The 288,358-nt window shown below is 39.1% G+C and overlaps 6 protein-coding genes across 14 annotated transcripts; 1 reads left to right on the forward strand and 5 right to left on the reverse strand.

Moving 5' to 3' along the window:
• Positions 1-35,947: 35,947 nt before the first annotated feature.
• Positions 35,948-95,166, reverse strand: CPE (carboxypeptidase E). The gene is made up of 9 exons (XM_042808326.1): positions 94,827-95,166; positions 55,858-56,054; positions 53,818-53,985; positions 52,772-52,889; positions 51,585-51,767; positions 44,819-44,958; positions 42,282-42,381; positions 39,829-39,947; positions 35,948-38,725 (listed from the first exon to the last, which is right to left on the reverse strand). The coding sequence occupies exons 1-9, from the start codon at positions 95,149-95,151 to the stop codon at positions 38,627-38,629; spliced, it is 1,449 nt and encodes a 482-aa protein (XP_042664260.1). The 5' UTR covers positions 95,152-95,166; the 3' UTR covers positions 35,948-38,626.
• A 9,317-nt stretch (positions 95,167-104,483) lies between these two features.
• MSMO1 (methylsterol monooxygenase 1) lies at positions 104,484-113,067 on the reverse strand. 4 transcript variants are annotated; one of them, XM_042808150.1, is made up of 6 exons: positions 112,962-113,067; positions 111,182-111,491; positions 109,985-110,133; positions 109,013-109,139; positions 107,106-107,260; positions 104,484-105,469 (listed from the first exon to the last, which is right to left on the reverse strand). In XM_042808150.1, exons 2-6 carry the CDS (start codon positions 111,434-111,436, stop codon positions 105,262-105,264), a joined length of 894 nt encoding a protein of 297 aa, XP_042664084.1. In that variant the 5' UTR covers positions 111,437-111,491; positions 112,962-113,067; the 3' UTR covers positions 104,484-105,261. The 4 variants fall into 4 exon arrangements, with proteins under 4 accessions (XP_042664084.1, XP_042664081.1, XP_042664082.1 ...); XM_042808147.1 differs by having other exon boundaries at positions 112,933-113,036; XM_042808148.1 differs by having other exon boundaries at positions 111,182-111,494; positions 112,906-113,029.
• Positions 113,068-114,000: 933 nt separating this feature from the next.
• Positions 114,001-179,113, reverse strand: KLHL2 (kelch like family member 2). 4 transcript variants are annotated; one of them, XM_042808176.1, is made up of 15 exons: positions 178,951-179,113; positions 175,848-175,973; positions 171,342-171,448; positions 166,646-166,767; positions 142,637-142,799; positions 127,837-127,946; positions 126,305-126,421; positions 125,165-125,314; positions 123,386-123,503; positions 122,574-122,771; positions 121,704-121,805; positions 120,616-120,744; positions 116,160-116,300; positions 115,852-115,995; positions 114,001-115,124 (listed from the first exon to the last, which is right to left on the reverse strand). In XM_042808176.1, the coding sequence occupies exons 1-15, from the start codon at positions 178,971-178,973 to the stop codon at positions 115,096-115,098; spliced, it is 1,779 nt and encodes a 592-aa protein (XP_042664110.1). In that variant the 5' UTR covers positions 178,974-179,113; the 3' UTR covers positions 114,001-115,095. The 4 variants fall into 4 exon arrangements, with proteins under 4 accessions (XP_042664110.1, XP_042664111.1, XP_032839843.1 ...); XM_042808177.1 differs by lacking the exon at positions 120,616-120,744; XM_032983952.1 differs by lacking the exons at positions 175,848-175,973; positions 178,951-179,113 and adding an exon at positions 169,554-169,672 and having other exon boundaries at positions 171,342-171,428.
• Positions 179,114-190,940: 11,827 nt separating this feature from the next.
• Positions 190,941-216,405, forward strand: TMEM192 (transmembrane protein 192). Of its 3 annotated transcripts, XR_006167036.1 has the most exons (8): positions 190,941-190,982; positions 193,714-193,860; positions 197,952-198,216; positions 200,250-200,384; positions 204,774-204,876; positions 207,226-207,393; positions 214,660-214,743; positions 215,929-216,405. XR_006167036.1 is itself a non-coding variant. In XM_042808224.1 (6 exons), the coding sequence occupies exons 1-6, from the start codon at positions 190,941-190,943 to the stop codon at positions 207,347-207,349; spliced, it is 816 nt and encodes a 271-aa protein (XP_042664158.1). In that variant the 3' UTR covers positions 207,350-208,906. The 3 variants fall into 3 exon arrangements, 2 of the variants coding, with proteins under 2 accessions (XP_042664158.1, XP_032839846.1); XM_042808224.1 differs by lacking the exons at positions 214,660-214,743; positions 215,929-216,405 and having other exon boundaries at positions 207,226-208,906; XM_032983955.2 differs by lacking the exons at positions 190,941-190,982; positions 214,660-214,743; positions 215,929-216,405 and adding an exon at positions 191,849-191,934 and having other exon boundaries at positions 207,226-208,906.
• On the reverse strand, positions 214,751-218,117 carry APELA (apelin receptor early endogenous ligand). Its single transcript, XM_032983957.2, has 3 exons — positions 217,663-218,117; positions 217,242-217,354; positions 214,751-214,834 (listed from the first exon to the last, which is right to left on the reverse strand). The coding sequence occupies exons 1-2, from the start codon at positions 217,736-217,738 to the stop codon at positions 217,266-217,268; spliced, it is 165 nt and encodes a 54-aa protein (XP_032839848.1). The 5' UTR covers positions 217,739-218,117; the 3' UTR covers positions 214,751-214,834; positions 217,242-217,265.
• Positions 218,118-259,678: 41,561 nt separating this feature from the next.
• Positions 259,679-266,576, reverse strand: SMIM31 (small integral membrane protein 31). The gene is made up of 2 exons (XM_042807838.1): positions 266,465-266,576; positions 259,679-259,872 (listed from the first exon to the last, which is right to left on the reverse strand). The coding sequence occupies exons 1-2, from the start codon at positions 266,574-266,576 to the stop codon at positions 259,679-259,681; spliced, it is 306 nt and encodes a 101-aa protein (XP_042663772.1).
• Positions 266,577-288,358: the final 21,782 nt, after the last annotated feature.

The raw sequence follows: 288,358 nt of genomic DNA on the forward strand, positions 1-288,358 counted from the left end.
TGAAGATCATCCAGTGACTTCAGCAGAGTGTCTCGGTAGCCCAGAGACAAGGGGCTAGAGCATCCCTCTCCGAGGGTGGCACTGTACCGTCCTCATTCCCTGATACAGCAGCACCAAGCAGAGCAGAGTCTTACACCAGATTCTTTTTATGTTAGTTTTACTTTTTCTGATAAATCAACAAGGAAAAAACAGAAACCAAAGCATGTGAAAAGGCAGGTCTTTAAAAGATCAGTAAAGGAAATGTAAAGCCATAATTAGAAAGTAGAGATGAAGATAAACTGAAGTTCTCCTAGATCCATTTGCCAATCTGATAAAACGACATGGTTCCATCTCTGCCATCAACAAATGTGTAAGTATTGTCTGCAGAGTACAATCTGTCTACTGTGATGAGAAAACTGATCAGCAAGCACCCAGTAAAATTAAGAACACAAGTGGGATTTTTTAAGAAAGTAGTAAATAAGGCAACAGGGAGGATGTGAAGTTGCTGACACTGAATTTTTGTATCCAACACTCCTTTTGGTTGAGCCAAAAAGCTATTTGCAGACAAATAATAAAAACATAAAGCCAAGTAATGTGTCATGTCATGATGTTGTTACATTGCTTTTTTGTGTGAAACAAAATCCTTTGCAAATGTTAATTACACTTCAGGAATCCTTTATGAAAATTTTATTTTTAAACAAAATTCAGAGAGGGAAGAATAATATGACACAGAAGTGAAACAATAAAAGGTCACACCACAAGCCAGTGAAGTGACTGGTCACTCAGTTCCCCTGGTCCTGAATTACGCCCTGATTTCCCCAAGATACTATCAGAGTGATATGAACACAAGTATCACAGAGAAGAAACAAATTAAAAGGACATTCTCAGTCCTCAGTTCCATGAGATGGGATGGTCACTAATTACTACCAAGCTTCTCTGTTCAGCATTGATCATTTTTCAGGTTCTTATATATTCACATTTCCCTCTCTCTATATTCCATCTGTATCAGCTTCACTGTTCAGATTCAATACTAAGGATTCAAGGTGGTGGGGGGGGATAATCTTCAGGACTATTACCAGCAGCTTTTCAGATGGATGTTAACATACTCAGTACTTGGGAAACTACTTACAAAACTGAATGTAATGGAGATAAATTAAGAAAGAAACAGTGAAATTATTAATGTACACTCTGAAAAAAAAAAAAAATCTGTCACATTTACTGACAAAAGTCGAATTTCTTTCTTGCATTGTCTTACTCATTAAGGCAAATGTATGATTGGATATTCCGAAAGTGCAATAGCTTGATGACAAAACAGGGGAGTTACAACACTGGTCATCGTGGAAGCAGTTTCCATAGCAGCGGTTGCCATGCCACTTGAACACAGAGCACCAGCACGGTTTGGGAAGAACGTGCTGTGTGCTGCCCAGTACTTACTGGCTTGCTCAAAGTTTTGACGTCTTATTCTTCCACGTTTACAAAAAGGAAGATGCTTTAAGTGAATCGGGAGACGTGCACCAGCCTGCCAGACTAAACCCCAAGTAATTACAGAGAATAGGAAACTGCCCCAGAGTATGTGCTCATTCATGTGAATACGTGATTCAGTATGCCTACGGGGTACCTATACATTGGCAAGTAGTACAGAGGACCTGCCATATGGTGCTATATGGGTTTTGGGGTGCTTACACTGGATGAGCAATGAAGTCTAAGTCATGTGCTCCCAACCAAAATGCAGTGAAAAAAGAGGATTACCAGAAGATTCACTTTGAAAGGATATGTTTAATCCAAACAAAAAAGAGAATATAGACACATCATTACCTCCAGTTGAGATGGAGATGTAATTGCATTAAAATCATGTGAAAGCCCCTTTTACTAGTATATTTGAAATGTTGTGAAGAAATATCAAAACTTCACAATGGCAACATTTCACAATCAATTCAAGGTAATAAAAACTGTGGTGACTTTGTGTGGTAAGCATACTGAGGCAATCAAACCCTTGAGGGCTGCCAGATGCACTTTCTACTGTAATTCTCCAATTTCAGATCCTCTAGAGCATTTGGTTGGGTGCCTAAGGGAGACAAATTATTTTGCTGCTACAAACTTTTGATGAAACTTTGTTCCTGTACTCCAAATTAACTAAGAGGATATAGAGTCTGTGATTACAAATCTTCTTACTGGAATTACTCGCATCACAGTTCCTCAAAGCTTATTACCCCCATAGTCTGTGCCAAAGAGTTGAATGAAAATATAACAACTTTTCTGTGTTCCTTTAAACATAGTTGCATGCTTTTTAAGGATCAGTGTAAACTTGGGCTGTGTCTGAAAATTTAATTCTGCAGGAAGGAGGTCAAGATAGGAAGATAAAAACAAATTTCTCCTGCACATATATGCTGTGATATACAATCTGTGTCAGTTCTATTTCACTGAAGACAGACACTGCACAGCATTAAAAATGGTCTAATTATGCTAGTTATGGAAAATCACTAGAAGCTAACCATCTTTTAGAGTAGGTGGAGCCTCCTACATCTGAACTGCATTAAGTAGGATGAGACGGACCTCCACAATCTGCTCTCCAAGTCTCGTCCTTGGGAACTCTCTTCTATCCCCTTTTACAAGAGCTAAAAATTGATGGGCCAATTTCCCAAGGGAGATAAGCAGAGAAATACTTCTCTAGTTCCATCAAGATTTTAACAAATGAGTGTTTGTCTCATTTTAAATAAAAGCAACAACAACAAAAAAAAAAAACACTAATCAAATTTAGATTAGAAAACATTGTAATGAATGTTTATAGTTTATTAAACTGTTGTGAGGACATAGCATGCTATTTATAAAGTGCCAGATTTGTACAAATACAGAGATTTGGCAGTCATCGTGAGCAATTATTTCCCTTTTCTTCCTCTTTCTGGCCCTGACACTTTGAGGTGCTGAATGCTCAGGCATCTTGCCGAAAGCTTGGACAAACTTTCATAGTTAGATCCTTCCAGGACCAGACTGAATGGTAATTGCCAAGTAATCCTCCTCTCCATCCTCCTAAGCTACTGTGAATCTGCAACGCTGCTCCACAGAGCTTATTTCACCCCAACAGCAGCACACCAGATTCCTCCTGCCATGACGTACAGTGCATCTTTGGGATTTGCCAGTGCCTCCTGCCCTCTCCCCCCTGCTGATCTGAGCCTGGTGAACTAAGAATCCATTTTGACAACCAGACAATTGGAGTCGTCTTCTTCCTGTCTTTATTGTGGGAAGAAAAAGGTTATATCTCTCCAGTGGATACCTCAGTAACTGCTAAGGTAGGGCTTCAAATCCCTCTCACTGGAGGTAAGGAGAGAGGGCATTAATTGGACACAAATAAATAAATAGACTCACTAATGCACTGCAGAAAGGCTGATGCTTACTTCGTTTTTTTTTAAAGCTTACTTTTAAATTGAGCAGAGGGAGGGGAGTCCAGGCTTTATTATTCCCTGCCCCAAAAGCACTGGTGTGTGGAAATCAGCTTTCAGAATGAAATCAGAAAAGGAGTAAAAATCTGTGGGACAAAGCAGACAGTGGAAAAACATACTACACATAAATATGTGCGAGGTTTCCTATAAACCCTAGGAAACCAAAAATTACAGTATCAAGTCAGATAGTGACTTATATTTGTGAAGTAGCACAGGGGCAGGAGTGTCTGCTTTGAGTTGGGGAGGCAGAGTCTGTTGTGAGAGGGGAAATGTATTATCCTGGCTTCTTCAAAGGTCATCCTTACTGAGCTTCTTATCAACAGACAACTTTCTAAAAACAATGCAGCAAGTAGGATCACTATCAGAGAAAGGTAGAAAATAACCCTGACGTTAGTATATCCTGCTCAGAAAGTCATTCCTAGATGTGCTAAATTTATTGCACCATTGGAAACTGTGAGCTCTTTTAATTACTCAGTAAAACATTGAGAATGTGATAAACTGAGTCTCAATGTGGCTTATATTTGCCATTTTTCATTTCATATGGACAAATACTTCTGTCTGCAGACAAGTCAAAAATTTGTAATTATTAACAACTTGTTTGGCTTCACTGTTGAGGTTCCTGGGTTGTTCTGGGTTTGGTTTTTTGCATTACACTGACATTTTTACATAACATCATCAAGTCCAGAAGATATAAAAAGAACAATCTGAAGCAAAGAGTAGTGACCTTACCTCTCAGGCACTGATATTTTCAGAGCTACAACATATTTACTGATGACCTGACATTTTTGGTGTAAAAGCTACATAACTTCAGATTCCACTCGTTTCAGTTAGGCTTTGCAATACCTGTATTAACAAATCCACGGTAGGCAGACAACTACATAGACATGCTTGTGGGAATGGGAGATGAACCCAGACAAATCAGCTACCAAAACACAGGAGATTATGCAGGCTATAAGTGACTCCAGTGCAGGTAGTCACAGACCTCTCAAACACTGCCTTCACTGAAGTTGTTTCTTAGCCTGCTTTGCATTAAAAGACATATATACATATATATTTATTTATTTACTTATTTATTTATGGAGTCGTAAATGGAACCGTTGTGGCAACATGCTATGAAATGATCCCTGGATTTCAGAAGATAAGGTTAAACATTCAATTAAATGGATTGAGAAATGAAAGGGTATTATACCAGTTCTACTTGAAAGCAGCAATTAGTAATAGTGAAGGTTCTCAAGCTGGATATTTAGGTTGAATCTAAAGGGGAAGCAGCTCACAGGATGTTTTCAAGTGCAGTATTAAAATTATTTTCTGATGCTACTTTTGTTAGGTTTTCTTTTTCTTTTGTATCTTTTAAAGATCAGACTCATGGTTGGGGTTTTTTTCTTTTTTTTTTTTCCTTTTTTTTTTTTTTCTTTGCAGGGAGGGCATAGGTTTAAACAATACTGCTTTCTAGGTGAAAAACAGACCTGTAATATGCTTTAGGCTAAAATGTTATTTGCTTTGCATCATTAAGTTATAGTTGTAACAAAGACAGCTTTAAAGGGTTGCCCTGAATCTGTGAGATTCTGCCAAAAATCAAAAGAAGTCTTCGTTGTAATACCCAATCCCTGCTGTGAAGGATCCACAGAACACGCTGTGCAGAACTGACATAGATGAAATCTCTGAAGAAACATTTATTAGCTCAGCCGATGAGCCCTTCATGTTTCCATGAACTTCAAATGGTCTAAATACAGCATTTTCCTTCACTATTTTTGATCTTCAGAGCACTTTATCTGAGGAACAGGCTGTGGCAGAGGAGCTAGCTCTTGAAAACAGCCTATTTTTTATCACCTCTCTGACGATTAGGAGTTAGTTTGTTATTTTTTTTTTTTTCCTAAATGCACACTCACAGAGAAACAACATTTAATTGGAAAAATAATTTAATGCTGAATGGCAAATCACCCATAAATTCAAGTAGAAAATAGATGAGGCCCTGAAAGTAGTTTCCATGGAATCAATGAAAACTACTGACGTACAAAATAAAATTCTGTTCCAAGAAGTAAAGTCATTTTACCCAAGGGCACTGTAGACTTCACTGATGCCAAAGTGCAGAAGGAGGTGGTGACCACACCATTCTAGGAAGTCCTGAGTAAGGACACAGTATCAAGTGGTGTGACGGTGAGTGAGACAGAAACTTTTAAGACTGTACTGGCTCTTTATTCCTGTGAATCACATAAGAGCTGATTTGTTATCAGCAATAACAGCCTTTGTCCCTAAGAGAGGGGGACGATACAGGAAGCATATGCTCCAGTCTATTTATGAGGACATTGCCAGAAACGGGTGTAACATTTTGAACACAGTGACCTGCACCTTTAGATTATAATCGTATGTGAAGTCATAAACTAGAGAGAAAAGACATAAGAGGGACATAGAAAGGAAATATAATGAAAACGATTAATAACGTGATAGTTTCCAATCCATTATTTTCTCAGGAAAAGAATAAAACTGCATATTGCAGAGCTCTCCGACTCCACCTTTTAGTTCCTTTAGTCGGGAACAACTATATTCAGCTCAAATTTCTGTTTTATCTATTGTAATGACAAACATCTCATCTAACAGCAGAGTTAATATTTGCTCTAGAGATAGCTACGTATCTCTGGCAATGATTAGGGAATGTCTGGGATATAAGAACTGAGCTGCTTGGGTTCTGTGTCAATGGGGGGCTGCCAATGCTTACTTTCAGATACCTATGGACTGTTTATCTGTTTCTAGTATCACACAGAACAAACTATCAGTGATTTTGTGCCAATTCCTCCATAATTTAGGGAATAAGCTTCATAACATAAGAGAATAAGCTGAGGTGAGGCAGCTGAAATGCAGTAATTTAAGATTCAGATCACATTCTCCTCAATTATACCAGACATACAAAACTACCTTAATGCAATATTCACTACCAATTTCCTTTGTCTTTGCTCTGATAGTCTCCAGATCTACTTCCTCCCTGGCCCCAAGGATCACTAGAGTTGTGGGTATTCAAAGCCCATTACTATAGTTTCTTGGAGTTTATTTTCTGTATTATCCTTCTATCTATACACAAACAATAGAACTGACTATTTTACTAGATCGAGTTTCTAATGACAGATGGGTTTCAACATGGAAATGCTAATATTTAGATCCTTGAAGAAAACATCAATTTTTACTTGCCTTGCAGATCAGCAGTAAACACTATTTAAAAGAAAATAAGGAAATAGTTGGACAGAAAAACTTTAAAGAGTTTAACTTATAAACGAATGAGAAACATTTTAATAAATCTATACATATTTCTGGATTAATTTGTCACAAAGTGCTTGTAAGGGAGACGTGGAATTTTCATTCATTCAACTTTCCACAGAAAACTCTTATCCTACTAAAATTATCTTGACGTACCAGTCAAAAATCCATGTGCTGTTACACATCAGAGGTGGCTGTGGGTTTTTTCACCAGATTGGATGATCAGCTGGCACTGCTGTCTGATCATATGGACTTCTGCATAGGAAAGCAGTTTTTTCTTTGCACAAATACATTAAGCGAGAGTTTCAGACATAAAACCACAAATATCATTGATGTGGTGTTCAGCAAGGAGGAGTTCTCTGTTAAGACCTTCATTCCAATTACTTATTATGGAAGAAACAGATGGAATTCAACTTTTGCCCAACTGTTATGAACGACGAATATCTTTTCAGTCAATGCTGAGGGAATACAAAGATGTAGCAAAACAGTCTGGAGACCAAAATATAAAATATGATTCAACATGGAGAATAAATACAACCATCTCCTGATTTGTTGATCCCACCATGACTTCCTCACAAAAACTAGGCCACCAGCTTGCAAAAATCTAGTTTCAGACCTTTGCTGCTATATATGTTCTGGCATAACAATTTCAATCCAATTAAAAGTCCTAATCCGAAACCACTAAAATCAATCAGCACATCTCATTTGATATAAGTGTTTTCATTGACCCTAAGAAATCTGATCTTCAGGCCTTTACTATCCTTGCAGATGGTCTTTGGCTTTAACCTCAGTTTTCTTACTTGCCTTTCACACTGTTCTGCCACAGTCATTTTTAATTCCAAATCTTTCCTCTAATTGAGGATATGAGCTTTCTTGTTTACTTCTAGTGGCTGAAACCCATCCTTCATAATAATCATACTTTTCTCTTAGGGGCTATTGTAGCTTCTGGTATTGTCAAAGCAGAAATATCTAGTTGCAACACCATTGCATGCTTTCCATATTACCTGTGAGAACATTAAACGTGGTTTACATTTTCAGTCATTTAAAATGCGGGGGGGAAGAAGGGAGGACACAACACTAAGCTAAAAAATATGTTCACAGTCCGTTTTCTCCATGCTGAATCCTTCTCTCTCTGAAGCCACTTGGAGGTTTGCCACTGATTTAAATAGGAGATTGATAGAGCTCTAAATTAAATTTTCTGAATGTGTCCCCATTTTTTTTTTTTTAAACTTCACCCTGATTATTTTCCAACAGTTTCTTCTACCATTCAAGAATATAATATTAATCAGAGAACTTTGTTGTTTGTCACATGTTTTCCTGGAAAATTCATAGTGGGGATTTAAAGGAAGAAGATCTGCGATACATGCAAGATGTGTATACATTTTTTTTCTTTTGAACTCACATCTAAGGTGGTCTTCAGTGCTCTATGATTTTTCCTATTATATGCAGGGTGACTCATTCAGACTTTGGCACTGTTCAATATTTTCCTGCTGTTTGAGGGGAAAAAAAAAAAAAAAAAGAAGTGACTGTGAAGAGGCCTATGCAGACTGGCTCCATCTGCACTTCCTCACCGGCTCCTAGGCTGTCAGAAAGTCAAGGACGGCCAATGCTCCCCATATTCCAGCATCACTTGCTCTTAACGGGCCATTGTTTCCCTAAATACTATCATTGTTTCAGGTTGTCACTTAAAGGAGATGTTACATTTACGATTACTTCAGAAATGCCAGCTCGCTCTGCCCTCAGAAGTGCTGTTTATAACTTTGCCTTTTGCAGAGGATGGCTGGCTGACACCACTGCTGGCTGCAGTTAAAGGATAGCTGTAAAAAGCTCCTCTTTTACCTAGTGACTTAGGTTTTTTCCTTCCCCTCATGCTCCATGCTAAGATTTGAGGTTTGCATAGCCACCTCCGCCACTATGAAGAGGAAAGTTAAGTTCCTTTATAAATTAAAAGACATTTCATAGCTGAGGTTTGCAAGAGCCAGGAGCGGAAATTTCTGTGAAGGTACAGAAAGGCTTCTGTGGTGAGTAGGCAATCAGAGCAAAAGAATTTGCCAAATTGCTGTATAGATCATTAGTTAATTATAGGCCTTAATCATCTGCATATTGCAGAAAACAGCCGTGCTGCAAATCAGATCCACTCAGCCAGTTTTACAGACCATCATAAAACTGCGAAGTAAATGTATGGGTAGTTCATAATCATAATCGTCTCTTTAATCTGGTGGCACGGCTGCACATAATGATATTCTGAAAGCAAATATGATGCATGTGACACAACTTTAATAATACTAGAGAAGACAAAGTACAGATGTTTCTAAAGTTGAGGAATTTATAAACAAATGTACAGAACATTAAAAGTAAAATTAAAAAGAATTTACCATCTGCAATAACCTAAAAGAATAATAAACCTGACAGCCTGAGCTGAACATTTAAAATGCATTTGTATATTTTCAGAATTGCTGTTCTGTTATGGAAAAAAAAAAATATATATATATATATCTTTCTCAAACTATCCTACATTCATCAACCTCTTTCATTATCCAAGGCTCTCACCACACTTGGCTCACAGGTGCCAGACCACAGTACAATCCAGCAGTTGGAGTCCTTCTCCCAAGGACTTTCAGCTGCTGTGGAGTACCCATTATGCCCCATTTAGTTCTTCTGACACTTACATTCATCCTCAGAGGAAAAAAAAAATACACAAATTCATATGGTATGAAATATAATCACAAAGAATGAGATTGAATTCCTATTCTGGGAGATTCACAGAATACTCAAGTTACGACTTTCTAAACAAGTTTTGGGAATTATCCACTCACACCCTCATCCAACACCTAGGGGGACCAGGGGGAATTCTTCCACTCATCTGAGAGGATTTGTTTTTGTTGTTTTTTTTTGTTTGGTGGTTTGTTTTTTTTTTTTTTTTAATAGGGACAGTCTAGATCAGATTAAATCATTTTTGTGCAAATCTCATGCAGGTTGTTATGAACTGCCTTCTCATGATACAACTTCTTTCCCTTTATTTTTGTTAATCAAGTTGTTTCTGCCCAGTAGGGTTGTGTAGCTTATTACATGCTGCGAATACACCAGACAACTATTAAATAAGGCTAAGAATGGCTTGCTCCCTACCGCAGGGGTCTCTGTCACTACCAAATGTGAAAATGGTAGCAGAAAATAAGCAGCATTTATGTATCACATTGAGTCAAAAAATGCCATTGAACAGTTGACTTGAATTAACTCATATCCACAAATTACTGAAGTGTGCAGCCTACCAACCTAACCATGCAACTGAGCAGTGGAAAACTGTCAGTAAGAGAAGCAAAGGCAATGAATCTGAACAAAAGTTGTTTCTTAAGTAACCACGGAATAAGCTTCTGGAGCTGTACTACTGACAACAAGATATAAAACTATGACTGCCAGCCCTGCTAGCTGCTGGGAACACCCATGTGACAGCAAGGCTGTATGACAGCAACTGTCTTCATCATCACCAAGATGACACCACTTGTCCTTACAGCAGTTAGAGTCTGCAGCTGAGCCCTTCACACTCTTTCTGCAAAACAGTCATTTTGCAAAATAAAGTGTACTCAGAGCTAAGAGAAAATAAATGCATGAACACATTCACTAGTGTGTCTTTCCTTGGACCAGACTTCACAAGATCAAAAAGAGATGGGTTTACAGTTCTGGAATAGTTAAGGCCCCTCTGCTGAATGAAAATTCAATAAACAAAGGAAACCATGCTGTATAACATAGAGAAGACAGATCACTGGTTTTCCAGAAGGAGGAAGTATTTTGCACTTGCAGCAATTTCCAGGACCCTGTAGCACTGGAAATGTAGAAGGCCTGTGTCCAAAAGCCCCCTGCTCTCAGCTGCGCGTGGCAAACTGAGGAGGGGATGCTTTGATCTATGCAGCAGCTGTCAATTTGCTTTACTGACCAGTCCACTTCCATCTCCCCTACTTTTACTGCAGCTGAAGGGGTAATTGAGGCATTAATTGGTTTGTACATATAAGCCATGTAAGTTGTGCACTCAGTGCCTCTTGTAGAGAGTTTTTTTGCATTTTCTGACTGCCATATCTGCTTATTTTTCATCATGTATTTAGATGTTTAATGTTTTGTGGCAGGAACTATCTATTTGCTGTGAAGAACAGCTAATGAAATAGGTATCCCATAAGTAACTGAGACATCTGGTTGCTACTTCACTATTACTTACAAAGAGGAAAAGTTGCTTTTCATTTTTCAATTGAAAATGCGTTATTGGTTTTCATTTTGTTTTGTGTCGGTTGTTTTTGTGGTGTTTTTTTTTAAAGCTCTCTAATGAGACAAGTAACACAACTTTGCAGAACAGCAATAGAAAAGTCACCGTAAAATAGGCCTGCTTACCTCCTTCAAGAGCACATTTATATTCTCACACCACTGGACATTATGTACATAATATCCAAGAGGTGAAGAACACCAAAAATCAAACTGCTTTGTGATCCCTTCCTCTTGCAGAAAGGTCTTTGTATTGTGTCTTATAATGGAAAGAGTCTGATGAATAATTTTCAATAATAAAGAGGCACTATATTCCTGAGGAAGCCAGGATTTCTTTTCGGAGTAAAGAGAGTAGTAGTCTGCAATAGGACAGATATCTGAATAGAAAGTGGTTGGAAGACTGGTGGCAAGGGGGAAAACATGTATTTAATGGAAAGGAAATATGTATTCTGGTCCAAATAATGTGTCCCTGCACATTTACACAGTCTAGCTGATGCACTAGAATTAGATTAACACAACATTGCTCATTTCCAAGTGCAAAGGCTGCGTGCAGAAAATGCTTAATGACAACACTAAGAGGAAACTTGCTGAAGCAGTAAGACACAGATGGTCAGAATTCAGCACTGAAACACCACAGGAGTCAAGTTGTACTGGGGCTGAGATGAGATTTCCCTGTGTGCTGATCTGCTCTGTAGAGGACAAAGAGTGATTGTGCCTACTCCAGAGAAAAAAGGAAACATTAGAACAGCTATATGCAGCAGATTTAGGGATGGAGATGTGCCAGGAAAAGGTTCAAAATTTGTTTCTCTTGCCAATAATGAGCAAGCAGATTGAACATTTTGAACATATAGATATCATTCTACATGTAGTTAAAAGAAGGGGAAAAAAATCCAAACTTGAAAATTTCTGTCAAAAGACTCTGATGACAAGGAACACATCAATAAATTATTTGGTATTGCTGGATTTATATTGTAGATAATTTGGGCATTCTTTGCAAATTAATAGTATGTCTGTGTTAAGATGCAAAAATTTCTTTTGCTCTCACTTGATATGAACAGGATTTAGGGATTGTTTTAAAGTAAAGGATATTGTGAAGGAAGGGTGGGGTTAAAGCACTAGGGAAATCTAAATCATCTCATTGGCTTTACTACAAAAAAAATTTGGATGACATTGCGGCAAGTCATTCAGTTTCAGTGGATTGGTTCTTTATCTCCTTAATACTGAGATTAGAATAACAATATTTCCTCCCTTCTGCTTGTGTGACTTGTGTATTTCACTCCCTCAGAGACGGTATTTTCAGTAATACTAGCTTCTCCTAGCATAATAGATCACAGATCTAAGCTGGAGACTTTAAGAATCATAATTCTAACAAGAGGCATGTTTTTAAACCTATCATTTGCTAGTAGATCAATTGGACAGCAGAAGAAAAATAACTCAGAGGTGAGCATAAGAATAACACACGGGGACTCATTTTTAACACTTCTGTATGAACACTTATTTCCATACAGAACTATCTCTGATAGCTTTAAATACTGCACTGAATGCAGATGTAACATGTTATCCTCACAGCAGGGCGGAATTGCTCTGCTGGTATGAGGCACTGCAGGTAATATAAAGCAAAAATGTTTCTGGATTGTAGACATTCATACTAAAGATTTAAACAGTCCCCTGAAATCAAAGTTGATGAGCAAGTTTTCCCTGTCATAAATCTTGAATGCAACATACAATTACTGTCACTTCAGAGCAACAGGTATTGCCCTTTAATGTCATTTTAGGTTACTGGACTCTGTTTTTCAACTATGATCAGCAAAATGCCTGAGGCAGGGAAACAGTGTATTTACTTCGAAATGGAGAAGTAGCACAACACTAGGTGTTTGCGCAGCACTTTCTAAGTAGTGGTCTGTTACACCTGCCATCAGCACATTTTCAAACATGTTCCTGAACAAGGGAAGGTAGTACATAGTCCCAAGTTATTTACGCACAATATGCCTGAAGCACCTTAATAGAGTAATTTTTAAGTGAGTGGCATGGCAGCGTTTAATCTTTTTTATTTACTACAGAGAGAGAGGAAACTACATTTGTTACATGACATCTATATCCAAGAGACATTTTAGAAGTTTCAAATGAGACAAACTTGCTGTAGGCTTCTTGCCAGATTTATCAAGAAGTTATTCAGAAAGCTATGAAATACTTTTTATAAAAAGTATCACTCAAAAATCGCATGAAACTCACTGCTTGACTGCAATCAAGAGACTTCTCCTATCACTAAATTAAAGCCTATATTCGAATGCCTATTCTGAGTGCTGCAGATTATTTCATCACAGAAACTTTCATAAGGTAAATTCTACAGCCTTACAGAATTAAATTGAAGAGAGACATAATGAAACATGGTATTAAACTTATAATCCATATTTGATTGCGGAATTTTGCAACTGTTTTATTAGTTATGCTGAGATTTCCAGTGTTAGACCATAGAGTATGCTAGGGACAGTCAGCATTGTAACCAAACATCCAGACATACAATCCCAGACATTGACAATACATATGTGCCTTTATGATCTGTGATTTAGGGCTTATTCAAAGCCCAGCAAAGGTCATAATCAGTGTCTTCTCGGTACTGGCATGCACCCAGCTAGCTGAAGTCTTTGTCAGCATTAACAAGGTCAAGTGCTTATTAAATGTGACAGAAAAATAACATTTAAGGAGATATCAAGATGGATGTATTTATCCACCTAAATTACACACCTATGTAGTTCATGTTTAGCTGTAAACAGAGAAAAGTTCTGAGAAAGCAACAGAATAAGTAAACACCAAATAAAATTTTTTACCAATGTAAAAATACTTGTCTGGGTTATCAGGTTTGTCCTGTAAGATTACTCTGGTCCAGTGCTTGCTTTCTCAAACTCTTAGTGCTGTGCTTGGCTACCAACAAATCCTCCTGCCCCCAGGGTTCTTCATCTCCTTAGCAAATAGAGCTTCATCAAGCTCTGTGTTCAGGCTGATGTGTGCACTGCCTCTGTCCTTTGCTTTTTATTGCTCTTAGGTTACATAAATACCATGATCTCCCTGTAAGAGAACAGCCTATAAAAATCTACATTTAATGTTAGGCACTTTTCACAAAACAAAGAATAGATGTGGATGGGCACATAAAAGCCAGGCACAGAACAAGACAGAGGTATATGCAATTAATACGTTATAAAGGTGATGATGACTGGGCATTTTGATTTTCAATACCTCAGCCAAAAAGTACCAGTTTTTCAGATGTAGAGAAGTAACTAAATTGTTCTTATGACAGTTAGACTAATGTATACAATCACTGATCCTGAACACATATTAATGCAAAATATGTGCATTTTTGCTACGGTTGATTGTGCAGTGTCCTTGCTCCTCAAGCTGGCTCAAGGCATTATATTACACTGCAAGCACTAAGATAGCTACAAATTAAATCATAGTTAACACTAAAAAAATCTCATACTACTCAAAATTCAGGGTTGCCAAAACTGCAACCTTCAAATTCTTTTTATAGTGCTTACACGCGGCCTTTATAGTTGTGGCAGGTCTCAACAGAGCCAGCTGCTTGCCACAGCTGCTGCTGCCACCAAGTCCTTCCCAGAGACACCAGAAATAAGGATTTTCACTAGGGTCAGCCCCAGGGTTACCACAGCACAGCCACCAGTAGGTGCAGGGAGACCCTGCCAGACAGACAGGAGATGCCAGCTGGTCACAGAGACAGCAGATATCCTGGTCTGATGCACGACCTGCAAACCAAAGACAGGCAGTCAAAAAAGCCCAGTTGTCGGTTCTCTGATAAAGAATAGGGAGGCCAGGGCTGCCAAAACCATCCCGACCAGCAGCGTTTGGCTGGGACAGAAACAGAGCTGCACAGAGATTGAAAAGTGCTTCCCACATGCATGCTGGCACAGGATTCATCAGGTAGGCCTGGCACCCACCAGCTGCTCTCACAAAGAGCAAAGCCAGGTGCCAGAAACAGAAAGTGTAGTTGCCCGAATTAATTGTTAGAAAAGTCAGTTCCTCTCAACAATTAATTCAATAACAGTGCTGAATTCCCCACAGTTGTAAGCTTGCATGCACCAAGTGCATCCTGTAACTAATATTGAACAAAAAGGTACCATGGCACAGATTAATTTTGTTAAGGCCCTTAGCCTAAGTCCAAACTACTAGATACAGCCCATGAAACCCAGGCAACTGACACGCAGAATTAAAAATCCAGACAGTCAGAGATCCTTGGTTTTTATTTCCAAGTACCTCTTCAAAAGTTTGTAGGGCTGTGACTACGGACAATTGAATTTTAGACTTTTTCTGATCATAGTTCACTGCTTCAAGACTCACACAATCCAATCAAGAAAAAGATAGATACCACTGAATGTGACTATACCACATAATAGGTAATAACAGTAAAGACAATAACGCTTTCTCCACTATTCGTAAAGCCTTCCTTTAAGCAGTCCCACCTCTCAACATAGCATCAAGTATCTTGTTTCATGACTTCTTAATCAGAATGTATTTTATTTCCACTTTTTTCTTGATTCAGATTTTTCTACTGAAAACAATAAAGTGATCATTTAAGTACAAATCAGGTTAATTTCTTTTTAATCTGTTTTTGAGATTTCCTCACTGCTGCATGATGTGTACAGATTATTTAGAGTCTATAACTTTCAAGTACTCTCAGACACAGCTCAGAGACTAAAAATATCTTGAAGGCACATTCACCAATACATGGTAAAACAAACAGTTTAAGACTTGCTGCCTGGTGGCTTTGAACAGACTGAAAGAACTCTGGTTTCAACAGGAAAACTGAAATCATTCTCCTGCTGAAGAGGTAATATTAAAAATAGATTTCTTGTAGTGAACCCCACCCATCCTGTCCAGATGTCCTTCAGTCACCTTTAAAAGACCATTTAGATAGGGAAGAGACTTGACCAAATTTAAGGATACACAAACAGGCTGAACATACAAAATTAAGAGTGTATGTCTGCCTGACAAGCTGTTCTTCTTTAAGGAAGAATAAGCGGCTACTGTCTCACATTCATCATTGCTAGAAGCATCTACACAGAATGATACAGAGTCTTTCTGGATCATTACAGTCAATCAACAAATAATAGGCATACTGCTCTGAACCATGCTAATTCACAGGAGTTGACATTTGGACATTTATTTAGATAGGTGCAGATGACAGAACAGGAATTCTTCAAATCAGTTCTGCCTTTGTTTGAAGTTGTATTCACTTGGTCAATAAGACAGAATAAGATTATTATTAATAAATCACCATATTCTGTTGGCTAGCTCCTGACAAGCTTGTATTTTTTCAGTGTTGCTGTTCTCCAAGTTCCCATCTTTTGATGATTATGTTGCTCCCCTGAAATCTTTCTTACTTTCTTCTGGATACCCTGGGAAATGTCTGGATTCTGCATGATTAAAGTTAATGGGAGCTTTGCCATCAGCTTCAGTGAACATGGGATCATGCTCTGTGCCAAATTCCATAAACATTCTAGTAAGCCACAACACCTGTTTTCCTTCTCCTCTCATGCCCCATTTCTTTTCACTGCACATTTTGTCTCTGCTCTGACACCTATTAATCCATGCACTCTATCCAATCCATCATATTCATCTTTCTTCACCAGTTATGCTGTCGTAGCTCTATGGCTGGAATTAGTAGGAGAGTGTGAACTCACTTATAAAAGTGCTACTTTTCATACTGCCAAAATAATGTCAGTGCATCACAGAACACAAGTCCAAAATGGTATGCAATATCTTTTCATGCATCTTGATCTGATTTTAATTTAACTTCCAGTCCCACTTGGAAAAATCACCACCCTATACATTTATTTCTAAAATGTTCTTATACCCAAGTGTTAAATCTTTGCCATTGTTCAGTTTGTTGAATTCCAGCCTCCTTCTGCTAGCAAATGCAATGAATGCACTTTATTATTTGTGCCAAAATGTTTCAATATTTAAACTTTAGCAGTTCTTCATTCTTTTTGCTAAAAATCTCCCTGGGATTTTTAGTTTAAGTCCTCCCAAGTTTAATTAAAGACATGTCTTCTAAAAACACCTATTGAGACAGGCAGAACAAGTGAAACTATCTTAGGAAAGCACAGAGCTTCAGCTTTAGATTAATAGTGACTAAGCAGAGCGAAAGCAAAGACGATCATTTGGGAACGATCACTCGGGTCAACAGTCTCAAATACGGATTAATCACAGGGGGGAAAGGGAAAGAAAAAAAAAAAGGCACTTTGGGAACAGTTGGTTCCTTATTGAAGCAAGACCTACTGCTCTGTCTTTTTAGCATATCCTCTCATTTGTTAAGACCTTTCATTAGTTGTGTGAATGTAATCCACTACTTCATCTCCAAAATGCGTGACAGGCCAAGCAGCAGGTGAAGGACATCCTTTATTCAGCTCCTTCTGACTTTGACTTTATTAGAGTGATACATCATTCAGGATTCAAATTAATGTCTATCCCAAGAGACGTATTGTATGGCTCGATATTTACTCTAAAGTGTTCTTTGAATTTGCTGTCTATAGAAACAAAGTATACTGCCATTATCAGAAAATTTATCTTCCCCTACTGGAGACTGTTCTGTGAAACCCAGGCTTCTACTCCTGGTAGTTTATAAAATGCAATATTTTTCCCCTCCTACATTTTTCTTGGGAAAAATAAAGCCTGAGAAGCTATAGTACTAAGTAAATAGCAGAATATTGTACATCCATTCAAAATCTACATAAACACAGAGTACAACTTCTAAATGCTCATTGCTCACTCACTGCTTTTATAAGAACATAGGACACAGCCTAAGAGAGGGAATGACATCAAATATGTCATAATAGTACCACTGGAGCTGATTTTTATCTCTCACTAATTCCCAAATACAAAACCAAGCAGCTTAATCCAATCTAACATCAGCACCAGATTGCTGAGGTCTCTGGTAAAGTAACCTGCACTGGTGCATCAAAGAAATCGCTCTACAATCTTGTTGCCTCTACTGTATCACACTTAGTTTTCAGCCACCTAATAAATGACATCATTATGGTTTCTTCTGCTGAAGATCAGACTCAAGACTAAGAGAAGCAAAATAGTTCTGAAGCACTTGAGCCAGAGCTAAGGGTTCAAGCAGCAGCATCCACACAAACAGAAAACCAGGTAGGTAGATTCTTTAAAATTTCTACCAGCTAGATATAAGAGCAAAGTACTGAAGTACCACCCCCAAATGCAAAAAAAAAAAAAAAAAAAAAGATAATTTTCTCCTGAGCACCACAAGCAGACCAGAGACACAAAAGGGATACTAGTGCTTTCACAGCAATCCCCATTACCATTCACTGGCTTCCAGAGCTGCTATTCCTTCCCCATCATCCAGATTGGGGCAGCATTCACTGCAGACGCCCTGGTGTGGCTAAATGTGTTAGTCTGTGCTGGTTTAATTTCCTTATCTTCTATTAGCAGTTCCTCTTTTCAGCCCTCTGTTAGGCACCTGCTTCTTTTCAGTAATCAATATGCTTAAAATTAATTACTAGTTTAAGCTCTTGGGAAATTCAAAAGTATGTTGAGTAGTATTCAAGTTATTTTACAAGCACAGAGATTGGGAAACATGCTTTTATTGTGATATTTTATCCAAATAAATCCTTTGTAGTCAAAGTTTATATTTTAGGGTATTTTTTTCCCTCTATTTCTAAGTTGGAAAAAAAGAAGCCAGTACTCCAAATGTTAAGTTTCTTGGCATTTTTTTTTATTTTTTTTTTTACAATTGATTGCAAGATTCCATTTTAGATGTTATTAAACCATGGAGAGAAAGATCTGATTCAGGGAAAGTTTTATTCTGTGTCACTGTGCTGTAAAATAGTACTTCTTGACATATTTGTCATCTAAGTTTCTTTCTAATTTGATGGCTTGTTATGCGCAGTGGTCTACATCAGTGTAATTCATATTCTGCCAACCCCTTAATCCAAGTTTGCACACACACACACACACACACACACACACACACACATTACAACCCTGAAAGTTTATGGCAGTGCAATTTACTTCAGCGTCAACTGACCTGTACAAAACCCACTTGCACATCAATGGAATCACCCATTGTGGATTGGTTTTGTGTAGACAGGAAGTAAATCACCTGATAATCTAATGAGGATGGATTGTGTAAATAGTTCCACAAAGAGCAAATGTGCATAGATAGGGCAATAAATTGGAATGATCAATGGGACAAGTGCCATGGTAAGATCAAAGGCATGAGGCTGCAGCAAGCTTTTTAATCACCAGACCTTGAGCTGCCATTAACCACTTCCCATAAATGCTCTCTCAGCACTCTGCATTGGAGATTTTCCATGTTTTTCTGCCTTACACCATTCAAGTTCAGTAGGATACAGCCTCCACCAGCACCAGAAACCAGGTGAAGTGCAAACAAGACCACTCTGAAGGTGTGTGTGCTTGAGTTAGGCAGCTCTGTGTGCTGTTACACAAGGAGCTTTGCCACTCTGGCTTCCCTCCGAGCTTGCCTACTGCTCACAGTCTGGTCTTTCACAGGAAGAGCTTTTAGCTAAAATTGTGACTGCCCTTTTGGGGTACCAGGGAAACACAGGCTGACACGTCCCCACCCCCAACACTTCAGCGCTGTACCATGCTTTGTTTCACAAACCACCGTGGCAATTTTGCTAGAAGAGCTCAGCACATGGAAGGAGCACAGGATACTGCCTGTCTCCCCTCATCATCATATAATTACTGTTCTTACAGTGCCTGCCACTAACCCTGGGTTTGTTGTTAGCTTGTTTTAAGTGTCCAACTTCTCCCTCTGCCTTGAAGAGCTGCTCATTCTCCATTTGCTTTCCTCAGCTACTCCCTCTTCCACTCCCAAACCCACTATCTGATATTCCCTTCCCAAATTTCTCTAAACCTTTAACCTTCCCATATTAATACTGCACTGCCAATTTAACCCCAAATTTCTTTTTCTATATCTTCTCAAGTTTGCAATATCACTGTCTTACCACCCACCAGAAACTTCCTCCTAAACCTGAGCTCCCTTCCCAGGTCCCCTCCATTATCTCATCTCCCCCAGATGTTTCATTCCTCAACAGCAGTTGGCTGCTACAGCAACTGCCTCTTTCTCATTCATCTAATTATTGCAATGAATCTATAGAAGATGCCAAAAGAGAGTGCTGAAATGCAACAAGAAATAAGTTTGAAGTACTCACTGCTCTTCTTCCACCAGATGGAAAGGAAGATAGTTTAATCACCTGCAGCTTTGCAAATACTCAAATTATCAAATTATGTCCTCTGATTCTAAAACCTTTCATAATCCTAAAGACATTTCAGCTACCAGAAGTCCCAAAATACAGCTTCTTAGACAGAAGAGAGGAAAGAAAAAAAAAAGATGTTTTTTTCACCTAATTCATACATATTACATCGCAATTTTATCAACATTTAATATTTTATTATTTAGGTTTACTATATTTAATCCTTTATCTTTGCATTTTAATTTCCTCACACCAAAATAATTAACAAGCGTTCTGACTGAGTCTCTTCAGAAAAAGGCCATTTTAGTTTTATGTACAGCGCAAATATGACCTTTGCTTAGGGGGAGGGATAAGGAATTCAGCATGCAACATAGGCAGAATGCATTTTTTAATAACTTCATTTTTAAAAAATAATCAGTGTATTAAATATACTAAAATATTAAAGAAACTTTATACGGAAGAAAGAGAGCCACATAGTCATATATTAAAGAAAGAAGCAGATTTGTTTTCTTTGGGGGTGGCACTGTTTGGGGGGGAGGGTGGGGCCAGGGCTGGAAGCATATTTTGTGGGCTGGTGGGTTGCTTTTTTTTTTTTTTTTTTTTTCTTTACGCTCTTCAGTGTTTAGGGCATAAAGAGCAAAGATTCTCAATTAGATTTTTCAGATAAATCTGAATGCCTGATTCACTTTGAGAATCTAACCATTCCTGTCAGCTCAGCAAGTTTTTTTGAAAAATCATTTTGGAAAAAAGTTTTTTAAAACCCTGTACTTCTTCACAGCCCACATGGTATCCTCAGGCACATTTGACGGCAGTCTGACATCCAGATACCATAGCTCTTAATGAGCTCATTCACAAGGCAGGCTCCCTGAGTAAACTGAGACGTCAAGGCCAATGCAAATGCTTGAAGAAACAATTGCTCAACAAAGGGTTGCAGGGTTTTCTCTGAAATATGCAAGTCAAATTACTGGACATGCAGAGGCGAAAATTATTACTATTTTAAGATTTGTCTTTTTTTTCAAGGTAATAACCATGTCGCTTTTCCTCTGGGAATTTAAGTCAGCCGCTGTGTCTTCTAAACTTAAGATCTTTGCAGATCACCATAAGTACTATGGGCATTTCTTACTAAATTGGTCAAGATTTGCTTTTATCTCCAAGGTTAATCTATTTTACCCTGGAAAACAGAAAGTCAGATAGCAAAGCTGTCCAGTCTGAACACTGTAACTAGCCAGATGCAGAAGATTTGCAGTGGGAATTATTTGTACAACTGGTTTCCTTTTTGGACATAGAATCCCATAATTAAAGAAAAATTATTATAGGGAAGGCTTTGAAATTAAAGGAAGGGAACTATATCACCAACCAACCCAAAGACTTCATGGACCAGTGTATATCCAACCTAAACAAAAAACAGTTACATGCTACAGCAAGCATCACCACTGTCTTATTATATGTCTAACTAACAACAAAGCAAAGAAAGACAAAATGCACATCAGATTTGCCATGTTTCAGGTAGCAAACTGTAAATAGAAACAAAATAAAAACAAAAATTCAGATGGAAATTGAAAAGCAGTAACGGGCTGAAATTCTGTAACTGCCAGAGAGACTGAGCTGACACTCCACTGCAAAACAGTTATTTTAGCATCTCAGTCATCCATGACTTATTAGATGCTTCTTAATTTTGATTTATGTTGGGGAATTTGTGATCAAAGAGGGACATGTGCAAGTTTTCATTTTTTATCTCAGTCAGTCAGTCATTCTGGAATCAAATTGGTTTACCAGTGAAGCAAATTTTCATTTTTTTATTTTCCTCTTGCTTGAGAAAGCCACTCTGCAGAATTTTCTAGTAAGAACTGTGAAAATTACTTAAATAGAAGACTTATGTCTTGAGGCTAAACCAATTACACTGACCTTTCACTCCTTGCCTAATATACATTCTTTATAAGTTAAAATAAAATAACATACGGAATGTCTCCTGCTTTTTTTCAACACCTGAAATTGTGAGGTACCTTATAAAAAATAGAAATGATCTGTTATATAATATTCTGATGACATAAGACTATAGCCCCAAAATTATAGTGAAACAGTAGGTCTGCCTTGCTTTTCTATACTCAAGTGAAGACTGCTCCTCACTTGTGTAAAAGTTAATTGTGTAAAATGAATCTCTTTAATATATTAATCTCTTGCTCTATATGCACGTGTGAAGACATCTTTCACTCAAGGCTGCTAACCTCATACCTCAAAGGAATCTCTCACTCAGAAACCAAAAGGACAATCATCTTTGCATCAAAGTGTCAAATAAGAACATAAATCAAACAACAGATGTTAAAATACATTTTCTAACCAGCTGTCATTAAAAGTACAGCTATTTTTAATAGGCTTTATAAATTAATATTTTTAACTTGCTGACAATATGACATAATAAAACGTCTCAAATTCAAGATGCCCCATTGTATGTGCGGCATTAGAAATGGAGGAATTTATCCTGTGACCCCTTCAGCAATCAAAAGAACCAAAAGGATGTCATGGAGAATTTTCAGCTGACTTTTATCTAAGGCCATACTATCCAGTTAGGGAAGGCATTTTCCATAAATTAATGTCTTAATTCAGATTTCACTTTTGCTTTCTGTTTCACTTTAAAAGAAAAGCTTGAGGCTAGCAATACTGCAGTACAACGCAAATCCATGCCAGTTTGTAAAATGGTTTATGTTCAAAGATAGCTCCACTGCTGACCTCAACTGCAAGAGCGGGTCCTTGCTAGAAAAGAGGCTGAGGAAGGAAGCATAGTGCAGGAGCTTTCAGTGCATTAGAAGACAATAAGAAAGAGGTACAGTCAGGACAAATACATGACCCCAATTAGTCATTGAAATGCAGTGTTAAGCATTCCTATAGTTTTAATATGTATGCTTACATTCAGATACTCTGTTGAGAAAACAAATAATTAATTGATCTTATGGACAGGGTCAAAGCATGGGTATAAAAAAATAGTAATACCAAACCAAGATATCACAGAACAAAACAAATCTAAGTATTTCTCCTCATTCCATGTAGGCTAACGTATAAGTTCCTGTTCCCTGTGAGCGTGTTCTATACAGAAGAAAGGAAGGAAAAGGTAGCTAAAAAAAGCAGATGAGTGGACAGGACAGAAATAATAAAGAGAGAGAGATTGAGAGTGCTCTAGTGGGGGAAATACTAGAAAAATTAATTGGGCAATAGAAAATTAAGACCTGAGAAACAGAGTTGAGCAGCTATATGGGATATAGAAAGGTATCTGACAGGGTGGATTCTTGAGGGACATGTGGTATTGCTGGTTGTTGCGCCGGGTTACAGCAGATCTTCATACCTAGACACTAGAAACACTGAAGAACACCATCTAGAGTGTCCCACTAACGCTTCACTGGCTGAAAACAAACATGAGAATTTCACTGAGGAGAATTTCATTCTGATTATACAATAAAGAAAGATGCAAAAGGGATGAATTGAATCAAAATTTGGATGGCACAATTGCAATATTAACTTTTTGGCTTATAATTCAAAAGCTGCAACACAGTGATTTTCCTGTGTGATTCTTGATGGCAGCAGCACTACAAAATAATTAATTAGAACTTCTGCTATGAGCTCAAGACAGCAGATCCCTCTTATATTTTATTTAAATACTATATGAAATAAATAGTAATAAAAAAAAATAGAGGAAAAAGCTTCTCAGTATATTACACAACCTTACTGAACATTCTGATGCATTAAAACTTTTTGTACTGGCTATATTTGAATGAAGTAATCACCTAAATACATGAAAAAGTAAAATATAGGACAGTGTATGCTAAATCAAATATTATCATAGGCTTATCTATGCCTGGGCTAAATCCAGAAAGCCACAGCAAAGCCTGAGAAAGAGGTGGACCTGAAATATACATGTAACAGAGCTTCCTTGTGTCCCAGTAACATTGCTGAGCTATTAAACAGGCTTTTGCTCATCGGAAAAAGAGGAAATGAAAGGGGAACATCTGCAATGTCTAAAATATTCTAAAGGGAATATACAGGAAGGATGTTTCAAAGCTATTTGAGCTAGTGTCAAACAGGGATAGGAGATGCAAAACCTAATGAAGGACACTAAGCTACATTCTAACAGAGTTTACCTTATGAAATAACTATTAAACCATGTCACAAATATGTACAGAGGTCTGAAAATTATTATACAAATGGGAACAAGCAAAAATCAAACTCAGCAGACCTCTGCTCATCTAAACTGTTCCTGTGTTTTTCCCTTGTGTTAGAATATCAGCTCACAGTAAAATGGTTAAGGTAAAGCTATTACTTTGAAAGACCTTGTAGTACCTACCTGCAAGCACTTTTTGTTAAAATCCGTGGTAACTTCTTTATGCAGGTATTACATTGCCATCTAGCGTACGCAGTAAATATTGTAAACCCCAGGGAACATGCACAATTACATCCATAAAGCAGCTGAATTTTCCCCTTAGCTGGCTTTCAATGCATTTTATCTTGCAGAAAGACGGATATCCTCCAGGCCACTCAATCCCAAGAAACATATGACAGATTTTAGTGAGAAATAAAGCACTCTGAAGAAAGCACTCCTCTAGAAGCATCCATTCTCCTGAATCGCAGTCTGTTTCATTTGGCAGGTACATCCACTGGAAGTTTTAGGAATTTAGCTGTTCTCATGCATCAAAAGGGGCTTTGGATTCAATGGTTCTCCCCTGGAGGGGACACAGGCCCTCACCCCCGACGGCAACACAACCACCCTGCTCTGGAGGGACACCGCGTTGAGGAGAGAGGAACGATCCCCATGTTTCTCATGCCGCTTTCTGTAACTGATTAAACCGTTACCATGAAAAGGACAGAGGCTAACCCCCACCGACAAGCCCCTGGAGCTGCGGGGTGTTCCCATCGTATTTGGGGAGGCCTGAGCCCCGGCCCCAGGCGGCCGAGTGCGAGTGTCCCAGCCCTGCTCCAAGAAGGTAAGCTTGGGAAACCGGGGTTTCCTCACCCCTATCCCACCCTCGAGTAATATCCTTCCCCGTGTGACTTGGTGTTAAGTCTCCGAATCCACCAGCTGCAAACACTGCTAGAGGCACGACAGGCCCAAGGTAAAAACAGGGGACGTTTGGGCCCTTCTGAAAGCGGAGCTCGGCCATTTTGAAGTCTTGCAACAGTGGGTGCTGAGAAATGCCCCGCCATGCATTTAAAGACATGGGCCTCACTCCAGTTTAAGAATTTGATCTTTTAAACCAAGACCTCTGAAGCACAGGTTTCTCCAAACTTTATCTTTTTTAAAATTTATTATTAATAAAATTCCAAAATTTATCTTTTTTTTGGAAGAGTTCTTTCAAAACACAAACAGGCCCAGAGGCAAAATGCAAGGGTTAACTTATAGTGAGGGCTACAAAGGAACAAGTAAATGCGCTGGCACTGTATTCAAGAGGCCTGGCCACCAGGTTCATAGAAGACCACTGCAGCACTGAGCACTCTCATCTTCCTGCCCAGCCCTTCCCTGGGCTTCGTGCTGCGTGAAAAAGAAAAAAAATTTTTCACACTCAACCCATCTGCCAATTCACCTGAGAGAGAAACAGGCTCTCCACTGGAAAGAAAGAACAGGAAAGAACCCTTACTGTGATCAGAAAGGGAATTGTTACCCCCAAAACATGCCTCTGTTTTCAAAATCCAGCTCCCCAGTTATGGAACTGAAGAAGCTCTTTTAAGTCCCCCAGCATCGGTTACAAATACCATGTTTTATGAGAATGGGCTACAGCTGTTCTTTTCTGTGGCTCACCATTTTAACAATATATCAAGGGCCCAATGTTATGCATAATCAGCAGATTTTACTTTCCTTTTGCTAGCTGTTGGAGCTTGAATTACTGGTTCTCCTTGTTAACACATTTACTTACTTATCCGGTTTTATCATATGATATATTGCACAGGGTATGATAAGAATAAATGTATTTAATAGCCTGTAGCCTCTCGTTTAGCCACCACATTACACACTTGTATTTGTCATTACTACAATTAACGTTCAAAATACATCCTTTATCAAATTTAGTCTTGGTTTATTATTAACCCACCTATATTACTTACATGGTGCTTCAGGATGGAAACACGCATTCAGCCCATAAACAACTGAGTTAGGGGAGGAGGATAGCTAGCATCCTAATTAATTTCAGTCTAAAAGAGCCAAGTTACCAAAACCCAACTGTTTTAAGCTGACCAATATAATTTTAAATGAAACACTACACTGGTTCTGTCAGCAGACCAGAGAGGCCTGAGCCTTCCAGGAGGGAGGAAAATGAAGGACAATTAGGGGTGGTAACTTCTCTCATTAGTGCAGCTGTTGGGTGTTATGCCAAGACAAAAGGTAGCAAGTGTAAATAAAGTTCCAGGGTTGTTATAATTCCTTTTTTCCTAAATATGTCGAACACTAATTCAGCAAGATACTGATACCTGTACCTACCACCAATCATGTAAATATTCCCATTCTCTTTAATAGGACAGCAACTCAGGTACAAAAGTGAAGCAAGTATTTAAGTAGCTTGCTGAATTAAGTCTTCAATGTAATAATTGACAGATACAGAACCAGTGATAGATGTTACTACAACTCTTCCAACCATTACCAGTTTACCACATGATTAGTCAATAGAATAAATTGATGTTTTCTTCAGAGAGCAAGATATCAGGAGGTGATTTTTTCTATAACAAGTGGTAGTATCTGCCTATTTTTGTGAAACAAAAATTAGTGTTTATTAACTAAAGAAAAAGCTGTTCCAAACAGAAGAGATTATATATAACTGTATCCTTTTCTAATGATTTTTAATGGGTTGGGTATTTTTTTAATATGTTTATTAACATATTAATATTTATATTAAAATTCAGAGGAGAAAGATCTTCTCTGGTTAGATGCCTAATAACATAGAGATTTCAACAGCACCCTATTAATGACCTTCAATGTGTTTGCTAGCTCTAGGAAGGCTGTTCAGCATTTAAGTTAGCAGCCAGTCTTTCATGTGAACTCTCCTATCATGGGAAAGATGTTGTTCTAAGGAAGTAGAGGAAGGTAAAGAAACTTCTGAAGACATTGTTTTACTAATTCCTAAGCTAGAGCAGAAGATGAAGCTTGTACTAAGAGCACTTCTGTGTGACAGTTTGATGTCAAGCATCAGTAGATGGCTGATGTCAAACAAGGCATTTCTCAAGCTGGTCACACTACAACTTTACAAGAAAGTGTTTGTTGGTCAGACATAATTTTTCACAGTAAAACTACATGGAAAAACATGATTTCTAGCGATTCAGCTATGGAATTGTTTCCGAAAGGCCATAGTCTGTTACTGAGCATTCACCACTGTGGACGGCAAAAGATACCACTGAATTTAGCTGTGAGGGATGTATGTCCTCACCTGGAAGAAGAGGATTTTACATTCTTGTCCTAAAAAATTACATCTTCCATTTAACTTTCTGGAGTGTTTTGCGTGGTTACTATAATATTTCATTGTTAATAAAGTGAGCAGTAAAATATTGGAGGCAAAATTATAATATAGTGAGGAAAATCTTAGTAGAATTTCCCATGGCAGTATGAGGTTTTTACTCACATAAGGGGCAGACATCTCCAATCTAATAACCAGATGTGTCCAGAACTCATTTCTTCCAAATATTTCAGGTATGTGAGATTTTAGAACATGACACATTATGCCAAAAATGCACACAGGAGAGGAAACAGGCAATTGTGAGGGAAATGTGCAGTAGTAGCACATGCCAAACTGCCCTTGCTCAACGTGTGAAAGCTGGGAAGGAGGATCTCTGTGGTGGAAAGAAAAGGGACACAAGGTCATTTTCTACTCCCAAGGATGGCATTTGTAATCCAGAGTAATTCCACTGAAGTCAATGATTTTAAATATAGAGTGGAAAACAGACTCTGGCTGTTCATCCTTTTTAAATGCAACGGGACATGGCGAGTCAGTTCAGCACATCTTTAAGTCTCTTCTCCTCTCTGGGGACACCTAGGACAAGGGCCAAATGGGTACCTGAATACCTGGATTTGCGGACTCACAAAAAGTGTTGGATTAAGGGGTGATACAGCCAAAATTTTTTTGTCCCATCTCTCTGACAGCAGCAGGAGTGGTTTAAGCCACAATGCACTTCCTACTTCACAGAATTTCAAGGTGGAAACATAATAATGTAGTCTCGGCAGTAATAGGTAGCACTGATGTTAAGATCCTGTTTTAAGTTTTCATCATCAAGTAATAATTAAAGGGTATTTAGGGCATTTACATAGTTCTTAGTTTTATGCTTAGATTTTCCACATACTTAGAATCCAAGTTTTTCGTAGATTTTTTTTTTTTTTAAGTTTTTTCAAAGCAAGTTTTCCAAATATTAAAGACTTTGGGGGAAAAAAAAAAAAGCTGTAACCAGAAATGTTTGCGCAACATGATTTTTATCTTTTGGTTATTTTGATCTGCAATTTTCTAAAGGGAAAACATTCTTTGGAAAAGTATGACAAGGGAATATTTTTTTCCCCATTTTAGGCTTCTGAGTGCATTCCAGACACACACAAAAAAAAAAAAGAAAAAAAAAAAAAAAGAGTTTATATAACTACCTATTGATTCCTCAGATTAATAACAATATTGTAGCTTTATTGTCATTTTTTTTTATCCCATATTGCTGTTTTGTTCTTTCTAGGTAGAAAGACAGAATATGTGAATAAATAGAGAAAACCACAGATTTTACTCTACACGGTGATAGCTGAGTCCCCTCTGTTTACATCTTATTCTGATTCTGCAAGTGGGAAATAACTGAGATGCATTCCTTGAACTTATAGCACAGATGAGAGTTGCAAGACTGTATGGGAAAGGCCTGCCATCTCCACACAGCTAGTTCCCATCAAGTCTCTTCATGTCCTATCTTTGTAACCTCACAGTAAACGAATCGTTGTGGGCATCTACATTACGAAGATGTAGGAAATACATTGCTGGTATAAGCAAAATGAATACGAACTACTGCCTCAAAATATTCCAGCGAGTTACTGGTTGGCTGCACAGAGCACACATTCACAGCTGGTACATACCGGTACACCTTCGCTAGCATCCCTACAGCAATGCCAGTGACAGCTGCCGTGGACCTTCAGCCTAACCTCAGCATTCTAAAATTTCAATGCATAGTCAAGTTTCAAGATTTTCAACTTAATATCTAGAAGAAATATCTGGGAAACATCAAAGGAAAACATATGCTGAGATAGATCGAATCTCGATAATGGTAATTGTGACTCTGACATTAGAGGAACTATTGCTATGGAGTATTAGTTATTCAGCTGATGAGAAGGAAGCGTAGAAATAAATCAAATAGAATCCCCTTTTTAAGCTTCCACTCCTTCCACAAATACAGAGGTCTAAGATAACCCCTATAGTTGCAGTTTTATGAAAGACTAGTTGAAGAAAACACTTAAAGCAAAGCTTGAAATTCAGGGACAGCTAAATATATGTGTAAATATATATAAATGTATATGTATATAAAAAAAAAAATCATAAACTTTGTTTCCCTTTTGTGAGTGATTTTTTATGGTTTGCACAGTACCCACCTAAGTATCTATTTGTCTAAAAGAAAATGCAGGATGTCATGGAGCAGTTTGCTCTAAGAGACTTATCAGTATGAGGAACCGAGAGTAAATGCAAGCAGAAAAGGAACAGAACTGCAGTATATGATTACAGCTTTCTGGCCCCATCTTCAAGAATTCCTGAGTGAAGATCTGGCAGTACATGAAGTATAAGGACTACTCATTGCCTTCAACAATTTCTATCCCAAGGCCCAGAATGTCAAAGTTGTTCATTAGAAATTATAAAGCAGTGCATGTACTGTGACTCTATGACTTTCTGTTACCAGCAGCAGCTTAGTTTCACCTTTTAGATAATACATTTCAGTGGATTACAATCTCTTTCACATTTATTGACCCGGAAACCAGCACTTTGTGCAGTACACAGGCCATAACAGGATTTTAGCATGTATCTTGGGGACACTGGAATGAAAAAAATGAGGTTGTGGAGAAAGAACAATTGCAAACTACTGAAGAGGAGGAGAAAAAATGTATGGCTTTGACATCCCATCTCTCCCCCTGGAAGTAGATGTATTTGAGAAGAATGGAGACTTGCAATACAAATAATTTTCTTGGATATTATGGGATCTGAAGCTGCTGATATTATAAGTGTCAAGCCAGTCTTTAATTAGTAAAATCTAGGAATAGTGTAACTCCAAGAAAATTGAGGAACATGTAAGATTGAAGAAGGAGAGATAGCCCATTTAAGCATTTTGATTTATCTTAAAATCAAACACATTCCTACACCATTTCTGCCAGTTCTGTTATATTTGAAAATTCAGTTCAGAATCAAAGCTAAAAAATCTCACTTGGCTTCATTCAGAATACAGATAGTAGAGGGAACAAACCCAGAAGCAAACATGGAAAATCAATGCCCAGATAATTTTAATGGCATACAGCTACTGCTCACGGAATACAAGCCTGAATTCTCAGAATCCCATCATTAACACATCAAAAAATGCTCTTAGATTGATGAAGCAGAAACTCAAAAGGATGTGTGATTGTCTAAAGCCTCAGGAAACAATTAAAACAGATGGGACAATCAACTGAAAGGGTGTGCCCATGAAGAATAAGGGACTGTTTCAGCCAACAAACACAAACAGCATTTAAACAGTCTTTCAAAAGGACAACAGTTTTATTTTAAAAAATTCATGTGATGAAAAATGTACTGTACAGCTCCATGAACTATTGCAAAGGTGAACTGGCCTCACTAAGAAAATACCGAACATTAGTTCTGCTTCTGAATTTGCCTAGTTACAGCTGCCAGCTATTTGATCTTGTTCAGTCTTTCTTTGCTAGACTGTGGGTTCAATTATGTGGCTACATTAACAAGAACTATGAAACTAGTAAAAATGCTTTTAAGTATAAGCGTTATACCATAAAATATCAAAAGTCTGAATTGACATTTTTATAAATGAAAGATTCAAGTGGAAGCAGAATAGTATGGTCTTCAAAATTTTGCTGTCTACCTTTCAATAACTCTGCTTTAAATTTGTTTTCAACCTACAGTTTTAAAAGGCCCCTAAGGCATCTAGGAAGTTTTATTGTAAGTGAATTGTTTTGGTACACAAATATTCACTGCAATCTTTTTACAATCTTTTAAATTTATATTTATTGTATTTTTATTTTGGAATTCACAGTGTTTTCTATTTTTATCCTGGCTTCAATTCTCTTAACTTTAAAATGAGGTTTTTGAGATCAATTAATTTTGAAACAGTCTGTGAACACATCACAATGTTTAATTGCTTTGCTGAAGCAAAATTCCACTGGGTAAAAACGTCATACTTCTGTGACACTTGTTCAGTAATTTTTTTTTTTTTTTTTTGACTTTGTTTTCCTGGCAACTATTTATCTGAGAATTCTCAGCATGATGTGCCAGCAACTTATGTAAACCCACAACCACTAGTACTGAATATTTTTCATGTTAATTTGAATTTATCTTGGCATCTTGTAATACCATCCAGCGCACTGGCAAACAAACATTGAATGACTTAAAGTGTCCTCCAAATTTTGTTTCTTTTCAGTGGAAATCCCCTGGAAGCTATGTCTAACTTTTGAGACATTACAAAAATGATCAGAAGATTTTGCAGATGTTTAACATCTTGCGTATTACCACATACGTTAACGGGCATCTGATGTTGAGGCCTGTCAGACATATGTGGAAATAGAGAGCTGAAGACAGAATCTGTATTTATTTGGAAGAGCATATATCATATCCTGATATAACAAAGTTCAGAACCAGTTTCATTTAGTCTTTCAGTTTCCTGAAGAAGGCACAAGAAAGCATTCCCTTCAGAAGTTTCTCTTGCAAAAGCCCTACTGTAACAGCTAATAAATAGGATTTTTAGGTCAAAAGGCTTCAGGCTGTAGGTCTACAGGCTTCATCACAACGCATAAAGAGCATGTGGTGCATCAGACGTGATGCAGGGCAGCCTGCACGCCGAGCCAGCAGCCACTCTTGTCATTTTGCCATCATTACCAGATACATTAAAGCTGTCTATTACATATTTTCAAATATTCCTGTAAGCAGCAACTGGACCCCAGGCTTCCCTGGCCTCTTTGGCAAGGTGGCTGCCTGGCCCACCCTGCTGAGGGGCACCTTCTTTGCCCTCTGAGGCACCTAGCCCTCCGACACAAGGGTCTGCCTGGCATTCACTTGTCTAACTGGCATCTAATTTAGACGTGATTCGTAAAACCAGGAATCTGTGTTCTTTTTGTGGCAAACAGAATAGGTGCCTTTATGGATCTCTGAGCCATTAAATGCCTAAGATAGCCTAGAGAAGGTGAGGTACATTCTTGTCCTGCTCCTTTGCTCCCACACACATTTATGTATGTATGCACACATTGAATATAAAAGATAAACTGCAGCATCTAAGTCTTTTCTTTGCCGTAAGATCTTTCTGGGCCCTAAGTATTTTTATACACTAAACATCTGCAAAAACTGCCTCCCAACAGTTTTTATTACATCTCTTAAAACCTAGCAACACCCAGACTGGAGTGAATGCCCCTCATTTACCACACAGTAATAATAAATGCTGTGCAGTACAAGCCAGTTAGTTGTGCTTCAGTGTGCCCCTGCTCCCAAAGCTGCTTCTGAATTTTATCCAAAACTTCTTTAAACTAAAAAGCATTCCAGGCCCCATATGAAACATGAAGCAGGTATGCTGGTATATGCATAGGCAGTGATAAATATAACTATCATGATAAACCTTCAACTAAATTACCTGAATGTGGAGAGGAGGCAGCATTAGGTTTACTACTGTTCCTTTTCAGACTGAGTTTTTAAGACCATGTCTCAGAAACTATGTCTCAGACCAGGTCCAACCTATGGGATCGAGGAGCACTTACCAGCCTCCAAGTCTTAACGTATGCCTGCCATGCTCCGATGTGGAGTCAGAGGCATAGGCCGGATCCTTCCTCCTATACCACCAGGGAGGAGTAGCAGCTGTCTTCTACCTCCATTGGAAGAAACCTAAGCACGCAGGCCAAAAGGAAGCTACTGGAGGGGTCCCCATTCTGGACACCTGAAGCTGCAGGATGCCAGGCCATGCCAGGGGACCCACCTCACAGTGCGAGTACAAATTTAGGATCCTTAGACACAAGAAAGCCCCGTAATGCACTCCTGCTGGGTCTTGGCACAAGTGATCCTTGAGCTGCTCAGGCTGGGCTAGTTTTTGACACACCCAGCGAAAGAACTAGAGGCAGCCAAGGAAAGCCACATAAGCGGATATTTAGTGAGCTGAAGGGAGGGAAGGCGAACTGTAATTTTGTGCTGCTCTTGGCAGCCAAGTCCCCTCTTGAATCTTGTCCACGGTTCCTGAAATCTGTTCGATTTACCTTTTGTGCAAGAGGTGCTGGAATGTGGAGGAGGGATGTTGGTTCTGCACCCTTGGGCACCAGCACACACACCACGGCAGACTGAAGAACAGATGTTCCTCCAAGTCTATGAACTGGATTCTTGCATTACTGGAAGGTATTGCAACACTGTGAACCCCTCTGTGGCTGCCATGCTGCAGTCAGGTGGGAAGTTCAACTAGCTCTGTATTTTGTCTCTAAATTATGGCCCTGACAACATCCTCGGTGGGTGAATGTAACACAAATGGCACCCTGATTTACCCTCCTATGCTCCCCTGAGCAGCGGTTCAGAGGCTTAATGAGCTGTAGGTTGCCACTGGCCCAGCTAATCTCCATTACTTCTACTTTAGGTCTTGTAACGACTCTTAACAAGTTCCACGACCAATTCTGCACTTTATGAAAGGGGACTTCATCTCTTGCTTATTATTTTGCATCTTTCTCATGGAAAAGATGAAGGACAATTACTGCTAATGCAAAATAAGCAGCCTTGGCACCAGATTACAGAGCTGAGGGTCTGATAAAAACCTCAGTGAAACTAACAGGAATCTTTCCTGAGTAGCTTTACATAAAGGCACAGGCATACTACACTCCTAGAATCCCACTGGCATGTAATCATATTCATCCCTTTACTAAAGAATGATTAGCAAAAAGTTCTACAAAATCTACTTATTTCACAATACTAAACTGCTTCCAGTGCATTCCCAGATGTCAAATTCTCTCTACATTCCCAATGCAGGAGCCAAACTCTTCGGCTTTGCTCTTTGACAATTTCCACTGTGCAGAGGGACACATGATTACAAAAATCTGTGGTGGCTTAACTGAATATGAAAGTAGGACAAAGATAAAATAACAAGAAGTATTAACCACTAATTCGGGGGAAATCTAGCACTGTGATAAATGGTGCCTAATCACAGATATGTTTCAGTCGTTGCTGAAATATAATGCCTGGGGCATACAGAGGCAAAATAAGGAAGGCTGAAGAAAAATCAGCACTGCAAGACCATTTAACTCAATTAATATACTATCATTATCACAGTTAGTAAAAGTAAACAGCAGTTATTTCTAAAGATCTCATTTTTATGCTGCCTCTTCCAATACATGCTATACTGCCCCTGAAGACATATGATTACATCAACTTCTCAGTTGTCATTTTCTTCTCCCCCTCACAAACCAGGAGACAAACCAACCCACTTGGGTTTTTTATGCCATGACTTTCAGAAAATCTCCTGAGTGTTTTTGTTTTCTGGGTTTAATTACAGAAGTCAGAAATACTGGAACAGAGGCTGTGTCAATGACCGAACTTACAAGTCAAATTAACAAGCAGTAAATTATTCACAACAGATGCAGATCTACATGAACAGGGGGAATAAAATACCTGCGAGGAGACCATCAGAACGAGCTCTTTGCAAGAGTCGGGAAGGCAGAAAGCAAGCACTGCAGTAATGTTTCCAGGGCTAACTACACGTGGGAAGAAAGGCACTCCTCCAGTGGAGCAGGCTTACTGAGAAGCTCTAGGCAGCTGCTTTAACTCCGAGGGAGGAGGTCATTAAACTGCTGCTATTCTACAGCCTCCGCAGGCCTGAGGCAAGCTAAGCTCAGATATGGAAAAGAATCAGGCTCATGAGAACTGCACCTTTACTTTAAATTCCAGGTCCTCTAAACCCGTCATCCTTCTCTGAACCCTCTTCTGTAAATGGGCAGTTATTAAGTGTTCCTAACACTCCTGTCAGATTTGTTAAAAAAAATGCAGCAAAAGAAACTTGGTAGCAATTCTTTCTTACATACAATCTCAGTTTTAATTTACACTTTAATGTATGTTATTGTCAGTATGATATATTAACATATACTAACATGAACACCACAACCTAGGAAAAGGGAAATATAATTCAGACACAGTGATTTTATTTGACTTACTTTGTTACTATAATCATGACCACTGTAGTTATAAGGAATGCCTAGTACCACGGGTCTTCAAGAACACTGAGGTTTCTAATCCTAAAGACTGATACGGAAAAAGAATAGATTTGTAAATACTGTGGAAGGGATACACATGCAAAAGTGTATGCCCTGTCCCACTGACCCTGCATGGATACAGAGCATCTCATTCTTATTCATGATTTTACCTGAACACCTGCCTGGGGAAAGGGCTCAGAAAGGAGGACATTCTGGCACAAAGTCAAGGGCGATGGATAGCTCCCAGTGGGATACCGGCAATAATCCCACCCTAGTTTCTCTGTTCAAAAAGCAAATTAATTGGCACACACACCTCACTGAGGATGTTTATGGCATACTTTGCAGACATGCACAGCTAAAGAGGTCACATTTTGAACCTGTAAATTACTCACACATTTTACATTTTAAATAAACCTGTAGATTTATTGTCCAATAGTACAGCATGTGCCTTTTTAACCAAAAGCTCAGCATCACACAACACTTTAATCTTCCAGTTACACGTATACAGTCCTACAACACAGCTCAGTTCAGCTAGGAAAGCTACATAATGAATTAATTTATTGAGAGCCCTGGCTACGCTGTTCTTAAGGAGGCTCACCTACAGCAAGAACAGTGGCAGTGGTTCTGGTGTTGTAACATTTAATCACTTTAACCTGTCCTCAGCACAGTAATAGCAAGCAGTCATCTGGAGCGAAACGAAGAGACCATTGAAGGGACACCACATTTAATCGCAAATGCATGAAACAGTAGACCAGAGGATCTCACACAGGTAATACAGACACGGACTAGAAATCTGCTACGAGATCACTTTGATGTAATGTCTGCACTAACTGTGCCACACAGTCCAACACCCGGGAAGCCTGGATGCATGACGGGCATCGCACCACGTAGCAACATCATTTGGATTCAAATTGTTAGGTTTGAAAGGGGCAGAGCAGCGTGTCCTGTACAAATACACACTTGCCTTATTACATTAGTTTACAGGTCAGAAACACTCCTGTAGACATTTGCCCACGTGCCAGCAGTCTCTTGTTACAATTCATTTTTATACTGTTTGCTTCTATTTTACCTGCTTCACTTGAAAACGGTATCGTTCGTTTCAGACACAGAATGTGTTTTGTGCTGCGTGTCCAAGCCTTTCAAACTGTCACAAACACCCCAGATGGTGTAACTGGGCAGCCTTTACACATGTTCTTGTGCACAGCTAGCCACAAGTTGTTATCAAGGCCCGGTCAGATAAAATTCTGTGTTTGCCACAGGGGTTTCTCATCGCAATGGAGAGTCCACGTTCATCACTGCATAATGACTTACAGAAAGTGAAGTTCCCCTCAAGTTTGGAATTAAACATCTGCTACTGCAATAACCTACGGGTTACATAGCAAACTCCTGATCAGAGAGAGAACATTTGTGCCTTTTTATTGCTATTCAGTTTATCAACCTGTGTCAAACCTTAAGCCTGTTACTTTAAGGGACCAAGTGCTATTTTTGTTAAAGAATTTAAAATGCTTAGAAAACAGTATTTTTGATAGATTTTTAAATACCCAAAGGAGGTAAATTTAGATCCTACACCTGAACATGTGATTTTTCATTCATGGCGGGAGCATGATAGAGCATTGTGGGTTGGTTCTGAATGGTACTGAACTCCTACAGTATCAGCTAAAATAACATGCTAATCAAAACACGGACAGCAGTACTAAAGAAACAGAGGAAGGAAATCTCTATCAAACATCTGATCCTAAATTAAAACACACCAGCAGTAGCGTGTAAGCTTTCAAACAGATGAGGTGCTTAACTGCTGTCAAGTACTATACCAGCAGTGGTTTCCAAAGGATTACACCAAACTTGCACCCACTAAGGTTCATGTGTATTCTCTGACTCTGCAAATTTCACTCTAAATAAGAAAATACTAAAGCAAGTTAATTCAAGTATACTGAAAAAATGGGAGGAAGAAGGACCTTTTTAAATCAAAGTTGATTTTTGTATCATCTTCGATTATTTGGGGAAAATTTCACCACACTGAAAAAAAATGTCACTTATCTGTCTTCCTTCTAGTTTTAGACCAGACTAATCAGCAGAAGAAACAAAGCTGGAAACAAAACCATTCTTGGCTTGTGGGACTAAATGCATGTCCTCAGTAGACTTCCAGTTCATTGTCTGAACTGTCATATTTTGGTACCTTTCCGTGAACATATGAACTTTTAGCTGATTATCCAGATACCACTGACACATGTAAAGATTGTTGGAAAGGCAGTTATCTAATCAAAACAGACATCACCTAAACCAATTTTTTCTTCCTTGCCGTAAAACAAGCACAAGCAGCATATGAACAAGATGCACAAGCTCCTCTTCTTCGCCCATTCAGAATTTCTAAATTGGTTAATAAGTAATGAGAAATAATTAAAACCTGATCTTGAAATATCATTAACAGTTTAAGGAATAAAGCTATGCTATTTCTTGAATTCACTCCATGCCATCTTTAATGAAAGAGCTTACACAGATTCCTCCTGCTTACTAAAATGAAGTCAGCTTATGTTTCTTACATATTTAAATAGCCCCAACACCAGAGACTTACAAGATGTTATACTGAATTTTAATCCTTGCAAAATATTATTACACCACACACTGTTATTCTAAATCTTTTCAATAACATCCATTATGGAACTCAGTGAAGAGTGCTGTCTACTACTATGCAATGTCAAATAATTCTGGCAGTATTGGGAACTGACTACAGCATATTTCTTTTTTAAAATCAAGAGTTAACCTACATATTCTGAACTTGCAAATAATACACAACAGATTGTACTTCTGTATAGGCTGCGGAGACATTCACTCATTTTTTTTCTGATTTGTATATAAGAGTAAATTTTCTGCAACAATATGAAAGAAAATTAATAACTTATTTATCTAGCTAGGAGGCTAGTAGTTATTCATAATCATATTAATCAAAAGATGACTGAAAAATTCAAAGTTAATCATTGTGAAGTGCACAAAATCTAGAATATAGGGACTTTCCACAGTACATTATACTAAGTCAACATATAATAGATTAAAAGCTGTGAAGCCAAAATCTTCATTTAAAAATTTAGTGTTTCTGACATCATCTTCCACCATTCCATCAATTCCTCTTTCTCCTCTTCTTTTCTTTCAGACAATGACTCCAGTTCAAAATCAACCTGAGTAAGAGAAACAATCAAAACCATCAGTAAGACTTGTAGAAAGAAAGAAGTGTAGACTTTTAAGAGCCATTTATTGATATAAATTGTTTAACACAGATATGAGGCTTAGAGAAGTACCTTCCATTTTAGGCTAGGTTTATTCCAGTGTCTCAAGGCTGACTTAAATGCGTGCAATACTAGCATATCAATACAATAAACTTCTCTAAAAGTGCACATAGGTGAGCAAAATTTCCAAAAGAAACCAGGCATCTGTCTAGTCTTTGACTTGTCTAAAAATTTCAAAAAATATGGGCTAATGAGATTAAAACTGAATAATAGCCAGCCACATATTCATCTATCACACAATAAAAAGTATCATCAGCATGTTGCTGTCTGACACCTAAGAATGCAAACCCCCAGCATATCAGAACATGTATTCAATTTTATGCCATCAATGAGATCCAGGGAGCTTTTCTCACACATAGCCCATTAGCGCAGATATGCTGTGCTAGTGTAGTGTATCCTAGCTTATGATACTGACTACAGAAATAAGCATTTATTTGAATTGTTAAGAGTGGAATCCACACCTATACCTATAGCTTCTGACCTCTTAGATGCAGCCTAGGTCTTACTCACCATACATGTGGGGTGTCCACACAAAGCAGTGCTCCATCACTATCTTTCTGCACAGAGCTGAACACTGGTTTTAATCTATACAGGTAGACACTTGACAATTTAGAGTAAAAATATCAGTTATCAATGAAAACCTCACCATCTCTTTTTATGCTGTGCTATTTAAAGATATTCTGTAGTCTTCTATATGATTGGCTATTCACACATCAACTAATAAAAAAAGTTTAAGTATCTCAGTATTACCCTTCTGTGTCTTTTCATCTTAAAAAAGGCCAGCAGGAGATGAAATGAGTTTACAATAAGATTACTCTCAGTGGCTTGTGCAGCAAGTACTAGAAAAGTAGATTTCCAGACTGTCCTCTAAATTAGCATATTCTGAAATGTTCTGAAAAATCACCTCCTGCTTACATGTATACCATGAAGGAAAAAAAGAAGGAGACATTTATATGTACAATAAACGATAAACAAACATACATGAAAGCACTTACCACAACTGCAGGGCTAAAGGGCACAGCCACTTTTTTAGTTATTGCTAGATAGCCTGGTGCTGAGGCTGTAAGTTTGTAATTTCCGGGTACAAGCAATCGCCAGTAATCACCATCCTTGGCTGTAGAGAATAAGAAAAAAAAACAAATAAATATGTATGAAACTAATTACACAGCTAAGGAAAAGAGACCATAGATCTTGTCAGTCTTTCACATTCCTGTCAGCCCTTTCCGTTTGTCTGTCTGAAAGGACTCTTCTGTAAGGGCTGTATAAATATGTCATTACATATTTTCTTCTTGTCAGGCAACCAGAACGCAGATCTGAACTCTGCAGTTATGCTGTAGCCTCAATGAAAGATTTTGCCTGCTGAGGCTGAAGGCTCTCAAAGTACACTGAAGAGGACAATATGGGACATTATTCTACTTTAGAAGCAACCCCCCAGCCAATGTACAGCTACTGTTAAGTATCTGAGTTTGTCTGCAATGAAATGTGAATTTTTAATGTCTGTCAGTATTCTGAAAATCCAAATTTAAATGCATCTTATTATCATCAAATTTAAATAAATATTACCACCTTTCTCAATTTATCTTCCAGAGAAAGCTATAAATCATCATTTCCTAGTTGTGTATCATCCCTGAACATCATTATCTACATGTTTCAGTATCCAGGTCATGTCTAGGGACTTTTCCTTCTGTTTAGCTAAACAAATAAATGAAAGTTTGATCCACTCAGGACAAAGAAAGACTCCTACTGCACCGACTGTTAGTGCAGATCATTTTTTTCAGTCACAGAATAAAAACGCACCATCCTCTTATCTAGAAATGACCCTCTCCCATTTTCACAAAGACTCGGGTCCTCCCTGCACCACCAGTGGGCAATTATCTAATTTGTCACAGGTTAATACTCTGAATTTCTCTATCTCCAGAAAACATTGCAAGGCTGTTCTAAAGGTCAGTTAGCAGTGCTATTTAAAAGACTTGGCCATGATCTTACTGCCAGTTCCCTAAATGCTTTTTCAGCACATTTGCAGCTACACAGTGCACAGAGGGAAATATTACTTAAATGTCTGCAATTCGCATGGCCAAAATATGTCAGTAGTCAGTCCAGTTGTTCCCAGACTTCTCTTCATAAAACAGAAAGGAAAAAAATACTGCTGCTGAGCTACGATAATGATCTATTCTAATTCCTGGCACTGGAACAAAGCTGAATTTTAACTCACAAACAAAGGAGCAAGGGAAAAAAAGCCAAGGAGTATTTATCCTTCTTTTTGAATGTGCTAAAAATCAAGTACTTGTTTTCCTCACTGTTTGACAATACAGGACTTGCAGGCCTATACCCACACAATGATGCGAGAGGATTAATGATTAGATGCTTTTTTGTACTGTAGAAGCATGGGTTGTAGTACCGTATGCATCACCCTCTCATACCTCAGAATGCCTCTTTGCACAGCTTATTCCCTTTTTATTAACCCTGAAATTTATTTCCAGCTTCTACACTTTTTGCCTTCTTATACACAGTGAAAAAAGGTGGCTAATGTTATCACAGACTGTTGTCCTGCTTGGCTGAAATGCCAGCCTCTTTGCAGGTGATGTGAGAACACAAAACACAGCCAACTGAAGGGTCTACCAGTCCTGTTTCATAGTATTCTGCACCTCTGTAACAGTATAGCGAGACATATCATTGAGAAAATAGCCATAACATAAGCTCATGCATAAAGCAATGACATTTTATTACTGTTTTTCTAATTAGTATCTTGTGCAAACAAAAAAAAAATTGTCATTCAGAGTAAGAAAGCATAGGTCTACAGGGAAGATTGCAAGTTGGCACGGAGAGAGCTACCTTTGAATTCATTCCTAGAATAAAGCACAACACCACCAAAGAGGTGACACAAAATTTTCTATGAACACCAACACGATACTTTCCTCTTTTTGAACCGCCCTTCTAAAAAAAGTCACATCATTGTAAACAGCAGAGAGAATTTACCTTTGCAGGAGGAAGTTAGGTAAACTGAAAATCTGGCAAGAATTTACATATCGAAAGGTGTGATTGCATCGTAAGTAATATAACACTTTTGGACTACCATTTAGCCTTCAAACCCAAAATGGCACTGCTGACTGAACCTTAAATGCTGGCAGAGCTGTGAAACACTACTTGCACCACAAATCAGAAGACAAACTAAGCACGAATAACTAAGAGCAACCGGAACCAATTCACACTGGAGATCCATGAAGTCCCAACAACCAGTCTCCAGCTACTTTGTGAGCAAACTACAAGAGAAAGGTTCATGAAAACCTGCAGGAAACAAGCTTCTCGATAAACGAGATGTTTTCTTGGCTTCAAAATTTTGCTCCCTTAAAGCTTCATCTAGTAAGATCTGAAATGGCTCCAGGTTGCCAAGCAGAGGGAGAAGCGGTATATTCCAGCACTTCTTGTTTTGCTGAGGTACAACGCTCACCTGATGTAATGTCATGGCTTATCCCCTCCACAGAAATTGTAGCATTTGCTATTGGATTGCCCTGAAGATCTTTAACAAACCCCTTCACTCCTCGATGAATCTAAAACAAATAAATATAGTCAGCAACACATGGGAAATCACTGGAAAATTCTTAAGAAAAGATGGCATTTTTGTCAGTGAAATATCTATTGATATATCTAATGAACCATGTTATGGATCCCAGAGTCTACATGCTAACAACTATCAAGGATAATTACCAAACATCATAATGGAACAAACAGTGAAGAGAACAAATATTTCAGCTGGTAGTTATACTAATTTCTCTGTAAAATGCAAGCATTTCTCAGAAACATGCAGCAAATCATAACGTATGTGAACACTGACTTGAAAGTCTTTGTCACTGGGGATTAATGAATGTGCTGAAAAGCTCTGAAAGACAGCCTAAAAAAAAAACAACCTCTTTTTTTTTTTTTTTTTTTTAAGGTTACATCAGCTGTAAGATTTTTAAGCCTAATAATGGACATAACTGCTTAAAAGGTTAAATGTGGGTACTTGGACTTTGATGGGCAATCCCTGTGTGAGATGCATGAGCTCTCTATTGTGCACACAAAACATCCAGGTCTTTGAGCTGGACCACACAGGGTCACAACACTCCCCATGTGGCCTACGAGAGACAGGTGATGGTGGATCACGTCCCACCATCCTTTTTGACTCTTAGGCAACATACTCAAGGCAACAGCCCCAGCAGTACCTAACCTGTCTGTTACCAACATATATGAAATTAAAGGACTGATTTGACCACAATGTGTGGAGAAACCAGCGCTGCTGGTATTTCTTAAGCATGGTCTGAGAGCAGACTGAGCTCCTCGGAGGCAAGAGACAGGATGAACTACCTTTTCACAGCCTGAGCCAGGGAGCTCTCAGCACTGGGGGAACAGGACATTCTGAACCTGTGCACAGGCATCTCATTGGGAGCCTGGAAACTAAGTGGAGTTCAGGCTTCTCTCTGATTCTGTGATATTTGAAAAGACTTGCGGATCACAAATTTTATTTTGAGATTTTGATTTTCCCCTTTATGAACCTATATGGTGTATTGAGCTGCTATAATTTAGTTCACCAGATTCCTTTAATTTGCACTGTGGGAGAAGCCTGACACAGATCAGCTTAGAAAAGCAGAAGGTACATATTTGCACTGTCCTTAACAATCATAGTGGGAGCTGGAGCACAGAGCTGGGCCTCTTATCCATAAGAGGATAAAAACCAGCGCCAGATAGAACCATCTGAACTTCAAGGATAAAGCCAGCAGCTTCCCAGGAGCAAAGGAAGTTGGCAAAATAATCTCTTACACATCAGTAATTCTGAAAATGCAGTGACACCATAGTTTTCCATGAGTCAGAGAAAATTAACCCATGCTCAAAGGAGCCAAACAATTTGAAATAGATCCCACAATAAATGAGTAAAAACCTGCAGGGTGGTTACAACTTTTTCTTCAGCTCACATACAACTTACTAATAGAATGGTATAACTTTAACATTTCAAATATTCAAATATTTCAGATTTCTGGCTAACTAAAACATTTCTGAACAAATAATTTCATAAAGAAATGAATGTATTAATTGACCAGCTCTTCTAACAAAGGTTGCTTCTGATTTTGCAATCCCACCTGTGCAGCCATTAAGGATACCAGCTATATTTGTGATCTTTAACAATATCCAGGTTTCAGAAATTCAATATTCCCACACTGCTTGGAACCATCATTTCAGTGCAGCCTGTTACATTGGCATGAAATGATTAAAAAACCTCCAAAACCAATAAAAAAAAAACAAAAACAAAAAAAAAAACCAAACCACCCAACCTGAACCCCAAGCACACAGACAGATCTATTTCAGGAGTCTTAATTTCTAACAACTCATTAGAACAAGTCTATCTAAGCCCATGACTATGCGTTATACTTCTAACCAGATTTTGTGTAATTTTTAATGGAATCATCACACTGACAGCTCTACATTGAATACCAGCAGCTCACGTAATCAGAGAGCAACGGAGTGTCTACAAAACCAGGATCAGAGACGTCCCCCAACGTTACGCTGAACCGTCAGGCAGCTGCAGTCCAATCCAGGTGCCCAGGCCCCCTGCACATCCAGGGCAATCCATCCCACATCTATACACACACTTCCCTGTCTGCAGGGGGCAATCCACCCCTGTTAGCACACACATCACTGCTGGGGGAATGAATTACACACTCCGGCGATGGGTGCTTCTTTTCATTGAAGAAGCTGACACAAATCATTTAAATTAAATGTCTGCAACGGCTTAAGTAAGATGAGATGAATTCCATACTATAATATCTTCTTTCTGTTCCCCTCTCCTTCCACATATTTAGAAAGATCACACATGATTTACCACCCTAAAGACATATAAGAATTATTGAGCACCAAGTGGATTAATGTGAATTTTTGAATTAGATGTTCACAGAGCACAAAGTTTATAAGTTTTACGTACAGTAACTAGAGTTTTGCCATCCTCTTTTTTGTTACCTGCTCAATGTAATTGATAAGGGAGTTCTTGTTGTCCTCCCAGTAGCCCTTCAGAGTTTCTTCAGGTGGGAATTTTTCACAGCTAAGCTCCACTGTGATTTCAAAGCAGTTGCTGCTGAGGTAATTGAAATCCTGCATTCCTGCAGTGCCAGGAAAGAGAGTTAGTGATGCATTTTGCATTGTTCTGAAGTAAATAAAGGGGGACACGTTAGATGCTGGGGCTATTAAGATAATAATAGTGATAAACACAGTTGATGCAGCTTAGTTCCAAATTCAGAAGCTTTAAATCCAAGAAACCAACAAGGCAATTAATTCCCCAAAACATTTTCTTCCCAAGGAAACTTTAGAAAAGACTTGACACCTGGACCGCATAATTTTACCTGATGCTGCACCTGGCCTGTATACTTCTACCTGACACATGTTTTTGGACAGCTGACGTATAAATCACTTCTATTCAGGAACAGAAAATTATTTCTGATTATGGTTAAAATATTTCCCTATGAAAGTAAAAGATGATCACTTTGTAAGCCAAGAAGAATGACAACTAATTATAAAGCAAATGACATGTTGATAAAGGGACTTTGGAAAAAAAGATTTATAAAGATGGATCAAAAATAGGTTGGGCTTTTTTTCTGAAAATATAGGGTCTCAATTTATTAACATTTTACATGAAAAGCATCTGCTTGCTAAGGAATATTCTTTGTCAAGCTTTTCTGCATAGATTTCAAATATTTTCCACCAAAAAAAAAAAAAACCATACAAAAGCAAACTTCCTATAAACTTTATTTACATGGAAAATTTTCCATGTATAGCTGCATTTCCCACCCACTTAATGCCTCTGCAAAAGCAGTACTGGATAGTCTTCAAAGAGAAGAGAAACATCATTATTAATGCAACTTTAATCATAGGAATTTAAAAATATATACAGTATCATGATCACTAGGAATAAAAACTTGATAGGAGGGATGCACTCTCTTACATTTCTAAGCCCTTCCTCTTCCTACATGGAAATATCGGCTATTTTCTCAAATCGGTCAACCAATAACTGGGGTGGTTTCCAGTTTTATAACTGGATCAACCAGCTGGAGAAGGACCGTGGCTGTCCCCAGGAGGGTTACAAATATACATACATTCTTTGCAGAAGCTGATGTAGAATTAGCTCTTGCCTTCGCAGCTAGAAGAGTCAGTGGATTCTCAAATGGAGGACTGAAAAGAAAATGGCTACCCAGCATTTTGAGCATCCCCATGGAGGTAGCTGGGGGATTTAAAAGTGCTTCAAACATAGCTAATTCATTCAGCCCTACATTCCCCCATGTAAACTACATATGTGACCCAATGAGGTCTCTTCACCGAAGCGCCGGTGTTGTGTGCCGGTCCAGAAATGTCCGGAGAGCTGATGTCAAAAGATATCCAAAAGAGAACACTGAGGGCAGCGAACAGATTGAGTCAGGTGGGATTTTGCCAAGACATTAGGTAGGGCGGATCTATTTTCTGCCAACAAGGCAACGAGACTCCTAACTACTGATAGGAAGAGGGACTTTTCATATTCCTAAAAGAACATTTTTCTTTCTAAACCTTTTTTAGATGTCTGAAAAATGAGGACACAGAAGGTAAAGGTGCTCCTAGGAGGGACAGCTCTGATGTCCCACCAGGCGGAATGCAAGATGGACCATCCAGCAGTACACAGCAAGAGAGCAGCGGAGTCCTGAGTAAAATCCCCACAGCAGTGCTGACTGCCAGGCATCTGTTCCAGACACTAGATAACATTGTTTTTCTTGATTTTTGCCTTTCTTCCACAAGAAAGAAAGAATCCATGAAGAAGAGAACTGGGAACCGAAGAGCAGGATGTAATTTTAATGTGGTGCCAACAACTCTTGACCATTACTGCTTCAGTTGTCTGGAAGTTTCTCCCTCTCCCCCTCACCTCCCAAACCAAGTTGACACTCAGGGATGCCCTAGTTTGTCAAGGACAGAATAAAGCAGCAACATATTTTCCAGGTTTGCGCACAATGTCCATATCCTCTGGTTTGTTTCCCAGCTCCTGGCCTCTGCCAGAGTTTACACATGTTGCTCCTGAAAAAATTTGGTTTGCATCACTGAGCTGCAGGTGATGATCTGAATCTCTGGGATGGACAATGAGGTGAAGATAGCCTAGACCTAAACTGGGGCCTACTACATCTGTAATCTGGAGAGCATCAGGTTGGCTACATACAATTTGCACTCTTTACCTGCCTGTTCAAAATGGCAATCAGGTGCAATATCCAAGAAACCAATATATTTCAAAAGATTTATTCAACATTGCAGCAACTTTGCTGCCACTGGTCAAGCTAACTAATTTCTTCTTGTTACGTACATGCCATACATCACATGCATGCACACCATCACACTCCTAAAGACCTCTCGTTTTAATAAAGAATAGCTCAAGACTAACTTTCCTATACTTTAACAGGGACCACTCTCTGAAGATCAGAAAGGCTTAGCAAACCTCAGATGTAACTGAGAATCATGCCCTTCACTGCTGACCACAAGTAAGACTTTTCTTTGAAAATGAGCAACACAAACACTCCTTTGTTGCACTGCTCTACTGTCCTGAAGGACTACAGTGTCTCTGTGTTAGTACTCACATAAATAAGCTTAGAATATTTTATTAATTTAAAAATTCATTTCTTCAGCTTTTAAAAAAATTAGCTCCAAACTTCACAAAGACAGTGGAGTTCAGATTGTGCCCCTGGCATCCAGGCATCAGAATTCCTTAGACTTTGATTTGCAAGCTACAGCACTAAGTTAGTTCATCTTCTACACATATGAAGACAGTAACTTTTAGCAGGATGGGATGAACTTGAGCCTTGTGCATAATAGGGAGAACATGGGCCACCTACACGTCACATAAAATTCTAAAAAAAATTACCTAACGTTGGTTCCAAAACTGGTGACGTGAAAGGTAATTAAAGTTAGGAATGAATCAGTTGAGTGCCGAGAGTGATTTGAGAGGATCTGAAAATAAGATGACGCTTAAACAGTAGCCTAATTGTATAGAAACAGAAGCTGTTTTGAAATGTTATTTTTGTAATGACATGAATCTGATTAGACTCAGGTGACTGTAACAACAGAACAAGCAGAATAGGCATGTTCTAGCATATCCATTGCTATCTGCTCTTCTCAATTATATTTCCAAATAGATATTCCACACAAAAGGTACATTAAAAAAACATTATTGATGTTGAAAAGTTATGTACTCAAAAGCTAATGAAATGGCAAAATTAAAGCTGTCTGTGCAAATTTAATTTGGCTCTCTTGTACATTTTAATGTGTAATTAAAATGTGTAATTAAAAATTTTGATTTACACTCTGATAGGAAGAAGACCAGTGTTAAAAATAGCACGGATTTTATGTACCTGCTCGTTTTCCCCCATGGTCTAGTGGCTAAAAGGGCCTTTCCTGAACACAGAAGAATGACCTCTTTGCCTCCACTTACTGTTCTCTGAAAAACCTACAAGGATCAACTAATTACAGATTACAACTAATACAAAGAAGTGTAAGAGGCATCACAGTCTCAGATTTAGCACAAAGATGCTGTTGGGGAGAGTGATTTTCTCCGTGTCCCTGCTCCACAGAATAAGGTAACTACTAAGCAGGTAACAGTGAGGAAAAACCTCACAGCAAAGTATATTAAGAGACAGAATCAGGTGTCAAATATTCCTGTATATCACCTGCTCTCTTCACCTCAAAACCTGAATGGAGAATTGCTACCTTGCCTGAGGTTGATGAGGAAATCCCGAGGTTTAACAAGAGGGAAGGACAGGACACGAATACAACGGAGGGTTCATCCTTACTTCCAGTTTGAGACAAGGGCTGCTACCAGACTTTTCTGCCACCAGATGTTCAGCCTTCCTACTGAAAGAACCCGGGTATTCAGAAAAACATATGGAAAATCAATCCAGTGGGAGAGCCACCCATATATTACCCCTGCATAGTGAAGAACCAATGGAGACTGTTGCTGGCCTGCTATATAGCGTTGTCTTTTACAGAAGGTCAAAGTTCCTGTGAGTGAATGATACGGGCAAAGAAACTGATGCTGCACAACTGGGGGCATAATAATAAGCTCCACAGGGCAACAGCAACTTCAGTAATTTATGAGAAAGAAAAATCAGGCCTTCCTAGGCCAGAGTTCTTGGTCTGACTAGGTACTGTCCAAGGCAGCATCCTCTGTGCAGGAGCACAGCCTCTCTCACGTAGCTCAGTTGCCCTCAGGTCTCCCCTTTTTCCTTCCCTCACCACTGCTCTGCTAAAGCCATGCACTCCCTTCCACACCAAACACATCTCCAGTACCTGCTCTCACCTATTCTCTATCTCTACGCCCAGTCACATTGCTCTAGTTATCTTCCTTTCTCTAAAACTTGCGGCAAGTCCTCTTTTATTTTGCCTCCGTTCAACCCAGGGAGATCAGACAGGGACGTGAACCTAACCTGTAGATGCCCACAGGACACCGAGCTACTCTCACACCCACTCACAGGATCCAGAACAGCCCGGAGCAACCCAAAGGTGCGAAGGCAGAGAAGCACCACCTTTGCTCTGAACCAGAGCAGATGCCGTGTAGACAAGGACTTTGGAGAGCTTCTCTTGATAAATTCTGAACTCTGGTAAGGATACACAGTGAAATACTCTCCCTAAAGCAATACAGTTGGCTTTTCAATATCTTATACCACTGCTAACTTTGAGTGCGTTATCATATGGATAGCAAAAGCTCACTGGTATCACAGATAACTCACAAGCCACTTTTCAGTTTCCAGACAGAGCTTTTCAGACTAACGCTTCCAAGAAAATTTTCACTTGAACTAAGCAATGTTTAGTTATTTTCATTAGCACTAGACATGGAAACAACAGAACTGTTTTTGCTGAATTATTTTTGGGTTTTTAAGTCAGCCTGTGGCAAATATTACCATGGAGGTTTCGTTCAAAAGTCACAGCTTGCCAGTTGATTTCTACACTTGGGAAAAACATGCTGTATGGTCCAAAGTATATTGTCACTTCTCTATTTTTTATTAGCTGTACCACATTAGGATCATAGATCCTGATTAGAACTAGGATTCCTGTCTACTAACTTCTCTACAAAAACATGAGAAAAAGAAAAGGCTCACTTGGGGAATTTGCAGTCTAACTTAAAATAAGATCCAAAAGGAGGAAATAATTCAAACTTTCCAACAAGTTTTTCCAATGGAAAAATGTGCCTTTGGCATGTGCAGTTTAGTCAGAATCAAAGCATTTCATCAAAACAATGGAAAGATTGGTTTTTATAGAATTTTCCTAAGGAAAAAGAAGCTGAAGTTAAATATGTCCATGTTTTTATAGTTAATACTTAATATTTCATAAAGATAATTTTTGGACTGAATTGAAACAAAAAAATAACTATTAAACCTCTCAGTATTTTTTTTATATTCAGGTTTTTTCAAATTATGCAAACTCTGTTTTGTCAAGGGTGTTTTAATGGTTCCAATTCAAAGTCTGTAGAAAGCTTCACACAAGGGGAAATTTTTGCTTTTCAGTTGTATTCAGAAATGTCAACACTTTACCTTATACCCAGTTCCTGATACCTGTGGTATCACAGCTGAGGAAACTTGCTGCTCCTGTGAAGACTGGGAATAACAAGTCTAAGTTTAAGCAGGTGATTGCTGGCTGTCTGAGTGCTACCAGGTGTTCTGTTTCTAATTTCTTCACATGAGCTTAATTATTGTCCTCTTCTAGTACTCCCTTTACTGTAACAGCAGCAGAGTTCAGCTACCACAACGTGCTGAGAGATTCCTACTCAGTCCAGGTAAAAATTTAAAATTTATTCAGGGACTGTAATTTGATATTAAGAGGAAAGCAACCACTAAAACTTGTGCATGTGTTCAAAGTTATCTGGTACAAATCAACAAAGCCAAGGCACAGGCAAATCACTCCAGCGCAAGCTTTCTTGCTCACAAATCCCCAGCTTGGTTTTCACTCCGAAGTTTTGTCTGAGTTTAGCAGACACAGAAGACTGAAAGATTTAGATATCCCAACACCTTTTTGCCTTAGTTTGCAAAGAAAACCATGTTTCAAATTTCTTAGTAAAAAGGAATGAAATGTCTCAGTTGAGGCTACTCTTTCAGACTTCTGGTAAATCAGTGTTGAAGTGGCCATAGTAGCTCTGCTGTTCCCCTTTGCACGGAAGGCTCTACCAAAGCCTGGGGGAGCACTGCCTGGGCAGGAATCAGGCATTAATTAGACCACAAAGTATGGAGATGCAAGTATCTTCGTAGCTGGACTTTGTTCCCATGGAAATCAAAGGACAAGCTCCCACTGCCAATAACATTGCAAAATCAGGCCTCTCTTTCAAGGTTGGATGCTTTCATTACTGAGGTTCAAATGAAGTCAGTAGCCTGCTCTCTCTCATCAGGGTTTGCTAAGGGAAGAATTTTTACTCTTTTTAATTAAAAAAAAAACTCTTTAGTTCTCATGATAGCATAGCAATCACTCACCTAGTGTAGAACTAGTAAATTTGCAAACTTTGAGTGGAGAAACACTGTACAAAAAGCAATGAAGGAGGAATATTTTATTAGGCATCATGATGAGCTTTATGACGTTGCGTAGATGTACTGTGGCGAGTGATCTTTCCCCCATTTATCCTTAACCGGAGCAAAAGTTGTGAGTAACCTGGTGGTATTTCAGTCTATATATAAACCAGTGAAAACTCAAGCTTAAAACAACCACCCGTGACACTGAACCCCCACGCAGTGGGGCTCACCTCCGGGGACGCTGTACCAGGCACCGCCATTAGTTGTCCCATCCACAAAGCTGCTGTCATCATCGTTTTTACGACAGGGTGGTCTGTTTGGATCAGACATAGCAGGATTAAAAGAAGAATAACTGCGAGCCAGGCTTTGAAAGATAGCATCATCGGGGCAGGAGCTGTATTCGTGAGCGCTGCCTAGAGAGGAAAAAAAGGGTTCAAGAACAAGGATTATTAAAAGGGCAGTCACACTGACTGGGCTCACAACCTAGATTACCAGCACTGCAGAGCAGGCCTGTGTCTGGAAATTCTCTGTATGTGGGTAAATGTCCTACAGCACCACAAACTAATATAGCATTATTTTAATAACATTAACATTTCCCCAATACTTCATCAATTGTCTGTACCAGGTTGCCCCATTATTAAGATGACTATTCATATCAGTCTTAATATTTATGAAAATATTCATTTTAAAGTGCACCACAAAATCTAAGCATTCTAGGCTTTAGATATTTTCTTAGAACACACAGTATCTAGAAAAAGGTCTCTCCCTAAAGAGTTTTACAGTCTGATATTAAAAAGATTTGCAATTAAACTGTGAGAAGGTAGATGGAAGAAAGACAATCAATAACAATTTGATTATCTCATGACCGTTTCAGTCACGGGCACATCCCCTAGTGGCAGAAAAAAACAAACTAATATTGCTGTGCGCTAAATGATAACATCTCTGCCACAATGTGATCCTTTTCATATGGGACCAATACTGAGAAAGTGGAAACAGTGATAGTAGTTTTTATTAGCACAGTACCACTTTCAGAAATTCAGTTTTTAAAGGTGCAAGTAGAGAAAATTTAGATCATACAGGTAGCCTAGACACATCTCTCTTGCTTCAGTTAACAGGGTCCAAACAGCTGCAGCTAATTTAAGTGCTAAATTGCATTGATTAAAATATCTGAGGGACCATGATCCCCTCAGGTATTACACCATTTTGATGATGTAACTCTACTGAAACAAGCTATCTATCTTCAAAACTAGAAAACATGGCCATACAGTAACTAGCTTTAAATGTGATTAATATGCTAAAATAAGTCATTACAGTGCCATGACATGATGCTTACGAAGTGGATCTTTGGTAGAAATTAAATAAGTATAGAATGTAATTTATATGTCCTACTATTTTCATATTAACTTCTATTACATACCACTCCGAGTCTCATCATAAGGATAGTTTGCAACAAGGTCTCCTCCATGAAGATTGGCAGAGAGGACAAAGGGAATATCCATAATCCAGTGAATGACACCTTTCGTTTCAGGAGCAAGCTACAACAAATAGCATTACCAGCAGTTACAAATTGATAATTCAGTGTAGAAAATAATTCAGTTATACATAGTGGGCTTAATTATTATCATACATATTATACAAGATATTTAAACAAACAGCAATTTTATTTTGGCTTCAGAGAGAACTGAATCAGTCCTTTACATCAGAACCAGTCTAAATAGATTAATATCAGTCTAAAACTGTTGTAAATTAGTTCAGAATGAGATGACAAATAAAGCAATCTTTTACTTCTTCCCATTATGGCTAAAAAAAACCCTACCAAATTTAAAACCATGGAAAATAAACTAATTCAAAATCAATGTTGGTAGGATCCAGTCTGTTCTCTGCACAGAAAGTAAAATTACTTAATTTAATAATCTGAATTTGAAGATAAAATATGGCTATTAAGGCCACAACCCTATGGGACTGCAGTCACCACATTGTATTTTCTAGAATCTCCTGTGGGGGGTAAACACAAGCAGAAAAAAATCCCTCCAGATGTACGCCTGTATATTTAAGGCTTCAGTTTAACAAAAATGCATGTGTTTTATGTGAAAATAGCTAGCTAGCCAGCAATGTAATTAAGTACAATACACAAGTGAATTTCTGGCAATGGTAAAAATGTAGAATATCTGCAAGAATATCTTCAAACCAAGGGAGAAGGCTACACAATCTCTGGCCGTAAAAATAAAACATGCTTTGAATGAGTTGTCTAAGGATTAAGCAATATGGATCAAAAGGGTTTGCTACAGCAAGCCATTCTGCGAAGAACTTCAAGAAGCACCAGACAGGTAAATCGAACAAAATATTTAGAAGAATGTGAACCATAAAGACCACACACACAATTCATGCAGGTTGCTACTTCTCTGCTTACGTAAAAGGAAAGAGATGGACATGTAAGTGACCCAATATTCAGTCCCGACTTACTTTAGGATTCTGGTCCACAGCTTTTTTCATGTTTTTCAGCAGATGGTTGTTTGGGCCACCTTCTTTCTCATTAACATAGACTATTCTATCAAGATCAGGGAAATTTCGGTTTAGATCTATCCCCTGGGCATTACTTCGACCAACAAACCAGTCTTTAAGTTCACCGGGCTGAATGAGGAAAGGAAACAGAAAGAAGGGAGATGAGTTGATTCACATTACATATCAAGCTTTATATGGGTATATTTAGCCATGTAAATTCAAATCATAGGTTTACTTCTCATGTTCTTGAGAATAAGAAGGGAACATGTGGGAGTAAGGAATTGTGAAGCACTGAGAGCTGAGTCACCCCTATTTCTTCCTAGAGCTCTGGGGGAACAAAACCAAGCTCTGTTTCACTCAGCATGTCGGAGGACAGGATCATTCTCACAGTGGCATATCTGGACTAAGGATGGGCAAAATCACCAGCAGCAGCAGATTTTTCAGTACCTGCTGAGACTTCCCAAGACCTGGCTTTTCCCTGTTGCCTCATGCCCAGGGTCATGAATTACTGACCTTATTTTAGTGAGCCTCAGGGCAGCTGGTGATTTAACAGCCAGCCACCAGGAACATTTACATTTGTGTCAACCTTACTGAAGTTCAATTCATTTCAACCTTACTGAAACTTACCCTGAGGGGTAAAGAAGGACCTTAATCTTTACTTACTTGAGATTTTCATTTTTATGGTGTCTGCCAACTTTATTCAGTGAAATGGTATCACTGAATAGAATAAAGATGCAATGGGAATTTTGCAAAATCTTTTCTTAAAGCTGCTTCTCTAAAATAGTTTTTGGGTGCATTAAGGAGATGCCTTCAGAACACAGTTTTCCCTAGCTTGTCTCTGTAAGCTTTCAGTACTCTTTAAAATAGGTTTAGTTTGATTACTGGTTTTGATCTTGGGGTATAGTGAATCTGTCACACACTCTGCACAGGACCACAATACTTCTGAATTAGAGTAACAGCGACACTAAAGCAAATTGTATTATAAATCATATGTAACTTGTAAGGCAACTATGTAGAAGTAAGTGTAATTTGACTAAGGAGCAAAAGTTTCAAATAATACTATTACAGAATATCTACAGAGAGAGATTTCAAAGTAGCAAAATACTGCAATTTGAGGACAGCTTCTGCTTCACTGCCACGAGAGGGAGACAAAAGACTGAATATGGTTTACAAGAGGTCTGATTTGGGGTTTTTTTTAAAGATTTAATGAGAATCAGGTTAATAAAGATCTTAATAAGGTTTGACTTATTTAATCATAAATAAATAGTCACATAAGAAGATTCAACATTTCCATATGAATTTAAAAAATAAATATACCTTGTAAAATGAGAAAATTCTTACTACTGTTCACAACATACTACACACCAGAAGCTGTATGTAACAGGGTCCTATTTAGCCTCTATTTGCTAATTATGATTTAACACATAGCATGTTCCTTGACTGAGTCTTCATCCTAAAATAGATGCTAAATTTTCTTGACTAATAGCTTCATTAAAGTACGTCATACTTCAAATTTATAATCAAAGTCATTCATATTAATAAGATGGCTCACAAAGTTTGCTTGTTTTGGGATCACGCTCCGATGAATGTGAATAAATCATGTAAGTGCATTTACATTAAAATATGCTTAAAGGAAACATCAACTTTCCCTTTTCTACCACTTTTGAAACATCACGTATTACTAGAAAGTACTTGTTTAGAAAGCAGTTTGGTCAGTGAACAGATGAAAGAATATGCATGAAACATGAACATCACTGTATTTTAAAATACAGTAAATTCACTTACAAGAGAGACAGCTATTTGTTGAAAACCTAAGCATAAAATCCCCCTTGTTAAACAGAACAAGCCTACTGTATTATTAGGAAATACTTCAGGTATGTTCCATTCAACAATCACCACCAAGGGTTCATGTATCTGTAAAACTGCTAGTCCAACTGTCATTATGATCCTAAGGTTGATCCAGACATTGATAACTATTCTTATACACATAGCCTTACAAACCTGGGATGCTGCCTTCTCAAAGCCATCCGGGTTCAAAGATGGCATGATATGGATACGTGTGCTATGGATCAAGTTGATAATAGTTTCATTTCCTTTCTGGTATTCATTACACAAGTACTGAGCCAAGAAGATGAGCAATTCCCTTCCGACAGCTTCATTCCCATGCATATTCCCAACATATTTAAACTCCGGTTCTCCTGCAAAAACAAGGAAGAACATGTTTTAGAACAACATATAAAAATTTCCCATGGACTGGATCACACAGCACACCTGAGATGTGGGTATCACTGTTACCACAACTGGTCACAGTATCCCCAGGAAGCTACAAGCCTCCTTTCAGAAAAGTGGATGTAGGTTTTTTTCTGAACTCTGACTAAACAAATATTAATTTATATTCAGCTGTTTGCCAAAGGCAGAGAAAGAATACCAGAGTATAACACAGTATGCCAAAATAAATGCTAAGCACTGACATTAACATTACTGCTGCTGAGATCTAATGCAACTGATGCCTCAATACTACAGAGTGTCTCGATTAAGTAGTTTTTAAATATATAAACTGAGACTAATAGAGCTTATCTTTAATGTTCTCTCCAAGATTAGGTTAAGCTTATTGCACTACACATGAATTAAAGTGCAATTCTTTTACCAAAGCACTGCCAGTGAACAGCTGTTGATCCTAGGGATCTGAAAAATTATATTCATAAGATGCTTTGAGTATTCAGCTCAACTTTATGAAGTGCAATAACCCAACTGATTAAATAAATCATTCCCATTTAACATTCCAGTAAACTGTCCTATATTAAATCTATGGTTAAATATTCCATATATATATTCATTAATACATATGGAATGTTTAAGAAGCTATTTAATGTTGACTTAATAGATATTCTGTAGTCTTATACAATGTTCAATGTGTAATATGTCTTCAATATATATTCTTTATATATAGAATATATGTAAGATGTCCAATATTTCCAGTTGTTCATTAGTATCATTCTCATGACCATGGACATAAAAACCACACAGAATACATCTTACAGAGCTGTGAAGGATTTACCTTTTGAAAGACTACATTTTGGGCACTAATTCCAGAGAGGTCTTAGTATATGTGCGAATACCTGAGTAAGATTAAAAGGATTGTCCTGGAACTAGAATTAAGAATATGCTGTTTTCTGGGTTGAAGCCCCTTTTTCCTTATCCTTTTTAAATGCAGTTCTTCTGCTGTAACAGCTTTAATCAAACATTCTGCTGGTTATATGCTCTGAATAGTCTTTAACCACACTCTGCAATAGCCTTTAGCAGTATCACAGGGGCAAATTCAAGCCTAGAAGTGTTACACAAATGAGACCTAAATAATTGCTAATCAAGCACAAAACCGCATCTACTTACGACTCCTCAGTCTGTGCTTGTTAACCTTAATCCAGTGATAAGATGCTAGCAGACACAGTGCTATTAATACCATGACTTCTTTCCTTCCAGCTAAGATGTTTCTGTACACACGGAATTGTCTCTGAAATTTATTTGTCAGGTTAAAAACTTTTCTAGTTTCAGTGAAATGGCTTAATTTTATCTGATAGACATAATGCCATTACTGTGACTAAAAACCTTCATCTTCTCTTTCGGCACTGAGCTCCTATTTACTGTTTCTTCCTATCTGTTAATACCAGGGAATGCAAGAAGTCTAATCATCAGGAATAATCAGACCATGCAATCAACTCAATCCCATTAAAAAATATGGATACCATTTAATAAAATACTACACATCACACATACTCAGAATACTCATGCATATGTATACTCACATGTTACTTATGGGAAAAGTGCTTTACAAGCTAACAGACAAATCTGTTACTGTGGTAAATATGAACACAGTTGCATTTTGCATTTGTGGTTTTCCCTAGGACATCACTAAAGAAGCCTGAAGGATAAACGATTTCTCCTGATTCCCAGCCCTGTGTATTAATCACCTACGTTTCTCTTCTGCTTGAATTTTACAGGCCTGGTTCAAATGAAGAAATAGAAACATATGCTTCCCATAGGGTACTGCTTGGCCCCCTCCCCAAAGAATCATAAGCAGTTTTTGGAAGGGTTTGTGAAAACAGCCGGTGGGTCTACAGTGAATCAAGAATACAGACTCATCTACAGTACATCTTCAGTGATAATGATCTATCTCAGATGATCATTAAAAGCTAAAAGGAGTTCAGGAAGAGGTAAAGCGAGTCACTGGAAAAATGGACGTGTTTTCCTATGAAAAGTGATTGAAGACATCAGCCCCCCCCTTTCCCTTAGGAAGAGTAATAAGGGACAGTCAAATAGACCGACCATTATAGCATGGAGGAATTGGTCTGGATAGCAATGCTTCTCTACACCACAAGAGACAGGGTTTTCCAGTGAAAGGGAACAACAACCATTTTTAGACTGATAAAGAAAAATAACATTACTTATAAGACAAAGTGTGAAACCAGTCTTCAAAGAATCCCGTTGGCAGTGATGTGTCAGCAGAACTTCAAGTTTTGCTAGCAAATAGAGTTAAAAACCTGATCTACAAATGAATTCAAAGGAATGCAAAGGGGAAGCTAACAGAAAGCTGAGTGACAGCCCTGCTTCAAAACTTAACTTCGTGTTCACATTTTAGCTCCCCTGGACGTTCTCTTGCACCGTTCTCTGAAGCAGATCAATCCATCTCCTGTGGATCCCCTGGCTGTGGGGGAGAAGGCTGTGCAGTCCACACGCGTGGGAACGGTCCTCCGCCAGCCCGCAGCCCTGCCTGATCTCTTACTTCTGGGCACAGCAAGCAAAGAAACACTGGGTATCTGCTTAATATCAGAAGATACTGAATTTCAGACTATCTGACAACTTTAGGGAAACTCTTCATCATTTCAACAGTGTAATTTACATCTAAAAGAACAATGGAAAAATGGGTCTTTCTCATATTTAAACTTTGCAGCTGCTCCAAGGGAAACAAACTCTTATTTTTACTCTTTATTTCAGCAGAAAGAAAATAATGCTACAAGCTGGCAGAGGGGGGAATTCGCAGTTCGCTCAATAGTTGTCCATGCTCATCATGGGCAAAGTCAGGGAGTCCATTCTGGAAAAAGGGACAATGCTGCTGAAGTCATCAGGTATCATCACAGTGTTTAAAAAGCTGAGGGAGCTTCCACGAGCTACTATCTGCTGATACGACTTTGCAGTTAATAAAGACCTTAATTTGTATTTGCATTTCTGCCTTTCTCATTAGAGTAAAAACCGCAACTCAGGGTGTACCGGCTGGAAACCTTTTTTTCTGCGCCACTTTTACCTAAATTCTTTGCTAATCATCTTTTTCTCTAGGACAGAAGTCCAGATCTGAAGGGCAGACTGATAGCTGAGGCCAGCAGAAAACCACCCATCACTGTTGGCTGAATTAAGCAAGCCCAGCTGCCTGAGTTTTAGCGAATGACACTGCGATGCAGCCAGCATCCCAGGCGCACTACAGCTCCTGAAGGAACCGGTTCCTTCCCCTCCACCACACGGGCTAACACAGATACCTCCAGTGCCGGGGATAGCAGCCAGCCACCTGGTCCTTAAGCCTTAACACTTCACGGGTTCCCCGGTCTATTCATTGAATACACCCTGCCACTCCACTTCTATGAGCTTCAGGCTTCTTTGGAAAACAGCCCATCCCGTGGGGAAAACAGCCTTTGGTCATCTGTTGCTAGCATGCTGCTTAGCTGGAGGAAAAGCTGCTCTTCCATTAATCCTTCATGAGCCATTTAATGCAGACCTTAATCACCATTCATAGGATTCTGTAACTGCAACTGTCTCACAGAGTATTTTTTTTAATTATCATTATTATTAAAAGACTCTGTAAATGTCAATTTGATGAACTTTTAAACAGTTTCTCGAAATCACTAGAAACACTTCTGTTCCACTGCAGAATGGGAGGTAGCTTTAAGGTAGAATCTTGAAGAAATATAACTGGATTTTCTCATTTATTTGACCCACACAAAGAGGTAAAAATGCTTTAATGGATTCCCATGATCCAAGATATGATAAACACAAAGGAACATTTCTGTTGGTTGAATATTTAAAATTCTTATTTAATGAATTTTATTAAAATTATGATTATATTTCCTGACAAACAATCTCTCATTCACAACAGCAAAAGCATGTCTTGTGTAACAATGTGAGTATGACATTTGTAAATGCTTACACGTAATTTTAGCTCAGATACAGACGTTTGTGATAACGATTGAATGAGTGGATACTAACATCTTTCCGGGCAAGTCATATGAAATGAAATGCAGCAATGAAGTTTATAAATATCTTAGTATCTCTGGTGAAACCTGAGCCATCACATCATTATGGCTTTTAGAAAGCTTTTACATCCCTCTTAGATTGACTGCATGGTACATTACAACCTGATAAACGATTGAGGAAAAAGTATTTTAAAATATCGTGCCTTTCTGGTGCCTGACAAACATTGTTAAATGTCACCATTCACTTCTGCAGTTGCTGTCAACTAAGGTCTTCTGCAGTTTCCTAGGAACAGCATATACATCATTAAGATTAGACAGGTCATCCAATTAAGGATGACTAACCACTGCCATTTTCCGGTCAGGCTGTATTTGTACAGTAAAGACTGTAATTTTCTAAAATGTAGGGACAAAAAGTTTAGCACCTACTAATTACATATACTATGAGTCAAAGTAATGTCATGCCACTAGTCATGGTCTATGTCAAGCAATTAACATTAAAATGTACAGTACTTCACTCATGGAAGTGCAAGCCATATGGAAGAAAAAAATTAACTACTGGAAAGTTTAAGTGCTTAATGAACTGTTCTGCAAATCAGCCTCAAATACCCTTAAAATCTAGAGTTCTTCTTCTTTCCTGCACTGCTTATGGAAAAGCCAGCAACGTTCCTGAAATAACAGACTTAGTGTTTTTGATTACTTACAGTTGCTTGTCATTTTTAATATGGTAACGAGTAAACTTCTCTTGTAGATAAATGGCACAGAAAATCTCAGAACCCCTGCTGGCAAGAAATCCATTCATTAAATGTGATTGAAGACCTTCTTGTGCTTTGCATTTTTGTTAGTAGTTTAAAAAGAAATTCTCTGGAGACCAACTACACAGAAAGCCAAAGCTTATCAAATGGGTTTCTACTTTGAATGTGAAAAAAGTACAAGAGGGATGTAAGAAAATAAATGAGGAGGTGAGATAGGAAAGTGAAAGAATTAGAAAATAAAGATTTCTAACACCCTATAAACTAAATGTCTGCAATCTGCCTCAACAGCACTTCAATAGAAATGTTGATCTCCACAACTTGCGTGAAAACAGCATTGAAAGGTAGAACTACAATGCAGTATTAGTTTCTAAATCATTGTATAGGCCTTATATAATTTTAGGGCAACATTTACTAAGATGTAGCATCAGTCTAACCTTGATGAAGGAGAAACTACTGGAAGTTTCACTGGTGGCTTACATGAAAGCAGAAACTGGTTAATACTGAAGGCCTTTGAAAAATCCAATCTTTCCCTTTCTTGCCATTAAGTGCTAGAAAATACACTGAGAAGAAAACAAGAGGAAAAGAAAACCAAGGATCTTTTGGCAACCTCCTGCTTTAAAAAAAAAAAACACAGTCATTTTTTAACAGCTATGATTCAAGAGTGGTTTCGACCTCTTTTGGAAAGTTTTCATAATTATTTGACACTACTGACTAAAGCTAAAGTTAACAACAGATTCTGTACAGCACATTAAACTGGGAGTGAAAGCTCACTAAGAACAGCTATGTTTCTGCTGGCCTTGGCATGTACAAACTCAGATGTGATCTCCGTTCTGCTGAGTACAAAGTCTGTCAGTTCAGCTTCAAAATAGGAACTTATATGTCTCTGCACTGGAAGTTAAATTCTCCAGACAGATTACCTCATTCTCAAGACAGTTATTTCCACTAAAAATGTTCTGCATGACTCGATGCTTTCTTCAGGTTTTCAGCAGCCCACTCTCACCCCTGCAGCTACAGGACTTGGCACAGCCTCCCACGAGAAGTGGGCAAAGCATCTGCTCCGCTCCTGCAGTCCCCACCTACAGCTCTTTGCTGGCACATCCTAATGCCAATCTTTCCACAACCCCCTGCGCTTACACTGAAGTAATACACAGTACGTCAAGTAAAGCCCACTTGCTTTACCAGGTAGTAGAACATTCTACTAGATTTGTGTTACTGTGCACAAACTGATGCTGCTATCCAACAGAATTAATGATGATTCTTTACACCTTAACAAACCATTTTTAAAGCACAACAGGTTTACTTACTTAATCAAAACCTTTAGCTTCACAAGACACACTGAAATATGATATGCACAAAACACTCATTTTGTGTAAAAGTATTTAAAAGCTCTCTCTGATCTACAAAGTAGATTTTAAAAATCATCAGAATTTCAAAAGCAATAAATAATCATCTATATATACAACTGGATTAACCAGATTAGTTTTGCAATCAATTACATTTTTCATGCTTTTGGAAAACTGACTAGGGCTTTGCATTTACAGAATTCTTTATAGAGTTACAGTGGCGAGTATCCCCAGGTCAGCGTTGAAGATGAGGTTCCTAAGAAACCAAACATGAAATGTCCTGAATCACCCTCACCAGTTTGTGGCAGAGTGTAAGACAGGCACAGTTTTTTCATCTCCCAGTTTTTGGTCTCACTGCTAGGAAAAAACCTGGACCAAAACATACCCTGGGGTTCTTTGTGAAGGACGCTGGAAGTAGAGAGATGTCATGAGTAACTCTATGTCTGCTGTGACGCGGGCTGTGGGATATAACAGATTCAATTAATCTTTTCCACTGTGCTCAGTAAGAGAGAGAGCTTTTCCATTTATAACTATGGGTGACCAAGTGAATTTTCATTTCAAAGGCACTCACTGTATCCCTCAGGTTTTGGTTGGCACATACAGCAAAGCTGTGGTTTTTTTAAATCCATCGATTCATCATCAAAATCGACCTCTGATGAAGAGAAAGCTGATACATAATTTAGATGTGTATTTTTGATGGTTCCTCACCAGGTTCACTTAACAACTTTTACTCCAGCAAACTCTAGGATCGGCTTTTTCACTTCAACTACAAAAGTACTTGCCAGCCATCAGAGCACTTCAAAAGGATTGAGCTTGTCTATCTCACTTCTTTTGCATGCAACAAATATATGGGAAATTTCAAAGCTAATTCAAAGCTAAACTATTTCAAACACCTGCTGCCAGCAGGAGATACATTTGGGCTCTGCTTTTCCTCATCCTCATTTCATGAGGAGAAGAAACAAAAGTCAGAAATAACCCATTTATATCCAGATCCCAGACTCTAGAGGCGAAGAGGTAGGCAGAAACAACACACAAATAATGTGAAGAAACAAAAGTAGGCTCTCCCTTTTTACTGGAAACAAACAAAAAGTCAGTGAAAATATGTAACTAATTATCTTCCAGGAAGTTACACAGGCCCGATTCGACACCGCCACGTGGCTTCCCTCTGTCAAACGGGTGGCCAAAAGCACGGAGGTGCAGACACGAGCTCACTCGGAGGCAATTTCCAGGCTGGGAATGACGGGCGCTGTGATTTCCCCAGCAGCGTTCAGAGCAAAGAACAAACCTGCAGAGGCCTGAGAGAGTAAAGTCAGGCCAGGGTTCCTCCTCTGGAGCACTGTGCCCCCATACTCGCTGCGAGGCCGTGTTTCAGGAAGAAAGCAAGCCAGGGCAGCTTTCAGGGCTGGGCTGCCTTGGGCGCTGGGCTGCACCAGCGTGTGCAAGGGAAGCACGCTCACAGTGTTCACCTTCACCGAGCGAAACTCCCTGCATTTTCCTCTCCATAGAGGAGAGCTATTTCTGACTGAAAAGGATTCCAGTTCCCATCACGAGGACATTCTGGGTCCTTGGAAAACATACTTTTTGTGCTTAAGGATCTAGGAGTAACTAGTAGTAAGCCCCTAGACTGCCTCCTTTGATTTCCAGGAGCCTTTCTGAGCCATCGCAATGGCACTTGTTACTCTAGCAAGGCTGCACATACTGGATGCTCCTTCGTTACTGGTGACTGGAACATTATTTTGTTCCAATGTTGTTTTGCCACAACCTGAATGTGTGAAAAAACCTGTGGGCTGCAGATCTGTGACTCAGACAATCATGCTGAAGAGCACTGGTCACTGCTAACAGATGGAGAGGGATAAAATCTCCCCATAAACGTACATCTGTAACGATTTCCTTACGTAGACAGCATGTAACAGAGTAAGTTTATTTTGCACTCGCTTATTTATTTAGCTTCCCTTGCTTAGATGAGCCCTAACATTTATTGATCTTAGCTTCTGTGATTATTTGCCATGGAGTTTACAGAAAGAGTTACAAAGTGCCCTTTTAAAATAAATTACAGTAAGAAAGTCCTAAGGAAACTGCAAAAGCTAATTATGCTGTTACCTTGCTCCTTTGTAGAAAAAAAATATGAAAGACTGACTTGTGATGACTAACAAAGGACACCATTTACATCAGAACATAAACAGGCTGATTTATGTCAATATCCTCAGAAACCAACAAATACCCAGGTATCTCCTTTTAGTCCTAATACTATTTTAGCATCACTCTTTGGTATAAATTTGGTATAAAACCAGAATTTCATCATTTTAGAAGGGGTATTTTTGCCAGAAAACTGCAGCTGCATTGTAGGCTTAAAAACTTGGTAAACTGTGTGAAACCTTGATGAAAAAGTGGCTTACTGGGATCCGTTCTGCTGCTGCACTTCACTTCCAGCCTGATTTCAGCAGCTAATAATCTTTCAAGTTTCTGTATTTAAGGTATGAATGCTATGTGATAACTGGCAGTAAATCTTGATTATACTTGTTCTGGAGATAGCAATGGTTAGTTCAGGTCAGTATGAAGCAGAAGAAAATAAAGGTTAAGTGGGTAGAGAGTGATCAAGATTGAAAGTGCAACACTTCATCTCCAAACATTGCAACACTTGGATTCAAAATTTTTCACTGGAATGTAAAATTTTATTTAAAATTTGTATTGTACCTTAATGATTTATTTATAGCCAGTTTAGGTAGAAATGCAAATATGGATGCTTGGTCTATCTCTTCATACTCACATATGATTGAAACAGAGATACCCTTTAGAAAATGTTCCCCATACCACCTTAAACAGTAAAAAAAAAAAAATCAAAAAAGGTGATGATTCCTAGCAAGAGAGTATAAGGAGAGGAAGCTAAACTGGTGCAGAGGCTAATAAAATCAACCTTGGTGCATTAGAGAAAGAAGTGAATCATGTAACAGCTTGTTTACTCAAGAAAAATGGAGATGACTGAACTAAACAAATCCTTTGTCTCAATAGCAGATGGGAGTGGATCCAGAAGGCTTTCAAGATGAGGGAGCTCCAGACAAAAAATCCCATATGGATACTGACCCTGACACTGCAAGCCACAGCACAGCTGTATAGCTGCGAGAAACAGAACAGCCTTCATAAGATAGAAACAAATGTTTAACAAAAAGTCTGTAATGGCTTTTACGTGTGCTCAAGGGCACACATCCTAGTGTCCTAAAAACAGAGAGATTTTTTCCTCATATAGGGAACAAATATAAAAGCTCGGTGTCTTCTCAGCTTTCCTCAGACCTTCCACTGGATTTTCCCTTCAAAGATTAATAAGACAGTTCTGCATTAAGAAAAAGGAGAGAGGGGTACTTGTTGTCCTTATGGGCTACAGTCAAGGAAAACAGAAACCACAATCCTGTCCTTAAACAGCACCTATAAAGTGCAGAAAGTGAACTGGCAGCTGAGCAACTAGATAAACCTAGGGTTTATTCTAAATTGAAGCAGAAGGGTTAGTTCAAAGCAACAAGGCATGTTCCTCACAAAAGGGCAAATAATAGCAATTTCCTACAATTATACCCACTATGCCTCCTCTATGCCAAGCACATTAAAGTGCAATGACCATCAGGATCAGCAACCAATTAGCTCTTCCTACCATTAATTATTGTTTCCACTGAGTAATACAAAAAGCTACAGCAAATCCATCTTTTGTGGTCCCTTTCATCTCACTTCAAACTTTCTTTCTCTTTTATGATACCAGCAGTACATCAGACAAGCTCTTTCCTGTCAGTGCAGGAGGAACCATCAGGTTAGTGAAAATCTGCATGTTATCCAAGGGCAAATTTCTTCGTGAGTAAGAGTCTGAAAGGATTCTGTTATTAGTATCAGTGATATCTTGCATCAGTCTGAGTGTATTCACCATGATTCCTGCGTAGACATCTCAATTTTTTAGTAAGTGTAATAAAACACTAGGAGCTGAAGTACTGTGCCATACTTCTGTATTTCAGACCAATATTAAAGCAGTGAAAGTGAGAGGAAAACTGTGCACTACCTTCCAGATTTATTGCATTTTATTTCAATTTTATGCAGGTGTATAAGGCTGGCGAGGTATAATAAAGGCTGCCACATTTGAAAAGCTGGTTTCATACATTCTGTACCTTTATTTATTAAAAAATATTCTGAGATTGTTAAAATTACTTTTCTCATACTTTCTTTCTCCGTGGCTAGAAACCCCATGAAGTAGCTAACTAGCCATCCCACAGAGGAGAGCATAATATAACCAAAAGGCATCTCCTGAGAAGCCCTACAGCAATATTTTCACTTTGAGGTTTCAGGCATTCAGGGCTTTTTGAGAAGAAAAAAATTCTCTAACGAAGAGAAAAGGGAATCCATGAAATAATGATTCCAATCAAATAGGAAGAAGATGTGGTGCCTGATCCAGGAGGCATTTGACAAGCTCGAAATTCAAGGACAGTAATTCAACAAACAGCAGAGGAACAGTGCCAAGTAATATGGATGCAAAATCTTTCCTGACTGTGTACAAGCACTTCTCTACTATTGTGTGTGTATGTGCACATGTACATCTTACGGACATGCATCAACGTCCCTCATGCAGAGACTCAGGCACCAAGAATGTCATCCACAGGTCAAGAAAATATTTCTCATGTTTCCATTCGCTAACATCATCTTAGATCTAAAGAACACTTCTAATTTTAACTAAATAAATTGCATTTGCAGATATTCAGAATCATATGAAAAGTCAGATTTGGCACAGTTAACAAACAAAATCAAAACCACATGACTCCAAGCGAGAAAGAAACCGAACCCTTTAGGAAGCAACCCTGTCTTTATTAACCCTCTTACACCTTGATTCAGTAGTTCATTCTTAGTTAATCAAACAATCTGAAAGAAAAGCCTTTTTTATCAAATTATTACATTTTCACATTAAAAGACAAACTTAAAGCTGCATGGATTGTTTCATAAAATATTAGATATCCAGTCTTTGGCATATTTTCTACTTCTTTTTTATATGCACTTTACTCAACTTTCTCTTTCATCTTGCATTTAACTTTTATGATCACAGTGTGATGACTGCCAAAAGCATGTTTCAATGTATTTTTTTTCCAGTGGTCTGCTAAGCCAGAAAAAAAATAAAATAGCTACAAAATGTAAAAATCTAAGTCTAAAAAAATGTGTACAGATGGTAGGAACACAGAAATGGGAAGGCAAAGGGACTCTGTCCATTGAAGACTACAACCTAATGACATGCAACGAATTTGGGAAAGAGCATATAGCGCATAAAACTCACCAAGACATGCTACTAATGCAGCAGGTAGGGACACTATCTTTTTCCCAAAAACATCCCAATGATATTTGACCTAATACAGCTCTTCTTCTAACCATAAAGGCTTCTATATTTATACAATAAACACATTTTCCCTTTTAACTTCACCAGTAGCAGAAACTATCATTGAAATGACATTGAGAACTCAGTTTTATCATCTTTTCCCTTTATTTAGGACTTGAACCACTGAAGGACATTACACATATGCTTACCTTCAGCATATTAGCATCAGAGGGGTTAGACTGGAACATCAAGTCAAGCACATGCTTGGGAATTTGCCGGAATAAGGCATTACGGTCTCATGCAAAAGCAACAACTTTGAAAAGAGATTTTCCACTGGCTCCTGTGAATTCTGGATCAAGTGCTTATTTCTGAAAGATTTCCTTCTGGATGCAATTTTTCCATATTTGGTTTCTGTCCATATTTAAGTACCTTTTTTTTTTTTTAAACAGAAGCTTTTCGCCTATTTATAAATTATCTGATGTTAAAAATTAAAAGCCCTATTAAGACATTTTTTTGCAAAGTTATTTTCTTTACATGTGTGTAACCCAGAAAACAAACAAAGCACTAAAGCTTTCTCTTCAAACCATGTATGAAACAACAGATTTATAAAAGCTTGAAAACTCCATCTTGCAGCAGGCAACATGAAATTCATTTAGAATCATGACACTATTTGAAAAAGTACTAGAAAAGGTGTATATTAAGTATTGGTGCTAGGCACACAGTTGTAGTAGGGCATCGAGGCTTAACTGCCTACTGTGCAGCCTCCTATCTGATAACCAACTGTAGAAAATCACACTGAGGTTAGTACATTAAGCCTTTTTTCTCTTATTTTGCTTAAAAGGGGAGACAGGAAGTAAAATTCCATCTATATTATACTATTGCTATGCTAAGACAACTATTTCAAACTCCTCAGTGTTAGAGAATGACATTTTTTTACAGAGGGGATACAAAGCAGCCCGTAGCGATAAGGCTGTGCTTAGGAACGAACGTGTGCTGGGCTCACAGGGTAATCTTTGTTTCCCCCACTGGACATGGTATTCTACTACTGTAACCCCATGAAAGTAACAAACTCAAAAGCAAGGTTGGCTCATAAAATATTTCATGTTGGGAACAATGCTGTTATCCCATCTCACACTAGTCATAAGGCCCCATTAGATCCAAGTAATCAACTCAAAGTGTCAAAGGAAGCAGGATGTGATGGCAAGCCTAAGTCTTTTATGTCAAGAAGAAAGAAAAGAAAAAAACAAACAAACAAACAAAAAAAAAAAAAAAAAAAAAAAAAAAAAAAGCAACCAACCCAAAAGATAATTTCAGGAACCATAAGAGATTCCCAACTAGAAAGAGCTCAGAGACTTCCACTGAGATGTTGTTCTGTCACAGCGGCGTAACTTACAAACTACCAAGATAAAACATAACACTGTTTAACATACAAAACCAGAATTTATCAAGCTTTCTGATCTATGTATTATACACACCTGTTATGAGCAGTTCATGCTTTGGCTTACAGCTCTTTCCAACCAGGTAAAAATAGTCTGACTGTGATGGTTTTTCCCAGGAAAAGAAAGATTCCTGTTTTAGATTGCTTGTCAGTGGTGAGTGGCTTGAGTTGTGTACAGAGATATGAAAAAAATCTATATAGTTTACTGTATTGTTCACTAAACAACAGGCATCTTTTTAAAAAATACATTGGCCGGAGCCAACAGCCCTCTTTCCCAACAAGTACGCAAGGACGATGGCAAGGGATAGTCGCAGTGCAGAAACCCACACAGGGATCTTAACCACGGGTGACTCAAAGCTGCCACTCCAGCAGCGTGCCTTTCCATACAAGCATTAATACCGTTACCACAAATCCTTAACGGTCTCCATGACAGGACAGACACCACCATGCTGTCACTGAACAGAGATTGTGCCTGCTCTCAGAGCACTTGCTACCTAAGCAAAAGAAGAAAAGAGAATATAAGCATATGGCAAGCACAGGGCAGGCGGTGATCTTACCATAGATCTCATTAACCCCTTTTCCTCCCCTTACCTTTTGGAACCCCTGTGACAAAAGTACGTATTCTGGAGAGACCTGAAGAAGGACATCAAACCATGGCCTCTGGCACTGGTGTGGGGAAGTTGTTTGCTACCACAGATGTCACCACAGCAGCAAGTGCAAGGTTTGAAAATCTACTCAGTGGACAAAAGAAGTGATCATTAATGGCTCAGAAGTACAAACTAATATTTTAACGCTTACTAATATTTCGGCAGTTAATGTCTCAAAAGCAATAAAATCAAGTACCATTCCTAAATGATGCTGCAAGGCTTATGACTTAAAGAAATCTCCAAAATAGGCAGAATAAGCAACATTTAGCTCAAATAGACAACTGAATATGAGTACATTTTTTCTTAAGGAACAGTTAATTTTCCTACATAATGAAAAAAAAAATAAAGAAACAGACAGGCTTGTGTAAGAAAAGCAAGACTACAACATGAAATTGCACAGCTCATTGCACAATTAGTAGAGAAGCAAGTGAATATTGGCAGAGGAAAAAACACATAGCACTCACTTCTCATTACACTAAAATTATTCCTGAGTATATCGTTAATATGTTTCCACTAAACAAAAATTTAAGGGTGCTATTATAACATTTTTGAAAGTCTGAGCAGCTGTACTACAGAGCTCTTTCTTCATGGATCTTGACTACAGAAATATCCTAACAGATGTAATTTTGGTACCGCATCGATGCACACGGAAGAAAGCAGGATGGCATGTGATGTTCAGCTGCTATTTGCTTATCATTGAGTTTTATAGCTATATGGTTCTTTTTAAATGAAGGAAGGAAATGTGCTATCTTATGGTTTTATTTTAGGATCGCTGAATGGGGATAATACCCACACAAATCCACCTACAAAGGAAACAAAAAGAAAACAAAACTAAAAGAAACAAAAAGAAATTAAAAACAAAAGAAGATGCAAATTTTGTGAAAATCAATGTCACATCTAGTGAATATAACATTTTTTCAGGTAGATTAGACAAAATCAGAGAAGAGACTATTTTCATTATGCCCTTCATGTGTAGTTTCATTGAAATCCCATGAATATGCTCAATCTCAACGTGGAAGAGTGAAAGACAACTATTTTTTTTTAACCAGGTAAGTAAAAAAAGCGAGAGAAGCTGGCAAGGTCTACATGGATATTGTGTATACTCCCCTCCTGCTAGAATATTTTTCTCTAAAGTATCCTTCAAGGTTTATCTATTTATTTTTAAATAAATAACTCCTGATACCCTTTGCAGACTATATTACCTGGGCTGATGAACCTTCCAGGAATTTTTTCTTTAGGGCTTTGACCACTATAACAATTTCTTGCACTGTGCTACTTGATAATTGTGTCAGTTGCTGTAGGTTTCTCACTGCCATTTAGTTTCATTTCTCCTTCAATTTATCAACTGCAAAACACCTTCCAGTTCTACACAAGCAGCCCATGTCGGGGAAGGAAGGGGGACACAAGCGCATCAAAGCAATGCCTGCACTGCCTTTCAGAGCTGAGCTCCAGAACTGAACCACGGTTTCAGGGTAAGGACGTCTGAGCCAGGAATGGCCACGCCACTCGAAGGGACACCACTCAAGTGCAACACTACAGGCAGCCTGAATCAACTGTCCTGCTCCAGAGGAGTCTCAGAAAGGCGACAATCACAAGCAGGTGAAATTCTGCAGCTTGACAGCACAGCACCATCATCAGAAAGAAAGGGACTTGACGTTCACAGTCTCCCACTGTGGCTTATATGGATTGGAACTCTCTTCCCATACAGAATTTTTAGGCCTTTTCCCTCAACTCCATCTTTCTTACTAAGTGGAAATCCTAGCTAGAACAAGACAAAGTCTCTTTTTCCTACAAGTGAATGTCTTAAGAGACTGCAAGCATCCTGGAGAGTCAATACCCAAGCACCTGCCAAAGGAAAACGTACATGCTGCAACAATTCTATTTTTAAAACAAAACTGCCTGGTAAATTAATCAGTAAGAGAGTAAATGCTGATATTCAAATTTATTATGAGCGCTTTCATAATACAGCAATTAGAATCAGTTATGGTTACTGTTTGAGTCTGCAAACTCAAAAAGCATTTCTGGCTTTTTTGAATGGCTGGAAACATTAATTCACTAAACAATTTAACATTCTACAGAATATGGGAATTTTTTAGCACGTCTGAGATTTGACAAAACAGTGTCAAACTAGGTTACTTCCAATCCTGTGCCAAACTGTCTATGAATTAAAGCCTGAAGTAATCAGACTCTAGTTCAATATTGCACTTAATCCTGTTTCTAATAGTGAGCAGGAAAGTAGCCTGAACTAAGGTTGGAGAAGAGCTGGCATAGAAATCACCATACTGGTTCAAAATAGTGATTTATTTATTTATTTTAATTTCAGTACCCACTTTTTAATAAAAGGAAAGCCCAGATGTTTGAAAGTGCAAAACCTCCACGTTTCAAATGTATAAGCACATATATATGTAAGAAGTAGGTAAGTAAGACCAGGATAAGTAATATTTCCCATTTTTTAATGTTTTTTTCATTACATGTGGTGCTAGCTATATTATTTTATATAGGAAGAGGATCTTGCTCTTTGGAAGTTTGCCATGTTGGAATTTTTGTTATGGTTATTTTGGTGGTTTTCTTCTTTCAGTTTTGTGGTATGGGATTGCTCTATCACTCCAAAATCTGACTGCAACTAGTTATCAATTATAAAGGAATAACAGACACAACAATGACGGACACAGATGAGTATGAGTGGCAGCAAACCACAGAAGCAGCACACTACTGGCCTCATGAGCACCCATGTAACACAGATGTTCCTTCCATAAACAATTCACTCTGAAGATACATTACTTTCAGTGACAATGTACATTTCGGAGCACTAAAGGGGCAAGACAGATTCCCCTCAGAGCACATTTTCTATGTTAGATGTATTTATCTGTCAAATATAGGAAATTCAGATTTTACGTTGGCATCAGTATTCTATGCCTGAGGATACTGGATACTGAATCTGACACATTTTGCTGGCACAAATTCCTAATGATATTTTTTTCTTACACAAATCCTGATGTAGGTAATTTCACGGAACTATTCAAGAAGCAGAATACTTGATAGCAGACCAAGCTAAACTCCACTTCTTAAGAGGGCCTGTTCAATGCAAGTTGCTACAGTCATACCATCAACAGGCATTTATGGATCCCAATAACTGTCTTCACGCTGTGCAGGGGAGGCTAGGCATGGGATTTGGGATCTGTTCTACTCTCTGTTACCTGGTGCGCTTCAATTACCTTCAAGAGGAATTGCAGTATACCTTGATTTTATAGAGTAATGAACACTGACATACAGCAGAGAGAAGACAGAATTTATTCATATATGCCCTTTAGTATATATGGGTACAAGTAAAACAAAGATTTTGACACTAGGAAGAGAGTCTATGACTTGTTATCACCATGCCTGATGTACTATGCCTAATTTGCCCTCAAATCACTGAATCTATACATTGCAAACTATCCACAAAGTAATGAAGCAAGTGTGGGGCAGTTCAGCACGCCAAAAGCATCCTATCAAAGTTTATGTAGTAGCTATAAATCCTACTTTACACTGCAGTGCACACAGACTTCATTTCACATCATTACAGGCTTGAAGCAGGTATAGAAAAATATGCTTTTTCTCCTTTCAAAATTGTAAGGCTATAGTATTATAATCGTTTTCATCAACAATTTCATATATATATGATGTTGCATTAAGACAAAGTATGTTTCTTCCAATAACTTCCAAGAACTCATCTTCCTTCAGAAGCACTTGTGGTTTTTTAGTTTATCTTACCCTTTTACAGAATGTTAGAAATGGAAGAGAAAGAGAGGCGTATTTAAACCACTAACTCAGAGGAGAAGCAGAGAACACACTTTTTAAAAATTCTTAAAATGAAGAAAATATTTAATACATGCTAAGATGTTCCTCTGGAAATCACAGTGAAAACACAAATGCTGCTGTGATCCTGTAGCACTTACATGTTCTTCATTTTGGGGAATGGGAGGCCAGGATTTCCTGACATTAAAATACAGTGCAGAAGATAATGACAGTGGACTTTTTGCACCAAGTCAAAATATTTCCTAAGTTATTGCGGACTTCAGGGAGAGTTAAACTAAGCTGCCATAATTGATTAATAAAGGCAATTATAGAGAAGAATACAAGACTAGGATAAGCTACCCCAGGCAGACAATAAGATGAAATAAGGAATAACATACCATGTCAGCCTCTGAAAGGCCTGAGTTCAATTCTGCTGCAAGGCTTGTCAGCGAACAAAGGGAGCAGTCTCACAGCATCACAGCTGCTGGAAAACAGCACTTTGAAATTCACTTACCCAGAAGGCTATTCCATGATTCAGGCTGGTGTTTTTGAGAACAGCAAAGAAATACTTTGAAAAAACTGGAGGTCCTCCGAACTAAAGGCAGGGGGGGAGAAGGAAGTTACACTGCAAGGGACCCAAAAAGGAGGAGGACAACAGGCAGGAGGAGCAAATGCAGCAGCCTGCGCTCAAACAGTGCTCTCTTCTGGAGCCAGAGAAATAGAGGTGCGGGGGGCTGAGCAACGCGGACGCATGGCCCTCCAAGGAGCCGTGCCTCAGCACTGCCTGCTCCTGGAGACGGGACAGTGGCCAGGCCAGTCCGAGGGGGAAAAAAAGCCCTCTTCATCGGCCTTCCATGCCACGGGCCTAACCAGACCGAGAGGCACCGGCCTAACCAGACCGAGAGGCACCGGCCTAAGAACCAAAGGAGAGGGAATATTTCCGGGAATCTGCTCATATTAGCGTTCATAATTTAGTTTCCTAACTTGAGTATTACTAGATGCTTTTCCTGCCTTTTTTTACATGACTTTTTTCTTATTTCACATTTTCACCTTTTTCTCATAAACCATCTCCTCACTACTAGGTTTACACAATTTATTACTTTCTCTCTGATGGGCTATTCCACACTGAAAAGTAGTTTCCATACGTGACCTCACCACTTCTTAATCCTAATCCTTACCCTTTTCTTTCTGTCCACCCACCCTAAAAAATACTCCATTTGGCACAGTAATTAGCACCTATTCACTGGAGACCTGTTGGACACCTAAAACAGCAGCAGCTAAATCTCTCAAGTTACTGCCAAACTAATATATTTGCATTTACTCTCTTTATGTCCTCAGCAAGTGGTAAAGTAAAACTAGTGCTTAGCCTCCCAGTGGACCAGAATGTTGGGCTTTTTTTCAAGTGCTAGAAACTGATGGAATATCATATGCATTTGGACAATGACGGGACATGCATTGTCCCAGTTTATGCATCAAGAGGTGAAATTATTCTAGCTGCTACTTCTCCAGGCTTAGCGCTTTAAAATTACACACTGCTTTTTCTGAATCATTTTAACCTTGCTCCCTTACATTTTTACATTATATCCATCAACACGGTATTTTTACCCCTGAAAAAAATCTTGCAATCAATTTCTACTTCCACTTAAGTAGCTGTGTGGTGCATAACTGTTTGTAAAAAAGCCATCTCATTTTTCCACGGTTTGTGTTGACTTTACCACCTAGGAACAATGCATCCATCTTTGTTTTAATTAGAATAAACTCGAATTATGGAAAAAGTATCCTTAATACTGATTATGTTCCAATTACAGATCCCTCTCAAAAGTCAAATTAATCAGAAAAATCATACATACTGCGATTTCATTTTTGCTAGAATTATGAAGTTTTGCCCATCTCCTTCTCTTCCAATCATTCTAAAAATTACAACGCTTATTAACTAAGAACACTACTTAATTTATTTTTTGCATTCCACTTATCAGGGAAATGTAATTCCATAGAGTGTATCTACAAACACTGCTTATAATTCCTGGTTCCTGAGGAAATCCCACAGAGACACAGGTTTGAAACCACAGTCATGACATTACGACACCTTTATGAGTTGACATGTCAAATGCAGTTCAGCACTTACATGGGAAAAATCAAAAGGTCAAGAATTTCTTTACAGAGTTCTGATAAAAAAAAAAATAACGTAACAACAATGTAAAGAAGGAAGGAACAGATAAAAAACTTTAAAATTACAGTTGTTTTATACTAACTTCCAAAGTTTTCCTTGAAGAAAGAAAACATCAACTAAATCATAATAAATATAATTTTATTCAATTTGACTACTTTAATAAATTATATTTATTTTAATTATTAGTGAAATGTGAAAAAAATCCATTTTAAGAAATTTAATAACATAGTGGCATCATCATGACAATGAGAACATTCAACATCATCTTGTCATATCATCTAGGGTTGTTATTTCACACAAAAATATCAATGATGTCATCAGCACTGACAAAGCAAGACATTTTGACAAAGATGTCTTTCCTTGCCTGTTTTCACAGAATACCGGAATATTACAATACCTTCCCATTGAGAATGAATGCCTCATATATCTCTTTCAGAGGGTGTCAACTTACAGATTATTAGGAAACATAATAAATTCATATCTGTCCTCGTTAAAAATTCTGTGACACTTCCTTAATGAATGGGTTGTTTATCCTGGTCCTCTCCCCAGATTTCAATTTCAACAACCATACTGCATGAGGAAATCTTGTAAATGGAGGTGTGACAGCAGCATGGACAAGTTTAAACTGAGTGACAACAGTGATGAAGATACAGGTCAGTGATGAAGCACAGGCTAGCAATACAAATAAGCACCCAAAAACACCAGTCAGCTCAAAACACCCTCAGGAAAAGCTCTATTAACATAGAGGAAAACTTCTATTAACATATTTTCATCAAGACCATTGGATTCGGTCACTTGATAAAACAAAGTATAAGTATACTTTCTGGCACAACTGCACTTTTAGATACTTGGTAGACACTCTACAAAGGGATGGGTTTGTGCATCTCTCTTCTGAATAAATTTTTCCTCCACACATATATATTACCCATATATCAACAGTTAAAAATAATTAAGTTGTCCTTGAATGCCTTCTTAATTCTTTAGCAATTTTAGAGTCTGTTTGCATCTTGGTAAATAGGCTTGCCATGATTCTTCAGAGTAAACATAACTGAACAAATCTCACAACGTGGATAGATCTTTTTAACTGGCATCAAAACACTTCTTTCTCTTTTGATATTGCCTACAGAAAATCCTTCCTAGAACAGTGGGCACTCATTTTCTGCTGCTGCATTATAATTGTTCACATAGCAACACACTAACACTCTTGGGAGAATTTTGTTTCTTTTTATCTAAAAAGCTTTCACAGACTTTAACATTAGGTAGATTCTTTTATTTCTCTTCTCCATTTGTAGATAAATAAATAAAACAGTTATTCAAGATGCACTATAAGCCTCTAACCTATCTGCTCTTACCCCTTCAATACATGAGAAAGTTTTAGAAAGTTGCCTTTGATATTTTTGTTCCCATTCTCTAAGACCACTTCCTTTTTAAAGTTATTTATGTTTCTCCCCTTTGAAATTACTGAATTGCAAACAAAGCAAGCTCTTGACTTGAACACAGTTGAGGCTTAGTAGATCTTAAAGGCTTTTGAGCCCAATGTGAACATTTGAAATTCTGTTTTCTGGGGGTGTCTTTCATTCTGCCACTTACCACCAATGGTATTCTGGTTTGCCTTGATCCTCTGGTGAGACAGGACCACTGTGTCTGCTGCGTTACAGATACTGGTCTCGCTCTTGCGAGTTGAGCAAGCAGGCTGGCCTGAGAAGCCTCCCCTGAGTACACTGTAACTTTTACAGAGTTGCCACAAAGTTCAAAAGATCTTTTTCTACAACTTACAATAACGTTTGAAGTTTTGAAACGTGGGTCAACATATGCCAGGAAATCGCCTGCAAAAAGACTTAAACAACCAGAGAATTTTGATGCACCATGCAAGAATGGCAAACTGAGACTTGAATTTCAACTATACTTTCATGCTTCAAACTCTGATTCATTGGATAATTTTACATGTTTATTACTTAACCAAACTATAACAGGAAAAAAATCTCTTTCTGCAAGGTGAAACCTTGACACTGGACAATTATGACCACTCCAGGAAAGATCACTCCACAGAGTCTTGACCAATCTAGAAAATCAAGGAGTACAAATGAAAGACACAAGACTTGTGATTTTTGACATTTCAAAGTCCATTTTTTTTTTTTTTAAATACCTACTAAACTGTGATGATTTCTATCTGGATAATATTATTCTTCTTTTCCTCTCCTAGTAATTTTTCACAGAGCAAAATGAAAAGGAATTAAAAAAAAATACATGGTTTGTAAGACTTTAAAAATAAAAAAATAAACAAAAAACTTTGGAAAGAGTTTCTTGTTTGGGTTTTTGTTTTGTTTTTTAATTCCCCTAAGAGCTTAGTAAAAAAGACTGTTTTTTGAAGTAGTCTGATATTATGATTGCTACTAGGGATAGCCAAGCAAACAAGTAAAAGTCAATCAGAATATCAATTTTGCACACACTGAAGACCATGAAAGCTTTGCTAATAACATGAGGAAAGGCAGAACGTCATGAATTAGCTATGTAACTGACTAGAAACAAGGGAAGAGCATGGGTTTCATGCATTGTAACTGTTGCTAAACCTTTGACTATGCACACTGTTAACAATATAAAACAACTTACAACACAAGATCAGGCATAATTGTGTGTTAATTTGTATCTGTATATTATCTTCAGATGATCTGGGATTCATTCACTTATTGAGCAAAAGAATTAAAAAAATCTCAAATCCACTGCTTGCCTCTTGGCCTGCCCTGCCCATAATAATTCAGAAGTCTCCGTGAGACTTCCTTGCTGCAGCCAATGAATGCTATCAGCGCTACTTCAGTCATGTTAAAAAAGAACATCTGCCATGCTGCTTTTTACATTTTCCTATCGCTGCTTTACGAGAACATAATTGTAGCATGAATATGAAGGGCTGGAAAATTTACCAAATTTACCGCTTTTAATGTGGAATCCTATCTAAGATAAGAACTAGAGTAAGTTTTTTCCAGTCTTTTAAGTTTACTTTCTCCTCTTAATTATTCAATGAACTTTAAAGATCAGTTCAGCAATTACCCCACTGATCAGTGCACCTTCACTTCCACATTGATAAACTTTTGCTGCAGCTCCCAAGAAACAGATCCTCTACACAGCCAGTGGTTAAGAGGTTCCATTTTTCCTTTCTACAAGGACCTTTTGGAAAGTTTTTGATATAAAAGATACACATACACATTAATATGTACATGCAATCACATATGACTTTAACCTATTATAAGTTATTTCATATTATTAGTAATGGCTTATGAAGACACATATAGCCCACCCTCTCATCTCACTTCCATAGTACACAACAGCATAGGCAAGATATTAAACTCTGGCTCCCTTGATGTCACTGGCAAAGCTTCAATAGACTTTACTGTGTGCAGAACTGAAACCCCTATAGATTTTCATGCTATTTAATTTTGACTGCTTTCCTGGAAGACACATTCATCACTGTAAACCAGTTAATGGGAAAGCTGGAAGAAATAACTCTCGACATACACTTCTTCAAATGCACATAGTGCACTTCTGATAAACTGTTTCAAAAATTAAATATGTGTTACCCAATTTGCCAAGTAAACACAAAGAAAAATTAGGCTGCATTAACTTCAATGTATTTTTAAGCAACAGAGAGTAACACAAGGGCAACTAAAAGCAAAGTAACAGAAAAGCAGGATGACTGCATTGAAATCAACCTATCCCTTACCTAAAGCAGAGGGAGGAGTTTGATCCACACTCCTGTTGACCCTGCACATGAAAATCTCAATCACCAAGTCAGCATTTTCCTGTTAAAATATTAATTACCACAATATTTTGTTTGCTTGCTTCCACTCCCATACACTAGGTAAGACCCTGTACACTTACTGCCTCTTGTACTCCTGCACTCTTATGCTCAGAGGTTTCTATTCAGACACTAACTTCAGTGACAGATCCCAGTTTATTACAAACTGCAGCAACCATCTCATCATCAGCTGAACCACTGATGCCATTATTTGTCTATTCATTTTATGCATATAAATGTAAACGTGATTTCTATCTCCGTTCAAAGCTCTGAAAGGGACATTTAATGACAGAGCTATAAATGGCAGAGGAGGATCCCTGCTTGTGGTTTCTCTCTGGCATTTTTAATGTACATTTCCTTTTATAGCCACAGCTGCTTCAACTTTCCCGAGATTCTGCTGGAGATCCTCTTACAGAAGGGGTAAATTCTGCTCTAAACCACAGTGGTATAAACAGATTGCTGACTAACATGCCATGTTCTTGTTGTAAATTACAGCTACAGCATCCTTTTAGATAGTGCAATCTTGATGCATCCTATAATTCAGCCTTCAGGTCGGAGAACACTGGAAGTCTAAAGAATCTGCAGCAAGACTACATTTTCTTTAGTCTTTTCTGTTTCCTCTCCTCTATTTCACCTTTGCTGTTATTTCGAAAGGCAGCTTTTAAAAGACAACTGCAGTGATAAAAAAAAAAAAAAAAAAAAAAAAGCAATTGAGAAAAAAAAAAGGATGGGAATAGTGAAAAGAAATGAGGAGGAAGAAAGGAAAGAGAAAAATGTTATAAATTAATCCTTCTAAAAAAAAAAAAAAAAAAACCAAAAACATGCCATTCACAGCTTTGCAGGGTGTAATGAGTTTAAATTACAACTAGGAGTTCATAAAGGTTTCAGCCTACATTTTTTATACTAGCAATAGGGTAAGGTCTATCTAACTCAATGTCCATACAATTAATTTTAATAGAAATAATCTGGGAAGTGCTCCCAGATGACGGGCACCAGCAATAAGCAAATTGTAAATTGTTCACTCTGGATAATACCCTGTCCTTTGCAAAATACAGCTCTCTTCCTAACTCTGGTTAGGAGCGTGATGCTCAAGGTCCTGCCTCACACTAATTTATTTTATGCTGGGAAAAAAATCATCAGATCTGAGATATATATTTAAAGCCACATAAAGTAAATTTACTACGAAGCGAATAAGGAACTCACAGAGACGCCATGCTCTGTGCCAGCCAGTCCTGACAGAGCAGATGAATAAGAGCACAAGACAATGCCACCAGTCATTAGAGAGGACACTAACGAACCCAGAAGCAGGACCTGCAACAGGACACTCCACCACCTCTGGCCGTGTCAAATCTTTTTTTTTTTTTTTTTTTTTTTTGTTTAGATTATCCTAATCCTTTCAGTTCCTAGGAAAGGGAAAATGAAAAATGGATTGGACTGCACTAACCAATATCTCCAGTTTCTGTGGTGTTTGGACATCAAAACATTCCCTCATCTCATAGATTCCCACGAGCCGTGCCAGCACTGTTGCTCCAGGGTCCCAGAGGGTGAACTGAGGTTCGGGCAGAACGAACACCCTTCTCTACAGCTGCAGAGGAAGTCAGAGGTAGAGATGGGCACTAAAGCTTTGTCGAGTCTTAGAGTAATACCTAAACACTCCAGAGTGACCTCATATAGTGATTTCACTGGGATTACAGGAATAGCACTGGAATGCTATCCAAAGGTGCGAATTACCTGGGTCAAACCTTAGGAAGCATAAATGTAACAGCAGCTCTGTTTACATTTAAATGGAGCATTTCTGGAGCCTGTTATTGATTCTTTGTACAGGAGACATTTCACCTTCTGATGACGCAGCTGTTTTAACTACAGGTTTCTGAAATTGCCCCCCTAATACGGAATTGTATTAATTAATCCACTGAATATAGAAAATTTAATGTTAAAATAGATCTACATAACTACTGTAATGGTATTGTGAGAAGAAATTGTCATTAGCCATTTATGGCTTGTTGTTTGGAAAGCACATTTCCATATTCTTACTTTTCAGGGCTACCAATAAAATAGACCATAAAATACATGATAAATTTATATATGTTCATTCCACTTCACATTAACAATAAACTTAAAGAATTGTGTTGGACACTCCAGACAATAAACCCTAGTTGCAACTATTTAAATTTCAGGCAGTCCAAGTCACCAGACTTTGCAACTCGGCATAATGTTACGTAGCCCAAGCACTATTCCAGATGTTACTGTTTCCCAATTCTATCATCTTTCCTCACACCAAAATAGTCTGTGAATAATTTAATCAGATGTAGTAGACTCATTTAAGTGCTATAGAAATGCAGCAATACTGGAAGTGGCATTCCATCCTTGGAAATTAATGGAATGGAGAAAAAAAAAAGTTCATTCCCAGACTATAAATATAGATATGTCAAATTTCAGTATCTGGAGAACTGAAACAAACCAAATACTGTGAAGGAATGAAGTAGCATCTGGCCAAAACGGGCAGCTTCAGAAATTAAGCACAAATAATTTTCAAGAAACTATAACTTCTGATTATAAAACTGGAAATCAGTCAGCCTACGTTGCCAAGGGCAGCCAGGAGGCCCCTTGTGCCAAGTGGTGTAGGTGGCTTACACCCTCGCTCCTCAGGGCTGGTGCCTTCCGATCATACCCAGCATTGGACAAGGCTTTGATGAGCCCCGCAGGGTGCCTCTAAGAAGCAATTACCTCTGGGTTTATCTAGTTCAAAGCGCCTGCAATCATGTGAGGGCTGTGTCACAGCCTCTCAGGCTGGTTTTAATAGCACAGCACTGTGAAAGTGTGTGACATACCCTGGATGTGCTGTGAGAGTAGGCAGATGTATGTGATGCTGTGAGACATGAGGTCATACTAGAAGACTGCTCAGGGATAACAGCAGCAAGCAGTCCCATGGGAGTCCTGTCCATACCAACGCGAGGTGGGTTTTGGGGTGAACTGATCCCCAAAACTGCACCCAAGCTTTGTCTTGAAGAAAACTGGATGACTGGCTTCAGAAAAAAAAAAAAAAAAAACAAAAAAAAAACCAAACAACCAAGCAACCAACAAACAAATAAAAACAGGGAGAGAACTGACTTGCAAACAAGGAACTGAGGATTGGGAGTGGGCTGGGGAGATAAGTCATTTGGCTTTCTTCATGTGCTCTATATTAATTCTGACAGAGTTAAAACAGAACTAAGCTGTAAAAACATTAAGCATCAAATGTAATCACTCTAAAGCTATTTAAGGGAGCCAGGACATCCACAGCTATATATTTTTTGGGTCTTGCATTTGAAGTGAAATTATACAAAGAATTTAGTTTGTCATCAAAGTCAGAGCTTCAGAATAAAAGCCTCAAACCTAAAGGTTTGTGAAGTAGATTCTAACTCCTTGTTTCATTTTAGTATTGTACTGCGTAGTACACCATCAATATCCAATGAATATCACATCAATATCTGTGGATAAGTGCTACAGAGCTGCAGAACACCATTATGAATGCTTTCCATCAGTAACTTCAGAACATCAGTAGCTTGAGCACGTAAAAAAGCTGCCATTTCTATGCTTTCATAGTGTTTATTATCAAGATTTAACTTCATAATTCAGTTAGGTTTTAAGTCTGTCCAGAAGAACAAAGCCTCCAGATAGTTTTCACTCCAGCCACTTTTCCTATGATGCTCAGCCCACAGACAGACCTCTACAATGGAACTCATAAATTCAGACGAGAACATTTTCTGTCTATTATTTGGTCACTCTTTAACCATCCGTCTCTCTCTGTCTGGGGAGAAACTCTTGAGAATAATTAAGTATCATGATAATAATTATCAAAGAAAAAAAAATAGTGAAAATCTACAAGCATCTGAGAAATGTCAGTATTGTCATATAAGCTTCTTTGGAAGATAACTCCCACTCCAGAATGGCATTAAGAAAATCAGATGAGGACTCACTGCTATAAATAGATCAAAGATAAGGTTTATCTTAGCCTCTACAAACTGTCTTTCTTATCAAATACTTTGCTACAAAATATGTTTTCAATGGTATATAGCCAAACTAAAAGAAAATACTCCTTCTTGAAAGCATGGACTCTGAAGTAACCCAGAGGGGCTTTCTTTGGTTAGACTCTATTAACTCTATAACATGCTTTTCCTTAATACACAATTCGATGAGCAATATGATTTCATGCTTGTTCAGGGTGGTGGAGCTGTAGCTTCCAGGCAACTTTGCAGTGTACAGTGAAAAAGCTTATTTTTGAAGAGGAACGTAACTGTCTCCACATACACACCTGAAGAAACATGCAGAAGTGCATGTTTGTGCAGTGAATACTTTAAATGTGCGCTGAGTATAAAACAAACTTCTGAAATTCCCTATGCTGCCTCCCAAAGCTCCATTTCATCTCCGTACATGCTGTGGCTTTTCAGAATATTTTTAGTGCATGAGGCAGCTTTTCAAAGACCTCTTAACTCTTGTAACTTGTCTTACAGGCGTAAATCAAACCATGTTGGCCAACTCTTTCCCTAACAAGAGGTGCACCTTTAAATACCACTAATGCCAGATGGTCTCAGCATATAAAGCAGCATGAGACAACATATTAATGCTACTCAAACAAGCAACTTGTGCTAGCAGCAGACCAATGAAATCAGTCTCAGACTGCTAATCTGCTCTGTCTCCATGGCAACATCTATTTCAGACAATTCTTCAATTTTCAAGTCAGATGGGCTTCTTGGCCCTTAAACTTCTCTATTCAGCCCGTCTTCTGTTGTCAGGTACTTTGTATTGGCTATTGTTACATTATAGAATTTATTTTTATCAGCTGCTCCATGGAGTATCAAGGAACAGATGCTCCTCAGTTTATTTACAGACTTTTCCACTAAAAATTTGTACTATAAGATTTCCACTTAAGGTTTGCACCTTTTATTTCCACTACGGATTTGTTCCCCTAAGCGTAACGCATGGAAACCTTGCAAATATAAATGTCTCTGTTGTGACTCTACCTACCAGCACAGGAAGAAAAGGAAGAATTGGTACCTTCTTCATACTCCCCTGCTATCAAGGCAGATTAAAAAAAAAAAAAACAAACCAACCAAAAAAAAAAAAAAAAAAACAACAAACCAAAAGGAAAAAAACAAAAAACAAACAAAACAAAACAAAACAAAAAAAACAACCCCATCATATCTGTAGCAGGTAAACAGAGAAAGAAACTCTTGACTCCTCCTCCTCATATGTCTGTTAGCATAGCTGAGTCAACACAGATACTGGGCCTGTTTGCTACTAGGAAAAATCTGACAGGAAGCAGGTAGGAACCTCATCTTAAAAGGTAGATCGAATGCTGAACCACGTGTTATCTATCAAGTATCTACATACTGGGCACATGGCAGCCACACGCTAACCTGCAGCATGGAAGATGAGAACCTAGGCACATCAGTGAGAACCTGAAGCACAGGCAGAAGATGTTTTCATGCAAAAATATGAAAAATACACGGCAGAGCCAGGAAAGAAGCCAGACATCCTTTATCACGAAAACGCTCTTCTTCTCTGTGAAACAACTTCCTATAATGACGTTTAAAGTTTGAACACGTGATAGCCCAGCTCCCAACTCCACAGATTTTTTCTTCTCCGTCCTACTGTGTACTGATGTCACCAAAAAGCAAGAAGACATTTCATTCAGAAAGGCATAAACAGTGATCACTCAATTCCTTAAGTGCAGGCTATTACAGAATCAGTCACATTTAGCCTTCTTTCTTAAGGGCACACACACAAGTTGGCTTGAACATTAGTATTTATAAACCTCCTGCTTATAATGAAGATTCAGATAAGCACTCCCACTGATTTCAGTTTGATTTGTGGATGCTCAGCAGCTGGGCAGGAGGAGAGACTGAAACACTGTCCGGTCTATATCAGGTGAAGGTCTGACATGGAGAGTCATCGTACCATAGTCATAAAGCTCCCTCTGAAGTAATGATTTTTTACACGTGTAAAAAGTGTGTATTTAGGTCTTAGACTCACCCCAAATTTGCTTATAATTCTACAACTGTGCTTTTGTGCAATTAAGCCAAGATGCAGAGCTAGCCAAAACCACAAAACATTCAGTTTCGCATAGGAAAAAAAAGGTTAATTTTGAAAGATAATTGTGCAGGGAATACACCATTCATAACACTGAAGGACAGTAATGTGTAACTGAAGGACAGTCACACTGTTTTGAGGGACACAAAAGTAAAGACATCCAAATGACATGTCCTGCGGCTACAAATCTCGGGGGAAAACCATGCAGTAGTTCACACACACTGTTATCTAGTTACCTCTAATTTGACGGTATAAGAAATACAACTACGCAAGGAGTTTTGATCTTTGAAATGTCTCACTGTCCTTCCACTTCCTTTGTATCTTTCAACTATTAGTTGTATTTCTCATAGCCAACTACTGCATGACTTCTCTTTTGTTTGGAGAACTAATGTGGCAAGGGTCTGGGTCATACTTTCTAGATACCAAAAAAACCTACCAGATCATTTGACTGGTAAGGGTAAGACTAGCAAGGATGTTTCTGCCAAGAAAATGGCTCATTAAACCTTGGCCAGTCAGATGTCCCACCTGATCAAACAATTCCTTCCACTCAGCTTTAAGGCAGATCCGTACCTAAGGAGAAGTATCCACAACGGCATACGATGGCTGTTCTCGCTGTAGGCAGGCTCTGCAGCCAGAGCAGTATCTTTCCTTGCTCATAAATCAGGCAGCTCACACTCTACGGTCATGAAGAGCTCCACACAAAGAATGACTATCTCAGCTTGCCTCACAGGACTTAATTTGCGAGTAAACAAGGACGTCAGGTTTTGCTCATAATTTAACATGAACAACTACCACGAAGCAGTTACTACCTTACACAGTTATAAATGCCTCGCTTTGGAAAAAGAGTAAATTAAACACAAATGTTTACGGCCTTCAAACTGCCAACCACTAGTTTACGGTTCAAGATTCTCTCTTAACAGTCCACTGTAGCTACACAGACACATTTCTAATGCAGACCTTTGTATTGACCCAAACCCCAGAGCCCTCTGACAACCACCCTGTTACCTGCTGCTGCCACGGGAAGATGTGGCTGGTGCTGATTCAGCTAGCACAACATTAGCACGCTGCAAGAAATCTCTGCTCCAAAGGGAAGGGCACTATGGACCAAGACTGCACTTCTAGTCCAGTGTCCTCACGGCCAACGGTGCCCCTGAAAGGAGCGAGTGAGGTGACAGCTTCAGGGTCACATCGCGGCACACACAGTCATTTCTTCATAATATGGCAGAACTCTGATTCCAAAATCCCAAATCACAGCAAGTCAAGCTGCTTTTTCCAGCACTGCTGCTCTGCAGAGCTCCTAACCCACTCCCAATACAGCACCAGCTCTCAAACCTAAACCTGAGATAACACATGCAGGTCTGTGGCAGCCGAAAGAGTCCAGATTCTTGTCACATGGCAAATCAAAACTGCCCACTCTGATACCATTTTACTGATAACAAAGACCCTTGGTGTCTTCATTTAGCCTCAGCGTACCAGAAAGTAAGCTTCAAACATAACATCCCGATCCCACTGAAATCACTGAGCCCTGGCTTTTGATGCGCGACCTCACTCCAAAATGAAGTATGTGAACTATGCACCCTTTATTCCACTGTTCGTAACTCTATCTATCATTTTAATTAACTGACCCAGAAGCGTTAAAGTACACACTGCAGTTTTCACTCTTCCTTGATTCCACAAAATTTTAAAGAGAATTCAGCTACAAACCTGCTTTGCAGTTCAATTCCCAACTCAATGGTAAAAAGATAAGCAAGAGTCTGTGGTAATACATGCATGAGACTTTTGTTTAAAAAGAAAATGGAGACCAAAAAAAAGATGTGATGTGACTTTTGTGTGGTGGGTTGTTTTTTTTTTTTTTAGGAGAAACAACAATTAAAATAGGTATGAAGACTTAACTCTATAAATTAATCTGCTGAGAAAAGATCAGATAGGGTTCATAAACAGTATGTTTCACAAAGTGAGAATACAAAGTACAAGGTACTTTAGCTGATGATACACCAAGGCTGGGATTCACTAGGTCTTAACCATAAGCTCTTGCACGCATTCCTAAGTAGAAGCCTGATCAATGTCGGCCCCTGTTACAGTCAGTAGAGAATACAGATGTTTTCAAAGGGCACTGTAGCCCAACCAAGAGGTCTACCTGCTATCCACAAAAGGGAGATTATAACATGAATATGCATGCATGGCATGCATTCTTCTAAATCACATGCTACCTTTGAAAACAAAAATGAGGTGGAACGAACACAGAATTTTAATACTAAATTGTTGGCTGAGCCTAGTAGCAACTCCATTGTTACAACCAAAAATTTGTTTATTCTACAATAGGAAGACCTGTCTTGCACTTTTCACTCTCTGTGTAATTTAAAAGTTTGAGATATTGATCATTAAGTTATAGAAAAATAAACAGTTTCTTCTAAATAAAGTATTAATATAATAACAAGGTCACATTTTGATAAGTCACACAATTACAATTCACTGTTTTTAACGGAATGTCTCCCAAAATCTTAGGAAATCCCTGTGATTTATAGACTTCTCACTAATTCTCTGGAGTTCACATTAATGTCACCATAATAAAACATTCCTTTAATCCAAACCAACAACAAAACAGTCTCTCCACCTGTTTTCATTGGGAACTGTTAAGACATTCTGCAGACGTGGGAGGTGATGACAACTCTTCTCTTTAAAAGAAATTAAAGTAATCGAGCCTTTCAAAAGCAGTGGGGTTGTCAAAACCAGCCTGGGTCAGATCAACAAACTCTGAGTGCTCTGCATACCCAGACTAAATCTAAGTCTGAAAAATAAAACAACTGCCTTCTATGGAGTCATGATTATTCTTTTACTACAGCTTGTTTGCCCTTTGTGTTATTCCAACAAACAGAAGAGAAACTTCTGAGATGCAGTAGCTGGTATCCACAGTGTTTTCGCAGGTAGCACACAGCCTCTCTTAACCCTTTTTTTAAATGATCTAACAAAAAGGGAAGTCTTTAAATACCTCAGCCAGAGAAGCAATTTGGAGTGAGGGTATTGTACCTCTAGAAAACACTGAAGAGTGTCTAGCACAGCTGCCTAACCACACTTACTGTGAATTTCCACTGACTTCAATGGGAACGTGAATGGCATTAACAATTAGCTGTGAATGTGACCTAAAAAACGTGCCTACCTCTCCTTGATTTTCACCAGCTTTGTGAGCACATTCTTCTCCTTGTATTCTATACCTCTATTTTCAGCTGAACATTAAAACTGAGATAGGATAAAATAAGAAATGTTAAGGAAATGTTATTTATTTAAGAAAGAAAATATTAAGGAAGAAAAATCTATTCTCAAAAAGCTGCACGTTATGAAGTACATTTAAAAAAACACTAAGTCATTCAAGGCTCTTAAAAATAAAACAGATGCTTTTCAAAACCTCACTCTGCACGTACAGCCAGCCATCTTACCGCCAGCAAATCCTACAGCCCTCCCAAGCCCTGTGCACCCTACACGGCCAGCGAAGGACACTGGACATCCCTCTCCAAACGCAGGCAGCGTTAAAATCGTGCTGCTGGAGACTACCCCGGGGCCGAATCCTGGCTGGGAGACTGCCCTAAGTGGCACTACAGCCCGTAAGGGATTTTGCTGGAAAGTTAATTACAGCCTCAGCCTTCCGCAGAGTGGGTGAGGGTACAGCCAGCCCCCGATTTGCCCTCCCAGGAGGCCAGTCAGTAGCGTCTCCCCTGTGGTATCTGATGGGAAAGGCAGAGCATCCTCCCAAGCTCTGGAAGAAAATCTGTTCCCTGATGCACGAAGGAAATTAAAAAATCCAAATGCAGAAGGCCACCTGAATAAAAGGTTCAACCGTGTTTTAGTTTGTATTTTATTTTATACAGCCTTGTAGAAACACCAGTGGCCACCCTGCCCACGGTCTGGGTTTGGCGCTGCGGGTACTCCTGTTTCCCTGCTGCCTGAAGAGCAGCTCACCTGCAAAGAGGACTGCAAATGGGAGAGGGAGAGAAGCTGAACCACAGCTGACAGAAAAAACCGTGACGGTGTAACGTGGACGTGGCCAGCACAGCATCTCCTGTACTCACACAAAGTGTCCTGCTTACAGCCACCACCTTTATGCAATGCAGAGGGATGAACACGAACCCCGTGCACTCACATTTACCAGCGACCAGCCCCACATCCTTCAACACCTCCCTTCAAGAAAGGGAAAACGCTAAACCAGTGGCCATCGATACAAACTGGCATTTGCTTAAGCCTCAAGCTTGCAAAAATTATGTTTGCTCTCCAATATCTAGATTTAACAGCAAGCTCCTGCCATATGCAATTTGTATAATTGCTCTGCATAATTGGGAAATATTAATAGGAAACATTAATAACATTACTAGCAACAATTTTTTTCCCTGTGAATTTGTTGGCGTTACTTATCAGTTTCTTACCACAGAAAGTAGTAGCTCACATAGCTGGTGCCACAGCTGAATGGGGGAGCACGTCAGCGACAGAAAAAACCTTAGGTATGGTTTCTCTATTAGTGGGCAGATCTTGGATCTCCCCACTCATTAATATAGAGTAAAGGCATGATCTTCACTTCTCTTTTAGTCACCCTCTAATCAGATTTTTGCAGGAGGAAACGGCTCCAGCACTGCAGGGCTGGACTGTGAGAAACTGAGAGCCTCATCTGGGGCAGCAGCTTGGGGAGGGCCGGGACAGGAGCTGCAATTTGGGAAGTCCAGCAGCTTGTTTAGGCTCAGTGCCAGCACCGTCCCACCCAACCCGTTTCCTCACCATGCCAAGGGAGGGTCTTTGATAAAGTGATGGGTCCAAGGATTAACGGAGCCTAGCTGCACCTTGTAAAATCAACTGAAGTCACCCCCGCGGGGTCCTGCAAGTGCTCCGGGTCACAACTGTGTTGCTCACCTCACGCACAGCGTGCTCTTGCCTCACCACCTTACAACGTTTTGCTGTTGCTCGAAATCGAAAACTCTAAAGTGTGTCACTTTCTAGAAAATCAGATGTCTCACTCAACTACAAACCAACCTTTTCCTTCTATTTGAAGTATTTTTAAAGATGCTGGTGGGGAGAAGGATGAACAATAAAATTATTAACACTGAAAAAAACTTCTAAATTAAATGCTGCTATGAAAAAAAATTTCTGTTTCCTTTTCTCTATCATAAACAATTTGATTGATAAATGTCACAAATTTGCAGATCATTTTATTGCCACAAAATCTCTGTTTTCCTCTCTCCCCTCCACACAAAGTAATTTTCAGAGCCTGTATCTGTAACACAAGTAACTGGTCAATTAATAAGCCTTACTCTGAGGATTTCTTCATAAAACTAAACATTGAAAAACGACCACTATAAGAATATTAGTAATTTATTAAAAAGAAAGCAGGAGTTGAAAGAAATTTTTATCTGCATTTTTTTTTTTCATGTAAACAGAAAAAAACAACCCAGGAATCTTGAAAGTGTCGGAATGGTTCATTTTCATGTTCAAAGTGAAGCGGTATTTGGAGGGGACTGACCTTACACCACCAAAATCAATGGTACAAATGAGTCAGAAGTGGCAGCATGCCTAAACAAGAGGCTGAGCATTAACGGTGGAGGAACTGCTTTTGGCTTTAATCAATTCTAAATATATTCCACTGCTATTAAAGAATACAAACTTATATTCAAAATGAGCTTAGTTATGGTTATTAAAAAGGCCTCAAGAGATCAGCATCCGTTGGGTGTTTGTTCAAGAGAACATCAGATACCTCAAGCAAGAGCCTATTCCCTCTCTCAGAAATAGTCAGTATTCTCCTGCACCTGAATTAAGGCAAAATATTGTTTAGCTTGTCCTAGAAATAATCTGTTCTTTACTATCAGCTGTCCTGTTTTCCCTTACTGCATCAACTTCCCACGGTCTCCTTCTCCTTGCTTCATCCCACCTTGCCATCCACCATCTTCCGTCAACTTTGCCAATTTTGGGCAAACACAGGGACAAAATGGTATTTTCTCACGTAATCAAAGCTACTCCAAAATGATATGATCACTTCCAGCCTAGGTTCATGCACCACCTTCTTCAGTTAACCCCTAATACAGTCTCATTCCAGTCTTCCTCTGCCTTAACCATCCAGTCCCCACTGCCCCACCAACTCAAAGTGAGGTCACCTGCATGAAACAGCTGCCTCAGTTTAAAACTGTTAAGAGTTCAAACATCTTCATCTCTGGGTTTTGCTTCTCCTTATTCCAGGGCTTCTCTTCCATCACCGGTTGCAGGCTCTAATCTCCCATACAGGTGCAGTATCAGCCTAAAGAAATCTCCCTCACAAAAGAAAAAAAAAAAAAAAAAATGCAAAATATTAGACCAAACTCTGTTTGGCATTAACCATGAGGGAAGCACAGGCAGCATGATGTTCAAGTTTGTGGAGAAGGCAGCGCATTCTCCAAGTATTTAATGTAGGATCAGAAATGAGGCAGCCTCACGCTTCTGGCATTTATCACGTCCCTGGGAAGAGCTCAGTGAAGGCTCGGTCCGCGTCTTCCAAGTGACTAATCCCGGTTTCCAAGATCTGCCAAGACTTTGTATGCTTATGCAAGAAACTAGACTGGCTCGTACAGAGTCATTCTGGTTTCCAATGCAGTATCAGGATCTAACAAAAAAACAAAATCCACCTAATGGATATTTACCCCATCAAAAGATGAGGCCTTAATGATTCGCTCCAGTTGTTTCGTTCACCAGGGATTTGTTCCAGTTGCTTTGGAAGCCTTTTGGAAGCACGTTTCTAAAATCCTCCTATTTCTCCCATGCATTTTTTTCAAATATTGCACATCTATTACAAACCAATTTCACAAAATAGCTGAAATTCTAAAATGAAAGTTGATTTATACGCTTGCATAAGATCAAATGCATTCACACAACGCTGCACAGCCATGCAATATGTGTGATTATGCAATGTATGCGTGCATGGGCAGTATTTGATTTACTCAGTACAAAGCCTCTTTACTCTGTACAAAGAGTCTTTATGGATGCTCTGCTGACGCTCTCCTGATTTATTTTGTCATCAACTTGCTCACTAAGTGAACAGAAACATTTTTTTTGTTTTCGCAGCAGCTCACTAGATAATTCAGGTATTGTCCCTGCGTGCGCACCAGGCTTCTAGAAGCACGAGCTCACTGCAGACTGTAAACCTGTGCGCCACAGCGGATATTTTGATTATGCTGATATATATTTAAAGATAAACCCAGTGACACTCAGGATATCTTGTAGGAACAGATTATGTTCAGGAATAACAACTTCTTAGCCTGTCATGAAAAAAGAAAAATTAACTGTATGTATGTGTGTTTGCAAATCTCTCTATCATTTTTTAATAATAGATGATGATAAATCAGGTCCTGAGCCTGCCAGCTTTAATCACACAAAATATCCTTATTCCTGTTGTTGCCCGGGTAATCAAGCGTGGATGCTCAGAGTGAGTAAGGATCCCCCCTCAGGTAGGAGCTGCAGAATCAGCCTTGAGTTTCCTGCCAAGGCTGGTATAAGGCTCCACTTCTTTTACTGCACAGCTTAAAAAAGCTCACATAGAAAAATAAACAGTGCTACCTTTTACTACACAGTAGAAGAAAGGGCACGTTATTAAAAAGAAAACACCTCTAACGCAACCATTAGCATAGTATGTAGGTGCTTAGGCTCTGTAACAAGGAAGCAGGGGTGTTACCAATGCCTTTGCAATTATTTCCCAGAGCAGAACCATAACTAGGCAGGGGGTCTGGCTCATTGCCCTTCCTAAAAAGATTCTGAGTTCCTCTCATGTGCCACTGCAGATAGCTAAAGCTGCAGTAGCTCTCCCGTTTTTGAGAAGTGCTTAGTAGCTCGCAGAATGAAACTGAGGATTGAAATAAATCGATTTGCTCTGGTTCAGACCCTGGTTAATCCTCTGCCGAAACCAGCATTTTCAGCATCTACCACTAAAGATTGTCAGGACTCATCACATTCCTTGACATGGGATTTTGGACATTACAACATGTGGCATTTTTGTCTATAGGGCTCCCTTTGTGAGGGACTGAGCACGTTCTAGGAAACGCATGCCATTCACTGTAGCTTATATGTGGAGGCAAACCACAGCAAAATTTTCTTTTCTCCGTTTTGTTATCGCTCGTTGCCACACAGTTGGGATTCTCTTTTGCTTGGGCTCAATGACAGCCCCCTTCTCACGTCACTGGCACCGGCAGGAGAAGCAGTGTGTCTTTCGGATGAGCCACAGCCCCATCTCAGACTGCACAGGGTGCTCTTTCTGTCCCCATTTCATCTGGCGTGACAGATGTGCCAAATAGATGGAGAGGCAGCAACTGTCCCCTGACGGTAACAAAAAATCACAATAATAATTGCCCATCGTTCTAGTGTGCGAATTCCACAGTGGCAGTAGATTCATTCTCAGCTTCAGGATCACCCCTCATATCAAGATGGCAACATACTGCAAAGAAATTTTTCAAATATCATTGCAATTCCTACTTTTTTTTTTTTTTTTTTTTTTAATTTCAAGACAGCGCTTTGCTACCCTGCCTTCCTCTTCTGTCTTCCTTATGTCCAGTATCCCTACAACCTCTATCGGTGGCCCTAACGCAGTCAGTAAAAATGTTAAGTCCCTTGAGGATGCGAAGCAAGGTTACATTCAGGTCACAAAGCAGAACATTAAGTGCTAATTGTATAGACCAAATCCCCAGAGACCGACGGAAGCCACACCGCCGCCTAAAAATCACAGAGTTCCAGAGCCGTTCTGTGACCTGCTGAGGGAAACGTGGCTGCAGGTGGCTTATGGCTGGGCCCCCGGTACCGAGCAGCTTTCAGGATTAAGCCTTTTCACGCGGAGACGTAAGCGATACTATCGATTCTGAAATTGGAAACGATGAAGAAAACAAAAAAAAAAAAAAAAAAAAAAAAAAAAAAAAAAAAAAAAAAAGCACGCCTGTAGGCGTAGAGCGAACGCGCAGCGTCACTCAAATAAAAAAAAAAAAAAACAAAAAAAACAAAAAAAAACGCCTCAGACCCCAGGTACGCACAGCCCCATCGCCTGAGGCATCTGTGCAAACGCCCGCAGCGTGACACGGTGACACGGCTGCCGCCGGCCGGGCCACGCAGCTCCCACGGGCCCACCCGCACCCGCCGCGCTGCCCCGGCCGTTCGGTCGGTGCCAGGGAGCGGGAGGCCCCCCCCCACCCCCTTCAGCTCCCCCCCCCTCGCCGGCCGCCCGCCGCACCTGCTGGGCCGCTCCACGGAAATCCCGCGCGTCCCTCCCGCGCAACGGGGCGCGAAACCCAGCGGCCGGCCGGTGCCCGCTTACCGGAGCCGAGTGTTTTCGGGACAGCACCTGCCCAGCGCCCCCGGCAGCCGCCCCGCCGGTACCCGCGGCCAGCTGCGCGGCACCCCCCCCCCCCCCCCCCATCGCCGCTTACCGGGCTCATGCTCGCCGGGGCGGTCGGAGACCTCGATGACCAGGAGCTCTCGGCCCTCGGCGCTGCGCCCCACCGTGTAGATCCTGCTGATGGCGGGGCACTGCAGCCACACGGCCACCAGCGCCTCCCGCAGCTCGGCGTAGCGGTGGTACTCGAAGGAGATGCCCTCCTCGGCGCTCAGCCGCCGCCGCCGGCTGGAGCCCCCCGGCCCCGCCGCCCCCCCCGGCCCCGCCGCCCCCCCCGGCCCCGCCGCCGCCGCCGCCGCCGCCCGCCCGGCCGCCAGCAGCCCGCACAGCGCCAGCAGCATCCGCACCCGCGCCGCCATCCCGCACCCCTGCCCGCGGCCGCGCAGCTGCCGCCGGCCCCGGCGGGAGGGAGGGAGGGAGGGAGCGGGGGGCGGGCGGAGGCGGTGGCCGGGGGAGGGGAAGGGAGGGGAAGGAGGGAAGGAACGGCCCCTCCGCCCGGCTCCGCGGGAGCGGGGGGGGGGGGGGGGAGCAACCCGCGGAGCGCGGCGGTGGGTGCGCGGCGCGGCCGTGCCGGAGCCGCGAGATGCGGGAGAAAGCCGCTAGAGCTGTTGCCATCAACCAGATGACAATAAAAATTAAATAAGTAAATAAATATGAAATAAATAAATATTAAATGGATGAATCTTAAATAAATAAATATTGAAAAAATATTAAATAAATTTTAAATATTAGGTAGGTAGATGGATGGATGGATGGATGGATAGATAGGTAGGTAGGTAGGTAGATAGATAGATAGATAGACAGACAGATAGACAGACAGAGAGATAGACAGACAGATAGATAGATTAGATAGATAGATAGACAGACAGACAGACAGATAGATAGATAGATAGGTAGGTAGGTAGATGGATAGATAGATAGATAGACAGACAGACAGACAGATAGATAGATAGGTAGGTAGGTAGGTAGATGGATAGATAGATAGATAGATGGATGATAGACAGATAGATTAGATAGATAGATAGATAGATAGATAGATAGATAGATAGATAGATAGATAGATAGATAGATAGATAGATAGATAGATAGATAGATAGATAGATAGATAGATAGATAGATAGATAGATAGATAGATAGATAGATAGATAGATAGATAGAGCGAGCAAGCACTGGAAGAAGCCAGGGGCACATTTTCTACATTGCTTTATTTTATTTGGTGAAATACTTCCATGCTGCACAGCATCCATGCAGTCCCATCAAGTTAACCCGATGTCAAAAACCTACCTGAACAGACACAGTGCTCCGTGAAAGGTTCCGACTACTACTGCAGAGTAACACAAATGTGCTTCATTGACCTCACGGGGAAAAACTATAATACACAATTGTCTATAAGGTTCCCTTGCTCATCAGCTATAAGGTAGCTTCGCTGCAGCACAGAAAGCAGAGGGTAAAGCAAGATTTACAGAGAATGCTTAGCGAGCACATGCCATTATGTTCAGTGGGAATGCCCTTGTGAGGAACCATTCGCAATATATTCATAAATCACAGTCTCTTCTAGACTGCAGATACCACAGGACTTCTGAAGCCATCTGTTTTTTTTCAACCTGTTTTTATACGCATAGGTGTTTAGACTATGTTGAAATAGACTGTAAAGGACAACTGATAAAAGCAAAAGGTTAAACACTAAAAAGCAACTTCCATATCAGGTTTTTATATTATTTTCTATTATTATTATTATTATTATTATTATTATTATTATTATTATTATTATTATTATTATTATTATTTTACACAAAGCCTCACTGGAAAATTCTGAGAGGTTCAAAATTTTGAAAAGTTTGAAAACCACACATCCCATTCATCCTTCTCCAAACAGAATCGCACCCCCAGTCGCTTAACACGTTTTACCCTGATTGTCTAATCTGAAAAGGTGAGCCTGTATAGCATCCCCTTCCATCACCAATTTATACTGAATCAATTTTCAGGAAGATTCGTTAATTATCCTTTGTGATCCTATGGAACTTTTCCTAAATTATGCGTTGCCTAGTTCCAACCAAGAAAACAATGGAAATAATGTCTTCTAGAACACCTTCACTGATGGTTGGTGATATACCAGAAACTCATCCAGCATCTGAAACTCAGACCTGAAAATGCAATTACTCCATATAAATACTTATATACCTATTTCTCTGTGTTCCCCTATACTTGCTATCTCTCAGTGTCCTGACTGTTAATGCTGGATTATCTGATGCATTTCCTCACAGCAGGAACCAAAGGTCAGCTCACCCAGGCCTTACCATCTTTCAAAGCCCACTGGGTTCAGAAGCTCCTCTGCTCAGTTTAATTCCAGGGTTACAAGAACGCAACCATGGGCAGAGGCACCTTCAGAGCCCTTCTTGGAGCCTTCAACCCTTTCTTACTGCTAGAAAACTTTGGGAGATGCTGATCGTATCACGTCACGTTAGCTCTGGGGCTATGACAGTGCAAACACAAATTTGCTCTAAGCATTTTGCGAGAGGGGGATGTACAGAGACTCTGTGACACATTTTTTCTCTTACCAAGATCACCCTTCAGATTTAGGATCAAAGAAGTGCCATCCCTCTGGCTTATCTCCCCCCTAGCAACATGTCGTGGTTTAGGCCTGGTTGGCAGCCAACCACAATGCAGCAGCTCTCTCTCCCTTCCCCTCCGACAATGAGAAGGGACAGAGAGCCAGGCTTGGGGTTAGAGATAGGACTGGGATGGGGAAAAATTCCCCTTTATGGTCACGAGCAAGAGTCAGACTAGTTAGGGGAAGAAAAAAAAGAACATACATTTATTACAGACACTAACAACACCTAACAGAGTAGGGCAGTGAGAAGCATTGCCACATCTTGAGAACACCTTCCCCCCACCCCTCCCTTCTTCCCAGGCTCAGCTCTGCTCCCGATATCTCGACCTCCTCCCCCAGTGGCGCAGGGGCAGGGAATGGGGGGTGCAGTCAGCGCTGCCACTTCTTCCATATTCGGTGAGGGGAGTGTCCGAAACTTGTTCCTCCTGCTGCATCGTGGTCCCCCTCTCACAGCAGACAGTCCTCCACAAACTTTCTCCGACATGAATTCCTCCCATGGGCCGCAGCGTTCCCCACACTGCTCCGTCATGGGTCACTAACTTCCTCCGACTGGATTCCCTCCCACAGCTGCAGCCCTTCCCGAGCTGCTCCGGTGTGGGACTCCCCCGCATGCTGCAATCCTCCCAGCACTGAATTACAGCAGCGGGGCTGCCTTTTCCCATGAGATCCCGGCCTTCTTCGGGCACAGAACCTTGATTACACCAAGCAGAAGCCACAGGCCATAAATCAGTGTCTGCTCCACCGTAGGTCTCCATGGGTGGCAGGGGGGGGCCGCCCTGCCGTCTCACCACAGGATACAGGGGGGTCTCTGCTCCGGCACACCTCCCCCCTTCTTCCTTCCTCCGTTCCTCCACTGACCTTGGTGTTCATGCAGCTGCAGCAACTCCTCCTCACCAGTCCAACTGCCCGTCACCACGTCCCTTTCTTAAATACATTATCACAGAGGCGCAGCCGATTGGCTCAATTTCCCAAACAGAAGTGGAGCTGACTTGGAGCTGGGGGAGCTTCGAGAAGCTTCTCACAGGAGGCCGCCCCGATAGCCCCCTCCCCTGCCACCAAAAACACCACTCACTCAACCCAGGACACAACACGAAATGTATTATGAATTTTTTTATGACTTCACAGCACTTTAGAATTATGTGCAGGATGTACAATGCTCTCAGAGCTCCAAAATGAACTGCCAATAAAAGTGACTGACCTAGCATTCAAAAGATTCACATTCTTTATCAGTTTTGTTGGCTACATTCATCACAGGCTAAATATTCCTTGTTTTCTTCATCACTTTCGCTTGCGCCTTATACACAAAGTAAACAAATCTGCTGATGCTGTGATTTTAGATTTACAGTAGCATTTTCTGGGAGAACTTTCTGATCAGTCAAAAAAAAATAACAACCTTTGTGCAGTGTAGCAACTCTCATTGGCTTCCCTTCAAATTTATTTGCCCAAAATACAGAGTCACTAAAGGATACACGTAGGCTCAGAAATCATCTATTTCTTTTCAACTCTTCAAGCAGTGAATTATTATTCCACTACACAAAATTAGTCTCACAACCAGACCTGAATGGATTTACATTGATTTCCATACTTATTAACCCCCCACCCCTAAAAAAATAAAGATAGTGCGTACCTATAAAAACACATGCACATACACATCCTGTGTCAAACGGGGCATTTTATATACTGTCAAATATTTGGAGTTCACACATACTAATTTATTTTTAATAAGGGATTAAGAAACAACGATTAGATTCTCAGAGCGTTTAGGAGCATTCACAGAACTGAGCAGGAGGAATAAATTGATTACTTCCTTTCTATCTAATCCCTCCTCCTATTTTCCGTATTTCAGAGATGAGGACTACCATCACAGGCAAAGGCCCAATTTCTTTGTAATATGGAAAAATGTTTTGCAGTTGCCTTAGTCTCAGAGGAAACCCAAACTCCAAGGGCATTCCCAGCATAACCAGGCTCCTGGGTACGGCCTTGTAACCTAATAATACTAATCAGAGCAGGGAGTGGAGTTCAAATGCTCCCTGCCCAGAAAACATCCCTATATCAGATTTTAAATCGAGTTTACCTCTCTCTTATGCCTGTATATGACACTGAATAGTAGATTATATTTCACTAACAGATGCAGCCTAAATGATCTGGTAATGGTGAAGAAGATTTCACTGACATTCCCAGAAATACTTATAGACAGAAATATATATACATCCAAAAAGTTATCTAATATTCGTATAAATTTATGTATCGCTCAATTCTTTTGACCAAAACAATTTGTTGAATCCGATTCAAATTTTCAAATACTTTTGACTTGCCTGAATCTTTTTCAGCAAATCATGATTCACCAGCAAGTAAGTAAACAAATCTTTAAAACAAAAAATAGAAAACCTCACACTCAGAATTCTGCTTACAACATGTGAGCAACTCTGAACTTTTTTTATTCGTGTGGCAAGACAAGCAGGCTGAGGCAACTATTTTCTTTTACAGTCTAGAATGCGAACCCTAAAATTATGCCTGTTAGAAACAATATAAGTACATTAGGAACGACAGGAATCCTAAAAGCAGTCTGTGATGGAGATCAGATATTTACATTGTTAATAATTACACCATGGAAATACTCAGTAAACTTCTCTGGTTTATATTTGGAAAGAAGTGAGGGGGGCACTATGCTGCATGAGGAAGACAGTGTTTTCTAACATACAAATAAGCAAGTAGGATGCTCAGATCAGCAAGACCAAATTACCAGTTGATCTTTAAGCCGCCCTCTGAGGAGGGCTCTCTCTGGCCTGCTCACATCCAGTTGTGTTGCATTTTCAAACCCTGGAAAAATTCTGAAAGACTAATTAGGGTATTAACACAGCACAACTATTCAGAAAAAAACAGCTACAGACCATGTATGTCCTCAGAGACCGGGCAAGAGCTGGTAAAGGTTTCAAACAAGTAGTGATGGGAGCAGAATAGTTCCGATCTATTTAAAAAAGAGAAGAGTTGATCTGTGTTGGCAAATTGCCAGGCAAGTAGGTAGAGATAACTTGTGAGCTCTTAGAAGCTTTTACAAAACTTATCTGAATGCTGATCATATACACATACTATCCCTGGCAGCTCTGGTCACTTGAAGCTATGTCTCCAAGACAGAAACTTGTATTATTAACCTCCAAAATCTCTTGCACAAGTCAGTGTCTCTATTTCTTGTATGCTTGCAAAACAGCATTGAGATATGGGAAGCTGTGGCTTTTCCATTACCTTGAGAACAGGCTTAACATAAGGCAGGTCAAAACAAAACAAAAATAAAAAATAATTTTTAAAAATCCAAATACAGACAAGGCAGTTACGCAGGAGGTTACAGAAAGGGAAAGAAAAAAAATCCCTTTCTTCCAGTTACACATTGCAAGACTGAATCATTCATTGTCTCCACCTTTATACCATGACTCACCCACGCTGCTGAAACTCAACCCTATCAGGTATTTATGAGTTTACTGCGCTCTTGCTGGGGTGGTGAACATCCTACACATGTAACAACTCTGCACGGAGCCTCTTTATGGGCTGCAAATTAAATTTCATCCAAAATGTGCCCGCCCTTCGCACTTACACGCTGCACACCTATGAAAATGACCACGTCTTATTGCTGCCCCTCGTTTCAGTTTGCAGGAGTAATCGCTGCTCCTGGCGCGATCCGGGGCCCTGGACACTGAGCTGCAGTGCTGTTTCTGAGAGGTGGCAAGGCAACAGTGCCAAACACAGAGAAACTACCATGCAGGACCATTGTGAGGATTTGCAAAACTGGCTGACAGGGTTTTTTAGAAGTGGTGAGTCATTATCTAACAGGAGCGTTCTTCTGGTCTTCCACAGGGGCTGGTATTTTAAGTCCGGGGGATAATTTATTCAGCGATTATATAAATGTGAATCAAAGCTGATTAAAATTTGCAGATTACAAAGAACACTGAATAATAAGAACAGCTCTGGAATGTGATTTAGATTACCTGGTGAGTCAAGCATGTTTAAATATGTCAGAGTGGCAAATTGCAAATTAAACTTAAAGCAAGAAATATAGAACACACTCGCAATAGTCTGGCGAGCGGTACTGCCAGAAGCATTGAGAGATCACAATAGATGGGTAACTTGACTATATTTTCCAGCACAATGACGCAGAAGAGCTCATTTTCCCTTTGACTATTTAGACAGAAAGACGATGGTTAAGAGGAAGGATGTGACTATACCACCACTGTGGCACGAGAGAGAATGATCTGGACACGCAGTTCTGATATCCACAGCTGAAACAAGACATGGAAAATTCAGAGACAAACCACAGAAGTGATTTCAGAAATAGGGGAAATGTCTTAATGTGGAGGACACGATATAATCCGGTTAGATGGTGAAAAATACAACAGAAAAGCGATTTGACTGCTGTATTTATTACCTTCACAGATAGATTATACCAGGAACCAATGGCAAAAAGTTGCCTTCCCCCTGGACGTGCCAGTTACAGGTTTCAATGGCTGAGATTTACCTGAAGGCTGCAGCTGACAGAGAGAGGGGCAGCAGCAACCGGATGGAGATTTGGAGGCAGTGAACCCGACACTGTAGTTAGCAATAACTATCTGTAGCCATACGGTAGGTTTCAATATAATTTTCCAATAAAAATCAATGTTAAAAATTAACAATCTAGAAACGTATCCCACATTTCTTTAAAATTCTCTTAAAACACTCAGCAGTCGTTTATTATAAATTCAGTGAGGAAAATAAATGAGGCCATATAATCTACAAATATAATCATAGTATCCATCATTATTATTTTCTAGCAAGCTGTGCTATAGTGTAATATAAACCCCTTTATTTAGTATTTCACATCAGCAGCCAAAAGCAGTTGACTATTTTGCAATCTTAACAATTTATTATACTTTCCAAGTTTCCCTGTTTTTTGACACAAAGCCCACATTAATTCATCACCTTCATAGGACTTAATTATTGTCATAAACTAAGGGACAACACAAGCTGTTATTTCCCACAGATGAGCCTTACTTAAACTAAACTGGACTCTCAGGAAGAGATCGCGCTGTGGAAAATATTGTTCCCCTACTTATTCCCCTATCCTACCACTTTTAAGAGTTAAATCTATCTCCTTGCTAAAGAAGATAAAGGAGAACAGATTGTTCAAGGTTCTGTTGTGCCTTGTGAACAGCCAAAAACTGTTACTCGTATGTTGCTCTCATTTTTTTTCTGTTGCACAAAAACCTCTTAGTTTTCAGAACTACACAGTCTCTCTCACTAAATACCGAGAGGAAAAAAAAAAAAAAATCAGTGAGGTCTCATTTAATAAAGGCCTAAAACCTCAAAAATGTAACTGACTAACACAGTTCTTAATATGCACAAAAGACACATAGTAACAAGGTAGGTCATTTACTAGTCATCACCATGTTCAGTAATAAATACAAGGTTCTGCATTTGAAAAGGTGTTGAGGTGGTGGTAAAATGTGGGTCTATCCAAGTCCCGCAGCAAAACAAGCCTGTGGTTTTTAAATGCAAGATCCTGCATTAAGAGAGGTCCAGTGGGCACATTTTTTTCCAGTCAAAAATAAATTTATACAGCAACAGCTTGCATAATTCTCTTGGGATTTGTTAGAAGCTCAAAAGCAATGATGTGATCATACTGTACGCTAAGGATGTACATGAAATAACCCCAAAAAAATGAAATAGCAATGGGTGTCAGGAAAATATGGATTCAAGTCATGAACAAAGAACAAAAAAAAAACCCCATGCATACTACCTACGAAGATGGCATAAGCAACGTGATAACATGGTGTTTTTTATTTTCAAAACCTCTTAAAGAATGGAATATACATTATAACCTTGTACATCATCCCATCAAGCTGTTAGTGCTCCGATTAAGCTCTCCAATAGCTGAGGATACACCACACTTTTACAAATACCTTTACTGGAGTACTTTGGGAGTTAGCTCACAGTTCTACACAATTTTGCAACATTGTGCATATAGACACAAACCAGTGACCAAGAACCAGTGAATAGAATCAAGTGCCAGGGAAAATCTGAAGCACAAAGCTCCTGGTATTTTTAGGCTAGGGCTTCAGCAAAATGAAGTATAGCTGCAGCTGCAGGATGAGAGTGGGAGCTGACAAAGCCAAGAGGACAGTGGCCATCTGAAATCTGATGGAAGAGGTTGTTTCCACCATGGAGAGTTGAGGCCAGCAGTGCATATGGGCTCAGGAAGCCTTAAGTACCAGTCCTCGCTAAAAACCGAACCACACAGAAATTTCAGCTTCCCTTCACCTGCCACAGTCAAGTCTTTTCACCTAATTTTAGAGGGAAGTGGAAGAACACCTCATTTCCATGGGGATACAGATAGGGAAGTAAAAGCTTCTACAAAACACATGCAAAAGAGGAATCTGAACCACTCCCACATCTCAAGTAATATTTGAATCACTCCGAATGTCATTAGCACTTTGGTTTTTTTGTTAGAAGCCTGATCTCATCTGCAGTTTCACAGGAATGCCTGTGTTGAGTATTACACCAGACTGCGTGTGAAGCAGCACGAAAATTCAGGTGGTCTCAAGTAAGCAAAACACTGTAAGCATCTCTAAGGGACTTACCGGGTATTCGAAGTGGTATTTGAAGTCTGAAGAGCAGCTGATGTTAAAATACAAAATGTAAAATCTTTACGAAGGTTTAAGCCCTTCTCACTGCTATCTCCTGTGCGATGGACAAACATTTAGATACAACAATATTAGACTACTGCTTCTATTACTAGCACAACACAAGTAACAGATTTTGAGATTCTAATTCGTGAAAGCTGTAGCTCCACTTGAGAATGCACTCAGCCCAGAAGTCGTCGCTACCCTGAGGAGCTACGTATCCAAGTCCTTCCAAACACCAACCAGTAGAATTTATAAGATGTTCCCGGTTTCCATTACTTACTGGTGTCTCTGTAAGTAGTTTAGCAGATAAAACTGTTGTAGACCATACTGACAGAAACAGTACTTGAGATGAACAGAGGAAGATGCTATATCCTACATGTTTTCATCACAGCTTTCTATCAAAAAACATATGAAAGGTGTAATACACGCATCAAACCAAACCACATTTATTTCATCAGTCACGAGTGCAAATATAGCAACAAGTCAATTTAGCAAATTACAACACATAGAGAAGAATGTAATGTAAATGCTAAGTACACTGACAGACCAATGTCAAAACAGCAGCAAAAGACAGTTTCTTCAAATAAAAACTTCTATTCTTTTTACCTGTAATCTAAAATGACATAATAAATCTAGGTCAGGAATGTCTCTCTGCTAACTCATGTTTAGCCAGGTATTCTGTTATTAACAGAATTCGCATTATCCAGTGTGCAAAAGGCCTGTCCAAGTTTCTTATTAACAGATGTTTTGGTTTTAAGCAACTTTTACCCAATATTTAAATAATAGAGTGCTGATACTAGTTAATATGTTCTGCTATCTCATAGTACAAATTTAGTAATATGTATTTAAAAAAACTAAGTCCAATTTCAGTGTATACATACAATTCTGCCTGGATCCAAAGTGGGCAACATTAAAGATAAAATTGATTTTTTTATTTTTTTAAAAAACAAACAAAAAAAAAAGATAGTCACAAATCATCTCAGGTTTTTTGCATCATCTTTAAATCTGTAGTTAAAATATATGCAGTACTTAAGTATAAAATAGAAAGCGTTCCCATTAGGAAGATACTGCAGTGTAATTAGCCTTTTTTCCCTACCACTTAGTAGCTGAGGAACAAGATTTACGCTTAACATCCAATCACTATTTTGCTTTACAGAAAAGCAAAAGTTGACTACCAGTATTAGCATCAGAATTTTTACACTGGAGATTTATTTAGCCTTCTTCTTCATTATGAGCTGTTGCTTCTTCTCTTTTTCTTTATAGGCAATGAATTGAGAGTCCGTACCAAAGATCCTGTCCCACCACGTGAAGGTTGAAGCGTAATTGCCGATAAAGTTCATGTGATGGAAATCATGAAAACGGGCCCCAGCATAGAAAGGCACCAAATGAAGAGGGTTCAGAGGAACATCATAGCCACTACAGGGGAGAAAAGAAAAAATAAATCAACTATAGTAAGGATTCTTCCCAGACATAAACCACAAAACATAGACACTAATATGTCGTTTTTATAAAATTTTTTTTTTTTGGTACTGGAAGGCCCTTAGGTAATGACTGTAATACTGGCTTAACAGGAAAACTAGATCCATCCTATCCTAGCTAAATGCTTCTGTAAACTATCCCACCATGGCTTCGGCACTTGCTGACCTTTTTAGCCCAGTTTACTAGGCAACAGAAAGAAATTTAAGCAAGTCACCTAAAAAAAAAATCACAGCGGCTGACTTCCTGCTGGCTTAGCAGCTTTACCTGTCTCTAGAGTGATGCTAGGAATCATAGAATGCCAGATTGGAAGGGACCTCAAGGATCATCTGGCCCAGTCCTGCTTGGCTAAAGCACAGTCTGGACACAGTCTGGCCCAGCAGGAAGGAAGAACAAGAAATAGCACGATATTTTAGCGACAAGATATAAGCATCAGCTCTGCTGCTCATCAAACAGCATCTCAAATCAACAACAATTGCAGTACTTCTACTCTTATTTTCACCTCACTGCAAGGTCTTCAAACGTTTAAAGTCTAAAATAATTAAAGTAATATGAAAACCAGAACAGTTTGCTTTAGAGGGATTTCAATTCTTCTGCTTAGCAGTACTGGAAAACATCTTACCACCACCTAGTGGGGAGTGCTCAAGATAATTTGTGCTAAATACCTCATGTGGACAACAAACTAAAATGATAATTAACATAGGAGAATCGTGTTTTGCATCAATTGCTTTATGACATGTCACAGCACACACTTCTCAGTCTCTAAGCCATACATAACTAAACCGACAATGACTTGTACGATGAGTTCATTACTAGCTCGCGTTCCACTACAGCACTTGACACTCAGCTTACAGTAAGACACCGTATGCTTCATAGCGTATCTACAGACACAAGGTCAAGTGTAATACTAGCATTTCAAAAACGAATTCTTACTGTCCCCTTCCTCTTGATCAAAGGGAAGAAAAGCTCATTCATTTGCAGATGAACCCAACTAAGCCTACTGGGATTTGCACCAACATTTTGGAGTCAGATTAAAAAGAAGTCAGTTTTACTGCTGAGATGAGAAGTCTTGTCCTTTGTATCTACGCTAAATAGATAAATAAATAAGCAAGTAAAAGTAATTTATGTATTTCTTTTAAAGACAGTCAGTGGTCACATAGCCTAAAGTTTATCTTGTCCAGGAAAACTGTCTGAGGAAGTATTAAATTAAAAAAACTCTTGGCTGAAGTATCACTTTTTGCAATTGATTTTTGGTGTTCTAACATGCGTAAGATCACTTGTACACGAAATACCAAGAGCCAGACATCCTGATGAGGCACCTAGCTTCCGAAACCCTCCTTGAGGTGCTCTAGCTGATAGTCCACACCCTTTTAATCAGCAAGATTTAGCTATTAACACTACCTCAAAGCAGAAAACAGTGGTAACTGTCCAGGTTATGTCATTCTTTGTAAGACTCGTAAAAGCATTTCAGGGCAAAACAAACTGTAAATGTCAGTGAGAGAGACAGGTAAGTTTGAGACAGACTTAGGAAGAAGAGAAAAAACACGTATTAAAAAGCAGCGAGGATTTCACTCACCTGTGTACGTCAATGGTTTCCATCAAGCGACATATCACCCATGCCCACAGAAGAATCACATGGTTACAGAACACAACAATTCCAATAAAAAAGCCAGTTCCAAGGATAAGTGTTTCCAGAGGATGGGCATATTCTGCTTGCATTCCAAATGGAGACTAGGAGATAACGGACAGAAAAAGCGTCACCAATTTTATATAGCCCCAAATCAGAATGACCATTTTGAGGTACTCTCCCCATTTCCCCAACAAAACTACAGTAGGACAAACAGAATGATGTTGTGGGCAAGGGAAATGGTATGATTCAGCAAGGGCCTTAACACAGGTGTTCGGCTCCTCGTTGGGAAAGCAGACAACAATATTCCAAGGTCATAAGGATTATTATTCCATCAGTAATTTCAAATACTTCACTACTAGTTAAAAACTTTTGTTTAAGCTTACCACTACCCCAGGCCAAAGCGTTATTTCAGGAATATTAAAGCGTTTGGCAAGCTCCTATCAGCTTTGCTACACATCCAGTCTTGGAAGCATAAGAAAGAAGGAAGCCAAAATATTCTCAGAATCGGGATTTACTTAGAAATGTATTTTAAAAATAAAAATTAAAAACCCCGTCACATCTTTGATGCTTTTTTTAAAAGAAATTTGTACCATTCAAATGTTGAGATCAAAATAAAACATTTTCTTTTCTTTATATATACACACACACCAGTCATTCCTACATTTAGTTTACCAAAAAGGACATTGCACAGGGAGTTTTCAAAAGTAGAACACTATACAAAGAGAACGGTTTAAAACATTTTTACTTAATACTGAAGATTGTAAACGTGATTATCAGCAAAAAAAAAAAAAAAAAAAAGAATCCACTGGCTTAAGGTCTATTTTTAAAATCATTACCTTTTACTACTATCAGGGCAAGTTTTTAGTGTTATAGCCATTTGCCTACAGATGACTTCCATGTGAACGCTTAAGAACCACTCTTAAGAATAATGACCAGATCATTAAGAATAATGACCAGAAGCTGCTCCTGCTAGAGATGTGAGGGGCTGCCAAGAGCAGAACAGCAGCTGCCAAGAGCTGCAGATGTACGTGGGCGCGCGGGCGTGCATCCACCAGTACCGAGCTCCTGTTACCGGCAGCCTGCACACACCACCCCTGCCACAGTAGCTGGCAGTTTAGGTTCTACACTGAAACACAGCAGCGCTGACTTCTGTGACCCAGAGACGGTGCTATCTAAACACAACTGTACACAAACGCTGGTCCCCACCTGGCTTAGAACGGGGAGACACCTCCAGTCCAGCGTGGCTCGTTACCTTCCATTCAACGTTGGCTCCAACACCGCTGGACGTGGAACTGCCCCAAATATCTCCGTACTGCACTGTGCTCTCGATGCAGTATCACACAACTGACTGTCCTGCTTCCAGAGGCCCACATCCAAAGCTATAACCCCTCCCTCAATGGCGTATACCGCACAAAAGATGCACACACCCAGGCCTTGCAGGAGCCGCCTGTCTGGATCATGTTCTGGGGCTTAGCATGCTCTGGGTAACACCCTACCTGGTGGAGAATTGGCAAAAAAAAAAACAGAAACCTACCATTTCTCCCCTCCTAACAATGAGACCTATAGGCATGTTTTTAAAAGCTTGCCTCATCTAGGTCAACAGATACGATCGAACTTGAGCAAGAGTGCAATCTTTCATTTCCATTAAATGAAATAAAATTAAAGGAGGTGTTTTCAGAAACAAAATGGGTGACTGTTCTTCATGAAGAGCTCAAGAAAAGACATTTATCCTACTGTCAGAGCCATGCGAAATCCTTAATTCTTCCAAGTAAGACTTTTTAAATGAGTTGTATGAAACCGCATGTACTAAACACTATATAAAAGAAGAAAAAAAGAAACCAAGGAATACGTACAACAAACTCATGGTGAACCTTATGGATATACTTGTATATCCTCTTGTGATGCAGCAATCTATGCAGGAAATAGTGCCAGGCATCCTCAATCACTGCACATCCAAAACACTGGGCAACCAGAACGTACCTTTAAAAACAAGAGCTATTCGGTATAGAATATACGACCAGATGCACAGTCTTGAAAGAGAAGATAGTTTACATGCTAGTAAGGGTGAGAAATGATTATGGCTATTACCAACTGAATTGACACTACCTTTTTAACACACTCAAAATATTAATTACTAGGTACAAGGGCTGCTGTGCTTATCTGTTGATAGGCTGAAATGAGTTGTCATGCAGTACAAGCTGTTATTTCAGTGTTACAGACATGGTCTACAGCGAACACTCACAGACTGTGTAAGACCTAGATATAAAAATATAGAGCTACATCAGCTACCCAAACCAGATAGAAAATAGCTTTCCAAGAAAGATGATTTTTTGTTGTAAAGAATTGCTATCAGGGTGGGGGGCTGGGGGAGGAGGCGGCATTTGTAACTAATTCAGCTTTGTTTAAAAGTGTATCAGTTTAATGCAGAAAAAGGAGAATGTGAAGTAGGTGGTACATTCTCTCCGCTGAGATGATATAAAACAAGGTGGAGAGAAGAAACAGGATGAATAAAAAAATTTTGGATAAAAACCCCCCAAGTCCAATATTTAACCCATGCCATCTTCAATCTTGCTTTGATTCCATAAACTCTGTCCTAATTCCCCTTCTTCTGAGTATCAGAACAATCTGGGTCCATTTAAAAAAAATATATATAGAAAGCGCTAATTAGCTCCTACAGCAGTTAAGCATCAACAGAAGTAAAATTAACAAACACAGTTTACGTCACCAAAAACTTGTGCATTAGAGCTGACAACACTGTTTGTTAAATACTCTGCACCTCCAGCTGTATGTAACTCAGCATCAACGTATGAGAAAAATCTACCTACCATCTAGGCATCTCTTCCCACTCATATGGGATGTTAAAATACTCCGTGAAGTAATAGGTGCCACAAATCAGAGGAAGCTGAATGAAAAAGTGATTGAAGAGGAGTGTTTTGAAACACTTCCACTGTTTTTCCCATGTTTCTGGTTTATCCTATGAAGGAAAAAGAATCAGTTGTGTTACATATTTCTATTGCCCATAACAGCAGTGTTGCAAAAATAAGTTTGGAGGCAGTTTCATTTCACCTTGGAAGACAGACAGCAGGTCCTCCAATAATACAAGTTAACTCAGGCAATACACATTGCATGGGATTGGAATCAGTTTCATCAAAATCTCTTGTTTTTCTAAGCTAGCTTTCTATAAAATTTAAAGCCTCTCAACAGAAGTTGTCTTTGTCAGTCGCCCAAAACTATTCCTGCTATTTCACTGCTTGCAATTAGCAGGAACACTTCATGTTCAACAGTTTAACACAAATCTACGTTTTTCTTCTTCACACCACAGAATGCTTTTCCATAGCTAAAATAATACAAAGAGAAGCTGAAGATATAAGCTTGTGAATAAGTAAGTTATCTTGAAAGGATCCAGTTTTTGCAGGGAGACATTTTACCAATTACTGTAGTAATTTCAGAAGCTGGTATTATTAATTTGCAATTCATCTTAGAATGGACTGGAGGAAAATAATCATCTTTAGATACTGGATGTGCTTTTAATACCAATTATAAGCGTGCAGTCCATCCCAGGCTTTCTCCTTTGTTCAAATACTTCAAAATCCTTTCAAGAAGGTGTGCATAGAGGCATTTTGAAAGAGACACTTGCTATTAAATAAGCACACCATGTAATTCTTTTATAATACTAAGACACACCTCTATCACCAGATGCTATGATTCTATTATATCATCCCCTCCTGATATATAAACTATACATATAACTTTGTTAGCAAAGACGGACATACCCTTTTTTCTCCCTATACCACCACAGTGGAAAGGATACCCTCCCTCAGAAAAACCTCCTTTCCTTCCCCCAAGTCCACTCCTCTTTCTCTCCTCACAGACACTGTAATTTTGCTATGTCACTCCTCACTGTCTGAGTGATAGTGGAAATGGGGTCGTACACATTGGAAACTCAGATTCTGCGGTTATACGTTCTACTCCACGTGTTCAAAGACAAATCAGGAAGTGTGTAGTTCACGACTCTGTCTTACCTGCTGAATTTTATACTTCTGCATGTATGGTATAAACTGAAAAACAAATCCAGGTACACAGAGCAAAAAGTATGAAACTTCATGAACTATAAGTGAACCCCAAGTTGCAATCTGGAACTTTGTGTAGTTGTCCAACATGTAATTCCAAGCATTTTTAAATGGTTGCTGCAGGGGATTGTCAGGCAAGAAAGAGTCTATATATTCCACTGCCAGATAAGCAGAGTTCAAAATATTAACGCTGTCGTTCATGGCCATTGTTCAAACATAAAACATCACAATTACAGTTCTTCTACAGTTGTCTCTAAGTAACCTGCAAATGTTGAGAAAAATCAAATAAACAGCAATTAATCTTCAGGAAAACAAATGAACGAACAAGCAAGCACTACCTTAGCTGTTGCCTAGTTTTAAAGTAAAAGCAGAGAAGAGAAAGACAGATTCTCTGTAGAAAGAGTAATGTAGAAGAAAAAAAAATTAAGATTAGTTTGAGAGACAATCAGCCCTCAAATTTTAAGATTAGGTCAAGGGAACAAAAGGATAAAAAAATATCAATTATGACCCAATTCTATTTCAAGTTTTTTTTCAGGATAATTCTATTCTGTATTAGAACAGCATAGAAAGGCTCAAACCAAGCTTAGAAATTAAATTCACTGTGATCTCTTGATTATCAAGCCTCATTCTTCTTATAGCTGTGAGCCAGAATCCACGCCAACTACATCAACACAGCAGGCTGCCTTCAGATTGCAGCTGGCTCGAGGCAATCCACCTTCCCATAAGGAATGAAGTTTTCATCCCAGCTCCCAAAAGCATAGAGGCAGTGTTCCCGCAGGTGCCCCCAACTCCTGCTATTTCTAGAGAGCAGGCTGCTTGTTGGTTTGAGCTAGAAGGGACCTTTAAGGATAACATAGTCCAAACCCCTTGGAATAGGCAGGGACATTTTTCACTAAATCAGATTGCCCAAAGCCCCGACCAACCTTACCCGGAGTACCTCCAGTGACGGGGCATCCCCAACTTCTTTGGGCGACCCGTTCCAGTGTCTCACCACTCTCGTCATAAAAAATAACATCCTCATGCCCAATTTAAGCCCACCCTTTTTTAGTTTAAAACCACCACCTCTTGTCTTGTCGCTACAGGCCTTGGCAAAAAGTCTTTCTCTATCTTTCTTATAAGCTCTCTTTATATTCTTGAAGGCGTCCCCAGAGGCTTCTCTTCTCCAAGCTGCCCCCCCAACTCTCTCGGCCTCTCTCCACAGGCGCTGTGCCCTCGGATCACTTTCGCAGCGCCCCTCTCACAGGTCCATCTTCCACTCTAAAAATCACGCGCAATTCCCAGGCTAGAGGACGCTGCTTTAGCCCCCGCTCCCCCTAGGTCCAGCCCAAACAATACACCAAGCCCGGTGCCCGACAACATCAGCTATCCTTTCTCCTTCCCAGCAACACCATCACGATGGTACCGTTTCTTAGCAGCAGCAAAAACGTCACGGCAGGTGCTATTTCATTAACGCTAAGCACATCGCAGCAGATGCCAGGGAAGCTTACGACCTCACCTCCCCAACCGACGGGCGCGCAAGGCCGCTCCCCCTCCCGAGAAAGCCGCCGGCTGGCCGGGGGACCAGCGGCCAGACCCTGCGCCTGCATCGGGCCCGGCCCGGCCGCGGACAGACCCCGGGCCCAGGCCGCGGGGAACGCCCAGGGAGCCCCGCGCCTGGCCGGCCGCCTTCCCCCGGGGGCGGCGGGGCCCGGGCAGCCTCTCACCTGGGCGGCGGGACCGGGCAGCCTCTCACCTGGGCGGCGGCGGCGGGGCCCGTCGCAGGAATAACAACCGCCGCGGCCGCCGGCTCCCCGAAGGCGCCCTCCCATTGGCCGCGCAGCAAGCCCCGCCCCGCCCCGGCGCGGCGCCCATTGGCTGGCCGGCGGCAGCGGCGGAGAGTCAGGCGGCGGGGAGGGAGGGGACGGAGCGGCGGATCCCGCGCGCCGATTGGCTGGAGGGGTGGAGTGAGGATAGTGAGACCTCGGCGCGCGGCCAATGAGGCGGGAGGGAGGCCGGGTGACGTCCAAGACGTGATGAGGAGACCACCGATACCTCAAAGCGCGGCGGGGCGGGGCGGGCGTGACCGGCCGCACGAGCTGCCGAGAAGCATAACCGCAGCGGGGGGGGGGAGGAGGAGGAGGAAGAAGGAGGAGGAGGAGGAGGAGGAGGAGGAGGAGGAGGAGGAGGAGGAGGAGGAGGAGGAGGAGGAGGAGGAGGAAGAAGGAGGAGGAAGAAGGAGGAGGAAACGGTCGGTCCTGAACGCTCCCTCGCTTGAGGAAACAAACCGGCTGCAGTCCGGGGGTGGGTGGGTCCCGGGAGCAGGGGGACCGGTTCACTGAGTGAGGTAAACGGCAACAAACACAAAACGTACAAATTCAAATCAAAGGTTTCAGCCTTCAACCCGCGCTGCGTCGCACAGTGAAATCGACACTGAGGTGCAATCAGCCATTCAAACCCAGCATCTGCCAAAAAAATAAAAATGACGTTACTCTCACCTGTTACACTTAATTTCACAGCTCGGAGTTTCACTGGAACTTAGAGGTGGCCGCTACCTTAACTAATGGAAAACCAAAGCTTTCCGAAACAGGCTGCAGCAAACCAGTAACCTTTACATGACCAGTTCCTAAACCGTGATAACTCTTCTCAATTGCATTCAGATCTTTAGGACACCAGCTTCTCTCACACTCCCTCCACTTCCCTCTACCCCCCCCCCCCCAAAAAAATCTCCTCGCTGATGTCAAGATTATTTGGTTTGAGACTTGTATTGAGAAACACAAGTTTTAAGCGACTTGTTGGCATTAGGAAACAATATACAAACTTTTATTTGAAGAAAGTGTCTCAAATACGACAATAACTTTGGTCATGTTAAAAGGAGGCCATCCAAGAACGAATAGAAATGAGCTGCTTTATAAGCATGGCCGCATACAATATACTCAGATATTAGCTAATAGAAGCTAGGGTTACACGCATAAATAGGCCTTAGTACCATGCAAGTTCAATGCAATTTCATACATTCATTATAAATTTTCAGTTATTTTCATGCCAAATCACCTTTTGGATAAAAAGGTAAGAAAGAAGTAACATCTAAATGTGACCAAAATTGAACAGGGAAAAAAAAAAAAATCGTAAGTACAGACAACATTTTTATTAAAAAGATCTTGAAATTACACCTGTTCAAGAAGTGTTACACCTTCTCTGATCTCCTTCAGTGGGAATTTGTAGTGTTAAGTATTGTTACATATCAAAAAATACAACTCTGTTTTACAACATAGTACTGACATATTCAAAGTACTGTGCCAAATTATAAATAGTAAAATCAGGTTTTGAAGAATTTCAATAGAAAGCAACTTATGCTCACACAAACATACGCACATAGTATAGTTATGTAACAAAAGTTTTATAAAAGGAAACAAATTTATCCCATGCCAGCTTGAATTACTGAGGTGGGATTCAATACCTACTATGAAGATTGACGGTTCGTTTCTTTAAATATATTTATTAGTCTCTGGAAAAAATAAGACAAAAATTTACTTTCACCAGAATACACACCATTCTTCACTGACAATCCGCTTCTCAGTCATGACTGACATAAGTCAGTCTGTATGAAAGTGGCTTTTTTTTTTTTTGAAGACCTTGCAATAAAAAAAGTGGTCCACTAGACTTCAAAAATTCAATCAGCTTCTGCTCAACTGCAGAATAATCCTACGCATTGCTTCTACCTAGAGTAATCTTCATCATCTGTCATCTGTAATTGTAGACAGTCACATCTTCCACTGTGACTCAAGGTGCAGCTACAAGTAGAGAAGTGCTTAGATACTCAGTCACTTCAAATACACTTGTTGAAGACTGCTTCTAGTGCATAATCAAGTTGAAAGTCCTTTCGCTGATCATAATGGTTTGTCAATAACTGTAACACCTAGAGTGAGGAAAAAAAGGCATAAATCTTTAGGTAGTATTTTTTAAAAAACAAAGAATGTGAAAAAAAAGTTTTAATATAATACCTTGCATCTAGCATAACATCAAAAAACTGCGCCAGCATCAGTGTTCATATTTTCCCTAATTTCTGACAGAAAGTTGTCTGAATCAGTGCAAAGTTCGGAAAGTTTCTGTAACTTGAAAAAATTTGCCATTACTCAAGTTTACTTTAATTTTGTTATCACTGAAATATATCCTTAACATTCGCTTAAATAACTCATTTGAGAAACTGCAATTATTGAAGGGAAAGATTCCTGAAACAGGTCTTGTTTTCTAAAAACCAAATCACAAAGAACTTCAGAACTGGACTCCCGTAGACTGAGACACAAATCTCTTGTTAAAAAAAAAAGGACTGGTCATACCAGAATCATTGCTCTGCCTCACCACTTACATGCTAAATCTCTCCTGAATACAGTTTAATACCATTTTTTTAACTTGTAGCGAATAATTGTTTGAACTCATTCAAACAATTCAAAGCATATCATCAGATTCTTCATACCCATTCTAGTATTTTAGGTTTTACCTTAGACAGGACTTTCTTTGGATGCTTCGTCAAATTTCTTATCCTAGCTGTTACACTGTAAAAAGTCAAAAAAAAAGAAAAGAAAAAAAAACCAAACAAAACCCCAAAAAACAAGTACTGTTAAAAAAATAGCTATACACATTACCTGCATAGCTCCTTCCTGTACTCATACAAGATGACACAACTGTCCATTTATCAGTTGTTGGATTATAATATTCCACTGTTGATAAATTACAGGAACCATCATCTCCTCCAACTACATACAAGAGACCATTTACAGCACAAACACCTGAAAACAAGACGGGAAACCAGTATGAAAATTAGCAATTGGCTTGTTCACCCCATAAAAGCACGGCTTCTATTCTGCAACATCACAAAAGCAGGAGAAATCCAGAAACGTGCCATTAACACCAAATGATATGACCGCTGATTTAAAGTAACTGTTGCGTATACCTGCGTTCCTTCTGCACATGTTCATGTCCGCAACCTGCTTCCACGCACTGGCGACAGGATCAAACACTTCAACGCTTTTTCTTACCAAAGGACCATCGTGACCACCTACCGCATACAATAAATTGTTTAACACACCAACACCTGTGAACATACGAAAATACTCAAAATTAATCAGAGAGTGGTTTGACTGATACAAAGGAGAAACAACAAATACTGTGTCCGCTAACATAAATCCTCCATCCAGCCAATGTGAGGAACTATTTCAAAAGACATCGTGGTCAGGATGCATTAAAGCAAAAAGACGGTAACTACAGCAAGACACTGATAAAATGTCTTGTGTGCCCATGTACCATATATTGCAGCATACAAAGACCAGAGCTGTTCTGCAACAGAAGATCTAGAAAATTTTAGACAAAAAATGACGTGCAGGAAAATGAGGATTGTTGAAATTTAGGACTAATTAGAAGTGACAGTAAATGAGACAAGTGTGCTGAGCCAGCATAATGGAAATCTGACAAGATGATAAAGCTTAAGTGAATTTTTAGAAAGTAAAAACTGTGCAGTACGGAGGATAAAAGCTGAATGGATAGACAGTATACAGTAGGGATGCTTCCACTGAAGTGGTGGAATACCTTGTAAACATGTATATGAAACAAAAGAAAACAGTTAGGGTAAGCACCTTCCTCCTCCAGGATTTGGAGGACACCAAGCTTCCTTGAACCAAGCTGCACTTATCAAAATATCCAAAAGGTATTACAGGGTCTCCTTTACTCCTAGGCTCCCCTTTACTTTACAACAAAAGTTTATCCATCTGTAAGCTTGAGATGAAGGAATAAAGCCAGTCTGTATCTACTTGCTAATTGGGCTGCACATATTGAAAAAATGATAATAGGGGAAGCAGAAAGGAAGGCCTGTTTGTTTCTTCCTCACTTTATAATGCACTATTAGAACCCAAACATAACAGATTTCAGAAATGTGTAGGACTTTTTTGCATTCCAACTGGTGAGTGATGGGCCATAAATACAAGTGAAAAAAACACTACTATGAAAGTACACTGGAAAATCTAATATATGTCACATTTAAGATTATGAAACTCAAAGCTGAGATACAGATTTGCAAATAGAGTTCATAAAGGGTTCCATGGAGAGGGCACAGCTTAAAATCTTTAATGAAGGGAAACAGCAAATACGGATGCGAAAGATCAGTTCGGTGCTTCAGGAAAAAAAAAAAAGAAAAAAAAAGCTGAGTTAAAAAAAGAAAACCCTGAGACCTGAACAGCCAGCTGAAATACCTTTGAAAAAAAATATCACTAATATTGTATGTAAGAGCCATTCCTACACAGGGAAAGAAATGACTCCTGATGAAACAACTAAATTTTCTTATTTTTAATAAGACAGATTTTAATAATTAAAGGAAGAGGGGAAGGACTCATGGAAGAGTTAATTGGTACTACAAATCTGAAAAATAGCTTCTTAATAGGACACTTTTATAAATCATGCTATCTAATGCTTCATCGGTGATATTCACTACTAGCATTGCCCTATATCCTTCCCAGTTAATTTAATTCCTCTTTTATTGCTATTATTTCTAGCTATCATGTCACAGTAGAGTGTGACAGATTTTCTTTCTCCCACTCTGATCACACTTTGTTAGACAGGATAATACAAGATTCATCTTTTGTAGGATTAAACATTACGGAGCTAGAAGGAGGGCTCAGATTTTTAGTTTAAATATGTGATGTGATATAAATCCCCCCATCCCAGGCTTTCCATATAGTTACCAACCTTCCTATTCGTTGTGCACAGTCTTCCTCCTGCCACACTGCCATCTTTCCTTTGGCAGCCTCTTATTTTTAATAATGTCCTCCATTCCTCTTTGGTGCCTCATTTTCCCTTAATCCCACACCCGGTTTCCAAGTCCTACCTTATTTCTTGCTCCTTCCGTCTGTATCCTCTTGTTGCCGTCTTCTGAGTTCTCCTTTCTTTGTTATTTTTCTTCCCTGCCCATTTTTCAGGACCCTGTCTTATATCTCTCATCCCTCCCAAGTGGCCTACATCTGGATCTGAAGCTCCTCATCCCAGTATGTTGCTGGAAACAGATCTGTCCCTGTATTGATCAACTGAGAAGCAGCTGGTACTAAAGAAGAGTAACTGAGGGTTAACCTCTGAAGATGCTTTTGAGTGAAGCTGAAGCAGGAGTAGGAACAGAAGAGACAGGCTTAAGTTTCTTGAGATGACCAGAGATCCAATCGTTTAATACAGGAACAAAATTCTCTTTAGTGGGCATCCGTAACACCACCAGGACTACTGATCACCAGCTGAAACAGCTCTGGTGGTTTTGGATATTTGGCCACTACAGCCAAGCTCAATCAGTAGTCATAATTTTCACATTACCACCCACTCCTCCCCCACGCCTAAATATAGTTTTCCATGTATTTTACAGAGTGGCACAAAAGAATTTTTATTATTTTACTCAGTTATATGAATCTGAAGTAACTGACTACATTTACTTTTCCTCTCAATTTTTTTATTTTTTTTTTTTTTAATCAGAGGACATGCTAAAAGGCAGCAGAGAGCTGAGTCAACAAACACAGTCCTCAACTTAGGGACACGGGGCAGGAACAGAAACATCCCAGTAGTTAGTGTATCTAAGGCACTAAATTTCAGAATTGTAAAAGTAATTCAACATTAAAAAAAAAAATTTGAAAATATCTAGCATATAAATAGGCTACAAGCACAACAGTTTGCAAAAACACTAAAAAAAAAAAAGCTGAGATAAAATGGGTGTGCTGACAGATTGCAAAATGAAGCTTTGTCACAACCCACTGATACTATTTGTCTTTATGGTGATATATAAATAAATGGGCAAATTCCAAGTATTTTCCTCAAAACTTGCCAATATAAGACAGGGGTATGTAACAACTCTGACCAGTTTTTAATCCAGATTTTATTTCTAAGATGCACAGACTAATGTGAAGTTTCACAAGACAACTATGTTTTCTTGAGATAGAGTATATCATGTTTCCTTCATTAACTTAATAGTTTTAGTTGAGAAACACGATCAAAATATTATCAATAAGAGACATATCTACTTGCTGATTTTGTAAGGGCATAACGGAAGTATTACAAAGTAAGTACCTTAATTTTAGTATTGATTTTAATACTTACCTATATTTCTTTTGTAATAATTTGAACTTAATTTAAACATCATTATACAGATTAAAAACTGTTCAGAATTAATAAAGAATAATGGAAGGCAAGATGAAAAGTTGGGATAATTATTAATCATGTCCTGAGCATACTAGAACTCCACCCAGTTTTATTTGTAGAAACATCTCTTCCAGTTATGAAGCACATTAATGCAATCACCAGTAGATGTTTAAAGGGTGTTGCTAAAAAGCACTACTGAGTACTTGGCAAAAGAGTGACTTAAACAACTAAAAAAATAAACACAGAAAAATAGTATCATGCGATTTGACTTGAAAAAGTCCATGGGAACACATCTAGAGAAATAAAACAACATCTGCAAGTTGAAAAAACCTGAAATACCAAAAGACAAATAGAGGACAGTGAACAGCAACTGAGATTTGAGTCCATAATATAAATAGATAATGAAGATCCTAAAGTCAATTCGAAGCCGTGGAAGCATCATTTCATTAAACAAAAGCAGAATACCACAGGCACTTTTGGTGTCTTTTAAGAGAAATATACATACTCAGAATTGCAAGGAGATAAAAAAAAAAAAAAAAAAAAAAAAAAGTAAAGCAGGGATTTTTAAGATTATAAAGAAATAAATGGATATACCTTGGCTAAACGATAAGGAAGGGTAACATGTAGTAGCCTATACATATCCAAAGGATGTAAACACCAGGTGATGAGAAGAATTACTGAAGATGAAACAAAGGGTACGTAAGTGGAAGTAATAGGATGAAACCAGTAATACAAACTTAAGAATGAACAAGGACAAAATTTCCTGCAGTGAATCAGAATGCAGAACAAGTCCTCCAAAGAGGTGCAAATCTAGTCACCGTTCACATATGAAGTCAATCTGAAAACACCGTTAGAAAAATCAGCCCTACACTGGTAGAGACACATCTTTGAAGAAATGACCTTTTTTCATCCTGGCCATGTAGACTTTGATATTTCAGTATTTAGATGCTATTAAGTAGATTGTCACAACCCATGCATATTAGTCTGTATGTTAAAAACATCAGAAGTCATGGGAAGAAGAGGAATATGAAAAGTATGAAAAAGCAAGGAAAGATATTTTCTATTAAGAGACTGAATCACGTGCAGTAGGACAGTTTTGTATTTATGACCTGCAATATATTAGCCATCTAAGACTAACACATTCCATTAAACTCAGACTTTAGCTTACCTTTTATGGTTTTAGATACATTTTTAAACCCACAAATCTGTTCCAGTTTTACAAAGATAGTTGATTCTGGTCCACTCACCTGCTCCACTCCGTCTAGTGCTCATTTCTGCAACATAGGTCCACTCATTTGTATTAGCATCATAGCATTCTACTGAACTAAGGCACTGACGTGACGCCCCATCGTAGCCACCAACAGCATACAGTTTACCTAGAAGGGTGACCAACAGAAACCTACAAATTTCTAATGCACACAGACCATACTGGTACACAGCCTGAGGGGAAGTCATCATTCTCTGAATTAAGTACTCATCAGTACCCGTCGTCAACGAGTTATCGAGTTTCTATTTTGTACATAGTTTAAGATAGTACACGATAGTTCTTGTCTTTTTAGGATGGGAAAGGGAGCCAGTATCTAACAAGAACCATGTCAGTCAAAAGATTTTGAATTGCCCAGCTGAAATACAAAGGTATTTTACCCTGGTTTTAATTAAGAAATGTTCAAAAGCAAGCTAATTCAAGTATGTTCAACATTGAAAGCTCGCAAATAGGCTTCCTAGAAACACCAAAAATTCTGATGAAAATTACTTGTACAGTCTGCATTTTCAGATCAGAAACAGCGGCGGTTCCTGTGCAGTTAAAACACATGCCTGAAACTGTTTAAAGAGCCATGAGCCAAGCCCAAGCCTGCGTTGTGCAAGCGACATCCAGGGTATTCAACACCAAGCTGACTTAAAAGTCAGCAGTTTTCCTGGCAGCGTCCTTGAGATCACCCCCAGTGTGCAACCAGCAAAGTCATCCACAGATAACAGAGTTGACAATACTGCAGTGCTGCATCACTGAAGACCAATTTATAAGGTCATCACTTCACAGTAAATTGGGCTCTCTAGCCTTGCTGACACGCGTAACCTAGAGCATGTGTCCTTAGTGAGCTTTTCCTCACTTGGCCCCAGGCACAGTTGAAGGTCTGAAAAAAAATTTCGAACAACTACGCTAAAAAAAAAAGCTGGTCAAAACCAAGTAGCACAATTAGGTACTGTTCATGCCATTTGAATTACAAGGTTGATCAAAAACATAAAGCTGAAGTATGTTTTGAAAAGTGAGACAAAGTAGTAGGGTAAAAGATTGCACTTCCCCCCCTCTTCTTTTTAATATCATCTGTCAACTTACCTCCAACAACACCTACACCAACACTACTTCTTCTTGTGTTCATTGGAGCTACGTGAAACCACTCATTAGTCTTTAAGTTGTAAACTTCAACTGATGATAAACCTATGAAGACAATATAACATTAATTGCTCTATAAATCTAGTAGCAACATACTGTCTACCTTCCAGAAAATTCTTCATATCTGAAAAATCAAATGATTTCATTTTAAGGACTATTAATTACTATATAAAAGGCACAACTGATGTCCTTTAGATAGCCAATTACAGTCCACCCATTGTTGGTATTTAAAAATGGGCAAATTAATAAAAGCTTTTGTAGAACTCTGAAAAATTCTTCCCTGGATTTTTTTTCTTTCTTTTTAATTAAGTCACAGTCCTCTCTCCTACATATGCTTCAGTAATAGTTATTAAGGAAAAGGATCATTTCTGCACAAATGGTTTTATGCATCTGTGAAGAGAATGAACAATGTATGTCCAAAGCCTTCTCACAGGTCAGGGAAAGCTGTTTGTCATCCTATGCACAGTACATCAAAATGCAGAGATATAATTCATATGCAAACAGGACAAAAGGGACCAGCTAATTTTTCTGCTTACATCTTCCATGAGTTAAGGACTGTATGACTGTAGAAGGAGTACTGAAAGGGAACTTGTGAAACATTCACTAGTCATTATGCCTAAGCTCTGATACAGGAGCAAACAGGCCCCTGTTAGGTAGAAGGACGTGACCACTGAAGCACACTCTACACCACAAGATGCCAGGCTACCCTCACGCTTGGTTTCATCACAGCTTCCAGGAAGGAGACATTCAGATTTGATACAATTACATCAAGAGTTGTCAAAGCTAATCAGCAGTGTGTAAAGGCAAAAATACCTGTACTCCCATCAAATCCTCCCACAGCATAAAGAAGGCCATTTAATACAGCTGCTCCCAGTGTGCTTCTCCTGTCTTGCATATTGGCAACACTAGTCCACTGGTCCTTCACCGGGTCGTAGGAATCTACCGTGCGAACTCTCAAAGAACCATTGAAACCACCAACAGCATAAACCATGCCTCCCATGTACACCATCCCTAGAGCAGGGAAACGGGGAGGGAAGAGGAGCGGTTTAGTCTCTGTCAATTAATTGTATTCCATACTGCCCTGAGTATGCAGCTACTTGACGCAATTTACATCACTCACTGCACTATCAGGCTTCTGAGAGTGTCTCAGGGCTGCACGTCATTCAGATTAATCACTAGAAGTTCTCACACTTTTTGCTCACACGTCTGAATATCACGCTTGCTGAATTTCTTCTTGCTTAGGTATCTCAGCTGCTTTAAGTATCAGTTGGTCACTTCCTCACATGCTTCATCTAATTTAATAATAATAGGGTATTTTAGTAAAATTACTCATTACTATAATGCAGAAATATTTAAATTTCGTCATCCTCTGTATCTATGGGAGGTAATAAAGCAGTTAATTCTGGAGATTACAAGCTGAAGCACAAATTAAGATCAAGTTATCGAACTTGCATTGTTCCAGATTAGCAAGTAATTTGAATTTTAAGGATGATCACCGAAGTCAAGGCTTAGCCCTTCTCAGGTTAAGTATCTTAAGTACTGTTCCAACAAACATACGATGCTTTATACAGACACCTAAATTGTAAACCATTACCAACCACAACAGAAAATTAGGCATCATTTACCCGCTCTGCATCTTCTGGAAGGCAATTCAGCCACCTGATGCCAGCGTTCTTCTTTAAAATCATAGCATTCAACACTGCGAATTGCCTTTGGTGCCTGTCCTCCAACTACCATCATCAACTAAAAGCAACATAAAAATATTTATTAGTTATTTGCATATATGAGAGCACCTGAAAGATCAAAGAAGTGTTAAAAAAATAAAACAAGCTTCGGTACAAGAAATAATTAAAGGATGGTTCTCCTAAAATAAGAAATCTGAGTCTTGCAAACTAGGCAAAATTATTTTTTTTTTTTAAACACACATACAATTTGTTATCATTGTACAGAGGAAATTTCTGAGATAGAAAAGCAGGAAGCAATTAGAGTCCAGGTAAAGCTGTCACGAACGGGGAAGATCCTGCTGCATCTTCACATCCTACTCTGACCTCAGGTACGATAATTCAGCATCTGTGATCTCAGTGGATCATCACAAAACAGCCTTATCTGATTCCTGTGGAAGAAATGTGCTAAATCTGCTGAATGAAAGCTCCCATTCCAATATTGCAGTTGCCATAGTAGTACTACTGTTGCAGTTACCTTAACAAAATAGCTTGAATCCTAGAATATTATTTTGATTTTAGTTTAAAATATGGCTTTGATTTAAAATGAAGTTATAGTAGCTATGAGAACATATGATACGTTAAGATCTTAGGCACAACTAGCATTGTGTTTGCCTCGATTACTGTGGAAATCGTTATGGACTCTGAATCAAAAAAATGGGTACTGGTTATGGATCTTGATTTGAAACAACAGGTACCGGAAGAAACTGGGTTTGGTTGGGAAGATCAGCCAAAGATGAAATGAGCTTGCACAAGGATGGAGTTCAATCAGCAGACACAGTGAGGAAGACTATTGATGACCACCAGAGGACCCCCGTCCAACATAACCACGCATGTGTTAGAGACATTTGCATATGATAATGACTTCCAGGAAACAACATGAATATGCTGATCATTACCCTCCCCTCATTCTATTCAAATCCATCAGTAAAGATGACCAATGATTTCTGTAGAACATTAATATAGGTAAGGTGAGGTAACTGAAAGCCAATCATTATTAAGGTCAAATTAAACTTTATGAATTTTGTTGATCTTATGTAACCATGACTCTGCTGAAAAAGTGTATAAATATGTTGTGCTTTTTATCTGTCGGTGAACACATATTTGATGGAGCTATCCCCCGTGTTCCACAGCACTGGAATAAAGAAGTGCCTGCTTATCTGCTGTGTGTAGGTAAGTTCTATTTGTGATTGCGACCACTAACACTACAAGAAACCTTCTTCATTGGAAAGAAGATAATATTTGATGTTCTGTTTTCTTCTTCTAAAATGAACAAAAGACTATATTTAGCTAAAAATTTAATAAATGTCCCAACTTAGAAGCATCAGGTTTTGTTAGGTGGTTTTATTTGTTTTTCTTTTTTTAAAAAAAAAGAAGAAACAGGCTTACTTCGTCTCTAACACCAGGCCTGTAATTGTCTATTTCTCAAATGCTGAAGAACTTACTAAAAAACCCCTTTTTGTGGACACACACACTACACAGACAAGATATAAGTAGGAGAACTAAAACATCTACATCACAAGTAGTATGGTGTATGAAGGTAATCACTTGTTATATTTTTGTGATAAATAATTCTGGTACAAAAATTTTTACTGGAACACCCCGGGTGACAGTCATGTTCTCACGAAATCTGTTAAGATTGAGTTTGAAGAAATAAGTACATTGGAAAAATAAGGATCTTACTTTTGGAAGACTAGCGGGTGTTCTCAATTTCGTTCGAGTGCTTTTCATCAACGCTCGTTGCTCAGTTGGCAGCAAGTGATACTTCATAGCTTCAATGAGGTAATCTTTACAAGCACTGCTGTTCTTAACCAGTATTTCTTCTTCAACTCTCTGTTTATTAGTAGAAGTTTAACAAGGTCAGAGCACGTTAAGGAAGTAAAATACAAAGAACAATCTGAAATGTAATAAAGCCTGTATTATATCACACAAATGCAGACTATTCTGACTTTTTAGACTGTAGTTTAACCACAGTTAGACATGAATTTATGTGATGGCAATATGCAGTCACTGAAAAAAAAAACGTTGATTCTCAGTAAGTAGAAGAAACAGTGGTAGGCAAGGTAGATCACTTCCTCACAATCAAGCACATTTCTTGACTTTTCAAATACAGAGAGTACGGAACGCTTTAAGGGGTGGTGGGGGAGAACTTAAACTAGTAACCCACCCCACAACAATAAGAAACCAAAACAGCAAAACAGAACATAAAACCCCACAAGAACGAAACAAATAAAAAACCCCAAAACAACCCACACAAAGTGGAGGAAATTCGTATCACAAACAAAATTTCTAAAATAAACACCTACCAACCTGCTACTATACCTATTAAACAATGCTAATAGTGAACTGATATTTTCAATCTTAAATATTTGACCTGACACCTGAATATTCAAAATGATCTTATAAAATTTGAAAAAATGTATTATATCTGAACCAGGTAATGAAATGTTTCCTTTATCATCAAGTCCTAACCAACTTAAACAATAAACTGAATTCTGAAATCTAGAATTCACTTATGAAAAGAAGTGTTGTATCAAATAACATATTAAAAATGAAAGGTAACCTGATCTCAGCTTATTAAATCATTCAAATTATTAGTGTAGCACGACAGCTAGCCAGACAAGCAGATAAATTACTTGTAGATGATATCCTCTCTGTGTGTACATGCACGCGCATATGTAATGGTGGCTGTTTTCATTTTTACTATCAATAACACACCACACTACCTTGTTGCTTAAATTTAAAATTATCCATCTGGCATTAAAAAAAAAAAAAAACCTGAAATGTTCGCATGCAGAAGAATTAGTTTTCCTTTTTGCTTACCTGAACTAAATATTCGCGGGAAAGCAAAGGCAGCCGAACGTGCTCCATCAGGCGTGCCATTAGCTCCTGCCTTACATCTTTGTCATGGTTTACCCACGCTATCACTGCTTCAAACACCTACCAGGAAACAAACAAATGTGAGTCCCCTGACTTACAAATTCAGTAGTACGAAAATATCAGTGTGCCTTCAAAAACAGGTTTTGCTTATACTAAAATTCCTAACACAGGAAAAGGCAACAGCAGTGACAGCTCCCATTATTTCCGTGTTTACCCACTAGAAAATTCTGAAGGTGCAGTAGCCAGTCTCGTTTTATATCACTTCTCTACCAGTGTTTCCAGCATAGCTGCACTACATTGACAAAATGCACAGAGTAATTCCACTGATGCTGAAAATCCAATAAAACTAGGTAAACAAACAACACAGCAGCAGGGATATTACAATCTTCATACTTTTCCTATCTTGGAAAATCGACCTACTACAGTCATAATTCAAATGACTTATCATCATTGAGTTTTACTAGGAGAAGCAATCCCAAGTCTAGTTTCTCCTCTATTGCACAGCAGCTCATCATACACTAGAGCATTAAAACCTTAACTATACTCCACAGAAGTAGCATCGCACATAGCAAAATCAAAGTGATAAAACACGGTGTTAGGGGAACAGCAACATGACTTTGCTAGTTGCAGTTTAAGCAGATAGCTCTTAGATTCAAAGTTCTAAAAAGGTTTTAACGTGAAACACTACCTAAGCCATACAAACCAGTATTCAAACATGCTTTTGAATACAATTTAGCCTCATTTGAACAGAGGTCTTAGCACAGCTATATACTCCTTGGAAAAAAGAAAACCAATGTATCTTAAATTGATCACAACTAAGTTCGTAAATTAATACATCTACAACCTGAAAACCGCTATAAGTTCAAAGAGATGAATTTGGCTCACTGAAGATCACCAAGTTTCAAAACTGGGTTTAAAAGGATCAGATCTAGCTAAAAGTGAGCTAACACATATTTAAGCTCAAGTTTGGTTATACCAAGATACCTAGCCACCTCCTGTGCAACCCACATTTGTTCAGTTAGGCTAAACAGCCCACATATTACATACAGAATTTTAATACCTTTCTAAGACTGCTGATGTTAAAAGATAGTAGATGGCATATACTTGCTCTTCAAACTACTATTTTTGAGTTATTTATCCCTTGGTAAACCAAATTCCTGTGTATGCGACTCACAGCGTATGTTTTGTTTGTTCTGCTTGAAGATGAGGAATTTCCATTTATTTTAGTTTCAATTTTTTCAAAGAACAAAGGGTTATGTGATATTATACAGTTTTAGGATTTTTTTAAGAATTAAGATTAATTTTCAACATCAGACTGACAACACTTAAAGGGAAAAATCCTTTAAACTTGAGCACAATACATGCCTAATTTCACTTAGGAAACAAAGAACACATCCAAACAACTGTACAAGAACAGCAAGAAGCTCTCTCAACCCCAAAAGATAAAAAGAATACTGGGATACATATGGTCTTACCTTCTCTTCTGAGGCAATTGTGAGTTTGTCACTGGATATAAGACTGCACACCTGCTCTACACCAAGATTGAGGTATTCTTCACTAAGTACGACATCAGAAAAGTGCTGTTCTGTTTGGAGGAAAAGTAGTGCTCTAACATACAGTGCTAAGTGTATCCCACAACAAGCATTAAAGCAGCAGAGGAAAAATAGAGGAAAACAAGTCAATATGCATGCTATTGCTATACACCTTAACTTAAAACATTTTATTTAGGTTAAAGCTTGGTCTGACAAACAGCTTTTATATTTAAAGATTCTTAAAAGTAATTGAAATATTAAAACACACTATACTAAAAGTAGCAATCATGGCAATTTAACATTTTCAGCATTGTTCCATCTCAGTACTTGTTCTTGACAATTACTTAAATCTCATTTTGCTTACTTTGTACACCTCAATACAGAAAAAAAGATTCCAGAAGAATATGCCCTCCATGTTGCTGACAAACATGTTTTAAATCTGCAGTTCAGCATGAACAATGTCTGATGCATTAGAGCTAACCAGCAGTTTTACACTCTAATGTAGGCCAACTAAAACAACAGGTCTGGATCCTGTTGCATCTCTCAGAACTTCTCCAAGGTCATAAAAATATTACATATCACAGTCTCTACAATGGGTGTAAGATGTATAGTTTCTCCTCTTTTTTTTTTTTTTTGTCAGTTTTACCTTAAAGTAAAACTGACAAAATTCAATGGTTTAGTTGTAGAACCAGACATTTTCTTTTAACACAGAGCATGTATCTTTATCAAGTTGTCATTAGTTACTCAGTTGTCCTCTCCCTTCCTTAAAATTGCCTTTTCAGCCATTTAGTTGCTTAAAAAGTAGCTCCATCCAGTTAACTGTTACTTTTCCTCTCTTTAGTGATTCTTAACAGAAGTTAGAAGGGACAACTGTTACTAGAAATTTAAGAATTCACTCAAAATTAGAACAAGTAAAAAAAGGCCATCAAACATATTCGAACTGAAGAAATTCTTTAAGCTTTTTCTATCACTCCACTAGTGCTACTACAGTTAAGACTCCATGCTTGATAAACTGTTTTAAGCTGTTAGAGAAAAGTTAAAGAATGCTGAATGCTACCAGATGAAGTAGTCTGAATTTCTCAGGTCAACTTTGCAGGGTACAACAGCTTTTTTTGCACTGTACTGAAGATTAGAGAGCATAAAAAGATAAATCTAACACAGTACAATTCTTGTCCTTTATCTAGTTCGGCATCCTGTTCCTTTAAACAGGCAGCACAAATTGCTTCAGACAGAAGCCCAAGAATATATATGAAATGTATGATAATAAAAGTTCCTCCCATAGAAGTCTTACTATAACCATGAAAGATTAGACATTGGTAGCCAGAAAGATGGTATTTTACCTTAACCACATTTTACTTAACAATGAGTTTAGTGGAATACAGTCCAGTCCCCTTGAATTGTGTTAAACTGTTGACTTTAATCCCTTCCTGCAGTAATAATGCCACAGTATCATTGAACAAAAAGCCCCACATCTAATTTACCATTAATTAGTTTTCAGTTAATATCCCCATCTTCTAATGCCAAATACGATGACAGGGAAAGCCGCAACCTGTCTACTTAAAATCATTCATTATTCTACACTCCTTCTCAGCCTTCATCTCTATTTAAAATAAACAGTCCTCGCCTTTTCAGTCCTTCATCCTATCAGCTTTTTCATTCATGCAGTCATCATCACAAGTCCATCCAATTCTGCAGCATTCTCTTATGATGGATGCATAGTATTTTCTGCCACATTTCAGGCAATGAGAGAGAAAGGATGAGGGGAAATACTACCGATTTTTATACCTCCACCATTACTTTTCCTACTACTTAAAATCTTTATGTCTGCTTGCTGTTCAGGCTACAAATATGCAGTTTAAGCTGAAGTAGAATTTTCTGAGGTACGCTTATTTCAGTAAGTATTAGATGAATTTTTCTATTTGCATATGGTAAACAGAGTTGAGAAACGTAATTTGCATAAATTAGTTTTACAATAAACTCCAAATTTCAAGTGCCAGTGTCACACAACAGCATGCCTGACTGTACTCAGAGGCTGAGTTAGGAAGCAAGCAGAAAGGGGAAGCAACATTCATCTGACCCTCAAACAAATCTGCGGTTCAGAAGCCTTCTTCATCTTCCCTTGAGAAAGCCAATCCAACACTGTATCGCATCCAACAGGATACACTTCATAAACTGGAAATACCCAGTTGATTTTATAGACTCATATAAAAAGCCTTGCTTTTTAGAAGTTGATTTTGATTTATGATGTGCTCTAAAAAGGAAAAGATCCAGCCTCTAAACCAGAAGAGCAGAAGTTGAGAATTTTCAAAGTAATACAATGAATGTGAGGCTGTCTCCTGGTTTTGTGCTAGGAAGAGAGCTGTAGAAGAATACCTGAAAAAAACCAGACAGTACCTGAACAAAAACTAAGACTATTTTACGGGATGTCAGCCTCTGTGCTTAAAGCATAAAACATGGCACATCGCCAAAAGAAGAAAGAAGAGTGAAAAAAAGGAAAAGTTAAAGCAAACTACTCAGCCAATAGCTACAAGCTCAGGTTTCTCAAGTAATACCTGGAAAAGAATCCTCAGCTGAATGAATTAGAGAGAAAAGAGAAATAGGAGAGCAGACTACTATATAAATTTTAGCCATCAAAAAATGAGGTAAGGTGAAATCACTTGTCTCTTAAGAACCAGATCTCTCATTGTCAAGGAGACCATCCTAACTGATAGATGACCTTTTGGCAGAAGCCAATTGAAAATTTCAGCTAAATGGATAATTCAAAATAATTAAAAACTGAAAAAGAACAAGGAAATGCAAAAACACCACTTAAATCTGCCAATGGCAATTTATCTAAAGCCATTCAAGTGTTGAAGACAGACGACATTATTATATATAAAACTAATGCTTACAAAACGAAAACTTTTTGCTTCCTTTTAACAAGGGTATCAGCATCTTTGAAATAATATGATTCAGTACTAAGAGTTCCAAAAATCCCACTTAGATCCTTTTTCCAACAATTATGAGAGAAAAATAGTATTTGGGGGGGTATGCATTTTTTCTTGCCTTCTAGGTTAGGATTTGTATTGTCCCATATTATTGCTCATATCCTGAAAGCTTCAATAATCTGGAGATACTAACATCAAGCATCATGAAACTTATGACATGATTACATATTTCATGTATCTGTCCCCTGCGAAATCTCAAACTAGTTTGGTTTTTATTTGTTGCATTAGGTAACATCTTTCTTCATTAACATCTCCTAGATAAGCAAACAGAACCATCTGGCTGAAAGTTTTCATGAGAGAATAAAATACTGATTTTTTTCCACATCAGAATTTTCCACACAGTGTGCAACTTTGACAAATTTGTATTGGAATCCTGCCCCACTTCTTGCCACTTTATCCAGACACTGAAGCCAGCTGGCTCGAGCATCAGGCAGCCTGGAAACAAGCTGGCTTAGGAGCTGCAGAGGCTTGGCTCCCAAATTCCCACATCCTAAGCAAGTAGAATTCTACTTCTGTATTATCAAAACTAAAATCTGCCTTTAAAAAAAAATCCCTTCCATTTTAGGACACTTCTAAAATATCTGTTCCAATTGCATACGAAAAACAGATTTTCACATTTTTGCAATTGATGGAGACAGTTTCTATCTGAATAGCTAAAGAACTGTCCTTGACTGCCCTGTACCAGTAGGATGGGACTTCAGCTTCAGGGACAAACAAAAAAGACAAAAGCGGAGTTCTTAACATGAAAGGGGCTAGGAATAAAATGTTTGGAAGTACGATAAACAGTGCCATCATGGAGAGCACGGGAAGAGCTGCAAATGTACCACCTTTTGGTATTTTTCATTATGGGTCTGTAGATGTGTATTATACATACACACAGCAGCAGTAAGCACTTGACCTACCTCTAATCGAGCAGATCATCTTGAGTGCCATCACACAGCACGTACAGGACAAACGGGCAATCAGGCCCAGTCAGTGGGTATTTATGAAAACCAGGTCCTGCTTGACTAACCCAATCTCTTCCACTTAGTGGATGAGGGAAAGACTGGGGATGGCTGTTTACCTAAACTTTAGTCTTTGACACTGTTTCCCACAGCATTCTCCTGGAGAAACTGGCTGCTCAACGCTTCCATGGGTGTACTGTTTGCTGGGTAGAAAACTGGTTGGAAGGCCAGGCCCAAAGAGTTGTGGTGAATGGAGGTAAATCCAGTTGGCAGCCGGTCACAAGTGGTGTTCCCCAGGGCTCAGCACTGGGGCCAGTCCTGTTTAATATCTTTATCAATGATCTGCATGAGGGAATCAAGTGCACCCTCGGTAAGTTCACAGATGACACCAAGTTGGGGAGGAGTGTTGATCTGCTTGAGGGTAGGAAGGCTCTACAGAGGGATCTGGACAGGCTGGATAGATGGGCCAAGGTTCAACAAGGCCAAGTGCTGGGTCCTGCACTTGGCTCACAACAACCCCATGCAAGGCTACAGGCTTGGGGAAGAGTGGCTGGAAAGCTGCCTGGCAGAAGAAGACCTGGGGGTGTTGGTCAACAGCCGGCTGAATATGAGCCAGCAGTGTGTCCAGGTGGCCAAGAAGGCCAACAGCATCCTGGCTTGTGTCAGCAATAGTGTGGCCAGCAGGGCTAGGGAAGTGATCATCTCCCTGTGCTCAGCGCTGGTGAGGTCGCATCTTGAATCCCATGTTCAGTTTTGGGCCCCTCACTACAAGACAGACATTGAGGTACTGCAGCATGTCTGAAGAAGGGCAATGAAGCTGATGAAGGTTCTAGGGAGCAAGTCCCATGCAGAGTGGCTGAGGGAACTGGGGTTGTTTAGTCTGGAGAAAAGGAGGTTCGGGGTAGACGTTACTGCTCTCTACAATTACCTGAGAGGCGGTTGTAGTGAGATGGGTGTTGGTCTCTTCTGCCAAGTAACAAGTGATAGGATGAGAGGAAATGTCCTCAAGTTGTGCCAGGTGGAGTTTAGGTTGGATATTAGGGAAAATTTCTTCACCAAAAGGGTTGTCAAGCACTGGAACAGGCTGCCTAGGGAAGTGTTTGAGTCACCATCCCTGGAGGTATTTAAAAGACATGGTGCTTAGGGATGGTTTAGGGGTGGACTTGGCAGTGTTAGGTTTACAGTTGGACTCAATGATTTTAAAGGTCTTTTCCAGCCTAAATGATTTGATGCAAAAGGCACATAGTCTTGCTGGCCATAAAGATACTGACACTATTTCTCAATTACATAGGAACAAAGGCTACATCTTAAATCTGCACAGCACATTTTATATTATAAACATTTGTGGATTAATTCATAAACACTATATTTCACTCATTTATATACCTACAGTCAGACCTTATTTGGCTTCATTGCCTTTACTACATTGAATAAACAAGTACAGAAGAAAAGGTCTGTTGAAGTTCCCTCAGATTAAAAACCTTACAGAGAATCATGGTGGCCAGAAACAAAAGACTGTAACCCATCTTCTCCTTTATGTGTACAACATTGTTGAAGACTGCCTAAATTTCTCTTCCATCATTAATAGGCTTCAGTTATTTTCTAACATTTTTCTGAGGTGTTCCAGCAGCCAATGACATTTAACATCCCTTTCCAAAAACCTTTTCGATGTTTTGTAGACTTTCATAAATCTTCTCCCAAAGCTCTTCCTAGAGCCACATTAACACATATGGAAAATATGGCCAGATCTTATCAGTACCAGAAGCTACAGCCAGAAGGGAGAAAACCCTCATATTTCCTAGATCCTTCCAAAACAGTAATCCAATGTCTATGAGATTGTGAAACAAAATATCACAATCAATTATCTTGAGTCTTGTAAGTGTCTCTTGTCTGGTTTAGGCCGACTATTTCTATCCCACAGAACAGATGATTATTTATTCTAATGAACTAAAGAAGTACCTGAATCTTTCTCATGTGATAACGCTACAAAAACAGCTGGAACTGTCCAGAAATGTAGCTTCTTTCTAAAATAATAACCTATTGTTTTACAACAATAGGAACTTGGAAAGATCTGAGCTTTATATTCACTTAAAAGAACAATAACAATTTCTCAAGCAGATGAAACAAAAACATCCAGCAAGAAATAGTTTTTAAACTACTTTTTTGAAATTACTACGTGTTGCGTTTTTTTGGCTTGGGACAAAAAGTTTTTGCTAATAGCCTAAGCTGCCACAGGTCAAGCAGGAACCTAGCCTTATTATAGAGTGTAGACACAAGCTCTGCCAGTTGGAGTATCAGCAGAAGCTAAACATTGCAGAATCAGATTTTTAAAAAGATATATATGATTTACTTGTCAATTTTATGCTTAAATAAGTGCTTTTGAGAACACCATGAAATTCATAGCAGCCAAGGTGACAGCAGCGTAGCAACAGACGCTGCTACTCAGAATAGAATCGTAAGAACGATTCTCTTAACTATGTCCTTTCAATCCCATGCATACAAATGTACACAAGAATAGTCTACAGAAGACCTACATGCTTCCAAGTCTAATCAGGGCTCGAAGTTTTAAACTCAAAGCACCAGAATCAAGAACGCTGTAACCCCACAGTGAAGTACAATCCCTGCTTCAGAACACATGCTAAAATCCCCTAACAAAAGTTTCTTCAACATCTCCTCAGCATGATGCTAAAAGCCAAGAAGGATGGCTGTGCAAAGCTGGCCCGCAAAAGACACTGGTTCCACCGGTTATCCAATGCTTCCAAACCCCACACCAGCCTATGTGGTGAGTGCAAGTACATTATTATTCTTTGGTTACAACTAAGAAATATGTCAAGGACTAAGCACTCAGCAAGTGTCTCTCTAGTCCAAGATGGCATACCCCTCTTAATTAAAAGGCTTTACCAATCTATCTTCAGGTTGTACATAACATTACTACAACTATAAAATGCACCTTATTCTCAGGAAAAAATGTTATTAACATCCTTTACAACTACATAAAACGTATCCCAGACTAAAACTGAGGACAGACTACCAGCACTCACACCACATAGTCTTTGCAGGAATCCCCACACAAGAAAGACGAGAGGCCTCAGCTGTGCATAGTCCCTGTCTGCACAAGGGCAACAAGACCCAGAGCAGGGCTGCTTCCTGGAACATCACGAGAACAGGTAGCATCTCAAAGATTAATTGCAAAAGAAGCTCATTCCAAGTAATCTGTATCAATTGTCCACTATTTTCAGATCTCTCCATAGGCATCATAGATGCATACAAATGACTCTCCTAAAATACATATATCTCACACTCTACTGCAGGAGGACCAACCCCTCCACAGGACTATGAAGCTCCAGTTTTAATCAAAGTGGGGTTTCTACTCCCACTGGAAGCAAGTTACAGAGTTTCACTTTTATAATAACTTCTGATCTACATCAGCATCCATTTGTTTTTATGCTATCATTGCCTATTAGCAAAACTATCTCCCTTACTCTTTTACCTAAACATAAAATGGCAAGTGTAACAAAAAAAAAAGACTGTGAGAAATTAAACATCCAAATGTTTTTCATTTTCTCTAGCAGGGAAATATTTTCACTGATTTTTCAATCTAATAATCCTCTTGTGTACATGTTCTTGTTTCTGGAGCCTTAATCCTAAAGTGTCTGCACCTGAGAGTTCAGCTGTCTGTGATACAAGGCCTAATTCTGAAATGGCACAGCCACGTATCTTTGGCTCAGACTTTTGAAAAAACATTTTCCAGTTGTAAGAGTCTTGACAAAGTACAAAGAGCTGTTCGAGACAAGAACAAGGGGAAAAATAAGCTATGATAGCTGTGATACAGACAATAAGAAGCTTGAGAATTCAAGAGGAAAAATATCGACCTGAAAAGGTATAACACTGTACAGAAAAAAAACAGGGAGTCAGCAGACAAATCCAGCAAGATCAGCCCGTTCCGAGGAGAAATGAACGCCAACCCTTCCTTCCTGGGAGCTTTTACCAGGAGCACTGAGCATGCCACTGCTCAGCCCCGTAGCTTGCAAGTCCCGGCGAGGACCAACAAGTAGCTTCCTTCTAATTGTCACTTGTTTGAGTCCTACTTGCAGAATGTCTCTGAGCACAGCAAAGGATGCCTGAGCAAACTAACCCTGAGGGAGGGGTTAAAAGTTGAACACAGTTCCCGTGCTCTCAAACACAAATGTTGTACTCAAGGCCTTGCCAGGGTCTTAGATTTTATATTTCTAGAAAGTTATCTATATAAATATTAGCTTCAACTACTAAATTGAACAAAGACTGCTTAGGAGTAACTGAAGTAGATTTAGAAGTTACTAATGCACAGTCAGAATGGAAGTTGGAAAAACTAACTTAAAATTCAAAATTAAGCAACGGCTATATAAAAAAAAATGTGTTCCCTAAAAGTAAATATCTGAACATTAGTTAATAAATGTATCCCTTTGCCTCCTACTGCATAAAAGGTCAAAAATATGATAGCTTTTTGGATTTGATATCAGATTACATTTTTGCATAATAGACTAAATATAGTTATCACAAAGTCAGTCACATACACATTAGAACTTCTCCATTAAGGTATCCATTACAAAGCTAGTACTTTCAAAAACAACCTGAATAGCTTTTGAACTTTTTTGAAGTGATATATAAATAATTTGCATACAATTTCACTAGATGAAAAACTTCTATGGCTGACAGTTTCCACAGTACCACAGTTTCACACTTAAGACAGCAATTAAGGATTTTGTTGAAAGACACCTAATCATATGAATTTGCTGCATTTCTGTTTTTTCCTGAAACATCCATTCTTGACAGATACTACAGTCTCCTGAAAGAGGGTTAAAAAAAAAAAAAAAAAACAAACTATATACCGGAAAACAGATTTTCTAGGAACTAAGGCAACTGAAAGCATTCACCAAAATCCTTCTTTTCAGGAGGTCTAAAATTACTCAAGGTAATAAAAAGCCTATTATTTGAACATGGACATATGAAGCACTTAGTGCACTATTTCAGGAAAATCTTCAGTTTTAACTCTGTACTAATTGTTAATGAGGCTAATTGGTCACTGTACATTTTAGAAAAGTTAAGAAAAAAATACAATCATATGATTTTTTTCTGCAGCCTTATCAGGGTATTTCATTTTTAATTCTCTTTTCTGCATTGGTCTCATACTAAGCCTGACAGAGTGCTAGGGATTAAGAAATGCAGCGCAAAGAGTGCAATGCAATGAAGTAGCTCACACCCTGACTATGCACAGCATATTTATCTCAAGAGTAAGAACAGCATGTGCACTGCTTTAAAATTCACCACACAGATACGGCAAAAACACAGTAGGAGTTGAGCTGACAGCTTGTGGTACAGGCCAGCAGGGCTCCAAGAATATTATGACAAAAAAGGAAGCACAGACGAGAGAAGTGCTTTCTGGAGGAATCTCACAGAAGTGGAAGGTGATTTGATTACAGAAGAAAGAGAAGGTTAGTTCCAAGCACAAAAGTAGTAAAGAGAGATACGAAATAAGAGAATCAAGTGAGGGTAATTCTGCTGAACTGGAGAAGCCAAGGATGAGAGTTTGGAATTTGATCTGGGGGCAAAAGGAATATTGCAATAGTAGTAAAATTACCTTAGCAGACAGAGAGGAAGTTATGGCAGAGGTAGATTTACACTGCAGCAAAAGGGAAACATGATGCAGAGCAGATTTGGTAGGGAGGGAAAAAAATATAGAGGGACATGCAACTGAGTAGTTGCGGGGAAAAGGGCGAAGGAGGGTTAAAGTTGTCAAGCTTATGAACCTGAATGACTGAGAGAACACTGAAGTCACCAGTGACAGAGGACGACAGGGAGAAAGATGTTTAGATGGAAAGCAATTCAGTTTTGCTGAACCAGAAGTAGAAATGAAACATCCAAGAGACACTGAAAAGACAGGAAAAGATCTGTGACTAGGCAGACAGTGCAAGCTGCATGTAAGGAGGCATACCTGAGAGTCACACTCAACCTCTGACAACCCATGATTTCTGAATTTCCAAACAAGTTCATCCTACAATCTGAATATTCACTGCCAAGGCTCTAATCAAGATACACTACTTTGCTGGCTGGTAAATTAAATGCTATAAAAGGTTTTTTTGCTCACTACAAAAAGCTTCCATTAAGAAGTAATTCCTCAGTGTAACGTCTTCTGTCTCGACTCAAACATCAAGACCCCAAGGCACTCTACACACAAAAGAATGTGAAGATCATTGCTACTTGAACAAATTAAGAGCCTTAGTTTTGGCTACAGTGTTATGCTACAAACTTGCAAGCTTACACAATGTTTTGTTATCATTTTAGTAATCTACATTTTGCAACCCTTTTTGGAATCAAGGGCAGTCAAACAAGGTTTTAATCCATTATGTTAAAAATTATCCATTTAGTAATACTCTTTGAAACTACATGTGTATCAGTGTCCAACAGCAGAAAAAGTATTTGGATTATAAAGAAAAAAACCCTCATTTTAGCTTTCACAAACTCATACAAATATAAGCTAGAAAGAACTTAAAATAATTTAGTTTTGCACACAGGTGTGATTTAGATCAACTTAAATCAGAAGACAGTCTAATCATTTTTTTTACAGTTGCTTAATAGTGGAGAGTCCATAAGTTCTACAGACAGCTTGCCTGATCTGTCTTACTTTTAGTTAGATTTTTCCTTAATATCTGAAATTAAAAATAGCTGAACAAGTTTACTCATTCTCAGTCATTTTTAAACATGGGAAGATTTGCATTCTTTCTTGTCCTCCTAGCCTTTTAGTTTCTTGACTGAAGACATTCCCTTCTCTCATAGCCTTTGTCAGAGGTCAGTATGTTTTCTTAATATATTCATGTTAAAATTCCTTGCGTTCACTTCAGCCTGTTTGCATCCATCTTAAAGTTTGATTCAGCATTTTTCATAGAGTCATAGAATGGTTTGGGCTGGAAGGGACCTTAAAGACCATCTAGTTCTAACCCCTTGACATGACCAGGGCCCCCTTACCCCAGCCCAGGGTGCTCCCAGCCCCGTCCAACCTGGCCTTGAACCCTTCCAGGGAGGGGGCAGCCACAGCTGCTCTGGGCACCCTGGGCCAGTGTCTCACCACCTGCACAGGGAAGGATTACTTCATAATATCTAGTCTAAATCTGCCTTCTTTCAGTTTAAATCTATTCCCCCTCATCCCTGATAAAAGAATCCCTCCTCACCTTTCCTCTTGGCCCCCCTTTAAGTACTGGAAGGCCACTATAAGGTCTCCCCAGAACCTTCTCTTCAGGCTGAACAACCCCATCTCTCAGCTTATCCTCATAAGGGAGGTGCTCCAACCCCTTGATCCTCCCTCCTCTGGACCCACTTGAGCAGCTCCGTGTCCTTCTGCTGTTGGGGGCCCCAGAGCTGGACCCAGCTGTCGTGGTTTAGGCCTGGTTGGCAGCCAACCACAACGCAGCAGCTCTCTCTCCCTTCCCCTCCGGCAATGAGAAGGGACAGAGAGCCAGGCTTGGGGTCCAAGATAGGACTGGGATGGGGAAAAATCCCCCTTTTATGATCACGAGCAAAAGGCAGACTCGTTAGGGGAAGAAAAAAAGAACATACATTTATTACAGACACTAACAACACATAACAGAGTAGGACAGTGAGAAGCATTGCCACATCTTGAGAACACCTTCCCCCCACCCCTCCCTTCTTCCCGGGCTCAGCTCTGCTCCCGATATCTCTACCTCCTCCCCCAGTGGCGCAGGGGCAGGGAATGGGGGGTGCAGTCAGTGCTGCCACTTCCTTCATCTTCGGTGAGGGGAGTGTCCGGAACTTGTTCCTTCTGCTCCATCGTGGTCCCCCTCTCACAGGAGACAGTCCTCCACAAACTTTCTCCAACTTGAATTCCTCCCACGGGCTGCAGCGTTCCCCACACTGCTCCGTCATGGGTCACTAACTTCCTCCGACTGGATTCTCTCCCATGGCTGCAGCCCTTCCCGAGCTGCTCCGGCGTGGGACACCCCCGCATGCTGCAATCCTCCCAGCGCTGAATTACAGCAGCGGGGCTGCCTTTTCCCATGAGACCCCGGCCTTCTTCGGGCACAGAACCTTGATCAGGCGAGCAGGAGCAACAGGCCATAAATCAATGTCTGCTCCACCGTAGATCTCCATGGGTGGCAGGGGGGGCCGCCCTGTCGTCTCCCCACAGGATACAGGGGGGTCTCTGCTCCGGCACACCTCCCCCCTCCTTTCTTCCTCTGTTCCTCCACTGACCTTGGTGTTCATGCAGCTGCAGCAACTCTTCCTCAACAGTCCCACTGCCCGTCACCACGTCCCTTCTTAAATACGTTATCGCAGAGGCGCAGCCGATTGGCTCAATTTCCCAAACAGAAGTGGAGCTGGCTTGGAGCTGGGGGAGCTTCGAGAAGCTTCTCACAGGGGGCCGCCCCGATAGCCCCCTCCCCTGCCACCAAAAAACTCCACCACTCATTCAACCCAGGACACCAGCACTGCAGGGGGGGTCTCACAAGAGCAGAGCAGAGGGGGAGAATCCCCTCCCTCAACCTGCTGGCCACACTTCTCGTGATGCAGCCCAGGACACACGTGGCTTTCTGAGCTGCGAGCGCACATTGCTGGCTCACAGTCAGACTTCCACCCACTGATACCCCCAAGTCCTTCTCCGCAGGGCTGCTCTCCATCCACTCCTCACCCAGACTGTATTTGTGCTTGGGATTGCCTCAGCCTGTGTGCAGGACCTTGCACTTGGCCTTGCTGAAGTTCATGAGGTTCACACAGGCCCACCTCTCATGTCTGTCAAGGTCCCTCTGGATGGCATCCCTTCCCTCCAGCATGTTTGCTGCACCACACAGCTTGGTGTCATGAGCAAACTTGCTGAGGGTGTGCTCAGTCCCATTGTCCATGTCACCAACAAAGGTGTTAAACAGCACCAGTCCCAATACTGACCCACGAGGAACACCACTCATCACTGGTCTCCACTTGGACATCGAGCCATTGACCACAACTCTTTGAGTGACCATCCAGCCAATTCCTTATCCACTGAATAATCCATCCATCCAATCCATGTGTCTCCAATTTAGAGACAAGGATGTCATGCAGGATAGTGTCAAATGCTTTGCACAAGTCCAAGTTGATGATGTCAGTTGCTCTCCCCTTATCCACCAATGCTGTAACCCCATCACAGAGGGCCACCAAATCTGTCAGGCCCAATTTTCCCTTAGTGAAGCCATGTTGGCTGTCACCAATCACCTCCTTTTCCACATGCCCTAGCATAGTTTCCAGGAGGATTCACACCATGATCTGGCTGAGCACAGATGTGAGACTGACTGGCCCATAGTTCACCAAATCATCTTTTTTTTTTTTCCCCTTTTCAAAAATGAGGGTTATGTTTCCCCTTTTCCAGTCACCAGGAACTTCATTGGGCTGCCATGATTTCTTAAATAGGGTAGATTGGCTTAGCCACTTCATCCATCAATTCCCTTACGACCTACAGATGCATCTCATCAGGTTCCATGGACCTGGGCACCTTCAGGTTCCTTAGACAGTCTTGAACCTGTTCTTCTCCTACAGTGGAAGGTTCTTCATTCTCCCAGTCCCTGCCTTCGCCTTCTGCATCTTGGGTGGTGTGGCTGGAGCACTTGCCAGTGATGACCGAGGCAAAAAAGTCATTGAGTACCTCAGCCTTCTCCATATCCTGGGTAACCAGGTCTCCAGTGTCTTTCCGGAGAGGGTCCACATTTTCCCTAGTCTTCCTTTTATCACCAACATATCTAGGGAAGCTTTTCTTGTTGCCTTTGATGTCCCTGGCCAGATTTAATTCTGCTGGGGCCTTGACCTTCCTAACCTCATCTCTGGCTGCTCAGACAATTTCTCTGCATTCCTCCTAGGCTACCTGACCTTGCTTCCACCCTCTGTAGGTGTTATTTTTCCACCTGAGGCCTCACCACTATCAAGAAAAATGGAATAATTGTTCTTCCTTGTCCCCCCCATACAACACTACCATTACTTCAACACAGAATCTGAATTGCTTTTTCATTCACAACAGCAAGCAAAACAAGAACCTAATTTTCAATGATGTCAAGACTTGACATGAGCCAGTCCTCTTACAGATATGAATAACACAGTCTTTAAGATAACCATGACAATGTACTTTTAGTAATAAATCTAAGAATTTAACATTTTTTTCAGAAAAAAAAAAATGAGAAACAATCCAATGGCAAGTGCTCTTTACAAGGAAAGTAGAATTTTGTTGGTAGAGCTATACAGTTAGTTAGAAGATGCACATCTATCTGCTTTGTACCAAGGTAGAAGAATAAAACTACAGGTACCCTTCATAAGAAATTTAAAGTCTTGGGCTAGATGAGTAGGATTTTCAGAAGACAAGTTGATAACACAATACACATGGTACATTTCTTGCTTCTTAGCCAGTGCAGTACAGGAGCTACAGACAGCCTCCTGGACATGCCCTTGTCTTCCTTCTGCCCCCATGTACTTCCTACAGACTTTGTCTTGTGGCAGTTGCTAAAATTTTAATTCTTCTTTCCAGATTTCCTCCCCTAAGTGATGGTGCGAAATTTTAAACAGGAAGCTAGTTTCTTTCTGGTTTACAAATTGCTTGGAGACTGTATGGCCCTGATAGGCCATAAAGATGCTGCCCCTTTGTAGTTATTATAAGTATGTTCCAGACAGGATACTTCATTTCTCAAAGACATCCATATCAAATGCACAGTCTCCTCTGGGTGGGATTGGTGGGCATGGAACCCGTGTGTGTGTGTACCCACACACAAAGATATCAAGCTATATGCTATACTAATGGTAACTTGCCTGCATATGTGTTGGCCTTGTTCAAGAGATCTGTGCATGCGTGCATGTCAGCAAAAGCACGAATCCCCAAGCAGTTGATAGGATGAAGCTGGGATTCCAAAAATTCACAGCAAGTCCTTTTCACATCCTGCAGTTGCAAGAGACCAGCTGCTGGGAGCAGTACCTGTAAGAAGCAACAGGTGGTTAACACCTCAGTTCCATTCCGAGCTTACACAAGAGTATTCTCAGTATTAATAAAGAAAACAAAACAATCTGTTAAAAAGACAAAAGACTAAAGCAGAGAGGGAAATTTCAGCACTACATGACTGAAACACTTAAATCCCAACATTAACATGATTTTTCCTCCCTGGAAATACCATTTAAGACTTTAAAAAACAAGCAAAAACTCTACCATCATATTCACTGAGAGATCATTCCACAGATTATACTTCTCAGTCTTCATGTAATCTTTTCCTAATATTAATCCACAAGTTCCCTTCTTACTGTTCCCAACACTCCATAATTATATCTTATTTCCAAACCTTCAGCATTAGATATTTAAGTCAAAGTTTTCCAGACCATGATAGAATATGTAAATCTTGTTTGCATGCAAGCACTGGACATTGTACCATTTTCTAGCATTAATTATAAGCATCTTTATGCAACTGATTCCAGTAAGGACTCCATTCAGCTTCCAAAGAAGTCTGTGACCCTCCCAGAAGAATGACAAGCTTTTAAAAGCCTGGGCATATAAAATATTCTATAACTCATTAAAAATACTTATCAGTAAGGAATTAGTGTCAACGATATATCTGTCCTTCAACTTTCACAAAGCAAGCAAAATGTAAAGGAGAATTTTAAAAACTCTACAACATACATTTTTATTTGCCCAGTAAAACTTAAACATGAGATTCAGGTGAATTATAACAGCTCTTTTGAGCAAAATTCCATACTGCTATCTCCAATTTCTTCTTCACAATATTTTCATTTTCTGTGCCTTTGACAGTTATTTTAATGAGACTTCTATTTTAGAATATTCAAGTGTGAAATTAACATTAGCTTGAATCCTCACTGAGTGACAGCAGGCAAGATTTTAGCATGGAAGTCTTGCAACTGTTCACTTACAGAGGAAACTCATACTACAGGGCTGCATCAATAATAAGCAAGCAAAAAATACACCAAAGAATGGCTGCACTACTCTTCTTAATGTTAATAAAATAATTTACACAATTACTTGGGTAGAATTACAGTCAAACAAAAAGCAAACTGTTAGAACAAAAAGAGAGCTGAAAGAACAGAGTAAAACAATTTAGGAACCTGTGTAACAGTACATGAAAGCTGCAGAATATACTTCTACATTGTTGCTCTTCAGAAGAAGTTTTAATCTTAGTAACTGTAGAATCAAGTATTTGCCATCATCTCTGTAAACATCTATTTATTTGTCTTCTAAAAAGTTACTGGTATTGTTTACTGTAAACTTTTTTACTGAAACAAAACTAACAATTATGGTCCAAACTAAAACAAAAAGGACTTCAGGTGATACAACCATGTAAAGCTAGTGTCTGCTTTAAACTTAATTTTTTGGCCCCGCTTCTACTATTTATGGCTGTTCCTCTCCCTTCAGCCTGCCATATATGAAAAACATATTTCTCAAGACATTAATCCCCAATTTGAAGCAATAATCCACTGTAGCCTCTGTTTCATACGCTTGGCTATCAATGTAGTCAGCAAAAAAGAAGGATTATATATTTAACAAGAGGTTGCTTTGAATGTCAACTGTTAATGAAAGACAAAGGAAAGAAAAATACACAAACATGAATTGCACCAATACACAGACTGCTGCTAAGCAAAGTAACTAAAAAACAGTTTAAATCTTAGATGATCCTTGAAAATATCAAATAAGTAACAAAATAAAGGGAGAAGACCTGTATGTAATAGGCACGAGTGTCAGTCACGCAATTTGAAACAAATTTAGTAAGCTTAAAGGTTACTAATGACAAGGTTAAAACAGTACAGTGAACTCATTTGATTTTAGCATATGTTTATGAAAATGTGAAGATAATTATAGTAAAACAATTTATCTCGTTAGAACTCCAATATGATTAGTTATAGCAGTGGGTGAATAATTCAATTAAAAGAGAATTCTAGAATAAGATACGATCAAGAAATTACATACCAAAGATCAGGGCTAGAAACCTAATACAAGTATTTATTCACCTAAGTTGTCCTGATGAAGCAAACATTGCACACCTGCTTACAAACTCAGTAACTAATTCAAGCACAGTCCCGGACAATTTTAGGCACGTTATCAGTATAGTTGAGCAAATAACTCTGAGAACAATCCTTGACTGCTTAAGTGGATTCAGCAGAAAAATTATGTAAAATCATCATCAAATCAGTAAACAAAATGGAAATGTGAGATTCGAGAATGATGTGCAGAAAAGAATTTAAGATTTGTATGCACAGTCACACTGAGATGCTTGCTTACTCATTAACAGTAAAGCAACATTACAAGAACTAGAAGATCACTCTTCATTATGGGAAATTTACATCAGTTCTTAAATCATTGTAGTTGCGTTTGCAAAGTTACAGATTTCAATACATTTTAGTTATCAGACAACAATGCATTTAAGTCTAAATATATTTTTGTGTATTCCTCTACTAAAAAGGAAAAGAAAGGCCATGTGCATCAAATTTATCCCATTGAAATTATACATTGGGCTTTGGTTACTAGGCAACGAGAGCTGTGATAACATCTAGCTATTTTAATTTATACCTATAGAACTGTTATCCTGGAAGCTGTAACGACCTGCATTTAAAAACACAGCTTTATCATAGGCAGACTCACTCTGCTGAAGCCAGGGACAGAAGTACATAGGAAAGAAAGACCAAAACAACCCAAACTCCTCTGAAACCCATAAAAAAAGACTATATTAAAACTGCAGTACAGGTTAAGTTTAACTGGTACTGATGCTAAATTGGTAGGCTACAGCTCAGATTTATTTCCAAAAATAGCCAGTAGAGGGTATCCTAACTTTCCTTTAAAGATCAAAAATACTTTAATATGCATGCTGCTCTGTACTGCAAGAAAATCAGAGCGGGGAAAAAAAAAAAAAAAAAATCATCTCCAATTGCTTATTCTATGAAAATGTATCCTCATCACAGTGGTGGTTGTTTTTATAATCAAAGAAACTGAACAGATTATTATTACAGATGGCAAGTAAGAAATTACATATTCTCTTTTTTGTGTCAAAGTCATGGTGATGAATCTTGGAATGACTGCTAGATTTCCTAGAGCCAATCATTTAACCCTTACAAGTCTTTGAAGACTATTCCCTGGTTATCTCCTGGTTCTCCTTCCTGCAGTGACACTCCTAGTCCCAAGTGTGTGTGCACCAGCCACGCCAAATACACCTTTCCAACCCCACTGAGACAAAAAGGACTGTGACCAGGTGTAAGTATGGGTTTTAAAATCCACCTGTAGCGTCACCTGCATAGGCAGGAGGGATCCACTTAAGGCCCTAAACTTGGGTCCCTTTTCACAGGAACAGATTCAAGCCCTTCAAAATAACTCAGCTAGATCATCAACCCATATGCGAGCCTGCTACCCTCTCCTGTGGCCCTTCAGATACCTGTTGGGAATACGTTAAGGGCTGAGGGTACTGATGTTCCCTGCTGCTTTTCTCCCTCTGTTTTTCCAGACAGCATCATGATTCTGATCACCCTTGTGCAGCTGGACATATTTACCTCACGTAACCAAAACACGTGCCTTGAGCTCTGAGGTGAGGAGGCAGGCACCTCTCCAGTTACGTGTGACCCACCAGTTCACCAGAAATACGTTTAAAACGGTCTCAGGGAGACGTGGCCTGTGTGTCAGACCAACAAACCCCTACAATGGAAGAAGGCTCAGAGGAGATGGACAGGGTGATTAACTCAGGGAAGAAATTTAAGGAACGAGCACCAAGTGGCGTAAAGAAAACTGAGCTTATCTCAACACAAGGGGGACTGGAGGGTAACCCTTGTTTTAGATATATGGCTGTACCAGTGAGTCATCAGGTTGTGTGTAAACAGCCTTCTCTGAGATAATTAGTAGCGTAATGTCTTACCCAGCTAGTCAGACCAGCGGAGGGAGAGTTATATATGTGGCTCAGCCCAACATAAAAGTATGAAAACTGAGCAACCAACAGAAGGAGCTCTGAAGATAGCAACAGTGTTGAGCTGGCTTTAGCCCACGTATTCCTTTCCTGGTGAACTGGGGATGCTCAACATCTTGACAGTGGGCATACAGAGACCAGTAATGGGAATCACTTCTGCATGGTGATCCAAAAGTATATTCCAATTGCTCTATCACGCTTGTGTTGTGATTTCAGTATATTGCTGTATCTCTCTGATAAATCAAAACATAGCACTATGCAGCACCAAGTATCTTCAAATCAGTGAATTTTATATCAAACATTAAACCCTCCTCATGGACTATCTAGGAAAAGCTGGTCAGAGAAGTTGCCCTGGAGTGCCTCCACACCAGACAAGGGAGATCATCCTACCCCAAAGGCTGCTAGATGACCTAATGGGCATCCCTTCACAGTGTATTCACAAAGTTCAGTGCCACACTCTCCTTCACACAGCCCCTTGCTCCCACAAGTTCGCACCACTTTACGCAACACAAGCTTTTAGTAACTGTCCCGATCGTTGAGAATGGAGGAACAAGCCCAGTGGAAGGGGCCACCAAGATGATCAGAGGGATGGAGCAAGTGATATTTCAAGGAGAGGCTAAGAAAACTGAATTTGTTCAGCCATAAAAGTGAAGACAAAGGGGATATCTTATTACTGTCCACAACCTAATGTGAGCCTAGAGAAGAGTGAGCCAGACTGTTCTTGAAGATGCATAGCAGTGGGATAACAGGCAAGTAGGAACACAGGAAAATCTGACTGGAAAAAAAAGGTCCCTCAAGCTGCTTTAACTGGACCTGATCTCAAGAAGTTCAACACAAAGTAAAATTTAAATTGATTAAAGCTTTCTGCATGATTTAAATCCATTTGATTCAGTAATTTTATATCAATCCATGCTATCATCTTTGCACTCTTCTTTGTACTGATAGATTCTTCTAGCCAGAACATATTGGGCTACCTGCAGTATGGAGATGATTTCAGCAATATTTTCATCTCTATTTTTAAATTTCCTCATATTTCTTTAAGGTTTTTGTCATTAATTCTTGCCTAAATTCAAATTGATACCCACCAACAATGTATTAAGATCAGTATAATGCCAATATGAAAATAATGAAAGAATATATTGCAGGTTTTGGGAACAGGATCCCACAGCATAAACAAACCCAAAATTTCTCAGAACATTAAAGTACTTTGCAAGCAAACAAGCCAATAAAAATCAAAGTAGTGTACACCAAGAGAATTGAATAATGTGCTGTCTAAAACAGAAAAATTTCATTCTCTATTCACAGGGAGGTGAAAGAAAATAAATCTGTAAGATTAGGAAAGAGACTAACCTAGGAAAGCAGATGTGTGGGTATCCGAACACAGTACAGTACAACACAGACGCAGACAGAAGAGCAAGTTATATCCTTGCTAATTGCAGACATTCCATATTTTCAGTTACAACACTGATACGTAATAAATTTCAGAAAGAGGAGGTTATGTTAATGCCCATCATAAAACAAATCTTGAGGAAATACAGTGAAGTTTAACCTCTATTTCTATGGTTTAAATAATCATTTCATCAAACTGAACTCCTTTACTTGCTGTTTATACTACCATGGCAAAAGGAAAAAGGAAATGAAAATAATTGTCAAAGACCATCCAAATTATTTTTTTATTCTCATCTACATGCATCTGTGCTGTAATTAAAACTGTGGTTTGTAACTGAAGTGTAGTCTAGGTTCTAGTAAAATCATTCAGCACTGCATTGAAATTATGCTATTTGGGAGTATGCATACAAAAACACTAAAATAGATACAAATATTTTAACATTTGCATCTGTGGAATAAAATGTAGAAGGTTCCAATTTTGGAAAATTCAACTCTGCTAGCATTTCTATACGAACAACATATGCAAGTTAAGTGCACTGTTCCAGTGTTAACAGACACAAATAAGATGCTGCACTGCATTTAAAGATATATGCGAGCTGCAAGTTTAGAACATGATACCATGAATCTTATAAAATACACTTTCTAACATACTTGACTTTATAGGCTCTTGCACAGTGAAGACTTGCATATATTTATATAAATATAAATTTATCGTCTAGCTTAATGAGCACCATTCAATTAAAAATCAGGTGCGGGTGGCATTTATATAGTATCAGAGAAAGGAATCGGACTGCTAATCAAGATACAGTCCTACTCCTTCACATTCCCTTAGCACTAGACACAAATTGGTAGCGCACCATTTCAGTTCAAAAGAAGCAAATAATCATGATAATGTAATATTTTGAATGACTGGCATGATCTACAAAATTGTAAGCAGCTCCCAACATGGAAAGCAGTGTAACAGATTAAAACATTGCTTAAGGAAAAAGTAACTGTTTTACATTCCTGCTTTTTAACCAGCCTCATCATCTGTACTTAAGAGTCCACTTCAGTTAGTGATACACAACTTACAGGAAGTAACGGATTTGCTCAAAAATTGTCTTTTAAAGAGATAACACTTTAGAAGACTAGTCTGGATGAACTACTAATCATTAGGTAAAGCATTTGTGGTGGAGGTGGGTTTTTTCATTGTTTTTTTTTGAAGGAGGCATGTATGGAAATTTTGAGAGGGATTTGAGATGCACGTAGGGGTTGCTCAAATCTAGAAACAAGATTCATGAAGCAAACGAAGTAACAGGAGGGTCACTTTAATCAAGTAATACACTATTAATAGCATCCATCTGGTGTACATGGAGAACCATGCAGTCTTGTTTGGCTTGAGGGTTCTCCTACATCTTCTTTACCAGAACAGTGCCCTAACCACCACGTAAAAAGCACATTTTGGCTTAAGCCTCCACACAAGAGAGACAGATTGATTTTCTATTCTGATGGTTATTTTTGTTAACAGTCATGAGCTTAGCCTTTCATATCCTCTTCTGTTAAAAGATACTGGAAATAGAAATGAAACATTGTCTCACTTGGAGTGAAACATTCTTGAACCTAAAATAATTTTAGTTAGAAATTTAGACCTTTCTTTCAGTGAAAAAAAATTGTAGACATTTCGATTTGACAGAAACAGAGGTTTTGATTTGAAGTTTGGTCACTGAATTTAAGTATATGTACAGTAAGTAAAATGAAAGCTCAGAATCCTTCATCATACTGTAATTCAGTGCTTAAAAGATTATACGGCTCCATAAAAATACCTTCATATTTTCTTAGGGACAGGATAATTTAAACAAGACTAACTAGAGTCTGAACAAAACCACTTGCTGCTGATGCTCTGTCATTCAGAAACTGGACAATTTAACTGTGGGAGCTGAATTGCTAACCAGTCAAAAGATATACAAAGCTCCTCTGCAGAAGGATTAAAAAAAGATGAAAAAATTAAGTAGGCGGGATAACATAATTCACACTGTGTGGTCTTCGATCTTTCTGTAAAGGCTGACCCACATAAAGGATCGCTGTATCAGCTGATGCATTTAGCTACTGTGCTTCAGCTATAGGATTTACCCGAAACATCTCACACCTTCAGTACCAGACCAGTCTCAGACCCCAGATACACACACTGAGTTTAGGTATACCAAAGGTTACTATGATAGAAATATTTTTAAAATAATCCCTAAAACTAAAGGCATAAAAGGCTGACAGAAGAATCAAAATGTTCATGTGCTACGTTTCCCAAAGTATAAAAGACAACTTTGGGGGGACTGAGGTGGAGGGCATTGAGGAAGGAATTGTTTGTTGGGGTTTTTTTCTACTTTACAGACTGACTGACTTGTAACAAACCAGGCTTGTTCTCCTAGTATAACTGCATATTCGCTGGCAATCTTAAAGAGAGGGGTTGAAACACCGTTTGCAAAACCCTAACACACCTGTGCTGGAAACACACAGCAGTGTAAGTGGGATAACAGATTGTGAACCTCTGACTTCCTACTATCCCACCCTCAGGTACAGAAGGTGCACCCATACCACTAGGTTTTATATTAATACAAAACCAAGAACTAAGGACAACAGAAATAGCATGAGGTAGAAATATTTTGTGTGCATGGTGCTTATCTTCAATACAAAAATTGTGTCAAGATTAACATCTAATGTGCAATAAATGGCCCTTCAGTGGACTCAAAAGACATCTGATTACTCAGCTTTCAGCATGAGTTATGTTTTTATATTTTATTGAGATTATCTTTTACTTACTCAGTTTCCCACAGCAGACCATATTTATATTCTCTTAGAAAGGTCACAGAGAATAACTCCTCAAAAAAAACAACCCCAAAACATTAACTTAATTATTAAATTTGCTACTAAGCCTAATCTGGATGCTGTGCTTATAAAATTCAGGTATGTAGGGGCAGACTTAACACAGCAAATGGCATCTCTGGCATCCCATTTGAAAATTTTTTCAGATAAAGGTTCAATCCATACGTTTCATGATTTAAAGCATGACCAATATCCAGAAAACAGAAACATTTTCAAGGCGGCCTTTATTCAGCTTCCAGAAATTTAATCTTTTGTGTAGCAACATACTGCTGAACTCACAAGTGAGAGGGGTCAAACATGCAGTCTCTTCTTTAAGTGGCTTAACTCATGAACACCTTGAATTTTACAGGGAGGTGGACAGGCACACATGCATTCATTTGCACAGAACGCTCTAAATACGAGCAAATTACCTCTCTGCTTTAAGTTGGCAAGGGCTGTCTTTCAGGTTTTGCCACAGGCAGCTTTATGGTCATGCACCAAAATAGACATGTGGATGCCTACGGTAAAGGTCATCGCCGAGACGAAAGTAACTGCTTTCATCCGACTCGACAGAGAAGAGTCTCTAACACAACCTAGAAGCGTGATGATTTTAAAGATCACAGACTCAGAAAAGTTGCACAAGCTGTTCAGACTGAGAAGGCAGTTTACATACAAAAGTTCTTATTCATTAATGTCTGGTTAAAGGGCAACCACATCCTAGTGAGGCAGGATGAAGGCACCAGGTTTTTAGAATCAAAAAGCTTGTGATCTCAGTCCTGATTACTTCTGACCTACTCATGGGTTATCATTTCTGTTACCCTCCCCCCCCCCTTTTTTTTTTTTTTTTAAATAGTCTATTCAAGTCTAAACTCTTTAGGGCCATACCATACAGCTTGTTGCTATAACACCTCTCACAACAGAATCCCAGTCATAGTTTGCCCATAAAACAAACAGTTAAAAATATTTTCCAGGCTAGCTTAGAACTTTACAGTTTTTTAGCTAAGTGTATGTTCAAATAATGGGCTAAATCACTGTCTTCTAAAAAGAAAAAGCAATGCATCCCTCTCGTCAACTGCATGAAAAAAGATAATCTCCGAGTTCCCTTCTGCATGCTCTTCCATTTGCATGTTCTTCCCACACTATTTTTAGAAGGCAAACACCCTTCTGGTGTAGAAGCTGAGTACTTCCAAACAGTTCCAAAATCAACCTTAAGTCATACTAATAATGAAAATACAGGGATAAGTACGTATTAGACCAAAGCTATAGTCTGTTCACCTCAGGTCATTTACGAACATCCATCCTCATCCCCTACCAGAGTGCATGAAACCCCACAGTCCAGAGCAAATCAACCACAACAGAGAATGCTTCCTTGAAACATAAGGAATAGTTTGCTCTTGAAGCACAAGGATGCATCTTGCCTTCTAGAACAGCACTTCTAGTTAGGTAAAAACAAACTTGCCTTGACAAAAACTGGCAGTGCTCGGTGCTTCGCAGTTAAGTAAATACAAGGGCTGCAACAGGGCAAGAGCCTAGTCTTCCAGGTTTGAAAGCAGACAGTAAAAGATTGTGGTGGTGGCTATGGTTCCAGTTGGTGGGTCAGGGATGCAGGATTCTTTTAGGAGTGGGAGAATGGTACAAGATAAAGAGGAAGAAATAGCAAAAAAATTTGCCCTTCTTTAGAACTGCTTTTGTCTAGTTCTTCTGCAACCAGCCAGAGATCTCTCTCACACTCTCAGCCACACTGGAAGCAAATTTGGTGGCTGGCTCAAGACAGAATCTGTTATGTCCTCCTCCCTTCCCCAATATGTAGTTAAACTCAGTATTTACTGAAACGAAGCTTTAGAGCACTGCTCTGCTTCCATCAGCACCATCCCTTCCTCTGTCTTTCCCCATCCCCCTTCCACAGAGGAGAGGAAAAGGAAACCTGGGATGGAGGAAAGTAGAACAGGTCAACCCAACCCTGATGTGGACTTCATATGCTCTCACCTAATTAGGGAGGTAAACTGTATAGAGTGAAAATACCTGCTTTGAAACCCAGTATATCTAATGGCAACCCCAGGTTCACAGGGGTTCATTTCCAAACCAACCGGTGCAGCTAGAAGATCAGACCGCTCACCTTTTACATCCTAAGCAGCTCCTCTCATGCATTTTGCAGCAACAGGCTTTATTCATTAGGCATCCATTGTTTAAGAGTAATAACAACAATAATATATATACACGTAGGTTTCATGCACTCTTCTCTCTAGGTATCCTAAAGAAAAGCTTACTGTCTTTCAGCATACGTAACTAACTCGCTCTTTGACCCTTAAAAAGGGTATGTAGAGTCTCTGAAGCAAACAGATATTGGAGGAAAAATAGTCCTCCTTTCTCATCTCACAGTCAACCTAACAAAGGTCTGCATGCTCTCTTTCTCTTAAATGATAGCTCTTCCATGTCTTTAACAGCTTTAAGCCTCTCCCCAAAGCGTGCTATTCCTATCGTATTTCAGACCATCCAGCACAGTGTTACAGGTCAGAACACAGATTACAGATACAAGGACATACAGATGCCGCTGCACAATTTTTACACTCCTTTTTAAAGCCACTACTTCACAATGAGCAAAAGTTTTTCTAAGGTGACTACAGTATGTTATTCTATTCTAGGAAAAGTTGTTAATGTAAAACATAGCAATACGTAGGAGTAATTCAAATTTTTCTTTTCATGCATTACTTTACACTTTCCAACATTAAATTTGGTCTGCAATCATGCTAGCCCAACATCTAGCTAAGCTACAAAGCAGTGAAATTTTCTATTTTTGTCTGGTCTTGAAAAAAATCCTTAAACCAGCTTATCACCTACATCTTTTGCTACCTACTTTTCAAAACTAAAGAAAACCCATCCTTCTTTGGAAGCTTGTGACATATTACAACCATTTTGATACAGTGGAAACCAACTATTTATTCCTATTTGTTCCTATGCTCCCTAGGGATTTTTTGATCTATTTATTGCTCATCATGTGACAATTTAGGAGGGATTATAACTAACTTGACTTTCAAAAGGCTTTGCTATGGTTATTTCTGGACCACTCAAAAAATTACAGGAGGTTTTTAGGAGCTATGAACAACCCGTAAGTAGAATTATAAAACGTACAGACAGTTTGAACTTCCCTTATGTTACCTGACACTAACAGAAGAAAAATCCTTGATAGTCTCTCTAATGCTCAGGATCACTAGTGACATTGTAACGATTAACTAAAATGTGAGCTGAAACGGCAAGGAATAGACAGGTAGAGAATATAACATTTTTATACAGTCTCAGCCACCTCACTTGGGAAGTTTCTTCTCTGTGGGTGTGCAAGAATAACTTTATACATATATGCCTATAAAATCCTTTTTGCCCTAGTGATCTGATATTCATTTGCTTCTGTGTCTCATCTCTTGACCATTTGTCTAATTCTATCCTTGATCTGTAAAAGGATGCACCTTACACAATTTGTTGGCATAACTGGGACTTTCTACCTTAATTAGTTTTTGGCACCTTGCTCATGCGTGGCTCTGGCAGCCTACACACTCTCCTAAATCACTCTTTAAAGAAACAATGTGCAGGAAATGAACAGGTGCTATATTTAGAACTGCAGTGCTGAGTAAAAGTGTTTTATTCTTTTTATCATTTAAATTAAACATGCCTGTTTAAATCTCTCAGAGACTTCCCATCCACCTCCCACAGTGATCAGAATCATATGCTTCTAAAGTGCAGGATTACAGATCAGTATGTCTTCTATAATGTACTCCTGCCTCAACCCCACTTCTGTCTTACCCCATCAACTCCTCCATGAGTTTCTGATTCATTCCTTGGCTCTCGCTTAGACCATGCTGACACAGCCAAGCTACAAGCCTCTTCACCGCCTTTGCGCCGAAGTCTCTCTTCCAAATAAGCAGAAATAAGTGTTTTTAGCCACCTCCCACCCCCAAAAAACATCTTCTGAAGGAACAAAGATTGTGAGATAGGGAAAAATCTGTGATTCAGTCCGTAAGACCTCAGTCTTTCTCCAGAAGTTCAAGACTCTCTGCCTCCCACACACACTGGCACTTGATAGTCCAAGACAGTCTTTTACAGCCTCAGGACAATTTTCATTCACTCATACCTTTTGATCCACACTTTAGATTCATCTTTATCTCTTGTGCTCATTCTCAGTTCTGGTTTTGCCTTATGTATTTCTCTTTAGCAACTACAGCCTGGTGGGCAACAGCTCAAATTTCCATTTAGGTATCTTTTCACTCTTACAAGGCTCATACCTTTCTGCCTACCCAATTATCTGTATGAACACAGTTCTGGGATCTCTCATTCAGCAAGACCATAGCAAAAAAAAAAAAAAAAAAAAAAAAAAAAAAATTATGAAAAGATTCATTGGCTGGAAAACACCAGCAAAATGTGAATAAAGCATCACTTGGAGGACAGAGGGAGCAAGGTATCTTCAGAAAAGAAAAGAAAGGAAAAAAAAAGCCGGGAATGTAAAAATGTGAACGCCTTGGGGAAAGAGTAGTTGCCATATCTCTACAACATCTGCTTCTCCTGGTTCTGATGGTCCTGCCACTGTTTTTCTCTCTGCCTTAACCAAAGCTACAGCTGTACAGAAACAGCAGTTGCCTTCTCTACAAACTCCTTCTGCTACCTACCTGCCTCCTGGAACTTCACCTCTATAACCAAGCAGAGAGAATAGTAAATAATTTTATCCCTAAATGAAGCATGAATTGTATTTATTGAGTTTGTCTTAAAACATAATTTGGCAAGGTCTGCGCTCTGGGTGAAGCACCAGAGTGCAAAGGGTGGTGTTGAGCAGACATGCGAAGAGACTTTTTAGCCCAGCTCAAGACAGAGCCAAGACCACAGCTGAGTGTTTCTGGCTGCATCGATCTGTGTGGCTGGCCACGTGTCCGTGTGCTGTATACGTGTGACTGCATATGTACCTTCTGGAAGTACATGCTCAGCCTCACCACCAGCTGGAGCTTGGGGACACGGAGCTGCAGCCACCTTGCTGTTCCCAGGCTACCAGATTCGGCAGCCCTTAACACCTTCCTCATGTGAAGCACAGTGGAGGAAGAACAGCGCGACTTCCTCCTGTTGCACGTCACCAAGTAAGCCAAATCAGAAAAGGAAATCCTTTAGTAGGGCACCAAACGTCTGTCAGCCAGGTGTGAGGCTTCTGGAATATACCTTCAACCAAACCAAAACCCCTAGTTCCTCAGTCTTCAAAAAAACACAGAGAAAGGGGAGTGACAATATAGTAATTGTGTCAATTCTACAGTGCACATAATAATATTGTGCCCCAAAACCCAGGCAGTTTCTACTTTGCACATACACAATACCTAGTCCTAAAAGATACGCTATAAAAAAAAAAAAGTAGAGAAAAATACATACTATTCAGTATGCATTTATAAACTGACAGAGAGCAAAATATTAAGCTTCCCCACAAAGTTGTTTGCTTAGTATTTTGGTCAGCAGCTCTTTTATGCGAAGCTTACTCATTTAAAACACAAATTAATAAAGTTTGTATTGATAATAAAATATGCCTCTTGAAAGATCACACTCCTCTTTTCCCTTTCCTCCTACACTCACTCTCCTGACAGGCAGGCATGTATAAGCAAATGAAGAATGAATAGTAGGATTATTTCACTGGAAAAATTAGATCATTTACTGTTGCCTGACATGTCTTACAAGGCCCATAAATTCAAGTGTGCCACTGACTCTCCTCCAGCTAAGCCACATATTAGTTGTGCCCTCAAATTATTAAAATCCTCAAAGCTGTTGTCAGAAATACAAGAAAAATGGGTCAAGAGGTAAACCACATGATTGCTTGTGGCCTAACGTATAAAATACGTACAATAGCAAAACACAGTGGTACTCTACTGGTACTCTTTCAGCACACAATCAAACAGTATACTATCAGGCTGTTTAGTCCAACATTAAATTCTTGCCCAGTAAGACAAACATGTTTCTATGAATAGGGTTTGTAATGCAACTCATGTCAGCTTGGATTTAAGTACCTCTCTGCAGTGTCAGCAAGCCCCTAATAATATTAGAACTGTGCTAGCATAAAAGAATAAAAGTCTGGATTACCATTTAAAGAGTGGTTTCAACACACATCAGGATTAACCGATTTTTTTTTAAATTCACTTTTAAGCATGAAGTCATTAGCAAGGGCCAGTTTTATAAAATGTTTTAACCTGAATGACTGAATACAGCTTCAGAATTTACAAGAACTCCCAGAATTTGTCAGCTATGCCACTGCAGCCATGATGGAGATGGGCAGAAAGACCAAAAGCTTGTTTACTTTTTAAGGTCTATAAGACCATCCAATAAAGAACTCCATCTCCTCCTGGAGCTTTAATAATACCTGTATCAGGGATATAAGATCACTGACCACCAATAGCTTTTGACACTCAATAGTTCTATTACATAAAACACTTTTTGTAAAGAAAATCGCTTTCAAGCATTAGTACAGTTCCTGAAACCTATTAGCAAAGAAAAAATTAGTTTATGGACAGAAGGTTTTAGATCTCCATGAAGGCCACGTAAAAAGTGTTCACAAGCTGAAATATGGTGATGCAAATGTCATGGTTTCAAGATGAAGCCAAGTCCAGCAAACACCACTGGAGGTTTGATGGAGGATATGGAAGATGAGGGAGTCAAAGATCACAACAAATATTTTAATTCCCTCAGAAACAAGCAGGATTGTAACCTGTTACCTCAGGGTTCAATAATTAGCACCTTACTCGTCATATATTAAAGGCGGTGAGGGGCTGTCTGCAAATATTTTACAAGAATTATCACATAAAATCTTGTTAAAGGAACACTAAAACTGTCACATCAATTAGGAAGTTGAAAGCATCAGTTGAGATACCCTCTGTCCTTAAGATCTCTACTTACACACCTGTCTTTCCACCCTTCTCCTTCCTGTCTTCCCAAAACATTCTCACAAGGGCATAACCTGTGAACCACAGTGAAGAGAATCACCAGTGAAGCTGCATGGCTCTACATGCTGGGATGCACAACATGGTCTTCAAACGCCTTGGTGCTCTTGAGACAGAGGGAGATGTATTTTGTATTGGTATTCCTGAATTTTAGCCCTGATTCTGAGTGCCTGGTCCAATACTTAATGCAGCAGTTACAGACAACAGTGTTAATTACTCATTTTTTACAACAGTATTTAATCTAAAAATTAATGCAGCTGACAATTTAGTCTGTCACTGCATAATCTGCTTTTACCTGATGAGAAATGATATACCTGTACCTCATTTGTAAACGTCGTATCTTGACGAGTTATCCTTTACCTACAGAAACTCACAGAAGTAATAAAAAAAATGGTTTAACTCTTGGCCCTTCAGCTAAAAGAAATCGAGATGCATGTACTTGCTGCAGGGGCAGGTATGACAAGTTGTTGTGGCATGGAAAGTAATTATCAAGTCTTAACAGGTCAAAACATCAAAACAAGATTTTACTTGTGCCCATTTGAAGCATCAGAACACAGAGCAAAGATCATTTTTATTTGAATAGTGCTAAAAAATTATGCGGTATGACAATTTAACATTTCATGTTTCTTAAGATTACATGGAGAGAAAAATCAATTTTTGAGCAACTGCATTAATTTTCATCAGCCAAATGTTTCCAAAATGTTAAGCTTACAGGAGACTTTGGGCATCAGAATTCATTATCAGCTCAGAAAAATAAAACTACGAACAGATTGAAAGATAGCTGTACAGTGTTAATGAAGATTTAGCCTAAAAATCTGTCTAAAAAGCTATGCGCTACAGCATGATGCTTTTGCTGAGAGTTAATGGCAAATTAAATTTAAGTCACAGGAAATACAAATTCACAGATTTCAGCTCTAAAAATGCTGTCGATGATATTTATAAACTTTAATTTAAGGTCAGAGCTAATTTCAATTAAAAAAACCCTACTGCAGCTATTGACATAGAAATCAGTGCAATATTACTCCACTTTTTTAGGGAAAGTAAGAGAAACAAACTCATTCACTTAAAAAAAAAAAAGATCTCTAGAAGGGGAAAAAAAAAGAAAAAAAAAGAAATATTACTTATCTTTGAGAGAGTTGGTATTATCTGACCTAACTTAATTTTTGTTTAGGAACATGCAGTTTACCAAAAAAACAGCTTAGAAGGCTACTCACATGGCCTAAATTCTGTCTCCAGAACCAAACATGCAAGCAGCTATGTATTGCAGGAAAGACTCTGGAAGCTAAACCAAGATGAAAAAGTTGTAAGAACTGGCTGTCCACGTACTGTGGAGATGAAAAAGGATAGCTGTACAAAGAACTGGGCGGGGGGGAGCGGAATCCACCGGCTTAAAATATACATCTAGGAATTCAAAACTGTATTCAATTAATAGATAATATAGTGAAGACTTCAGTGGGAAATACAGGTATTCTCTGAAGAATGATTTTTTTAAATGCTATCACCAGGCAACTGTAGTTAGTAAATAGAGGCAAAGAAAAATAAACAAAACACCTTAATCAACAACCAGCCTGCAAACTTAAAGGATGATGAATTTAATCTGTTGCACAGCAGTAATAGTGTTATTAAGTTACCCACATCTGCTAGAATGTATATGCTAGTGACTGTTTCCAGCCACAAAAATTGCTATCATTACCCATGCTGTCATCACCAAGCTGCACTGCCTAACATATGTCTATTTGAAAACCATTCAGTGATTGCTGTTAATTCAGGATAAGCTCTTCTTAAGGAGCCCTGCATTTCAGCAGAGCACACAACTGGGGAGGTACTGGACCTATATTAATTACCTGTTGGTCTCTTGGTGGCATGCAAGGTGTTAATCACAACCAACAAGGCTCTAATTGCCAGATCCATCCTACCTAGCACTTCCCCTTTTCAAGATACACTTTCACTTATGCTGTTTCACTTTCCCTGATTACCAAAAACTTCTTAAAGAAGAGGTGTCTAGAGAGGCTCATCTGCAAATGCATCAAGATCAATCCTCTTCCCTTCCTGCCCTTTTTAAGTTCCTAAATCAAGTGTAGCATTTTTCTCCAGGAGTCTCTTTCATAGGCTCTCCGAAGCAGAGCAGCCAAGTTCCCGTGGAAGCAATTTCAGCATTAATTTGTCTCAAAGTATTTATACATATAAGAAATATGTATATATAAAATATATATATATAATTTTGTATTTAAAACAGGACCTACTGTATGATGAGATTCAGTGAAAGCTTCACAGCATTCAGTTCAGTTGAATAAATATTTCTTTTATCTCTCCCACCCACATACAGAGCAGCAGGCATACTTCCAGGACTCTGTTCAAGTACTGAAATGAACTCTCTCCTCTTATGATACCCAGTCACACGTTTGTAGAGGCCAGTCAGCCTTTGGTTCTAAAGTAGAAAAGTCTACCCCATTTAAACCAGGAAATTTCCTATGTTCATAAAGAAAACTGAATATACGCCTCTGAAAGATAAGGGACATTTTTTGATCCAGTAAGGGAAGAAAGATGCTTTTTAGTGTTCTAAGTTATAATTTATTGGTAGGCTTTAGAAACTCTTGAAAAGCGTTCCAAGAAATTAGGTATCTAAAATGAAACTAGTTTCAAAAAACATGCTTTATGCTCTTTACACATCACTGTGCTGTTAACTCATATAAATACTGTCAAGTGTAGTCACCAGTTCGTATACACAAAATACTACTTTTGAGGATAAAGCTTGACAAGCATCAAAATATTCCTAGGAGTATTTTGACTCAGCTAAGATACAAAGACAGTGTGGCTCTGAAGATTACTGGAATTTAATCTATAGTAATTTGATCATCTAAGTGCTAATGGCACATATTTTTATTCTATTTTATTGGAACTATTATCTACTCCTTGGTGGTTTTGTTGTTTTTTTTTTTCTTCTCAACAGAAACAAGTCTGGATTATTCAGTCTTCTGCATTCTGTTCTGTATAATGGTCTCTTCAAAATATACTTTTACATTTCTCTTTCAAACACTTTTTAAATTGCTTATATGAGTCTATTCTCCTCTCCTGCCCTCCCAAGTCCCAAATCAGATGTACAAGAACTCCCATAGGCCATTCTTTTCTGTTATTGTTGAGTATTAAAAGATAATTGAGCATTTCTCCAAAATGAAAATAATTAATTTCTTTAATTTTTGATTGAAACCGGGTTTAACATGTGGCTGGACTATGAAAAGACTTGCAAATTGGCACCTCTTCATCACACATGGTGTGAAACTCAAGTCTTGCCCACTAAACTTATTGAAAGACACTCTACTATTATAAACCAGATAAGGAGTTCTGCTGGTTCTGTTTTTAGTTTATTAGAAGTATTACGCTAATAAGCATAAATACCTACAAAAACAAATCACTCCAACTGGCATTTACCAAAATTAAGAGGTACCACAATTTCCTTCTCCCACTGCATAATGACTGCTTTCATGTTCTCATTCTCTCTCTCTCTACTGGCATAGAAAGCAATTGTTAGAATCAATGTTCTATTACTGGAAAAGAACGCTCACTCAGTGACATAAAGAAGCAAACCCTGTATTTTACTCATAGGGTAATTTCACTCTAGTCTGTATTATCAAGGCCTCAATGGACTACTGGATCCAATTTTGGCTACTGTGTCTTTAAAATGTAGATACAGGTGAAATGGAAAAAGTCTAGAAGAGCAAGAAGAACAGTAGGATATTTAGAAGGCATTGCCTCCAAAGAAAAGTCTATGATGTTCAGTCTAAAGAAAAAAAAAATATACGAATGAGAACAGTCTTTCAACATGTAAGACTGTTACAGCAAAACTAGCAACAAGTTGCTTTACAAAACAACCCAAGTACCAGAAATTGATCTAGTACAAACCAAGGAAGATTTAAGTCAGATACTATCTTTTTAACTAGAAATGCAACTGGAACAAACGACATGAGGATCGTTATAAAGTTTCCACTGTTAGATTAAATATGCTCTGCCAAGATTAGACACATTCAGTCACCATTTCACTTTATAGAGTTCAATAGCAATTATCTTTTACGGTATTCCCTGTAACCTCCCATTCCTTCTTCCTTTGCACTCCCTTTAACATACCTTCAGTCCTGCCTATCCAGCTGTTTGTGGGTCATGCCACAAAATTCAGAAGCCGATCATCTTGAAAAGCACACGTTTGATTTCATAAACTGTGGGACTTCCCTGGGTTTTGGTGTGAGGTGTCTGTTCCTTTTCAAGCTAGAGGACTTTTCAGGATTCAACACCCTACAAAGCTGTCCAACCAGTAGACCCTACAGGTGATGACACGCAGCATGAATAGTCAAAGCCCATGTTACCAAATACTGTACTGTAGAATGACTGCTTTAGTAAAAAGTTTGAGCAACGCGAGGCACTTATTTTTTGAGGATTTCTTACGGAAATCAGTTGCTTTTTTTGGCCCTTATTTTGACAGCACCTCAAATCAAATGTGCTGTCAACTCTTATGCCCACACCCCATGACACCATACAAATACAAGCATATCTGTTATACTTTAGATGGCAATCTGCATGAACAGGAAGAGTTACAAAAGAAAGATGCATACATATTCGGCATTCATGTGTTTATAATATCCTTATTACTATGCAAACATTGTCCTTAAATAATTTCAGAAAGTGAACACCAAAAATGATACATATTAAAAAGGATCTTGTCCAGGATTTTGGACTTGCTGTTGGTTGTACCTACCAAAATTCTTGAAAGGGAAGAATGTGGCAGGACAGAGCTTTGTAAAAATACCATTATTTGTGATGTTCCTTTTCTGCTCTCTCTTGTGCACTCTTCCTGATCAAAAGCAACATAACATTTTTATTGGTCGGTCCAAAGTGAAACTATGTGTAATGTTTTCCCCAGGCAGCAGGGAAATGTGTACTCCCAACACAGGTGTCTGTTCCCACATTTCCCAAAGTACTGTGTGAACACAGCCACCAGCAGGGCCATGTTATAAACCAGATCCTTGAAGTGATCTGATTTAAGAATAACTCAAAAAACAAACAAAGAAAAAAAGCCACCAACACACACACAAAAAAAAAAAAAAAAAAAAAAAAAAAAAAAACAAACACGCTAGAGGGGAAGAAGAGTGTTGTGGTGTCAGATTTTTTTACAGAAGCTCAGTGGTCTGGTTTATAAAGCAGTCCAGCAAACGGTTGCATCAGCACAACTGCAGGAACAGAGAACTGTAGCAGGGAATCAGAAAGGAACACAACCAACTTTATTCCATCTTTACCCCAATCACATCCCACTCACCCAGTATCAGGCTGACCTCTAAAGCCCATAATAAATCCACAGTCCACAAACAACTGCAGGAATTTCTTCTCTGATATATTTGTGCTCAGCAGAGGCCCTAGGTATACAGCTGACTAAATACGTGCTGAAATGCATACGCATAGTGTGGGAGAGTTACTCACGCATGAGCTTCTTATAGTAACTAACTCTCCCACATTGTGCAGTGTGTAGTTAATACCTATATGGAAATCAAAAAATTTGATGTGCAAAAAAGTTAATTTGCCATCTGAAAACATTAACTTTGATGTTCCCTTCTTAAAACATGAAAAATGTGATATTGCATTAAGTCTGACAGTTAATTTCATTTCTGAAAAAAAAAAAAAAAAAAAGAGGAGCAGAGAGATAACAACACAGTAAAACGTGACATAATATGTAAATACAATAGAAACACTGGTATAGCATTATGCAAAGTGAATGCCATTAGAGATGAGTGATAAAAACTCATTCTAAATGAAGGACAAATACTAGAAGCAAACCAAGAATGTACATGTTCACATACCAGCTGTCTTACTGTTGGAGGCTGGGGGAGAACCTATTGAACCAAGAACTGAACAAAAGTGCAAATGTTCTTTTGTATTTTACTAATGTAGTGATAACAACCACTGCTGAGGGCCTCCTGTCTTGATACTTTATGCACTCAATGAATGTTTTTTTTCTCCTCAATCATTGATTACACCTGACTTTTCTACATTCCCCCACCCATCCAAAATCATACAAGTGAGAACACCATAGTGGGGAATAGAAGTAAATGGCTCTTACTAAGAAGCTGCAGAGGCACAGTACGGAAGCCTCCTGTCCACATCAAGATGAAGATACTAATGAAAGAAGCTCATAGTTAACCTGCCCCTCGAGAAAGACCAGTGAGCTTGGCTATACCATTACATATTCATTTATAATTAGTTTTCACAAACATGCAATGTACCTATTTTAATACTGGAGTACTTAGCAATTCTATATTACTTAGACATGAAGCGTTCACCCTTTTAAAACGTAGTATTACGTATTAGAAATTAATTCAACACCTATTCTTACTACGTGTAACCTGAAGAGATAGAATAATGCACTTAAAATCCCATGAAGGGTATCAGAGTAAGAATCATAACCAGCTACCTAGAAGCTGAAGCTCCAGTTTAGCACATTAGCCCAGTTATAAAAAAAGTTAAGAGACAATATTACACATCATCTTGGGTTTTCATAGTTTTGTATTTCTACAAGATAAGTTCTTAACCATTACTGAAATTTCACAATACCTTCGAGCAATACTTATTCCTGTCATATAGACAAGAAATTGATAGCTAGAATTAATCTCAAGAGCATGCAGTATGTTTATGGAGAGAATACAGTTTTAACTAAGGCCTGACAGTCTGCACTAGGTTTCTAAGCTTCCAGAAATTCACAATTTTCCCACCTTGGCTTTCAAAAGTAAGAAAAAGAACCTGCATCAGTGCATCTGTTTTTAGTGTGTTTGGTTCTGCCGTAATGCAAATAAACACTACATATCTAGTAGTAGTAATGCAAAAAGGATGAAAGTGACAAAGTAAGAATAGCTTTACATTCATTACCAGTCATATTACAAGTATATTCAGTATCAACATTAAAGTGTAACTATATTGCAATAAATCAAAATCCACTTAAAAGCTTGATTGTCTTCTCAGTACTCAAGTAACCACAAACTTGTAATACCACTCATCAGGCCACATTATTTATATTATCATCCCCAACATCATCAGATATATCTTCAGACAAACTGGAGATGTGAAAATGAAAGCCCTATCAGACTCAGGAGTTTTAAAACTGGAGATTTCCAGCCTTTAATGAGTCCTGCATGAAGAAGAAACATAACACTGACTTTTCCTCCCCATAAACATAGAAGAGTCAGCATTGCCAACGACGAGCAAAAATGCATCCTCCTAGGCAGCACCTACAGCCAAAACACAGTAGGCTGCCTGTGAAGTCCAGTATGATATTATGGATCAAAAATACAAGATTAAAATCAATAAGGTGTGTCAGCAAGACAGATTATTCTGCTTTAAGGATGAGAAGCCAGCATGATCAAGCAAGAAGAGGTGTATTAGGGAACCTTGACACCTCTGGATTTTGCCCAAAGTCCTCCACAATGATAAAGAGATTTGTGCAACCACCAGAATGGCAAGATAAAACAACTTCAGTCAGTTTTTTCACTACGTACACCCATCATTAGACCAGAAGTAAATAACTCCTTAAAAAGTAGGTGACAAAAGTTCATCTTGCAGAATTAAAAGACCTATGGTATGACCTAAGATATGGAAGGTTTAGTAGCTGGATATTTTGTTTCAAGTTGTTAATATTTCTCATTTCTAGGCCTTCAAACATGCATAGCTTAAATTAGAAGTGACCCCATTGGACTTAGCAGCCAGTAAAAAGCTATTGATTTCAGCCTAATGCCCAAAAAACGCAATTTCTGAATACCATTGCAACAGAAATTTTCAGTGCCACATACAGCAACATGGTTTTATCCACAGTAAAACCAGCAAAATAACTGCTGGTCATCTGGCACTAGGCAAGAGCAGAAACAAGGGTATAGGATCAAGAACAAAAACATGAGAATTAAATGTATCACCTGTTATGCAACTAGTTTTAAACTTAAACATCTATACCAAATCTCCAAAGATAGTGGAAGGAAAATCTACTCTGTCCATCTTCGGGATTTGTGGTTAGAAGGCATTAAGGGCAGAAATCTATCTTTTCTAAGCTTGTGTTTGTTTTCTTCTAATTGAAGTTACAGCTTAAGGTACAGACAATTAGAAAAACCGATTAGCTGTGTGGGATGGGAAAAAAACCTTCACGCTAGATACTGGTTGATTTTACAAAAAAAAAAAAACAACAGCCATAGTTAAAAATTTCTGCACAGCTGGTCACTGGCAAGGTACAGAGACTGAGCAGGAGAAAGTATTTTATTCGGCAGGCTAGCAGAAAATAATTTATTAAAACAAACAGAACAGCTTAATTGGAGAACATGGTTTCACATTTAGGAGCAAATCTACTTTGTTTATGTAAACTAAACAAAAGTATCAAAGAGGGGGTGGGACAAAGGCGATTGACAGCATTAATTTTAGGCAGAGCAGACCATCTATTTTATTGTATTACATAAGGTTTGGTTACAAAGCCCATTAAAGTCAACTGACTCTTAATTTACTTCAATAGTCTTTTAATTTGACCCAGAACATAAGCAGTACGACTACTTGCTTTGTCAGCACAAGGTCCGAAAAAATTCCAGTTTGCAGATGAGATATTCCATGTTGGAGTTGAAGCACACTGACAAAATCAATGACTCGGAACATTAGATCTCTTTTGTTGCAGAAAATGTTCTCGCTCTTACCTGTACATTTTCTTCTGTAACTTGAATTTCAGCAGTGTAAATATAATCAATAAGCATCCTTAGAGTCCAGCCATCAACTTCCTTTATTCGAACTCTCTTTGCTCGGCTTTCACTCATCTCACCTACAAATACAGTTTTAGTCAAGTAAATTAGAAATACAGCACAAACGTAGAGGTTTAATAACAGCAGAACTTTGTATATGATCAGTAGCTATAGTAAAACACCTTTAATAATAACAATAATTCAATTTCTTTCCTTCCTCCCTCCTATGAGAAATGCAGACTTTGTTGTTACCATCATGCAAATGCTACCTGGGTTAATACTTTTACTGCAGGTGACCTATTTTCTTCAGTGTACAGTATCAGGAAAATATTGTTATCAGACCCAAATAAGACTCTTTAAATGCATACAAAAACATTTTGCTGGCAAAGCAAGCTATTAAAATACTCTAGCTTTAGTAACTTCATAAACAAAGAAGCATACCAAATGCATCTGGAATAATTTCATTTAAATAAGAAAAATTATATCCCCACAGAAGAATTAACATACATACTTCTTTGGTTGCCTACTTATTATTCCCTTAGCAATTTTACCTCGGTTACAGATCTGATTTAACAGTTAAAACTGAAGCTAAGATAAAATGGTAAGCAAGGGAAAACTTGTTGGATCTCATTTTGTGGAGGCTGACATATTGGCCATATGCCACAACTGATCTTCACAGGAAGGCCTGCAAAAGAGCTTCCCTCTTCTAAAATGTTTCTCAAATGTATTATTTTGCTTACTCTTGAAATAATTGCCCAAAGATACATTTTGAGGTAATGATTATAACCCTCTCCAGGACTATCAACCACACATCTAGTCATCTCAGACCTTTAGCCCTTTTTGCATTGACTTCCACACTGGGAAGCACATGGACTATATCGGTTATGTTGGCAGATATATAAACTTTGACTTTGGAAAAGTATATCCCAGTCTCTGGATATATGAATTACTTATTCTTCTATATGGGATGTATCCTTATTTTATTCCCCTAGGCACCTAGAGATAAGGGTATTTGTGAGGTAACAAATGTAATGTATACAACAGAAGCAGACAGGATGGGGAACTGAACAAGACGATGCTGATAATTGCTGAAGTTTCCTTATGAAATACATAGACATTTTCATTGTTATCCTGTGGTCTCTAGGGTTGGTGCCAAACAATGCATTTTACCCAGTGTTTTGGCAAAGGGATCATCCCTGAGAAATCTGTTATCATTTTTCATGCTGGTTTTTGAGCTAAAGGGTAAGCAATGGCATTTTAAAATCAACCCTTTAAGAGGTAGGAAGTGCAGGAGACCATCTACAGCAACATACTACTACTTAATGGCAGCACAGGTTGCTAGTGTTCTAGAAAGCACTGATGAAAAGCCACTTCAAAACCAGCAAAATCCAGCCACTGCAGAACTTTGTCTTTCCACCTGCTCTTCTGAAACGTTTCCCTACACCTCTGAAGGATAATTGTAGCACATTCTCCGCAGGGCCCTGTATTCCAAGTTTCTACTTCCAGTTTGACACAGATTAAACCTATTGATCTTCAGAGCATGTATGCTGCAAGTTATTTATTATGCAAGCTGCTGTGGAGGTGGTCCTCCGGGAAAATTGTGTGTGTGGGAGAACAGTTTCATATTCTGCAAGCACATTAGGTTTGTTTTCAGATTTTGTGTCAAGGCTTCTAGAGCCATGGATAGGCACCTCCTCTGTTTAACAACAGAGCCCAGAATATACACAAAAAACCCCCCCATGAAACAACACAAAAACAAAGACTTGCTTCTACCTTTCATGCTAAACAGACATGCAGTCTTACTACAAATGCTAGATCAGTCCTCTTGTGATCCAGACTTGTTTGACAAATTATATGCAGGAAACCATAGATTCACTCACTATGCAATCTCAGTCTAAAATTCAACCTGCTGAAGGATTCAATTTATGACTCGGAAGTTGCACCACCATATCTCCACAGAGTTGTTAGTAGCAGGAAAGCATATTGTGAACAGAAAGGTAAGCACTGAGCTGATCCAACCTCCCAAGCGAAGCACTAATTCAGCTGAAGTTAGTAAAAGGCCATCTAAAAAGCTTTTATGGTTCCTCAAAGTAGTATCAGGAAGGCTTTTTTTTTTTTTTTTTTTTTAACAGAATTTTGCAAATGGAGAATGGAAGTGAAGGGAACATGTAATTCTCTATGGATAACTGCCATCACAGAAGAGAAAATTAAACTCAGGTCACCCTCGTCCCAAGTCAGGCCCTACAGGCAGTGAAGTGTTCCTTTGCTGATGTTTTATAATCCTTTCCTCTAAACATTTAAGTGTACTTAATTCAGCTCACAATACACATTTCTATAGAATTCCACTGTATACAGAAGGAAGAATTATTCCTAGTTAACACACCCTCAGATGTTCGATCTTTTTCCCCACACCCCTGCCCTTTATAGGATAATTGTTACTAACTTACTAAATTTTGCAACTTTAAAAGGCAATAAGTTTTTCTTTCTGGATATTTAATAGGGCTACTTCTACCATTACAAGTGCAAACAGGAAAAAAAAACCCAGGTTTGATCTCAGTTAATGCCATATCCCAGCTTGCATCGCAGTCAGTACTTAATGACTCAGAGAAAGATGGAAGTAACCTACAAACATGGCTAAATATAAGCTTCTAATTCCTAGTCAAGAAGTAACCCTGAAGCATAAAAGTGAAGGGTTGGGTTTTTATGTTTGTTTGCCCCCCCCCTTTTTTTTTTTTTTTTTACTGTCTTTTCAGTCACTGTTTTATTCTGGATGGAAGAAGATACTTTTCCACTTGGTTGTAGCTGGTTAAGGGATCAAACTTGCTTTTTTGAAGTTGCAGATTACAGAATGAGAATACAAATCCACCTGAGAAGTGTAAATTGCAGGGTTCATGGAGATAACAATTATGATGAACTTCAGGATTTTTTTCTCTGGGGAATGGCTGAAATGCATCAACACCACAGCTGGGCCTTGCTGAAAACAACCTATGAGAGTAATATAAAATCTGTTGATAAATCTTGAAGCCACGGCTGAATTCTATTTAAACTCTCACCAATTTGGTTCACCAACTACACAAACATTGCCACAGATGTATGGATTAAACACTTCCCCACCCATTACTCAGGTGAGCCTTCCCACCTCCCATACCACTGGGGGTCAACCACCACCTATATTTAAAAACATAAAACAAGTAAAGAAAAATTTAAAAGGGACTAAAACAAGGAAAGAACCAAGATTTCAGATATTCTATCTGGAGAACAGCTAGAGACACTGCTGCACTGGCACTTCTAATGGGTAATAAACTTCTCTACAGAAAGAAAGGGCAGTTGGGGCAAGCAGAACTGTCTTAACCACAAAAAGCATAATATAAAACTATACTCTCAGTAAAGAATATTTTCAGTGTGACAGTCAACAACAGTTAATCTTTGATACAGAACTAATGTAAGAGGCCTGTGTTTCTCTGTTACTAAGGTGATGAAAAGAAGTGTAGAAGCAGCTGTTTTCATTCTAACTTTAAGGACAGCAGTAAAAAGTAAGAAAGAATATATCAGTCAACCTGGAATGTTTGTCTCAACCACAAATGCAAACTTGAAGAACTATCAAAGGAATAGATATTGAACTTTAAAGCATTACTGCTGTTAGTAGTGACTCCACTCGAGCTTTGGTTGTGTCAAAACACTTCCATGTAAAATCAAGACTACAGGACACAACAGTATTTCAAATTTCATCAACCTTCCAGTTGCATACAAATAAAGTTATTGAAACTCCAATTTGCTTGTATACTGGCAGACCAAGAGTCATATTTCTGCCTCTACCTGAGCTCACGGTCAGAAGCAATGCATTACAAGAATTCTTCCAATTTCAGACAGTAAACATTAACTATCAAACTGGCACAAGACTGGAGAAGCAGACAAAACTTCAGAATTTAATTTTAAAATGCATTTAGTAGCATTCTCACTTTGACACTGAATTCCACGTGATTTCAGTGTGATTTATAACCATTATGGAATTAAACCCACAGCACAGGAATTCAGCTAGAGGCTCTATGAACCTGAACCTATTTTTGCCTTGCAAGCCCTCAGCATTCCTCGTGGAGCAGTGAAGTAGTAACTTGGCCAGCATGGAGCAAGCACAGGCAGAATCAAGCCTGCACAGAAAAGTCCTCACAATGATGCAGGGTACATCATTATGGGGAATTACCCTAAAGATACCGAAATATGCACTCCAGCTATAGGCAGCCAAAGCCACCGAAAGCTTTTGTATCTAACAACAGCCTAGAGTACTCAGGGTCTGGAGAACATAGCATCAAGGACATCATTTACTCCAAAAATTCACATGAAAGTTATTTTAACCTTCTTTTGGACGGGTGAAATTACTAGAGCCTTAAAGGGTATAACAACTTTACTATTCCTGCCTTAGTTAACACATAAATTTGTTTAAATGAAGACTTTTTAAAGCATTCATCATATTAACAATAAGTTCCAGTGTGTACTTATACTACAAAAAAAAAAAAAAAAATCATTAAAAAATCCAAATGTTCCTATTGGAGTATCTAAAAATTAAATGAGATCCTAAAAAGCTAGAGTAATTTAATTTTGTGCTTTATACAGTTGGATTGGATTAGAACATAGTAAGTATTGAAACATTTGGTACCTGTAAACATGGCATGGAAGTAGGGGCTGCAGGCGGCTAGCACAACTCTATGCGCTGCAATTTCCATGTCTTCAGCTACTATCGTCACATCACACAGCAAGTTCTGACTATTTAGAAATATCAGAGAAGGCAGTTTCACATAAATGAACTACAACACAAAAGCATATAATATCACACACAGTTTCTTTTCCCATGCCCTCAAGAAAGGCAGGCAGACAATGTCGATGAAGCATTGTTTTTAAATGCATTACACAACCACAAGGCTATTACTCAGTCAGATTACAGATGGTTCTTGGGTACACAGAACTTTCTAAAAATCAAACAACCGAATTGTGATTTCTTGCACAGAAGTTTTCTGCACTGAATAACCAAAATCTGTATTAGCCCAGTGTAAAAACCTTCTCACCAGAAGTCTGGGCCTCTTTGAATAACTGTGACAGAAAAAAAGAATTTGATATACACAAACACTAAAAAAAATGAGGTAAGAAATAAGACTTTACAGATAACAAGGAATCCAAACTTCAGCTGTGAAGCCTGTGTCACAGTACACTGGAAGCTCATGCCTACTTAGTTGTTCAAAATCACTACTCTACCATCTCTATATTTACTCTTTTCCAAGCATTTTTCATACACAGCTCGTACACACAATAGGAATTATTTTTTCCACTCTGACCAGTTTAGAAATTACGCTTAACTTCATTATCTTGCCTGACTTTATCTTCATTACATCCACTTGTATTCTTGTCCTTTCCAACTGTAATAAGTATTTCCTCCTTCTTCTGTTGCAATAAAGTAACATCTCATTTATAATCATTCCTAATACAGGTGTTTCCAATGCAGTTTACAGCTATTGGATATATCTCTTCCACTTAAACCCACCACACCATGTACTCTTTATAATCCTATTTTCTAGATGGAAAGAGGAGAGGGAAAAAACAAACAAACCAAACAAAAACAACAACAACAAAAAAAAAACCACACCAAACCACCACCCACCACAACACCAAAAGGCTGCAGTTTCCCAGCATCTAAATAGCCATAGTCACAGTTGCCTTTTATTTCCTTCTCATGCTAGCAATGTCCCTGTAGAAGTAGGAACATGATCCATGAAACTCTGAGACAGGGCAACAAAGAGAAGAGGGGATAGTACAATTTAACAGAGCATATTCCTTAGGGATGGAGCTAGAGCTGTATGTCAATCCATCATTCTCTATTTTCACTACTTCTGAAAATATTAATTTTTACCTTTCCTGACTATAAATTGCATTTAGAGTGCAGGTTTTCTGATAGTTTGCATCTACCACACCGTGTTGTATCAGGGACTGGGGTAAGCAGCTGCATTTTGCTCTGACAGAGATAGAGCTCTCAGCCAAACTGCTCAGATAGTCACCCCAATCCAAAGAAAACTTCGTGATCTCGCAGCCTCTGCAAATCATCCAATTTCTTTGAGCGCAGCCTTAAGTAAGGCAGCCTTGTGGAGGTGTACACACACCAAAAAGTTTGGTGGCTACAACTAACTTTTGGGGCCATATCGCAATTCTGGCATTAGATTATTTTCCCCCTTTCAGCTCTTAATACTTATAGCATCTATCTAAATCTCCTAAATTTAGCCTGCAATGTGGTTATTTTCGAACAAGATGTATAATATAATGTAATGACCATACCCAGATGAAACACACAATTCAAAAGGAGCTTGAAAACAGCTATTACATTTATTATACAAAAATTGAAACAGAAAGCTGCACGTAAGAGGTCATCAGATACCCAGCTTTTACAGACACCTGCACTTACCCTGACAACAAGAACAAAAGATTTTATACTTAGCTGCACAGAAATACCAAAGATAGCAATGAAGCCAGAAGCACCAGAATTATACCAATGCAAAACTCCAGCTAATTAATTACACTGTGCATATAAAGGCACAGTAACTTAGAGGTAGTCTGGATACATCTCTAGTCTGGAACTGCATTAGGTGAATGAATATGCTCTGCATTACTACAAAGCTGCCAAGGTAAACCAGTAAATAAACAAGCTTGAAAACTTATTCATGTACTAATTTGCTTGTGTAGAGGGACTGAATGAACAGAACCATTGGGGGGGATACACCCTCTTGGTAAAGGAAATGAGAAAATAAGAAATAAGGGGGGGTAAAAAAGTATAGATTTAAGAACAGTAACTGTTTACCAGCCTGAAGGTTGTTATTCATTGTTTTATTTAGAGAGAGGTCATTAGCCACATCTTCAAAAGATTTTGGCAAAGTCTTGTTAAAATCCTCATTCTTACAAACAAATATAGGTGAGGTCAAATTCCATTCTGATAAAAGCAAATTATAATGAAGAAGAAAGATAGGCATCAGAGGGTAATTTCTTCATATGTCAAGAACTAATTAGCTATCCTAATGATCTCTCTGACTCAGTGTTGAGGTGATGGTGAGTAATGAAATGACAAAAACTACCAAGGACAAAATTACTCAAATTTGTCAAAATTACAAGCCACAGAAGAAGCCTCTTATGAGCTAATAGAACCAGGCAACTTGACAGCAGCCAAAAATGTACTATAAAAATCACAGACTTAAGTATTCCAAAATAAATGTATTTTAGATGCTTAAGCAGATGATTTCTTCACTAGTTATCCACTTTCCAGAGAGTATATTTGCCTCTGGCAAATACCTGCTTGTGCTACACTAATGAAAAGAACGGAGACAGAAACCACTTTAAAAATGCAGTCAAATAAAATCAAAAATATCATTTACATCATTACTCTAAATGAAGACATATTAATCAAGCCTGAAACATTTCTAAAATATTTGTTTATTATTTCAAATAAATAAATGCAAATATTAATGCTTATAATCTTATCTAATTAGCACTTACCATTTCAAAAGCTGCACGCAGCTTAAACAGTAAACATTACTGCATCAACTACCTTACTACATAAGAATTACAGTTAAGGTTTGCATTGCACTGCTCCTGTTCCAACTTTAACTATTTATACATGTAAGACAAATTGCTTCTACAGCAATTCAAATTTAAGTAACCATGGAAACTAAAGTATATTCTGAAAATAATCTATGGCCTTCAACAATGCACTCTGCTGGAAGACCACGTATCTTTACTCGCAACACAACAAAATGCAGGTTAAGGTTTCTGACTTCTGAAAACTGTTGAAAGATTCATTCTGGGAAATTTTCTTCACCTAAACTCTTGCTCATCCTTAGGAAGTCATGGCTACTGGCTCTAGCCAGGCTTTATTACACTCCATGAGACACTGAATCTGGTTACCAGGATGCCTGAAAAAGCCAAGGGTGTAAGGTGAAGCAACAAGTATCAGCCCTTCCAGCACAAGGTAACTGGACTGTTAACATACTAGAAAAATAGTTTCTGCTCTTATCCCATTAACTTCAGACTATGGAAGTCTTTGAGCTGGATTTAAGTCATTTATAGTCAGCATATGATTTTTTCCAACCTTCCAGTACAGTACAAACTGTCTCAGCCAGATAAATACATTGATCTGATCACAGTATCTACCATACTATTAAAGATTTACCCAGAAGGAACAGCGAAGATCAAAGGCAGAGGCATACTTTAATAGGTATCAGTTGCTGTCTTTTTTTCAGGTGAAGCCTCTCCAGTTTTTAATCTTATATGGGAAATAACAAAGGACTACAGTATTTCCACACCCTCTGGTATTGTCTATGCTACAGAAGTGGTTTATTTATTTAATTTCTCCATTGTTGCTGTTAGTTATAAAGCTGAATTGCTGTCAGTGATAGTTGTGAGTCCTAATTACCAGAGCTCAGTTGTGAGCTCTAATTACCAGCTGTCACAGTTTTCAACACCATCTCACCTACTCATATGTAGAAAATAAATCAATATGGGTGCTAAGAACAGCATCAGCACCAGTCTCCCTGTTTTGCTGAAACTGATGGGAACTAGCACTCAAGGCCTTACAAAATTCTATTGAGAAAAGTTTCTCAATAGACATTTGATTCGGGAATTCACCAATTTCTCCCAGGAGGCAAGAAAAAGATAACTAAGAAAAGAAACTGTACTGTCAGTTGGATTACATTGGTTAGACCGTGACCTGTGTCTCCAGACTAGAAAATTTTAACATTTTTCCAGTTCACAGCCTTCCATGAAAATCAACAACAGGCATACAAAGAGTCTTAGGCTCAGCCGAAGAGTTACTTTTCATCTGTCCATGATCAACTCCATAAAAGACAGGATCAGTAACTTCAACTCCTTAAATACAACCTCTAAGTATTTTTCAAGTCTCATATACCTAGCTTTGATTAACTTAGAGGGGCAAACACATACTGCACACATTACAGCTATCATCACACGACCACCGTTCACCTATCACTTCATTGCATATTTAATCCTCATCAGCTACACTTCTGGAATTTCATCTTCTTAATAAACAAACTGTCATTATTAACTTAATAAATGCAAATGAAAGTAAAAATTTAATATGGACTTCAGGCAGAGGTATACAGTGAAGTAATACCTTCTTAATTCATTCATAACTTTAAAAGCTTTCTTCATGTGCCATGGATTTACTGTAACAGGACAGTGAATTTCGGTGTTATCATCTTTCAAATCCAAGGGCTTCTGATGGCAAAGTTTGGTACATCTGGAAAGAAAGAAGAAAAAAAAAGAAGAGAGTAAATACTTCTGTCTGATCTCCAATTCCATCACTCTTATTTTCTCCACCTTCAGCTTGGGGAGGAGAAGATTTGCACTTCAATTTACTCTTTATTCCAAGAAATTTTGGTTCCCCTATTACCAACAGTGTGGAGGAGTAGGTAAAATACCCAAAGAAGCAATAAGCTGGTGCCCAACAGGAGCGAGGCTGACAGAGGCACTCGGGGCTAACAGCAAGCTCCACTAGGGAGAACATGAAGATGGTGCCCTATAATATTTCAAATAAGCCCAAGAGCGAGGGGAGCAGCAGGGGTTTGGGAACTTCTAGCCCGGTGGTCATACTGATCAATGGCAGAACGCAGCACCCATCACCCCAGCCTCCAAGCATCTTCACTGCCTGCCAGGCAAGAGCCCTGCTCTGCCCTTCCATCCACCAGGACCTCTCCCTTACTGGTTCACGCAGCTCCCAGTTCATCTCTGACAGGATGACCAGATGATGACTACTGTAACTGTCCAGGCTTTCCCCAGCAGCAGCATGAGACACAGATGTGTATGAGAAAAACTAGGTAGTTTTGCAGATCCACTCAAATGTTTTGAAAAGCAAAAGCGACCAAGTTCTTAATTTTTCTTACTCTCAAAAACCCACCCAAAACAGCAAGAGAATAACTAAGCAGTGTGAAAAATCATTATCTTTATCTACAGTTACCTCTTTCTGTAAGAAATACCCAAGTTCTACAGACAGTAACTCGTGTAGAAAAATGATTATGTACACCCCTCAGTCACTAGGACTGTCCAAACAGCAAGTGGGTTTTTTCATGCCAAGTCAAGTCAATGAGCTTTGTGTTTACTGCAATCACAGTGCTATTCTTATAGAGCGAATTACATTGTTGTAGTACTTAGAAAATACTTAGCATTAGTGATGTCTTTCATGTACACTATTGTAACTCTACTCCTGAATCTCTCAGCTGGAAATAAGCAAAACCACTGAAGTCACTTGGTGGGGCAACTGACCCTGGTATATCAGAGATCTGATTTCAAGTGAAAAAAATCTTGCTTGCTTTCACTAAGAATAGTCAAGTTGAACACATGCATTGACGCCCATAATTCCAGCCTCTCTTTTATCATACTTAAAACCTTTTAACTGGGCATGTCTAAAGAAGCTTAAAAGAAAAATTCAGTGATAACTTAAGATTTTTAACCTAGAAATCTCTATTTTGTGCACTATAACAACATGCAAAGCGGTTGACTCTACTTTTCATGATTCCAAAATTAACTACAAAATTTTGGAGCAAAACAGCACAAAACTGCATCAAGCAACAAAGAAATAGAAAAAGGCTCTGTAAAACACTGGCTAAAGTAGGATCCATCTACAGAACTCAAACTACTACAAACTTACTACATCGTACCATGAAACTGCTATGAATTAAAAGTTTCATGCTCTATCTTGAAAATGATACAGATCATTACCTAAAGGTGTCAAGTAAGGGACAGCAATTCTGTATCAATCGGGGGGGGGAAAAAAAAAGTTCCGTATTATAGAGTACATACACATACTGCTGTATGAATGTAGGAAAAAAATACATCCTATCTAGCAAACTCCTTCAGAGTGAACATTACTCTTCTAAATTACGTGAAATATGTAGTGATCAGCATTCAAAAAAATCATACGCATAAATCAGTGACTTCAGGAAACATTCAAAACACCAAAGACTAACTGTGACAAAGGGACCCAGCTTTTAATTATACCCCCGACTTATCAAGCCCAAGATAAGAACGCTTCTTCTGTGGCACCTTTCTACATCCCAAAGCAACGCATCAGATACCGATGTGTACATATCTGCATATGCATACAGACTATATACACAACACAAAGACACGCACGAAAAACAAGAGGTCAGAGTTGCCTATAAAGAGCCACCAAGCAACTCGGATAGATGGAGGAGCTCCTACGAAGCATAAATTCATTCGCCGAAGCTTCAATAGTTTGTCACAAAGGACGACTTTGTTTTAAGGTAATGAAGCCTACAAAACCGTCAGTCCTATGCCTTCCGTTTTGAGAACTGCTAGCCTGCCTGAAGTTGCCGGAGTCTCTCTGACCATTTCACCAGTTGGGTCAAAGCTGTCTGCAACTGTCTGGTTCCCCTGGGTTTGTTCTCACGAGCCTCAACCCGACCGTACCTGAAAACTACCTCCCGAAGGTGCGGGATGAAGCTACGCTGCCCTGGAGCGCGCGAAAGACTGGATGAACCCAACTGATGCGCTGCTGGAAATACGTGGCTCGCCTAGCGCCCTGACGCTAAAAAAGATGCTTAACTAAATAACCAGAAACCCGAGAGCGTGATGAGCACGACTGCTGAGTCAAACAGGGAGTAATTTGGGACCACATATGGAGGAAGCAGAAGGAGTGAGGGGGAGGAGGGGGGGGTGGGGGAAAAAGGAAAAAAAAAAAAAAAAAAACAACAAACAAAACAAACAAACAAAAAAAAAAGAACCGTCCCCCGCAAGCGGGAAGGCGGCGGGGCGGGGGTGCCGGCAGCCCTGCCCACCCGCGGGGAGCCCAGCGCCCGCTCCCCCACGGCGCGGCCCGGCCCCACGCCCGCTCCCCCCCAGCGCCCCACCGACGCGGGCACCGCCGCGGCACGACGGGGCGGCGTTTCCAACCACCGGCCCCGGGCAGCCCCGGCCCGCCGGGCACCCAGACACCGGGGCGGCTGGCGCGACCCCTCCCTCCCTCCCTCCCTCCCTCCCGCCAGCGCTGCCCCCCCAGCACCGCGGGCACCGCTCCCCTCCCCGGTGCCGAAGGGGGGGGCCGGGGCGGGTTGCGGAGAGCCGCGGCAGCCCCGCGGCCATCCCCACGCCCCCCCCCCCCCGCACTGCCCAGCGCTCCGCACCGCCGTCCCCGGCGGGCTGCGGGAGCCCGGCAGCCTCTCCGCCCGCCCCGCCGCCGCCGCCGCCGCCGCACTCACACGGGCGGTAGCAGCATCTCCATCGCGGTTCCGCTCCGGCTCCCTCCGTGCAACGCGGGCGCGGCGCGCTGCCGCCAGCACCATGCCAGCCGCCGCCGCCCCCGCCGCGGGGTGCCGGCTGCTCCCGCCCGGCGGAGCCCCCGCTGCCCGCCGGGAGCCGCCGGCGCTGGCCACTTCCGGGTTCCCGCCCGCGGGAGGGCGTTGGCGGGGACGGGCGGCTGCGCGCAGGCGCGGCGAGGAGCCCGGGGGGGGGGGGGGGGGGGGGCTGTCCCTGAGGGGCGCGGAGGGTGGGCGCCCCACAGGGGGTGCGCGGCCATCCCCACGCCCCAGCTTCCCGCCTTCGGTGGAGCAGCCCCCTCCAGGGTGTGTGTGTGTGGGGGGGATTTAGAGAGAGGGGGCTGAGGCGCCGATGCCCGTTTGGTGGAAGGAGCGTGGGCTTCGAGGGGCGTGAGAGTCCGGGTGACGATGCGCTTCTCGGTGCCGGGGCGCCCGGGTGCGCATCTCCCCCCCCCCCCCCCCGCGCCCCCGGGCAGGAGAGGGGTGTCTCGGGGCAGGGCCGGAGAGCGGCACCCCCGAGCCGCCCGACACGGGGACGCGTCCCACAGAGCGCCCAGGACAGGGTGTCCCCCGCAGCGCGGGGGGGGGGGGGGGCGCTTGTGTGGGGTCACCCAGATGCCCTAGGCCTTGGAGCCAGGGCTCCTTCCTGCTTCTTTTAGGAAAAACAAACACAAAAAAAAAAAATTATAAAAGTGGTCACAGGCCACCTCTGTGAGAAAATGCACCCCCAGGTGCACGCCGTGGAGGAGCAGCTGCAGCTCCATGCCCGGCCGGCCCTGGAGCTGGCCTGACACCAGCCCGAGCAGCTGGCGGCAGCTCCAGCAAGGGCCGAAGCGAAGCCCAGAAGAGCATCAGGGTGGAGAGAAGGGACGCTGCCAGCGAACGGGCTGCGGCACCGGTGCTCCAGTTGCCCGTGACCGCCTGGATCTCGGTCTGCTTTTATTTGATCCGGTCCAGCAGAGCGGTGACAGCTGCTCAGAACAGCTGCCCTCCTCCTGTCTTTAGTCACACAATCACAAGCGTCGCCGACATCGAGCATTAAGCACTTGAGTTGTGTTTTAACGTTTGCTTAAGGAGGGTCCGCGATGCAGAATGGCGAAAAAACATACGAACAGGACAGGGATCTGTTTCAAACACTTGTCTTTGTAAGCGACACTATTTCGAACAGTAATGAAGAATTCTACATTTAGCAACTTCTGACTTGGGGCATTCGAGAAGAATTTAATGTACGTAAGCCTCAGTAAGTTACTTCTAAATCTTAGAAACTGTGCAGCGGAAGATGTGTTTAGCAAGCTAAATGGAATTCAGGTATTTAAGTCTGATGGTGTCTGTAAAAATAAAAGGCTTCTTTGCTGTAGTAAGAGATTTTATATTGACAAAGTAACTCTCAAGTTAATAAATCTGTCACTAACTGGCCAACACTGCTTTGCTAAAAGCGGGAGGAGTTTGAGGACAGCACGTTTAAAGTAGAAAGCAGCAGAAAGCCGCAGGTGCATTTTGGGTGAAGAATACTATAGGTGGATACATAAAACTTTCTCCAAGGTTTCTAATAAAATCACAGGTTATTAAAACTAAATGTATGTTTAATTTGTTATTTTCATGTTTTCTGATCTCTAATCATATTCCTTACTTGGAAAATGCCTCTTTAGTTTTCTCAGTTTACCAATCCTCTTTCACTGCACCGTGATGTTTGATCTGGCAACAGTTCAAAATTTTTTCAATGGGTTTCCACTGGAGGTTTTTCTAAATTAAATATCGCAATTGTCAGAGCCTGTTTTCATGAAGTCTGTGCTTCGTAACTGCTGAATTTGTTTCTTCTCAAGAGACAACTAGATTTGCCTCTGGGTTGTATTGGAGAAGACAAGGTACTTGTTAAAGGCTTGAAGGATGCAACAAAACCTGCTTGCAGTGCAGTCTGCTCCAGCGGGGCCAGCTAGCAATAATGCGCTCTGAAATGGAGGTTTAAAATTTAGCCGGCTACGTGTAGCATAGCGTCAGCGAGTTCTGAGTTCGTAGGCAGGTCTGGCCTGGGTAGATCTGAGAGCTGCTGATGACTGTCACATCACACTGTCAGTTTTCTGCACCCTAGAGTAAACTCCTGCACGTGTTACTTTCTAAGGCAAGGATCCTCGCTTTTACTGATCTGTAGGACCTAAGTGAATCCTACTAGTACCAGGCTGCGCTGTGTTTAAGGGTCCGCGTTAGACTACGAAGTCATTGTAAACTTGTCTGGAAGCTGATGAGGGTTTTTGTCCACTGCTGGCATACGGATCCTGCAAGCACGTAGACAGCTGCGGATTCTGCCCCTTGTTAACACCAGCAGAACTGCTTAATAATGTTCATTCTTAAATAAACACTAAGCATTTCCAACCTGCGACTTCTTTTCTTGCAGTGTTGTTCTGGCTTTTGAGCCAAATGTTTAATGTTAGTTGAAGTAACTTCTGTGATGTAGAACATCAAAAAGAAACACAAATAGGGCAGGGTTCTATTTTTTTTTGTTCTAAAATTATGTCTTTGTACTTTAGTAATGCTGAAAGGAATCATAAACAGCTGAAACAAAAATCACTGCACCCAAACTACATGATGTGGTTACGGCAAAATAACTTCTATATCTAACCATGAGGAAACATACCCTTTAAATACAGTGTTTGGATTTTTATGGGGTTTTGCTTGATCCAATGCCTCTTCTTAGAAAATAACTTTTAGAGAAAAAAATTATATTTATATACATGTGGGGGTGTATATATGTAGTTTTGAAAGGAAATAGGCTATGATTCTTAGCTGTGATGAAACAGCTGCCATTTTTGTTTATGCTGCAGCGATTCAAATCACTGCGTTTACTGAGGAAACTCTCTTGTGTTTAGGACTGCCCGTGTAACAACTCTTGGTCCTTTCCCACTTGTTTTAGAGAGTTCCAAAGGAATGCTGCCAACGCTTACTTAGGATTGCACGGTTCTTCGGATATATTGACACTAGAAGCACTTTACTGATACAGAAATCCTGATACTATGCATCATTGAAGTACATCCACTGAAAATGAATCTGTGCCAGCAAAGCTCTGCTCTCTAGCAAAAGCTCAAGTTGCTCAAGTTACACAGTCCTACAAATCGAATAAACGGCCCTGGTAAAAGTCGATGTAACTGCATGCACACACGGTGTTTTATAAGCATCTTCAAGCAGTCACACACCGTGCTGATGTGGTCATGGTAGAAGAAATCTGTATTAGGTTTAGCCACAGAGAACACTGAAATAAGTTCTTACTAGTATCTTTAATTGACAAACTCAGGTTAGGAAGACCGCTCCAAAAAGGACAAAAAAATACATTTGTAAGAACTTTTTCTCTTGTTTAAGATATTAGAAGTCATAGCTTATTCACCATTTGGGCAAAATGCTTATGAGAAGATGCTGCTAAGTCTGGGATTCTTTTAATGAAAAAGGAAGGAGAAATGAAGGGGCTAGAATTGAAGACTTAAGTATCTCTCTGTATTCCTGTTGCTTCAAACAGAAAAACAAGGTCCTTCCTCACTGTGTTAGCTGTTAGGTTATCCACTATATTTGTATCTTACTGAATTTAGTTGTGGGTAGTTTATGTATAAAATTTATGTAAAAATAAGTATGTATTTATCCAAAATCTTTCAGGGCACACATCCATTTTGTCCCGTGCATTTCACCCCCAGTAACATTACCACCTGGCAACAGACTTCTGTACAACCAAGCCTCCTGCATCTAAATAAATCCACAAGGACCTACGTGGAATTCATGTCAGGACTTGAAGTCAACACAGACATTAGATATTACCGAATTGTTTTGTCTAAGACACTAGCACTAATATCAGCATTAATCCAGCATTAACTAATCTTAAGAAGCCTCACTCTAGTGGAAGAGACTTTTTTTTTTTTTTTTTTTTTCCCCCCAGAATGGAATATTTAAAGTTTCAGAAAACCACTGAGCTGAGGATACGAGTGCATTTGAGAATTACACGGAAAAGTAATGTGAAAAGAAGAAGCAAGAAAGCGCATGCAGCAGACTGAGAAAGGGACCAGATTGCAGAGGACTATGTACTGGAGAGTAGGCAGAGAGAGAAAAAATAAGACATGTAAATTGGGAATGTGAAATAAGGAATAGCGAAGCAGCTGCTATCAAAAATAAATTGTACCGTGACCAAAATCGGTTAAATACAATTAAGCATGGATAAAATTATTTGATCTTTTTTAGCATCATTCTTTCATATAAGAAATTGTAGGAGCACTAAGAATGATACATACTTAATAAAAATAGGTGAAGGGTAAGATTCATTCTATAAAGTTCATGGACCTTATGATGATGATGATGAAAATTAGTAACCAAGAACTGTTTTTTCAGTGTTCAAAATCGGTTAGGGTGTATTTTTCCAAGAAGTTTTGATATGGCACACAGTCTAGTAAACAGGCTTTAAATACTCCAATCCTAGTTTTGGAAAAGAAGGGCCAAATTGAAAGCAAATGGTATGATGCTTCTGAAGTTCTACTCAGTGGAGAAGCCAGGCCCGTGTGGTCAGTGCTGAACAGATCAGCGTTCCTGGTAGATTACAAGTTCATTTTAGTGCCACTAGCTCAAGTAAGCATTAGGAACGGAAGCAAGTGTAGGTCATGGCTTTGACTCGTATTAGCGCTGCAGACTACTCAGATGCAAAGTAGAGATCCTGATGAGCAGATCGGAGGCCCAGTGCTGCAAAGGCTTGGATTTCACATGTGATGTATCCCTGAGACGACTGCGAAAGAAGTGGACCAACACCTGCTCTCATACCTGTAGGCTTGTGTTGCTTCCTGTGCACTGGATAAGGCAATTGGGTCTCTACACTGAGCGGTTTCCATTCACTGAACCAGCAGAAAACCCATCAAAAATTAACAGATTTCACCTTGTAGCCATGTCATCACTTAGACGTGATGCAAAAGTAGCAGCAGAAACCTGCAGCAGTGATTTCTTGGGGAACGCTGGGCCATCCCAATCAGCAGCAGGCAAAGCTGATGATGGAGCTCCACCCTTCAACAGAGCGATACCTTACTGACATGAGTTCTGCACAGTTTTCGTGTACAGCCTACACCAAAACAAAACAAAACAAAAAAAAACAAAACAAACAAACAAAAAAAAGGATTTACAACAATCAGTCTTTAACAAATGATATATCCATGTGGGTAAACAGGACTATTATGGTAGTCTCCTTGTTCACAGAAGTCATCTCAGTCATTGGAAGTTTTTTTCCTGATCATTTTACCTTAAAAGACTGTAGATTAATATTAAGTTCAGTCGCACATGTTTAACCTGTCAAAACATTATTTTCTTGAAAAATGAAGCAAAGCTATTTTCCTTTATAGAAAATAACTGTAAGGTATAGTACTGTATCTATCAGATGCATGTCCATCAAAGTCCAGGTACTTCTCCATCATATTCTCCACTCTAACAGCAATATTGTAAGATAGTCCTAACCAAGTCAATCAACTAATGCATAGCTTTTTGAGAAGAGGTACAGCTCATTAATTAAAATTACATTTAAACAGTTGATATACTGCCATCTACTGCTTACTGAATGCACAACCATACAGAGAAATTCTACTCATTTCAATAGCTCTTGGTAGCTAAGATTGGCATGTAGCAAAACAACAGTTAAACGACCCAATTTGCATGTAGTCATGCACATAGTGAGCTTACCTAAGAACAGGTATTAGGAGCAATTTACACGGTTAAAAACGAGACAGTATGCCGAAAGACTCAATCTGAAAACCCATATTGTTTCACGGGCATATAAATAAGACTGGAGGAACAGTATTTTCAGAGTCCACAGCGCTTGAGGGGGCATTCAGCAAAACCAAAAAATGCTGTATACTGAGAAGGAGCAAGTGGGATATACTTCATACATTGTACAAATTCTTTTGGTGTACAAAGAGGCAATGAAATCAAAGACATTAAAATATTAAAAGATCATATTCAGGGAGTTATAACAATAACAATCACGTAAGTGTAACTACTGCACATAATTTAGCACAGACAGGTTGTTCATAGAAAGCGAAAAGCGTATCATGTTGCTGTTCAAGAGACTGAGTAAATCCTCATTTGGAATAATCTTAGTTTTTGTGTAAAACAGACTAGAAGATATTGCAAACTCATTGTAAAGATTTAGAAAAGAGCTCTGGATCAATACACTTTACTATGCAGAATGTCTAGTAAAACTGGACTCCTGTTATATTACATTTTAAAAATGAAAGGGAAATCTAAGTGAAACATAAAAATATGAAGAAATTTAGTCCAATAATTCTGGTACAAGCAGATGCTCATACAATGAGTAGTTTATTACGGTGTTCCTGGAGTACAGTTTTCATTGGTTTCAGGGAAAGTCTCTTGCCAGTTTTTCTATGCAAAAGAAGAACATTGTGATCCAGACTAATACACTGGGGAAAAAAGTAGATATCTTGAGAATCTAAAATATTCAAAAGACTACCTTGTCAGAATGCTAATATTTAACTATACAGCCTAAAAATGTTAGTTTAAGCAAAGTGGTTCTTGGCAAGTTCATTTTATGATTTTCAGACAAAATATTTAGAACTGTGGGTAAAAAAACCCTAATTTTTCCTTGAAATTTCATGCTCTGTCTTTAATTTATCAGTAGTTTTCTTGAGGTGAAATATCTCAAACATCCCCCTTTTTCCATGAAAGTCACCCTAGACAGTATATAATCTAAACCCAAATATTTTCAGAAAGACCTCTGCGTTTCACTTTACATAGTTCAAGTAAATGCTTGTCATATTGTGATTGTGTCGTGGTTTGAGCTCACTCAAACCCAGGACACATGGCTTTATAATACACTATAAACAAATGTGATTTTGAAAAATCAGAAGGAAGTGAAAAAATCCATAGGTAAAAATGACTCTGCAGAGGGAATAGTTTTCACCCTGTAAATTAGGCGTTTGCTTAAGCCCTAAACCATTTAAAACTCTAAATCTCATCTTTAGCACAAAGTAAATAAGATACAACATGATACTTCGTTCCAGTTTGATTTATATTTTTAGTGTATATTTCTAAAAATAACTATGAAATTGATGAGTTGTATCCCTTCTTTAACCTCAATTTATTTGGTTTTTAATATAACTGGAAATTCAGTAACATTTAAAAAGTAACCAAGGGTGCCCATTCTGTCGTTCACAATTCTTCCATTCACCGTTGCATTACATCCTTTGCTTCATTTGGATTAAGCAGTCCAAATTCTTTCTCTACAGCCGTACCAACTTTTATCTATCTGTTTTCATCAGTCCTATCTCTGAACTTCATTATGGTCACACAGGACATTTTGCTAAATGATTTGCACTAATAGATTAGCTGAATTAACCAATGGCCACACTAAGCCTCCAGCATTCAAATTTGTACATTAATTGGTGAAAGATTGAAAGAGTTTTTATTAATATCGGTGTTATGCTCTTCTCTTTTCAATCACTTGCATTTAAAGGCCACAGAATTTTTAATGGGCATTTTATTTATGAAGCCAAAGCTTCATAGCAAGTGGCAGTTTTTGATTACATCATTACTATGTATAAACAGCCCCATGCTGTTCATCACAAAAAGCTTACACTTCAATGATGGGAAAATCTGAACCCATACATGGAGAGAAAGGCTCCTTTATTTTCAACATGTTCAGCAGTGAACTGTTCTTTAATCTCCATAGGATTTTAAAAACTTACAGAAGCTTGAAATAAAAAAGTACCTGTGAAGTGTATGTAATTTGAGGCTAGAATATAGATTGCACTTGCTTCAGTATGACTGTCAGGACTATTACAATCAATTCACTCAAATAAAGTTGTCTTTACTGTTATTTTTACCTTTTAACTTCCCATTTGTATTTTCAGTCATGCTGGGATCTGTTACAGCCCCATTCTCAGAGCAGAGACTGTATTCTTTACATAGAGCTGAATACAGTTTAAGTACTAATTGTTCCTGCAATATGAATAAGAAACAGTAATAATAATTACACCTTTTAGTTGAATGCGAAAAAGCTTGTGAGCCCAATCCTGTTTCCATTCATGACAAATTTTAAATAAAACTGAGAGGAAGAAAAGTAGATATTAGGCCTCTGTGACGATACAACTGTGAAAGTTAGTCCCCAAATATTGTAATTATTACTGATATTGAAAAGGTTATGCCTAAGTATAGGATTTAATCCTGGGTATCTAATCTACGCTAGTTTTCCTGAAGGGCAGCTGGCAAATAAGAACATCACAGCATGGCATTGTTGGGCCATACCGCATCTTTTTACCTCATCCTTACTGGATACCTTCGTTACTGATGAAGTTGCAGAGGAAATAATTTAAGAATTTTAGACACCCCAGCACCGGCTCAGCCCTCAGGAGCAGACTTGCAAGTCACATGCACTGAAATGACAATGTCTGCAAAATTTGACTGAAGATGGAACAGAAATTGGGTGGAAGAGAATCACACTTTATTAAAACCTTACTTACATCATTAAAACCCCTGTGAATCTAGTAATTAAAACAATGTATCAAAACCAAAACACAGATTGGGTTATCTAGTAAGAACAAGAGTGGACTACTACCATAAAGATTATATACATATTTTAGGTAAAACGGTTGAAATTGGCAGTCATGTATTTCTAAAAATGCTAACTGGTGTTGTGTACAGTAAATATTTATGCACTTCAAATATTTAAACTTATATTTTTTCCTCAACTGTGCTCTTCAGTAACCCATTGAGAACATTTCATTGTCCAGTCAGTAGAAACAATACTTAGTTATATATAAAATCATATATTTATATATATATAAATATAAAACACATATTTATATATTGTATATATTTATATGGGTGGTAACAAATGTAAACTTTAGAATTCTAAAATTATACATAGAAGAATTTATTCGATTTTATCTCAAACACTTGTCTAATGGCACGTATCATGCACATTGCATGTATGCGTGCAAGACATTGAAGTGTTTTGTAAGTACACAGAAGTTTGCAGTAATGGATTATACATTAGACCAAATTTCTAAACCTCTGAACAAATAGAGATTATTCGAAAATTATCTCTGAACAAGCACAGAGAAAGAACAATTACTTAGCAGCAATTATGTTCGCTTCTTAAATAGTATGCTGCTGGTATAATGTAGAAAAAAAGTACATGCTTCTCACCTGAAGAAACACACTAAAACCAAGGTTATAGCTAGCCTGTAGCATTTTATGGAGACTGGCAACAGGAGGAGGAGTAGTTCCATAACTGAAATTATTATGCTAATTAAAAAATGTAGTTACTTGAGCTTGTGTATCCAAGTGATGAATCAAATCCCTTATTTTAGGCTTCTTGGTTCTTAACTCTTTGAACAACTGTTCTAAATCACTTCTTTTTTTTTTTCTTTTCATTATATCTCTTTCACCCCTACTGTTTCCCCTCAAATATAATCCTTGTCAAATTCAGAATCTAACCCACCCCCCCCCCCAATTAAAGGACAAAAACGTGTGCATTCCTAAGCATGCATGTAAGCAAGCAAACAAAATGTGGGGAAACAGGAGAAATAAATGTGCAGTTCATAATTTTATCTGGTCATAAATGAAAGCAATAGCAGCTAAGCAACACAAAAGGATGTGTGACTTTTTTGTAAAAGGTTTTTTTTGTTAGGTTTTTTTTTTTTGTTTCTTCAAAGTGTAATGCTTTTTTTTTTAATAAACTGCTATAAAGTATTTTTAATCAACATTAAATGTACTTATATTCAAAAAAAAAAAAATTCTAGCCACTGTCATTAACTGCCACTGTTACTAGCTTCTTGGCTGTGGGACTAGGTACAACACCCTGCACACTAGCAATTCTGGTTATTCCAGAACAAAGAGACATTAACCAGAACACAGACGTTGCTGGACCTTGCAAAACAAACAAAAGGTAAAGACTTCATGCTTTTCAAGCTCAATAAAAGCTCAGACAAAGGCATTATGCAGGTAAGTTGTATAGTTATAAAAGAAATGGGAAGTTCTGGCAGTCACACAGCATCCTCCTAAAAATTGCACAACCAAGTTTCAGGCTGATCTATTGAACCACCCTCGTCTTTGGCGATTAGATCTGTGTAGATGCTAGACAGTTAGCCAACTACTTGGCAAGGCAGAACACCTTACAAAAGTAACACTGGTTACTTGAACAGCAACCAGTGGATTGTGGCCTCACTTCACTGTCACAAAAAACCTTTGTCCTCTGACTGCTGATCAGCAGGATTTGTGTTCTCGTGAAGAAGCAAAAAAAAGGAAGCACAATAGGGAAGAGGAAAAAACAACATTTTGGCTGAGAAACTGGAACTGAGCAGGCTCTTATCACAGGACCTGGACCTAATCTTACTGAAACCAGCAAGTTCAGGGCTCGTTTTTCATACAAGGTAGTTGCCCAGTTCATTAAATATGTGGATCTATGTAAAACAAGAACAAATGAAAGCAAGTGATGAATGTAAATGCTCTGAGTGGGAGGTTTCATTTGGGTATTTTTCTACAAGAAGATACCCAAGAGAAGTTACAGAGAGATAAAAAATTTGGGACAGCCTGAAGAAGCCCATACCCCAAAAGCAGCTTTCACCCCTTGGCACTTCTGCACTCTTTCAAGAGAGGCAGAGCCACACCAGCTCCTCAGGGTGACAGTCCTGGCTTCTCTTAAGTAATACATAAAGAACAATTCCAGCCTGAAGATGATACAATCTTGCAGTCTTTCAAGGTCCTGTTACAGATTTGATCTTCTTCAGTGTCCTCACTGCCATTAGCTCAAGGCTCAGGGATGGTCATATAGAACAAACAAGGTCAAGAAACATTAGCAGATGAACAGAGCACAGAACAGATAACAAATACGCTGCTTTGTAAACCCATAAAACGCACATGCTTGAACAGTGTCATTCCCATCCTTCCTTTTTCAGCGAGGATACAGCTGAACAAGGTCAGAGAAACTAACAAAGATTGCCAAAGAATAACTAAGAATGACTAAGTGGTGCAGGAGCATTCAGCATCCAAAAAGGTGTCGAGGAGTAGTGAGGCAGAGATCCACAGAGTAGTGTGGACACCATCAATAGCCATAGTCTCTCCCAGTGTGAGAACGAAAGGTTGTAAAATTAAATAGCAGACAGGTTTTAAAGAAAACGTGTGTCTTCACAAAATACACAATTGGGCCAGAAATATATTTGACAACTTAAGTGCCTTGTTCACACTAAAACTTTCCGTGGTGTGAAGGGGCAGCCAGACACGTTCATGGAAGAGACATCCACTGGAAATAATAATTAAGTGCGTAGACTCCTTCCCTTCCTCAGGAAGTCCCCGCAAGGCAAATTGTTGGAGACAGGAAAACATTCTGCACAGCAACACCGTGCTGCCTTCATCCCCGCGCTTCTGCTGGGCACCCGCTGCTGGTTCCCCCCCCCCGTCCCCCCGTCCCCGCGATGCCACCCGAGCCACCTGCCCCGCAGGGACACCGGCCCCGGGCCTTCTTGAACTAGGTCCCCTTTTCAAATTCAGTCCCGGGCTGCCGAAATCAACTTGACCGGGCACCGCCGAGGCAGGGTGCGGCACCGCGGGGGGCGCGCGTAAGTTTGGGCCCCGGCTGCCGGCCTACAGAGCCCGGGCCTGCCCCCCCCGCCCTCTCCGCCAGGAGGGAAGCCCTCACCCCTCGGGCAAAAACCGCGTCCCGGGCCGGACCCCGGCCGAGGGGACCACCTCCCGCCGACACGGCCCCTCCGCGGCTGCCGCCCCGCCCCGGGGCCGGCGCTGCGGCGCGGCTCGGGCCCAATAGCGGCCGGGAGCGGTAATGGCGGGGCGGGGCGGGGCGGGCGGCGGGGCCTGCGCCGGGCCGGGCGGCGGCGGCGGCGGCGGCGGCAGGGCCGAGGCGGAGCCGCCGGTTAAATACGGCCGGGGAGTGGCGGGGCTGGGGAGGGGAGATGGCGCTGACGGCGGGGAGGAGGCAGCGGGAGCTGGACAATGTGAGTGCGGGCCCGCGCGGCGGGCGGGAGCGGGGCCGGGCCGGGGCGGCGGCCGCCGCCGTTCCGGTGGGCGCTGCCGGTGTGTGTGTGGGGGGGAAGCGCCTCGCGGGCCGTTTCGCCCCTTCTTGCCGCTTTTCCTCTGCTGCTTTGGTCGCCGAGGGGTGAAGGCTTTGCTTTCCCCTTCCGGGGGGGCAGCGCCCGGCCGCGCCGTCCCGTAAATGGGCGTTTCGGCAGGAAGGAGGCGGCCGGGCCGCCCCTCGTGCTTCAGGTGCCTCCGAGTGAGCTGGCTGGGGGGCTGCCTTTAATGGAGGATGCTCCTGTAGCTTGTTAACTTCTCCTGGGTTACTTTTTTTTTTTTTTTTTTTTTTCCGCAGACAGATCCCCTAAGTGTAATTTTTTGGTCTGTGTGCTGTGCGCGGGTGTGGCAACGGCGTTTTTCTGTTTACTTGAGTGTTTCCCGTCCCCCCCCCCCCACCCCCAGCTGGAAGCCTGCGCGGGCAAGGCTTGCTGGCTGGGGCTCTGCCTGCCCTCCTCCTCCTCCTCCTCCTCCTCCTCCTCCTCCTCCTCCTCCCGGTGCGGGGCTGCTGCGGAGGCGGTCACATGCTGGAAACGGATCTCGGAGTCAAGAGGCTGAAGCCATAACCTGTGCTTGTGGTAACATCGGTGCCTTAACAGAAGGCCCATTTTTGTAGGGCGTTTTGGCTTTTGACAGCTGTAGCTTTGGCTCATCTTAATTAAATGAAACCTGTGCTTGATCTAATTAGGGCACTTACTAGATTGTCTTAATGTTAGATTGACTGCACGATGTCATCTTCTCTCTTGATTTAATTCCCCTCCTTCACGTGTTGCCTGTAACACCTGCTCAGGGAGGTTATGTCATCCAGTGCTTCTTAACAGCTGACAGTGCTAGCTGTATTTCAGGATGCCGAGATGGATTGTAGCCTGTCTTGCAGTAAGTAACACAATCAAACATGTTCTGATAAAGCTCTGGCTGTGAAGGAGTGTGCTAATCTGTCATGGTACTGCAAAAGTGACAGGTTTACCTGTTCCTGTGACACGAAGTATATTGTCCTAAGGAGGATAACTGCCTTTGAGAGGTGTGAGCTGTTAACTCTGTCATTAATTCTGTGATAGGGAAGAATGAGGCAAGGTGTCTTGGCTGCTGGAGGGCTGGTCCTGCACACTTCCTTTCAGAGCTTAAAATTGTACCTGCCCCCTGAAAATGGGGGATGAGGGATGGAGGGCATCTTTATACTCTTGCTTCTGGATTTTATATCAGTGACATGAGAGGCGTGCCATTTATAAATCTTTAGCTCTGCAGTAAAAGGTCATCTTACCAGGCAGGTATTTCATCAAGGGCTGTGTACAGCCAAAGACTAGGCTAATTAAAAGGTATTAAATAGGTGAGGGAGGCCAGTTTACACTCCTCTATGGTTGAGCAAGTGTGGTGTTCACAGTACCAAAACAAAACCGATTGCTGACTGAAATAACCCCTGATGACTAGTTCCATCGCTGTAGGCAGCTGTCTGTATGTAAACTACATTGGGGAGCCCATCTACACTGTCCCAGTTAATATGAAGTACCAATCTAAGTCTAATCCCAAAACTTCTTTATCTCTTTCTTCTTGTACTAGTGTCTGGAAGAATGACATGCCTCATTTGTCTTGAGGCTTATGCAGCTTTCTGCCATGTCAAGGAGAAGTCCTCAGTTTAAAAACAGTAAATATCCCAGTGAACCCTGGCATGTTTCTCTGAATAGTCAGAAGTCTGGAGTGAGATGGGGTCTGGCCTTGTCTTGTTGTCCTGAGCTGTGATTGGTATCACTCAGGAGAAAAGCAGTCTTGCTCTTGATTGGGAATCTTGAGTGTCTTTATCTTTTGAAGCAAGCAAGTCATAGCATGGGATGTAACAGGATGCTAAGAGGGACACTTGAGCAGTTTGAGCATTCACAGTGGCTGTGTATGTTCAGCTTAAGATGTATTGAATGACTGTCCTGGCCTGGAAGGAGCAGAGAAGCATAGCGCTGGAGCAAGCTCCTTGTCCACAAGGAGAGGTTTTTCCCTCCACACATACTTAATTTTACCTTAGCCAAAAATACCTGAGCTGAATGTGAAGCCAAAGCCCCAGTGCTTGGTACCAACATGACAAGTAAAGGCTGCATGCTCTCTGGTGAAAGCAGAGAAGGTCTTGCCCAGCACTTGGTAACATCTTTCTTCTGTGAACTGCAGCTTGTTTCTTGCCTGGGTTCAGCTTGAACTACCACTGGCTGGCATTTTGACATGTCAGTAGCTGAATCTCTTGAAACTTACTGGTACACTGCAGCTTTGTTATTGCTTCTAACTGTAGTTGGACAGAAGTAACAATAGCAAAGATTTTTACAGTACCTGTATGATGTATGTGAGAGAGACTTTGTCACTTTTTCCACCTTTTCACATAAACATACTAATATTTGTGGTGTCTTTCAGGAGTGATGTTCAAATACTTGTAATACATTTTAGAGACTGAAGTTCCTGAAGACTTGATATGATATCAGGGGGTGGATTAGTGTTGGATTCCTCAGGGACTGAGTTCTCGCATAAAGATGTGATGAGAGTTTGCCTAGAATTTAGGACGTTGTCTCAAGATGCTAACCTGTTTTTTTCCCCCAAGCTTAATTTGCTAGCAGAAAATTGTAAAAACTTTACTTTTAGAGCTTACCTGTTACTACTCTTTGCCTTCCCCTCCTGTTCCAGGGTTCCTTGGAAATAACACAGAGTTTGGAAGATGATCCTCTACTGGATGCACCGCTTATTTCATCTCATACATTGCATTCCCAACTGAGGCCAAGATTTCATGCTATCCCAGCAGTCCTCCTTGCCAATTTTCTTTTGCTAATACATGTAAGTTTAAGAAGGGTGATTTTTCTAATGAAAATTTGCTGTCTCTATTCTGACTTATTACTGTTTATGTGGACAGAATTCTCCTGAGATTTGCATACACTGTTCTTCCAAACCAGTGAAGTACTATTTGCCAATGCATTTTGATAATGTATATGCTACGTGATACTTGCTGCGTTCTCACTCTGATTGTTTGTTGGTGCTAACATGCTACAACACGTCTTGTTAGGAAGAAAAGCCTTTTAAATAGTAGCTCTTCTATTCTGTTGCAAATGTACTGTTAAAATTATATTACTGCTATAGAAGTGCTTCTTTCTGCTAGTTATAGAGGGCTAAGATAATTTTGATGCCATGCCTTCTGGAGGCTAGACTTAATTTCACAGGGTGGACTTTAAGGTATTTCTTATGGTAACTAAACAAGTCAAGTTGGACTTGCTCTAGGGGTTTTGCGTGGTAGTGGGTGGAGGGAGAAAGGAATCTGAATGTTATTTCCTGCTCTGACTGACAGGTAAAGGGTGAAAAGCACAGATCTTGTGCGTAAAGTATGAATGCCTTTTTGAGGCTGGTAGATAGAAGTAGAGAGACTCCTACCTAGTAATGAGCTTATCCTCAATAAGCTGAAGAGGCTTATTGTTGCTTGTGAGATGTGAAAACCAAACATAAAGGAAGGGTGAAGGACTCTGATCCTGAGATCTGACTGAAATGGTATTTCCATGGCCCTTAGGGACATGGTTTAGCATTGGGCTTGGTAGTGTTAGGTAAACAGCTGGACTCGATGATACTAAGGGTCTTTTCCAACCTAAATGATTCTATAATGCCACTAACGCTGACCTGAAGATTATATGTGTATAAAGCCAGAGAGTGCACAAGATGTATATATCTGTGGCTAGCCATTTTAGAGCTTTATTTGATCGCAAACAAAAAAATGAGGTGTCCAGTGCTCTGCAAAACATACTCTCTGACAGAACTTTAAAAGTGGGTACCAACCTCTGAGGTCTGTCTTTGGACAGTTGCATAAAGCTGTTCAAACAATATGCCCATGCCTTCTAGTTTTGGAAGGACATGTTTTGTGGGCCTCTTTGTAGTATCAAGAAATGTTGCTCTATCTGTCAAGCAGATGTAGGAAAGACACTTGTTCTGCTGAATAAACTACTAGAATTCCCGATGGAAATTGTGTATCCAGCCTTGTTCCCTTCACCTACCAGAAGAACTCTGGTGCCATCCCATGAGGATGGCACTCGAAGTCTGCATTACAAGGGTAGACACTGCTATTGGTAGTAGAGCAGTAAATATTTTTCTGCCTAGCTTTGGGGGCCTTACTATCTACTACCATGATGTAGCTAAATGTCAGCCACTGAGATCCTAGGAAACTGCTGCCTCTCCTGTGCCTACCAATTCCCTTCTCCCTCAACTGGGCAGAAGTGTAGGGAGGTGACAGAGAACTGCTGAGGCCTCTGTCAAGGCACGCTTTTCCAGGTAAAGTCTTGCTGCTGTTGCTGAACCTTCTGCAGTGGCCAGTTGGTCTTCGGAGCAAAATGGAGAAGTATCCTTTTCTGTTGGTGAAATACAGCATTATAATTGCCACATGAAATGGTGCTGTCTCTTGCTGAAAGGATGGATGGGGAAAACAAGTTTACTGGATTTCCTTCCCCTCTGCTTCTGCAAATGTGCACAAACCTTGTGGAATGTGGAGACGCCAGGTTAGCTTCTGATGCACAGCCTGCCAAAGGGGCAAGTATCCTGGAGAAGTTAAGCCATCGCAGTATTTTGCAGTAGAGTTGTAATGCATCTCTGAAGTAATTTGTATGTAACCTAGAAACTTTCTTCTCCACCCTCCTGTGCCAATAAATGGAGTTAGGTAGCAAGTAGCTGCTTCAGTGCAGCTGCCTAGTTACCAACAGTTCTGGAGGGTGTGTGTAGGATATGCTTGAGTGTGGTGGGGCTGGGCTTTTGAGTAGCTTTCCTTTTGCCAAACCTTGGTTTTCTGCAGGCTTCTGGCTCCTATCAGCAGACTGTGGAGAGCAGTGTAAAATGTACAGGCTAGAAATAATTTCTTTATATTAACCTTGTCTTTCCTTAATCCCCTGTGTGTATGCACATACACAAAACTGAACTTTATATACTATTCTTCTTAAGATTAACTTTTTGAGTATAAAAATCCCCTGTACTGGGCTGAAGCGCCTCTTGTTGGACTGCCCTAAAATGTAAGCCAAGCATCTTTAATAAATGTAAATCTCAGCTATCTCTTTCTTCTTGTATACACAGCTGTAGTAGACTAGTGGAGGTGCAATGCTAGGCCATTCCTGCTTGCATCAGTTTAACATAGCCATTTTCTTTACTGAAATACATTCCTAACACCTGGAGGGAGTAGAACTAGATGTGTTACTATTTTAAAATGGCAAACCAAACAGTAAATGAACCAAGTAAAATATGGATTTGCTAGATTATTCTTAGCTTTTTAAGAGGAGGTGGTAAAATAGTAGATAGAATGTTTTGTTGATAAACCTCCCCTTACTTAATTTAGCTACCTAACCTATCTCAAGGTAATTTGGGATTTAATTTGAATTTGAAGCAATGGTCTTATGGATTATATAAGGCACACACTAATTTTTTTTCTTCCCACCTTCTACCTTGTCTGTCCTATGTCTCTTGGGTATTGATAATTGTGTGAAAATTATTCCCCCTTCTTCCATCCCCAATTACCTAACTGTTCACAAGCAGAGCAAGCTAAAGGCAGTGATTCTGAAAGGTTACTTTCTGTGAAGAAAGCTGCTTGAGAAATTAGAAAAAATATGAAAAATAAGTTAAAGGGAGTAGGAAGGGAGCAGTGGGCTCTTAAATAGAATTAAGCATGGAAACAAAGCTAGCAATTGAAAACTGGATGCTTTTCTCAAACTTCAGTTCTGATGTGTTGTTTCTACCAGTTATGAGATGCAGAACTTTGGACACTTTTTTTAAGCGAAGTATGTTAGAGGTATTAGACTTTTGCAGACTTGAGGCAAATTGATTTTACTTTGTTTTGTTTGTTGTCTAGAGAAGCTTTTAATTTACTTCTCTATTCGTAGACGTTGCTCTCGTTTTCAGTTCTGTTTTACAATATTCCTATTCTGTAGAATGAACCAGGATGGTGAAGTGTCATTTTCTTGTTCACTGAATGAAAACAGTAGAGAGTGTTTTCTGTGACAAAAACATTCTATAAAGATTAAAGAAGCCCTGTGTATATACACATACCCCAGATAATGTCCACCCAAGACTCTGCCTTCTAATTGGCCAAAAGATTGCTGATGCTCACTGCAGATGCTTAAAATTTGGAGGAAAGTCTAGAAGACAGGAAAAGTTATGGCATAATGGCACTAGTCTGAAAGGATAAGTGTATATGCAATCTGACTGATTATAGTCTGACTATTCTGACATAAGTTCTCAGCAAAATGGAAAAATATGATAGTAAATATCCTAAAGATTGATTACCAGCTGACAAAGATGCTTGTCCAGTGTTAATAATTTACTTGCTAAGTTACTATGATGATGATCCCCTTTTTCCTAATGTCATAACCTGAAGATTATCTTCGATGGATATAGTAAAATGTTGATTTTTTTCACTTATGAAATGCCAATTTAAAGAAACATAGACTGTACCGATGAGATATGAGTCTGTCCTGCAGATCAGTAACAAGTGTAATTGAACAAGTCTAAAAGGATGTAATTTTTTTTTTTTTTGAGGGAGTATAAATCAAGTTCCCCTTAAAGTAAAAAAGACATAGTAAAGAAGGTCCAGAAATAAGTTAAATTCACTATGAAGAGGCAACTTGGAACAGTGAAATTGAATTAGAGGAAATTCTGGCAAGAGGAGTGATTTTCAGTTCTGGTCTGGACGCTGGTTGTCCTCTTGGAAGACAATCTTACTCCTTAGCTATTTCGGTCATGGTATGTTCTCAGAATGACATGTTCTGGTTGTAGTATGTGTCTAATGTTTTATACATTCTCAGCTGTAGTGAAAATGATTTGGAAAGTAATGCATAATGAATAAATTACCGAAGTCTTTTTTTTAATAGTTAATCGTTGACTGTGGTTTTCTTTCTTCCTTTCTCTTCCAGGTTGCTTTTGTTGTTTTGGCATTTTTAGCAGCTATGTTTTGTTCTTACCCCAATCCATATCAGGATAAGTGCCCTGGGAACTATACTCATCCACTTAAAGTGCAGACCGTCATAATAATTGCAAAAGTAATTCTGTGGATTCTGCATGTTATTTTTGAACGATACATTCAGCACCACCACAGTAAAGTCAGAAGCAGAGGTTACTTCTCAATATACCGATCAACAAGACATCTAAAAAGGCTTCCACTGCTGATACACTCCACAGGTGAAGTGAACTTGTTTTCCTGTTTTTTTTTTTTTCCTTCTGAAGCTTTAAACTATGACACAATAAAAGACTGAACACTTTTATATATAAATGTATATCGTATATTATGAACTTTTAAAAACCTGTTTGGACCTCCTGACTGACCTTTCTGTCCTGCCAGATGCATATTGTAAAAAAACCTCTTTGTAGTGGAAAAATGCCCACAAGTGTGAGATTCAGTAAAATATCTAGTTGTTTGCATCTAGTTTTCAGTCATAAAATGTTCAGCCAGCGAGGTCTGTGTGTGGTTGCTTGTGATCTTGATTTGCATACTCATTTGTCTAGTTGGATATATGGCAAGATGACCAGTCCTTCCAGAAAGTGTGCTACTCTTTTCTGTTCAAACTCAGCAATTCATATAGAAACAGATGTCTTGCCTGTTGCTCAATGGCTGTCTGAAATCAGTGAAATAAGAACATTTTCTGGTCTTCAGTGGGGCTATATGCAATATTCAGCTCTACTTTTGATTGCCTTTTTCTACCTTCTGTGGACAAAGGGTAGTGTATGGGAGTGGCTTAATGCTATATATTCTGGATTATATCACTGGCCAGTAAAGCTGAAAGAAGAAATGTTGAGGAAAAAGTATCGATACAATGAGCTTCTGTAGATTCTCAGAAACTACTTCAACAAATATAAAATCCGTCTAATTTAAGGGGATTTTTCACACAGAAGTAGCATTGGAAAAGGGAACAATGGTGGCTTTCACATCATTTTTGCCTTTTATAATCCCACCTCCCTTTTGTAAATCTTCTGAATAACTGGAGTAGAATTTTTTTTTCACCAGAATTGTGTTAGAGGGTCCTGCTTTATATAAAAACCTAGCTTGCTTTCTACCTAGTCACTAAAAGAGCTAGTCAGCATGATGAAAGTGCAAAACTTCAGGCTCTGGCCACTAGATAGAGCTCTGAAGGTAAAGATGTGTTTGGAGTGCAGTGACAAAATCGGTTTACTGCAGGCTTAAGATATTTCTGCCTATTGTAATGTAATCTGGAATACTTAGCCCTGTCTTCAGTTTTAGATGGAGCCTACTTCCCCCCTACCAGACAAACTCTAGGCATGGGTAAATGTTCAGGTATGTTCAGTCTTGTGCTGTAGACCTTTGATGTTGATCATCTGTAGTTCAGAAAGTGGTTAGCTCCATTACTGCAAACTCCCTGCCATGCTAATTGCTGCTGATACCACTTCCATCCCGACAGTTCAGTTGACTAATGCAGTATGAAAGAGAACCATACAGTTCTCTAGCTACTTTAATGGCCTTAAGACACTTACTGCTTTATCGGGACAGTGGTTATACCATTTCTACAGGAAAGAAAAGAGCATTTCACACTCTGTATCAGAGAAGAGGGTGTATAAACAATTAGGAATGTTTGTTAGGTCTGTAGCTCAACACTTGTTCTCCTTGACTAATTGTGCTTGTTTCAGTTAAACTTTCAGTAACCTGCAAGTACTAAAATAATAGCTAGGCAACTGGAAGCCTATGCAAGTATCTCCTTGTGAAAGGAAGGTGTGTGAGTGCTTTTGCTCTGTTAGCGTCGTTTAAATATACCCAAATCCACCACTTGAAGGAGAGCATGTTCTCGTTTAGAGTTGACTGATGTGACCTTCTAGGAATGGAAAAAAATTAATGGTGTCCAGGTAGTTTTGGGGATGGGTAGCTGCAACAAGGCTAGAAACTGTTTAAGCCCACTCATGTATATTGGGTATTTCCAGTGCATTTCTTCCACTCCAGTTTTAAAGTCAGAATAATCTATAAGAAAACTCAGTTCTCTACCATTACAATCAAATGCTGAAATGAAACCTTATTTTGCTGCCAGCAGTTGTAAGCTTGCATCACCTGTGTTAAGGAAATTAGCAAAGAGGCAAGTATGGTATGATATGGAAAAGCATTGCTGAAAGGTTGCAGCCTAGTGTAGACACCGGAGATAAGAGTACTAAGTTATTTTCAACAGCTAGTGAAATTGTTACACCTGTAAAATGTAACATTTGTTTTCTAGGTAATGCAGCCCTGCTTTTGATTCTGTCAGTGCAGCATTCCTTTCCTGATCGCAGTAAAGTGTACCTGTATCTCATCCTGGGAGTTCTGGGCCTGGAGCTGATTAGCTCCATGACGTGCTTAGTGATTTACACAGGTGAGAGGGGCTATTTTTGCCTTCTTGAGTGTGACTTATTATAGCTGCTACTCAACAGTTTTGTTTGCCCTCATGGTTACTCACTTGGGGTACCCCAAGACATTTAACTCCAACTACAAATACAATTATTTTGTGCATGTAGAAGGACATCTAAGGCAAATTCCAAACAAATAAAAAGGTTGTCAGGCTTGATTTGTTCTCCAAGTGCTGCTAAATGAAAGGTCTGTGTTACCTCAAAGTTGTTGATCCACTGAAGTGGCAATAAATGCATAATTGTTGCAAAATTGTCCTGTGAACAGGCTTGTCTGTTTAGCAGTGTGTTCTCAAATGTGTGCACTACAAGCTGTGAAGCAGTAAGAGCTCACTGGCTTAATCAGAACTGCTTCTGAGATTTGCATGTGGGACTTGCATAGCTGATAGTGTGATTGTGCCTTACCCTCCAGACTCTTCATCCTTCCCTGGCCCCATCCCAAAAGCTTCAGTTCTCTTTGTCTCTAAAACGGAAGATTCCCTCTAATGAATGTTTTAAAAAATTATGGCTTTTGGAATCTGTGCTAATACTAAAATAAGATACTGCTTCATAGAACGGTGAGGCATTGCTTTGTTCTGTCACTGTTGGTTTATAAGGCTATCTACTTTTAGGACTGGTATAACTTATTGAGACTTGATAAATCTCTTTCCATTAAACTATTGCAGAACTACCTAAAATGTTGATTAATAAGTGCTTGAACCAAATAGTTTTCTCTGATCCTATCTTAAAAACTATTTGGCTCTGTCTTGCATTAACTCAAAAAAAAAAACTGGGTTGGAGAGAAAAACAAACAAAAAACAAAGCAAAAAACACACAAACAAACAAACAAACAAAAAACCCCCGAAACAAACAAACAAAAACACTTAAAAATAGAAGACACCAAAAAATGCAATTTTTGTTGCCTGAAGAAAACTAGAGATGTTTACTGTGAAGTCCATGTCTATTTAAATGACATGTAGTTCCTGCTCTTGAGTTAGATAGCAGCAGCATCTGAGAATCAGGTGTATAAGCTTTCTGATTATTTGCAGCTACAAACAAGGAGATGATGCCTTAGCTAAGCAGCCTCGGTAGCACTGGTTTCTCTGGGGGTGAGGCAGGGGGAGCAAAACCAAGGGGCAAAACTTGTAGTTTGCTCCTGACCCCTAATCAAACAGGGGGAAGGAGTGTGGAAGTACCTCCTACGGGACTTCATGAAGTTTAAAACTTGGTGAAAGCCATTGTCTATGCTGGTCAGTATTTGCATGAATCTGGCTTCTTTTGTGATGTCATAACTACTAATTAATCTAGGATTTTTTTTCCTTTGGAGAATAATACTTTATAGTAATGTAACCATGCTACTTGGCAGTATTTCTCTGTGCATTGACATCTAGGAAATAAAATCTATCCTTGACACTCTGCAACACTGAAATCAAAATGCAATGAGAAGTAAGGTCCCAGCTCTAAACCGTGTCCTCTTACAACTGTGCAGAGGCCTGAATGCTGTAGGCTGGTCAGATTTTCCCCTGGACAGACCAGCACAGCTCAAGTAGACTGACTGTCCCTCTGGAGGAATAAAGGCAGCATGAGGGAACACAAGCATGGCAGTCCTAGAGAACTATTTGAAGAATGCTGGAGATCATACCTTCTTTGCATATGCATACTTTATTTCCTGAGTTTCTCAGGAAAGTAGAGATAAATTGCAAAACCTTAGTAGAAGTCAGGAATTCCAGTGAAATGCTGTTTCTCACCCTGAGGCCCCTTGGAGCTCGGAGAGCTATGTTGTGTCTTGTCCTGGCAGAAAAGGATAAGCAACTGCAAGAAAGTTGACAGTAGCAGTAGTAAGGTCTGAGCCTGGACTTGGCTAAGAGCTCTCAAATTATCTTTCTGCTTATTTGTCAACAAAAGGATCTTCTTTCCTAGCTTGTACTCTGCCAGTTCCTGTGCCCATCAAATCCATTAAGTGATTTATACTAGGAAGTTGTGGGATGCAAAATTTTGCTTTCCAGCTGAAGGAGGCTTGATTCCACTGAGTCCTGGAATCAAGGTGAAGGAGAGGAGGAGCTGTATTGCTAGAAAGAGCAAGGCAGTTCCTTTTGGCAACAGCTATTTTCTCAGCAGCCCCAAAACACAACAGCCTAAGCTTCATTTTCTAAAGCTTGGTGTGCAAAACTAGGGTTAATTTTTATGTGACTTAACACTTGCCTCAAGATGATGACCTCCAATCACCTTAGGTTGTCTTTTCTAGTGGGTAATGTAACTTGTTTTCTTGTTTTGCATCCCAATATGTGTTGAGGTAAGCTAAGAGACTGTATGTCTGTCTTGTGTGTGTAGAAGTGTTTGTTTTTTTTTTTTAACATTTCAAGCATCAAACCAAAGCTCTGCTGAAGCAAAACAAATGTGTTTGGCTAGTTTTGAAAATAGCCTGAGAATCTGTAGAAATAGTGACACTAATAACTATTTTTTTTCCTCTTAGAGCAGAGTATGTGGCTGAATGGAAGCATGAAGCTTCTTTAGTGGGATAGTTTTAAGGTCAGCCCTCTGCTCAAAGTTAGCATCCCACTCCAAGGCAAGCACATAGCAAGTACAACTTACACTTAAAATAATATCAGCTAATGTAGCTGAGCAACAATGGGGAGATTAAAGTAATCTTACACTAGCAACTCATGATCGACCCCTTTCTTATGTTAGCATATTACTTCTAAATTTTGGAAGGAAGGTAGCACCAGTTCATACATTGTTTCTCCATGGTGGAATAACTCTGTCTTAACTAATAGAAGAAGGCATAAATACTTATCTGTAGGAGGTTCATGTACCTGGCTCGCTTTCATTTAAATATTACTGCCTTGCAAATGGAAGTGGTGGCGTGGAATATCTGATTGTAACTTTAGATATTCCTTCTTGCTTGTTGGAGCTATTTTATGAATTGTGTGATGCCCAATGTCATGTGAAGTACTACTGCCTTTCTTAAAATTATCTATTCAGCAGTGTGTATACAGCTGTAGGATGCACAGGCAGGGATTCAGAAATCTACAAGGAATTACTGTGACCTAGAACACACTTGACTTTTCAGTTGCTCAAGTGAGGTCAATGTGCATAGAATGAAGTATGATACAGGCAGCTGTAAATGTCAGCTTACTAGTGTAAGTTTGTTAGGATAGGGAGTCAAGCTTTAAAAGGTCTACTAAATATATGTATTTAATGTTGTACATACTTCTAAGATCACTTGAATAAAAGACTAACGTTCCCACAAACAACACATGTTGGGAATTCCACATCCATTCCTTTGTGGCTTGATTTGTAGAGGAATATCATCATAAAAATAACTAACCTTTGAGCCTAACTTGTAGTTAACCTCTGGAGGGTCTTAGTATTGTTTTAGCAGGGTGGCCTGTAATAAACTCCATCATATTACTGACTTGTAAGGACAGTCTTTCTGTGCTGCAGTAGTGTGGATTTCTCACAGAGCTGGACTGTAATGTTTTTAGTGGCATTAGATGTATTGCTTTCCAAGCAGCCCTAACTGAAGTGTCCCAAATGCATACTCTGAATGTCTTGGTACATTCCCTGAATCAGGACCTGATATTGAATGACTTAAAATATTTTCAGCTTCCTTCCAGAAGTAGTGCAGAGAGCGCCTACCACTTTTCCCACCCATCCCTGTTCTACCTCTGTTAAATTTAGTCGTAAACTTTATTCACAGGTGCCCAGGAATGACTTCTGATTTCGATAGCCAATATTGCAAGGTTCACGGTGTGAAGCTGATCGCAGAGCCACTCTGGTTTGAACACCTAATGGTTCTCTGTAACAAGCCTGCCCTAGTTTTAGAGCAGGCAGACAAGCTGCTGCTTCATTGCAGGTAGTCTAGTTAAAATAGTATTTATCAAAGAGCTTAAGTTAGAAGTACTGACCTAGATACGAGTATCAAAACTTTTTACAACTTTTCTATGGCATGTTGCTTAATTTATGGCCTGAATTTGGATACTGAATCTCAGTATCCTCTCAAAGGCACCTGAGGTTTCACTGTCTCTTAGATAACAGATTAAACTTTGCAGGTGTTCAGGCTTCCCCATTCAGGTCTTCACTTCACTGTGGTCTTTTAAGCAGCAGGGCTGAGGAAAAAAGAAAAAAAAAACAAAACACAAACAAACAAACAAAAACCCTCACCAAACCACCACTACACTAACTTATAATCAAAGCAAGTCCAGAAATGAGCAGAGAGATTCTGCTTTTCTCTCCTTCCACCCCACTCCTCAGATTGCTTTAGTGTCTTTCCATTTCCTGTCCTAAATTAATCTTATAATCATCTGCTACAGATTTCTTTAGACAAAGCTTTTACTTTTTTGGTTGCTTTCCGACTAATTTATAAAACTTTGTTGCAGTGAAAATAAGCAACTTCAATCGTGCAAAGCCAAGACCTGACATAATTGAAGAAGAAAAGATGTATGCCTACCCTAGTCACATTACCTCAGAAATTGGATTCAGGTAGGATTTTCTGTATTAATCTTGTGCTGTGTTCAGCCATGATGTATAGGTAACACTGACTAATGTAATTGCATTACTTTCTGTAGACTTGCATATAATCTTAAATCTGTCAACCAAAGCAGAGGTGGGGATAGTAGTTCTAAAGGAAACTATGTGCTTAAGGCTGCCATTTTACATGCACAGATGAGAAGCAGCACAATCTTGTATTTTCTACGTCGTAAGAGGAATTTATTAGGATACAGAAATCCTCAAACACAAGGACAGAAATTATTTGACCATTTATGGCTGGTTGCATGAATCTTTGTGCTATAAATAACTGTGCTTAATCTGGTTTAGTTGACTTTATGTGGGAGTTTGAGGAAAGATACTGGTGTCTTACACTGTTACTTAGTATTGCTAGAGAAGCCTAGCTGCTTCAACCAGTTCTGTGAGGGAAATAAATATATTGTGAGGAGTTGAAGAAAAAAAACTGGGCAGCTTTGTTCAGTGCCAGCAGTTGGACATGAGAGTCTAGCAAGGAGTTTGGAATATATTTCCAGTTTGTGAAGGAACTTTAAAGGTGGGTAGGGCACTTAAGAGGTAAAGAAGCATCTCACTGAGAATAATCCAATATTAACCTCATGAGCACCGAGAATAAATGCTTGCTTGTTGTTCATATACCTTCTGACTGCTTGAACATCTTTCAGTTGCTGAAATGAGTCCAGTGTGACTTAAAAACCAATCGTCATAACTAACATGGATTTCCATGTAAGAATTTATTTAGAAATTTTCTGCTACAGGATGAATTGCTTCTGTATGTGTGCCTTAGTAAAAAGTCGAAGTGCGGAGATGACTAATACTTTGCTGCTTCCCCTGGTGTCACAAATGCAGTGTGCACATGCTTTTATAGAACTTGGAAGTGGATGTCCAGGATAGAGGAAGGATTTAGAGTTGGCTTAAATTTTGATACAATGTCTTGACATCCATCTTGATATAAACGTGAGTGTATAATGGATGTAATTTCTTTTACGTTCAGCTTCTCCCCTGAGAAATTCTCAAATGGCCAGGGAATGATTCTGCAACAATGACCAGCTGAGGAAAAGACTGATTATTTTTGATTAAAGAGTGCAAACTTCCTGTGAGAACTGATTGCAGAACAGTTATTTTAATTTAGCTCTATACAACTCTGACTCTTTCCCTTGAGAGTTAAGGTCTATTGAAAAGTGAATCCTGTCAGCCCTTCAGTTGACCCTGGTTATAAGAATGTGTTTTGAATATTGTGACCTCAACCTAAGTAACTGATCAGGACCTCTTACGGTGCTTTAAGTTGGTAGTGCAGATTACTGGTTAAGGTTGCAAGCTTTCTGTCTACAGAACTTTTTTCTATATTTTTTCCAGTTTAACTACAGCAGGTTTTCGATTCAACCTAGGATATTTTTCCACTCTAGCTATCCTCCTCAGCACTTTCTAAAAACTGTGAAAAGGGTTCCTCCACAAAATGCTGCAAGGCTGAAGAGCAGCTTTCTAAGCTCCAAGATGCTCATGTGTAATAAGAGGGCAGGCTTCAGCTAGGAAGAAATAATGTGTAAGGGAAGACGAGCATATGCTAAGGCATCAGTACTTGTTCTTGCTGTATTCTTAAAAGTTTCTAATTTATAGATTTGACAAAATTCTGTACTTCTACATATTTTTCCCAACTAACTTGGTTTTACTTAATGTTGCGGTGTTACTATCCTGGTTAAAATGAAAGATGTCTGAAAGCTGGAGCTACTTTAAGTGGGAGGTTAGCTGTACATGGGGTTGTAGATCTGAAACAACACAACTCTTTGGTGCTGATGCTGTTATGGTATTGTGACACGTAGTATCACAGTATATGGTAGTATAACATGTATGCTACTACAGGCTAATAAGGAAATTTCTGTCTTAAGCAGCTTATGATCCCTAGCTGAATAAAAATACTATGCCTGCTTAAAATAAGCTTCCTCATGTATCTGGAAAAGGTGCCATAGATTTCTTAGTACAATTTTAGCTATTGTCTGGCTCACCAAATTCAAGTTTGTTAAACAGTAAGAACCTTCACACTACTGCAACTTTTCCATAACTGTCTAGCAGGAAATAGTTAACTTGATTATGTATACATGGCATGAAGTTTAGCCAAACTTTTTTCTCTTTCTACCTTCTCATGCAAAATAGAAGTGAAACATAAAGGTGTTGTAGCTTGCTGCCTCCCCTCAAAAGTTAGTTGGGATCAACAAAAGTAAAACTGAAGGAAATAACTTGTTTAAGTATTTGTCAATTAGCTCTGACATTTTGTATGTTAGAAAGCTGCTGTCACTTACTGAAACCCATATTCATTTTTGTTATTTCAAGGGAAAATTCGAGTTTAGAAGAGATAGTTGAGAAACAAGGAGATGTAATAGAGTATCTTCAGAGACACAATGCACTGCTCAGCAAGAGACTTTTGTCACTAACTTCTCAACAAATCAAAACTTAACATTGTTTGGAAGACCACTGCTAGCGCTCTGGAGGGAACACAAGGTAATGTAATATCCAGAGTGATTTGTATAGATGACTACTTCAATCATCTTTCACATTTTGAAACAGAAGTGAAGCTGGAAGGATGAGCTCTACATACACTATAAGCCTATCACAACTGGACACTGGCTGTCTTCAAATCATCAGTTCTCAAAAAAGTTCTGGAGTGTCAAGGGTTTTTATTTACTAATAGGTTAAAGTTGAACCTGAGGTAATGGTTTAACTTTGTTCAGTTGTTGCTATTTTGTACTGCTGTATCCTTTAAGCTTCAAACTACCGAAGTATTTTAAGTTTCTAGAAAATAAATTTGTTCTCTAGGAAAAAAAAAATCTGACTTTGCAAAGGATGTCTTTTCAGTTTCTAGTGCTGAAGCTGAGACTACGTGTATTCTGTCACTGAGTCTCAATACTTCCAGTGTTAGAGGTGGTGTCCTTCAGTAATCCTATACAAAGTACATACTTGCTTTCTAGGTCAGTCTCCTTTTCTCCTTTGCCGAGAAAAGAAATGAAAACTGTGTCAGTGGAGAAATTTGTCATCCAAATCAGGATTTGAAAAAAAAAAAAAAAGGGTGGTGGGTACCTTAGAATGGCAAATCTCACATAGAAGTGTGTGGTTCAAAACAGTATCATGATAAGCAATTTGAGCAGTTGTTCAGAATTCTGGCTTTAAAATGTCTAAGAGGGATCTTCAGGGTTGATGACTTCTCCCATTATTACTAGGAGTCTGTGTCAGCTAATAATCAAGATTCCTACTCTACTGACTGAACTAAATACAAAAATACTTAAGACTAAGCTTTTTTTATTGACCTAGTAACTAACTTGTGTAGAATGGGTTTAAAGATCCTGGTAAAGATGCATCAGTTCCATGCATCCTTGCTCTTCGGCTCTTCAAAAATGACAGCACCTTGATTCAAAAACTAAAATGGTGTATGTGGAGAGGTGAAGTGCAGCAAAAGTCAGGTCTTCTAGAAGTTGGAGAAACAAAAATTTTTGGTTCTGTTTCCTGTGTTTATTGGGAAGGCTGGTGAAAGAACCATTCTGTTCTGGGTATTACTTTTGTCTACCAATGTAGACCAATAATTATTTTAGAAGCAAATACCTCTGTGGGGACAGGGTAATCACTAGTCAAAACTGGGAAGAAGGCTCTCATGAGGAGTGGTCTTTAGTTGAATATAAGAATAACAAAAGAAAATTAATCCGTTCTACTTGATTCCTAGGGCACAACTTTAGAAATAACTAAACTATTTAGTGTACAATAAACATGGGGTTTGTCTCATTTAAAGGAAAACAATAAATATTGGAGGTTTTGCTGCTATCCAACACTAGACTGTTCTCCTTAACTGTTGTTTCTTGAAAATGCAGCCAGGATTTTATAGCATACATGTAAGAAATACAAATGTTTTTGGTTTTAGAACTCAGGTTTTGATGTGAGTGTGTATATAAATTGATACAATTTCTATGAAAAGCAGTAAAATGTGACTGTGAAGTTCATGCACAATAAATGCAACTAAGAAAAAGCGTGAATTCTGTCATTTCTAAGCTCACGTACAGCTGGTGAACGCAGTTCCAATGGGCAATCTTTAGGTTTTCTGTTATGCTGAAGTTCTCGCTGCACAGTTTTGGCGCTTAAAACTAGCCAAAACCTGTTATGACAAGGATAGCTGTGTACTCGTTTTGAAACTTTGTTTAGCTTTATTCTCTTCACTGGGAAATTGTTTTCCATCACACTTCAGATTTTTCCTGCTACTGCTGTTTCTCTCCAGCATAAAGGAACTGGCAGCATATTGTAGCAGAACAACTTTACAGTATTTTGAGGGTGTTGCTCATACCCTCCTCCTCTCCTTTCATGACTGCTTAAGGTAAGACTTGGATTAACCCAGCAGTAGTGCTTTCCAAGGAACATGGCAGTGGGAAAGCAAGGTGCAGGTTGCCATGTGTGAACATGCACCTCTCCTCCCAAATGTGCATACTTATGAAGCACTATGAATTATTACATTATTAACAACTTGCAACAACCCACCCAACCCCCTCAGTTTTGTATCTTTATCATACCCCCACTATATCTTTTTTTTTTTTTTTTTTTTTAGTAGCTTTAGGCTTTTTTGGGGGGAGTGGGGAGGGCAGAAAGGCTTTTCACACTTGTACAGGCTCCAAAGAGGAGCTAGCCCTCTTTGCTACTCACCCTGAACACACTGGTGGGTCCCCCTTGGACCCCCCTGGACCACACAGGCCTGGCCTGCACCCCGCTCCCAGGCCGCGGTGCCCCCCCCCTCCCCGCCTGCCCCTGAGGCACGCTGTGACATCACCCACCCGTTGTGATGTCACGGCAAAGTGGCGTGACGTGGCATGGCGTGGCCTGCTGAGGCGCCGGCCCCTGGCCTGCCCCCACAGCCCTTCCCCTGCCCCAGCTCAGCGGGTGGCGGCGGAGCTGGGCAGGGAGACTCGGGTGGGCAAGCCCGTGCCCAAAAATGCAACGTAATAACGGCCACCGACTGCTGGTGCGTGAGGGAGACAAAGCTCAGCCGCGGCCTGGCTGCACCTGCCAAGCCACAGCTCTCAAAGGGGAGGCAGAGTCCTAATTTTTGGGGTGCTGCGCGGGCTAATGGTGGCTAGCCGGCCTCAGAGCAGCCCTGGGCCTGTGAGCAATGGCCGCAGGCTTGGGGACACAGACAGACAGACACAGACACACACAGACACACACACACTGGCCCTGCGGCATCGGCACCCGATCGCAGGCCGCACTGCGCTGTCTGGGGTAACACCCGTAGCGTGCCGCACGCTCAGGAAGCGGTGACGCCGTAGGTCTGAGTTTTGGGGGGGAAAAAAAAAAAAAAAAAAAAAAAGAAGTATGGCCTTGTGAACACAGCGGCTGGCACAAGCTCTGCTGCAAAGCAGGGCTTTGCTAACCACCAACCACCACAGCCTTTCTCGGGCACGGCGGGGCAAACCCGTGCGCCGGCAAGTACATGTGAATCTGAGCAGCTGACGGAAGGAGTGGTGCTCTTCATGTAATTACAGCTGCTGAAGTGCATAAATATTTGCAGGTTCGTGGTCTTAACTTGGTAAGATCTAGTGGGTTGCAACAGGGACAGCAGAAAGATAAAGAAGAAGGAATGTTTCCTAATATATGTTGCAACTGCACATTAAAAAAAAAATATATTCTAATTTCTATTTTGTTTTTCTTACTCGGTTTGTACCCCAACAGCTTTTTGCTTCTATAGAAAAACAACGTATGTGTTTTTCATGCTTGGGAAAACAAGTATTTCAGACCCCATAGGAAACAGAAAGGATTTAGGGTTGCCCCCAAAATGTTCACGTTGTGGATTTTTTGATAATTTCTAGATGAAATTCTGAAACGCACTAAATGTTTTGTACACATGAAAGAAATGTGATGATCTCTTGTGATGATACTTTGTGAATGCACGTCCTATATGAGGAAAGATCTCAGTTGCTCTTTGTGTTTAGTCTTTCTGAATAGCTCACAGTAAAAATTCTATATAAACACTTTAATATTTTGCCTCACAAAGGAAATCACTGATTGTAAAAGACTTTAACAGGATTTTCATGCTTTAAGGTTCTACATGAATATGCAGTTAACCAGGCTTGCCCCACTCAAGGTCATTCTTAATCTAAAAAAGAAAGTTGTATCAGGGACCTAAGGCACTTGGGCAGACAATACTTGAACCTGGAGGTAACTCAAGAGCTGTGAAAAACCATCCTCAGGGTTGGAATGAGATAGGCTTTTAGGCATTATTGCTAACTGAAGACACAGATGGAGCTGTTGATGCTGTTGGAGCCTTTCCCACTTTGCACAAATAGTTTGGAGCTGATCACTACCAAGAAAGATAAAGGCCATTACCCTAGTGAGAGATGAGTATGCTAATTGTACTTGTCTGACGATAGTCAAACATTTGAAGCTTATTTACCATACTAATGCTTCTCCTGGTTGATGTAGATATAAATCTGTGTCACCCTTAGCAAAATCTGGCTTTGTGTGTACAGGCGCTGAGATATTTATAGCAAATGTATGTGGTGTAAGGGAAATATTTCCAGTCTTTATTCTTCTTTAATTTCCTTTTTTCCATACTGGAAAGGGAAGGGGTGAATTGTTTATTATCCTTTGGGAACACACTACTCTGCTGTTTCTCACCGCAGCCTTACATTTACCTCTGTTTCCTGTTGCCCTGCTGTTACATCATTTTGTATTTCATTATAAAATAGCTAACACAACTTAAAAGACTTAATGAAACTGACTTTCAAGTAAAACTTAAGTTTTTCGCCCATAACGGCTATCTACAAGACAAGGCCTTAGTTCTAAGTTTCAGCAACTCCCACTTTGCCTTTCAGAGTTTGAGGTCTGACTCTACCTTTGGATCAAGTCTTGATTGTTAAGACGGCTTCTGTGGAAACATCAACTCTGATTTGTATTTGTACAAAGTTCCTTTAAAGGCACACTCATAGGTGCACAGGGAAAGTTCACTCAATTCAGCAGTTGTAGCACTGTGTCCCAATGCTTCATGTTTTTATATGTAATTACACTGTTGTCATGCAAAACTGTTTTGTTTTTTAACCCTATGCTGCGCGAATCAAATAAAAACAGGTAATTTCAACAAAGTCAAAGGCAAATCCAGCTCAGCTGAAAACAGGGTCCTCTGAAGCCCTGCTCCTGCTTTGGTTAAACATCAACGTAGTGTTGTACCATAGTAGCATCACTTGGCTCTCTAATTCTACTGTATAAGACATACAGCGCTTAGAAATTTATTTACAGTACCCAACCTTCCTTAAGTGGGAGAAGTTACCCTACATGTGGGTTTCTGCTATACCTCAGACTGCTGAGCTTGGTTTTTGTCCTGAAATAAGGCCGTCTTCTTTTAAGTTGTGTGAAGATTCAGATTCCAAGATTTACCACTCTTGAGATAAATAAGAGTCTTGTTTATTTTAGGCATGAAGACAGTGCGTAATCTGGGTTCTGCTGTAATCCCAGGGTGGTATCATGATGTCCCGTTACATCATGCTGTGACTACACCAACTACTAGTTTTAAACTATGTTCTCTTTATATGGCTTTTATCAGAATTTTGTACTTTAGAAAGATATAAAATGTCAGGAAAATGTTTCCATGAATAACTACTCTTTATTTGTGTAAGAAATTGAGGAAGAAAAGTTTTTTACACACTTGATTCCATATGAATCCTCAGGGAAACTAGACAAATGCTCAGTTTTCTTTAGAGGCATTGCCTTTGACAGCTGAAGAATAAAAATTCTGAAAAGTGTACAAAAAGCTTATTTAAAATGAGATGTCCTTATTTGAAGTGCATACTATCTTTTTTACAAATACACAATCAGCCAGCTAGTTGATAAACAGACCTATCAAAGATCACAATCAATATCTTTTTCAAATAAGATTTTATGGTATCAGCACGTCTAAAAATAATTACAATAATCTTGTAGACTGACAACAGACTTTCCAGGGTGCTTTGGTGCTTGTTGTTTCATTTATTTTTACATCTGTAAAGGAACATGTGTATATAGCACTCTGATAAGATACATTGTTTTTCTTACAATTTTATCAAAGTTAACTGAATAATTATGGTTATACAAAATATCCAGTGGCACACTAAATCCGTATACTCATATAACTGTTAAGATAATTACACTTCACCTTTCTTGCTTTTCCCTACTCTTTACCTGTACTTCTAAACAGAGATAGTCATGGATACATATGAAAACTAAATTAAATAAATAATTAAAAAATAAAGTCAGTGGTAGTATGTGTCTAATTTTGGAAAACTGCCTTTTTTTTTTTTTTCTCCCAAAACTCCAGAGGTTTACCTGCAGGGCTGTTTGTTGATATAGACAAGTTTGACCATCTTTTTATGATTATTTTACAAAATTCCAGAATAGGATGTGATGTTGGGGTTTTTTTACAGGGAGAGAAATTTGAAATTCCTGGTAAGCTCTGCCAGTATGAATCTGATTAAGATTTCAGGTTCTCAGAGATGAGGGGTTGCATATAGGCACTGATCAGAAAGTTTCAACTACCCATTGTGTTGCAAGACAAAATTCCAATACTGGATTTAAACTATGATACTGATGATCTCTTCTCATCTTTATACGATTTACAAAAAATGTTTACATTTCAAGTCTAGTGCAATGACTTAAAAATCTATGTATGACTTATTTTCAGGTTTGTTTTAGTTCTGATAATGAAAGGGCTATTGTGTTTTCTTTCATATGTAGGTTTGTAATTTCTGCTGATATAAAAAGGAGATTTGAAACATTTTTTTTTTTAAGTAAAATAAAAGCTCAATGTATTCTTGACCTCCAGCGCTGAAAAGAACAGCCTGTTTTGTGTTTGAAGTTCTCATTCATTGTAGTGCCGTGTTCCAAATATCCCATTCATTTAAATTACAGGAATGCAGTACTACGCAACGCTGGGGTCGATGAAACAAAGGTTTCTTTTCAATGGTCTATTTTTATGTTCTATTTATAATACTGTAGCGGGTATTTTAAGAAAACTACTATTAAGCAAATAGTCCTATAGTACTGAATTTTCAAGTATGTTTTAGCTGTCTGGTTTGGCAGTCCAGTTTAAGAAAACAAACGATAGGCTTTGCAGTAACAGCTCATTAGACAGGAGGATGGGCTTGACCTTAGGGCCTGAGTTGGGAGATCTGAGTTATCAGTTCTGCATGACCCTTGGCTAATCTCTTATCTCAATGTGCTTCAATTCTCTATCTGTAGAATGAGGGATAATATGCTCTTTGCTTTCTTATATTGTAAACTCTTATTCTGCTTACTATACATGAAGCCAGTAGGACCTCGAGCCTGGTGGAGCCTGGTGCTGACTTTGGTACTGTTACGGTGATACATTCTACATGATTATTAAGGTAATTCCATAAAGATGTAACATTAGGCGTTAAAACAGATGTGTATATATTATTAATGTATAAAAGCATAAACAAAGAATGGACTGTCACAGTTCTGTGCTGGAGTTTGACATTATTTCACCCTAAATACTGCCCTACACGCGGCTTGAATTGAGGAGTCAACAGCGTATCCAGTTTCTCTGTCTGAACAGTCCAGACCATTAAGAGTCAGTCCCCTTGGACAGGTCCTTCTTGATGCCACTGGAAATCCGTCTCAGGTATCTGATGGTTGATTTGGTCTTTAACTTTCACTAGTTGTTATGACAGCCAAAGAATTTATACAGAATGTTCCAACCAGGTAAATTTCATGTACATCTTTCCATCATCTCCCCCCGCTTCCTAGGGTGGGAGCCGGGGCCTCCGTTCTGGGTCTTGCAGAATGTGACAGACGGGACTGCGGAAGACGGGACTTCGGTGGCTCCATCAGGTCAGCTGTTGTCGATCTGGACTTCTGACTAACTTCTCTATTGGTTTAATTGTTACTCCTTTAAAACACTGAAAAGCCCAATATGAAATTGCTGAGGGAAAAAAAAAAAAAAAAAAAAAGGAGAGGAATAGCCATTAATGAGATTGTGTAGTCTAACGTCTCATACAAAATAGAATACATTACTTATGAAATTCCTGCATTGAAATTTGGGGTAATGTTTCTTAATTTGGAAATTTCAACTAAAAATATTAAGGGGAAAAAAAAAAATCAAAAAGCCAAAAGCAAGAAGGCTTCTAATACAAGATTTTATTCTTTTTTTGTTCCATGTTTTGCCTTTGTAACTGCTGAAAAATTGTCCTGGTTCGGGCTGGAATATAAAGTTCAATCCTCTCATCATTTCAAACGTTGCTGTGAAAAAGAGAGGCTGCTATGCTCATCCCGGTTTCCAACCACCTGTTGAAATTCAGGCTTAAGGGTCCATCCCGTTTGCATCTGCAAATAGCTTTATCCATACGTACAACTCCATTGAGATCAATAAGATGACTCATGTGAGTCAAGTTACCCAGGCATGTAAATATTTGCCGAATTAGGACTAAAACTGGAGGGGAATGTTAAAGTAGATGGTAAATCCTACTTAAGATAAAGGAGCTGAGCACCCACTGTGATGACTGGAGTTGAAGAGAGTTAGTTCAGGTGCCTGTCACCCCTTACTCCCCAGTTAAGATTTATGGATTTCTAAACATCTTTCTAAAGCAGAATTATCTCTAGTGAAATGTCTACAAAACATATTATGAATTAGTAAGTACGCTGTTTTGCTTTGTCATTGACTTCTGTTACAAGAAATCGGCTCCTAACAGATAAGGAGGTAACACGGAAAATACCTTTTATCTTTATACTCTGTAGGGAAAATAATTCCAGTGTTGTGCAGCTACTGCAGTCTCAAGCAAAATGCATTATATGCTGTTTCAGAGCACATTAGAGAAAATGTAGATGCTTTCTGCACAGACAGTCTCCAGATGATTATGGATGCTGAGCTGGAGGAAGGGGGGTTAAATTTACTTTTCTCAGGAACTGAAGCAAGCCATTCAGAATCGATTTGAGAAAGTCTCTGGGCCTAAATTCCACTGTCCTTGTCATTCAGTCTCTGCATGCTGAGTGAATTGATCTGATCGCTTATCTTTTTAGGTTGATGCTTCAACTGAAGTGAGGGAATCTCATTCAATGTCTCTCGTTGAAATGAACCACAGTGAGGAGAGGGTGGCATTCGGTAGTAAAGCATTCTTCTGGCATGCCCCTCTTTTCTAATTGCAGCCCAATTCTGCCACTCAGTATGCAGCCCACCCGAGATTAAGCTGAGGATACCGTAATCTTTTCTCAGCCTCACCGACTTGCGGATTTACCATCCCATATGCACACTCCACACGCTTCTAGGCCAGCTCTATAGAGCAGGAGGGTACCTTTTCACTTGGCTGTTTCGGGAGTGGTGTAGGCTCTTTTCACCGGGGCAGTTTATGCCTTGACAAGATTCTTGGTATAGGGTTGTTAAAAGTTTGACTTTGGTCTCCAGTTTACTGTTAGCCGCTCAGTAAATGGAAATATCTTTGTAAATTGGGCCCACAGAGTGCGGGCTCCGCCATCATTTGTTTATGATCTTGTCATGCCTGGGGCTACAACATTATCGTAATATATAATGAGTTTAGAAGACGCAAAACTACTGACTGCATGTTTTATTCATTCTTAAACTGCCAGAGCACCTCGGTTTCCTTTTGATGCCTGCCCTATTTGCATATGCTACCTGTGTGCTTCTCCAGCCACTTCGTATTTGAATGTATATGCCCCCACCGTCAGCTATAAAGCATTAATGCTTTGCACTTGTATAGCCTTTCATCCAAGGAGCCTCAAAGTCTTTTGCTTGACAATGATTAAGAATTACGGTCCCCTTTGAAGTGGGTAAACGCTGCTACCTTCGTGTCCCTGACGGGCAGCCAGAGGTGGCTTTGCCCCACATCCCACACCGAAGCGGTGTCGGAGCATCCGAAGCGGTGTCGGAGCATCCGAAGCGGTGTCGGAGCATCCGAAGCGGTGTCGGAGCATCCGAAGCGGTGTCGGAGCATCCGAAGCGGTGTCGGAGCATCCTCTCCGGCGCTGGCCAAGCTCCTTACGCTGCTCGCCCCGCACCTTTGCCGGTAGCCTCAAGCGCCTGCGGAGCAGCAGCCGGTCCGATCGTGGGGAGCCGGGTGTTTTCCTCCGTGCGCCTCTCCCCCCACACACCCCCCCCGGTCCTTTTCGAACCGAAGCGAAGCGGCGGAAGCCGGCCGAGCTCCCACGCGTGCTCCGGCCTCCTCCGCCCCATGCCCCTCAGATTGCTCCGAAACTCAGGTGTCAGTGGGGAAGGGTGGGTCCTGCCGCGGACACCCGGCCGGGAAGCGGCGGGAGTCGCGTCCCTCATTCCCCCCACCACCACCACCACCTCCTCCGCCCCGACACGCGTGGGTTACCTCGCCCCACGCTCCCGCGGGGGTTCAGGGGAAGGGCACCCTGGAGTGGAGCGGCATGCAGCGCCGGTGGGAGCAGCCGTGCCGGTGGAGCTTCCTGCGCAGGGCCAGGTTGGCTGCGGAGACACGGAGGGACACGGAGAGTGGGCGTGGGGGAGCCCCAGTTTATTCCTGCCCCACCCCCCCCCCGGGTTACCTGGCTCCAGGGACACCAGGTGCCTCATCGCACGCTGCCGCCCCTCAGCAGGGACGAAGCCCACAGAGCGAGGCAGCGAAAACGCGTGGCAGTGGAAGCCGGGCAGCTGCAAACGCGTCCCGGGAGGGCGGGAACCGCGTGTGGGCTGCGGTTAGAGAAACACGCCGGAGGTTGCCCACGGCAGGCACGACCCCCGGGCACACGCAGTCCCGCCGGGGCATCGCTTACCTGGCCTCTGCCCGTGGGCAGGGAGGAGGCTCGCCAGGAGGAAAAACACGATAAAAACCAGCAGTTGGAGTCTCATGGCTGCGGTCAGCGTAGGGCCGCGCTCCGGGGTGCGTGTGCGTGCGTAGATAGGCGAAGAAATGTATAGAACGCCGTCCCGCGTGGCTCTAAGAGGCCGGCAGCCCCCTCCTGGCTCCCACGCCGGGGAGACAGCCGGCAGCGACCCTTTCAGCAGGGTTAATGATCAGGCGGGGGGGGGCAAGGCTCCTGCGGTCAGTGCCTCCCTCGCTTCCCTTCTCCCTTTCCTCTCTTTTTTTTTTTTTTTTTTTTTTTTTTTTCCGTCACTCCCCCTTGTTTTCCATAAGCAAACAAAGCAGGAATGAAAAGTCCGTGTAAACAGTAGCTTCTGTCAAGGCATTAAGGGCAAGGCAGCCTCTTGAACAATGCGGCGACTTCACTTAAGAGTCAAGCCAGGCAGTGGGGGGGGGGGGGGGGGGGGGGGGGGAAAAAAAAAAAAAAAAGTAAAACATGCCCCGATGTTCCCTCCCCCCATTTGCAACTGTTTAAACTTTGCATTGCCCATATTCGTTCCACATGCAGAATGCAATGGCAGCGGCAGGAAGTGTGTGCCCCCCCCTCCCACCCCCCGGCTCCGCTCTGTCCCCCTGCAGCGGGGGCTGGGAGCTCCCCCCACCCCCACACCCCACACACACACCCCCCCACACACCCCCCCCCGGCCTGGGGCTCCTCGCAGCTCAAACGCTTTCTCCCCTAAAGTAGCTGCGAAGTTGCGGCTATTCAAAGTGAAACTGGTAACAGTTAAGGCTAATGGGTGTCTTTTGTACCCTCGAGTATTTTTAAAGGATCAGAATATTCTGGAATTAATTTGCGAGATTTTTTTTTTTTTTTTTTTTTTGCCATGTCGGGTAAATCGCAAACCATACGCACTGCATCTGTTACAACAGCTTCATCGGGGGGAAAGGGGTTTTGGGTGGGACGTCGCGTTTGCATAACCCACCTGTACACTGCATTAGATTTGTACCAGATGATGGCGAAAGCTCGCTTTGACAAACCACGCCGAAAACAGCTGGGGTGGTAACAGTGCAGTTATGCAAGCCTGGAGGGAAGAAAGACAAACCCTGCGAGAAACGTGTTAGCGGCGGTGATGGTTTTGAAACCCAGTGAATTACTGGCATCAGTTACAATTCGGCTGGTCCTCTTTTTACTTTCAACCTGCTGATTTCTTGGGATGGAATAGCACCTGGTGATTTGGCAAGTAAAAGCGTGTCCCTTTTTGGAAAACGTTTGTGTTTTAAAATATGCTGGAAAGAGTACATTTCCGTTTAGATTAAATATTACTACTAATAGATGAGTATTATCGAAACATCTGAAGCTGTTCTTTGCCTAATTCCCCGAAGAGTGGGATATATGGGATTTTTAATTAAACTGCTCCTGTACTGTTTTTCCCTGTTGTGGGTTTTCCCGTTTTCTTTAAAAGCCCGTTTAACTCGGTAGTGCATGCTAGTGCCTCCTCGTACAGTTGTACATCATTACGGGGTTACTTGATTTGTTTAGATGAAGCACGCCTGTGTGAATTAAAAGACACCTTGCAGCCTGAAGACGTGCTGGAAATAGTTAGTAAATATTATTTTTAGATGATGTCAAGACTGCTGAGGAAGATGTCTCAGACAAAGCAGGAACAAAGGAAATCTCTGCTGGTTGGTCGCATTGGTCTGTCGTAGGCAGCACACGCTTCCCGGTGTTCGTCTGTCCAGCTTGGTGGTCATGATGTTTTCTCTGTACGATCTCTGGGCTTTAAACTAGACTCCCATGTAATGTTGGTGCCACCAGCTCAGCCGAAATCAGGGTCCCATGGTGCCAGTGACAGGATTGTCCTAAAGAAGGTATCGTTTCAAACAGAAAGGCGATGGAGGGGGAGAGAAGCGGTGTGCTCAGGTCGCGAGTTTGCGACGGGATCAGGGTTACACCTTCAATATCCCAAATCTCACTCCACCAGGCACATCTGTGGGGGTGCTGGGGATGCGTTCCCTTGTTCGAGGTGAATGAGACCAGGCTGGCCACCTCCTTCCTACAGCCCTGCAAGCGATGATGACTTCCATTCAGCAGTGAGCTATATAAGGTTCAGACTCATAACCTTGAGGTGAAAAGTAGTATAGACTTCAAAGCGATAGGGAGTCTGCGAATAGCTAAAAGGGCAGAAAGAATGCATAGACTATTGCCAATCCCTCGGGCTATCTAGGCCTCTTCTGCACCTCTACGTGGTGAAGTTTACAGACTTTCCCAGGAGGCGTTAAATTTTAAGGGAACTGAGTAGGATACAATATTTAAGAGCAATATTGATTTTGTTTTAACTTAGTTTACTATGAGCTGTTTATTCCACAGTTACTCTGTGCAGAAGCTTACAAAGGTTTATTTAAGTAATAAAGTCCAAGACACTAGCATGAGCATCATGGATTTCTTATGATTTTCATGTAAGCTACAGTAATAATTTGATGCTTACCCACTGAAGAAATTTCTAAAATGCGTTACAGTTCCACTCTAGAATTTATAGTTCTTTTGCAAGCAGCCTTCCTTCAGGTACCTACTTTCATGTGGCTTACCACTACTTGAAATTAGGAAAAGAACAACTAGGCAGAATGTAGTGATGTAATAGTCCTGCCTTTTTTATGATGTTTGCTGGTGGCTTTTGTGTTGTTTTGTTTTTGTTGGTTTTTTTTTGTTTGTTTGTTTTGTTTTGTTTTGTTTTTTAATTGGCTTAAGAGGAAAGGGAATATTAAGTGCATAGGAAAGCTGGAGGTCTGTAGATAATGCTTTATGAGCTAGAAGAATTAGTTCTTTGAGTCAAAAGCTTCCCTTCTCTCTTATAATCTGAAAGGAACATGATAAAGGAATGATGATTTCAGCATTTATTACCAATATCTTTGCTACTTTTCCAGCAGGCACTTTGTTCCCTACCTCTTCCTTAATAGCATCAAAACAGTCAAATTATCACTTTACTTCCAGAAATTGAAAAAAAAAGATAGTTAGCACATTGCAGAAAAAATTTCAGAAGTTACAACAGGAAAATTTAGGACTGCCTTTCCTGGATATCAAACATTAACTGTAAGTAACACACATGTCATTGTCTTTTGCTTGATACATTTCAGTAAGTCGTATTCGGTACTGTATCACTTCATTGGGTATAAATTGTTCTGCATGACATTTCCAGTGCAGGGTGACTGTTACAGTCTATTTATTTGAGGATAATATAAATTGAAATCATTGTGCCATTTCTAAGAATAAGATTTGGAGAACTAAGGGAAAAATGACAGAGGGAATATAAAACTATTTTGTCACAGATAGAAAAATATAAATTGTTTTGAGAATTTAAATGAGAGACCAAGTGTTTGGAAGCACAAAAGATAAAATAATGCATAGGAGCAGTAAAATTCATAGTGATAAGAAGTAGAGTAAGCAGAGTTGGATGATAACAACAGGAGGGAAAGATTATTGGGCCCTTCCTAGTAAGGAGTAAGGGATTCATTAGCATTCTCTACTGGGCTGCTAGTCAGAAATTGAATCCTGCCTTTCATTTGAAGGCCAGCACATAACTATAAACTCTAGTGTTTGTCATTAATCTTTGAGAGCAGCTTTCACATGCTGTCATCATAAAATGTTAAATGAAGCTTTTCAAGTACAGGAATTGTTATATATGGCAATACTGGTTTCAATCTCTGTATCTCAGATACCCCCATGGACAGTATCTCTTCCCCTTCCAGAGAACCGTGAAAATACATTGATCATTGTGGATCTCTGCTGTGAGAAGACGTGCCGAATGCTCATCAGAGTGATACTAACGGTGAAAATTCTTGTTTATTTTGACTTAACAGTGTCAGATAAAATAGAATACCAGAGGTTCTAATCAGATTTTCTAACTTTGTGTTCCCCAAATTCATCCATCTTGCTGATCCAGAGGAATTATTTCACTAGCCAGACAGGATCAGGGATAAAAACATTTACTTCAAAAGAATTTGGTGAAGCAAATAATCAAGTCCAATGGCAGATGTCATTAGGAAAAGTTCTAGGTTTTCCCTTGTTCTTTTCTATTACATTGCAAGACGGTATATGAGTTTTGCCACAAAACAAAAGAAAAAATGCCCCCAAATTATGAGTCATGTCTTGAGGGGAAAAAGTTGGCAAAGAAATACCCAAAGGGATAAATTTTGAAATGTTGTTTAGGTATCTGCGGTGTATTTTTTTCACCACAAATTTCACTAGGATTATTATTTCATGGTTTTATTGGGTCTATGTGCCAGACATGAATATAAAGGACGGTTTTTCTTCAGCCCGGGATACAGCATCAGAAGCCAAATGTAATGTTTGCCTTCTTCGTTGGCTATAATCGTGAAAACTACTTTGTCTAGACAAAACTCATTAGCTCAAAAATTATGATTTCAGGAGCAAATGATGGACTTTCTGTCATGGCTTTAACCTGTGCTTGGAAATGAAAACCTACTCAGAAGCTAAAACCTGTTCCTTCTCTTTTGATTTTTATGCTTTTTCTGGAGGGAAAAAAAAAAAAAATCCACTTCCTTGCCTGTTTGTGCTCAGCTGCCTTTCCTGCCTGGGGGGTCACAGTGCTCCGGAAGAAAATGGTGATCATCAGGCAGGAGGAATGTGCACCAGTAACCTGACACTGGACACAGATGTGCTCAAGGAAAGGAAATGGGGGACGGTTCAGACTAGGCTAAACCTTGTGTAATTTTGACTTTTTTTTTTTTTTTTTTTCCTGTCTGAAAGGTTTTCCGCGTGCATTGTAGAGATGCAGAACCTAAAAAGTACATTTTATTGAGTTTTAAACTGGGAAGAAAGTTTGCTGCATGCATGGCAGCATCTCCAGGGTCTTAGTGCAGTACAAGTCATAATTATAATTATTAGAATAATAATAAAAAGGAAAAACATTCTGTGGTAGACTTCAGTCTGTCCGTCTCCTGTAACCCTACAATCTGTAGGATTGATTTCATTTAATACACTGAAAGTAATACTAGCCACGCACCTGAATTATCATAAAGACCCTCCTAGATAAATGATGATTTGATCAGTTACCTACAGAACTCTATTGATGGATTTTCCTTTTTACTTAAGGAAAACACGTTTACATGGGCTTTAAGGTGCACTTGTTTTTCAGTTATTTTCCATTCCTACCAAGTAAATTGGACTCTAAGATTTATCTAGGAAATATGTATGGCTTTTTTTTTGGTGTTTTGGTTTGGTTTGGTTTGGTTTTTTTCTTATTAGGAAAACACAGAGGCGAGCTCTGGAGCAGCAGTGCCTGTGATCCCCACCAGCGCAACCACTTGTTCCATTTCAGGCAATCTATTCAGGGTCAGATTCTTCTCTGGCACCGGTCATAATTTCAGATCTTTTTTAATTTGAAGAGACATTTATGTGGTCTTTAATTAATGATCTTTAAGAAAAAAAATGCAATGCTTGCAAAGCGCAAGGTTCTATAATTAATTTTTATTTGCTGGTTAACTTTCAAATATGTAACCGCCTTACATATCTAGACCCTTCGTGCCCTAGGTTTCAGCAGGGAAAATATTTTTAAAAGTGTTTTTTTCATGTTATAATGAAAACTCTCATAAGTGATCATGTAAATAAGGCGAACAAGGTCACCTTTCTGCTACAGCTTCTAACTATTTAGGAGAGAGAGGTGCTCTACTGCAGTATTCAATACTGTTTAGATTTGCTAGGGAAAGTTCTATAAAGAAACACAGATATATAAACTCTAAGTTTCAGAGCTCCACATGCAGTTGGAAAATTGCTGGGTTTATCTAAATCTATCCCTTTAGTTGTACAAATTTCAGTAAGCTTTTCAGATAGAAAAACTTAATTTCCTGGAGATAATTTTCTATATAACTGATGTTCTGTTTTGGATCTGGGCAGCCACTAGCCACAGCAAAATTTTAATGCAGGAAGTGCTGGGACATGCTTGGCAAATTTCTGTAGAGGCTGGATGAGTGATTACTTGAGAGAGAATTTCAAATGACTGTCCAGATCTTTGCATATTTATACTTCTGACTTTGGGTAGTAAATTTGGTTTTCAGCTTCATTATTTTTTTTTTTTTTCTATGTTGCTTGTCATTAGGGATATGGTGCCACATGAAGCAGCTCTGTAGGAAGAGTGATCTCAAGTTCCCATAAGGGGATCTAGCATGATGTTTTAGTATTCCAAATAGTTGTCACCATTAATATTAATCCTCTGCAAGCCCAGTCACCGACTGCCAACAAGGTGAAACGTGCACTTTATGTAGGGGTTTTCCTATGAGGGTTTGGACCTTTCTAGTACAGTCCTTTGAACTTTGCCTTCTGGCAAAAATATTGCAGCTCTGCCTTGCTCTTCAACAATGGCTAGGCTGTGGTACTGCCTTTTTGTATTTTTCCTATTTGAATTATTTCTTTATCTGCTGTGGTCAGGAAGGTCAGCCTTTCTGTTGCCAACACAGCTGGTGAGAGGTGCAAATGCAGAGAAGGTATGTATGATTTTGTCACTTTTCTGACCTTCAGGCAAGCTGAAAAGCAGGAATTGCAAACTTACATTCACATAAAAGATATCAACCCATGGAAAAGAATGAAGGCAAGAAAGTCAAAGTTTTATGTAGGAAAATGGTGGATTTCTCATTGAATTCCTACATTGTTTGTCCCTTGACTGCTGTGTGGGAAAGGCCAATGTTTTCCGGTTACATATTACATAGTTTTGTGCATTGGAAAGTTTTGCAGTGCTTACCCTTAGTTAGGGTAACAGCACCTACATGATAACAAGCCTCGGGTATTTTATTAGCTGTTCTAGATGTTGTATACTCCTAACTAACCACAGATTTTCCCTGAGGTAAGATTTACATTGTAGACTTGTGAGACCTGTCTACGCCAGCATCTTTTTTTAATTACATACACTGGATAATTCAGTTACTGTGCAGAGGTTACAAAGTCCGCCCCACTGAAAGGACTGCTCTGGAAAAGCTCTTGGTCCTTCAACTGCTGCCCTTGCTAGATGACTGCTCTGATCAGTGCTTGCCGTGGATCTCGTACACTAATGATCTTACCATTTCTCCTGTTGTTGAAGCTGCACTGATGGGAAAGGTGGGAAATTTTGAGGAAGAAAGCCTACTATAAGACAGAGCACTGTAACCTGTCAGCCCCTTCTGATCTTGTAAGGTGATTACTGTCTGTACAACACCTGTAGCTGTACCAAATAGGGTCCAGCAATCTATCTATCTGTCTGTCTGTCTGTCTATCTATCTATCTATCTGTCTGTCTGTCTGTCTGTCTGTCTGTCTGTCTGTCTATCTATCTATCTGTCTATCTATCTGTCTATCTATCTATCTATCTATCTATCTATCTATCTATCTATCTATCTATCTATCTATCTATCTATCTATCTATCTATCTATCTATCTATCTATCTATCTATCTATCCATCTATCTATCTATCCATCTATCTATCTATCTATCTATCTATCTATCTATCTATCTATCTATCTATCTATCTATCTATCTGTCTACCTGTCTGTCTGTCTGTCTGTCTGTCTGTCTGTCTCTATCTATCTATCTATCTATCTATCTATCTATCTATCTATCTATCTATCTATCTATCTATCTATCTATCTATCATCTATCTATCTATCTATCTATCTATCTATCTATCTATCTATCTATCTGTCTACCTGTCTGTCTGTCTGTCTGTCTGTCTGTCTGTCTGTCTCTATCTATCTATCTATCTATCTATCCATCCATCCATCTATCTATCTATCTATCTATCTGTCTGTCTGTCTGTCTGTCTATCTATCTATCTGTCTGTCTGTCTGTCTGTCTGTCTGTCTGTCTCTATCTATCTATCTATCTATCTATCTATCTATCTATCTATCTATCTATCTATCTATCTATCTATCCATCCATCCATCCATCCATCCATCTATCTATCTATCTATCTATCTATCTATCTATCTATCTATCTATCTATCTATCTATCTATCTATCTATCTATCTATTGAATTATTTAATTGGTTTAAAAGGGTTATCTCTATCAATGGAAAGACCAAAGACTAAATTAGCAGGGATGATGTAGTGGAAATTTTTGCAGTGCCTGACATTAGGTTCAGGGTACAGTGAATGAATATCCTGTAGAAGCTGAAGCAGCTGTGCAGCAGTCCTGCAATGTTTTAGGTGTTTATTTTGCTAGTTTTGAAAGGTGATGATGATTTGCATGGGTTTTGCTTCTGCAATATAGATATATATTAAATAGCAACAATCTTTAACGTGAATAAAAGTCATAAAGCTCCAGGTAAATTGAGTTGATCTCAGTGCTCACGACAAGGATTTTTGCATTAAGCCCTCAAAGAAGAGCTTGAGACTCCAGACTCATCAAAGTTTTGTAATGGATACTGTACCCACTCAAAAATAGATGACTGCAGGAAACAAAGCAGCAGTCAAAACCACCAGCCCTCAGACAAAATACATGCTTCGTGGAAGGAAAGTTGCATTAGGTTACGTGCATAACTTAACCTAATGTTAGGAAGTGCAGTTCATGAGGTGTGTTGCGTCACAGCTTTAGAAACTCTCAGTTGAATTTGGCAGTGTTTTTGTTTGCTTTTGAGGCTAGTAAATGTTTTCAGCTTGCAAATTTCTACAAACAGTAATAAAAATCTCTGTTATGAGTCACCCTGCGGAACTTTCCTTTTGATACATGCTATTTTATAAAGTCTGGTTTGCAAAAGGACATGTGGTCCTTGCTCCTTTAAGCTTATTCCTGATTGCAGTGTTTGAATCCTTTAAAAACACAAAGACAATTTGTTATTGATACAGAGGTGAAGATGCTAATATATCAGATCTACAAAATTTGATTCTTTTTGAAGAGTTCTTTGCTTGGGTAATAATTGCTTCTGTGTGGTTGTGTGTCCCAATAATAAACTGGCATATTTCTTACACTGGAATCATACTTACCAAATTTCTGTTCAGTAACAATTTGCTTTTAATCATTGTGAGAAACTGGTGTGTAGTTACTCACTCACAATAATACAGTGTAATAGAATTTATTCCAAAATGATAACCTGATCTTGCAAAAATTTACACACTCAGTGAAATTTCATGCATCAAATTAAGTGAAAACAAAACTTTTCAAAGCTGAGATGAGAATCCTCACAATTTTTGGACCAGTGTTACTAACATGCATACTTCATATTTGAGTGATGGTATAGCTAGTACCACTTGCATTAGATTTCAGACTGTGTATAATAAGATGTAAGGGTATAGTGGGAATATATCCAAGAAAAAGTGTTAGTTGACTAATTTAGGCTTTTGTATTTCAACTGATACAAATAAATATATGTACAGGGTCAAGGAGTAATTAACAAATTCCTCAAATTTTTTAACTATGTAAGTTTAAAGAATCTTAATTTATTTCAACTTTGTTGACTGATACTGCACTGCTTAAATCCAAGATGCATTGCTCAGTTGTGATAGATTGTGTAAGACAATCATCTCATTTGTTTTCCATGATTATACATGTAATGTTTTCTGACAAAAAATAAACTTGATTGAAATGCTGCTTCTAATGCTCATGAAAACAGCTATGTATTGTTTAAATGTTTTCAGGAAGATCTTTGTGTTGAAAATAAGTTGAAATTGAAAGTAATCGTGGAAGTACATTCCACTGAGGGTTGAATTTTGGTGTGCTTTTGAAAACTGGCCTTCACATTTGGATGCTGTTGTGCATATGTATGCATACTGAAGCTACTTTTCTCCTCTTTTTTTTTTTTTTTTTTTTTTTTAAATGAGTCACTAGGTTGAGTAGGGAATAGCTAGCAATGGGCTCACAGGATGTACTTGGAGACAAAGTGATTTGTACCTTTGCAGTTGAATAAATTGGCTTAATGTTTTTCCAGAATGATGCATGCAGGATGGAGAAATCCCAGCAAGAACGTCACAGCTCAAGTCTGTATTGTGGTGCTGATAGGTATCAAACCACAGTTTTTCATTTCTACAATGAGCAAACTAAATACGGAAATCTGAAAGCTTTCTCTGGCTAGTCCGTAGCCCTTCCGAGTGTATAGGCATGAGGTGGCTGTGCAGTGTCCTGGCTGCCAGAGCTGCCTGGGGCTACTTTAGCCCCGTGTTACTTAGTTTTAGGTTCAAGAGCCTTTAAAAGCTTCCAGGGAGCTGTCGTGAAAACAGACAGGGATTAATGGGATGCAGGAGTCCAGGCTTGTTTCTGTCAAGGAGGCTGAGTAGGCAGTGAAGTGGCCGGGGCAGCTATCAGTAGTTCTGCCATTTCTGTGCTATGTGAGTTTCCAGATATCTCACAGGGGCTTAGTAGCCCTCTCCCTCGTCCCCTTGCCTGTCTTGTGTTGTCCCACTGCTACAAGGGCACTGTAGCAAAGGTCAACTGAATATGAAATCACACAACACCTTTCTTGCAACGCTGTCTTTTCAAGAACTTTGAGCTTGGATTCAATGTAACTGCAATTATTTGCAGTATTTTTGTTTCCCTTGTATAGCTTTTACAATGAAAGAAAGAAACCCAAAGCGTTTACACATCTATCTCATGTTCTGGGTACAGATGGCACTCAGAGAATTAATCCTTATCTACAGTAGATTTTGATGATGTCCAGCGTTGAAAGCCTGGGGGTCTCAGCACTCCGCTATCATGTGTTTGGGCCTACTGCAGAGGTTCAAATCCGCCAGTCCGTGTCTTCATGGATGGATTCCTGGAGGCACTGGGCTTTCTCTGCCTGCGCTGCGCTACCCATGATGCAGGCAAGTGCCTTGTGGCTTCCAAGCTGCTTTAAGAGAAGGAGGCCAGAGATGTGGGGCCCCCACTGTCCAGGCTTTTCTTGCAGCCTGTTCCTAGTTGTCTTCACTCTCAAGAAGGGTCAGGATGGAGGATACCAGCTGGGTGAACTGTTTCTGTGCCAGTTTCTGCTGTCTTTTCTGAGGAGCCCTTTGGTTTCCCTTCATATTGTGGTTGTATAGTTTTCACGAGATGTAGAAAGGGTACCGTGTCCTGAAGATTGGGAGCAACTGAGAACCGGTTACGAGTTCCACAGCTTGTCCCAGCACACAGAAAACATCCTGTGGACTGTAGCTTGGACAACCTGTGGATGGTATTTCAACTGGAAATGCCAATGAAGAATGAATTTATAGAAGGAGCTTCAGAGGTGTTCTTCACAAGACTGTGTAACTGCTGCAGTGGTTTACCCATACCAGGTTTAGGTATTCTAGTTCAGGTAACCATAGTAGTGTAGTAGTGAAATAGCCATTCTCTTGAGTAATTGCTCACGTCCTCTGATGTGTTTACAACCTGTCCTTAGGGCCATGCTACCATGGTGACTGTGGTAGCCTTCCTGAGCTAACTGATTTAAAGCCATCATTGAATTGGTACTAATTTCAACCTGATTAACCAGCATTTAATGTTGTGTATTTAGAGAGTTAAATAATTTATATGAGGTGTATTTGTAATAATGTATTAATATAGGTACATTCAAGGTCAGCATCTACAGCTTTTACTCTTTTCAGCTACTGTCCACCACTGGCATGTAGCAGAATAAATAGACCATGATCTATTTTTGTATGATAACTCATATGTTTCTCTCTACCAACAGAAGTGTTTCATGACTTTAAATATTTACAATGCTAGGCATATGAAAACTTTCAGAATTCAAACAGAAATTGACTGCAGTAATCCTTGGAAGGCACCAACAAACTTGCTATTCGTTCTCCCATTTTTCAAAGGATTAATGTGTATTTGCTAGGACCTTTCACTTGAATTTCAACAGCAACAAACTCAAACAAGTACAGTTTTACTGATAAAGAGAATACTGTATAATTTTCTCAGTGTGTATCATTAATAATTGAATTGTTAAAGTATTGTTTATACTGCAAATATATTTTTTTTCTCTTTGGTTTATCCAAGAAGACCTGAGGAGAACACAAATAGAAAGTTGCACTGTAAATTAAGCTTAAATGACTTATAGTGTCATATTTATAGAATTGTGACTACACTTTTTATATAGAATCTTTATAAAGATTTTAAATAGAATTTAGTCGTTTACAGCTAGCTGATTGAAATACATTATTTTCAGGGTTAGTTGCAGTTGTTACACATTAACTAACAGTGTGCTAACAGCTAAGTAAATGTTTGGCAACTGATCAGAAGCTCTAAATGAGGTCATAACATATGGAGAGGTCCTGAGAGTTTACAATTCTTCTGTGTCTCAATGAATATTGCAGCTACTGATCATCCTTCAGAGTTTGTAAGCTCTGATCCCACGATGTGCTGGAGTGTATGTATATAAGTAGATCTGTCAGCTTCACTAAGGCTGCTCATCAGCTTAAAAATATGTACAGGAATGAATACTTCTCTGGGCCAAGGAGTCATGGAATAAAGAAGTATTTGTTGGGAAAGTTTCAGTATGACAATGTGAAAGACTTGAAAAATGTTATTGTCCAGCATGCTAAGTTGCTGCTCATTAATGTATGTGGGGAGCAACTGATTTCCTCTGTCAAAAGTGTTGTTCTCTAACTGATTGCAGATCATGAAGTCAAAAATACATTTAACATACTCTTCTTTTACCCTTGCCTAGAAATTATCATTATAGCTGACGTAATGCATGCAGAACTGTGAAAGTGATGATTTTAGGCTAACAGTCATGTTTCTTATGATGTCAGGCTTAATTGAAAGCCACCTATTCATCCCAGTATTTCAGAGGGAATAGTTTATATTCCACTCACATCGTCTCTCATAGTTTTGATAGAATTTGGACTGATGGATTGACTGCGTTGCAGTGGCCACTAACTGGAATGGCATGGTAAGTAGAAATGCGTGAAAGAAAAGTACCTTCTTTAGTGGGGTAATTTAAAGGAAAAGTATCTTATGAAGTATTTCATTGTAAGGAGGGAAGAAGATCTCAAAGTCTTTGCAGTTTGCACTGGAAAACTGATGACCAATTCTTAATATTGAGCAAACCTAACAGAAATGAAAATGTGAGTTATTTGGGCATTTGTATGAGGTGCCTCTCCTAGTGAGTGGGAGAGACCACTAAGAAATACTGGTATAAAACGCAGAAAAGGAGAAGTACTTTCTTGATTTTTTTGTTGAAATACTATCAGTTTATTCAGAGATTCATTCTCTCTTCTGTTATCAAACAGGAAATCCTGTCTTTGCTTTACTGCCCCTGAAAGGTAGTCTTATCAACCAACCATTCTTTGCATTTGGCTCCCCAAAGATTCCTCCACTTCTAGTATCTTGCAGAGTGATTAGCTCTGAAAGAAGCAGGTGGAGCCAGCCTCTGTTTAGCACTCATACACACTACTGGATATTTTATTTGTGTTAAGACAGAAAAGATTAATCTTAACTCACTGTGGCTGATAAAAAAAGCGGCCTGGTTTTCAGTTTGTTCAGGAATCCACTTGCAGAAAATATAATCTCTACTCAGATGGGACCGTGCCTTCAGTGATGTCAGAACCATATTTAGCAATACTGTCAGCTTTATTGGAATGATACGCTAATGATATTAGGTGTACAAACCTTAGTTACCTGAAGTTAACTGCCTGGAACTGGAATGATTTTAGAAATGTGTTTTGGTTTTGTGTTGGGTTTTGAGTTTGTTTTTTTGATTTTGTTGGTTTGGTTTTTTTTTTTTTTTTTTTGTGAGGGAAAAAAATAGTTGTCTTCAGTGTAGGTTCCTTTTTAAATAGATTGTGTTAAAACTGAGATTTTATTTTTTGCCGAAGACCTATAATGTGTTTTGGTTTTGTTTTTGCTTTTTTTTTTTTAAACCAAACTTCAGAAAATTTCTTTTGACTTAGAAGTGCTTTTTTTTCCAACAAAATCATTTAAAAGAAAAATCCCAGTGACCTTTATTTATTATAACTAATTTTTCACAGATGCGATATGTAGTTATAAACCTGTACTGAGTATCAGCCATGATGTAGTGCAGACTTCACGGATGAAGATGAAGCTAAATCCTCATAATAATTTGGTTAGGGGTTTTAATACTTGATTTTCATATTTTTTAGTTGTTTATAGTTCCCTCGTTCATACAGAAAGGCCAGCAGAAACAGAAAATTATTTAAATGTGAGATAGATCATATACTCATTGACTGTGGTAAGACTGTCCCTTTACTTAAAGGAATGTGTAGAAACATTTGGAGAACTGTGATTTTTAACAATAAATGCGTATTTTATTTTACACTTGTAGATTACAAAGAGTCTTACCTCTGTAAGATGACATAGTTGATCGCCCATTAACATGGCATTTAAGATCTGTCTTGTTACAGATTTCAAATTCTCACAGCAAAGCTCTAATTCTTTTCTTGATTTCCACCCCTCCCACCCCCCCACCTACCCCCTCCTCTCTCCCTCAGAGTTCGTGTCTGACTGTAAGCCCAATGGATATATTCAGATAGTGTAATAACTTTGCTTCTGCTTTCAGTTTATCCTGTAGATGTTTCCAGGTGATGAAAGGAGAACTTTTGAAAATTGCATGCTCCTTTCTTTTTTGTTAAGTGATGGAAAGCACACCCCAATGCTGACAGAGACTGCTTTTGTCTCATTGACATATGTGCATAATTTATACAGCCTTATAAATCTCGGCTTTATGGGACTATGTGTCTTATAAATGAGATGAAGAGTGGCCCTTTCAGAATAGATTTGTTAATGCTGAGAGTGAGTGATATTCTCTCCCTCTAACCTCTTGATCACCCTTTGGTAAAATAGCATGGTTTAGAGTTAATGGATTAATTGTATGTATAGCAAACATCTTCATTTTCAAAGTCAATGCAAGCTGACACCTGTATTGTCCTGTATTAAAAATAAGATGGTGTTCCAGAGGAAAGAAACAGGGAGGAAAAGCTTGCGAGGGTAACTTATAGAGAAAAGCCTATTGTGTTTAACAGAGTAAACCTTGAAAGGCCTCAGCTGTGTTTATATCTTCTACAGTAGTTATAGACAATTATTGATATAATAGATATTAGATAATTGTAACCCTTCTAAAAATATTTAAGAGCTTTTTAGAAACATTTACATTTGTTTGCATATTTTTAGTTTTGTGTAAAGGGTAGCTTTAATCCCTAATACTTTGGAACTATTCTTCCCAAAACCTAGCTATAGTCTTTGAATTTTTATTTTACTCAGGCCAATTTAACAATCATCCTGTATGGAGCCAAAAGCTACCTAAATAAAAATGCATTTTTTCCTCTGTTTTTGTAAAGAACTAAAAGAACTGGGCTGTGTACTTGTTCTGGCATTACACAGTCACTTCTTTGTCCAGTTATCTTTGTCTGACAAAAGTGGGGGATCCCAGCATTGCATACTGAGGAGAGTACCCCAAGTTAATCAAACACAACTATTTTCAATTCAAAAAATATAAATTTATTTTTTGTTAAAAGAAATCTAACATTAGTATGTTAAATTGCCCTCTGATCTACCCATTAATCTACCCATAATAAAAGACCTTTCCAGTCCTCTTTACTGAATCATCAAAAAACTGCCAGAGGTGAGCTAACCTCAAAAAAGTAAACAGAAGTGAATATTTGATATTTCTGTGTAAATGGAAAGTTAGGAAGAAATAAAAACATTAAACCAGATCTTCTAGCAGAACAGGTAAAAGCAGCAAGTATTTTATTAAGAAAAAAAATGAACCAAAACCTGATTAAGTAGTTAAATTCTAATTTTCATTAAGTTTTATTGGAAGAAAAAGAGACCTTTGATTTCTTTTTCTCAATCACTTTTTAAAAATGATTTTACTACAGTACTGCTTCAGCTTGCTCTAATTGCTCACACACAACTGGAGAGTGTGTTAACTTGCTGTGATCCTTGTTTATACATGAGAGTTGCGTGGACTTTATTTAGATTCCGCTGTAAATTAGCAACTGCTCCTTTTTATAACAATAACGGACAATTTATTGTTTTCTCATGACACCTTAATGCCAATTGGCTACTAATTTATGCAATTCCATGTATTTTGCATTTGACTAGGCTTTGATTTCTGTCATAGTTGTTGTCCTTGGCTGTACAAGCTCAGAAATTTTCTTTTGTAGAAGATGTACCAAATTTTGTAACAATACCTCCTAACAACATCTGCCCATCTAGTCCCACGTTCATGAGAAGTTTATCCTAGATCTGGAAGGCCCATAAGAAGTTGTAGAGAGGTGGTCAGTCAGTATTTGTTGTATGGGCACCACGGTGCCCAGGCACGTGGGACCAGCCTGTTGCTCTAGGCACCATACAAAAAACAAAGCTGAAGCCCACCAAAACCCCGCTGTGTAATCATGGCATTATTGTGGCTGTGGATGATCTGAGGCAAGATTTGTAGGGAAAAGGACCTCTCATTAGATCAACGCATTCTCTGAGAAAAAACTGATGATTTTTACAGGCACACAAGCCCTACTTCGTGTCTGAGATAGAAACCAAGATGTTGTATATTAGAAATGCAGTAGAGGTATTGTTTTTATAGCACATTGTATTTTGCCCATTTATTTTCCCATCACCTAACAGCTTTGCATTTTAGTCTCTGTCCCACAAGAACTAAGGTTCTTAAACTTTCTCTGTTTACTAATACCTGCTTTTGGTATACTTATTCCAACATCTAATTCCCTTGCATCATCTAATTTATTAAGGTAATTAAGATAAGCTTAAAGGAAATTGTTCTCAGGCTGTGGCTTCTATTTCAAACCTGTCCTAAATCTCATCTGTCTCTCCCGCTGGGAACTATGAGCCCAATAAAAGGTATCATTGTCTCCAAAATCCTGATCTTTTCATAATGCAAGTGTAAGAAACAATAGAGGGAAGAGACAGACAATGAAATTATATCAGTAAGTTTAAAAAGCAGTGATCAGCAGTCTAATTATTGTGTTGATTTTCTACATCTTCAGTAAGTTTTGGATGAAAAAATGCAGAAAAACTAGATATTTCTGTTTTGCAAATGACAGTTTGTTCTAAACAGCATGAGTTATAACTCCCAAAACTCAAACAGTTTGTTTGACATTTTCTAAAACAAACAGAAGCAAAAGGATGGAAAGTCGTTATCATTAGTTTCGTGTATATTTAAAACCCACACTGCCTGAATACATTCAATGATTCAATGACCGTCAGGGGCATATTTGCACTGGTGCAGCAATCATGCAAGCCCTAGTAAAAACAGGTGAGGAGGATTTTATACTGTGATAAAACCTCATTCAGAACAAGAGCTCCTGGCAAGGTCAAAATTCCTGGTGATATTAGCAGCCTAGTACCTCTTCGGCTTAATATTTTATTACTGAGTATTGAAAAGTGGTTCCTAACTTTTCTAATTAGATGCACTGCTCATCTGTGAGTCAATGAGGTTACACAGAGGCAGCTGTAAGGACCAGAGTGTCTGGATGTGGCTGAGGCACACATGACTGGCTGCCCAGGTCGGTCCTCCATGCAATTCTTCAGAGGCTGCTCACACCTTGAGCTAGAAGTGCCCTCAAGACAAGAGGCTTACCTCTTGTTTTAGCTTCCCTGGCTTCCAGACCGCTGAATCCTGTCATGCACAGATCAAGTCTCTTCCTAATCTGCCCTCACTATCTCTAAGTCATATCTCTTTTTTTTTTTTTTTTTTTTTTTTTTTCTTTCTACAAGGCTCTCTCTACTGCCTCCTTTATTTTCCTCAGGAGCTGTCTTTTTTGTTTGGTCTTTCTAAACAACTCCCTAACAGTACTGTTGCAGTTAGTGCCAGCTCTGCTTTCTCCTCTGCAAAATATAGGGCAGCACTCGGTGGTTTGTATCCTGAAAGCAGTATAGCTGGGTTTATATAGGCTCTGCTTTCAGGCTAATAAACCTTGCCATTCAACTGTGCTAATGTCATCTCACTACTTGTAGTTCAAGAGCTTGCTTGATCAGACCTGGGTTCGGCACAGGGCAAACATGCTTTTTGCTAAAAAGATCATGTTCTATCCTTTTCTCAGCTGCTGTCACTTAGACCTGTCTACTCTAGAACATCGTACTAAAGAGCATGGCTAGTCTTTCTAGTGTGGCTGCAGTTTTATCAGTAAAGGAATATTTTCTGTTGATAATGCGGTCTCTTTATTCTGTAGTGAAGCAATTTTGATAAATGTACATTGTTAATCAAAATAAAACATAGTAAAATTTAGGCATTGGTAAATTTTAGCAGCATCTGCTGAACAGCTTTCTAAACAGCTCTTGCAAGGTGGTTCCTATGTACTTGAGATATTAAAAATTATGGGAAAAACTACTATGTAAAGCAGCCCTGTAATCATCGTTCATGCCAAAATGTGAAATGCTCTCTCCAGAATTATTTTTCAAGTAGGGTAAGAATTTGTGCCTATGCCATGAACTGTTCTATGTGTGATTGACTGGATGTTTGAAAGTTTAGAATTTCTTTTTCAGTCTAAGCATCTTGTTTGATGGTGGCTGGCAGATAAGAAAAAAAAATAAATTGTGAGAACGAGCTGTCTTAACAGTTGTCTGGACTTTAATTTACCCAGACTAGAATGCATAGAGTTCTGCACTCTACCTCTTCTATATTTTATGTGACTGAAGATGTGCCTGAAATGTTCTGGATATTTTTATTCCTACTCCACACAACTGACATGTACTGGAGAGCACAGATTAATATAGAGATACATGAATCTGGTGGTCAGTGTAGAAGTGGGATGGAAGCTTGCCATCATAGGAATGGATATAAAATCTGAATTTCTCGAATCAAGTACTTTTGAACTTTTTCATAGATACTTGAAGAGTCAAAGAAATACTTATCAGTGACATATGAAGGAAAAGCATTTCCAATGTCAGTCTAAAATACATGATACATAATGATTGGAATATTTTAGCGAGATGAAAAGTGTTAAAACACACAGCTTTAAACCACCTCAGAGCTTCAGTGTGCTGCGGGTTGAATGATGCTGCAATGTTTTCCTGAGTGTATTAACATCTTGAAAGGGTAGTTCAGAGGCCTCCTAAAATCTTAGGTTAAGCCTAAGATTTGGAACTTCCCTGAAGAGCAGAACAGAAGTAGAACTGGCATTTCAGAATAAGCCATGCTCATGTGTTCAAGAATAACTGGACGTAACAAGAGTTGCAGTCCAGCAGTGGTGGTCTTTAACACAGAAAGCTCATTTTTTTCAGCTTGCAGTATGCAAACAAATGAAAAGATGTTGGGAATGCATAAAAAACAAAGGACAGAAACAGTAACTGAATTGTATTTTGATCCTTTGAGAAGGGGAAGGACTTCGGTGGGACTTAGTTGTGAGGCCATCTTGTCATAGCATCCAGTTATGGTGGAGACAGCTGAAAACCACTGACCATCTCAGTGGAGGTGGGGTGAGCAGTGGGCCACAGAAGGTGTTGTAAAGGCTGACTCACCACAGACAGTCACTCTGAGGCCCCCAGCCATGTAAAAAGAAAGTGAGCTGGGGGGGGAGTATTACTAATGGGAAAATACAGTCACCTTAATCTGTGAAACTGTGAAACTACAATTTCAAAGCTATGCACACCAGAATAAACAGAGGATCAAGGACAGATTTCTAGTTTGTCTGATTTTTTTGTTACTGCTTGGTCAAGTGTTATTACATTCTTATTGCCGAGGTTGTGAAGAAAATTGAGGCAAAAGATTACATGCTATTTGTTGTTGCTGTTGTTTATATGGAGCACTGCAATTCTATCTTAGATTCCACTTTATTATGTTGTTAATAATTCCCATAAGCAAGGCATATAAATACATTGTGAATGTGTATGAAGGCAACATCTTTATCCTGAAATTCTTGATCTGCTAAAATTAGAAGTTATAGTTCAACATACTCAGAGATTTGGTTTGTCTTAAAAGCAATGATTAAAATCTCATTAGGTTCATAAAATCAATGCCTATTTGAACTGAATAGTTGGAACTGGAGGTAGTTTAAAACAACCTTCTGTTCTTAACAGAAGAAAGTCAGAACTTGGCTAAAAGTAAAATTTATACATTTTCAAAGGTATCTCAGTGTTGAATTACTCAGGCACTGAACTGTTTTTTCAACACTGTACAGAACATGAGTTTTTGGTAACTGCTATTGTATTAAAATTTTACAATATCATTGCTTTTTCTCTATTTTGCAACCCACTGAACTTTTTTGGGGGGTTGGGTGTTTGATTTTTTGTTTTAATGTTCAATATAGGCAACTAATTCAGACAAAAGGACAGTAGCAGATGAAAGATGAGGACACTTCAGAAAGGGTTTAAATGTGGGAAAACAATTTCAACCAAAAAAGTTAACCACTCAAAATCTAAGACTTCTGAAAACCACCACAATTTCAATTATAGAAGTACAATATTGTCACTGTCACCAGGGAATTGTTAAGCTTGAGTGGACAAATTGTTTACTGTGCTGTGAATGTGTGAATGAATGTCTACATTGGGTTTTCCTGAGCATGCAGAATATATACATCAAATGCTTTTTAATCAAGAGGCTATAATACCTTTTTCTTTTGTTTTTCTTTCTTTTTATAGTGATTGTTTTCCTCTGTTAGAATTTCTTCTTCCATGTTTTTTAGTGTTGCTGAGTTTGTGTTCTTCAATTTGCTGAGCTAGGTTTTGTTCATATGACAAAAAGGGAAGCTATTTTGCTTGCCACTTGTGCTTTCTTCAATGCTGATGGTGGCAATAATAATGGCACCACTGTCAAGGAAGTGTTATGCCTGGTTGAAACTTATGAAAACCAAACCAAAGAAACATCAATTTTCTGTTGCATTTGTTTATGAGCAACTGTTTATCCAAGGACGGTAGTACAAAAGCTTTCACTGAAGACTTTAAAAAAAAAGTCTAAGAACCTAGAGTGGCAGACAAAGAGCCAAGTTGGAAAGAAGAGGGAGTCTTAAACACCTAAGAGTCATTTAAGTGATACAATGAAGAGAGGTAGTTCTTGTACTAAACAATTAAAAGAACTCCAATATAATACCTCCTTCTTTAGTACAAGATCGTGAGTAACTCCTGGTGAAAGGGATAGACAGTTGAGTAAAAAACACTGTGTCTAAAAATCTATTTCTTTCTTGTTTGATTTCCTGCTTTCTCTTCATCCCTCTTTTTCTTCCTTCCCTAATCCGTCTATTTATAATTCTTTTCATATTTCTCTTTTAGTTTTACCCTTCCTCTCTTTCCCTCATTTTGTATCTCTAACTCTTATCCTCTTTCCAGAATCTATTCTTCTAGTCGTGCCCTTGTTTTCTTACCATTTTCTGTAACTCTGTTTGAATGTGCCAAGGCCACAGCAACTACAGTGATAGTAGCTTATCCTATCTCCAGTAACTCAGTTTCAAGGTCTTCAAAGAAGTAAAAACAATTCTCCAAGTCTGTGTCAGTTTTGGCATGTGGCTATGCAGATATCTGTGGTTCATTTGGTGTTCATTCTTTAAGCTCATGTGTTATCACTCAAAGAAGAGCAATGTTATAACTGTCAAGTAGCAGGGGAGTTTAAAGAATGTTCAGGAAGACCCAACCTTTGGAGTTTGTGTTTGGAAGTTAGATAAGTCCTTTCCTTTTTTCTTTTAAATCTACAACCAAAAAGCATTCAAATTCAAAAATGAGTTTAAATTAAATAAATGCTGGCTGAAAACTAGTTACTTAAATTTCAACAAATTTTCTTCAAAAACATAAATGAAATAAATGCAACATAACAATTTGAAACATCTCAATAAAGACAGTAGTTTTAACAACTCTACAGTTCATGATTTTTTTTTTCTTTGAAAAAATATATTAATCTATACTCTTTCACTATCAGATTAGATTTTAAAAGGGAGAGACAGTGTTACCCTGTACTATAATTCAAGCTATACAGTTAATGTAAACAAGGATGCAAAGGGATCTGAATGCTTTTCTGAGGCAGGGGTAGAAAGCAAAGGAAAATATGCCATTAAAATAGAGAAACATTTTCCTGAGTGTGTAGATATCCTATGGAATTCATTCCTGCAGAAAATTACTGATCCGTAAGCGCTCATGGATGCTATGACTGGGTTTGAGATGGTTAGCTATGAAAACTATGACTACAAAAGGATCTGACTGAAGACTTCAGGTCTGAAAAGGTATTTCTTCACATGCATGAATAATTGCTTCAGCACATTACAATGTTAATAATGGTATCCTAAAAGAAGTGGTAATTTTAAGGGGTTCTTGATGTTTTAACATGTTAAAAATGTAGCATGGAAAAAATGTATTTGCTGTAGAGAAAACTTTGTTTCAAATGTCATGTTTAAGCAGAAAAACTGACAGTCTCAAAATGATAAAACTTGCATGCAATTATCAAAAGAATAGCAAGAAAATACATACTTTTTACTAAAGGGTTCTAAAAAAAACATTTGCAAGAATGGAGTAGTAATTAAAGGATGACAAAATTATGTAAAATTTCATAAATGTTTTGGTAAAGTAAAATAAATGTTTTAAATATAAAAGCAAAAAACATTGAAGTCTTTCATATCAGCTCTGTAAATAGTGAAAATTTTAGTAAAAATTAAATAAAACCCATCTTTGTTGATTGCTTCCTGTATTCAGAAGGAAGTCACACTTTTTTTTTTTTTCTCCAAAACAATAGTATTTTTATTATCTAGGTTTATACAGGTGTAAAACTAATGACTATGAGTAATGATTAATAATATAAAACATTTGCTGAAGCCTTGTAAAGGCAATAAATTCACAGGGTCACTCGCCAGGAAGGGGCAATAATTGCACATTGAATGAAATGGATGTTCCATTCAGAACATTTATTAGCTCAGATTTTAAACATTAATCAAGCTTGGTTGAGAAGGTGTTTCAGCAGATTTTTGTGTTGATTATTGACATTAAAATGTGTGTTCGTTTGAGATCTTTCTTCAGTAATAATCTTAATATCAACAAGGGAATGTTGGTTCTGAAAGTTGCCTTTTCTATTTTGCTCCTAGTCTTCAATAATAAGGCAGAAAAGACAACAAAAGTGATTGGTTTGCCCTACTTCATAGTAGCTGGCCTCCTCTTTTTTTCTTTCCAGCTACTGCAAAACAAATGGAGAGCTAACATCACCTTCCTGTCCCCCAAGTAACTATGTTTTTGTGCTATATTTTAGGCTGTTTTCTAAAAGCTCGATTAATATGTCAATTGATACTGTATATATATGTACTGTTTCTAAATGTTGCAATCTCAGATTTATAAGGTTTTCTGTTTTTTTTTCTGTTATTATCCTTATTATTTATGGTATGTGCACTCTTAGTTCCATACTTGGTGATTAGTAGGGTGTTAAGAAGAAGAAGAGCAGGAAGAGAAGGAGGAAGAAGAGGTGGGAGAGGATGAGGAGGAGGAGGAAGAGGAAAAAAATTACTGGGTACCCAGATGCACCTTTCCATGTCATAGCCCTTTAATACCTTTGTAAATATATTTTTCTTACCTTCACATTCCTTGCCATAACTTGAAAGCAGACACCAAAATGCTGTGTCATTAGCACCCTACTTTCATCTCTTTTGGCCTGGAGCAATAACATAATAAAATTTATATCTGTATTATTGTCCTTCAGTTCTGCTAATCTTCCTTAACAGGCCTGTAAATAACACTACTCAGTTTCCCTTTGAAATAAAAAGCAAATGAAAAAGAGAGGGGCAAAATCTGCAAATAACTCCTCCCAAGGCCATGACCTCCTCCATCTATCATGACCAGAGCAGGTAGATAAGGAGGTTTCATATGAAAGCAACCATTCTGAGTGACTACATGTTAAATCAACTTGTAGATCAAGCTTTGACAGGTGCTGATATGAAGGGCTGGAGGAGGCCACATGGAAACTCTGTGCTACATATCCATTATTTTCCTGCTTCCCCAGGATATCTGAAGAAAGCAGAAAAGATGAAAATCTTCCATCTCTATAATCAGTTCTTCACTCCCTTCTCACTAATGGGTGTGCAGCTCTTCTGGAGCATTATAGTGTTCTCAAACCGTAATATTTCACTCCAAATAATCTTTTGCTGGAGGAAAAAATACACTGAGGCATAGAGCCAACAGCTGAAGCACTATGTTTTCATCAATTATAATTTCAGTTATTACTTTGGGCTTGTATCCAAGTGCAAACTGCTAACATTTTATGCAGTTTCCACATTAATGGATAGTTAAATAGTACATCTCATAAGACAATGATAAAATTATTAACATGGTAAGTATATTTCTTTGATGCACAGTTCAAAACTCTCTATGCTTTTGTGTGTGTGTGTGTGTGCTATATTAAAACAATATGACCTCTACTGCAGTCATTACTCCATTATAGAAAGGGGCAAGCATGGGCAGAAATAAAGATGATTTCTTACCAGCAAAACCTGCTACCCAGAAAAAAGTCAGGCTTTACATGCTTTTCTTTTCAAGTTCATCTCTTTCACCCAGCTAAAGAGACCATACCTTTGAAACTGATAAATTACTTCTTTTTAGAAACTCTTATGAAGAAGATAATGGAGAGATTAAAAAAAAAATATATTAGAAATTATACATCAAAGAGTAATCTTAAAGTCTAAATCAACCATAGTAGCCCAAAAATGAATATGCAAATGCACTTTTAATCTTTCAGTTTGACTGCTTCCAGGCGTAACTTGAATTCAACTCTTTAGAGTCAGAGTATGTGAAACAGAGTAAAATGTAAAATTTTAGGGCTAAGTACTTTGGCTGAATTCTAACAAAGCAGGTAAGCATATTAAACTTCAAGTTTTTGTGCAGATACACTATCTATGTACATTTGTGAAATCATACACTGTCCAGCTGTTTGCTGAATTTAGGATTTATATCAGGAATGCACTTTTAAAGTGAATATCCCAATCATTCCCATTTACTGTGCCTCTACTTCATGGCATGAAGTGGTATCAGAAATTGCAGAGTGGATTCTTTTTGAACTAATTATAAATTGAAGATGAATACCACAGTTGAAGTCCAACTGTGAATGGGCATTTGATCCACAGAAACCGATACCAACTAGTCTGAGTGAACGTACCTGAAACACGTGCAGTGTGGATGTTGCATCCTTGGCAACATCAGTTTTACTCTACAAGCCTTCTCCTGTGGGCTGCACTACTCCCTTACGCAGGTATAAGCTCAGTCTTCCGAGCTAGAACTCTGTCTCGGGATTTAAGGATAAAAGTGGGTGTATTCTGTTATAGGCCAGGGCACCTCAAGAGTGAGCCTCAGAGAAATCTAGAAAATGACAAGGAGCCTAGGTACATTATAGAAAGGGATAAGAAAAGCCCAGCAAGGGTGGATTTTATTTTATTTATACAGAATACTAATTTTATGATTGGTCTGCCTTGATCAACCTCAAAAAATTGTACAGTTTGTAAAGTTAGAGATAATGGCACATGTGTGTTGCATGGCTTCAGTGTATATCACTGTGCTTTGAGGGTTGTTAGGAAAGGAATGAGAATACATTCTGAATTCTTTCATTTAAAAAATAAGTGAATGATGGTTTTAGCCCTTTAATATGACCTTTCTTTGGAATATGTAAACATATAGTGCCATGAATCTACACCTGTCAATTGCATTTTAATAAATAGAAGATTTACATGTATTGTGTAAAACAAAGTAAAAGGCTACACTGTGTAGCTGATTCCTTCAAATAAATCATTCAGAATAACATAGACATTTTTATTATTAGCTGAATTAGAGAGATATACTATTTGTGTCTAACCTCTTTCTTTTTTTTTTTTTTTCTTTTTTTTTTTTTTTTGTGGCTTTTGCTTCTGTGTTGTATTGCAATGTCATCCTTGAAGACGTTATTGCTGTAATTAATTACTTCTCCATATACCAGAGCCCTCGCATCCTGAATTTGTTACATCAAAGGATATTGACTGAGAAGACAAATAATTAAATGACCCGTAACACAGGTAAATGATACTCTTGGGATCAAAGCGATCCCCTATGAATACCGTGTGCTGCTCTGTTCTGCCAGTCATAGAGAGTGTCATTTGGTTGCAACTGCGGTAGTGAGGTAGCTTTTGTCAGCCCTTCAAAGTGAAGGGTATCCAAACAGGATCTTCCTGTTTGTTTTCCTTGTTTGTTAACTGTTCAGAAAATACTAAGATGAATGTAAGATTTGGTCAAGTACCAATTCATATGCCACGGCTACATTAGTACTTGTGGGTCAGGCTTCTGAACCACTTTCAAGTGAAAGAGAAGACAATTACCAGTAGTCTGTTTTGGAAATGGATGGAGATGGTTGACTAAGAATTTTCTGGTGCAAGAAAATAGTATGCAAAGGGTATTGCCTTTATATTGTATCTTGAACCAAGATCATTGTTTCTAGTCTTCTTTGAAGGTGCGTTAAGCTTAAATTGTAAAAATCACCCCTCTTCTAGTACAAGAGTACCCTGTAGAAAGTTAGTGTAGAACAGCTAGTGTACTTGTAGCTTAGACTGTAAGAGCCTGGTTGCACAGAAATGGTGTGACATGCCTTCTTTAAGTATGTTTCCCTAGGAATCATGGATGTATCTGTCAGTGCCTCTGTCCTCTCTTCCTTACTCATTCCTCACTTCTTTTGGATATAAAAATCTTATTCAGATGTCAAGGTTGATACTTTATGTATTGTTAGCTTTGAACTAGGTAGGATATTTCACTGTGGTGCAAACAAATAATGAAACTAAAAATCTACATGAGTGTTAGAAAGCAGAAATAATATCTGTGCTGTGAAGCAGTCATCCTTTGTGTTAAAGCTTCTCTAATTATGATGGATAAGAGCTGCTCTCCTGGAGCAAAATAATTTGAAAAATATATATGTGTGTGTGATATAATATTTAAAAGAAGAATAAATCAAAGGTATTTTGTTTGTCTGGAAGTTTATGACTGGATCATCAGCTAGTATAAATCTACATACTGATATTGAGAGTCAGAGATACTACTAAATGACTCAGTACTAAGGATCAAAAGCTGAGTATGTTGCCTGATAATATAAAAATATTTCCATTCAAAATGAAGGAGAAGTCTATAGCTGCAAGAATTTTTGGAAGATTTATGAAATGTTGCCTGTTATAGTAAAACGTATATTCAGGTGTATGTATAAATAATAATCTCATATAGATTTCACCTGTTAGCCTACTATATGCAAACTCTATATTGCTGCAATGTTATCTGGTATGATTAATTCTTTATGCGAATTCACGTAAAAGAATTGTTCACACACATTTGTTTTATTTCTTATTATTTTTTATTACCTTGTTAAAGTTCATGGCTTAGATCCACATTTTTGGTGAGATACTTTCTATTGCTTTTCAAAATTAACCTTCTCAACTAATGGTGCTCTTTCTTTTCTGCTTCTTACTGTTAATAACCTACTAAAACTTAACAAGGAGAACAACAGTCAGCAGGAATTACACCTATTAGTCAGTGCAGAAATTGTATGCTTTATGAGTAGAACTAAGGAGCAAGAGCCACTAAATCTCAGAATAAGAAAATAACTACTTCACCTGTACAGTGTCTGTACTGGAAAGGATTACTTCCCTTATGGAGTCATTCTTATGGGAATGTTTAATAAAAAATGAATTCATTTCAGCCCTGAGGATGTGGCTGTTAGGTTGAACAAGTCACTCCCAAAATTACAGTTCCTCTTCCCTAACTTGTGCCATGAGCAGGAATGGGCTATTAAGTCTAAGTTGTCCCCTACCTGAATTAAACTGTAAAAATCTTCCTGACTTTGACAGAACCAGATTTACATTATAGGGAAGACTTGTCTATTACCAAGATCTTTACTTGGGTTCTCTACAGCTGGAAAACTTCACCGTATGTGATAGAAGTAATGGTATTAGTATGGCAGGAAAAGGAGAATACTTAAAAGTGCAGAAGTCACTTGCAGGAAGGTTTACAGCTCTTCAGGGTGGAAGATGATGTGTTGTCCTTTTACAGAATGTAATAAAGCATAAGTGGAAAAACATCTCTGAACTGTGGATAATAACAGAAGGAAGCACAGAATTTTAATCTGGTAAAGTATACTACATGTCCATGGTAAAAGGCCTTCCTCTGTACTGTACATGCATGGTTGCTTCCTGTCTCTTAACGGTTAGGCGAGTAATTGGGTGAGGTTTGTATGATACCTTTAATGTTCCAGTGGCTTTTATAACTACAGATCATTAAACTTAGTTTTGTTGTAACTGGGCAATAATGTAAAAAGTGATTTTACCTCCATACAGAGGTATCTGCCAACATGTCTGTGAAAGGCTCAGTCTTTGACTGCACAAGAAGGTTAAGTTGATTTACTGTGAAACATTTTTAAAGTAATACAACTCCCTTGTGGATATTCTTATTTCAAAGTAGTTTCTTCACAGTTCAGCTTAAACGTGTTTGAAATCAGATTCTTAACTGAGATCCAAAGTGTATGATGATCTGTTCAGAGATCCCTTCACATGGAAATTTCTTTGCAGCATTTACTGTTAGTTTTTGTGTTAAGAGAGCCTTCAAGACGAAGCTGAAATTCATCACCTAATGGCAGTTTCTGTTTGCAATAGCAACTTCATGAGAAGAACAATGCAGTATGTTTTTGTACTTATACCTCTTTTCATTGTAGGTCAAAATTTTACCACCTATACCAGAGTTACCCGGTATGCAGTCCTGGTATGCTCTCTCTTTGCAAGTGGGATTATAAATCTTCTTAAAGGTATGTCTCACTTAGCAGGCAAAGTAGGACATAGGTCGTTGAAAACACGGATTGAGAATGTACACATAGATTTTACTATGTTTTTTTAATTCAATAATTTAATTAGTACACATGACATTTTTTAATGCACTTACTGTGCTGGGAGGTTGGTCCCCTGTATCTTCTATTAGTTAAAAGATTGGAAAGTTCACATTAGTTCTGTTTAGAATGTATGTAAAATCTTGGACTGTAACTCACAAGAGGGATCGAACATGTATGCTCTTGATCTGGATTTTCCAAGCCATGATTCTGGGTTGTTAAGTGCTCTCTTATCTTTGTGTCAACACTGTATAATTTTTTCCTGGATGTATTTCCCTACAAACATGAGTTGTTTTGGATGAGAATATTGGATGAGGAACAGTGGTTACTTTTTAATAAAAGTTACTGCTTTGTAGATTAAATGTCTTCAAAACAATAATTTAAAAATAATTAAATAATTAAAGACCAAAGAAACTCGATTTACAAGGAAATCCAATTTACTATTGTTTTTAAATAAAAAGTGCTAGAATATGGATCCTTGTTAGATTAATTCATCCTCAGACGATTTACAAACAGCTCATGAAACCACAAATGCCTAATAGAATGTTTTCTTTTAGAAAACTTTGTTTACACAGAGATTTTCCACTAAATATGTTTATATGACACCTGAAGATGAACTCAGTTATTTCTTTTGTTATATGTTCTTTCCTTACTGAAGTTGGGTTGAAGGAAATTATTAAAATAGTGGAACTTTAAAATGTCATTCATCTGGTCTGTGGGTGTTTTATTCATCATGTTATATGTATTGTCTGAACACATTTAAAAAAATAATTTGATGTTTAAGCAACGCAAAAGGTATGTGCAGCAAGCACGCTATATTTTTCTAATTTTAAATTTTGCTAATTTTTAAACTCCCCATTTTATTTTTTCACTAGTTTGACCATGTTTTCAATACCAGTAACATTTAAAGAGCTCTTGGAATGTTAAAAAAAAAAAAAAAGAAAAAAAAGAAGAACCTGAACTTGTCTTAACAGTAGTGTGTATACTGGGAGAGACAGTTTATGTGGATTTTTATTACCAAGACATTTAAAACAGTGTGAGAATTTTTTTTTTTTTTTGCATTGAGAAAACTTGTTAGAATAAAATGAAGTGGTTTATTATTTAATCTGTTAATCAAGATATGGAAATATTTTGTAATATAAAGCTCTACGAACCACTTCCCTTGAGAGGCAATGACTCCTGATGAGGTCCTGCACATACCACAGACTTTCTTACTTCTGAATGACGGTTTTCTTCCAGTTCAGAGTTAAAGAGGTACCGACTGCTGAGATGCCTTTGTCATCCCCAGAAGCAGGATGTGGCCAATCGCTTTTAAGCTTGTTGAGAGGAGGGAATTGGCATGCAGCTGGCCGGTCTCTGAGCCCCTGCAAGCTTCCTGCTCTGCACTGAGTATCTTGCCTTTGCAGGTTTCTGAACCAGGCTGCAGGAACTCAGTGGGAAGGTCTTCTGTGTGGGGCACTAGCTCCCACTGAGGTCCTGCAGGCAAAGCAGAATGTTGCCCAAAGGTGTTGATATCTTCTGCTTATTATGAAAAGAGTGGCATAATCTATTTTACTGTAGGAGGCTTTGACAAGGCCTAATATGATATTATCCTTCCAGCAAGTGGCTCTAGCATTAATTTGGTCATGGATTAATATGCAGCTTGATTGATTTTTAAATGAATGTCTAGTATCAATTTGGGAGGATAACAGATTCATCTAAATATATGGTCAAGAATAAGAGAGTGAATTTAATTTCTTAAGAATTAAATAGATTGGGATTCTCAGAGATCTGTCTTTTTGTCCCTCATGCTATTTCATGATCCCCACTGAGGGGAGGATAAGTAGGGAAGTCAGGAAACATCAGGAAATGTAGCTAGGAGTGAAGAGAAACCAGTGTGACAGTGTCGCTGGAGAAGGCAGGGAAGTTAGCATGCAGTGAGACTGGGAGCTCTCTGTTATAGGTAGGGAGAACATTGCAAACTGATGGACTTACATACTTGGCAGAACATCTTGGGAGGAGACTGGGGGAAGGTATGCCTGATGTGGAAAAACAAGAATTATCAATCCTGTATCAATCCTCTGTTATGTATAATAGCAAAAGTCCAAATGCATGTGTTACGGTGATCTGGGGAAACTGTTGAGAGGCTCTGAAAGGAACTTGCCCCCGTTTTCTAGAAAGAAATAGAGTGATATGAGATAAACAGAGATTTTGGGTTAGCATTAGCTATTTAACAGAAAAAGACAGTCTCTTTACTTTCCTGAAAAACACTAACAATCTGAAAACAATGCATAGTAATTAGGCTGCTCAACAACTGTCATCTGAAGCTTTGTGTTTTCCTGACCCTTGTCACTGTGGTGAGCAACAAAATGACTTCTCCTTCCCTGTATATGTCGTACCTTGTAGCCCAGCCCAGAGCTCTTCCAGTCATCTCTTAATATGCAGAAGGGAGGTTTGTAACAGTCTGTGAGCTACTTTGTTCTTCCCCTTGTTTTTTTTTTTTTTTCACTTGTGGGCAGAAGAAGGGGTGCTGGTATAGTACTCAGACTTGAGATTTAAGGAAATGGGTAGGATCCAAAAATGGAAAAACTGCAGAAATGCTTTGTCTGTGAGGCAAGAAGGATCAGTTCCAACCTCAGCCTTAGAAGTTCAGCAGATCATCTGGAATTTGGGGAGAAAGAGGTATTGCTTCATTAGCCATACCTGTTCTATGAAGAAATGGAGGACTTCAGAATCAAGGCTGAATCAGGCACCTTTCAAAAGAATCAATTCAACCTAATATTTGTAAAGTATACTATAAACTTACTAAATATCTGAAATTAAAAAAAAAAATACTTGAATATAGATGCCATTATACTGGAGAAATTTAAAAAATATTTGTCTCATACTTTTCAGTCAGCTTCAGCAGCTTATTAATGTTAATGTAAATGAAATAACCACTACAATAATACACTCTCACTGTTAAAAAAAAAATCTTCCAATGCCGATGTCCTGTTGACTGAACAGATAGAAAAGTAAATACACTGCTGCTAAATATACTTCATACATGACTGAAAATTGGGGTAGAAACCAAATATAACTTCTGAATTTAAAGTTTCTCCTTTTGGAATGCAGAGCAGATGTGATCTGTAAAATAAGCCCTGGTACTTTTATTAAGGCCATGAAATGGGGTTGTAAAAAGGTGCTGAAGCAGCTTCATGGGTTGTGGTTCATTAACTCTAATTGTCATGTCTGGATTCCATCTGATGGATGATCAAGTCCTTCCTTTCTCACACCCGTTTTCTCACTGTCTTCAGGTGACCAGCTGCCAGAGCTACATCTTTCAGAAGTATTCCCAACAGTGGACCTGGGTAATATTCTAAACCACTTCAGTTACATTTGAACGTGTCTTTTTCTTGTTGGATTTTCTCCTTTTCTTGTACTCTTCCTGTGTGGAGCATTCCTCTGGAGAGAATAGAGCCATCGTTAATGAAAAGCATTTTAGGTTTTGAAAGATTATGCTACATGAAAGTTTTCCTACTTGAAAAGAGTTATTTTTGGAGAAAATTCTTACTTACATTAATAATAGAACATGTGAAAACCTTATCGAGCGCCAAGTGCCTTCTGATTTCAGGCTTGATATGAGGGAGTGGAGAAGCCATGTTTTATATACCACCCACGTAAGACAACCGCATAATTTATAGTATGTGGCCATCTGTGTGTTTCCCAAGTTCTCGTTTCTGTATTATAAGTAACTGTGAACCAAAAGCAGAACATTAACTCTATGGGCAGTGGAAGAGATATGGAATAAGGCAATAATGTTCTTCCCTTTATTTCAAGCTCTTTGTGACCGAAAGTTGTGTCATGACCGGTAACCTAAGAAAAGGAGTTAATGCTTTCAGATAGCACCTATCTTTTTAGCAGTAAGTATGTTTATATGGGCACAGAACTACCTGTTTTCCCCACTAGAATTAAAATATTCAAAAAATTTTCATAACTTGGAATTTATTTGGCAAGTCTAATTCCAAAGCATAACTAAAACCTCATGTCATGGTAACAGAAGGAATAAGCTTTCATTACTATGAAAGGTTATAATTTGATTGGTTTTCAGTGTAGTTTAAATGCTGCTAAGCACTGTTCTTTAAAAGAAGTAAATAAATAAAGTTATGTTGTTAAACATTAATTTAATTAACGTGATTGATAGTAGTGAATTTTCTGAAATCTAGAGAAGTAAGAGCTGTAAGTCTGAACACAATTTCTGAGTTTATAAAATCAAAGTCTAAGATTCCATAAGGTTGTCTTTTCTTGGCTGTTAATGTTGTCATAAGTATTCAGAAATCTTTAATTTAATATCCCTGGTATACTGTGCCAAAATAAAATAATCAAGAAACTGTAAGCATGTGAAATAGTTGCAACACTTCTCATGTTACTAGTTTTAAATCTATTGAATTGTTTATACATGTAAACCCTAAAGTTTTGAAAAAAAAATATTGTAAATCCATTTTGCCATTAATAATAGACAGATAACTTCCTAGAAGTATTACCAATACTAAATATCTGTAAGTGTGTTTATCTTTTAAAAATGTTTTTTTTAAGTGTGTTTCATTTTTGTTATTGAATTCATCTTCCTTCAGAATGCAACTGTCATGGGATATTTCTATTAAAATTGTCTGACACTGATTTCTCAAAATCCTGTTGTCATTTACGTTTCTTTTAAAATATTTGCAGTATTGTAAAATAGGAAGAAATGTCAGTGGTGAACTGAGTAGCCTACTTCCCAGTTCTGTTAACTTGTTAAAAATATCACTTCACTAACTGATAAATGCATTTGGATATAGCTATCTATATGACCTATGAATGTTAGCGCAGTACTATTTTCTTCATTCAGGTTTATTATCTGAGCAGTGGTGTAATTCTTTTAGTTATAATCCTAAAAAATATAATATGCATAACAAAATTAAGGTAGCGTATCTTACCCATGTTTCAGTATGCCTTCTGACTTTTATTAAATGAGTCTTCTTATTCTCTTAAAAAAAATCTGGTACCGCCCTATAGTATAAGATCACTATTTCATCCTGGGCTCTGCATATCAGCATTAATTTGTTTTTTTTTTTTTTTTTTTTTTTTTACATCCTCCACTTTTCTATTGTTTATTCTACATCAGGATCTAACTGATCCTGATTTAGCCATGGCATGCTGAAATCATTACTCTATAATTCTGCAGTTTTCTCCATAGTATCCATGTGTCCGAGAACACAAAACAGAGATGAAAAATGATGGATTACTTGACAGCATCTCTGGTCTTTAGTTTCAGCACACTTCTGAATTTTTACTGTCTTAAAATTGACTTTTTTCCTGCATTTTATCTACAGATAAGGAGCTTATTGGCCTTATTTTCTGCCTGTTGTGGGTCTTTTTAATTTTCTTTAGTAGCAGAAGGAAGTGAGGAATGTTTAAGTATGCTCATAAACCATTTTTATGCAGAGCTCTCACTTCTTCAATCTACAGTGTTAATTTACTTCTTTGGCTTCCACTTTTGCTCTGGGAAGCTCTACTAACTTCCTTCATGTTACAGTTTCACGTGCATCCTAGTCCATGTTTTCAGATGTGTGACCTTTAATAGCTGTATAAAATGGAAGATAGTTTCTGCTTTGATAGCATCCAATCCCTGAAATTTATCATTACGGAGCTAACCCATTTCCAGATCTTTTCTTTTGGACCACCACTAATTGTTTATAAATTGCAGTCTTTGCATAAGCTGAACATACTTAGGCTCTGATATCTGATCTATACAATCTGGCATCAAAGGAAATGAGGGCAACATATATTTAACCTGTTGCATAAATTTGCAACTAGAAAAACTATTACATTCCCTGAGAAGAATGCTGGTGACTTTAGATGTTGTGAAGTCTAGTTTTATTTTATTTTTCTTTTTTGTTATTCCTTCATCTCCATCTACTCCTCCATACTTTCTCCATAACTGACTGGTCCTGAAATCCTTAGGCATCTGTGTTCTTACTTTTAAAATATGCACTTTTGTTTTTGCAGCCTTCCAAAATACAGTTATCTAATACTGAAAATATTTTCTAACCTGTCCTTTAATTATCTTCTCCTATATTTGTTACTGGACTCGGGTCTTTGGTCTTGACATGGTAACATACCTTTTCTGACTTATTCTTTCTGTTTGAGCTCATGAGTCTCATTTATCTCATTGAGGCTATGGCCTGCATCAAACATGGCCAATTTATGTTAGCATAACAAATTACAGATGAGTCACCCTACCTGTTTGTATGGGTGTTCTTAATTTGCCCCACATGCAAGGAAAGTGCTGTTAGTTTGCATCTCAGTGAAGGAAGTTTTCAAAACCCCTATGTTTGAGGTAAGAGAGTGTAAGTTCGTACATAGAGGAACAGGTAATGTAGACTGTTTCTAGAGGGAGGAGGTGACACAGGGTTACAGAAATGTAGAATAGGAGGGAGTGTTTGGGATTATCTAATCACTATTAATTTCTAATTCTTTTGGTATTAATTACCTCACCATGTTTCTATTTTTTATAAATCTTTTTTGATGTGAAGAGGTCACTGAAAAGTAGCTATGTTTTTTACCCTAACTGCCTTATACGCCTTTGTACTTTTCATTCTGCATCACTGAGTGTTAGTATTTTATTTTTCTCCTGTGCTTCCTGACCCATTATGTTATCTTCTATGGAAATCCCATTAACATATTCTGAATCTTTTGAAAAAAATATTTTTATTTGTTTGCTTATCTGTTTTTTTGATTTTTTTTTTTTAGAAATCTGTTAGCTTCCCTGAGATTGGAAAGATTTACTGAAAAGGTTTCTGGAAGTCAGGAGCCTCCTTTGCCATGGAACAGGGAACACAGAAGTCTTCAACTTAGAGGCTAGTAGATTTGTCATTGTATGTAGGTGGAAGTTGCATGAAATCCAATCACAATGAGGAAATATATTGATTTAAAAGATCTGACATTTTACAAATATGTTTTATAAATAATTTTTAACCTACATAATAATAATAATAATAGCTTTTAATTTAGTTTAAATAATATTTAACCTATTTAACACTAGGTATCAGTCTTTTTTAATAGTGAGAATACCTAGAGAAAGGATGATTTATTTTTTTTTTTTAAATCAGTGCACCAAAAACTTATCTTCTCTGTTTTATGCTAGTTTGAGCACAGATTTATGATGTTTTCACAGAAATCTACCCCCGCCCTTTCTTCACACTCCATCAACCACAAACAAAATAAACATGGAATTCAAGGCTGTATAGTGAAGAATACAGGAAACTAAAGAAAGCAAATTTTACTTTGAGGTACATTTCCAAGATTCCACCTAGGTCATGCAAAAGCCTGCCTAGGGTCACTTATCTATGCTTCCACTGCTGCCTCTATACTTCACGGGCACTGTTAGGTACTGGCCTGATGGGAGCTGCCTGAGCTCTGTGGAGGCAGAGGCAGAAAAAGAGATCAAGGGAGCAGAAAGGAACATGAGAGCCAAACAGAAGCGTGAACTAATTCAGACTCACATTTCAAATGTTTCTAGCTACAAAATGAGTCCATGTACATGCTCATACACGTAGCTTTGCAATATCTGAATAACTTTCTAGGGTACAAACCCAGGAGAGATCCCTGAGATTAGCGAGCCCTTTTCTTCCTATATTCTTTCAGATATGAATTCTCCTACACACAAAGAACTGGGAGGCCTCTATCCTACTTGTAAAATACAGTCCTCAAAAAGCCCTTTCTAAACACCAATCACACAAATGGGGTGCAAGAGTATCATATTACTAAGGGAAAAATAGGATTATGAGATGGAGAACAGGAGCTGGTGGAGTAATCTTATTTATTGCCTTCTTCCAACCCCAAATGTTAGTTTCTTAATCCGGGAAGGACTCCTTAACCTCTCTGGCTCTTACTCTGCTATATATATATCAGCAACATTTACCTCCCAGGGAGAGGAAAACTGTTGTATACTTCTGAGTTTAATAAGAAAGTCATCCAATCTATGAGTGTTACCCAACAATTCAAAAGTAATCCTATGACTCCAATATGGATTGAGTTTAGTCCTGAAATAATATATATCCCAATTCCTCAGGGATTCCTGGGAAAGTCTTAATGTTCAGTACTAACTCCCACATCATCAGTTTGAAAACACAAGACTCTTTTTTCTTTCCTAGCCTCCCCTGTAGTGCTTTTCAAAGGTGGCTTATTTTCCCTGGGTTTTGCCACAAAAGGGAGTTAGTAAACTTTAAAGCCTATATGTTGAGAGGCAAAGAAGTGACATGAAAGCATCCTAGTGATGATTTTGTGTGTGTGAAAACTTGCTGTAGGACTATTAGGTTTCTCCAGAAGTTTTCTCAGAAAAAAAGCAAGACAAGAAAACTATCTTGCTCCTAATGACCCAGACCCCTTGAATTTTGTATTTGATTTTGACATAACTATCTTTGAGTTCCTCCATTTCATTCTGATCAGCACAAGGCATTGCATGGTCTGTTCATTGTGCCATTGTGGAGTCGAAATGCTGAATTCAATATGCACTTGGCATAACGGTGGCAGATGGTGTCTATGAATGGGAGCATCTCCCTGGTGCTTACGCTGGGTGAATGGGAGGCAGGAAGGAAAAAGCTCTTGTTGCTACGGGGTTTTCCTCCTGCCAGCCAAGTGATATAATTAGCCAAGCAGCTATTCTGGTTCTCTGTATTGCCGTCCTGGGAATCATCTTCCTGGTGGTGTGCCTCTGTCAATGCTTTCTGCCCTATCCTCAAGCAATTTGGCATAGGTCCTCCAGTGAAACAGGAGCACAGCCATTACTTACATTACAATCACTTAGCGGTTAAGGCCATACATGTAAGAAGTGGAAAACTTCATTTCAGTGCCTTCCTCAGGGGAGTCTAAACGCACTACAGAAAGTGCTAACCACCAAATTATAACCTAAACTGAAAGAGCAATCAATCCTGTTGCAAATGTACAGAAAATAATTAAAACTCAATAAGGCTTCTGCTGTGGTTTGCACACTTGCCCAGAGGAAGATGCACAAGTGAGTCTTCTAAAAGAAGAATTTGTTTATGCTACTCTGGCAACTTTGTGCCACTTGGAAAGTATTGAGCCCTGTATTAGGAAGGCTTGTTGTGCCTCGTGGGATCCTACGGACTAGCATATGGTGGGATTTGGAACTCGGTGCTATGCGCAGCATAGCATTTGACCCAATGTAGATAGATTCCTGCTCAGCATACACAGTATAGGACATACTTAGTCTCAGCTTAAAAGGTATATCTTGCCTTGTATCCTTGCTGACAGTGACCATTATCAAACACTTATTAACTCTTAGAGAAAGATTTAAAGAAACAGACATGTCTAGAGTGAGTCTTCCTCAAAGCATTCTGTTCTCAAGAATTTAAGATATTAACAGATGTTTAGGATCTTCTTCTTTTGGCCCGCCCAGCCCAGCGCACAGCAACTGACGTGTTCAACTCTGGGTTCTGTCCTGGGTTGAATGAGTGGTGGGGATGCCTAAAATTTAAGGGAACTAAGTCTTTACTCAGGTATGGTCCAAAAACTTTTCTAGTCTTCTTTCTTTTCACCTTCATCCATCTCTTACTCATCTGGCCTCTGTACCTTTAAAGATTTTCACGTTCCTAGCAATTAAAATTGCATACAAATTACATTCAGCCAAAGGAATCACTGCAATTCTTTCAGATTAAATACATTATTTTATTTAATTATTCAGTAATTACCTGCAAATTTTCACCTCTAAGTCCATCTTTATGTTGTCATACAGATGGTTGTTTCAGCATTTCCTACAGTTCAGTCCAGCTTTACTGTTACTAAATAGCTACACCATGGGTGCTCTCATACAGCCTTTTTTTTCAGAGTGTAAAAAGGCCTTACGTTTCCATGATGCAGTGATAGTCTGGTTTTAGTAGTATATCTGTAAATTCTGCTACTAGCTATACTCGTCCACCCAATTCTCCATAAGTTTTAAGAGAAATATATATATGTACAAATATACATAGTATAGAGAAGGATATTAACTATAAAAAACCTCCCACATTAGCCAGCCTAATTATCTACCATTTTAAAATGTTTTATTTTGAATAATGAAATTAGGAACATAATTATAACATGAAAGTCTCCCACTTTCAATATCTTCAAAATATTGAATGCTTGGGGTATTTAAATTTTGAGATTGTCCTCTTCTCACATTAATCTTCCATTAGGTATAATGCCGCTCTTAAATATACATTTGCTATTTTGGCTTTAGGATTAGAAATTGTTCTTTTGAGCATGAATTACATATAGTTTCATTACTGATTTGTGAAAGGGACGTTCAGGTTAACAAAAGCTGTATCTCTACTTAAGATATTGTAAAATGGATATCTGGCATTTTTTAAACTGCATCAGAAAGACAGTAAGAAGGAAACTCAATAATAAAGCAAGAAATAAGGGAAAGCTGGAATGTTCCTCCATCCTTTCATATATCTAAGGATGTCATGACCACTTATTTGGTGCTTTGATAATATTCATAGATGAAACATGCTATGACTGTGGTCCATCATAAAAATGGTTCTAAACAGATTCTGGTCTTTCCCATTGATTTCAGCAAACCTCATTTCTAAGTATTCCCAGCCATAGAAGGGACATATGCCACATACTGAGGAGTCTTATATGGTCAGGTATTTTTAACAAATTTAAAAGCCATTATAAAAATCTCTGTTGTGAAACCCAAGTAACAATTCTGCATTCTGTGTCCATAATGTAGTGTAACTTCTATTATAAATTGCATAAGGATATTATTGCAGTGTTTAAAAAATTAATTGAAAAAGCAGATATTTTATTGCTACCAGTGCTGGGACCTGTGCAAGTCAGGCCCACCTCTGCATCAAGACTGAGCCAATTACTGACAGTGGCTGCACCTCTGCAATAATGTATTTAAGAAGGGGAACCTGAGAGAGGGTTGAGACTTGTGAGGAGGAGTTGCGAGGAGGACACCTATGTGAACACCGAGGTCAACGGAATAAAGGAGAAGGAAGGGAGAGGAGGTGTGCTGGAGCAGAGCCCCCCTGCACCCCGTGGTGAGAGGGAAGGGCCACCCCCCTCTCACCCATGGAGGTCTGTGGTGGAGCAGAGGCCAATCTGAGGCTTGTGGAGGAGCCCACATCGGAGCAGGTGGCTGCACTTGAAGGAGGCCGGGACTCTGAGGGGAGAAGCAGCCCCCGCTGTCATGGTTTGGCACTGGGAGGACTGCAACATGAGGGGGTGACCCATGTTGGGGCAGCATGGGAAGGACCCACACCAGAGGAGGTTCATGGAAGTCTCCCATGAGAGGGGAGCCCGGTGGAGCAGGGGAGGAATATGTGCGGCGTTCACCCCACCTCTCAAGAAGGAAGGAGTGTTGAGCTGACTGTAACCCCCATCCCCTGCCCCCTGCACTGCTGGGGGAGGAGGGAGAGAGATCAGGAGCAGAGCTGAGCCCGGGAATAAGGGAAGGGTGGGGGGAAGTGTTTTTTTGGATGTGGTGGCACTTCTCACTGTCCCCACTTTGTCTGTTAGGTGTTGGTTTTGTTAGTGTTTGAATTAAAGTGATGTTCTTTTTTTCTTCCTCTAAGGAATCTGTCTTTTACCTGTGATAGTAATGACTGGGACACCTCCCTCTCTCCTTATCTGGTCTCCTAAGCTTTTTATGGTTCATTTTCTCCTTCCCAGCACCAGCGGGGAGAGGGAAGTGAGCGGCTGTGTGGTGCTCTGTTGCCCTCTGGGCTCAAATAACAACAAAACTACACTATCAAACAAGAGTGGTAAGTAGCTCACATTTATGGTTGATTTTAAAACAAGGAATATAAATTCCAAAATTCCAAACTCTTTTTTTATCAAATTAACTGAAATTTGCTATCATCTCACTACACAAGTAGGTAAGAGACTTCTGAATATTTTATAATACAGGTATAGTTTTGGCCTCTTCTTAGGGATATAATTGAAGTATTTTAAAGAGATTTCACCCAGCGCAAAATCAAGTACTAAAGACACATAGTTGTTAAAGAAAGGTGATGATCATAGCAAAGCCTTAAAATTACTAATTACAGTATTCTAAGAAGTGACACAATCTTTAATGAGACCTGAGAGCAGCCTGAAAACAATTAAGCAGCAGAGAAAAAAAATCATTAAGTGACTGTATAATCTCACACTCTTTGACATTATTAATGATACCATCCTGTGGGGTGAATTAAAACAAAACAAAACAAAACAAAACCCTACAACAACGACAAAAAAAACCCAACCCAAACCTGACTATTTTTCTGGTGTTGAGTTTGAAAATATTGACTTCTAGAGCAGAATGCATCATGCTATTGCTCCTTCTCATGGAAAGAAATAGATACTAACCTGTCAAATGAATGCAGGTCACTAAGTGTTGTCACCGAGGTGGTGAAAAGGGTCCCTTGGTGACTAAGGAAATTCTAAACATTAATTCCCAATGTTTCCTTCTGCAGATCTAACACTGTTGTTAAGTGCTTTGATTTTTCCTATTAAGAACAAATGCATAGACAAGTCTCTTTATTCCTGAAATTATACTTTGTAGGTAGCATATCGGTGAAGATTGATAAAGCTGGGATGGAAATGCATGGAAAACTTTATCATGTAATGCAAAGTTTTTTATTTAAAAATTATTTAGGAATTCTTAGTAATTGCTTAAGAGAAAATCCATATTACGTGATTCTGTCTTTCCTTTTCCTCCATATTTTTTCTCCAGTGTAATTAGATTTATTGACTAGTACGAAAAAATGTCACTCTCTTTCTTTCTTTCAGTGCTCAGGACTTGGCCCTTACCCTTTTCATTCTGTAAAGTAGTAGCTGATGTTCAACATTCGTTGTTCCTTTGGGATGGATTTTAGAGGTTTTAGCTGATGTCATTTTTCTAGAAATAACCTGTTCTTTGTAAATGTGTGATCATTGAACTTGCTTGAGCCTTTATTTTTATATGAGAAATAGAAGGGGTTTTGTCTGCAGACTTGTGTGCTTGCAGTATTCCATGTGACTTCATGGCCTCATAAGGCTCACCAGCAGTTTGTAATCAAAAGAAATTATCTTTAGAGAAATTATGGAAATATTAAGCTTTCCTAATATACAACATATTAAAAATATGACAAGTATCTTAAACATTTCAGAGAATAATGAGTTCTTAAGAGCACTTAATATTTACACTTACCACTGCTCATTGTGTCAGTAGTTAAATCATTAAAGAGGTTTATAGTGTAGTCTTTAAAGTGATCAGCTCAGCCAACCTCAGCTTTTATGGTCACTATTCTTAATCATCAAGGATCAAAAAAGTTTTACAAATATACATTTTCATTCTCATGTTCCTCTTTGTTGTTTGGGTTTGTTTGTTTGTTTGTTTGTTTTTCTTTTTTTTGGTGTTTTTTTTTTTTTTTTTGTACCCCATATGAGTAAATTGAAATGCAATTAGCGAGATGTATATAATGAAACTGTGTGTACTGCTGGCATATTTCAGTACTCTCTGGTTTTGCTTATCATGTAAAGGATAAAGCAAATTCAAATGTATTTCATTACTTGTCACTGCCCACAGGAGCTAGACAGAATCTGTGGCTTCCTGCATAATGTATAGTTCAGTTAGTCAGCTATATTCATAGCTAATGTGGCCATCGTGTCTTCCAATGCATTTTGTTTAAGCTCCAGCTGTACAGAAGGCTCCTAAGATGTAGACTGAATGATCTCCACTCTGATTTTAAGATCTGCCCTGCAGGACAGCTCTACCTGACACACCGCTTTGTTTAGTATATGTTGAGGGGATATGACATTCCCCTATCTCTACCTTTCCTGAGAAGTGTAGGCCAATAGCTCATGCTACCTCCCAGAAAATGCTCCTAATGAAGCGTTGTAAGAAGTGTTTTAGGTATTTGTGCAAGACCAACCTGTCTCTGCCTCGAAGCTGCATTGGTTAAATATTTCAGAAAGAGGAGTCACCCCTCTGGGAGAGAAAGGCTCCAGAAACAGGCTGTTAGCTGACACTTGTGAGACATACCAGTTACTGATGCCCAGGTCTGTGCAAGGGCTTTATTCCCTATTATTTTCCATCCCAGAAGGGAAAGTTAGATGGTAACTCACTTCCATCAGCAAGGACATGAGAAGTACTTCACGTTTTAGTGTTTATACACATTCTAAATTTTATGTATACGTTTATACATATTGTCTTATGACCAGGTAAATTTTATTCAAGATACCTAAGCAGTCTCCAAAGCAGATATCGGATTCAAATTTCCCAGCCCAAGATATTTTTCCTGTGGGATTAGAAAGCCAGGCTACCTCTTGCTTGTTCTTTCTTTCATGGAGGGGAGCTCACACCCCTGCTGCCCAGTGGCAGACTCCTGGCAGCAGCCATCAGAGCCTGTCCCATGGTCTGGCTTTTCAGACCCTGCTGGAAAGGGCATCTTTTCATTCGAATCCTCTCATGTTTGAGAATGGCTTTAAGCTGACCCATACCTCCTAAATCCCAGCTGACTGGCTATGGTAGAAAAAGAGCTGCTGCTTTTCCATCTGCATGCTCACAAAGGCTCAGTCTGTCATGTGCCCAAGCAGACAGTAAGTGCTGAGACCAGAGAGACACTGAAGTTCGGAGCTGTGCTTGTAATTTATGTTTCTTACTGGCTAACCTCCCTGTATAGGTAGTTGGGCATTGAGTTCAGGGTATTCGGAGTCATCAGGCTGGAACAAGTCATTGAAAAACTCAAATATGGTGTTTAACGCAGTCAGTGTGCCACCTCTGCTTTCACAGGATGATGGTATTTACCTTAGTAACTAGAATTTAAGAATTTAAGTCATTTTAATATAAGTGGCCATTTTTAAAATAGTGGTTTAGTGTAGGCAATCCTTTCTTTTTTTTTTCCCTCTATATGTATAACTGGTTTTCTTTCTGAAAAAAAAAAAAAAAGTACATTTATAGATAAGGAGAAACAAATCTTTTGGAGCAAGGTGTATTTCTTGCTAGTATCTTCCTTCCTGTCTTGCCATTTGGATTATGATGTGTACATGGAGCAAACCAGTAAATTTATTTCATTGAAACTCAATTAGTGAATATGAAATCAAATTTCCCTGAGGTCAAAATCTGCTAAGTAAATAGAACTCCCTTGCATGCACCTGTGTTTGGAATAGCTTGTCACACTATGGAGATACGAATGACAAGACAGGCATTTTAATCTTCAGACTTGAGATTTCAATTCTAAGAGACACTGCTGAGAGCAAGGCTTCCAGGAATTCATGTGGTGTTTCTGGTCTTTGCAGGATAATTATTCTCCAAGTAGCACAGCTAGCAGCTCACGGTGACCAGACAACTCCCTCCAGTGGGAGATTTATTGCATGAACTCTACTTGAATCTGTGTTCTTCTAATGAGTATCTCTCTTTGGCAGCAAATGCATCACAAACTATTAATGTCTTGCTCCCTTTTGCCTTTTTACAATAAATCTGTAATCTTTCATGTTTCTTAAAATAAAACTCTGTAAAGCGCGCTGCGCTTTGCTTCAAGGAACTGTAATTTGGTACCTGAGAGTGATACAGGTCAAATAGTTAAAAGAATTAAAGTCAAGGCTTACCTGCTACACACTAGAAAGAATAAAAAGAAACCAGAATATTGCTTCCTCGCTGTTATTCCTTATATAGAAGAGCAACAGTGGCACTGGGGAATGAAAATGATATTCCATATAAATTGTGACAGTGGGTTTAGCCTCTTCTAAAAAGGGCAGCTGGAAGCACATGCTGCAGTCTCCTTCAGAATGGCACATCCACTACAGATCCCCAAACAGTTTGCATTCTTGTCAGTTTTTGCTCTAATCTGTGTCCCGTACCTCTGGCTGGGCCAGATAGTAGCCTGTAGACCTCTAACTGTAAAGAAGTATACGTAATCCTAGCAAAAAAAGGTTCTGTAGCACATGCAAGGAATATATTCTTAATCTCACATCTAGGTTTCATGTAGGCTTCTGTAGTACTTCTAGAAGCTACTATTATGCATAGTATAGAGATAAATGCCTTATTTTGAATTTAATTTTCTGAATTAAGTTTCATGTTTCTTAGAGTTATTTGGAAACAGAAATCTTTTGACAACAAAACAGGTGCAGAACAGGCTTTGAATGTAGAAATTTCCTTAGGACACATCTAGTGAGGCATTTTTGCATTTTTCAGTAGTGTCCCTCTGTAATGCAAAGATGTAATTCTATCTTGCACTTGCTCAGTGCCCTTCCTCAAGTATCTCAGTTGCCAGGTTGTTGGGAATTTGTCTTACTAGGGCCTCAATTAATGAATTAATGTTTTCACATTCCTTTTTTTTTTTTTTTTTTTCTGAACAGGGTAAGTCTGGTTGTTCCAAACAATCCGCTTATCTTCTTTAGTTAGAAACAGACTTCTGAAGGAAGATGTTATGTTTACATTTGCATGGATTACTGCATTTGCTCAAATGTAGGATAATCTTACAGAACAAGCCCTCATTTTTCTGAGGGAGGAAAAGTCTGCCTTTGAATAGAATGTAAGTATACTTGCTCACTTATGAAGTGAGCTTTGTAACTAAATTGCTTGATATTTCTAATTTGCCACACTTTACTATTCACACTCCTCTCTCCCAGTCCCTTTCCTCTATTGAAGTGGCAGATCAGAGTGTTGGCTTTTGAGCTGGCACAGGAACTGCTGCTTCACATTATATGCTCTGCTATACAATACCATGATAAAATATTGTAATACGAGGTAAGATTTGTTTTAGGACAATTTTCCTCAAAAATTGTTTTAGAAGATTGAGAAATATAGCACAATATTTCTATTTCTCATTTTCCTTAATCTAAACAAATAACTGAAAAATACACACTGTGTTATACATTGTGGGAAAAGCAAACAGTGTGCAAGCTTCCCAGCCACAAGAGAAAATAAAACAAGCACACATGTCTTCCTGTAAAAGTACAACTAATTCCACCTAAATAACTGAACTGAAATAGCTGAAGTTGACAGGCTGGAGGGACGGGATGTCACCCAGAGGGGCCGGGACAGGCTGGAGAGGTGGGCCCAGGCAACCCTCATGGAGTTCAACAAGGCCAAGTGCAAGGTCCTGCCCAGGGGTGGGGGCAATCCCAAGCATAAATACAGGCTGGGTGAGGAGTGGATGGAGAGCAGCCCTGAGGGGGAGGACTTGGGGGGTACTGGTGGGTGGAAAACTGACTGTGAGCCAGCAATGTGTGCTCGCAGCCCAGTCACCCGTGTCCTGGGCTGCATCAAGAGCAGCGTGGGCAGCAGGGCCAGGGAGGGGATTCTCCCCCTCTGCTCCGTTCTCGTGAGACCCCACCTGCAGTGCTGGGGCCAGCTCTGGGGCCCCAGCATAAGAAGGACATGGACCTGCTCAAGCGGGTCCAGAGGAGGTCACAGAGATGCTGGGGGGGCTGGAGCAGCTCCCTGATGAGGCCAGGCTGAGAGAGTTGGGGGTGTTCAGCCTGGAGAAGAGAAGGCTCCGGGGAGCCCTTCGAGCGGCCTCCCAGGGCTTAAAGGGGGGACAGGAAAGGGGGGGAGGGACTCTGGGTCAGGGCACGTAGCGATAGGATGAGGAGTAACAGTTTTAAACTGAAAGAGGGTAGATTTAGATGAGATCTAAAGCAGAAATCCTTCCCTGTGCGGGGGGTGAGGCGCTGGCCCAGGGTGCCCAGACCAGCTGTGGCTGCCCCCTCCCTGGAAGGGTTCAAGGCCAGGTTGGACGGGGCTGGGAGCCCCAGGGGCTGGGGGAAGGGGGCCCTGCCCGGGGCAGGGGGGGTTGGATTGGAACCAGATAATCTTTAAGGTCCCTTCCAACCCAAACCATTCTATAGTTCTATGAAGTACAAATGAGAATCCTCTTGTATCCCTCCTTTTCTGTTCAGATAATATGTAATATGGAAATCAAAGAATTCCCCTTTCAGCTGTTAGCAGAAGATACTAGCCCAGTGCTTTACTGCTGTATGAGAGGATGAGCATGCTAAGATTCCTATGAAGAACACCTCACCCAAACATCTGTTTCTGTTGAGTCAAGACACTTGTTTCTAATGTGACACTCATCAATATTAGGACAAAGAGATTATATATGGTTTTCATTCTCCTGTTGCCACTGTATCTTAAGTGGCAGACTTTATTTTAGATTCTCTGCTCATCTATTGTTCCTCTAAATGCAGAGTTTAAAAAACATAGGAAAAAGACATAAACATGGTTAAAAGGCTCCCTTATTTCAGGAAAACATTGCCTGAATTCAGGGCCTAGCTTAGTAAGTGTGATTTGTTCTCACATCAGTTCTGTCCAAAGTTGTTGCATAGAAGACTCTTTGAATATAGTCTTAACCTGGAATGTGAGACTAGGCCTGCTGAGTACACCAAGGTCTATGAGACATTTGGCACCTATGAGCTCTTACATTAGGATTCTGCTCTCATAGAGGGCTCAGCAGAAAATTTAGCTTTCTTTTCGCAAACTGAAAGCATGGCTGTGGTGATAAACACCGGAGAAGTGAAAAGTTCTTGTGCAGTTCTGACACTAAGGAGATGCTGTCAGGGCTACTCACACTACATCTCTGTTGTAAGATCCTGTGGAAGCTGAGGGCAAGGAAGGAGACCTGGCCTTGTCTTTGCACACTTGCAGGCATAAGTTTAAAATCAGTATGATTCCGACAACTTCCCTTTTTAATCTTGTAAGACACATCTCAGTTATAGACAAGTGAAACAGTGTCTCGTTCTCATGTTCATGCCTGTGCAAAATTTTTTGTTGCCATGAGGACTGCACACCTTGCAGCACATACTTCCCCCATCCTTGTTAGAGCGTGAGGAGTTGCTGTTCTTGCCATGTCGGTACAATGGACTTCTCCCAGGAAAAGCTGCTTGTGTCCACGCTGTCTGAATGAGGTCAGTTCTCATGGCAACCACGCTTTATCTGCAGAAATGTGCATTGTTTTCTAACACTTTCCCCTTCTGTGTAGAAATGATGTAAAATCCAAGGGAGCAGAAGAGCAAGAAAGAAACCTAATTGGCATGCAAACGGCAAATGCTGTGACACTTATTTACCTTTCACACTTATCACCATTGTTTCACAAATTACTAGGAAGCCTGAAGTTTTACAGGAGGACTTATATGTTAAGAACACTCGGTTAAGGTTGCTCAGCAACATTCCCATACTGTGGATTTTTTTCTCGACAGAAATCAAGTTAGTGCAGGATTAGTTACTGTCAGACACGGCAGAAACCAACATCTATATTGCTGTGTGCCTCAGGAGATTGTTTCAGCCACTTCCTCCCTCCCTTCTTTCCTTTCCCCCTTCTCTAGTTTGAGGAAGCTTGTCAGGGCTAGGGTGATCCCGTGGGAGTTTGGGAAGAAGAGAGGAACTGCTTTATTGGTAGGGATGGCCAGACGTCCCTGCTCCCGCCCCGCTCCAGTGGCCCCAGTGGGGCTCCTGCCAGCAGGGGATTAGGTGGCATGATGGTGACTGTGACAGCACTATGCCTGTAACATGGGAATTCTCTGCTGATGGTGTAAGGGTATGTTAAATCTCCTTTATAGAACTAGCAGGGAATCAAGTTGGGTCGTTTTTTTCCAGATTTCAAAATCTTTTGAATGGGAGAAAGACACCCTCTGCGCTTTTAATAACGTTTTCACTCTTTTAGAAGGGAACAAAAGCTTGGCCTTGGTCTATTTAAAAACAAAACAAAACAAAACAAAAACATTTACCTCGATTACAAGAACATCCTCAGCTTTGCCAGCCTAAGCATGTTACAACTCCTTAGACCACGAAGCAGAGCTGCTGCTAGGAGAAAAGCCTTCACTACAGAGAACATCCACTTATTCGCTGGGAGGCTGCTCATAGTGCTGCTCTCAGCTGCGTGGCACAGCTCTGCCTGAGTGGGCAGAGCCGGCTGTAAAATGTCTTGCTCTCACACCTTAGCACAATTTCTATGCTTGTGACTTTTATTGACGCCTTAACTGATTGCTTTCTGCCCTCTGTATGGTATTCGTAAAGCTAGAGTCAGGTACTGCAAGTCTACCAGCAAGATTGATCACAAAACCTATAATTAGAGTATTAGTAAAACCTATAAAATACTATATTTATTTTAGATTATTACCTTCTTTGTTGCCATGGGGGTCACTGTAGATGGAAGCCAGGGTAAACAAGGAGAAAATAACAAAAGCCAGCAAGATGAAAGCTACTTCAAGATTTGTGAAGGGCAGCTCCATGAACTGTTACTGCTTCGCCTAGGAAGAAGTGTGAATGTTTACTCGGCTGGCTGTGGAAAGGGACTGCTCTCTACAGAGTAGTTAAGTCTTCAATCTAGAGGATACTAGATCCTGGTCAAACTGGTTAAGTAACTTTAGCAGGTAAGGAAACAATACTGCTGGCTCGTACAAGAATGCAAGTTCAAGCCCTTTTTACTGAGGACATAGTATGTACAGTTGCTCTAGGGGACATTTACAGTAGTTATTAAAGTAAAGCTACACTTAACTGGATGACTGTATATATCTGTATCCAATTTTTATTTTATATGTATTTATGTGCAATGCATTTAATAACAGAAACATATTTTGACTCTGAAAGAGTAGTAAATAAATCCTTATTAAAACATAAAATATCTGTAAAGATCTCTATGCAAGCATAGATTTTTCTTAACAGTAAAACTCCTAGTATATAAAAAGTCTACCTTCTGTGTAATAGAAAGTTTAAAACACATGAGAGAAAACGCCAACATGACAACCAAGTTACAAATCAAATCCCACTCAGTAGTCCAGGGACTCTGAAGTCAATGGAAATTTAAAGTTTTTGGTTGCCCACAGTATTTCGCTCTAAAAAGCAGTCTCCCTGAAATCTTAAAACCAAGGAGTCTGATACATTTGTACATAGAAGTTGTGAAAAATCAGAAGCGTATAGAGAGATGAAAACAGCTTGCAGTAAATAAAGGGAAGCCAGCACTTACTGATTGCCAGGAACTTGTGTGTAGATTCCATTGGGGTTTCTTCAAAGACATCCCAGTTCTATACAATGATTCAGTATCATGGGCTGAGCTAATCACTCACAGCTGGAAGGGTCTAATGTAACGTGGTTCCCTGACGCTTTTCAGTTGCTGCCTTGCTGGCGGCAGGTACAGTCCACACCAGATTAGAGAGCGGTGAAAGTGGAGGAAGGCACAGCTCAATGCATTTTTCTCTTGTACCTGCCTACAGGATGCTGGCGGTAAGCAAGCAAACGGGAACAACAGAACTTGTAGCAGTGCTGTTGAGGCAGTCAAGACTGAAGTTTGTACACTGTAAATCATGTTGAATTTTAAGCCCTGGTAAAATATTAACATAATTGTAAACAAGACTAACTAGTATAAGGAAGGAACCCAGCTCAGTAAGTGCATCAGCAAGAATTTTTAAATTCAGATCCATACCAATATAAGCGATAATTATTAGAATGATATGGCTATGTCAGGAAGAACCAAGCTGATATAGCTGAAACTTATATGAAAAATGGTCCTTTTGAAGGATCTTTCTGATCACTTTGTGAGAATTTTATTTGCTGTAGTGTCTTGGCCTGAAAAACACAAATACTATTTATAAAAACTAAAGCATCAATCACTTCTGATTGTATTACCTAAGTGTTAATTAAAAAGGATTTATAAATTTTCTATTTATAAAAATTTATTATTTTATATATTTTGATTATTCTATTATTTAAAAATATCAAATATTTTGACACTGCTATTTCTAATCTTTTGTATAGTGATCTAAGGAAGAATATTTCCACAGCAGGCAAAGGAGTGATGCTTATGAAACCCAATGTCAACAACACCTGAATAAAATAGGAGAATGTGAAAATGATTTGATCTTGATCACATCCAATGTATCTTCTGTTGGAACATTTTTGTGGCAAACATTTAATTAGTAGCTATTATAAATCTCTTTTTATGATTTCTAAGAGTGAAAACATAGTTATACATATCACAACTTCTCTGTCTATATGATGGATTAGTTACTTACCCCATGTTATTCAATAAACCAGAGAACCACCTATTCCAGTCAGAGGTAAACTTACACCTGTGTATCTATTGAAAAAACTATTATTGACTGTATTTATACACATTTTTTCTTTGCAACAGATAGTATTTACATATCTGCCTGAATTTAGATGTGATTTCAAAACTTACAGCTTTTGCTATATACAGTCTAAAATTCTTCCCTTATCCCAAATGTCAATAAAGCTGAAGAAGCTTTCATGCTCTTAATTGATAAAGTTGTGTGCAATTAAAGAAGGGGACTTTCTGAAAGCATGCTACAGTTGATGAGAATTTTTTATATAATAGATTATATATATATATATAAAATTTATATATATATATTTTATATAGAATTTCTTTCAGGAAAACAGTTCAACAAAACCGATAAATTTTGTATTGTTGTACATATATGTGTAGTGTATTAATTTTTACTTATACATCATTAAGTAGTTAAATATCAATCATAAAACCTTAGACATTAGACACAACAAGAAAAAATTGTTCTAAACAACCATCAGTAAAAGGAAGTGATAGTTGATAATGCTTTTGAAAGCTTCTAAATCCGATTGAAAGTAGTTGGAATATAAGCTCCTTAGCTCTCTAGCATATCTCATTTTTTCCTCTTCACTGTTGGCAGTATGGGTTACCCGGCTGCCACACCTTTAAGACTGGCTGCAAGCAGAGCCATCTACTGGTGCTCAGGAGTAACTACCACTGAAGCAAAAGAAGTCAAACAGTAAAAAACATTTAAAAAGTGTTACTTCTGAATGTATACTTATATATATAAGCAGTAATTCTGAATTAGGACAACACTTTTATTAGCAAAAATATGCAGCTTTCAGAATAAAATTGTAATTTGACTTCATATTAGAAACACAAAACTTTATAATAAATTATTAAATTGCAATGACCATCTATTTGTACATTGTCCATTGAGAAAATACCACATTTTTCTTCCTGGAGACTAGTTCAATAGAGATGTGCTGAATGTAAGACCAGAATCCTCTGCCTATATCCTACCTTTGTAATGAACAGAGAAAGCATGCAGTATTTGTTAAAAAATAGAAGGTTTGTGCCCCATATTGAGGTCTTATTAATACTTGAGGAAGGCTTTACAAACAGACAGGAATTCTGTTTGGTTATCTCCAGTGACACTAAAGAGCATAGGGGATTAGCCACCTTATTCAGCATCATCATATGATAAGGAATCTTCAGAGCAAAACTGAGGGTGCTAGTGTGCAGAAGATCATTAAGCCTTCCAGTTCAAGAATGTTGGGAAGGTGTTCACAAGCAACCTGTCTTTCCCATGATGTCTAATATGCCATCGCAGTTTACCTGGAAAACTATAGGAACTCTCTTCTGACACCCATGAGATGCATCTTCCGCATTTGTTACAGGGACTGTTTAGTATAAAGGTTACATGAAACCTTCAGTCTTCCTTAGAGGCTGACAAATCTACCATTTTTTTTCAGCTGAGGGAGACCCGTGTTTTAGGGAAATGACTTTAAAAAAATACCGGTAGGTCAAAAATATCTGGAAAGAAAAACCTGCCTTTTGAATATAATAACCTTTCAAAGCATGGGTTATTGACTAAGTTTCTAATATCATTCTCCATCTAATATCATTCTCCAATCCAAGTAGATTGTAGAGAGTTTCCTAGAAATGAGGAAAAGAAGAGTGTGCATATGTGGGAAGGGATGCTGGTGGAGACAAGACAAAAAGGTTGATACCTTGAAGAGAAATTGGACTAGCCTTCACCATTACTGTGTGTTTACAGGGACATTATTAGAATACTGTAAAATTACCCCACTTGAGATACAGCTGCTGACATTTTACCGGAGAGTGATGAAACCCCAGATTTTTAGAATGAATTCTGATAGCTTTGGAATTGGGTTAACTTAGAAAAAGATAGGGAAGGTCAAGATGATTTTTGAAAGGATCTTGTAAGGTTTACATTGAAGCATACCCATAAAACCACTTTTAAACTAGTTGAGATTTACCGAATGTTAAGTTGTAGCCCAAACCAAATGATGTCTCATGATTTATCAGTTTATCAGGTGAGGGAAATGGAGTCAGCACCTGATGTTCAATGTTTGTGTAATGTTTCTTTGTCTACCTTTTTTCCAAATAAATGTGTATGAAAAGTAGCTCAATGACAAGATTTTACAGACTCTTATTTTCTAGACTAAATTCTGGCCCCACGGGGATCTTTAGAAAGCTGATCCATTACACTGCTCTGGCTTGGATTTCCCTAACTCTGTTGCAAGTAAGTTCCTCCACAAATATGTTTGTTGACTTATGTGGAATGACAGAGAAAATAAGGAACTAACTGTCAGGACTGAATGTTTGTAGCATGGCTTTCAAAAAAATGAAATAAAAATGTGAGACTAAAAAGAAAAGAAAAATCCAACATTTCTACAGGTAGCGCTTTTAATTTATGAGGTTAGACAAAGACAGAATGGAGATTAGTATAAGAACTCAGTGGGAGCTGGACAGGATTAAATCCATAATTTGAGGTCTTTATTATTTTTTTTTTTTAATCTATACACATTTTTTTCTAGTCTAGGTTGCTTATTGTCAACAAAAATATTCCTTTTCTATAGGAATGATAAAGTAAAATTGTAGGAAAAAAGTGAACATGGGACAGGTAGAAAATATGAAGCAAAATATATCTTATATACTTACATGTCTGTTCCTGTCACTGGAAAGAATGCTGCCAGTGGAAATTTCCTTCATGATAGTGCTTGTATTTAATACATGTTCTTACGGTTTCTGCAGAGGCATTTCTTTATATGTTGACACTGCTATCTTAGCTGTTGTTGATCACTTCTGAAACTGAACTGTGGATTTGACGTTATAGAAAGCACAATCAACCCCAAAAAGTACAAGAAAATGAGGAAAGGCAATATCCAAACTTTATTAATTTCCTGCTTTAGTTAAGATCAAGCTTTGTAACTGGCAACTTATTTGACCTCATAAATATGGTTGAATAAACCAAGTAAAATACAAGGGTCAAAAAGTGATTTGTGAAAGTGTAATTAATGTCTACAGGATCAATTCAGTGATTTTTCCTATTACTGATAACATGAGGTACCTACTTTACACAGGCCAAATATGAACTTTGTAAGATACTAACTTTAGTTATTTGTCTTAATACAGTGAGACATGTATCATTGGTCTCAATTAGATTTCTAGTTGTTTTCATTTTTTGTCATCCATCACATAATAAAATTACAACACACTGCTTTTTCTTGAGAAAGACCATGGAAATGTGTTTTAAACTTTGATTTAAAGTAACAAATATTGTATTAATGAGAGTAATATTATTCATAAATCTACTGTATTTTGTTTACTATAAACAAGTCCTTCAGATTTTATCATTAAAAAAACAGTAATAAGAATCAATATATATTTTTTAAAAAGTTCACACACTCGGGGGAATGAATACAGGGAAGATTCTACTAAATGGTTTTTGAAGCACCACCATCAGAGGCATTAAATGACTTGTCAGTTGTTACTGTTTTGCTACCCTTTGCTGCTTTTAACTGTCATTCAGTTCTGTTTCTTGGCAGGTCTTTCAATTGTCTAAATGTTGAAAAGCTGACTCCTGTGCTGTGACATCATCTGTTGTAAATTAACATCATTTACTAACTTCAAAATGCTGAGGACTTGATGAGCAGCTAGCTTCTTTTATAACCTGCTAAGTCGTGGGCTATGGTGAGCTGGGTATCCTAATAAAGGAGTTAATTTAGTTAGATCTGCTTGGCTATTTATGTAGCATAGGTGTATCCCCAGTCATTCGCTTAAAAGTCAACTGAAAGGAAAAAAACCTAAATCAGATACAAAGGGAAAAAGTAAGAGTGGGGCTATAGAAGGAACAGCCAGAGAAGTACCAGTAGAAAAAAAGTTGCCAGAGGAATAAGTAACTGACAACATGTATAGTGTGTGTATATAACAGAGAGGATAGGAACAGCCTTTGGGCTTACATATCTGTAACTTCTTAGTTATCTCAGTATATTCTAAGTTCGTAGTGGGTATGTTCTGAACTCTTGTTTGCTGAATCTGATAATTTTTTTCTTCCTTAACTTGTATTCTAAGCTTATCAAAGTATAATTTAAACCAGATATGTTAGCTGTGGAAAATGCAGTAAAATATAACTTTATTATTGTATACTGAAAAATAACTAGTTCAATATAAAGGTGAGACATTTACTCCCTTCATAGGGTTTAGCTTTATTAACAGTTATACAAAAAATTGGATATTTCAGAGATTAACTCAGACTTTCTCCACAGGCTTTGCTGCTTGTATGATTAATGCTGGAGGAATGCTCAGTTTAGAGCGTACACCCTTCTTCGTTATCTCAGTAAAGAAATGAGCCAACAATGTTAGTGACTTAGCAAGGCACATAAAATAACTCTTGCTAAATTAAAAAAAAAAAAAAAAAGGGGGGGTGGGGGGGCTGTTGTATTGCTATAATGCTGTTACAGAAAACGTTGAAGTTGCTTTTCGTTACTTATGTTTGCAGCTAAACTGTGTACAGTTCAGGGGCATTTTCTGTTCATAGAAATTGCCAGTGACAGACAGTTTTTCTAGCTAGTCTTGTTTAGGTGTTGTGTGTTTTTTGGTTTTTCTTTTTTTTTTTATTTTGTTCCCCCCACCTCGTCTCTTCCGGATGTTATACCCAGTGTCTTTAATATTAATTATACCTATATGTCTTTAACTTTGTTGTCCATATATTGTTCCATTCTTTTACCTGTATAAGCAACTAATATGGATTAAAAGGAAAAGAATCCTGCTGTATTTATTTCTGTGAGATATTGATGACTTTATAACTCAGCGGCAGAGTGAAATTTTGTTTGTAACACTGAATCTAACACTGCTGACCTACAGAAACAATTCTACATATGAAGGATTGATTATTTTTTTTTTTTTTTTAATATCAGCTTGAGAACCTCATAGGTCAGAATGCAGATGAGTCCAACGTAAAATTTGATTATTTTTGTGCTGGCTCATCTGACATTCAGCTATATGTGTAGTGCTGAGCACATCTTCATAATTTCTTTCATAATGATTAAAGGCATTTTTTGTGCAAGGCTAAAATGATAAATAATTGATACATATTCTATTACAACGGAAAGATGTGTCCGGTGTGAAATATGAAGGAGTAGCGAAATTTGTGGAGGGGGAGCAGGGCTTCTGTTTAACCAATACAGACTCAAAATTTTGGGGTATTAAGCCCTTTGAAAGAAAAGCCTTGTCAAAATGGAATTTTCTATATCCCAAGGATGGTCACATATTACGTAGAAATTTGGATGAAGTTGCGGGTGAAACAACCGTAAAGTACCCCCATGCTCAGAAAACACACCCAGGACCTGCAAATAAATCGTAGCAGCGAGATCCTGCACTCTGTGCGAGACAAGAGCAGTGTTAGCAAACAAAGCCCGAGGTTATTCCTACGAGTACACTCTCCTCCCGTTCTAAGCTCAACCCTTTAAATGGGAAGGAAACCCTGCTCCTGGCAGTCACCGAAACACCATTTAGTGCCAGCACGTGCAAGTGGCAGAGGATGGAGCAGCCCGGCGCCTAAGCCCAGGGGAGCAGAGCCCACCCCCACGCACGCCACGCCAGCGCACCTTGCGGGAGGCCAGCCACCAAACTGGGACCCTCATCGTGGCCTGGGATGTTCGGATGGCTTTAGGCCAGGATGAATCAGCCTGCCTAGCTCCCTACAGCGAATATCTGATGCAGGGTGAAGAGGTGTTTTTTTTTTTTTTTTTTTTTTTGTCCTCTGTTATAAATCAAATTGCGATATTGTAATAGTGTTATCATTTAATCTAAGTGACCAGTTTGACTGCTCCTTTGTGTGCTGTTTCCACCAGCTTGTTTTGGAGTTATTTTGAGTTTGTATGGAGAGATATTTGCAAAAAATGTATACCAAATGTTGTTTCCTTTAAAACAGTATGAATTAAATAGCAGGCAGAAGAGAGCTCTCTAAGCAAAACTCTACTTTTCAAACTTAACTGGGCTTAATTGGTCAGAATCTTCCCAACTTTTTTTTTAGTGACATTAGCAATAGGGATATATAAATATTTTATTCTATCAAAAAAATAACTTTATAATAAGTGAAATATCAGGAAAGAAAGTTCATAAACATGCTAATTAAAATGAAAATGATATTTTGTTTTCATTCATAATCTATATTTAAAAAAGAAAAAAAAGGTAGTCAATATTTTAAAACCTTTTATTTGATACTGTTTCTCTTTCCCTTTTAGCAACAGTTAGAAAAACTTTTTGCCTGTGTGTCTAAGCTTCTGGATGGCTATACTTCAGCACAGGTTCCTAGTCAACTCTTCCAAGAGAAGCTTGATTATTTGTAATAAGCTATGTGTAGCTCAAAGAGTTGCGATCAACTGCTTGATGCTCAAGCGGAGAGCAGTGTTGAGTGGCGTTCCTCTTCCTAGGGATCGGTATTGGGACCGGTGCTGTTTAATGTTTTTGTTGGCAACTGGACAGTGGGACTGAGCACACCCTCAGCAAGTTTGCTGATGACACCAAGTGTGTGGTGCAGTTGACAGGCTGGAGGGACGGGATGTCACCCAGAGGGGCCTGGACAGGCTGGAGAGGTGGGCCCAGGCAACCCTCATGGAGTTCAACAAGGCCAAGTGCAAGGTCCTGCCCGGGGGTGGGGGCAATCCCAGGCACAAATCCAGGCTGGGCGAGGAGTGGATGGAGAGCAGCCCTGTGGAGAAGGACTTGGGGGTATCAGTGGGTGGAAAACTGACTGTGAGCCAGCAATGTGCGCTCACAGCCCAGAAAGCCAACTGTGTCCTGGGCTGCATCAAGAGCAGCGTGGGCAGCAGGGCCAGGGAGGGGATTCTCCCCCTCTGCTCTGCTCTTGTGAGACCCCACCTGCAGTTCTGGGTCCAGCTCTGGGGCCCCAGCATAAGAAGGACACGGACCTGTTCAAGCGGGTCCAAAGGAGGCCATGAAGATGCTCAGGGGGCTGGAGCAGCTCCCTGATGAGGCCAGGCTGAGAGAGTTGGGGGTGTTCAGCCTGGAGAAGAGAAGGCTCCGGGGAGACATTATAGCGGCCTCCCAGGGCTTAAAGGGGGCCCACAGGAAAGGTGGGGAGGGACTTTTTATCAGGGCATGTAGTGATAGGATGAGGAGTAACAGTTTTAAACTGAAAGAGGGTAGATTTAGATTAGATATAAGGAAGAAATTCCTCACTATGAGGTTGCCCAGAGCAGCTGTGGCTGCCCCCTCCCTGGAAAGGTTCAAGGCCAGGTTAGACGGGGATGGGAGCACCCTGATCCTACTGGAAGGTTTCCCTTCCCGTGGCACAGGGGTTGGAACTAAATAATCTTTAATGTCCCTTCCAATCCAACCCATTCTATGATTCTATGATGTATAAATTGTGGGCTCTAGGATATGCCAACAACTGAAAAAAAACAGTAATTTTCCAGCTGTGATATCTAGCATTGTTGAAATATACTCTTTCTAGTGTAAATTTATTTGGCCCAACTTTTGTTTGGGTGTAGGTAACATGCTTATCACACTACATTAGCCACGTGCTTTCCATTAAACACCACGACTAATAACTTGTTCATCTTCAGCCCCTCCCTTGTTCAGAGGAGAATTGTGTTTAGAACAGAGTTTGGGTAGGTCTTTTGTTTGTTTCTTTTGTCCATAGACACATTGTTACACATTTCTCTTTAGAAAATTTATATTAGAGAATTGATTCTACTTTGCTCCTTAAACAAAAGTTGATAAGCTTTATGGTAGGTAGTACATAGAATCTCTTGAACTGCATTAAGTAGAGAAACTAAACCCAAACCTTTGCAATTGCATAAAGAAATTTTTCTGAACTTCTTTACAGACCTTAAGTGTTCTGTTTGGGTTTTATGTTTGTTTGTTTTGTTTTGTTTTTGTTTTCTTTCTAAAATATATGTATAACTGAGGCTACATCAGAAAGTATACAGATCCTATCTTTGAGATATTAGGAGACATAGAGGGGAACTATATCATCTTCCATTCCAAGTCAGCGTTAATTATCTTTTAACTTTAATATTGAAAGGATTGAGTATAAAATTATGATCTGATTTTGCTATGTAGTGATACTTCTGGATCATATCAATAAGAGATGGTGTTCATCACTTCATAGGAAGCATGGCTCACTTTCCAGTATTTTTCAGCAATATATCTGTATAATATTAAAAACTTAAACAACAACAAAACAACAGCCAAGCACAAAACAAGCAAATATAAAAGCGCTGACCTGGTAATTTGTTAGAAAACAAATAATGAAAACAAATTTTTTTTCAACCTAACTCATCTGGATATGCATGGTCTGTATTATCAACAGAGAATATCCTTGCTTTGCCAAATCAGGTGACTGCTTACCTACTATCATGAATAGGAAGGCTACATTTATTTATCCATGGCCAGACTACTTATCTGTGGGGCACATCTTGCTTGGACAGAGGTTTCCTGTTTAAAGCCACAGCTAGAATGAAGTTAAGGCTTCATTACATCAAGTTGCAGTTGGGTTCCTTTTTTCCCTTCTGTGTTTTCTCACAGTTGTCTAGAATTTGATTTTTCTCACAAAAGCTTTGAAACTGAGAATACTTCACAGCAAGGAAAACTCTGCAAGTATTTCACCACTTGTAATGCACATTTACAGATACATTTTCATATTCACAGGCATACCCGTATGCAATGCAAATGATTCTGGTGTTCCTGGTACATAAAAAAAGATTGGAGTTGGTAAGTAGATTTATGTTTGCTCTCATGCTTATTGTATCACTAAAATGATCAGGTAGAAAAAGATCTGGTAGAAAAAAGATGAAAAGGTGAATTTTCTTTTGAACTAGTGGTAAATGACTTCTATGGTTTTTAGGGTTTAGTTTGACTGATCTGCTTATCTCGGTGTGGAGAAGACATAAAGTAGTTTAACTGTACTTGGCCAGTAGTGAATCTTCCTACATTGGAAAAGGGCAATAGAGATGATAACATATCTGCTTCCTGCAGCCACAGCTCACAGCCCTAGCACCATTCCTCCGGTAGATCCACAGTCCAGTCATGCCTGTATACGAGGTCTGGACAGCATAGGGTTTGCCAACCCCTAACTCTCAATTCCACAATTACAGCTGAGTATTGGGCTAAAGCCTTTCAAATATCCTCGTATCCATCCACTGATATATGAAAAGGACTAAAATTTAGATTTTAATCCAGTTAAGTATAAGTCAAGAGTAAACAAAGTTCTATTAGTATGAATTAAATTATTTAATGCATCAAATCAGAATTTCTGGGAATAACTTGGACTTAGATAATGAATAATGGGATATGCTTGCTGATTTGATCTTACAGTATCACATATACTTCTTTAGTTGAATCCCTCTTTTTATAAAGCATTGTTATATCTGTCAACACTGTGATATCTTATTTACAACTAACTCAAGTTCTGTGAAAGCTTAAAGAAGATACTTTAGAAACTCATTTTATGCCTAGTACTGTCTGGACTCTGTGTATGTTACACTTTTGATGATTTTAATGGTGGTATTTTGCTGGTAAATGAATATCAAGGGGGCATTATGATTTTTCTGTTTCTCTGGGTGCTTAAAAATACATTACAAAATAACTATACGAAGATATGATTTCATATGCAGCATTATCTTCTCTCCTTCATTTACTGCCATTATCTTAGGAGCAGTGGGTAGAGTAAGAGTTGACATAAACATACACTTTATAATTTTCTCAGAATGCCATAGAAATCTGTAATTACTGGTGTAATTCAGTCTTGTATTTTTATATACATTTTGGTATCTCAAAAGGAAGTAACTCTGCTATTTCCCCCAACTGAACGTTTAAAAAGTTCCCTCCCACGTACTCAAAAATTGGTTTATGGTGTTCTAATACAAACATATTGTATTTGTCTTTAAGCAGTTTGGGATAGCCTATCAGTTTGGGTTTCTTTACTCTCCACTAATCCTAACGAGATTAATGTGCACATTGAAATCAGTGAAGACAAAAATAGAAACAACACCCAAATATTTTGATATTTTACTGTTTCCCTTTCTTGCTTCCTTATATTGCGTGTGGTCTGTTGTGACCAAAATGCTTGTCTGAGACTTTTCTGGACTGAGATTCCACAGCCATAAGAAAATTGACTGAAGTAGCTGGGGCTGCAGATTGGCTTCAGCTTTTACTCTGCTGCTGAATCTCAGATGGCAAATTTATTTGGAGGTGGCTGCTTGCTTTTGTATTCCACTGAGAAGATCCTACATGTCTTGTACAAAAATACAGAACTGATGATGTTTTGATATAAAAATTATTACAGCCAAGTACACTTTCAAAGTATTTTTTAGAAAAATCTGTATCTATGTGTTCCAATTTATAGATAATCATATGTGCAGTCAGATTTTTTGTGCTATTACTTTAGAAAATGGTACTGAGTAAACTAAAAGAAGAAATGGTATCAGGATACATAAAAGCCTGTAGGTTTGAGGAATAAACATCTTCAGATTTCTATCATGAGAAATAACTATTTGGAACTGATGAAAATTGTTGTGTTTTTTAAAATTTTTTACTTATTTATTTTTTTCCCTTGAAGACAGCATTTTTTCAGTGTTAACTTATTTTGGGGAGGCAAATGTATAATGACACAATCTAAGAACATCTAGATATCATGCAGCCAGCTATTGGATTTAGGTGACATTTTAGGAATATACTATAATATACAAAGCTCATTGACAATAGCTACTTAAATTAAGTTACTCTGAGCTATCTGTATTCATCTTTTCAGTCTTGCATTTACACTAACAGTTTATAGTTTTTATCGTATTCAGTACCTACAATCGCAAATGACCAAAACAAAGTTGAAAGTGGTAATAAAACTTTGTATTCCCACAGTAGAGACATGCTATAATCAGCTGAAAGGGTAGCGTGTATTCAAGTAACCTGTAATTTCCATTTTCAATTAGTTTACATTTCAGACAGTGGATGAAATTAGGTTTTCAGCTGTCTACTAGAGAACTAGTTTTGTTCTTTGGGTTTGAACTCCTAGAGAAGAAAGTAAGGAATAGTAGAAAAAATGCTTATTCAGGAGTCTTAAGTTTCCTAATGCCCACAGACCCTGCTGAATTTGTTTTCCCCGATCTTTATTTAGGGAATTAAATTAGCTTAGGAAAAAACACCATATTTGTTTATTTGACTGAATTCAGAGGAGAGCATTTGAATTATTTTTAAAATGGAAAGATAAAATTTGGTTTTAATCAATGCATGTATTTATTGAAAATTTGGTAGCAGTAATTCTGATCAGTGTGTTAAAGGAGAATTGAACAGAAACAGAATCAGTTGTTGAAGAGTGTTATCCATACATAAGTACTTTGGAAAAATTCCAAAGAAAGATTTTGTAATTTACAAACTTTCATAAATTATATTTTATATATTTAATAGAACATTTATAATATTGATAGCAGGCTATTTTACATTATAACCTTCTGTTTTTTTAATTACTGCAAATGTTTAGAACTGTTCTCATAACTGTTGTAAAAATCCATGTTTGTGTGAAATCATATGTCATAGCATGTATTTTTCTTCCTAACTTCCAGGTTCTCTATTTTTTTTTAATGGTTAGGACAAGCCTACACTTCCCCAGCTTCCAGGACACAATCCTCCTGACATTCCCTAGCCCCCTAGTGAAGCATTTGTACTCATAAACTAACTGTCCAGTCGAATACCTCAGAATGAATCTGATTTCAGTACATTATCACAAGAGGGAGCCCTTGTCAACACCAAATTCTGAAGCGCAGTACATGATTTTGCAGAGTTACGTTAATCATTTTTCAAGAGAAATGTAGGTTCTGTGCACATACAGTGAAAGTAGTTTCACACTAGAAGAGGACCTTCTGAGACAGGTTATATGTGAGCCGACTTTTTACATAGGAAAGAAGCCTAGAAACCATGGTTGAGCGTTTGAGTAGGTTTCAATTGTGATTTTAAAAGTATTTATTTTTCTTCTTGTTACTGTGACAGTCCTGTTTTTAATGAGATTTTATTGAGGAATGCAAGTAGAACCTTCAGTCTGGGAAATCACAGTAAGAGCCTTCATAAGAGCCTTTATTGTATAAGGTTTATTTGTGTGTTAGTAACTTGTTACAGATCTTTGTTTTTTAAGTTGGAAACAAGTGCAGAGGTTTGTGCAGTATGGGAATAAGTTCAAAATGGAAAAATAATAGTAAACAGATCAGCTTGTATAAACTAGATTGTTTCATCTTACTTGTGCCTTTTATTCTTACAGTGTACAAAAATACATTTTAAGTCACTTCTTGATTCCATTTGAGAATCAAGGTGGAGAAAAAATACAGATGCAGAGCAACCATGGAAACTCCATGTTATTCTATCAACATTCTGTAAGGAGTTATGGATGCCTTGCATTTTGTCACAAATTTTGAGAAACATAAGCCCCAGAAAATCCTAAAACTACACCTGCATATTATTTCCATAATGTTTCAACATTTAATAAATTCTTTCAGCCCTAGAAAGTATCTAATTTATGCTTTCAACATTCAGACTTGAGCACCAACTTGAGAGCTGGGATTGTGATCTATCATGGTGACACTTCTGATTTACAAAAGATGGCTCATCCGTGTTACCTTTGGAATTTACTTATTTGTAGGAGTGATGCATCAGAGAGAAGAGAAGGGTGATGTTTTACATATTATACCTCTTCTGAGCATGTATTTCAGCCAAGTTCAATAAATCTTATTTGGAATCAGTTTTTGTAGAATATATGCAAGGATGTAGTAAATATTGACATTTGAGCTGTTTATAGATTACTAAATCTAATGAGGCCTAATTCAGTGAAAGGTGCACATAGACAATTAACCCATTTTGGGATAATACTTTTGAGGTTCAAAGCATGTTCTCCTGATCTTTCTTTGATCAGCAACTGTATTATATAAATGAACTTTAAAAAGGGTTCAACTATTGAGTAGAATTTGTATCTGGAGTAGTATCTCAAAATCATAAAAACCTAAATCATGTGCCCCACACCCTATGGTTCTCAGTTTTCCTAATAAAACCAGGACGGAAATACAATCTCTCTTAACTTCTTTATTTATTCCCTATAAATTTAAGTATTTTGAGGTTCAAAGCAATGTCCTTTCAAGTGCTCATTTTACTTTTCTGGAAACAACCGTGCTTGATTTCCACTGAATTAATTTCTGAAACTTACATAATGTGAAACATTTTAGAAGAGAGAATTATACTAAGTATTCTTATTGGTATATATATGTCCTTAGAACTAGATGGCTGAAAAAGGTGTGACCTTACATTTTCTCACATCTGCATATGTGAATGATGCTAACTTTTGTATGTATATACATGATAAATAATCTATTGAAACTACCTGATAGAAAACATTACAAATATTTTCGGATAGCAAGTATATAAGGCTAGAGCATTATCACTCAGAATTTTTTTCTGAGATTTCTTTTGTTATTCTTGTGAAAATTCAATATTACTATCTGTTCAGTTGCAAACTATCAATGGGAATCTAAATTCTGTCAATTTAAGGCATTAATGCATTCTGAATGATGTTTTAAAAAATAATATTTCTTTAATTACTTTTTTTTTCCCTTAATTTTAGGCACTGTTTTACAGGAGAAAATATTCAGTCTGGTTTAATGTTAATTGTTTTGCTTTGTGTCAGAAAATTAAGTGTTTTATAATGTTACAGTTCTATCATGGTGAAGTTCTATATGATGTTGACTGGAGAATAATCTTAAAAAAAAATAGAAAAGGGTAGTTTTCATTTGCAGATTTCTTAGTCATGTTTGTGTTTCACAACTTTAATAAATGAGGTCTCATCCTATAGTCTTCAGGTTGCTTCCAAGTATTTTACTAAAAGGCAGAGCATTTACAGGCTGCATTAGTAATGACTCTGTGTGTCCTCTCTGTCAGTCACATAATTATTGCTTCTTCACCATCGAGTGCTATTGGTCTTCAGGATATTAAGGAAAAGTAATTCTTCACCTAGACCAGAAAAAAAAAAAAAAAACCAAACAAAAAACAACAAAACCAAAAAACCCCAAAACCAAAAAACAACCCTGATCTCATTCTCTTCAAAAAAACATTCCTTCCTATTTCTGGTGCCTTGTGATCTAAAGGGACTGTCAAACTTCACTTTATTTTGTGAATAGCAGCTGTCTCATCTGCCTTATCTAAGGAACAGAGAGACTGATAATGAGAATTTTCTTATTGTCAGTAACATCATGATGAGTTTAACAATTCCTCCAAATCTACAAAATTATAAGAATCCCTACTATTAACTGCAAAATGTATGTGAAACATTCAAAATCATAGGAAAAGCATCTGCTTTCAGATTTGGTTATAAACTCAGATCTTCAGCCAGGTTTATGAATGATAGTTACCACCTTAGGAGGACCTGAGCTCAGCTACAAATAATTAGCTCTGTTTTGGATCGGAGCAGAATGGTCTTTAAGTGATAACTAAAAACTATACAAGAGATCTATGGCAAGTTGAAAACCGATCCCATGTCCTCCAAGTCTTTGGCTAGCATCTCTATGCCAGTCAATTTTGCTGAGACCAGAGACTTTGAAAACATTTGAGACTTCCTTTGGCAGATGCATGTGAGCGACTTAGGTGGTGGCTGGGCCTGCCCTCTGTCATTAGGTGGGATGGAAGAAGCACACGGAGGAAACAAAGTGGGAAGAAAGGTGATGAGTAGTGGGGCATTGTTAAAGTCTTTATTGCTTGGCAATGTGTCACTGCTAGTAAGGAAGAGGTTAGGTCTGAGGTGCTACCTGAATGTGAGGAGAAGCAACAACTGTCCTGAAATCCGGGTATGAGGGATAAGAGGAGAGGAGGAAGCATGAGCCTTATGAGAGAAGTCAACTAGCAGTGCTGCTGGAAGCACAGGAGGTAGGGATGGTCTGAAACATAGTAAGGGGGAAGAAGTAGAGTTGTGGGAGGTTTAAGTGCTTCAACAGTGTTCTGTAACATTGGATTTTTATCCAGTTAAGTCAAGCTAAGAAAATTATTGTTGCTATCTGAACCAAGAAATGACAGCCACAAAGAAAATATTTTCATCTGCATTTTTAGAGGAAAAAAAAATAGACTGAGATAGTTACTGGCATTATTTAGTAAAGGTAATATTTTTCACACCTGAGTGAATTTTTTTTAAAGACTTCTCTTGCTTTTTCTGTTTGATCTGCTGTGAATGCACTGAAGTGGATATATAATGCATATTCAACATGAAGACAGAGTTAGGTTCCCTGACTCTTAGAAGGGGGAGAAAAACAGGACTGCATGAAAGAATGTGGTGGAGAACTAACTCTGTTATTAAAGACTAAGGAATCATTCAGATTGGGCATTTTATCACTTACAGAAAGAAAAACCTCTCATATTGTTGTAAAAACTGCTTTATTTCTCTAGCATTTCAATACATCATCTGGTTTTCAAGTAAAGGAGAAATAGGATCAAGTTGTGAGATGCCTGAATATTTTGCTATATTTTTTTTTAAAATGTACACACTCCAGACTAATGGTAATGCCAAAACTCATCTGTGATTTTTTTTTTTTTCCAGTGAAAATTAAACACTTTGGAGTTGGAAAAAATAGAAAAATTACTTTGCACTCGGATACATACCTGCACCTATGTCAAGTGACAGTCACACATGAATCAGCAGACAGAATTTTACACATCAGTAACTGTTCACACAAGTGATGGAGTTTTGAGTAAGGATATGCAACCCCATGTGCGCTCTATTTGCTCCAAGGCTAAATTCTACATCCATTACTAATGTGAATCAGCACCTTATGTCATGAATGGTTGAATCAAGTTATGCCACTTTTCATTTCTCCATAGAATTAGATATTTACAGAACTTCATCAGGCTCTGATGTTGTCTAGCAGTTCCACTTGATCTCCCAATTCAGGGATATTTGCTTTTAACAGAATTAGAGTATTTCATGCTGTTTCTAATCAAAACTAAATCATTCAAATTGGCACAAAAATTACAAGGCATTTTACTTTGTGTATCTTAATCATTTAGTTCATATTATAGAATATTTATTGTAAAGTTTTATGTTTATTGTGAAGAATCCACACCAGAGGCAGACTTAAAGATATTTTCATATTTTGATTAGAACATGCTATATTTGCCTTAAAAAAAACCCAAAAATTTGTGTGAGGACTGGTTCGATCAGGGATTACTAATGGTCTATAAAACTGTTCAGATCTAGTTCAAGTCACTGTGGAGAGCTGCTTTAGTTTAATAGTTTAGCTTTACACATTCTCTGGGATCTGGTTCAGATGGCCCATTACCAATAGATGCTGTATGGTTTTTAATATTATTAATATAATATTATTTTTATGTCAGTCAAAATTATTATGGTAGGTTTATATAAGAAGTCTAAAAGTATAGTGTGCCAAACAGCATGTGCTGGGAAATATGATAGAATTCAGTTACCTTTTACACGTACATGATGTAAAAATGGTGCTTTTTATTTTTGAATATTTTAATGTATAGTCAGGGTAAAAATGAACACAAAGAAAGAAAAAAAGAAAAAGTCCTACTCCAGGTGCATTTTTTTTTTCTGTTCTCTTATGTCTCATTTAATATATCTGAAGGAATGATTTGCTCACCTAGGCACATTTCAAAATCACCCTGATGCTTCTGAATGGACCAAAATGCTGGTGCAAAAGTCATCAATAATGGAGCCCACTGATGCAGTCTGACACTGATGCATTGCAGCAACTCCTGAGGAGACATTATGATGCATTTCAGCTCTGTATGAGCAAAATGTTATTATCTTAATATGAGTATAACCTACAACATAAATTTAAATAAATCATGGAAATTTTACTCTGTATATATAATAGAGAATTTAGTTTTAAAACATTAATAACACAGCAACTTCATTTTTCTTTTCACACTTTCACACAATATAAGCAAATTGAGAGCAGTGACTTTAGTGTTAAATATTCATTTTCAGGCAAGGAGATTTAGTGATACAATTTCTTTTACTATTTATGGGAGCTGCTGCAGTTAACCCCTGTTCAGATGTCATGCTGAATTTACTTTTGAATTTCTGAAATTATCTTTTATAGTATAGAAGGTCTAAAGACAACAATTAGTTGAATTGAAAAGAAAAAGAATTACAGATGCCTTCATTTAAAGGTAAAAAACATTTGGAGAAAAAATTGCTTTGACATTCTCAAGGAGATGCTGAAACCAAGTAAATATTAAATAAGCCATTTTAGCTAAGCTTCTTGTGTAGAATTTTATATTTTCTACTTCTTTTCCAGAAAAATTTGTATTTTCCTAGGTAGGAGTATTTGGATGTAAAATCTGATCTTTTTTGGTGATAGTTTGAGGTTGAATTTCAACATTAAAATCTTTTAAACTAATTCTTGTAGATTATTCCCAGTGGCAAAATTTTTGCAAAGACCTAGAGCAGAGACAGCTTTGGTGTCCTGGGTTGAATGAGTGGTGGGATTTTTTGGTGGCAGGGGAGGGGGCTATAGGGGTGGCCCCCTGTGAGAAGCTTCTCGAAGCTCCCCCAGCTCCAAGTCAGCTCCAACTCTACACCAAGGCTGAGCCCATCAGCTGCGCCTCTGCGATAATGTATTTAAGGGACGTGGTGAGGAGCAGTGGGACTGGTGAGGAGGAGTTGCTGCAGCTGCATGAACACCAAGGTCAGTGGAGGAACGGAGGAAGAAAGGAGGGGGGAGGTGTGCCGGAGCAGAGACCCCCCTGTATCCTGTGGGGAGACAGCAGGGCGGCCCCCCCTGCCACCCATGGAGATCTGCGATGGAGCAGACATTGATTTATGGCCTGTGTTTTTCACCTGGATGATCAAGGTTCTGTGCCCGAAGAAGGCCGGGGTCTTGTGGGAAAAGGTAGACCCCACTGTTGTAGTTCAGCGCTGGGAGGATTGCAGCATGCGGGGCTGTCCCATGCCGGAGCAGCTCGGGAAGGGCTGCAGCCCGTGGGAGGGAATCCAGTCGGAGAAAGTTGGTGTCTCACATGTCGGAGCAGTGTAAGGTAATACTGCGGCCCATGGGAGGGACTCACATTGGAGAAAGTTTGTGGAGGACTGTCTCTTGTGAGAGGGGGACCATGATGGAGCAGGGGGAACAAGTTCCAGAAGCTCCCCCCACCGAAGAAGGAAGAAGAGGCAGTGCTGACTGCACCCCCCATTCCCTGCCCCTGCGCCACTAGGGGAGGAGGTAGAGATATCGGGAGCAGAGCTGAGCCCGGGAAGAAGGGAGGGGTGGGGGGAAGGTGTTCTCAAGATGTGGCAATGCTTCTCACTGTCCTACTCTGTTACATGTTGTTAGTGTCTGTAATAAATGTATGTTCTTTTTTTCTTCCCCTAACGAGCCTGCCTTTTGCTCATGACCATAAAGGGTGATCTGCCCCTCCCAGTCCTATCACAAATCCCAAGCCTGGCTCATTTGTCCCTTCTCATCGCTGGGAGAGAAGGGATGCGTGAGTGGCTGCGTGGTGCTCAGTTGCCCTCTGGGCTCAAACCATGACATATGGAATAGGAAGCTATGCTACTGTTCAATCAAGGCACGCTGAACCTTGATGTGAACCATGCGGAGATGCATGCTGCATCAGTCTCTTGAGGTCTAGAGTGGGGATCCTTTCTGGACCATGCTAAGCCTCTCCTCTGGCCACATCTTTCAGCTTCCTCCCAGAGCATGGGGTTAGAATGGCATGGATCCTTGGGTTTTTCACTGTTGTAGAGTCAGGCACTGAGACCTGCTCTTTGGAGGTGTACGGAGCTTAAACTGCTTTATGTGTATCAGCCCTGAAACTTCTTCTCTGTTGCAGTATTTCCATTAGGCATTTATAATGGTCAATCTGAATAGAATCTGTAGAAAAAGAAAAAAACAAAGCCTTAAATTAAGGATTCTAAATATGTTTCCTTTCCTCTGTTTAGCATTTTTTTTTTATGTCCTGCCTGGCCTTCCTTATTGAATAAAAGTCTTTTATATTGATCTAGTACAGAAATTGATTAGGAGGGCTCACACAATCTATGCCATTGACTCAGCTTCACTGGAGAAATGCACACTCGAGCAATGGTAATGAATAGGTTGAGTTGATAATTTCTAAGCTGCCTGAGCTATCTGTGTATCCTGTGAGTTAACTACATCCACACAGCATGAAAGTATTTAAATGAACAGAGATCTATATTGTGTTCTTAAAAATTATCAATATATTTAATGAAGGATATAAATCTGTCATTTGTTGCAGTTGCTGGAATAATGAAACCATACTATGTTATCACATGTGCACAAAAATAAAGAAGGTAAAGTGGTGAGGCTCCTAATGGAAATACTTTATATTTCTTCTTTGTATCTGTGCCCTTGTGGAGGAGTTTTGCATGTGTGGGAGATGACAGAAATATAATATAGATGTTCAGCTGAGGGGCCATGACCAAATGAAAGGAACATCACAGAAATAAAATACAAAGATTAATGGTAGCAGAAGGATGGGAAGGTCTATCTAACTATTGTTATTATAGGTAAACATAAAACATTTTTCTTTCAGGTTTCTGTTTTCTGAAGGCAGGGATGGTAACTCATTCCCTAGCCACTGTCACACTGGATAAAAAGTTCCTTTTATCAAATTCAGATCCAGACAATATAACTCTTGCAAACTTGCTTCTTGTTTGTGTTCTCAGATGATACCACTATGGTGCACAAAATTATTTTCCAAAAGAATGACTTCTAGGAAGATCAAGTGGGAGATGCTTTTTGCAAGCTAGGATCAATTCAGCTATTTCTTTGTAAGATAGTTCAAAGTCATACTGTGAAAAGCACCGTTCAGAAAATTTATTTTTTGTTTGGATAAAGATTTACTTAGTTAAAATTTTAAATAATATGACTTGATCAGGCTTATAAAGTACTTGTCAAGCAAAGGCAGAAATTAGCTAGAATGTGTGCCAGA

The sequence above is a fragment of the Tyto alba genome, unplaced genomic scaffold (genome assembly GCF_018691265.1).
Source record: "Tyto alba isolate M040663 unplaced genomic scaffold, T.alba_DEE_v4.0 Super-Scaffold_6, whole genome shotgun sequence".
NCBI classification, from domain to species: Eukaryota; Metazoa; Chordata; class Aves; order Strigiformes; family Tytonidae; genus Tyto; species Tyto alba.

Bases quoted from the DNA above. Each gene is read 5' to 3' on its own strand.
- CPE (XM_042808326.1), bottom strand. From the start codon at position 95,151: ATGGCGGCGCGGGTGCGGATGCTGCTGGCGCTGTGCGGGCTGCTGGCG. The intron at 53,986-55,857 runs GTTTGTAAGGCT...TTCCTCATTCAG, and splicing joins TTGAGAAGGCAGCATCCCAG to CCCGGTGAACTTAAAGACTG. The intron at 42,382-44,818 runs GTAACAAAAAAG...TATTTGTTTTAG, and splicing joins TTATCAATTACATTGAGCAG to ATTCATCGAGGAGTGAAGGG.
- MSMO1 (XM_042808150.1), bottom strand. From the start codon at position 111,436: ATGGCCATGAACGACAGCGTTAATATTTTGAACTCTGCTTATCTGGCA. The intron at 110,134-111,181 runs GTAAGACAGAGT...TTTCCTTCATAG, and splicing joins AGAAGTATAAAATTCAGCAG to GATAAACCAGAAACATGGGA. The intron at 105,470-107,105 runs GTGAGTGAAATC...TCTCCCCTGTAG, and splicing joins GAAACCATTGACGTACACAG to TGGCTATGATGTTCCTCTGA.
- KLHL2 (XM_042808176.1), bottom strand. From the start codon at position 178,973: ATGGAGATGCTGCTACCGCCCGT. The intron at 122,772-123,385 runs GTAAATGATGCC...TCCCTGCTCTAG, and splicing joins TTCCAGAAGATGCAGAGCGG to GGATGGTGTACATGGGAGGC. The intron at 116,301-120,615 runs GTGAGTGGACCA...GTATGTTCACAG, and splicing joins CACTAGACGGAGTGGAGCAG to GTGTTGGTGTGTTAAACAAT.
- TMEM192 (XM_042808224.1), top strand. From the start codon at position 190,941: ATGGCGCTGACGGCGGGGAGGAGGCAGCGGGAGCTGGACAAT. The intron at 190,983-193,713 runs GTGAGTGCGGGC...CTCCTGTTCCAG, and splicing joins GGCAGCGGGAGCTGGACAAT to GGTTCCTTGGAAATAACACA. The intron at 204,877-207,225 runs GTAGGATTTTCT...TGTTATTTCAAG, and splicing joins ACCTCAGAAATTGGATTCAG to GGAAAATTCGAGTTTAGAAG.
- APELA (XM_032983957.2), bottom strand. From the start codon at position 217,738: ATGAGACTCCAACTGCTGGTTTTTATCGTGTTTTTCCTCCTGGCGAGC. The intron at 217,355-217,662 runs GTAAGCGATGCC...GTGTCTCCGCAG, and splicing joins TGCCCACGGGCAGAGGCCAG to CCAACCTGGCCCTGCGCAGG.
- SMIM31 (XM_042807838.1), bottom strand. From the start codon at position 266,576: ATGGAGCTGCCCTTCACAAATCTTGAAGTAGCTTTCATCTTGCTGGCT. The intron at 259,873-266,464 runs GTAATAATCTAA...TTACATGATAAG, and splicing joins CCCCCATGGCAACAAAGAAG to CAAAACCAGAGAGTACTGAA.